This window comes from Acomys minous, assembly GCF_964271855.1.
Source record: "Acomys minous genome assembly, chromosome: 5".
Lineage (NCBI taxonomy): Eukaryota > Metazoa > Chordata > Mammalia > Rodentia > Muridae > Acomys > Acomys minous.
In genome coordinates, this window is record NC_140494.1 from 105,819,503 (window position 1) to 106,096,196 (window position 276,694).

Below are 276,694 nucleotides of genomic sequence, written 5' to 3' on the forward strand. Positions count from 1 at the left end.
TCAAGACAGGGTTTCTCTGTGTGTAGCCCTGGCTGTCCTGGAATCACTCTGTAGACCAGGCTGGTCCTGAACTCACAGAGATCTGCCTGCCTCTGGCTCCGGAGTGCTGGAATTGAATATAGTTTTACTGAAGGCTAGGCCTGGTGGTTACACGCTTGTAGTTCAAGACAGGAAGGTCACTGTATTCTCTTCTAATTTTTTTAAAAAAGGTTTATTTATTTATTTTGTATACAATGTTCTGCCTGCACATACACCTGCAGGCCAGAAGAGGGCACCAGATCTCACTATAGATGATTATGAGCCACCATATTGCTGGGAATTGAACTCACGACCTTTGGAACAGCAGTCAGTGCTCTTAACCTCTGAGCCATCTCTCCAGCCCTTTCTTCTAATTTTTTAATCGTTATGTGTATGGTTATTCTGCCTGTGTGTCTGTACACCATGTACATAGATTTCCTGTAGAAGTCAGAAGAGGGCATCGGATCCCAATGAGTGGAGTTACAAACAGTTGTGAGCTGCCTGCCACATGCGCTAGGAATAAGACATGTATGTATGTGTCCTCTAGAAGAACAGCCAGTGCTTTTCTTTTCATTTTGTTTTGGGGTTTTGTTTCTGTTTTTTAGAGACAGGGTCTCTATGTATATCGTTGGCTGTCCTGAACTCACTTTGTAGACCAGGCTGGTCTTGAACTCACACAAATCTGCCTGCTTCTGCCTCCCTAGTGCTGGGATTAAAGGTGTGTGCCAGCACCGCCTGGCTATGACTAGTGCTCTTAACCACTGAGCCATCTCTTTAGCCCCAGAAGGGCCACGCTAGCCAGTTAGTTTTAGACCAGTCATACTATAACTAGGTCTTTTGTTTTAAAATATATTTTTAATGTACCTACCCTTCAAGGAAACCAGCTGTGGCTATCTCACACCTATAATTCCAACACTGGCGAGTCTAAAGTGGGAAGGCTGTTTTCAGTTCAAGGACAGACTGGGCTACATAGTGAGTTCCCGGCCAGCCTTGGTTACAGAGATAGTACTGTGCTACCACCACCACCCCCCAATTCCTCAAAATCCAAAATGTCTCCCTTGTAACATAAAAGGTCACAATTATTTATTTTGTTTTCATGGTCTGTTCCCTATATAATAAGTATAATTCTCTTGTTCATCTTTTTTTTTTTCCTTGACACAGGGTCTTACTACATAACCATAGCTAGCTCACAACTTGAAATGTAGAGCAATCTGGCCTTGAACCTGCAGGAATCCTTTGGTCTCTGTCTACAAAATACGTAATTCTTTCTACTCTAAGGGTGGTATTACTGTATGGTTATGAGGGGAACAGTGAAGAACCTGTGATACAAGGGAAGTAGGTGGCACGTGGTCACGAAGGGAGACCAGGCACATGAACATGAAAGTCTGGGCTTCAGAAAGTCAGGCTGACTCCAGAGCTGGAACTCCAAACCATCAACTGGAGCCTGCTATGTATGGAAACAGAAATGGCAGTGTGTGAGGACAGAACTGAGAAGTGTGAATGGTAGGTAGTTCCAAGCAAGAATAACCATTAACAGGGGCATGAACATGTAGTGCTTTTCCAGAGGACCTGAATTCCGTTTCCGTTACTCATATAAAACATGAATGAATGAACAGGCAAATCCAGCTACTCTGGAGACTGAGGCAGGAACACATACATTTACCTGTAACTCCAGCTCCAGGAGAATCTGATGCTCCCCTCCTCTGGTCTCTGCAGCATGTACTGCACAGACTCACACAGAGATAGAAATAAATCTGGGGAGCTAGAGATGGCTCAGTGGTTAAGAGCAGGTACTTGCTACTCTTCCAGAGGACCTGGGTTCGATTCCCAGTCCCACATAGCAGCTCACAACCATCTGTAACTCCAGTTCCTGGGCATCCTAAGCCCTCTAGTGGTCTCTGAGGGCAGAAAAGTGATATGCAGACATACATGCAAACAAACCATCCATAGCACATAAAATTTAAAATAAATAAGTAATAAATCTTTGTTTAAAAATAGCCACCCACAGCCAGATGTCATGGCACATGCCTGTAATCCCAGCCCTCAGGAGACATAGGCAGACAGATCAATGTGAGTTCAAGACCAGCCAGGTCTACAAAGAGAGTCCAGGACAGCCAAGGCTAACACAGAGAAATCTTGTCTCGAAAAAATAAAAAATAAAAGAAAGAAAGAAAATGCAAACCAATTTAGTCACTTTTCAAGAAACAAAATGAATTGTCACTGTGTGAAACACAGTCACTTGCCTCTGTAATTATGCAAATGAGTTTTAAATTTATGTACACACAAAAACATGCAAATGGATGTTTATAACAGCTTTATTCATAAGTGCCAAAACTAGGAAGTAATCAAGATGTTCATTTTGAAAATGTATTTATTGGGTGTGGGTGTGAGTGTGTGGGTGGTGGTGTGGGTGGGGGTGGTGTGAGTGTGTATGTGTGTGTGAGTGTAGAATGTGTGGGGGTGGTATACACATATGCATGTGTGAGCAGATATTCAGGACAGGTATGGAGGCCAGAGAGGATACAGTGTGGCCTGATCTAGCGCACTCTGCTTTATTCCTTTGGAGACAGGGTCTCTTACTGAATGGAGCTAGTCAGTCACCTGCAAGCCCCAGTGACCCTCTGTCTCTGCTCCCCCATAGCGCTAGGTTTGCGGGCACATGTGGTCACTTCTGGCTCTTTACACATGTGCTGGGATAAAATCTCAGGTCCCCATGTATGTTCAGCAAAAGCTCTTACCTGCCAACCCAACTCTTCAGCTCCCCAAAATGTTCTTCCATAGGAGAATAGACAAACTGGTCCATCTGTACAGTGGGCTATTGAATGCTGAAGAGAAACATGCTGAGCTGGGTGTGATGGTCCAGGCTGTAATCCCAGCACTCAGGGAGGCAGAGGCAGGCTGATCTCTGTAAATTTGGAGGCCAGCCTGGTCTACAAAGTGAGTCCAGGACAGCCAAGACAACATGGAGAAATACTGTCTCAAAAAACCAAAAGAGAAAGAGAGAAAGAAACATGCTGTATTAAGGAAAGCCCAGCTGGTTTACAGAGCAAGTTCCAGGACAACCAGAGCTACACAGAGAAAACCTGTGTCAAAAAACAAAACAAAACAAAAAATCTGAAAAAGGCACAGAGAGAAAACTTTTTACTTTTTTTTTTTTTTTGAGACTAAACTTCTTTTCGAGACAGGGTTTCTCTGTGCAGCCTTGGCTGTCCTGGACTTGCTTTGTGGAACAGGCTGGCCTCAAACGCAACAGAGATCTGTGTACCTCTGCCTTCCAGAGCACTGGGATTACAGGCATGCATCACCATGCCTGGTTTACACATAGAGAAAACTTAATGACTATTAAGTGAAAGAAGCCAATCTAAAAATGTTGTGTACTATATGATTCTAATTATAATGCCAAATTTGAAATATTAACAATAAAAAGATAAAACCAGGCCCAGCATGGTGGCACACACCTTTAATCCCAGAACTTGGGAGTCAGAGGCAGGCAGATCGCTGTGAGTTCAAAGCCAGCCTGGTCTACAAAGTGAGTCCAGGACAGCCAAGGTTACACAGAGAAACCTTGTCTTGAAAAACTAAAACTAAAACTAAACTAAGTTAAACTAAAACCAGTGTTTAGGTTGGAGAGGACAGGGGAGACGTGCAAAAGAGAGACATGAGTGGTGGAGCTGGGAGAAGGTCCTTCAGACAGCCTGAAGCCTGCTTCCTGTTTATGTAGTCAGCCTGTAGATTGTGAAACTCTGGTCCCAGCTTCCGTGATAAAGCATCAATTTTTATTGCATATGATTGCTTTATCTGCAGAAGAGGGCATCAGATCACGTTATAGATGGTTGTGAGCCACCATGTGGTTGCTGGGAATTGAACTCAGGACCTCTGAAAGAGCAGACGGTGCTCTTCATCACTGAGCCATCTCTCCAGCCCGAAGCATCAATTTTTAAACAGATTGACAGCCATGAGCTTACTCCAGGACCTTGGGCATCTCAAAAAGGAGCAGATCCAAGGTAATGGAAAAAAACCACAGAACTACTGTTGCATTTTGGAAGCTGCTGGTCAGAATGCCCCTTTGTGGCTAAGTGTCCTTGAAGCTGCAGCTAGGTTGTTGCCACCTTATCAGAAACTAAGGCACAGAAGCGCTCTCCCATCCACCACAGATATGTACTAACAAAGGTTTCCACTGTCTAGTGAGTCTTTCTAGAGGATCATGGGAAGTAATACTATACAAGAGAGATCCCATCTGCTCTGATTTGGGAGGGAAAAGGTTCATCTTATTCCAGCTATGAATAAGACACCCACCTTATAAATATTCATAAAAACTCATCTAAAATCCCAAACATGGAACCCACGTTGCTGCTGCCTACTGCCTTGGGACAATCCATGTCCATCTCTCTTGGGGGGTGTATGTTTTTGTTAAATAAACTTCTACTTAAAGTCATGGTCTCTCAACAGTTCTGTTCTTCAAAAAGACAAGAGCCAGGTTGGGGAAATGCTCTGTTGGTAAAATGCTTAGCATTAAAGTGTGAGAACCACAGGGGGAGGAGGTCCCCCTCAGTCAGTCATAGGGGAGGGGACTAAGGGGAAAGCGGGAGGGAGGGAGGAATAAGAGGATACAAGGGATGGGATAACAATTGAGATGTAATATGAATAATATGAATATTATTAAAAATAAGTAAATAAATAAACAACTAAAAATAAATAAATAAAGTGTGAGAACCTGAACGTGGCCCAGTGACACATGCCTGCAATCTCTGTACTGGGGAAACAGAAACACGCACACTCACATGAATATGTGCACACAAACACAAAGAAAACCAAACCTGTGAGGGCCTGTAACAAATGCAGCACAGTGATTTTCTTTTATTTCTTAAGATTTATTTGAGGTTGGAAAGATGGCTCAGAAGCTAAGAGCTGCTTTCCAAAGGTCCTGAGTTCAATTCCCAGCAACTGCATGGTGGCTCACAACTATCTATAAGGAGATCTGGCGCCCTCATCTGACCTGAACCTGTATACGCAGGCAGAACACTGTATATATAATAAATAGTGTTCTGCCTCCGTGCACACTCGCACTCCAGAAGAGGGCACCTCTGAAAGAGCAGCCAGTGCTTTTAACCTCCTAGCTAACTCTCCAGCCCCCATTTTCACATTTTAAGGTAAAATTTTAAATAAAGTGCTGTGTGATATTTTTTTTTTTAACAAACAAATAAACCCCTTACTACTACTACTAGTAAAATACCGAGGTGGGTTCAGTTACGCGCCTGTAGGCTCAGCTACTTAGAAGGCCGTGATAGGAGCATTGCTTGTATCTAGGAACTGAGGCCAGCCCAAGCAAGAGAGACCTTGCAGAAAAATGTGACAGTTGCCATAACCACAAAATGTCAATATTATCTTAACAATTGTAATAAATATACATTAGGCTGGGCAGTGGTGGCACACGCCTTTAATCCCAGCACTTGGGAGGCAGAGGCAGGCGGATCACTGTGAGTTTGAGGCCAGTCTGATCTACAAAGCTAGTCCAGGACAGCCAAGTCTACACAGAGAAACCCTGTCTCGAAAAACCAAAAATAAATAAATAAATAAGTAAATAAACATTAATACTAGCAAGATTTTAACAATGAAATTATGGAGGTGAGGTGAGGGCAGCTACACAGGAATGTTGTATTTTATGTTGTTTTTCTGAAGCCTAAGAAGGCTTAAAATAAATAATAAAGCAAAGTCTATTGCTGGGCATGGTGGCACATGCCTTTATTCCCAGCACGAAGGAGGCAGAGGCAGGTGAATCGCTGTGAGTTTGAGGCCAGCCTGATCTACAAAGCTAGTCCAGGACAGCCAAAGCTACACAGAGAAACCCTGTCTCAAAAAACCAAAACCAACCAAACAAACAAACAAAGTCTATTAGGAGACATGAAACAGCAGCCAGGTGAAGTGATGTATGGCTGTAATCTTTGCATTCAGGGGCCCAGGAAGGCTAGGTGGGGAGTTTAAAGCGAGTGTGAGCTGCATAGCAAGAGGCTGCCTCTCAAACCAACCAACCACTTAAGCCAGATCCTTCGGGGAGCTTGTGTGTGGTTCCCTGTGCTTTTAGGAAGCCAAAGAAGAGAGAGTTAGGTTTTGGTGATAGGGTTATAAATATGGCTCATACAATGGAATAATTTGTATTTCTTATTAACTCTTTTTGTGTTAGCGTGTGTGTGATATGTGTGTAATGTGATTGTGTATGATTCTGTGTGTGGTGTATGAGACTGTGTGTGTGATGTGTGTGTGTGTGTGTGTGTGTGTGTGCGCGGGTGCACATACAATGACTTGGTATACCTGTGGAAATCAAAGGCCAACATTGCAGGGTGTTGTCTCTCTCTCCTTCTCCTTTTCTGCATTCTAGGGATGGGCACCTGACAACAAGGTGAGGCTCTGATCTTACCCACTTCCCCCTGTCTAGGGCCTCTAGCCCAGTACATAGCTAGCCCACAGCAACAAACACAGGAGGAGTGTGCTCTAGCTTGAAACATCTCCCTGATTTCAGGAGTGGTGGACGGCAATGAAAAAGGAGTTTGCTGGCCTAGGGCCAGCATCTCAGGGGCAGTCAAGTCTTCCACCTCTTTCTTTTTATGGAAGCCCTAGCTTTGACCCAATCATTCTGACAAATCAGGGAAAGGCTCTAAAGCTGGGGCTTAGTAAGTTGCTTGCTGACTCTTGACAGAGTTGGGCAGAATGAAGAGGAAGGCTGTTTTTATTTTTTGTTTTGTTTTTGTTTGGTCTATACTCAGGTGGGTTATTTGTTTGTTTACTCAGTTATTGGATCAGAATTACTAAAGCAGGAGTGACAGGCTGACCCCTTCAATCCCAGCTACAGTGGAGGCTGGTGCAGGAAGAATGGAAGTTAAAGACTTGAGACCTTGTCTTAGAATAAGAAAAGCTGGGATGTGACTCAGTGGCAGGCAGTTGCTCAGCATGCACTAGGCCCTGGGGGTTCAGTCTCAGCATTGGAGAAGTAGAAGAAAATTACTGGGGCAAATCCCCTTGGTGCTTGTTATAGATACAAGAGATTAAGAGCCCCTGAGGCCCTGAGCCCCTGAGCCGCTGAGCCCCTGAGCCCCTGAGCCCCTCTTTGTTGACATTCAAACGGCAAGCTTACAGGTCTGCAAAGTGTGGGGTTTGGATTTCTCTTTGTGTGTTTTACACAGGGTCTTCTTGCTCTCTCACCCACACGAGGCTGAAACTGTAGCCCAGGCTGACCTTGAACTCAGGGCAAGCATCTTCCCTCTTGAGGATGGGCTCTCAGGCTTGAACCACCACACCTGGAACCTGGAGTTCATTGTATTTGATTTCTTTGCACCGTGGCTAGATTGCTAGTGATATCTTTCCCATGAGATAGGCGGTGTAATCCTTTCCACCCAAGGAAAACTGTAGTGAGGACATTTGCCTTCCGGTTCATGTAGTCGTCTTAAAAGGAATTCAGACCCAGGAAGGGTCAGTCTTCTCCCTAGCTACCTCCCTGCATCCCCTAGTGTATCAAAGATGGGAAGAGAATACCTGTGTCTTGCTTTCACAGAGGACAGAGAGTTGCTTATGGCAACCACTAGACCACTTGAGATTTACTGCTGCTAGTTCCCTGAGCTACCCTGGCAACCATCTTTGCAGCGATATTCATGGGAAAGGGCCATGGAGAAACCAAGTCGTTTTTTGTTTTTGCTTTTGTTTTTTTGAGACAGGGTTTCTGTATGTAGCCTTGGCTGTCCTAGATTCACTTTATAGACCAGGCTGGCCTCGAACTCACAGGCAGATCTACCTGTCTCTGCCTCCTGAGCACTGGGAGTACAGGCATGAACCACTGTGCCCATTTACTTTTTTATTATTTTTTATTTTATTTTATTTTATTTTGGTTTTTCGAGACAGGGTCTCTCTGTGTTAGCCTTGGCTGTTCTGGACTCACTTTGTAGAGCAGGCTGGCCTCGAACTCACAGTGATCCGCCCGCTACTGCCTCCCGAGTGCTGGGATTAAAGGCATACACCACCACGCCCGGCTTACTTTTTTTTTTTTAAGATTTATTTATTATGGATACAGATCTTGTTATAGATGGTTGTGAGCCAACATGTGGTTGCTGGGAATTGAACTCACGACCTCTGGAAGAGCAGTCAGTGCTCTTAACCTCTGAGCTATCTCTCTAGCCCCCCCCCCCTTTTTTTTTTTGAGACAAAGTCTCTCTGTGTAGCCTTACAATTTTTTTAATGACATTTGTGTGCCTGTGTGTGTGTCTATGAATGTGCATGCATGTGCAGGTCAAATGACAACTTTCAGGAATCAATTACCTCCTGTCACTATGTAAGTGCAGGGGATTGAAACCAAGTCTCTTTTTTTTTTTTTTTTTTTTGGTTTTTCCAGACAGGGTTTCTCTGTGTAGCCTTGGCCATCCTGGACTCACTTTGTAGACCAGGCTGGCCTTGAACTCACAGCGATCTGCCTGCCTCTGCCTCCCGAGTGCTGGGATTAAAGGCATGTGCCACCACGCCCGGCTCAAGTCTTTTTTCTTCTTCAGGTAGCATTTGCTTCTGACTTACTTTGTTTTGTTTTGTTTTGTTTTTTGATTTTTTGAGACAGGGTTTCTCAGTGAAGCCTTGGCTGTCTTAGACTTGATTTGTAGACCAGGCTGGCCTCAAACTCAGAGAGATCCACCTGCTTCTGCCTTCCAAGTGCTGAGATTACAGGCATGCACCACCACACCCAGTTCCATCATCAGGTTTGGTGGCAAGCACCACTTCCTGATAAGCTGTCTCATTTGCCTGTTTCTGACTTTTCTTAGATGGCATAGGGACTTTGGACACCCTATTTACCAGGGACTAAGTTAAATATCCTGCTTCCATTAAACCCTAGGTCAAGGCAAAATACAAGGAAAGCGTCCGTATTTATTTCTGTCGTTCTGCATCTATCTGGTGGTAGCCTCGGTACCTCGTCCAGCGGGGGTGGGTTGGGGTGGGGGATGGTCCAGGTGCTATTTGCTTTCAGACCAGAACATGGACAGCATGTTTCTCGCTCAGGGGCGGCTTAGAGTGTTCAGGGTGAGACCCATGAGCTAGGCGAGGCTCCTGGTCTCCTGGGGGAGGTGGAAGTTAGTTTTCCAATGGGTATTCCAGTTGGCTCTTTTAAAATGAGATTGCTGGTATCACATGGCCATGGAAACTGGAAAGTTCCAAAAGCCCATGGTAATGCCAACAGTGCTAATCTTCAGCAGCGGGTGTGTGCAGGCTCTCAAAACTGGCCGGAAAGCAAGTCCAGTGAGATGCAAGCCTGATGGGTACTTTGCTGGTGGTCAGCACTGATCTGCAGGCGATGAACGGGCTTCAGTGCCTGCCAAGGCAGCTCTGACCTGCAGTCAAGCCCCAGGCATCCAGCTACAATTATTCCCCAGAATAAATGAGTTTCAGAAGGTCGTAGTGGTAGAATGGAGTGAGAGAGCAAGCCAACCTTTATTCCTGAATCAGAGATTTATAAACCTTGGCCAGTGGGAGGGGTATAAGGGTGAATGTATCCGATTCACTGGGGCTAGAGGTCCCAGAGATACCTAATCTACAAGTAACAAAACAGCCCTATCATAAGAGGGACAAGCAGTACTTAATTATCCTATGGGGGGGGGGGGGCAGGTACAGTTAAAGGCCATTGGTTGAAAGCCAAGATACCAAGACATCTAATTAGCATAGTGGGTATAGCCAGGAATCCCCAGGTGCTTGCAGAACAGGTTTCTTTGTCAGGAAAGGGTCAGCCCTGTAATCTTTGCTGAGAACTATGTGATGCTCCTTAGGGGATCTAGGGCTCCCCACTAAGAAAGGGAGTCATTCTTGTACTGAGTTCAGAGGCTATCCAGAAATGCCAGGCTTCAACCTCCCAACAGCCCCCCCCCCATATTTCCATTTATTTATTTAATTAAAGTAGAAGTAGGAAGTATTTTGGATGTAGGGACTGCCAGAACTACTTGCTAGGAAAACTCACACCCTGCTTACAGCTTGGCACTGTAGGACCAAAGCCCCTTAAGGAATTAACAATTGAATGGTTTACTACTCTAAGACCTATGATGTGCTGGAATGTAATAAACACCTTTTTTTTTTTTTTTAATTTTTGTTTTTTGGGTTTTTCAAGACAGGGTTTCTCTGTGTAACCTTGGCTGTCCTGGACTCATTTTGTAGACCAGGCTGGCCTTGAACTCACAACGATCAACCTGCCTCTGCCTCCTGAGTGCAGGGGTTAAAGGCATGCGCCACCACGCCCGACTATAATAAACACCTTTAATCCCAGCACTCAGGAGGCAGAGGCAGGCGGATCTCCGTGAGTTCAATGCCAGCCTGGTCTACAAAGCCAGGGCTACACAGAGAAACCCTGGAGAGAGAGAGAGAGAGAGAGAGAGAGAGAGAGAGAGAGAGAGAGAGAGAGAGACAGAGACAGAGAGACAGAGACAGACAGAGACAGAGACTATATATCAAGGGTCTAGGGTAGAGAATGACCAAGAAGGACACCTAATGTTCTCTCTGGCCTCCAAGCAGGTGTGCATTCACACACACACACACACCCAACCCTACATGGCAATATTCACATATCCACATATAAATTTAAAGGGTGGGGGTGGGGGATAGAAACTGCAGAACCAGTGAGAACACACAGATTTATGAATGATTGTTCCATGAGATTATGGAAGTCGCACACCACCTGTTATCTGCAAACTAGAGGCCTGGGAAAGCTGGAGGTGTAGTTCCAGGGCACGCAAGGCTGGAGAAGCAGGAATGCTGGTATATGAGGGCAGGCAGTAAGAACGGCTTAGCTCAAGGATACAGGGCAAATACAGCTTTCCTCTGCTCTCTTAACTGACTGCCGGAAGTCCTCACACAATGACAAGGGCTGATCTTTCCCAGTCAGCTGACTTAAATGCAAATCCATTTGGAAACACCTGGACCAGCAAGATTGCTCAGTGGGTGAAGGTCCCAACCACTAAACCTGACAACCTCAGTTTGATTCTCACGTGGCAACTCTCATTTGGAAACACCCTTCTAGGCACACATTTAGCCACCATGTGGCTGCTGGGAATTGAACTCAGGACCTTTGGAAGAGCAGTCAGTGCTCTTAACCTCTGAGCTATCTCCACAGCCATAGGCACACATTTAGAAACAATATATTTTTAAAAGATTTTATTTATTTATTTATTTATTTATTAAATATACAGTGTTTTGTTTGCATGTAACACCTGCATGCTAGAAGAAGGCGCCAGATCTCATTATAGATGGTTGTGAGCCACCATATGGTTGCTGGGAATTGAACTCAGGACCTTTGGGAAGAGCAGGCAGTGCTCTTGACCTCTGAGCCATCTCTCCAGCCCTAGAAGCTATATATATATATATATATATATATGTATATGTATATGTATATGTATATGTATATGTATATGTATATGTATATGTATATGTATATATATATATATATAATTTATTTATTTATTTATTTTGGTTTTTCAAGACAGGGTCTCTCTGTCTTGGCTGTCCTAGACTCACTTTGTAGACCAGGCTGGCCTCGAACTCACAGGGATCGGCCTGCCTCTGCCTCCCGAGTGCTGGGATTAAAGGCGTACGCCACCACGCCCGGCTTAGAAACAATATTTTAATGGCTGTCGGGGAATTCCTTAGTGTGCTCAAGTCGACATAGCTACCAGAGAGCAGCAAGATGGCTCATCAGATACAAGTGCTTTCTGTGCAAAGCTAAAGACTTGAGCTCAGTGTGCTGTGCCCCGGGTAAAAGCTAGATGCAGAGCCATGCATCTGTACTCCCAGCACTCCTAGAGTGAAATGAGAGGTGGACACCAGGGAGTCGCTGCCTGGAATACACTTCACGGTGGCAGAAACAGAAAGACTCTTCCTTGAAACAGAGGAGGCTGCTCCATGGAGGGGCACACTCTTAATACCTGCACTTGGGAGGCAGAGGCAGGTGGATCTCTGTGAGTTCAAGGCCAGCCTGGTTTACAAAAAGAGTCCAGGACAGCCAGGGCTACAGAGAGAAACTTTGTCTTGAAAAACAAACAAACAAACAGAAACATAGAGAAAGGGATGACCAGGCTTCTCAAATGTCCTTTGACCTGTGGGTGTCTCCTAATTAACTAATCAATTTTGAAAGAGGCCAAGATGAGGTTAGTTTAAAGTTTTAGTTACTGCCTTCCCAGAGGTGCCAGCAGTTCCATTCTACTAGCCTGTTAGTCACTTGGAATGACAATGTACTGTAAAGGCCTTGGTTCTTTCCCCCTCTGGCTCTAGCAGTTCCCCGGGCCCTGGGACATGCCTCCCTCCCAAGCCAGCCATGGTGCACAGTCACAAGCTGATGCTGCTTTGAGACACTGTTAGCACTGCTCTCTCTCTCTCTCATGCTGTTTGGCGGAGTCGGTCCTGCTAGGGACTGTCACCACTCTGCTGGGAACAATGCACAATGCTGTCCTGTGGTCCTCACTGGCTACTGGCTCCTCTGCAGGCTGGCACTACCACAACGATGTTCCTTCTCTGGGGGGCCTTGGGACACTCCCGCTGCTCCATCAAGAGCCTTTTGGACATCAGAGTCTCTATCAGAATAGGAAAAAACAAAACAAACAAATAAAAAAAACAATACAAAGCAAGCAAACAGAAAAGCCCCCCTTTATTCCTCTGGCCAGTGAGCTCCAGGGATTCTCCTGTTTGCCTCCACAGGCCTGGGATGACAGGTGCTTCCAGCAGGCTCTGCTTTCACCCAGGTCCTAGGGATTCGAACTCAGGTTCTCGAGTACTTTACAGACTGAGCCATCATCCCAGGCCAACCCTGAACTTCTAACATTCCTGCCTCCACCTGTCAAGTGCTGGGACTGCAGACATGTGCCACCTCGTGCTGGTAGGCTTTGTGGGTATCTTTTTGTTTTTAATTTGTTTTTGTTTTTCGAGACAGGGTTACTCTGTGTAGCCCTGGCTGTCCTGGACTAGCTTTGTAGACCAGGCTGGCCTCAAACTCACAGAGATCCACCTGCCTCTGCCTCCTAAGTGCTGGGATAACAGGCATGCGCCACCGCACTCAGCTTATGTGCTGCTAGTTTAAGACTCTCCTTTCCCACTTTGTTGTTGTTATTGTTTTTGAAGACAGGGTTTCTCTGTGTAGGGGCCACCCAATAGAACTCATTCTGTAGACCAGGCTGGCCTCGAACTCAGAGACTCACTTGCTTTGAGGTTAAAGGCACGCACCACCACTGTCCTGTTTTCCTGCTATTTGGTGTTCACTATGTATGGCCACGTTGCCCTGTCTCTTGTGGAAACTCACTTTCTTCCCATTATTGTTCTCTGTCTCCCCAGGAGGAGGGAGGCGAACCACACTGGCTCACTCTCGTTCCTTCCCTAGTCCACGCTTCCGACAGGTCGGACAGGTGGCTCCCAACATCTAGGTGTGTAGCCTCGTCTCTGCAGCCGTGAGACCGTAGCCTTAGCAACAAAGAAGTTCCACTCTTCTTCTCCAAGTTAACCAGACACTTGGTAAACTCACCGCCCTAGAAAATAATTCCGCCTGAGACAGCCCCCGAACCAGAAGGAAGGTGGCAGCCCTTGAGGCCTATCAACAAGGGAAAGGCGAGAAAGAGAGGACATGGCTGTGGCCAGGGAAGTAGCTGAGCTGCCCGTAACCAGGAAGGACTCTTCCCAGGCTCCAGAGGTTGAGAGTGCTGGCTTCCCAGACATAATGGAACTAGTCTATGGCCCATTAAGCCACTGCAGACGGAGAACTGGCCTGTACCTTGTTTGGGAAAATTGCTGAATAAAATGGAAAAAGAGGAGAGGGATATGGAAACCTATTAGTTTATAAGCTGCACACACACACACACACACACACACACACACACACAATTGGAATTGACCTATGTAAGAGATTATGCTCCTCTAAGAAGCCAGCGATGGCCAAGCATGAAGCCCCGTGCCACTTATAGAATATCACACCTCACATTGTTAGTCAGAGGTGTCCTAGAGACTCCCAAAACAATGGAGGGTATTGCCATTGTTCTTGGTTGTCACCTAGAACTTGGTGAGACACTATTGCTGAAGACATCAGACACACTGGTCACAGGACATGGAGAAACGAAGTTGGTACTAGCCAGGAATTATCCTTCCTGTCGGCTTGCTTTCATAATGCTGGAAGGTGATTTGTAGGCTACTGAGATGGGGTGGGGGGAAATAAAGGTTACCTAGCTGGGAACTGTTAAAAGGAGCTTTTTCTTTCCAGGCCAGGTGTGACTTTAAGTGTGATACTTGTTTTTATCAGTCTGCCCCGCCCCCCAAGATAAGGAATCTGGAGTCATGGAGAGGACCCAGGCCCCCTGCTCAGATGTAGCCATAGGCATCTCAGTCTCCATGTAGGTCACCAGTAAGGGGATCAGGGGTTGTCTCCAACATGAACTCTGTCGCCTGCACTTTGATCACTTCCCCTGGGCAAGGTGGCCTTGCAGGCCACAGAGGAAGAGGACGCAGGCAGCCCTAAAGAGACGTGATAGTCTGGATCTGTTGGTAAAGGAGGAGGCTCTCCCTTTCTGAGGACTAGAGGATGGGAGTGGGCGGGGGAGGGGGCTATGATCTGGATGTAAAGTGAATCAATTAATTTTTTAAAAAAGATAATGGGCCCAGCACTCAGGGAGGCAGAGGCACGTGGATCCCTGTGAGTTTGAGACCAGCCTGGTCTACAAAGCAAGTCCAGGACAGCCAGGAGTACAAGAGAAATTGTCTCGAAAAAACAAAAAAGGCCGGGTGTGGTGGCACACGCCTGTAATCCCAGCACTTGGGAGGCAGAGGCAGGTGGATCACTATGAGTTCAAGGCCAGCCTGGTCTACAAAGTGAGTCCAGAACAGCCAAGGTTACACAGAGTAACCCTGTCTCAAAAAACCACACAGAAGAAAGAAAAACCAAAAAAGAAAAGGAAAATAAAACACAAACAAAAACAAAAACAACAAACAAAAAATACCAAAAAGCAAAAACAAAAACAAAAACAAAAAAACACCAAAAAATCAAGGACATCATGAAATCCAGAGGCAAATGGATAGAACCTACTATTACTCTGCTAAATAAATATTAATATCAAATTTCTTCTAGCTTTGTATGTCTCTACTTATAGATGAGTACCACTCTCAGGTTTTTCCAGAGAAGTTTCTTTATTCTTGGCTAGTGGTTAACACAGAAACTCGCAAGTGCTCTAAGTGCAGAGAATAAGTGTCTCAGATGGGATGTTGGAGAGGACGTCGGGAAAACAATGTCTCTAGACATGACAGGACTGTGGCACCCATGAACTCATGGTTGCTACGGTTGCCTGCATGAAATCAAGGTGGTCAGGGTTCCAGCGTGGATGGGGAGGTGCTTGTGAGCCCCCACCCCTAATGGAGGAGCTATTGGGAGTTGATGTTCTGGAGAGGGGGAAGACTCAGTTTTCTTTACAGGGGTAGCCCCCGGTAGGTCAACCACCCTTCAGTGAATGGCTCACACTTAGGAGTAAATAGACAATCCAGGTTAGACTCAGTGGGTTTTAAAAGGAGGAGGAGGAAGAGATGACATGAAGTTGGGCATGGTAGAGAGGTGGGGGTAGACTCAGCAAGAATTAAGGGGCAGTGTGTGTGTGTGTGTGTGTGTGTGTGTGTGTGTGTGTGTGTGATCACAGCACTTTATTTATTTATTTTGAGATAGGGTTTCTCTTGTAGTCTTAGCTGTCCTGGACTCTTGTTGTAGACCAGGCTGGCCTCGAACTCACAGTGATCCGCCTGCCTCTGCCTCCCCAGTGCTGGGATTAAAGGTGTGCGCCACCACGCTCGGCTTATAATACTTTCAATATGTTGCTTTTTGTTAGTTTGTTTATAATCAGGACTTCCTGCAGCCCATAGTGGCTTCAAAGTGGTAATGAGTTCAAGGCCAGCCTCATCTACAAAGTGACTCAAGGACAGCCAAGGCTACACAGAGAAAACCTTTCTAGGAAAAAAAGGTCTGAAGAGGGCACTGGGACGCCCGGAACTGGAGTTACAGATAGCTGTGAGCCGCTTGATATAGGTGCTGGGAACTGAATTCAGGCCCTGAATTCCCCCACTCCTTAAAACTGATAGGATATTTCTTTCTTTTTCAAAATTTATCTATTAAAAAATTTTGCCAGATGGTGGTGGCACAGCATTTAATCCCAGCACTTGGGAGGCAGAAGCAGGTAGATCTCTGTGAGTTCAAGGCTAGCCTGGTCAATGGAGTTAGTTTCCAGGACAGCCAGGGCTACCCTGTTTTGGGGAAAAAAAGACATTGTTATTTTACTATGTTATATGTTTGGGTATTTTGCTTGCATGCATGACTGTGTATCACATATGTGCCTGGTGCTGACAGAGGCCAAAAAAGCATCAGACTCTGGAGCTGTATTTTCACATGGTTGTAAGCCTCCCTGTAGGTGCTGGGAATTGAACCTGAGTCCTCTGGAGTATCAGCTAGGGCTCTTAACCACTAAGTCATCTTCCCAGCTCAAGACAGGCTGTTCCTCCCATCCAAGTACTAACCAGGCCTGACCCTGCTCAGCTTCCAAGATCAGATGAGATCGGGTGTATTTACGGTGGTATAGCTATAGCTCAAGATAGGCTATTTCTAATGTTGACCCAGGGTGGCCTCAAACTTGATACCTTCCTGCCTGTGCATGGAGTGCTGAGATTACAGGCTTATGGAACCATATTTGGCTCTCTTTACTTTTTTTTTCTCGAGATAGGGTTTCTCTGTGTAGTCTTTGTAGACCATGCTGGGCTCAAACTCACATAGATCCACCTACCTCTGTCTCCCTGAGTGCTGGGATCACAGGCATGCACCACCACACCTGGCTGATGGTATAATTTTTTGTACAAGAAAAAAAAAATTCACAGAATACTCAACATAAATTACCCCAGATATTATGTATCAATTTTATACAAATAAAAATGGGTCATTCATACTAATGTTCTAGTTTATCAAACTGAAACTAAGTTGCAATCTGACCTTCTGAGAAGTCAGAAGGATAAGAGCCACATTTCCCAAACAGGCCAGGGGTAAGCTTGATAGCAAATGTCTATTTCCCTTCATCTTCCCCCTCCCTGGAGACTGTTTACACTCAGCTGCCTTGGACTCCCTATGTAGACCAACTCACAGAGATGCGCCTGACTTTGCCTGCTGAGTGCTGGGATTAAAAGGTGCATACCACCACCTCCCATTGATTCCCTTTAATTCTTGTGAATAAGGTCACCTCATGTAAGCTTTATTTCTACTGTTCAGTCTCCTTGCCAATGCCTTACAAGGTAAATAACAAATGACTAAGTTGCTTGTTTTATTTTTGCTTTCTTCAGCCTTTTCTTTCTATACAATTAACCTCCTCTAGTTGGCTTATTAGAACATTTGTTCCATTTTATGAGGCGTTGTACTCTTTGAAAATAAAAAATAGCCAGGCGTGGTGGTGCGTGCCTGTAATCCCAGCACTCGGGAGGCAGAAGCAGGTGATCATTATGAGTTCCAGGCCAGCCTGGTCTACAAAGTGAGTCCAGACAGCCAAGACTATACAGAGAGACCCTGTCACGAAAAACAAACAAACAAACAAAAACAAAACAAAACAAAACAAAAAATAAAATATTAAGGTCATTAAGGACCAGTGAGATGGCTCAGTGGGTAAAGGAGCAAGTCTGGCCACTTGAGTTCTATCCCTGTAGCTCATCAATATGTGGACTGAGAGAACACAACGTTGTCCTCTGACTTACAGACACACAAACACATTAAAAATAAAAATCTTTATGATCTGGGTGTGGTGGCACACACCTTTAATCCCAGCATTTAGAAGGCAGAAGCAGGCTGATCTACTTGAGTTCGAGACCAGTCTTGTCTACAAAGTGAGTCCAGGACAGCCAGGACTACAAGAGAAACCCTGTTTTGAAAACAGGAAATAAAAACAAACTATTTATTGGGGCTGAGGAGTTGGTAAAGTGCTTGCCATGCAAATATGCAGTCTTGAGTTTGAATCACCTGACCCATGTAAATGGGGGAACATAGTCTGGGCAGTGATGGCTCATGCCTTTAATCCCAGGACACTCAAGGCCACACAAAGAAACCCTGTCTCGAAAAACCAAAAAAAGGCTGGGCAGTGGTGGCACACGCCTTTAATCCCAGCACTTGGGAGGCAGAGGCTGGCGGATCACTGTGAGTTCGAGGCCAGCCTGGTCTATAAAGTGAGTCTAGGACAGCCAAGGCTACACAGAGACCCTGTTTCGAAAAACAAAAACAAAAACAAAACAAAACAAAAACAAAAACAAACAAACAAACAAACAAACAAACAAAAGAGGGGCTGGAGAGATAGCTCAGTGGTTAAGAGCACTGTTTATTCTTCCAGAGGTCCTGAGTTAAATTCCCAGCAACCACATGGTGGCTTATAATGAGATCTGGTGCCCTCTTCTGGCATGCAGGTATACATGTAGGCAGAACACTGTATACATAATACAGACATCTTTAAAAAAGAAAAGAAAAAAAAAGGTGGCTATGGTGACAATCCTCAATCCAAGTGCTTGGGATGCTGAGATAAGGAATCCACAGGCCAGCTGACTATTTGAACTTTGGAGCTGAAGGCCAAGTGAGAGACCTGTCTCCATGTGTTAATTTTAGGCCCAGAGACGTTAAGGACCTCCAAAGCCAACCTCTGGCATACATATATAAAAAAATAAAGCATTTATTTCATAATTTTGGCTTCTGGTAATTTTTTAATCTTCCCAACAACCCTATGGGAAGACTGCTGTTGATGTGTCTATTTTATAGTTGAGGACAGGCCCAGAGAAGTTAGCTAATTTTCTGAAGTTCACAAAGCTACTGAATTGTGGAGCCAGGATTTGAGCCCACTTTATCTGGTTTCAAAGTGACAAAAGGCTTGAAATACTGTGTAAATGTAGTTTTTATTTCCTCAGATGAGAGGCATACCCAAGCATTATGAATACATGGCTTGGACAGAGCCCAGAGCATTTCAACCTAACTATCCCTAGGCCTAGGCCTGGAAGCTTCTAGCCTCCATGCAATCTAATTTTCTGCAAGCCCATACCATGAAGGCTTCAGCTTTCAGCCTGCTTCTGCTAACCTAGGCCTAGATTGTGTTCAGCCTCAGAGACTTACTGCTGAGTAAGCTCACCCTTTCTAGTTCTTTTTGAACTCTGTGGCTCAAACTCCTCTCCAAGCTGATTGATTCAAACCAGCTTCTCTCTACTTCTCACTGAATTGCTCTGCTTGGAAAAACTGCCTTTGAATGTCACAAACTGAAGTGCACAAACTCAACTACACTGTCTCCAAGAATTCCCCATATTCCTGTGCTACACTCTCCTGCAGTGTACTGATTCTCTCTGCACTGCTATTAGGTAGTCTCTGTCTCTCTCTGGTTGGGTGTATCCTGTATCTGATTCATCCTTTCCAGTCTTTCTCTGATCCCTCATTTTGTCTGTTCTCAACTAGACCTTATTGTTTGGGGTTAAAGTTGTGTACTAAAGGCGTGTCTCAGTTCCAGAGGGATCACACAGAGCTAGGGCTTCGGATGTAATCCCTTGCTAACGCCGCCATGTTGCTGGATTAAAATTCTTCCACAATATTGAGAAAGGAAAAATAGTGAATAATTTTCACCTGGATTGAGTTGACCTATACCTTGAAGGAGAGGCAAAATTTCAAGCAACGTTAGTTCAGGGGTGAGACCTGGAAACATGCTTTGCCAAGGAGCAGCTGTCCTGGGTGGGGAAGGACGGAGTGAGCAGGCAGATGAAAACTGAGAGCTGAAAAAGTAGGTGGAGCTGGCTGCAGAGCAATGAGAGGAGGAGTGAGCTGCCCTGACACTTGCCAGTCTGTCAAACAAGGTAATTTGGTGTTTGGAAGTCAGTAGAAGAAATTTCAGTTGGTTTAAAATCTGAGGGCTCGGCTGGGCATGGTGGCGCACGCCTTTAATCCCAGCATTCAGGAGGCAGAAGCACGCAGAGTACTGTGAGTTCGAGGTTTACAAAGGGAGTCCAGGATAGCCAAGGCTACACAGAGAAACCCTGTTTTGAAAAACCAAACCAAACCAAACCACAAAATCTGAGAGCTGGGGCCCTTTTTTTGTTTGAGACAATGTTGCAGGATATTTTATCACACTGTGATCCTTGAGATTGTGTTATTTACTTGGAAAACCTGTTTTTGGTTGTGGTGTGGCTCAGCCTTGGCCGGGAGTGGTGGCGCACGCCGTTAATCCCAGCAGTCGGGAGGCAGAGGCTGGTTGATCGCTGTGAGTTCGAGGCCAGCCTGGTCTACAAAGTGAGTCCAGGACAGCTAAGGCTACACAGAGAAACTCTGTCTCAAAAAAAAAAAAAAAAAAAAAAAAAAAAAAAAAAAGAAAGAAAGAAAGAAAGAAAGAAAGAAAGAAAGAAAAGAAATTCTTGCTTCCTGGAGGCAGCTTCTTGGCTCCTGATGTGGGCTTGTGGTTTCCAATTGCCTGAAGTTTAAATAGAAAGACCAAGAAGGCCCTAGTAAAACAGAAAAGGGCAAAATGTTCTTTAGCCTTCCACCAGCAGGTGTCTCTGCAGACAAGGGAAAGGGTTCACTAGGTTTCAAGTTAGAGCCATACATAGGTCAGCACTACAGAAGCCAGTCCCAACAGCGGCAAATGTGCTGGGCCATCAGCTGGACACACTAATAGACAACCTGAGTGACAGCCACTCAGTGCAAAAAGCAGAGCATCAATCTTGGTTAAGAAAACAGGCAAAGGTTTGAACAGGAACACTCAGGACCCAGAGGCAATTCCCAGGGCAGATACTACACAAAGGGAGACACGTTGGCTAGGAGAGAGGTGGAGAGAGCTAGATGCAGAGCCAGGGACACAAGGAAACTTCCAAGTGCGCTCTCTGACAGCCTCTGCCTTCCTAGAACCTTCTCCGGTGTGCTTTTATTTAATTTTATTTCTTATTGCTTATTTTTCATTTTTTTCGAGGCAGGGTTTCTCTGTGTAGCCTTGGCTGTCCTTGACTCGCTTTGTAGACCAGGCTGTCCTCACAGAGATCCACCTGCCTCTGCCTCCCAGAGTACTGGGATTATAGGTGTGGGCCACCATGCCTGGCTTGTGTGCTTTTATTTTACTTTATTTATTCCAGACAGGGTTTCTCTGTGTAGCCTTGGCTGCCCTGGAACTCTCTCTGTAGACCAGGCTAGCATCAAACTCAACAGAGATCTGTCTGCCTCTGCCTCCCAAGTGTTGTGTTAAAGGTGTGTGCCACCTCTGTCCAGCTGGTACACTTTAATATTTAAGAGAAAAGATCTAAATACTTAAGACTGGGCATGGTGGCACACTCCTGGGATCCCAGCACTTGGAAGTTAGAGGCAAGAGGATTAGAAGGTTAAGGTCATCTTGGCTACACAGCAAGTTCAAGGGGACCTTGGGCTATGTGAGACCTCGCCTCAAAACCAACCAACCAACCAACCCTTCAGAAAAAATGGGGACATGGTCCATTCAGCAAAGTACTTGATATGCAAGGATACCAACAAGGGCTGAGTCTGGCCTGAGGAACACACTTGGTAGTGTGTGCTGTATCCAAATTCTGGAGGAGCAGAGACAAGGAGGGTGCCCATGGCTTCTTAGCCAGCCCACCTGGCTGAATCAGCAAACTCCAGGGTTGGCAAGATACCCTGTTCTACACAATAAGGCACAGAGTGAGGACAATACCTGACATTGCTCTCTGGCCTCCACACATAAGTGCAAGTACACACACACACACACACACACACACACACACATACACACACAACCCCCACCCCCACCACAACAAACATCACCGATAACAAAACAAACATGTCCAAATCTTGTCAGGATTGGTGGTACAAGCTTGTAATCCTCAACTTCAGGAAGAGAGTGAATTTGAGGCTAGGCTTGGGTATAAAATAAGACTCTATGTTAAAAAGCCAAAAGAAAGCCCTTAACCCCAACACTCTGGAGACAGGTAGAAGTGTCTTTGTGAGTTCATAGCCAACCTGGTCTACAAAGCCAGTTCTAGGTCAACCAGGGCTTCATAGCTATCGAGACCCTGTCTCAACAACACATACATACATACATACATACATACATACATACATACATACACACACACACACACACACACACACACACACAAACCCCAAAATATTAATTTTTAAAGAGATTTATTTATTATGTTTACAGATCTCGTTATAGACAGTTGTGAGCCAACATGTGGTTGCTGGGATTTGAACTCCTGATCTTTGGAAGAGCAATCAGTACTCTTAACCTCTGAGCCATCTCTTCAACCCAAAATATTAATATTTTTTTAAGCAGTACACCTTTCATTTGGCCAAAAGAGGAGACTTTCAAGGAAATAAAGGGTTTTGTTTTTGAGACTGGGTTTCACTATGCAGCCCTAGCTGTCCTAGAACTGTGTAGACCAGACTAGCCTTGAACTCACAGAGATCCACCTGCCTCTACCTCAGAGTGCTGGGATTAAAGGCATGAGCCACTATGCCTGGTTTAAAAAAGGCTTCATAGCATAAGTATTTGAGATCTGATCAAATGAAGAAACGTCAGCATAAGGTCCATACATGTTTGTGGGAAAAAGTCTTCCTGGATGGATTTTTTTTTTCTCTACTGAATATTCCAGCCCTATATCAAATCAAAGTTGGGAGCTAGAGAGTAGTCCTCAGTGGGGAGACTGATTTTGCACGTGTCGGGGCCTGGATATACATATCTCCAACACTACAAAAACAACCCCCAAAGCCGGGAGTGGTGGCGCACGCCTGTAATCCCAGCACTCGGGAGGCAGAGGCAGGCGGATCGCTGTGAGTTTGAGGCCAGCCTGGTCTACAAAGTGACTCCAGGACAGCCAAGGCTAACACAGAGAGACCTTGTCTCAAAAAACAAAACAAAACAAAACAAAACAAAACAAAAAAACCCCCAAAGGTTGATGTACTTATCAAGGGAGGATACTGAGCCTGAATACCAGTACACTCACATATAAACCTGTAGAAAACCAGTAAGGCACAATGGCACAGTGCTGCAGCGCCAGCCATTCTGGAAACTGAGGAAGGACTGATTTGATCCTTTCCAGAAGCAGCCGGAGGAGGGAGACTGAAAGGCTGAGAGGCACACGCCTTTGATTCCTGTGCTCCGGAGGCAGAGGCAGAGGCAGGGGCAGGGGCAGGCAGATCTCAGGCTTTGAGGCCAGATTGGTCTCCATAGTGAGTTCCAAGCCAGCCAGGGCTACATAGTAAAAACTTTTTCTTTAAAAAAAAAAAAAAAAAGAGGGATAAGGTGGGATAGGGTGGGGCTGGAGAGATAACTCACAACTAAAACATCAAGAAATAAAATGAGGCTGGGTGGTGGCGCACACCTTTAGTCCCAGCACTCAGGAGGAAGAGGCAGGAGGATCTCTGTGAGCTTGAGGCCAGCTTAGTCTACAGAGTCCAGGAAAGCCAAGGGTACACAGAGTAACCTTGTCTGGAAAAACCAACCAACCAACCAAACAAAAAACAAAAACAAAAAAAGAAATGAAATGAGGGTTGGCTCACGTTGTCCTCTGGGTCTCCACATGTGTGCTCTCGAATATGTGTGCTCCCCAGCATCACAGACACAATAAGACACACACTATAAAAATAAGCCAGGTGCACCGGTTGTACCTACCTTTATTCACAGTGCTCCAGAGGCAGAAGCAAGCAGATCTCCGAGTCCAAGGACAGCCTGGTCTACAAAGTGAGTTCCAAGACACAAGGCTGTTAACACAGAGAAACCCTGTCTCAAAAACAAACAAACAAACAGCAGCAGCAGTAGAAGAAAATTCGGTTTTAGAATGCTTGAAGGTATTTAGGGTTGATTTATTTATTTTTTTAAAAAAGATTTATCTTATGTGTATGAGTGTTCTATCTCCTTGTATGCCTGCAGGCCAGAAGAGGGTATCAGACTGCATTAGAGATAGTTGTGAGCCACCATGTGGTTTCTGGGAATTGAACTCAGACCTTCTGAAAAAGGAACCAGTTCCAGCATTCGGGAGGCAGAGGCAGGTGTATTGTTGTGAGTTCCAGGACAGCCTGGTCTACAAAGCCAGTCCAGGATAGCCAAGGCTACACAGAGAGACCTTGTCTTGAAAAAAGAAGAAGAAGAAGAAGAAGAAGAAGAAGAGGAGGAGGAGGAGGAGGAGGAGGAGGAGGAGGAGGAGGAGGAGGAGGAAGAAGAAAGGAACCAGGGTTCCTAACCACTGAGCAATCTCTCCAGCCCCCTGGGGATGATTTAAAGGCTATTTAGTAACTATACAAAATTCTTGGCGGGGTGTGGTGGCCCAGGCCTTTAATCCCAGCACTCGGGAGGCAGAGGCAGGTGGATCGCTGTGAGTTCGAGGCCAGCCTGGTCTACAAAGTGAGTCCAGGACAGCCAAGGCTACACAGAGAAACCCTGTCTCGAAAAACCAAACCAAACCAAACCAAATTCTTTGGCCAAATCTTAGTACAGGCAGGTACACAAGAAATAGAGTTTTATTTGGGGGCATCATTCTTGGGGCAACTTGAGGTCCGTTCTTGATGGAAACTTTCCATCTCCTCCCAGGCCCCTCCCTGTGATGCTTTACAGCTGGAGACCAGGCTGTTGTCTTTGGCTGTTCAGATCTGGTTCTAGGCAGCCAGAGGAAACATACAAACCTGACTAGGTTGACCTGGCCTTGAAAATGCTGAGGTAAAAGCCGCACAGCTGAGGTGGTAAAGCAAAGGATAGCCCAACACAGAGAAGCCTCCTCACATTCAGAGGCATCTCCCAGTCAGCAGGGCATTTGGAGTTTTCGGACAATGTGGTCCACAGTGGCCCAGTTCCTGTGTGCTGGCACAACGAGTGTCAGTAGGAAGTTCCTTGTTTCAAATTTAGCAGAATGAAAACACTCAGCAATGTTGTGTTTGCTATATAGGCTTTTGGAATACAGTGGACATGTCAACCACCTGTCCCTGGACCAGGCTGGCCTCGAACTCAGACCTCTGCCTCTTAAGTGCTGGGATGAAAGGCATGTCCTTTCTTTCCTTTTCTTGATGCTATGAATTAAACTTAGGGTCTCATATATGCAAGACAAGCACTCTACTACAGAGTTCTATTTTTCAACCACATTTAATTGTGTGTGTGACCCCACGCAGGCCACGGACCACATGGAAGGTAGGTAACAAGTTGCAGGAGTTGTCTCTCTCCTCTCATTTTATGGATCCCAGGGATCGCGTGGAGGTCATCCGGCTTCCCAGCAAGCACCTTTACCAACCCCCATCCATAGCCCCTCCTTGTATGATTTTTAAATTATCATTATTTGTTTTATTTTTATTTGTTTTTGTTTTTTGAGACAGGGTTTCTCTGTGTAGCCCTGGCTGTCATGGACTCACTGTGTAGACCAGGCTGGCCTGGAACTCAGAGATCTCCCTGCCTCTGCCTCTTGAGTGCTGGGATTAAAGGTGTGTGCCACCATGTCTGGACCTTATTTTTGTCATTATTATGTGTATGTGTATGTGTATATACTTGTGCACTTGTATGCATCCTTGGGAGTGTACACACGCCATAGAGTATACATACTATGGGATAATGTAGAGTCCAGAGAACAACTTTTTAGAATCAGCTCTTCTTTTCTTTCTTTCTTTCTTTCTTTCTTTCTTTCTTTCTTTCTTTCTTTCTTTCTTATCTTTCTGAGACAGGATTTCTTTTTGTAGTCCTGGCTGTCCTGGACTTGCTTTGTTTTGTTTGGTTTTTTTGAGACAGGGTTTCTCTGTGTAGCCTTCGCTGTCCTGGACTCCTTCTGTAGACCAGGCTGGCCTCGAACTCACAGAGATCCTCCTGCCTCTGCCTCCTGAGTGCTGGGATTAAAGGTGTGCACCACCACCGCCTGACTTCAGTTCTCTCCTTTCAGTATGCTTCTTGCTTCTGTCACAGTCCTTCTTCCTCCATGTTAACTGGCCCTGAGCTTCCAGGTTACTCTCCTGTCTCCTCTATGATTTCACTCTATGAGTGCTAGGATGACAGCTTTGTGCCACTACATCCAGCTTGTTCTCACAGGTCGCCGGCATGGAACTCAGGTCATGAGGTTAGCATGGCATGAACTTCTTACCCAGTGAGCCGATGAGCTGTCTCCCAGGTCTGTTCTATGGTCTCCAACAAGAATGTCTTGGTTTGGGCTTTTCAGGTTTTGGCAACCAGACAGAATGACATCACACTGTGGAAAGATTAAGTCTTTGAATGTTCCTTTGGGTTTTCAGAAGATACATAGTTGCATATAGTGCCTGGTTGTGGCCATCTCTTTACCCTACTATTACATGGCATGTCCCTGAGATTTCAGCAACCCCAATCAGTCCTCTGCAAAGGGCAGGGACACAAGTACTGGGACAATTCATTAGGGCAGTGATGTTATTTTTGCAGTGATGTTATTTTCTAGTGCATGGCAAGACTCCTGGGTGTTTTGTAAGCGAAGCCATCTGCTGAAGGCCTGTTGCTGTCATTCAGAAACTTTAGCCTTGTTCAATAACTCTAAGAATATATAGGACACTCAATTTTTATTTTATTTATTTTAAAGATTTATTTATTATGTATACAGTATGCATCAGATCACATTATAGATGGCTGTGAGCCACCATGCGGTTGCTGGGAATTGAACTCAGGACCTCTGGAAGAGCAGTCAGTGCTCTTAACCACTGAGCCATCTCTCCATTTGAGACAGGTTTGGTTACCCATTCCTCTTTGTACCTTTGTCCTCCTGGCTGCTGCACCTGATTCCTCTTTCCCCCTCCCTCTTTCCTCAGGTGGCCCAGCTCAGTGTGGTCATGCCCACTCTGGACGCTCCCAGATGTGTCTGCCTCCAGCTAAGCTCTACCATGTATTTATAATAAACTTTCTCCCCCACCAACCTAGGAACAGTCATATCCTTTCTTTTTTATTCATTTTTTTTTCTGAGACAGGGTTTCTCTGTGTAGCTTTGGCTGTCTTGGACTCACTCTGCAGACCAGGCTGGCAACTAACTCACAGAGATCTGCCTGCCTCTGCCTCCCTGAGTGCTGGGATTAAAGGTGTGCGCCACCACGACTTCCTTGTTGTAAATCTTAAGTAATTTCCTAAGTGTAGAGGTGCATTTGAGTGCTTGGGGTCGTTAGTATTATTCTTTTATGGTGCTGGGGATTGAACTCAGGTCTCCAAGCATACCAAGCCTGTGTTCTGCTATGGCAAGCAGCTCCAGTCTCCCAATTGTTAGTATTAATGATGATTTTTTTCCCCAATGCTAATTCAGTCTTTGGTACTTAATATTCCTCATTTAAACTGTTTTTCTTTTTCTTAGGTCGCCTTTGATGACTTTGCCCACTGCTTCGGCTTTTGTTTTGTTCTCACTCAGCAAGTCTATCCCCATCTCAGTTGAGTCCATCACCTTCTGGCTCCATTCCTTAAAGGAAAGGGGCCTACATGACAAGGCATCTGGCTCTCCTATAGCCACCGGGAGGGAACCAGCAGGGTAGGTCTCTTCTCTTTGGAATTAAAACCACACTCCATTTTTCTGGGTCCTCCTCAATGCTTTCCTGAGGTGGGGGATGGGAAGAGTGTGAGTGCATGGTAGAGCACACAGGGAGCCCGCACAAACAGACAGGTCAGGTCCGAGCACAGGCGTAATTCCAGTACTTGGGAGGTGGAAGCCGGGGTCGGGGGTGGGGTGGTTTACACAGGGAGTCTGAAATTTGCCAGAGCTAAAGGAGACCTTGCTTAAGCTGGGCCTGGTGGCTCACACCTTTAATCCCAGTACTGGGGAGGCAGAGGCAGGCGGGGATCTCTGTGAGTTTGAGGCCAGCCTTGTCTAGGATCCAGTTCCAGAAATATCCAGGATTACACAGAGAGTCTCTGGAGAGAAAGGGGGAGGGTGAGGGACAGGCTTTCCTCAAAACAAATTTTCCTCGGGGAGGCAGAGGCAGGCTGTATGCGGCCAGCCTGGTCTACCGAGCTAATCCAGGACAGCCAAGGCTACACAGAGAAACCCTGTCTTGAAAAACAAAACAAAACAAAATAAATAATAAATGTGTGCAGGAGTGGAAGACACTCTGTGGCCCTATGGGTGCATAGCCAAGACAGAGTGCTTTTAGTCCTCATCCTAAGACTTCATGAGAGAAACAATGATTTTCTTTGTTTCAATAGCAGGGCTTCCCTCCACTACAGAGATGGTAGAACTCATCCCGAGGGCCAGCTCCTAAGTTATTGGCCTTGCCAGAGACAGGTAAGGGCCACGGAGTTGTGGCTATGAAGTTATGGCCATGAAGCTGGCCACACCAAACCATTCATCTGGGATTGAGGGATCTCAGTTGATGAATATAGGCTTAAGCAGCCTGAGAAGCGACGCCCATTTCATCCCTGTCCTTATTTGCTTGTAAAGGAGCCAATTAGTGTTAACTGTGTTGGCAATTTGAAACAGCCACCAGGGAACTGATCCAAGGCAATTGTGGGATGACCCTCTGTCCCATCCTAGTCCCAGCCATTACTCATGTCAGATGGAGGAAATCAGAGCACTGGGAAGTGTCCCTTGGTCAGAGAGCAAGCGTCTATTTCTCTTCTCACGATACTCAAGTGACCTGGATGTCAGCTTTTAATATTGCACAGGCAGAGATCTGCCAATACTGTGCCATGGAGGGAGATGCAGGTGTGGGTAGCTCAGCGCTGGGTACGTGGGAAACTCTTTAACAGAGGAATGTGCACAGCCTTCCCTCTTCCTTTCCTAACAAGCCAAAGGCTGTATCTCCTTTACAGCCCACTTTCCTGTCCCCACCAGAGGCAGCTAAATCAATCTATTTAATAAGGAAGGAGGAGGGGGAGGCCTGGTAACAACCCAGGATGTGGAATGTCAGATAACAGGAGGGAAGAGAGACGGATATGAGTTTTATTGCTGGGGTCATTAATCTAATCACCTTTAATGTCCTTGGAGAGTCATTAGTAGGAATGGAATTTATATTATTTACTCATTTTGCTTAACGGATTGCTCATCTTTAAACACCACTGGGGTTCTGAAGCAACGCGCATCACTGCTTCACCAGTGTTAACCCAGCAACAGAAAAGGGGTGCAGAAATTCCGACAAACACTGGCTGTAGAAACTGTTCCGAGGCAGGGATGGCAGGAAGGAAAATGACGTACCTTTTCTGGCCCTCACCCACCCAATGATTGGAATGCGTGTTTGGGCTGGGTTCAATGTCCTTGAATATGCAAACGAATTTCCCCACGCTTTTGTGTTCGATGACTCTTAGATTGATTCTACAAGGTGAGCTGAGTTTTTCTAAGAGTTTTGCTGAACAATTCCCCTGCCTTGCTACCAACTTGGTTACAGTTGCTTAAATACTGTAGCTATTCCTGCCTCTGTGGCCTCCAGGGCTAAGTGGGACAAGGCTGGTATTTTTGGTGATGAGGAAATCCTTTTAAGGGAGGTTTGGTGGTGACTGAACTGGGACACAGGTCGGAGTAGGGAGCCCATCAGTAAACCAGGGGCCATCGGAGGGGTCTGGTTCTGGGGTGTCCCATTGCGTATCCCTACCTCGCTAGGCGCTACGCAAGCTTAGAAGTTGCTGCCGACCCTCGACGTCTTCACTGTCTGTTCCCCAGAGGGGGGCACTCGGGAGCCGGCGCCTCAGGAACAGGGACCCACGCGGGAAGGTCGAGCTCGCCCGGTGAGGTCACGGTTGCCATGGCTCCGGGCAGTGACGCGCGTCCGCACGTGACGCGCGGTTGCCATAGCGCCGGGCGCCCGGCGGCGCGGGAGCCCCGCCTCCTGGAGTGACGTGTGTCGGCAACCCCCCTCTTTCGGCCCCCCCGCGCCCCCTCCCCCCCGGCCGGCTCCCCGCGGCCCCGGAGGTTTCACTGCACAACAAGATGGCGGCGGCGGCGGCGGCGAGCGGAGCTGGCGGGGTTGCCGTGGCCGGAGCAGGGGTAGCCGGGCCGGCTGGCCGCCTGCTACCTCCGCCGGCCGCGGGGCCCCCGGCTGCCCCCGCTGCTGTGCCCCCGGCCTCCGGCCAGCCGCGTCCCACAGCTCCGGCCTCCCGCGGGTCAATGCCCGCTCGCATCGGCCACTACGAGATCGACCGCACCATCGGCAAGGGCAACTTCGCTGTGGTCAAGCGGGCCACGCACCTCGTCACCAAGGCCAAGGTAGTGGCGCTGGGGACCGCGCGGCTGCGGGCTGAGCTGCCCGGGGGGGGCGTTGCAGGGCAACTGGGCCAGGGAGTCCGCGATTCCCGGGGACTCGGGTCAGGGTCAGCAGTAGGGACCGGTGGCGGCGGCGGGAGAAGGCAGGGACCTCACAGCGGAGGGGCGCAGGGGGCAGCGGCGGGGAGGGCACCGGGAACTGAGCAGCTGGGCACCGAAGGGGGTTCTTAGGGCTGTGCGAGGGGTCCCGGGGGTCGGGGGACGACTGGAAAAGAGGCGTTGGAACTCTCAGGGGGCAGGCGGAGTGCAAGCCAGGAAGAGTCCGGAACCAGCAATTAGGAAACCGTCAGAGAATGAGGACAGGAGCATATGAAATGTGGACCACAGGATGGGGAGACTCTCAAACTGGCTTCCTCAGGCTTCCCAAGGGCTGTGGGACGGGCTGGGGCACGGACTGAGGGTTTGCAGTAGATGCAAGGCACCGGGAAGTAAGGAGGACCTGGCACCTATGACAGAGCTAGGAATCCACGTTTGATTATTTAAGACGGATAGATGGTGTCAGTTGGAAGCCCGAGGAGTATACTTGATTATTGGAGGAGGGAGTGAAGAAAACGAGGAAGTAAGGGGGGGGGGAGCGGGCAGAGAGGGATTGGAAGGGACCTCTGACCAGATGTCCCAAGGGTTCTGAGTTTCTGGAGGTACTAGCTAACCAAGGGTTAAACAATTTAGGATAGATGGTTTGCTGGTTATTTTTAGTTATCAGAGGGTCTGGAATTGTGGGCTTTGTAGAGCTCAGGGTGGGCTTTTCAGTGCGGAAGGGAGCCGTGCGACTGACACCAGAGAATTAAACTCGTCTGGGCCCTTTGGTTCCCAAGGGATTTGAGGAGCTGTAGTTGTGAAATTGGCCAAGGTCAATTAGGAAACCGTATATGTATACACATAAAATATTTAAAAAAAAAAAAGGAAATAGAGGTAGCACTTTTACATAGCCTTCTTCATTAAGAGTATCGAGGAATCCTTTAGTTTGGATGAAACCCGCAAAAGCCCATTTGAATTCCTAATTATTCTTTGCTCAATACCTCACTTGAATGGATACTTTTTAACATACTCATTCATTATATTTAAAACAGTAGCTTGAGTTTTTCTTCGGCTTGGCTAATGAAAACCTTTGCCACTCATGCAGTTTCCTACCCGAGCCACATGATTCCCTCACCTCCTCACCCTAGCCGCCGGTTATCTTCGCCTACCGTGTTTTGGCTTTTATGGCAGTAACTCCCTGCCAGAAGCCGAGTGACTTATCTGGGCCTGGTCTCCTCATTTGCAACCTGAAAGTTCGTTCGCTTGCTTCTTTCTGTCAAAGACGACAAGGGGCCCTTCTTCCTAGGGTGGCTGTGGAGGGGTGATTGGGCAGTTTCACTTCCTCCGGTGGGACCCCTTCAAGCTTTTTTGTCAGTTTTTTTTTTTTTTTTAACCAGAGGGCCTCAAGTCTTCAGAACCCCGTGGCAGACTCAAGTGCGCCTCTCCTGTTGCAATCCCTTAGACCCGCAGCTGTAGTTTGAGCCTGCATCTCCTTACCCCCTACAGCGTGTGGAGTCCTGTTTACTGTTGGTCAAGTCAAACTTGTGTTTACAAACAACATGCTTCGGTTCTTTGTTGGGTCGCGGCCCCTGTGGTGTCGAGCTACCCCCCCCCCCCCCAGCCTCCATTATTTTGTTCTGATCTCTGGAAAATGGACAACCAACAAACATAATTGGTTGTCTGGCTATGTGCTCTATGGTTTAAAGAATTTTGAATCTTCCAGCTCTTAGATATACCAAAATATTGATTTAAAAAAAAATCTATGACAAGCTGGGTTGAGTGTCTTATAAAGAAAATTGCAAACAGTTGATTCTTGGCTTTATATATAAAAGGGGCATTTCTGTCTTCAGTAGTCAGCAAAAGCCAGTGCCTAATTATGGTTGGTCTGGCTGCCTTCTCGTGTGTATGTTTCAGTTTTTCTCAGAGACCTTGGTATCCTTTAGGACTACAGCCTTTACAGTATTGGCTTGTTTATAGACGGGTGTCACTGTTTATGTTGGTTTTTATCTTTGATCGTTTGTGGTGTGCAGTTATGCAATTCCTATGTATGGAAATATTCAGACTTGAGTGAGGCTGAAATGGCTGGGACAATGAGTTGCATGTGTGGAAGAGACCACACCAGCGTTTGTTTGTGCTTCAGTAGCAGTGTGCAATTTCCTAGCCCCAGTTCCAAGCGCTCTATCTTTTTGCTACTTAAATGACTGACAACATGAGTGAAGCTCACTACACAGGGAGCTGTCACGTGCTCAGGGGGAACTGTGGGCATATTTTGGCCTGTTCTCTGCTTATCAGAATTCATTTTGGAAGGGGTCGTTCATCCCTGACAGCTGAGATGTGCCCAGCAGCTGCTGACATACAGTATGATGGCCTATTAAGGCCGTGGTTTGGTTATATAATGGCAGGGAAGGTGCCTAGGTACTAGAAATTGCTGGAGCTGCTGCTGCGTCTGTTATTCAGGAAGGTAGGCTTTTCTCTCCTGACCCGCAGTGTTGGCAGGCAGGTCAAATGGAGGCAAACAATTGTTTTTCTTCCCCACCTCTTTGTACGATAGGTTATTTATTTACTCTTTTAAAGGTGTATGACTTTTTCTTTATGTTTTCTTTCTTCCTTTATATCACTGTATGGCCTGGGCTTTTCTTCGGTGTATAAAATTCAGAAACAGGTAATTCCGATGATGCCTGTGTTGGCAGAAGGAGGTTAGGCAAAAGGTATTTTTTGTACATTGGAACACTATTTATGACCATGTCTTCCTATGTGACCCTTTCCAAGGACTAAGAAGCTAAAGCAAACTTCATTTATTGACTAAGCTACTGCACTCTGTCCAACAATAAGTGAAGCTGGCCCCCGTCCAAACTCTGCTAACTCAAACTTCCCAGAGTAGGACCCAGGGGCGAATGAAATAATGAAGAGAAAAGGAACTCTCCTCCTTTCGGTTCTTGGGACCTCTGCTGCATGGTTCCCAGGCGTGGAGACTTGACGGTGGCTGCACTGCAGTGCTGCCAGCGTCACTGCAGAAAGCTCCGGGAGCCACAGGCTTGGGTCAGCAGCTCACCCTGTCTTTGTCCTACCTGCTTTGATTTCCTTTTTCACATTTCTTTTGAGACACATAGCCCAAGGTTCTCTGTTCTTTCGGTAGAACACTATAAAGTATTAAGAATTTTTAAATAGTTCCCCCCCCCCTCTTCGATTACTTATAGTCTGTTTCCTGTGCCTAATTGTACCTTGGAGCTAGTTGGATGAACAGAACAAAGAATAGATACATTCTGTGTGTATTTAGAAAACTGCACGTGACTAGGAAAGCTCTTGGCCAAATATTTGTAAGCTGTTACTTCAGCATGTATCCTTCAGTTGCCTGTCACTGGTTTGTGGTAAGAGCCTCAGCCTTGCCTAGAACTGCCTGGTTTGAGTCCTCTCCTGCCTGGTTAATACTGGCTAAACCTCTCTGTGCTTGCATTTCTTCAACCAGAGAGGGATGACGGCAGCACTCACCTCACAGGTTTGAGTGCTGCGTGTCATACTTCCCAGGCAGTTTGGGCACGTTCGGTAAGAAATGTCGTCATCATTCTCCGCAGTTGATGAGTAAGATTGGCTAGTCCCCCTCTCTTGCATCTGACACCCTGGGAAGAGCTGTTGGCCGCAAGTGCCATTGGTTTTGGATAGGCAGACACAAGCTGCACACTACGCCTAAACAGTTTGCTGCTATTTCGGGTGCTACTTTGAAGTTCCTTGGTGTACTAATCTGTAGTCCAAGCCAGTCGGAAACTCTTGGTGACCTCAGACTCCCTGGTGTTGGGATTATAGGCATGAGCTACAAAATCCTTTCAGAACAGTTTTTCATTAAACTTGACTTTATTTTGTTTATTTTTATTTTTATTTTTTAAACAAGAGACTTACCTGGTAAAAACATTAGCTTTTACTTTGGGATTGAACTCAGTTACACAAATATTTGTACCATTGATACAGATCCTCAACCCTTTTGTGCCCCCCCCTCCCCCAGTGTAGCTCAGGCTGCCCTGGAACTTTCTGTGTATCCTACTAGGCCTTGAATCTTGAATTCTGCCTCAGATTCTCATATGTTGGAATATAGGTGTATACTCCAGCTGGCTTTTTCCTTTCTTCCTTTTAAAATTATTTTCAAATTACTAATTAATGTATACGAGTGTTTTGTTGGCATGGCTGCCTATGTACCACCTGCAACTGATGCCCCTAGGAGCTAGCAGAAGACATTGGATCCTCTGGAACTGCTGTGAGCCATGAGCCTTACGGGTACTAGGGGCATCCCTGGTCCCCTGGAAGAGTGACCAGTGATCTTAACCACTGAACAAACCTCTACAACCCCATATTCTTTTTATATTTTTGAGGCAGGGTCTTATGCAGTCTAGTTTTGCCTCCAACTCACCACCCCCATATTTTCTCTAACACGCTGCCCCTCGCCTGGCTCAAATGTTCATTGTTTATTATAACTTTGTCGTACTAATGAGGGAACAATTTTTTTGCGTGCAATCTTCAGAGATTCACTTAAATTCTATGAAAAATGTTCCTGTACATTTGCAGCCTGATAAAGTGGCACATGACTATTCCTAGCACTCGGGAGGCAGAGGCAGTTCAAGTTGAAGGCTAGTTTGAGTTTCTTAAGTGAGACCTGGTCACAGAGAAACAAACAAAATCAGAACCACCTCACCCCAAACTCTTTTATCTACCACTCCAAAACAAAATAATTTGTCCTTTGCTTTTATGTACACTGTGTGATACCCAGAAGGGTTAGTTTCCAGCTTTGTCGCATGCCTCCACCCCCAGGGCTGGGCATCCAACCCAGGACCTCATGTATACTAGGCAAATGTTCTACCCTTGAGGATGTATCCTCAGCTCAGGATTTTAGAATTGACATGTGTCACATAGAAAGCATTTCACCCTAAGCCCTCATTCCAAAGATTGTCAGTGACACATTTGCTTGCAAAGGGTGTGTTTCCCTGCAGACTCAGTTCATGAGGACTCAAAGCTACAGACTCAAAGCCTGACTTCTGCCTTTAAAGAAGAGTTGAATGCAGCAGATGACCTCATGCTTAGAAGGTAGGGGCACAGTCATTAGTAAGCGGAAGGAGAGAAGGAATTGAAAGTGGCTTTGGCATTCGTGCGTTAGGGATGGCAATCCCACCCCTAGACAATCTAGAGGTGACACTTGAAGGGTGACAGAGCTCATTGTGGTCTCCTTGTGATGGGGTCCCTCCTTTGTGTGAACTTCTGGGAGGCGCTAAGGCCAATTAGGACTAGCCTTTGCATAGTCAGAGCACCAATCTTCCACTGTGAGCATCGAAGATGTTTATTTTAACATTCTGACTGTAGTGCCAACTCCCTAGAAAGTCATAGATCTGGCTCAAGCTGGAGGTGCCCAGACCAGTTGTCTCTGGGCCAGAAGTGCTGTTTCATTTTCCAAGCATCGGTCTGGCTTGTGTTTTTTGTTGCATGGCATAGAAGAACAAAAATCAATGCTCTGAAAATAAAAAGAAACGTTTTTTATTTATAAGAGGCAATGAAATTGTAAAGGGTACCTGAGACTTTTCTGCTGTGCGTGGAGTGGCACCCGTACCTACTCGTTCATTCGTGCGGGTTGGTTGATGGGCTCCAGCTTTGGAATACAGTACTGAAAAGGGGACAGACACACCCCAAACAAACAAATATCCACCTGCATCCAGAACCTATTTTCACTTATTTATTTATTTACTTTGAAACAAGGTCTTGCTAGGTAGATAGGCGGGACTTGAACTCCTAAGAGATCAGGCCCCACTCCCCCCTTAAAAGCATTTTCTACCACTCCCAGCTAGAATTTACTTTTATTTACTACTTTTTAATTTAATTTAATTTTTCTTTTTTTTTTCTTTCTTTTTCTTTTTTCTTTTCTTTTTTTTTTTTGAGACAGGGTTTCTCTGCGTAGCCTTGACTGTCCTGGAGTCGAACTCACAGTGATCCATCTGCCTCTGCCTCCTATGCTGGTATTAAAGGCATGAGCCACCACACCTGCCTCTATAATTTTCTTTTAAATAGTTAGAGATAGATAAGAATTCTGTGCCTGGCGTGGTGGCCCACGCTTTTAATCTCGGCACTTGGGAGGCAGAGGCAGGTGGATCGCTGTGAGTTGGAGGCCAGCCTGGTCTACAAAGGGAGTCCAGGATAGCCAAGGCTACACAGAGAAACTCTGTTGCAAACCCCCTCCCCCCAAAAAAAAACCAAAAACAAAACAAAACAAAAAACCAAAAAAAAAAAAAAAAAAAAAAGAAAAGAAAAAAGAAAAGAAAAAGATAAAGAAAAAGAAAAAAAGTATTTCACGCTGCTATGGTAGCCCAAGCATTTAATCCCAGCACTGGGGATGGAGAGGCAGGCAGATCTCTCTGAATTGGAGGTCAGCCTTGTCTACACAGGAGTTCCAGGACCTCCAGGGCTACACAGAAAAACCCTGTCTCTAAAAAAACCAAAACCAAACCAACCAAACAAAACCTGAGAATGTGGGGAAGGCTGTAAGTTCAGATGGGCCATGGAGAGCAGGGTGGTACTTCAGCTGAGATGTGAAGGGCGAGAAAAGGCCAACGTTGAAAGACGGAGAAGACAGCAGTCTAAGCAGAAGGAATGGCAAGTGTGGAGGCCATGGAGCATTCAGAGATTAGAGCCAGGGCCGCGTGGCTGGAGCTTCAGGAGACTGAGAGGAGGAATGGTGGGAAATGAGTTCAGACTGGGGGAAGGGCGGGAGTATGCGGCCTTCCAGCACACACCCTGAAGGGCTACAAGAGGAGGCTGACGTCGGAGAGCGGCACAGCAGAGCATGGATAGCCTCTGCTTGGTGTTTTCCAAACCCGTGCTGATTATTTTATGGCTAAGGGGAAATAGAACGCCTTGTCATATTTGTCTACCTACCTACGTATCTCGTGAGGCAGGAGAGGCAGTCAAATTTAACACTATAGATTCTTTCACTCTATTAGAGAAAGCACACTAAACATGATCAGACGACAAATCCTTGTTGAGTTTATTGGACACAAAAAGAGCCATCTTACAACTAGATACACGCGTGCCCTGGTGATAGAGGCGAAGGTAAGAGAATTCTGTATTTGGAGATTTTAATTTGGTTCTAATTTCTGGTCTGAGCTGTACCTGTTTGTGTGGCTATCCCTTACCTATCAGGTGCTTCCCTGGCCCCTCTTAATAAAGAGTAACTCCCTTACTGGTGTACTGGATGACTTGGAGTGTCCCGTGGATGATTTGTGATAGCATCCAGAGTTGATGTGGTCTCCTGGGCTTTTGTCCTTGGATAGTTAATCATTGCTAAATAAACAGCCAAGGCAACGCCATTGCGAAGCCTCAGCAGTTTGGGATGCATGAGCTTGAAAGCCCCGGGTCTAACCTGTTTGGAGCTAAATGCCGTCAGCTAATGCAGAACTGTTGGATGCAGCATCAGGAGGCTGTCTTAGTAGCATTTATAGTTTAGAGTGTGTGCCCCTTGGTAGACTGAGGACTTCACCACTCAGAAGTAAGCCTTTCACCGAGGTAGGAATCAGCTGGGTGTGGTGCATACCTGTAATCCCAGTGCTTTGCAGCGGGAGGTAGGGAGATTAGGAGGTCAGGGTCATGCTGTCAGTGGACTGCCGACAAATCCAGCCTACATGAGACTGTGTACATCTAAAAGCAAAGTAAGACTGTGAGCTCTTCACATTTCCTGTAGACTCAATAGGAAGGAGAAGGGACCCCACTGCCTCTTTGTGTGGGCAGGGCTTACTCAGATGAGGAGTTTTGGCTAGTTAGTTTAATTTAAATTTAGGTTTGATTAAGAAGTTCTGCCCAGCTTCATCTCTAACACCTGCTTACCGTCCGTGTGTCCTTTCTTACAGCTCCCTGCAAATGAGAACGCTTAGGTCTCCATGTTTCCTTTTGCCTTTTTTCTCTCACCCCTTTCCACCTCCCTCCCTTCCTTTTTGTCTAGAGAGATAGGGTCTCACTGCGTAGCCCTGTGTCATTAAGACACTGCTCAAGCCGGGCGTGGTGGCGCACGCCTTTGATCCCAGCACTCGGGAGGCAGAGGCAGGCGGATCGCTGTGAGTTCGAGGCCAGCCTGGTCTACAAAGTGAGTCCAGGACAGCCCAGGCTAACACAGAGAAACCCTGTCTCGAAAAACCAAAAAAAAAAAAAAAAAAAAAAAAAAAAAGACACTGCTCAAAAGCCAGGCGTGGTGGTGCATGCCTTTAATCCCAGCATTCGGGAGGCAGAGGCAGGAGGATCTCTGTGAGTTCGAGGCCAGCCTGGTCTACAGAGTGAGTTTAGGACAGCCAAGGCTACATAGAAAGACCCTGTTTGGAAAAAACAAAAACAAAAACAAAAAATGAAAGAAAAACCAAACCAACCAACCAACCAACCAAACAAAAAAAACTGCTCAGTCAGATACATAACCTGGATCCAGGTGGGGCTAACAGAATCATTTATCCAGAGTTCCTCTTAATTTGGCTCTAATTTCTGGTCTGAGGGGCATCTCTGCATGCTCCCCATCACTGTCCTCACCTGGTAGGTGATGATAGCCCTGCATACACATTCACTATGTGGGCCAGGTTGGCCTGGACTTCTAGTGAGCCTCTTGTTTCTGCCTCCTGAGTGCTGGGGTCATAGGTGTGGCCACCATATCTGGCTTATTGGTACTGGGGACTGAACCTAAACACTCTACACTGGCCTATATCCCCTGTCTTTTTTGTTTGTCTTGAGACAGGCAGGGTCTAGCTCTGTAGCCCAGGCTGGCCTTCAATTATGGACAGTCCTTAGGTACCCTAGTGCTAGAACACTGCTTGCAGTTTTTCGAAAGTCTAAAGAGGGTCATTGATCACTGATACATTGGCTCATCAATTCATTCATTATATTCATCCATTCACCCACACATCCATCTAGTAGAAAAAAATTGTTTTGCGACAAGCTCTCGCTCTTTAGCTCTGTCTATAGTCTTTGGACTTAGTGTAGACTGGGCTGACCTCACTGACTAGCCTAGTAGAGGATGGAAAATAGAAACGGGACTGCTGGGGTTGGGGGGCTCAGGGCACTGCCTTGCACGTGTGAGGACAGAGTTTAGACCCTTCTTAGCTCCTGGAGTGTGGCAGGTGGGGTGCTGGTAGCAGAGACCCACAGGGCTCTTCCAGCCAGCCAGGCCTAATTGCTGCACTCCAGGTTCTGTGAGAAACTCCCATTTCAAAAAGTAAGCTGGAGAGGTGGGAAAGGTGGCCCGATGCTTCCTGCCTCTAGAGGACCTGGGTTTGGTGTTTCCAGGGGATCTGATACCTTCTGCTGGCTACCACAGGCACCATCAGGATTGTACTGTTTATTCACACAAACACACGTGTATAAATACAAACAGTAAAGGTAAACTATTAAAAAACTTAAAAATGAAGTTGGAGAGTGCTCTAAGACACCCAGTGTTGACTTCTGATCTCCCCACTTGCATACATGGGTCCACACAACTTGTACTTTCGAAGGATCAGTTTAAGGGCTAGCTGCTGTTATTTCCTGGCAGTGCTTCAACATACTGGACATTTCTAAAAATCATTGTTTTTTAAAATTGAAAAAGGCAAATAAAGGCAATGTCTTCTATTGTTTGATGGGATGGTACAGTTTAGTAATTTAATTTGAATATGTACCTAGTGCTCAGTATAGTTTTAGTAGTCACAGAGTGATGGAATATATGGAAGGGCTGCAGGTATGGCTCCATGGTTAAGAGCTCATACTGATCTTACAGAGGACCACAGCTCAGTTCTCAGCACCCATGTCAGACTCCTTATAACCATATCCAGCTCTAGCTCCAGGGGCATCTGACATCTGGCTTCTGTGGGTACCTGCACCCATGTACACATGTGTTCCCCACCCCATACACATAAATAAAAATAATAGAAGTTGAATTTTTAAAAATATTTGGAAAATAAGAGTTTGGACTTGTTTGTTTTTTGAGTTATTAATTACACACACACATGCGCACGCATGTGCATGTACATTAGGTGACATGCATGTCATGATGTGCTAATGTAAGTCAGAGGACACCTTCTGAGAGGTCTCATCTCTCCCTCCCTCTACCTTGTGATCTTGGGGAGGGGATGGGATACCAGTTGGCAGACTTAGTGGCAAGTTCCCTTATTTGTTCAGCCATGTCTCCGGCCCTGATGTCTTCGTAATAACTCTTAGACTGCTTTTGAAGATAGCATCTTGCTGTGTTGCCCAGACTGTTCTGAACTTGTAGGCTCACCTGACCTCTCCATCCAGCCTCCCGAAAGCTGGTCCTATGGGAATATGTCACCCTTGCAGGCAGAATCCCTTGCGTTAGATGATGTTATTTGTAGCGCTGGGCGGATGCTTGGCCAACTCTGCTACTGAGCAACATCCCCAACCCTGTGAACCCCTTGTTTTAAAAGGAAAAGCTCTTTCAGATCCAAGCCCCATGGGGGTTACTTCCCTTAGTTTACACCCCAAATATGGTCAGTATGGCCAGCCCACGCCTCCAGCTTTCCCCTTCTGCTTTGAGGTGTTTCTCCCTAAAGCTGTGGTTTCTTCCTGAAAGAACTTCAGACTTAATGGTCTTTGCTTTGTAACTACGTGATCCAATTAGCAACAACAACAACAACAACAAACAACAACAAAGCCAACTCAATTTTCCATCGCTGGCCAGTGATCTTCGTGAGTTGCTTTAATTGATCTTAACCGTTAATGGATTAGTTCAACTAGAATTTTTTTTTGTGCTATCTGTATGGAAAAAGTAGCAGCTATTGGCCCAAAAATTGTATTTTATTATTCTCAGGGTAGGCAAGGGGTTAGTTAAGTTAAAGGAGCATTTATATACATGTAGCTTGAACATGACAGAGAAAGGAAGAGAAGCCACGTTAGGCATGGTAATTTCCTTTACCTCCACCACACTGTCTATTTTTACTGCCTCTCTTCTACCACCTTTCCCATTTTTTTTTTTCTGCTCATAAAAATAACATTTGCTCCTGGAACAACTTTGGGAAAAATCAGAAAATTATGAAGAAGCAGATGGGAAAATGTCATCCATAACCCTGCCACCCAGAGGCAGTACTTACTGATACTGTAAAATACTCTTGCCAGCCTATGCCTGAGAACTAGTAGGAGCGCATTCATACTGTTGCGTCTCTACCTCTCTGACCCTCTGCACTCTGAGTGGGAACCATTCATAAGCAGATGGGTTTTTTATTTGTTTGTTTTTGAGACAGGGTTTCTCTGTCTGTGCATGCAGCCTTGGCTGTCTTGGAGCTCACTCTGTAGACCAGGCTGGCCTTGAATTCAGAGATCTACCTGTGTCTGCCTCCCAAGTGCTGAGATTCAAGGAGTGCGCCACCCCCCACCCCCCAGCTCTGTAAGCAAATGATTTTAATGGGCATATAGTTTTGGGGATGTGACTTTTTTTTTTTTTTTTTTTTTTTCGAGACAGAGTTTCTCTGTGTAGCCTTGGCTGTCCTGGCCTCCCTTTGTAGACCAGGCTGGCCTTGAACTCACAGAGATCCACCTGCCTCTGCCTCCCGAGTGCTGGGATTAAAGGCGTGCACCACCACGCCCGGCTGTGACTATTGTTTTTATTTTTAGTTTTTGAGCCTGTTTTACAATTTAAGGGCTTCTTCTTCTTTTTTTTTATTTTTATTTTTATTTTTTCCGAGTCAGGGTCTCTCTGTGTAGCCTTTTGCTATCCTCGACTCACTTTGTAGACCAGGCTGGCCTTGAACTCACAGTGACCCGCGTGCCTCTGCCTCCCGAGTACACCACCATGCCCAGCAATTTAAGGGCTTTTATTTCATACACCTTCTATGGCAATTGCTTTAGCATCTGAGGTTTTGGATCTCCTGCTTTAGATAGATTGCTAAAAGTGAAATTACTGGGCCAGAGGGCACACATGTTTGTGAGACACCAGAGACTTATATTACCACATTGCTTTCCAGAAAGATTGCAGCAGGGTTAGCCTCGCCAGCAGTGGGGGAGAAGACCCTCCACCAGCCGGCAGCTCTGGCTGGCTCTCTGACCTGGCCCCTTCTGCCTGTGTGGGCATGGGGTCTCCTGCACCTGCAGACCCCGTGCTCACATGTAGCACCGGTCAGAAGAGGGGCTGCTCAGCCGAGTGTCAGCTTCTGAGGCCTGGGCCTTAGCCAGGCTGTGGAGCTAACGTTTCCCTGACTGCTGCTGAATCACCCTTCTGTCTGGGCTTCAGGGTGTTTGCTGACCACCCGAACCTTTGTGTTCTTCTTTCTTATTTATTTACTTTTGAGACAAGTTCTTATTATGTAACCTAAAGTAATCTCAAGCCCAAACTCTCCTGCCTGAATCTATTGTCATTGGCCACGGTGTCCAGCTTTAGTTGTCGTCGTCGTCATCATCATCGTCATCACTTGTTTTGGATTAGCTATGACTAGAATGCATGCATTATCACTGATGTGCATCCCCATCCCAATATATGTGTAGTGCTGGAGATCAAATCCAAAGTCTCCAAGTGCTAGGCAAGTGCTCTACCACTGAGCTACATTTTCAAAAGGTATTTGAAATGTCTAATCTAAGCTGGGCGGTGGTATCAAATGCCTTTAATCCTAGCACTTGGGAGGCAGAGGTAGGCATATCTCTGAGTTCGAGGCCAGCCTGGTTTCCAGGTCTCCTTTTTCCCTTGCAGTCGGCTTAGAAAACACATTGACTAAATTTGGCTGTAGCCAAGGGATTTTCTTGCCCTGGTTGGCATTCCTTCATCCTTCCATTAAGCACACCTATAATTCATTATGATTTCCAGTTTCTCTTTGTCTTTGAAGCAGAGCAGGAACTTAAGGGATTGTTAAGGTTGTATGAGTTCTTGATTTTGATGGTTTCTTCCTATTTCTCCAATCTCTTGCCTGTGTCTCTTCCATATTTAATTTTAAAAACTTCACTAAGTGTTTTTCAAGTTGAATACTTAGTTTTTACCAAAGCATTTTCCCCTCCCTAATTTTTACCAGTTTACATGATATTTAATTAAACCACATCACTGTAATTTGAAGAGCAATTAGTATGAATGGGTATGGAGGCAAAAAACCTAGGGTCTGGTTGTGTGTCTCAGTGGTAGAGTGTGTGTGGGTCATATGTGAGCCCAGTGGGTGCCGCCTCAGTATTGGAAAATGATTACTGGTGAGCGTCCAGGGCCACAGTGTCAGCAAGGTTCCCAAATACGCACGGCTGTAGCTTGATGCTGTGGGTAGTGCATGTTGTACGCAAAAAAAAGGGAAGCATTGTTTAGTCTGTCACATCGTTTGAGGTGGCTTATGAGAGCATCTGAGTTAAGTAATTTTGTTGTTGTTGTTTGGTTTGGTTTTTTGAGACATGGTTTCTCTGTGTAACAGCCCTGGCTATCCTAGACTCTGTAGACCAGGCTGACCTGGAACTCGCTGAGATATGCCTGTCTCTGACTCTGGAGTGCTGGTGTTAAAGATGCCTCCCTTCCCACACCTCATGGTAACTTTTTATTTATTTTTTAAATAGTGAGCACCTTTAAGAAGATGTTGTTATTGAACTTAAAAAAATCAGCTTAGCAGCCGGGCATGGTGGTTTGCCTGTAATCCCCAGCACTTAGGATGCAGAGGCAGGTGGATCTCTGTGAGTTCAAGGCCAGCCTGGTCTACAAAGAGAGTCCAGGGCAGTCAAGGCTACACAGAGAAACTGTCTTGAAAAACAAAACAAAACAAAAATCAGCTTAGCATGCAAAATAATGGGTTTCATTATAGCATTTTCATACATACATGTGCTTTTACTTAAATTAATTTAAAATTATAAATAAGCTAAAGCTGCTAGGAGTTTGAGGACAAAATATTTTACAGAGTCTTTTACTATCCTATATACTTTTGGGTGATATTTTTGTCCATTCATGTTAGATTTTGCATGAATTGAACTGAATTTGATAATGGGCCATAATATGAAAAAACTCGGAAGGAAACAGCCCCAAGTCTCTGGATGAAAAGGTTTACATCTGCTCCCTGCCTGTGTAGTGTTCCATGGAACAAGTTGACATTTCCATGTAGTAACTTGTGTTCCGTCTCTGGCAGGCAGTCTTCTTCAGATGCCATGAGAAACAGAATTGTTTTCATTGTGGAAGACTGGAGCAGAGCTGTGTGTGTCTTAGATTGCTCGGGCACCTGCAGGGTCCCTTACTTCTGTCTCTGCTTCCTGCCTCCTGGTATCCTTTCCTTCTGTCAAAATGTTCTGACAGTGCATAAGCAGTGTTCTGACAATGCGTGAGGCTTTTAGTAGCTCTTTTTTCCCCCATAACCCAGCAAAATAATGTTTTTAGTGATTGTATGTTCTTGGCTTACTTTCCAGTTCTGACTCAACAGCCGTACTTTCATTCCAGCCGGATGGGGTAGTTGTATCTAGCCATGATCTTTGTGTCCCCGTCAGCTCAGAATTAGGGTTTTCACATATTGTACCTAAATAGCTTCTGTGAATGTAGTCGTTTGAGAGGCAATTAAATGTTGAGATGGTATTTTCGGATCTCTTTAAAGACTATTACAATGCTGAGGAAGAAAATAACTTGTTTGAAGCTTGTTACTCATGAGCCTCTGCCATGTAGAAGACGAGCCAGTGCTTTGAGCCCACTGGCTCTTTGCGTTCCTTGTCTCCTTCTGAGTCAGCAGCTGCAGCTCTAATTGCACCACCAAGGAAAGGAGGGCGCTGCCCTGAGTCAATCTCTTACCGTGTGTCAGTGGCTGTCAGTGTTCGAGACCACAGATTCATTTTGGAGACACACTACAGTCTCTTCTAAAAAAAAAAAAAACAAAAAACTTTTCATGTGTGGTGGTGCCATGGGCTTTGACCTGTTCATATGGGGGTCAGAGCATATGGGGGTCAGAGGCCAGTTTTCAGGAGTTGGTTCTCTCCTTCGACAGTGAGGGTCTCAGAGTCATCTTGCAAAGCTTCAAGTTAAAAAACAAAAACAAAAAACCCCCAAACAAACCAAGAAACAAACCAAGAAACAAACAAAACCAAACCGTGTTTCAGTTATGTTATCTAAATTTCTTTTGTTACCTAGTGTCACACTTTGTTTTTCCGCTCTTTGTGGAGACCTCTTTGGCCCATCTGAGTTGCTTAAGACTGTTGCAGCAGTTAGCAATGGTTTAGGATGTGTTTCAGCTGCACTTGTCACGGCATGGCCGCCTGACCTGGGGAAAATAGCATACTTTGGCAGAGCATCCACTCTTTTTCCTTCTTCAGGCATAGTTCACATACAGTATAACTCACCCAGTTTAAAATTTAAAACATATTCATAGTTGTACAGCTGTAACTGCTATGCATTTAGGACACTTTTTATTCCCCTTAAAAGAAGAGCCACACACACGGAGGTCACTGCTTGTTTTTCCAACTTTTCCTCTAACCTTAAGGGACTACCAATCAACTCTGTAGATGTTCCTCTTTGGGGCATTTCATATCAATGGAATCATATGATACTTACCTTTTTTTTTTTTCTGCCCTTTTTCTTTTTTTTTTTTTTTTTCTTTTTTTTTTTTTTTGGTTTTTCGAGACAGGGTTTCTCTGTGTAGCCTTGGCCATCCTGGACTCACTTTGTAGACCAGGCTGGCCTCGAACTCACAGCGATCCACCTGCCTCTGCCTCCCGAGTGCTGGGATTAAAGGCGTGCGCCACCACGCCCGGCTTTCTGCCCTTTTTCATGTAGCACAGCATTTTCAAAGTGGAGCCAGCCTTTTCTGGAATTTCATTCGTTTTTATGGCTGAATAATAGTCCTCTGTAATAGATATACCACATGTTGTTTATCCTTGTATGGATGGCATGTTGTGATGTGTTTACTTTTTACCTGTTGTGAACTGTTCTACTATGAATATTCATGTATACATTTTTTTGTAGTTGTATGCTTTTATTTCCCTTGTATAGATAGCTTATAGTAGACTTGCTTGGTCATATGATGACTTCATGAAGAACTGCTAAATGATTTCCAGAGTGGCTGCCCCACTTTACATCCCCACCAGCAGTTTATGAGGGTTCTAGTTTGTCTCCATGGAAATGTAGTCTCCTGCTTTGGGTTTAGTCATCTGCTGGATCTAAGGTGGCATCTCACTGTGCTTTGGATTCGCATGAGTCATAACTAATCGTGTCAAGCATCTGCTCACATGCAAATGAAGGCTTTGTATGTCTCCTTTGGAGAAATGTCAGTTTACATCCTTTCCTGATTTTGAAATTGGGTTGTCTTCCTTGTTGAATTGTAGGAGTAGTTATTATTATTATTTTATTTAATTAATTATTTTTAGGAGTTATTATTTTAAAACTCTTTTACTTTGTTGTTGTTTTGAGAAACAGTCTTGGCATGTAGCACAGGCCGGCTGCAAACCCATGATGCTCCTGGCCTAGCCTCTTCATTGTTGAGGTTGCAGAGGTGTAACATGTACTATGCTTGGTTTACAGTTCCATTGTAGGTTCAAGATAAACATTCTGTACCAAATACATAACTTAGAAATATTTCCCTCTATTCCGTGGGTTGTCTGAGACTTTCTAGTAGTTTTTTGTTGTTGTTGTTGTTTTGTTTTTCAAAACAGGGTTTTTCTGTGTAGCCTTGGCTGTCCTGGACTTGCTTTGTAGACCAGGCTGGCCTCGAACTCACAGTGACCCATCTGCCTCTGCCTCCCAAGTGCTGGGAGAAAAGACCTGTGCCACCACGGCCAGCTTTTCTAGTAGTTTTTATCTGCAGCACAGACATTTGGCTTGTGACTCTGTTCTTTTATTTGTACAGTGAGTTGTATAGATGGCCCGTTTGTGGCCTTGGAGGGGATGGTATAGATGGCCCGTTTGTGGCCTTGGAGGGGATGGTATAGATGGCCCGTTTGTGGCCGAGCACTCTCAGATCACTTGTTCTCACCACTTTGACCACTTGTGAGCCTCTGCCATAACAACTGCTCACTCCAAGGAGAAGATTCTCTGGCCAAGGCTGAGCAATACACTGATCTGTGAGTGTAAACATAACTATTGAGAAGGCAGTGGAACACCATGTGCATTTAGCAAAGTAATAGTAGTCGGTCCTTGATCCCAGTGCCTGCGAACCTCCCAGGCATGGGCTTTTGTTTAGGTTTACAGTACTAGGAGTGTGTGAGTGTGTGTGCACGCATGCGCATGTGTTCTTAATAATCATGCCACTATTGTACCATAGGCATATCTTGTCTGGCAGTTTTGAATTGTATACAGTTTGTAGGGTCACAGTTGGTTAAGACAGCTGATGAGTGTCTCTTCCAGAAACCAGCATAGTGTCTTCCAGCCCTAGGAAAGCTAACTGCTGGGGAGAGTGCCTCTAGTTTACTTCTGCCTTGGTTTCTGAAGAACATTCTATAACGTACTTAGTTCTGGACTGATCTTTACTTTTGTTTTGTTTGTTGTTTGAGACAGGGTTTCATGTAGGCTGGCTTTGAGCTCATGGATGACCCTGAATTTCTAATCTTCCTGCCTCTACCTCCAGAGCACTGGGATTGCAGTGTGTGCCACACCCAGTTCCTGTGGTGCTGTAGATAGAACCCATTGTGCGCTCTACTAACTGTGTGACATCTCTAGCTTCTGGCACCTAACTGTCTTTAGAAACCCACTTCAGCCGGGCACAGTGCCGCAGGCCAGTAATCCCAGCACTCGGAGAGGTAGAGGCATATGGAGCTCTGTGAGTTCAAGACCAGTCTGGTCTACAATTCGAGTTCAGGACAACCAAGGCTACACAGAGAAACCCTGTCTCAAAAACAAAACAAAAGAAAACACTTAAAGGCTAGTGGGACTGGAAAGCTGAGATCACGTAACTCTTTCAGAATTCAGTTTCTAGCTGGATGAGGTGGTGCGCACCTTTAACCCCAGCACTCCAAAAACAGAGGCTGGCAGATTTCTGAGTTCAAGGCCAGCCTGGCTTATAGATCAAGTTCCAGGACAGCCAGGGCTACATAGTGAAACCCTGTCTTGAAAAAAAAAAAAAAAAAGCATTCAGTTTCTAGCACTCACATAGAATGACTCCAAATTACCAGTAACTTGAGCTCCAGGGATCTTCTCTTTTGGCAAATGGGTCTTGTGCTCATGTAGCACACATACCTCCACAACAAACATAATAATAAATCACGTTTAAATAGAAATAGACTCAGATTTAAAAAATCCTGTTCTCATTACCTTGGGAATTTCTAGGGGAAAAAACCTTTTTTTTTCCCTCATTAAAAAATGCAATTAGAAAATGCCTTATTTTGCTGGGCATGGTGGCACATGCCTGTAATCCCAGCACTCGGGAGGCAGAGGCAGGCGGATCGATGTGAGTTTGAGGCCAGCCTGGTCTACAAAGTGAGTCCAGGACAGCCAAGGCTACACAGAGAAACCCTGCCTCAAAACCAAAAAAAAAAAAAAAAAAAGCTTTCTTTTATGTGCGTTGGTGCTTTGTTTGTATGTACTCTGAGTGAGGGTGTCAATCCCTAGGAACTAGACTTAGACACAGCTGTAAACTGCCATGAAGGTGCTGGGAATGGAACCTGGGTCCTCTGGAAGAGCAGTCAGTGCTCTCAACCACAGAGCCATCTCTCTAGCATCCTTAGTTTTTTAATGGGGGCAGAGAGGGGGCAGGGAAAGCATCAAGATAATTGTATTGGCACCTAGTTATCTATAGAGAAGGTAGATAAAATTAATCACCTTTAACCTGTTACATACCAGTCGGGTGAGCTGGTGAGTGCTGTGATCCCAGCAGCAGGACTGCGCAAATTTAAAGCCCACCTGGTCTGGGTTTTGAGTCCCAGATCAGCAGAGGCTGCACAGTGAGACCCCCATCTTACCTCTTCTCCCCTCCTTAAAACAGTTACAAAGTTCAGTTTAGTGACCTTGACTTCCACCTTGTGTTTGACTTGTCACCTTCCTGTGAGAAGCAGTTCGGGCTGATTCATTGGGTAGATTCGGGTGGAGTGCAAGAAACCTTGCTGACAAATCACGCTTTCTTTGGGGTGGCCTCTTTTTCTCTGTAAAAATTAGAAACTCCTAAATTGTGAACTAGAGCAGTCTCTTGGACTCTTCATTAACAATAGTGTTTTTCTCTTACAGAAGCCAACTTCTGCAGGAGTAGTTAGACATAAAGCTGCCTAATAAAGTCTGGAGAACTGAGCTAATTGAAAGCGGCACACTTTTTGTAATAACCGTCTTGTTTTCTTTCTATCTTTTTCATTTTTTGAGACAAGGTTTCTCTGTGTAGTCCTAGCTGTTCTGGACTCACTTTGTAGACCAGGCTGGTGGCTGAACGCACAGAAATCTGCCTGCCTCAGCCTTTCCTTTCAAGTGCTGGGGTTACCAGGCCTGGCGCCCCCTCCTCCCCCCTTGTTTTTTAATGCTTCCATGCTGTTCCATTATTCTAAAACAAAATTTAAAACTCTTCAAATTTACCAGTATGTTTTTGCATTACTCATTTTCTTTCAAACAACAAGGAAGGTCTTGATGAGCCTTCAGACTTTTCCTTAATAAGCCTAATGTTGGATTTCGGAATTATTAAGGGAGAAAAAATAACTCAAGTAAGTTTGTTTGGGACCCTCAGCCTCCACCCTGCAGTTAAGTGCCACTGAAAATAAGCCTGGAATAAAGAGTTTTTATGTGGCAAATGTTCCTTTTTGAGTTTTCTATGGATAGAGAGCAGGCCTTTTTTTTTTCCCCATTCACTTTTCAGTTTTTGTCATTACTAGTCTTTTTTAAATTTTTTAATTTTTTAGGTTTTTCAAGACAGAGTTTTTTTTGTGTAACAGTCCTGGCTGTCCTGTCTCATTTTTGTAGACCAGGCTGGCCTGGAACTCACAGCCATGCGCCTACCTCTGCCTCCCAAGTGCTGGGATTAAAGGCGTGCGCCACCACGCTTGGCTTTCCTTGCTAGTCTTACCCAAGAGATTTTTAGGTAGTCCACCATCCCAAGCACACTAGTTAGCACCGTGTTAGGAGATGTTACTCTTTCCTGTTGATTTGTGACCCTTGAGATTTACTGTGCGTGGAAAACACCTGTCTGTACTGAGCTATACTGCCTGGCTGGCTTTTGTGCTTGGCCCCAGAAAAAGCAGATACCTGTTGGAGCAATAGAAAAGGAGAAAGAGGAGCCAGCACTTTTCTGTATGTGTCCATGGAAGAGGCTTTCCAACTAGAAAGCTTTCAGAGGCTTAAACCTTCATGCCCTAAAGTAAGCCAGCGTTTCATTATGTATTCCGTTGAGGTTTTGGAGCTCAGTGCCAGAGAGGGAGAGGACTAGGGGTGAATGTGAAAGGCATATTCAGAGGGCGACTCCCAGCGTCAACAAAGTGCTGCTTCCTAGGCCTGCTCCAAAAATAACCTGCGTACCAGAGGGGAGCCAGAGCAGGGGTGCAGTGTCAGGGTCCTGCTGTGTCCCTCCAGTGTGATTAGAGCCATGTTTCAGGTGATGTCATTAAAATGTAGGTTTGGAGAATGTTGCCTTTTTGAAATTAGAAAAAAAAAAGATATTTGGTTTTATTTTACTCGTATAAGTGTATGTATGTATGTCTGTGCACCACTTGCAGGCTTGGTACCTATTGGAGGGCAGAAGAGGGTGTCTGAGCCCCTTGGATCTGGAATTACAGTGCTGGTGAGCCATCGTGTGGGAGCTGGAAACTGAACCGTGAGCCTCTGCGAGAGCAGCTGGTGCTCTTAATTACTAAGCAAGCTTCCTAACCCTGCCTTGGGAAAATTTATTTACCTTCATGCGAAAGTTATTAAGCAAAGTTTGGAGGAGCGTCCTGCCAGATTGGAGAACATCAGGAGAGTGCTCTGCATTATAGACATTTAATCCTTGAAGTTCAAGTTAATAGATTCTTTGGGTTGTGTAGTCTTTGTGAGCAATTAAGATCTGGTTTAGAGGGCTGGAGAGATGGCTCAGAGGTTAAGGGCACTGAAAGCTCCTTCTGAGGTGCTGAGTTCAATTCCCAGCAACCACACGGTGGCTCTCGACTATCTATAATGTGATCTGATACCCTCTTCTGACTGCAGCTGTGTGTATGTTCAGGCTGAGCACTGTATACATAATAAATATATAATCTTTATAAAAAAAGATCTGGTTTAGAAAAGTTAGCATTGGATGTAACTCCCCCCCCCCCCAAATACCCGAAAGATAGGAAGTGTTCGAGTTCAGAGGTCCCTTCTAAGTAAGCTTTAAGAGTTATAAATAACATTGAATGTGGAAATGCATTGCACAGACACGTAATTAGCAAGCCAGGAAGTTCCGACTAGAAGGAATAAATTAACTGCAGTCACTTGATGGAGTGAGATCATGGAAGGGAGCATAGTTTTCTTGGGGCGGCTCTAAGTGTGATGTTGAAGCTGGCCCAGGGAATGAGTTGCCAGATGCTGTCCTCTTCACAACTGGCTCAGCCTATTTATCACGCGTATAGTATGTGACGAGATGATTTTCCTACACCATTTGTGGAACTAGGGGTTCAAAGATTTAAAGTCTACATCAGAAGATATCCTGCCCATGTATTTTGAAGCCCCCAGAGGCAGTGGATATCTGTCATCAGTGTCTTGTGTGTTGATTTTTTCCTTTTTCTAAAAAAAAACAAAAAAAAACAACAACAAAAAAAAACCAACCAACCAAACAACAGCAACAAAAAACGCAAGCCAGCCAGTGTTGGCCCATGCCTTTAATCCTAACAGTTGGGAAGCTGAGGCAGGTAGGTCTTTGTGAGTTCAGGGCCAGCCTGGTCTATAAAGTGAATCTAGGACAGACAAGACCACATGGAGAAACCTTGTCTCAAAAAAAAAATAAATAAATAAATAAATAAAAAATCCAAAGCAAACCAAAAACAAAAAACAAACCCCCAAAACTGGTTTTTTTTTGAGACAGGGTTTCTCTGTATAGTCCTGGCTGTCCTGAAACTTGCTCTGTAAACCAGCCTGGCTTTGAGCTCACAGAGATCCACCTGCCTCTGCCACCTGAGTGCTTCTAGCAAGCACCACCATCCAGCTTTCCTCTTTCTTTTACATGAAAGGACATGGTTTACTTTTAGCCATTGAATTACTTTCAGTCTATTATTTATGAAATGCCAGAGGAATTTTTTTTTTTTTGAGACAGGGTTTCTCTGTGTAGCCTTGGCTGTCTTGGACTCTCTTTGTAGATCAGGCTGGCCTTGAACTCACAGCGATCCACCTGCCTCTGCCTCCCAAGTGCTGGGATTAAAGGCATGTGCCACCACCACCACCACCACCAGGCTCACATTTTTTTTAAATTGTGTTTTATGCCATGCTGGGGATCAAATTCAGGGTTTGTGTGTGTTAGGCGAGTGCTCTGCAGCTAAGCCCCAGCCCCAGAGGATGTTTCTCTGTTATAGTTTTGTGCACTGATTACATTGTGCACTCTTACATTGTAATAATAGAAACTTATCATAATTAAATCCAATCCATATAACAAGGTCCTATAAGTTTCTTTATTTAAGCTTGTAATTGGGCATCACAACCAGGTTCCAGGAGGTATGCCAAGCAAGTGCTCTACCCCCCAAGTTCCTGCTAGTGTAGCACTCTGTATGGAAGAATGCTACCCACTCAGAGATGGGTAGGGGGAACCAAAGTCAGAGAACTCCTATTGGAGTTGCTCTCTGCTTTACCTGGAGTACAGATACTGTCTGTAAAGGAGGAGTGGGAGGAGTCGGGAACCTGGGTGAGGCAGGCCTGAGAGAGGGAAGGATGCATCTGTCATCCTGCTTGCTAAGCCTGAGAAGACTGGGCATCATTCTGTGACAGGGACACAAAGGTATGTGGGCCTGGAAGACCTTCAAGGCTCTGCTGCTGCCTGGGAGGACAGAGTATGGTAAGCCAAAAATATGGAGGCTCTTTAGAAATCTGGGACTTCCAGCACTCCCTAGAAGACTCTAAGCCAAACAGCATTCAAGATTTGTCCAAGGAATGCATTGGCCTGGGGCCATAAAGAGGAATTCAGCTAACAGTGAAAACAGGATTTTCTGAGCAGCCCCAAGGTTAGGTAGGAGGTGATAACAGGCTAACAGGCTTGGTGGTTAGCTTGGGCCTCACAACAGAGCCTGCTTCCTCTGGAGCCCTCCAGGGATGCCTGCAGGGAAGGCAGCTCAGCTCCTAGCTGGGTGTCTAGAGAGAGGAAGAGGAAGCTGGTTCTTGCTCGCAGGGCTCTCTTTGGAGACCTGGTCATCAGCCCCTGTGTTTACTACCATCTGCCAAGTTCCCCTCCACCCTCTACTCGGGTGGTTTCTCCTAGGCCCACAACAGCACTGCAGATGCAGAGTATCTAGTGTCCACGGAAGGCAGCAGGTGTGTGTGTGTTTTGGAGAGGTGGGATTTCTTGTTTTGAGTCGTAGAGCCGTGAGGCAGGAGGAGTGGTCTGTAGGACTGTAAGCTCTTGTTGGCTTTCTTACTGATAACCAAGGGTGGGTGCCAGAGCTGAGCACCAGAACCCCAGTTTCAGCTGTACTGACCAGACGCTCACACTGTTGTCTGTAAAGGCATTGTCATGAAGTGGGACAGCTTGCCTGCTGGGATGATTTGAGCAGAAAGACTAGAAGAAACACCAAAGGAAGTGACTAATGGAGGCTTTGAGCATGTATGTAACACAGGGGTAAAGCTGGTGAGATGGCTTAGAGGAAAAGAATCCGAGTTCAGGCCCCAGGAACCCACGTGATAGAAGGAGAGAACCAATTCCTAAAACTTGCCCTCTCGCCTCCACATGTGTGCTGTGACATGTACATTCACACCTCCGTGCATGTCACACCCCCACCCCTGTTCACACAAGCAGAAAATACATTTTTACTTTGTTTGTTTTTGTTTTTTGTTTTTTTGAGACAGGGTTTCTTTGTGTATCCCTTGCTGGCTGTCCTGGAACTCACTCTGTAGACCAGGCTGGCCTAGAACTCAGAAAGACTTGCCTGCCTCTGCCTTTCAAGTACTGGGATTAAAGGAGTGTGCCACTGTCTGGCTTTTTTTTTTTTTTTAAAAACTATTTTTAAAGGTGTGGACTTAATATAAGTTTAATTCTGTCCCCCAAATCCTTCTGCGTAGAGGTTACACAGCTCTCCTGAGTTAGTGGTGGTAGCGTGGCCCCTGAGCACTTGATTTAAGAGGTGTTATACACAGGAATGTATAATCCTAACCATGACTTTCCCTTCCCTTCTAAAGTCTGAAAAAGGAAGGATCTCTTTAACTTAACATTTTAGTTTGAAATGTCAGGTGCCTGATGACTTTTCTACCTCCGGTTGCAGCATTGTCCTGCAATCCTGAGTACTTTTAGGTAACACCTTTGATGTCCTTCCAAGGACCATTGTGGGGAGTGTTAGTATGGGAGGGTGATGTTGTGATGAAATAATCACTTGGAAACTGTGATTCAGCATTAGTCATGGGCTTTTCTGCTAGCTTCCATTCTCCTGTCTCTTGCCTTAATTGTTGCAATTGAGTCTAAGCCATTTAATTACACAATCACCAAAGAGACTGCTGGACTTTAGTGATAACCCAGGGCCACTGGCAGGTAGCAAAGGCATTCATTTGTGTTAGTGTTGATTTTCTTCCACAGAAGTGTTAGTATACTTTCCGGGTTATGCCCAGCAACATAACAAAGATGAATAACTATGTTAGGAAAATGCTGCTTACACTTTTAATTTAATGGTCTTTAAAATGTGGCATTGTAAGAGGGGTGTGATGGTACCTGCCTTTAATCCCAGCACTTGGGAAGCAGAGGCGGGTGGATCTCTGTGAGTTAGAGACCAGCCTGGTCTACAAAAATCGAGTCCAGGACACTCAGGGCTGCTGCACACAGAAATCCTGTCTTGAACCCCCTCTCCCCCAAAGGGGGGGGCGATCTGGTTTTTGAGTATTGGCTGGTCTTCAGAGGGCCTGAGTCCTTTCTCATATGGAGGCTCAGAACTACCTGTAACTACAGTTCCATGGGGTCTGACACCCTCTTCTGGTCTCTGTGAGCACCAGGCTCACATAGGCCGCACACACATGCATGCAGTCAAAACACCTGTACACATAAAATTAAAAACAAACAAACAAACAACGAAAACTTATTCCCAGCACTCAGGAGGCAGAGGCAGATACAGATAGTTCTCTGAGTTCGAGGCTAACCTGGTCTACAGAATGAGTTCCAGGACAGCTAAGGCTACACAGAGAAACCCAGTCTCAGGGGGAAAAAAGTTGCAATGTTAAATTAGTGACAATGGCATCTGGGCATAGTGGTGGACGCCTTTAATCCCAGCACTCAGGAGGCAGAGGCAGGAGATCATGAGTTTGAGGCCAGCCTGGTCTATAAAGCGAGTCTAGGACAGCCAGGGCTACACAGAAAAACCCTGTCTGGAAAACAAAACCAAAACAAAACAAAAACCCAGAAAAAAACTAGTGACAACAGAACCAAATAGGATTTCTGTACATCTTTATTTTAGTCGTAAATGCTTTTTGTTGTTTTTGAGACAAAGGTTTCACTGTGTGGACCAGGTTGATCTGAGCTCGAGGCCCTACTACTCAGGCCTCTCATGCTGGGTCACAGTGTATGCCAGTGCTTCCAGCTCTCTGCCACACATTTCTGAGTGTCACTGCCTTCCTGCCCCAGACACTAGGATCAGGAGAGGCAGAGCATCTGATTTCCAGAGCTTAGAGTCCATCCCAGCGTTAGTTCCTTCTGTGTCAACTATGTCTGCAGCTTCCAGGTCTGTTTCCCCCTCACTGTCTATCCTCTCTTACACTTTTTAAGAACATAATTATTTTCCACTAATAATTAAAAATGTTTTCAAATCATTTTTATTCATGTGTATGTGTGTTTGTATGGGCATCTGTATGTATTTGCAGGTGTCCTTGGCGGCTGGCCGAGGGCGTCTGATCCCCTGGAGTTGGAGTCCTCTGGAGGAACAGACAGTGCTCTTGGCTGTGGAACTGTCCGCCAGCCCCTGCTGGGCATTTTTGCATAACCTCCTTTCACTTGCCGCTTGCCGCTTCTTGCATTTTAGGGACTGTACTGTCTTAAGCCCGGTGAGCACGGATCAGTGCTTACTTGTAAAATGTCTCACTGTGGACCAACTGCTTCAGTGTGTTGTTCTACCAGCTATAAATTACCAGTATAAATTCCTCAAGGGCAGAGGTTGTTACTTGTCATTTCTAGTGCTGAGCCCAAGGAAGTGGATAATTAGCTTTCCATTCACTCTGTCCTCCTGAAATCCTGTGGTTGCTAGCTCCTGGGGCTTAGATACAGAGATGAGATTTAATCTGTCCCAAAAGGATTCTTCTAGGGGCTGGAGACCTAGTGCATGGTAAACCTTGTGCTTAGTTGTACAAGGCCCTAGGTTCAGTTCCCCAGCACCCAAAATAATAAAAGAAAAACTTTCCTTCTTGTTCTCCCATGTCTGTTTGTTTATGCTGAAATGAAGGGAAATGACTCTATCTACCTATCTATCTATCTTCCCCCCCCCCCCCCCAGACAGGGTTTCTCTGTGTAGCCTTGGCCATTCTGGACTCACTTTGTAGACCAGGCTGGCCTCGAACTCACAGCGATCCGCCTGCCTCTGCCTCCCGAGTGCTGGGATTAAAGGCATGCGCCACCACACCCGGCTTCATCTATCTTTTTATTTCTACATTTGTTATTCTCTAGTGATGAGTTGTATTTGAGGTAATGATTGCCTGGTTTCCTAACTCATTCTCCTTGTGACTTTGAAAAAAAAAATAGAACTAGAGTGGCGCCACGTGCCTGTAAATCCACCACCTGGGGCGTGGAGGTAGTGGGATCTCTGAGTGCAAGGTCAGCCTGAGCTAAACAGTGAGACCTTGTCTCAGAAAAAGAAAGGAGGAGAAGGAGGAAAGAGAGAAAGGAAAGAAGGAGGGTAAGGAAGAGGAAGAAGAAACTACTTTTGATCTCTTAGCAGTTTGCTCCGATTTCTTTTGGCTTGTGTGCCTATCACCATACATTAGTTCATGAATGTTAAAAAAAGAAAATAACTCACTTGGGATGGGAGGCAGATAAAGGTAATAGCATGAAAGGCGATATTGAGCTTGTAGTGGCCATGGTGATTTCCACACAAGCCCCTGGGCAGCAGGTGAGCGTGCAGCCTGTGCGGGAAAGGAGCAGCCGTGTGCCTGGAGCGCGTGCTTTTTGGAATGTGCAGACAGCAATGCTGGGAATTTGAATGGGTGTTTTCTTTAATTGGACTGAAGGGGATGACCTTTGCCCCACACCTAGAAATCTCCTTAAAACAGAGTGAAATGGGAAGAAAGAAAGGAAGGAAGAGAGGGAGGGAAGCACTTCCAGGCAGTGATCCTAAATTGTGATTTAACAAACCAGCTCCTAAAAACCCTTTGATAGCTCGATGACATTTTGGGAAATTCAGCATTGACTAGATACCTGTTTTCCTTCTAGGTAGGATAATACTGTTCCAAGGAGCAGCTGAAGCCCCTACCATTTGGAAGTGTACGCTTCTGGAGTGTGTGGGCGACAGGGTGTCTGGGGTCTGCTAGGGAGAGCAGGGACTGGTTATGCGCTTACTCAGACAGAGCCAGGTCGGCTGTTGGCCATGGGAGGCTCATGTGATTTGATTGTGTTTACTACCCATATATATGTTTGAAAAGTTCCGTAAAAGAACAGAAAGTCTATGAAGGTAAAATATCCAAAGAAGTTGTTTGGTACACCCCCTCCATCTTCCTGTCCCTAGATGGACGTGGCCCTTTTTCCTCTTAGAATTGTGGAACCTGATGGAACAATGAGCAGCAAAGGAGACTTTAGCCAGCAGGACAAGTGAGAGATAAACTCTAATTCATCCTTTTCATCCTTTTTCTGTAAGAGGAGGAGTAGATTAGTAATAAAAGGAGGAATGCTCCCCCCCCCTCGATTTTCCAGGACTTTGTACACTACCTCGTCTTACTCTTTTAAGTACTTCTCTTCAGGTGTCAGTGTGGCAGTTGTCACTTGTTACGGCCCCTTGCTCATGCAGACGACATTACAGTAGAGGTAGTTGTCTGGGGCCGCTTTGGCAGCTATCTCACATCCCACCAGTTTGGACTAACTTGCCTCAAGAGGGACTTAGAGCCTGTGAGCATCCTGTTCTCACAGACAAACAAGATGAAGACCAGGGTAGACATTCAGCCAGGCCATGTAGGCCGCAGCTTGTTAAACTGTGGGTTATAACCCAGAAGTCACATAACTGAGTGTGGGAATCCTAAGACACTGATACAAGGTTTCCGAACACCTAGTTACTAAATAGTCAGAATCTAAGCATGAGCAATCAGCCATTTCTGTTAGCACTCAGCCTGTTTCACCCCAGGACTTGACTGTAGCCCTTATTCACAAGACTGCACCGGTGACAGACACCTCAGCAGACAACTCCGCCCAGATTTGGGCCTCTCATACACAAAATTTTCTGCTCTCAGATATGCAATAGTTTAATTATAGAAAGCAAAGGCAACTTTCTCCTCAGCATGTATCAAATGATTCTGTCTTTGCATTGTATTATGTTAGTGTTTGCTTTTAAAAATAGCCTTTTGTTTTCTTTCAAGACAAAGTTTCTCTGTCCTGAACTCACCCAGCAGACCAGATTGGCCTCACATTTACAGAGATGCATGCGCCTCTGCCTCCCAAGTGATGGGGTTAAAGGCGTGCACAACAACCCCCACCTAAAAATAGCTTTTGGAGTTGCTAGCTTGAATTTTATTTAAAAGATAAAAACAAAATATTGGACATAGTGATGCAAGGTATAGTGACACACACCTTTAATCCCAGCATTTAAGAGACAGAGACTGGCAGATGCCTGAGTTCAAGGCCAACCTGGTCTACAGAGTGATTTCCAGGATAGCTAGGTTTACACAAAGAAACTCTTATCTCAAAAAACAAATTATAAAGCAAAAGCTCCCCAAATTTCAGTTGGTTGCTGGAGATGGCTCAGAGGTTAAGAGCACCATGTTTTAGGTACCTGATCTTGATCATCAAGTTTGGCAACACGCTGAGCCAGTCATCTTGCTGACCTAAGAGAGAACATTTGGTTTAGAAATAACATGTTTTTATTGGGCTTGTAGGTGGTTAAGATATCATTTTTTAAAATATAAAATATGAGAACTGGACTTTTGACAGTAACGTGGGCACAGATAGGTTTGGAGGGCTGTTGAAACAGCACTTGTACTAAGCCTGGTGACCCGAGGCCCCTGGCGGCAGACCCACATGGCGTTAGGAAAGAATAGACTACCCCAAGTTCTGACCATCACCCTGCGTAACTAAATGTAATTTTAAAAGATGTGGAGAATTTAGATTGGTGAACAGTGCAAGTGCAGCCTGTTTCCTGCAGATAGGATGTCGGCAGCTCACGAGGGATTGGAGTGCCGCCGCTTTCTGAGTGATCTTGCAGCTGTAGGGAGCCATTTTTGACCCTTAAGTTGTGCTTATTGTCAGATTTGATGTTACTGTATGTTCTTTGTAGTGTGCCTTGGCATAGGTGATGAAACTGGCTGTGTAGTCTTAAGCAGATACTTCTGTAGTGTCTCAAAGGGTTTCTCTGGGACCAGAGTTAGTATTTCTGTTTTGAAACAGGGCATGCTTTTTTTTTTTTTAAAACCTTTCCCCAGGGAATATGTATTTCCCTTTTCCCTAAGTTTTTGGGGGTTTTGCCCTGGAATTCTTCCTGCTTGGCCTCTCAGGTGTGGTGATTACAAGTCTATCCCCCCTTGTCTGGCTATTTTAATACTCTCAATCTGAGTGGTATAATTTGCATTCTGTAAAATTGAACCAGTTTTAGTATATAAATTGATATTTTAGATTGGTGGTGGTAGTGGCGGCACAAACCTTTAATCCCAGCACTCAGGAGACTGAGGCAGGCAGATCTCTGAGCTCTAGACCAGCCTGGTCTACATAGTGAGTTCCAGGACAGCCAGGGCTACACAAAGAAACCTTGTCTGGGAAAAACCAAAACTAACCCAAGAAACATAAATAAATAAATAAAATTGCTATCTTATAGGCATATAAGCTCATTTAATGATCATTTCTCAAGATGCAGAACAATTCTTATCAAAAAGATTCTTAGTGTTGCTTGCATTTGTTCCCTCCGTGCTCCCTGCCAGAAAAACGTCACTGCTGTCATCATAGATTAATTTGCCTTCCTGTCTTATGGTTCATTCATTGTTCTCATTCGTATGGACGTTTTGCATTTTACTGCTGTGTAATCTTAGGGTGTGTAGGTGCAACTGGCTCTATTTGTCTCCTCACCTATTGATGAGCATTTGGATCCTTTCTAGTCTTTACCTGTCACAAATAAAGTGCCGTGAACATGAATAGTTTTATATTGAGGTGTAGTGCCTCTTCTCTCAGCTTATTCTCATCTCCTAGGTAATTAATTTGGAGCAGAATGGGTACATCATATGGTTGGTAAGTGCATGTTTATAGTTGGTTTTTGGTTAGTTTGTTTGCTTTTTGTTTCTTGAGACAGGGTTTCTCTGTGTAGCCTTGGTTGTTCTAAACTCTCTTTGTAGACCAGGCTGGCCTCGAACTCACAATGATCCACCTTCCTCTGCCTCCGAGTGCTGGGATTAAAGGCGTGCGCCACCACTGCCAGGCACCTTGATGCTTTTCATGGGACCTTTTAGGATAGTCTGCATCAGGATCGATTTGAGGGCTTGAGGACACTGGCCACTCTTCCAGAGGACCCAGGTTTGGGTCTCAGCACTCAAATGATGGCTCACAACTGGCTGTAACTCCAGTTCTAGGGGACTGGATACCCTCTTCTGTCCTCTCAGGGCGCCAGACAGGTATGTGATGCACACAGGTGCAGACAAATACTCAAAGACATGAAAATAAATAAATCTTAGAAAAGATAAATGAAGCTGGAGATTCCCTGCCCAGCCACTGGCTGTTAAGACCCATGAAGCGGATGGTAAAGGTGAGCGCTGCGCTTTCTGTGAGATGCACAAAACCATAGAAGGTGCTGCTGATGCTACGGTGAAGGATAGAAGAACTGTGCGATCAGAGTCAAAGAGTTTTTTTCAATGGAGTAGGCTGTGTTGGCCCATAGCTGACTGTGCCTTATGTAGAATAAGGAACATCTGTGTGACAGATAAAATGGAAGAGAGTGCAGATCTGTTTGGAGAGCTGCGTGGGTGCCAAATCTTGACTTAGTTACTATAAAATAATAATAGTTAATAATAATGATAATATGAAAAGAAAAGAAAGGAGTATTCCTGGACCAACGTATACTTCTGCACCTCATCATCTGTGCCCCAAGGAGCTCAGCAGACTCTGTAAACTCCTCAGACTCTACAGAAGACCGTGTCTGCCAGTGTGTCCGGAAGTGTTTAGACAACAGAGGTAAGAAGCCTAGGACACAGATGCTAGCGTATGGCTCCGAGGAAGAAACCTACTAAGAAAGATAAGGAATAAGCTGTGAATATGCTACACTTCTGGTCAAAGAAACTTCCAGGAACAGATTGCCAGATGAAATCTGTCCACCATGAGAGTGTCTAAGCACAGTCAAAAACAGTCTTTAAAATAACAAAGCTGGGCTGTGGTGGCACATGTCTTTTAATCCCAGAGGCAGGTGATCTCTGAGTTCGAGGCCAGCCTGGTCCACAAAGTGAGTCCAGGACAGCCAAGGCTACACAGAGAAACCTTGCTGGGGGCGGGGGTGGGTTGGTATGGGAGGGAGCAGGGCAGAAAGAAAAAAGAAAAACAAAAAAAGAATTTAACAAACAAATGATCAGACTTTAAGAAAGGGTTGGCTCATGGAATAAACCTGGTTACCGTTGGTTTATAAAGACAGAAAAGAAAAGTAAAGCCAGGCATGGCAGTGTACAGTTGTAATTCCAGCATTTTGGAGGCTAGAGGAGAGGATCAGTGTGCTCTCAAGGCTAGCCTGAACTGCACAGTGAGGCCCTGTCTCACACTGACACCACATCAGCGCTGAACTGTAATTCCAGCCTGTGCTGGTGTTGATGAGGAGCAAAGAAGTGGGACTGTTGATTAACTACCGAAGTGCTGCTGATGTTGACGTGCCTGGAGAGCAGCAGGGAGGATGCAGCTGATCTCTGTTCAAAGATGGCTTTGAGTCAGCAGTCTCAGAGTAAAGAAAAAGGATGAGAATGGAAGGAAGGCACTGGGGGGTTAAGACTGTGAGGTGGGTATGGCTCTTACAGAAGACCCGAGCTCAGCTCCCCGCACCCACGGCTCTAGCTCACAGCTGCCTTTATCCTGCTGCCCTCTTCTAGGCTGGGGGTGGGGGGTGGACGACCTTCAAGTCACTTGTATTTATTCACATATATACTTTAAAGAATACTAAAATGAATCTTGAGAAAAAGGAATGGAAGCAAGCAAGAATTAAAAAAGAAAATTCAGAAACAAAAAGAAAAATATTAAGTCAGGGCCGTGTGCGTGCTAGGTGTGTGATGTACCAGGAGGTTGTGCTGCTGCACCGCAGTGATTGTGCAGCAGCAGCTCCTTGGCCTTCACTGGCAATTATGCTTGGGGCTAGCTTGGGTCTCAGCATAGCAGCGATCTACACATCAAAAATACTGAAAAGAATTTTGACTTCATTTTGTCTTTTTTCTGATCTCTCTGGATTCTTTTAAAGGTCTCTGTATCAAAAAACAAAAACAAAAACAAAAACAAAAACAAAAAGCATCATTACCTACATGTGTGTGGGGTTTGTAAGTCAGAGCCCACCTTGTAGGTGTTGACTGTATGGATCCCAGGAATCAAACTTCGGTCCTCAGTCCTGGTGGCAAGGACCTTTTATCCAGTAAGCCACCTTACTGGTCCCTAAGAGCTCATTGTGTAGAGCAGGCTGGCCTTGAACTCACAGAGCTCTTCCTGCCTCTGCTTCTGTAATGCTGGCGTTAAAGGTGGGTGACAGCCCACCCAGCCCCACATCTGGCTGAGTATAGTAGTGGAGTGCTTGCCTCGGCCCTGGATTCATTTTCAGTTCCACAGGCAACAAAACAAAACAAGACAAACCCTTCATTAGTTTGTAATTAAGTAGATGAAAATGTGGGAGTGATATGGCAGACACATACAGTAAATACATGCATGTATTTTTCTTTTGTGTTTTTTGAGACAAGGTCTCTCTGCAGAGCCCTGGCTGTCCTGGAACTCACTTGTAGATGCTTGCCTCTGCCTCCAGTGCTGGGATTGAAGTCCTGCGCTGCCATACCCAGCTTCATGTATTAAAAAAAATCCCTGAAAGCCTGCATGAGTCGACTGACTTTTTTTTTTTTTTTTTTAAACATACCCTTCTTGGCAAACCAGGCAAGGGAGGTTGCTTGCCTTTTGAAAAAGTGAAAGTATGTGCTGGGTCACCTGCCAACAAGTACTTGGGGGAGAATGGCACTCTATGACTCTGAGGTAGTAAAAATGTCTGCTGTGTGTGTGGTGTGAGGTAAGAAATCTTTTATTTCTGGGGAATTCCAAGCTCATTCATTTTGGCCTCACTGTGGTTGGGGATCTTTTGAGGCATGGGAACTAATGTCACTTTGAACTTCTCGAGCTCACTCTCGGAGAGGAGTTTTTATTTGCCACTTTTCTTAAGTCACAATGTGCAGACAAACTGAGGACTGTGTTGGGGAGGTCTACCTGGAACACACTGAATGGTAAGGAACAATCCCCTCCACACAGTCCTGCAATTCTCTTTTTGTTTATTTTGAGACAGGATTTCTCTGTATAGCCTTGGCTGTCGTGGACTCTTGCAGACCAGGCCGGCCAGGAACTCACAGTGATTCGCCTATCTCTGCCTCCCGAGTGCTGGGATTAAAGGCGTGCGCCACCATGCCTGGCTCAGTCCTGGGATTCTTAGAGCAGCTGAGAGTTTCAAGTGCACACTACAGGAAACTTGTCCTTCTTCTACATCATCTAGAAGAGACTTTAATAGCCCAACTCCACGGAAGGAGCAGAAAGCCAAAAAAGAGCCGCATTAGTTAGTGTTTTTGCTGTTAATCTTGCCTTATATGTTTTTAGGACATAATGTTGGTTTAGGGAGTTAAGTTAAGTTGGTAGGTGAATTGTGTATACAAGACTTTCCCACTGCTTATATGAACCATTTTTTTTCCTGGTGGTGTGTGCGAGTGTGTGTGTGTGTGTGTGTGTGTGTGTGTGTGTGTGTGAGAGAGAGAGAGAGAGAGAGAGAGAGAGAGAGAGAGAGAGAGAGAGAGAGAGAGAGAGAGAGAGACATGGGTGGGGGAGAGACAGACAGACAGACAGACAGACAGACAGACAGACACACACACACACACACACACACACACACACACACACACACACACACACACAGAAAGACACGTGCAGAGACTTTCTTTAAGCATAGCAGTCCCTACTTGTGTAGGCCAGCATAGGGTTACCCGTGCTTAGTGATTTGGGTTTAGTCAGAAGTGACAAATGGCTCAAAAAAAAATTTTTTTTTCAGGTCAGTGACTGAGATATGATTCAGTATTGAAACTGAAATGATTTTAAGTTGCTATATTTCCTTTAGTGACTTTTAAACAGTTGCTGTCTGTTCTTGTCAGACGTATTTTGGACATATGGACTTCATTTTGCGCCAGCATTTTGTGTTATGTTGTTAACTATCTTGGCAGAGTGAGTTAGTTTACTCTGAAGTCGGGACTGGCCATTGGAATCTGAGTCTGGTGGCCCATTTGGAAAGGACAAAGTTGACATGATTTTATTTTAAGAATCTTAGGAAATATTTGATAACATGAGAATATATTTTCTAAATGTCATAATATTTAGGGTCAAGTAGTTGCTCAAGGAAGTCAGGAAGCAGGCATTTCCTACTGAGGCTGGCGTTCTGCTGGAGTATCAGTCTTTTGGTTTCACTGGACATGTAGTATATGTTACGCATCTATGTATGCATATTCTCTAACCCTAATCTTAAAATGAAAGGAAAGGAAGGCAGTATGGAAAGTATTGTTCATACACAGCATTAGCAAGGGACAGATGTGTAGGCCCTGACTGCAGCCCAGCTCCATTCTGCAGATACACAAGCAGTTTGGCTTGTGATGTCCATACTTCCTTGGTATACACAAAATATAAACCATTTATAGCTATGTATGTATGTATGTATGTATGTATTTATCTATCTATTTTCAGTTTTTTGAGACAGTTTCTTCGTGTAGCCCTGCCTCCGTTCAAATTAAAGGTGTGTACCACTACCCAGCATTTGGGCTTTTAGTTTACTCTAGTACAGTTTTTGAAATTGTCTCTGGGCATGTGTATCTGAAAATTTCTTTGTCTTCCATCCCTGTTTTTCTACTAGCTTTTTAAAAAAAAGTATTTAAGTCGGGGGCGTGGTGGTGCACACCTTTAATCCCAGCACTCGGGAGGCAGAGGCAGGTGGATCGCTGTGAGTTCGAGGCCAGCCTGGTCTACAAAGCGAGTCCAGGACAGCCAAGGTTACACAGAGAGACCCTGTCTCGAAAAACTAAAAAAAAAAAAAAAAAAAAAAAAATTTAATTTTGTGTGTATGAATGACTTGGCTGCATGTGTGGTTGTGTGCCGATGTGTGCCCATGGAGCCCATGGAGGTCAGAGGATCCCTGGAGCTGGGTTAGGATGGTTCTGAGAGGCCACATGGGTGCTGGGAGTCAAACCCTGGTTCTCTGCAAGAGCAGCAAGTGCTTTAATCCCCTAGCATCACTCCAGCTTCCTCTCTGCTTGCTAACTCTTCCCTCCCTTCCATTGTCCCTCTCAGGACACATCTGGCTGTGCTGTTCAAGTTGGCCACAAACTTGTGATCCTCCTGCTTCAGCCATGCAATACAGATATTACAGGCACGGAACCTGCCCTGTCTCTCTGTCTGTCTTATTTGTCTGTATGTCCATCTGTCCATCCATCTGAAGAGGCAAGAGTTTTGCTGTACTGTCTGGGGCAGTGCTGAGCTCTTGTACTCAGTAGTCTGTCCCATCCTCTAGATAGCTGATCTACAGGCACATACCGCCTTACACTGCCTAGCATTTATGTTTGGAATTCATGTGAAATACTATCCCATTGAAGGAGATGAGAGTCAGATTTACAAAGCATTGATCAGCAGCTGTCCTAATGACTCATCATTTATCCATCATTTTTTGGAAGTGGTCTTACTACATATTCTTGTGCTAGTCCTTCGCTTTGTTTTTTGTTTTTTTCGAGACAGGGTTTCTCTGTCCTAGACTTGCTTTGTAGACCAGGCTGGCCTCTAACTCACATCGATCCGCCTGCCTCTGCCTCTGCCTCCTGAGTGTTTTTTTTTTTTTTCTTAAAGACAAAGTTTCTCTGACTAAGTCCTTACTGTCCTGGAACTCTCATTGTAGAGCAGGATGACCTCAAACTCCCAGAGATCCTGTTGCCTCTGCTGGGACTAAAGACATGCACCAACGAACCTGTTCACACTTCCTACTTTAATTACTATGACTTTACAGTATATAGCAAATTCCTGACCATGACAGGTGACAAAGTGTGTACCCCGAGTAGGCTTTGGTTGTGAACAGGCAGTAGTAACTTGGACCCCTCTGGTAGTTATACTGTTGTGTTGCAGAGCAGCTGTGCTGATAACACCATTCAGGGCAGCACTTCCAGGGTTTATGGCAACCGCCCAGGAATGTTACTGAAGTCCAGATGCGTAGGTGCGTTCCAGTGCTGATTTGTAGGTTCGCAGAGTAACAGGGAGGAGCATCTCCTGAACACTTGCCCCAGTCACTCTGTTCCCAACACGTACATGCTAGGGCTCATTTTGTTGTCCTCACAGTTCTGTGATGCTTGTCCCCAGTTGGCAGTGAGGAAACAGAGTTGCAGAACTTCATGCCATGCCTCAGAGAACACACCCAGTTCGCAGAGAGGCCACACCAAGCACACGTGCATTTGCATTCCCAGCCTCTCAAATACACTGTCGCGTGCATAGCAGCCAGCTTGCTCTACTGTAATGCAAGTGGCAATGACTTCAGTGCTGCCCCGGTGGCTGAGTCTCCATACTCACTATTACAGAACCACACACAACAGTTTGACTGCTCTGAAAAATCCCTTATGTTTTACTTCTTCCTCCTTCTCATCCCTGACAACTACTGATCTTAACTGTTACCTCGACTCTGACTTTCCCAGAATGTCATATTGGCGTCATCTAGAGTGTAGCCTTTCCAAGAGGCTTTTACATTGAAGTTTCCTGTGCTTTCTCTTGCCTTTATAGGCCGTTCCTTCCTGGCGTCTTTGTTCCAGTTTATAGATGTTCCCCACATTATTTGTTTGCCTAAGGCCTGCATGCTTGGTTTTAGGCTTTATCAGTTGTTAACAAAGCACTGTAAAAAGTTGTGTATAAATTTTTGTCCGGACATAGCTTTTCCGCTTCTTTGCGTGGACACTGAGGACACATTGCTGGGCCCTATGGTCGATGGATGGGTGTTGTGTGATGCTGGATCTTACAAGACAGCTGAGCCATCCTTCACCACCACCAGCAGGCCTTCCACCTCCTCATCTTTGCCTGCATAGCTTGTGCTTTAGATTCTGGCCGTTCTCACGTGTGGAGTGATACTTTAATCTGCATCTAGTGACATGTGATGTTGACTTTTTGTTGTTTTGTTTTGATTTTCAGTTGTTGCTGTTTTTAAAAATAGTTTTCCCAGACAGGGTTTCTTTGTAGTACTGGCTGTCCTGAACTTGCTTTATAGACCAGGCTGGCCTTGAACTCACAGAGATCCACCTGCCTCTTCTTCCTGAGTGCTAGGATTAAAGGCGTGCACCACTGCACCCTGCAATGTTGGGGCCTTTATATACTTATTTGCCATATTTATGTAGTATTTGTTGATGTATCCTTTGTGCATTTTTATTTGTTTCTGAGACTCAGGCTGTCCCTGTAGGCATGCACTGCCATGCCTAGGCCTTTCACCCAAGCTGTCTCTGATCTTATTCCCTTGTTCTCAGCTCTTTCCCCGGACTCCCGTCTGTGTCTCTTCCCTCCCCACCTCTCCTGTGTGTGTGTGTGTGTGTGATGTGTGTTGCCTCTTGAGGACCATTGTAGCTGTGAGAACTATGGGAGTCAGTTCTCTCCCTTACTGTGTAAGGTTCTAGAAGTTGAACTCAGGTTGCCAAACTTGACAGCAGACACCTTTGCCAGCTAAGCTGTATTTAGGATCTCCTTTGTAAGCTGAGGATTTTGTTATTATTGTTGAGTTTTATGATGCCTTTGTACAGTTTTGTGAATACTAGTCCTTTATCAAATAGGTAATATAGAGAGGTCTTCTCCTGGCCTGCCTGAGGTCTGTCTGTCTTTTAGTTTTTATCACTATATGTTGTGGCATATGTGGCACAAAAGGTGTTGGCTTTTTTGTTGTGGCAAATGATCCTCAGGTGTGATAGTTAGGGTTAATTGTAAGCTAGACAGAATGTAGAATTAGTCATCTGGGAAATGGGCCTCTGGGTGTGCCCTTGGGAGATTCTCTTGGTTGTGTTAATGGACATGAAAGGCCCATCTTGACTGTGGGTAGGCATGGCGTCCTGGACTGTGTTAGATGGAGAAAGTGAGCAGCACATTAGAAGCATCCGCTGGATGCAGGGTGGCCACCTGCTTCAAGCTCCTCCTGCCTTCACGTCCCTACTAGGACTTGACTATATCCCGAACCATGAGCCAGAATCTACCCTTCTCACCTTTAGTTGCTCTTGTTAGGTGTTTCATCATGGGAACAGGAAAAGAAACCAAGACACCAGGTAAGGACGTTTCTCAGCTGGACATAATTAAAAAAAAAACAAAAAAACCAAAAAAACCTATACATTGTACTCTCAATGCTGTTTTCTGTCTTGTTCTGCCATATGCTAAGACACTCTCTGACTTCACTGGACCCACCAGCCACTTGAATTTTGCACGATTCCCAGTTGGTGGCATTCTTGCTGGCATTGCTCTGTCACATATGGACACCATGGCTGGTCACTCTCAGTGAGTCATGAGTATCCTCAGTGCTCCTGCGTCTTTGTTCTCCTCTGTCACACGCCATGCAGAGCTCCAGCTGCGGATGGACAATGCTGCCCTTTTCTGTGTCCCCGCGCTAGGCCCAAAGAAATGATTTAATCATATTAATTTGTTCTGTTCCTAATTCATGAGCTCTTGCCGCATCTGTGCTGCTTGTTCTCTTTAGGAGTTTTCTTATTCGTGTGTAGTTGATTCATTTCATTTTTCTGTCTCCAGAAGGACTGTTTTGTTTTTGGTTTTTTGTTTTTAATTTTTTTGTTCTAAATCTTTACCCGCTTTCTTCAGGCTTGTGTCATTATATCCCATGGTCACAGGCGGCTTCACATTTTAGTAGAATGACCTACAAGAGAAAGAAAGAAAAAAACAACTACCCTATTCTATTACTTCTTGTGTGATACCTCTCAGGGTTCAGACCGAAGGATGTGCTTAGCGGTCCATTGGGTCTTCCAGTCTAATCACCCTCCTCTTGATGCCTCAGTTTCCCTGGCCTTTCCTGAATACTTCACATGCCGTGCTCAGTTTTAGCATAGGGCTTTGCATACGTTCTCTCTGCTGGGCACACCTTTCTCTTCACATGTTTGACTTGTATTTGATTTTGTGTTTGGAATGTAGGTGTCAGTGGTGTTCCTGACCTTCCATTTGTGTCAAGACGGAGACCATTCCTTTGAAAGAGTAGTGAGGCGAGCGAAGGTAACAACAGACATTTGAGTGTTTATGGCATACCAGGGTCTTCTAAGTACTTATACATAAAAACTTAGCTAGTGAATGAGCTAGCATCTGTGAATAAACAATTCGACTTATAATGCTCTTATTTCATAGATGAGGTCATTGGGACAAAGAATGTGAAGTCTCTTGTGTAGTCACACAGCCATTTGGTAGCAGAGTTGGGATTTGAAACTAGACATTCAAACCCCAGAGTTCATGCTGTGTGTAATGGTGAGTGTCACTGTCATTTGTTTCTGTTGTTACCGTCCACCTTCCTGGGTAGATTTTACGCCCTCAGGTTCTGAGGTCATGCCTTTGTATTTGGGCTGCCAGGTTGTGGGGGTTCTTGTTACTAAGCAAATCACATCCTCCCATTTTGTTTCTTTAGGGCGTTCAGTGTGGTTTCTCCAGTTGCCTTTCTTCTGCTTCCAAGATCCCCTGGGTTGTAATCCCTTATGTATTTTAAAATATAACCCCTCTGCCTATTTACCTTGTTTGTTTTTTATATTATAGAAGAATAATGTATGTACTTTGGAAATAAGAACAATTAGTGTATGCACCACATTTTCTTTCTCTCATTTTTCACTTTGCTGGAGGTATCAACTTTTAGCAGCCAAGTGGCAAAAACTTCAGTGGGCACTTAAAGTACACAAGGGGGGGGGTGCGTAACATAAATACCATTCTGATTTCTGTGTGTGTGTTACCAGGGACCTAACACAAGATCTTGAGCATGCTAGGCAAATGCTTTTTACCACTGAGTTGCTCCCCAGCTAAGTCTTTATTTTTAATAAAAAATAATAAAGCAAGCCAGGCGTGGTGGCGCATGTCTTTAATCCCAGCACTTGGGAGGCAGAGGCAATGTGGATCTCTGTGAGTTCGAGGCCAGCTTGGCCTACAAAGCAAGTCTATGAAAGCCAGGATTGTACACAGAGAAACCTTGTCTTGAAAAACCAACCTACCAACCAACCAACTAACCAACCAACCAGACAAACAAACAGAAAAATTAAAGCCTGATATTTTACATTATTTTGCTAGCTGACACATTGGAGGGAATGGAAGTAAGGTGACATAGGATCCTTTGTTGTTTGTGTTTGGCAAGTTAGCCCTGACTGGCCTGGAACTAGGTATGTTGACCTAGGCTGGCCTTGAAAGCCAGATATCTGTCTGTCTTACTCTCCTGAGTGTTGGGATTAAAGGCATGGGTCACTATGTCTGGCTTCATTATATTTTTTGTTACATTGATTAATTGATTGATTGTACTTTGGATAGTCTTGTGCTTGTGGGGTCAGAGCACAACTTCCAGGAGTTGGTTCCCTCCTTCCACCATTGGGGCCCAGGGATTGAACTTGGATTATCAGTTACTTACTCCATTTTAAAGGCCCCACCTCTTGCCAGTGGTGGGACCTGAATTTTTAGGTGACATATTCAAACTGTTGCATATGGTAGAAATAAAGTGATAGCTGAAGTGTGACTTCATATCATCTCTGTGCAAAGACAGGCTTACCTTGGTTCACCATGTTCACAGAATAATGTGAATAAGCTTGCCAGGGCCTTGGTAGAGCAGGCACCTTGGAGTGAGGCCCAGGCACCTCAGAGTGAGGCCCAGGCACCTCAGAGTGAGCCCCAGGCACCTCAGAGTGAGGCCCAGGCACAAGTGCTGGAAGTAGACTCTGGGAAGCCTAATTCAAGTGTGAGGTGTCCTTGTGAAAGTTCCCCTGTGGGGAGGTGGCTTCCTCCATGGTGGAGGTCTGTGCTAATAGTGCAGTGGTTGATGGGTAAGGTATTTGAGATTACTGCAAGGCCAACAAGAGTGTAACCTGCCACAGTCGGCGCTCCAGGCCTTGGGGAGGCAGAGTGGCCCTGTCATAGTCTAAGCACTCAAGCTTGGCATTTCCATCTGCCCTGCGTTTCTGTGGGCGTCGGAGTCCAGTTCTTAAGGTTAGTAGTAACTGTGTCAGTGCTATACAGAACTTACCCTCCCAGCCTGGTCACCCCATCTTTGGGAACTCTGCTGGGCCTGCTTGCAAAAAAGAAAAGAAAAGGGGAAGGGGGAAAAAAAAGACAATAGGGCCAGGATGTGACCCACAAAAACTAAAGAAAAGGTCACATACCCCTGTCTTGTACCTCTCTGAGTTACTACAAAACTTGTGTTCTTTTCACTTCCCTTTCCTTATACACCTGAGGTGGCAGTCTGTCTGTCCCTAAGCAGCAGCTTCAGCCTCCCTGGGAAGGCCTTATGCTAAGCCTACCTCTCTGAAAGTCTCATTCTGTTTGCCACCTCTCGAGGTACCTTAGCTTTCGTTTTTCATTTCCCCCAGCGAGTCTTCCTGGCTGGCTCTCGCAGCCCCTGCCGACTTCTTTGCTCATCACTCTCCTTCACTGCTCAGGCTTGGCCTGCATTTTAAGTGGTTATAGATATTCTTTAAATTCAAGAATTCCTATAAAATATTCCAGGAAGAGAGCGAGCTTTTTATCCCCATTTTCCTTATCCTCTGAGACCTGGTCCATCTGCACGTGACCGTTGTTACATTTAGCTGCAGCTGTAGATTAACCCTCCCTGTTGGGAAGACGCGCTAGGAGTTACAATGCTCTTGTTTGCTCTTTTTGATGGTTACTGCATCCATGATCTCCAGCTTCTTCACTTTGAATTTTCTCTTGGAGAAACAGATTGAAATTGGCAGCATCCATGATTCCATATCCTATTGGGTAGGTGTCATCAGGGGTGACCTTCAGAACCCCACCCCCACCCCTTTGTTCCTCCTATTCACCAGGCATTTTGTGACCACCATGGTGACATTGGAGGCTGAAAGTTCAACTGAACTCAGACCTGACTCCTTCTCCAATTCCATCTTCTCTCTCACTTTATTCTGTCCAAACCAGAAAGACCAGCTTTTTAATCGGGTCGCATTAATTTCTATTTGAGAGTTGTGGGTTGACTTACCTCATCTCTCTGGTGTTTCTCTTTGGTCCTCTCTAAGAATGAGTATAATGGTACTCACTTGGTGACTCTGCAGGTTAGGTGAGCACTGAACACAGTCTCTTTTGTAGTAAGCTCTCAGAAAGTTCTACTAGTAAGAATAGTAGTGATACCGTGGTTGTATTATTATAACTTTGTATCTCTGGCACTCTCAGTGTCCTGAAGACCACACAGTATTCAACTGCCTGGTAGAGCTGGTTTGGACAGTGCCAGATATCTTCAGCTCAGCTTATGCCACGTGTTTCAGGACCATCACCTTGACTGCAGTACTTATGTTCTTTAAGCCTCACTGCTCCCATATTTGAAGTGACGATAATAGAATTTATCATGCACACATTTAATCCCAGTACTGGAGAGGCAGAGGCAAGTGGACCTCTGTCAGTTTGAGGCCAGTCTGGTCTACAAAGTGAGCCCAGGACAACTATAGCTATTATACAGAGAAACCCTGTCTTGAAAAACAAAACACAACAAAACAACAACAACAACAAAAAAGAACTTATCAATGTGAAACAACACAATTTGTGTAAACACATATGGCGTTATCCTAGAATACAGAGATAGCTTAATATTTTAAATGCTAACTCACGTTATCGTTACCATTGCCATATTCCTTTAAATCTGCTGTATATATTGGCTTCAGTTTTTTCATACAGCATATTTTGATCATATATTTCTCTCCTTCAACTCCCTCTCAGATCCTCCCCAGTTCCCTATCCACCCAACTTCATGTTCTTTCCTTTGCTATCAAAATAAATCAGCCAAAAGTCAAACAGAAGCAAAAAACCACAAAAATCCTGGGGTCCAATTTGTGTTGGCCAGCTGCTCCCAAGTCTTCTCTTCTCTGGAGAATGCTTGATAATGTCAGTGCCGCTTCATTAGAGAAAATGAGTCCCCTCTCCCAGCACAGGGCAGTTGTAGACAGCTTCTTAGTTAGTGCCAGGACTTTGTGTCAACCTCCCCCTCTCAGTGCTGGGATCTTGCATGTCTTGAACCTGTGCAGGTCTTATGGACTACTTGTACACCACCTTGTTTTGTCTGGAAGACACCATCCACCATCCTACAGTCTTCTCTGCCTTTTTCACATAGATCCTTGAGTCGCAAGAGGAGAAGGTGTGATAAAGACATCACGCTTAGGACTGAATGCCTCAAAGTCTCTCGCTCATTGCACACTGTCCAGTTGCACAGCTCTGTTAATGACCATTGACCACAAGAAGAAGCTTTTCTGGTGAGGGCTGAGTGACACGCTGCTCTATGGGTATAGCAATATCTTATTGGGAATCATTTTATTGCTCTCTTTATTTAGCAGATTAACAGTAGTAGGTTTCCTCCTTGGGCCTGTGGCTTATTTAGTCTCAGGTTCTTGGCTACTTTAGCAGTGTCAGGGATGGGTTCCATCTTGTGGAGTGGGCCTTAAATCCAATCAAAAAGTGGTTGATTACTTCTATAATATTTGCACCACCCTTGTGCCAGTATAACTTGTGGACAGGTCACTGCTTTAGCTTGCAGGATTTGTAGCTAGGTGACATTGATTATTACTTTTCTTTTGTAGTATACAAAGAACCCTAGCAGGACAATGGGGACACATTCCTTTAATCCCAGCACTCTGGAAGCAGAGGCAGGTGGATCTCTGTGAGTTCAAGGCCAGCCTGGTCTACAAAGTGAGTCTAGGACAGCCAGAGCTACACAGACAAGCTCTGTCTAAAAAACAAAACAAAACAAAAACAAAACACAACAACAACAACAACAAAAACAAAAACAACAACAAAAAGGACCTTCCAGCATCATGAGTGCTTGACAGTGGGGTGAAGCTCCTACTTGGGCACTGTCTTCACTTCTCCTTGTTAGATGGCATGAGAAGGTGGTATTTTCAGCAATATGACCATACCATTCAAGTGAAGGGTAGCCTTAGCATGTGATGTTTGGGTGCAGATGTCTATGGGACCCTTTTGAGGAACGACTCAATATGGTATAACCCATTACTGGCACTGGAGGGTTTACTTGGTGGCATATGTTGTCTAGTTGGGGGCATTGTCTTCCCCATTATATGGCTTCATTTAAGTTCCTTTCATTTATTTTAGTAAGCTTTTAGAGGGGTAGGTTTCCATATTGCTTTCAAAAGGCCCCTAGTATTAGTTGTCCCATCCCCATTCCTTCCTTTAACCTGCCCTCCCTTCCCTTTCCCCTTCCCCATTTAATTTCCTGTGGTAATTTATAACACTATACAGGATTTCCTCTTCCTTGGAATATACACCCACTTCCCCTGGTTTCTTACTAGTTACCTAACATCTTGATATTCTGAATGAAACACACATATCTAAAGCTTAAAAGCCAGCATCAACATAAAAGAGGAAACATGTGGTATTTGTCTTTCTGGGTCTCAGTTACTTCATTCAGGATGATTGTTTCTAGCTCCATCCACTTACCTGCAAATTTCATATTTTTCTTTTCTTCTTTTTTTTTTTTTTTCTAGACAGGGTTTCTCTGTGTGGCCTTGGTTGTCCTGGATTCAACTCTGTAGACCAGGCTGACCTCAAACTCACCTAGATCTGCCTGCCTTGCCTCCCCGAGTCCTGGGATTACAGGCATGCACCGCCTTGCCTGGCTACTTCTTTATTTCTTAGCCAAATCATATTCCATTAGATAAATGTACCTCATTTTCATTATCCATTCATTAACTGATGGACAGCTAGGCTGGTTTCAGTTTCTAGGCATTAGGACCAGGGCAGCAATGAGCACAGAGGAGCAGAGATCTCAATAGTAAGAGGGAGAGTCCTTTGGGTATATCTAGAAGGGTTGAATAGTTAGACTTTGTGGTAGATCTGATTTCAAAATTTTATTTTATGTCTGTGGGTATTTTGCCTGTATGAATGCCTGTGCATTGTGTATGTAGTGCCTGTGGAGGCCTGAGGAGGGCATCAGATTTCTGGAACTGAAGTCACAGATGCTTCGAGCCACCAGTGGGTGCTTGGAATCAAATCTGGGTCTTCTGGGAGAGCATCCAGTGCTCTTAAGCACCAAGGCACCTCCCCAGACTTCTGTGTGCTTTTTAAAATGCTGACCCTGAGCCACCCCTAGTGATAATTACCCACCCTTCCATCCCAAGGGCCTTGCCTGTTTGGTTAATTCCTGATCATCCTTCAGTGGTGGGTCTTAAACATGTTACCTACTCCTTGTCTCTTTATCCTAGCTGCCCTCCAAGACAACAGTAATCAGTTAAACCAAGTTTAGAGTCTGGAGTCAGACTGGCTTGGTTCATAGTACAAACTGGAAGAGAACTGCTTAGCTTCTTTGCCCCAGTATTTATCTGTACAATGCTGATCAGCTGCGGGTGGTGGGGCCAATTAGAACACCAGCATCTGGAGGACAGAGTCATCCTCAGCTGCATGGTAAGTTCAAGGCCAACCTCCAAGACATCTGAAAAAACAGAAGTGAAATTGGGTGATAATATACATCTGGTGAGGATTGAAATATGTGATTAAAAGGGCTGGCCACTCTGAACATAAAGACAGACATTAGTAGACTCAGAGCTCTTCTTAGAAACCTTTATGACAGTGCTTGCCACTTTGAATTCCATTGGCTCTTTGTGAATGCAGCATCACTAAAGGTGGGACTATTTGAATATCTTTGTGTCATCTATTTCCAGTACACGCAGGGACTGCCACTCATAATAAAGTGTCAGACTTTCCTCTTCTGGATTGTAGCTCTCTAAACCTTACATCTTTGGGAAATGAAAGCTCCGAAAGGGTGACATTTTGAGGCCAGACCTAGTGGGCCTTTGAATGAGAACTAAGTTATTGGAGTGGCGCTTCCTACCCACCTCTAGTAGGTAGGTTCCCGCTGCGTGTATGCAGTGGTCCGGAGGCAGCCACTCCCAGATGTGTTTTGTTTGTTTGCTTTTTTAACCAAAGAGACACATTCCATAGTTGAAATACTGTTTTCTGAGTTCTTGTTTTGGTTGGAGACAAGGTCTCACTGTGTAGTCCTGGCTGGCCTGGACCTTACTCTGTAGACCAGGCAGGCTGGCCCCAAACTCAAAGATGCACCTGCCTCTGCCTCCTGAGTGCTGGGGTTAAAGGAATATGCCACCATGCCTGGCTTTGTTGTGTTTTACTGAGTGTGAATAAAGTAGTTTTGTTTTTTAAATTTTATTTAAGGAAATAAAATGTGTGTGTGTGTGCGTATGCACTCTTTAGATTGCCACTGTTCACACACGACAGCTTTTGGAATTGGTTCTCCTTATCCAGTGATGCCTGGGGCTTGAACTCAGGTTGTCTTGCTTTGTCTGCTCCTGTCTCCACTTATGGACTGAGCTGTCCTGCTCGCCCTTCAACATTGTTCCTCTAGACCCACTAGAGAACGGTTGCAGTCTCAAACCTTTTTCTTTTTTTAGGAATTCAGAAAAGACATATTTTTTTAAGGTGTGTGTGTGTGTGTGTGTGTGTGTGTGTGTGTGTGTGAGAGAGAGAGAGAGAGAGAGAGAGACAGACAGACAGACAGACAGACAGACAGAGAGAGACAGACAGACAGGGAGACAGACAAAGAGACAGAGGGAGGGAGGGAGGGAGGGAGAGAGAGAGAGAGAGGGAGGGAGAGAGGGGGGGGGAATGATATGTAGCCGAGGCTGGCCCTGAGTGCCTCCACATCCAGTAAGAGGGTATGTCTTTATCATAAGCATCATGCAGAGCTCAGAATGAGTGCCAGACACAGGCTCTTTGTAAAGGATTGCGGAGTATTAAGTCATGAAGCCCCTGTGGTCTAGTTTTGCTGCCAGCACTTTACACCAGGCCCTGTTTGGCCTATTGCAGTAATAACTGGTCTTTTTTGCCTTGAGGCCTTTTGCTCTGTCTGTCTGGTCTCCTTTTCCCATATTAATCTACCTAAAACTCATGCATTATAAAATAAAGCCCTCTTGGAGCACCCTGCTGTGCTGGGTGAGTTCTGAGTTCCTTAGCTTGGCATTCTGGGGTCTGTCCTGAGAACAAAACCACCAGCCCCCACACCACACAAACAAACAGAACAAACACACACACACACACACACACACACACACACACACACACACACACACACACAGGCCATATATACATATGGCTCTGGAGCTACTTTTATCTTTCCTGTCTCTGCTCTGATGCTCACCACGGTGCTGAACATGAGTTTTCTCACTCAGCCCGCTGATGGGAATGCTAATCTGGTCTAGAAACAGGTGTGTTGGAATGATGCGACACACCTGCTCTTTGGGTATTTTTTAGCTCAGTCAAGCCGTCACGTAAAACTGACTTTCACAGGCCTCTTGTAGTCTGGTTCCCATTGTCTTTCCGATTGTATCTTTGAGTGAGCAGTGTGAATTAGCTGGGCTAGTTGCTTTTTTTTTTTTTTTTTGAGACAGGGTTTCTCTGTGTAGCCTTGGCTGTCCTGGACTCGCTTTGTAGACCAGGTTGGCCTCGAACTCACATTGATCTGCCTGCCTCTGCCTCCTGAGTGCTGGGATTAAAGGTGTGTGCCACCATCGCCCTTTTTTATTTTTTTAAAAGATGTGTCTCACTATGTATAGTTCTTGGCTGGCTTGGAACTCACTGTGTAGATCAGGCTGGCCTCTAACTCATAGAGATCAGAGATCCGCCTGCCTCTGCCTCCCAAGTGTTGGGATTAAAGGTGTGTGCCACTACCGACCAGCCTCAAAGCTCCATTTTTGCTGTGTGTGCTTGTAATCTTAGCACTAAGGAGGCTGAGACAGAAGGATCAAGAGTTCAAGATCAGCTTGGACTTCTATACTCTTATCTAAAAAAAAAAACTATAAACCAAACAAAAAGTCTCTCAAAATCAGATAACAATTCAAAGAATATTTTTATAGTGAAAAGAAATCTATTCTTCTTCCTCTCTTCCCCTCCACTCTTCCATGGGTGTTGACTGTGTAGACAACACTCCTGGGCCTCATTCCTGTTAATCATGTTAGAGTTGATAAGTCTGGGTAATATGGTGTCTGATCATTAATGGTAAGGGCTATGGTTCAATGCCCCAGAAGGCTGACATTATCTGTCTTCAACCGAATTTCAAAAGAGGTTTTTGCAAGAGTGGAATGAGTGTGTAATGTCATCTAGCAATGAAGGGGATGCAGCTCTCACACAGGGATGTTGGATAAGTGCATCTCAGTATCTGTACCATATCAGTTGATACCCACATGCTTCCTGGTGGATGTGTTTTTATAACGTGAGTCAATCCAGAGCCAGGCATGGTGGTCCATGCCTCTGCTTCCAGGTCTCAAGCTGTGGCAAGATGGTCCCTGCAATTCAGGGCAAGCCTGGACTGAAGAGGGAGGCCCCTCCTCAAAACATCAAAAGCAAAAGATGGGAAGGAAGGAAGAAAATATTTTGAAATGCTCTTAAGACCTGGGATGTAGCTCAGTGGTAGAGTGTTTGCCCCGCACGTGTGAGGTCTTTCTTAGATTGATCCCCAGCACCCCTAAATATAAGAAAAAGGAGAACCTGTACAGGAGGCTCAAGGAAAAAGTCAGGTGATTCTGTTTTGTTTTAAAGGATTTACTTATTTTTATGTGCATTGATGTTTTGCCTGCATGTATGTCTGTGTGAAAGTGCCAGGCCCTCTGGAATTGGAATTACAGAAAGTTGTCAGTGGCCATGTGGGCGCTGGGAATTGAACCAAGGTCCTCTGGAAGATAAATCTTAACCTCTGAGCCATCTCTCCAGCCCGTGTGTTTGTTTTTGTTTCAGTGCTAGAGATGCAGCCCAGGGCCTTATTTCCTATTAGGTGCTATACACTGACCTATATTCCAAGCCCCTTGAGTTTGGGTTTTTGTTGTTGTTGCCTTTTTCCCCCCTTAAGAGTGATGGTCAGGTCTTGTAAAGAGGATAGAGAAGATACACTATATTCTCCTGTATATTGCTAGTGGGAAGGTGAATGGCTGTCAGCCATTCTGGGGAAAACAACCAGGTCCTTAAGGAAATACACATTTGCTGTTGGTCCAACAGTTCTACTCTTAAGGATAAGCCAAGAAATAAGAAAAGTTAAATGTTGTACCGAGTGTGCATTTAAGAGTGCTACATGTGTGCATGCGTTCATGGGTCTGCAGCTAGGTGTGCACGTATCATAGTGTACATGTGGGGGTCGGAGGTTAATGCATGGTCCTCATCTTTTGCCTTGCTTGATGCAGAGTCTGTTTATTGTTGATGTTGTTCTGGCTTACCAGGCAAGGCTAGGTGGCCTGGGAACTGTCAGGAGCCCTGTTTCTGCCTCCTATCTCCCTTCAGGAGCCTGCTGGGGTTATCAACGCGTGTGCTACCTGCCTAGCCTGTACATGGCTTCTGGGGCTTTGAACTCAAATCTTCATGCAAGCGTTCTTCCTCGGAGAGTTATCTACTCACCTCCTACATAATGTTCATAACTAATATTTACAATAACCAAAGGATGGAAAAACTCATGTCCAGCAATTTATGAATAAGGAAAATGTGACATCTCTGAACTATTGGTTAGCCATAAAAAGAAGTGGGCTATTATTGATGATGGCCATACTACCTGAAAACATATTAGTAGTGGAATTGAGATACAGAAAGCCACATGTTGTATGATTCCATTTGAATGACATGTCCCAAACAGGCAAACCCACAGAGATACAAAACAGTGGTGATGGCCAGGGCCTGGGACAGCCTGGGAGTGGGAGTGATTGTCAGTGGGAATAGGATTGCTTTCTGAGGTGAGGGAAATGCTCTGGAATTAGATGGGGTGATGGCTGCACAGCTCTGAATCGTCTCGGAAGGGGAATGGGTGTGATTGACTTTTAGTTAGTATATTAGCATAGAGCAGTTGAACTTTCTAAAGAACAGTTTTATAACAGCCAAAACTCAGGGAAGCAGGTTCTGACACTGCAAGTGAGTGGGCCACAGGTCCTGGCATTGTCGCCTGGGTGTGTTCCTCATAGATCTTTGGATATTGGAGAAATATGTTGATCTAATGATGAATTACAGAGGGTTTAGCAGGCTTTCTATCTGCAGAGTTAAATCTTTAATTGACTTTTCAATTTCTGCCTTAAAAAACTCTCCCCTTTCCCCCCCCAAAGGATTTCTCTGTGTAGCTTTGGCTGTCCTGGACTCACTTTGTAGACTAGGCTGGCCTTGAACTCACAGGGATCTGCTTGCCTCTGTCTCCCCAAGTGCTGGGATTACAGGCATGCTCCATTGTGTTTGGCGATTTTCTTTTTTCATTTAATAATTTATTTTAATTTTGCTTGATGTGCATTAGTGTGAGGGTTTCAGATCCCTTGGCACTGGAATTACAGATGGTTGTAAGCTGCCATGTGGATGCCGGGAATTGAACTCTGGTCCTTAGAAAGAGCAGACAGTGCTCTTAACCACTGAGTTATCTCTCCAGCCTCATCTGGCCATTTTTTAAAAAAAGATTATGTTTTATGTGTGTGAGTGTTTTGCCTCCATGTATGTTGTGCACATGTGTGCCTGGTGCCCCTGAAATGAGAAGATGATGTCAGTTCCTCTGGAGCTGGAGCTATAGACAATGTGAAACACATGGGTGCTGGCAACTGGACCCCGGTCCTTTCTAAGAGAAGGGAGTGTTCTTAAAGACGGGGCCATCTCTGCACTCCCGTCTTTGCCCTGTAGCTCAGTCTGGCCTGATTATACCCTGTAGCTGAGACTGACCTTCCACTCAGGCACTTGGGACCCTACCTTCCTGAGTGCTGGGCTCACAAGAGTGCACCACCATGCTCAAATGTTTTGAAGATAGTTCATTGTGGTTTTAATTATCAAAATTTGTTACACATTTGCATTGATCTTTTAAATTGTATAGAATTAATAGCAAGGAGAATAACTCAGTCTAAAAGAAATATTTTAAATTTTAAAAAAAGGTTTGGTTTTATTACAGGAAAGTTAAAATGAAATACTTTGCTTGTTTTTGTGATGCTGAGATACAAGTTCCAGGCCCATGCAAGCACTCTACCACTGAGCTGTATCACCAGCCCCTACTTTGAAAGAAATAGGATAGAAATCTGATTTCTGGAAAAAAGATAGTGATACAAAGACCAAAGACATTCAGGTTTTGTCAGCTTGCCTTATGCCCATGCATATCTGTAAAGAGAGAACCTCATTGGATGGATTGCTTCTGTCAGATTGGCTGTGGCCGTGGGCCCTGTCTTGGTTGCTGGTTGATGTGGGAGGGCCTAGCCCACAATGGGTAGTGCCACCCTGGGGAGGTGGTCCTGGGCTGTGTAGGGAGGACAGTTGGTACTTGGTTGAATCCTTGCCTAGTATGCTCATGAGGCTCTGGGTTTGATCCCCAAGAAAGACAGTTAAGCCGCAGAGAGTGAAGTCAGTAATTAGATTCCTCCGTGGCCTTTGCTTCAGTTTCTGCCTTGAGCTCCTGCCCTGATTTTCTTCAGTGATGAACTTTTACCTGGAAGTGTAAGATGAAATAAACCTTTCCTCCCCAAATTGCTTTTGGCCTTTGTCTTTTCGTAGCAACCAAAAGTTAACTAGGATAAGCTATGCAGTGTTGTAAATTGAGGAGAGTTTATACCAGAGAGTAATGGATATCAAATTGCCCAAGTGTTCAGATAGCATTGAATTTTTGATATGATAGCAATTGATTTAAATTAGTGATAGCCTTTTTAAAAAAGGTTTATTTATTTCTTATTTTAAAAGGAAAAGATCTCCTGTATAATGGAGAATGGTCTATAATTCCTTCTCCATCTTCCTTTCCCCCCTCTCCTTCCTCCTCTTTTTTTGTACAGTTCTTACTTTTCTGTCTTTGCTTCTTAAATGCTGGGATTACAGACTAGCATAACTACACTTTTTTTTTTTAATTTCTGAAGTATATTGCTAAGTAGCTCAAGCTGGCCCTTGACTTAATGATCCTCTTCCCTCACCTTCCTCAGTGCTGGGATTACCACAGTGCTGGGCTTGATGTTAATTTTAGATTGGACATAATTTGATTTAGAAATGAAAGTATACCTTTTGTACCAGTTTAAGCTCTTGGAGAAGAACTGTAGATATTAACCCAAAAATATTCATGGCACCACTACATGTGATGTGGAGTGGAGAGTGTCTGCCCTCAGGTAGCTCCTGTGGTGAGTGGTAAAGTGAGACACACATCATGTGGCTCAAATAAAGCCTTTATTGTCTTTCAGTATTTGCTGCTTGCTTCACATGGGCATTCTGCCGCAGTGTTGTGTCATGCTGGGTAAATGACCCTTGACTGTGACTTAGTGCCTGTTACCACAAAGCCCATTGTGAAGAACAGAGAGGGCCTGTGCCTTCTGAAAGACAGCTAGAGGGAGGAAAGCGCCCTGCACTTGTGATGGTGGATAGTGGGGCTCCCTCATTGTCTGGGGCTGGGATTGGGAACAGGAAACTGCTCAGGACACCTCATCGCTTGTAGGTCCTATTCTGTGGTGTGACCTTTCCAAATCACTTACCACTTTCCAAACTAGTGTCTTCATAGTAGAAAAGCGTTTTTAGGTTGGAGACAGGGTCTCACCACAGTCCTGGCTGCCCTGGAACTCATTATGTAGAGTAGGCTGGCCTCAAACTCAGTGATCTGCCTACATTTGCCTCCTGAGTGCTGGGATTAAAGGTTGGCACCACCGTGCCATGCATGTGTGCTTTTTCCTTTAAACAGTTTATGTATTTTAAACCTCTGAGATTTGGAACCCAGTTTGATCGGTTTGATTGGTGGTGACACCGGAGTCATGGGCAGTTTGCTTAAGGCAGCGTGTAGAGACTAATTCAATACTAGAATTTCTCAGCTAATCGGAGGAGTGGTCATGATAGTCAGCTCCATGGCTGGTCAAAGTGTTATGGTCTCCCACTGTCCTTTGTAGGTGGGAAGTGTAGAGAAAAATGTCAGGTTTGGCAAATTAAACACATTCTACAACAGAATTAGTGACCAGGAATCCTGATTTTAGCCTCACACCAGGGCTTCCAGTGAGAGGCGTCTTTGAGGTTCTCGTAGGCGATTAAAATGGCTTATGGGTTAGAGAGTGCCTGGCTGTGGTCTTTGAAGGGCGGAGGTGGGAATGCGCAGCGGCTGCCATGCACATGTGTCTTGGGCTGGGCCTTGCAGAAGCTGGAAGGAAACTCCCAGCACAGCTCCACCAGGGTGGCTTTCCTGGGGGCTCAGCAGAGCTCTGGCTGTGAAAGTGATACTCCTGTCGGACAAGAATAACCACAACCCACGTGGACTTGGGAGGACAGAAAGGGGGTTGCCACATGTCACTCTCTTTTCTCCAGTGCCCCTTGGCTGCTGAACAGACATTTTCCCTGCCGGAAGCAGATATAAGTTGGCAGTCCTTTCCAAACTGTCTTTAGACAAAGGCTGTGCTTCTGATCTGCCTTTGGTGCTTCAGAAGAACAAAGTGGCCAGAGTCCACATGCAGTCACTTCACAGGGCCAGCTGTCACCTTTGGAACCGCAACTCCTCTACTAGGTTCTTCTCAAACTGTCTCAGTTGTTTGTGGCTGATGTGCAGATCACATTCCTTATTTATTATCAGGTCGATTTTTACTTGCCTTTTTTGTTTTTGTTTTTGAGACAGGGTTTCCTCTGTGTAGCCTTGACTGTCCTAGTCTCGCTCTATAGACCAGGCTGGCCTCGAACTCACAGTGCTCTTCCAGCCTCTGTTTCCCAAGTGCTGGGATTAAAGGCGTGCACCACCATGCCCGGCTTATTTGCCTTTAAAAAAAAAATTGAACAGAGTCTCACTACCCTGGTTGGCCTGGAACTTGCTAGGTAGACCAAGCTGTCCTTAAACTCAGATTTACCTGCCTCTTCCTCTCAAGTGCTGGCACTAAATGTGTGCACCACCACACCTGGCTAACTTGCCTTCTTTGTAGAACATTATTTTATTCAGTGTAATAAACAGTAGGTTTCATTGTAACATTTTAAAATGTCTCATTGAATCATTCTTCTTTATCTTCTTTATATATTAATATAAACATACTTATTTGTTTTGTATATATGTATACATGCATATATGTGTGAGGGTAATCATGTGCCATAGTGCATGTGTTGAGAGCATAGGACAGTTTATAGGATTCAGTTCTTTCCTGCCATCAGATGAGTTCCAGGCCTCAAACCTAGGTCACCAGACTTGGTGGCAAGCACCTTTCCCCCCTGAGCCTTCTCACTGGCCCCAAAACTTACATAGGCAGTAACATTTTTTTGAGTGTGTGTGTTGGGAATTGGCTCTAGGGCTTGAGGGCCCAGCCTACCAAGATCCTAAGGGTTTTTTGTTGTTGTCGTTGTTGATTTGTTTTTAAGATTTATTTCTTTTCATGTGTATGGGAGTTTTGCCTGCATGTATGTCTGCACTTCACATGTGGGCTTGGTGCCCAGGGAGGTCAGAGAGTGTCAGACCCTCTGGAACTATAACACAGATAGTCATGTGAATGCTGGGAATCAAACATTGGTCCTTCGGAAGACCAACTGATGCTCTTAGCCACTGAGCCATCTCTCCATTTTTTTTCTGGTTTTTTGTTTTATATATGTGGGTGTTTTGCTTTTATGTGTGTATGTGCACCACATATGTGCTTGCTATCCACTGGGGCTAGAAAAGGGCATCAAATCCCTTGGAATGGGCAATTGAACCAAGGACTTTGCAAGAGCAGCAAGAGCTCTTAACTGCTGAGCCATCCCCACTCACCACCCCAGTTTTGAAACAGGGTCTCACCCTGGCTGACTTGGAACTCTCTGTAGACCAGGCTGGCCCCAATTCATTGAGAACACCTGCCTCTGCCTCCCTAGTACTGGGACTAAAGGTGTGTGCCATCAGACCTGGCCCCTTTCTTTCTTTTCTTTTCTTTCTTTCTTTTCTTTCTTTCTTTCTTTGTTTGTTTGTTTCTTTCTTTCTTTCTTCGTTCTTTCTGACAAATTTTCACTCTGTGACCCCATAGGCTTGGGACTCACTGTGTAGCTCAGGCTAGCCTCCAAGTTATTGAATTCCTCTCCTGCCTCCACAGCACTGAGTTTACAGGTGTGACCTACCAAGACATGACTTTTTCCAGCTGATTCAAATGTGTTGTGAATAGGTTTATTTTTAAGTGACCATCTGCCTTTCTTTCTTTCTTTTTTTCCTCACCCCCCACCCCCATCCCCTGGGCAGGATTTCACTATGTAGCCCTGGCTGTCATGGAATTCATTCCAGGCTGGCCTTGAACTCAAAGGGATTCACCTGCCTGTCTCCTGAGCGCTGAGATCAAAGGCGCACACCACCACTGCCCGGCTGGACTTCACATCTCTTGATCCCGAGGAGGGAAGCACTGTTTTCTGGCTGACTTTGTCGTGTTTTTTAATCATTCCCGCTCAAGTCAGCAGTCTACTTGTTGTTTAGTAGTGTGTCTTGGCTTGTCTAAATGAGGCATAATTAAGATATCGTCACTGGGACTCAAAATCGTCTATGCAAGGCTTGGCAAGATGGGGATGCTGTCCTTTGCTATGGATGGAACCAGAATGACACAGGCTGCTGCTCTTCACTGTGATGGACTTTTAAAATTTCTATGGCTTTAGAAGCATCACTTTCCTCCTCTGCAGAGTCACAAAGCAGAGATGAAAGCTAGGTGCTGCGGCATAGGCCTGCAATCCCAGGCCTTGGTGGAGCCGAGAGATTTACCTGTTCAAAGGCATCCTCAGAGGCATAGAGGCCATCCGAGCTACAGTAGGGACCTTGTCTCAAAACAAAACAAGGAAACAAACTAGCAAAGAAAGTATCTCAGAACTAGAATCATTTGTTAGGCATTTGTTGTGATTGTTGTCATTTGTCACTGACAACAACTTTGCTAAGAACTAGGCTCGGGGCCGGTGGCTTCTTGTCCATTCCTGTAATTGGCATTTCCAAAGTTGGCTCTCCTCATATCATACTTACGTTTTTTTCTCTCGAGCAAAAGTCTTGTAATACGAAAGTAACCTTCAAGTCAGTTAAATGGTAATTAAGGACCTGTATGCCAGGCAGGACACTACACTCTGAGCATAGGAAGGGGAAGACAACATTGTTTATATTAGCTTTTGTTTCACACAATATTGAGTTGGTTAATGGAAAGCAAACATAATAGGAATATAAAGTATAATAAAGAATATAAAGTTCAAGAGAGTATACATTGGGTTTGGAGGCCAGGATGAGACAGGGTCTCTCTGTGTAGTCTTGGCTGTCCTGGAACCCATTCTGTAGACTAGCCGGTCTCTTGCTCATGCCTCCCAGATGCTGGGGTTACAGGTGTGCCACAGCATGCCTTGCACTGGACTTCAGTATTTCTGAATATTCCTTTTAAACCTCACTTAGTGGAGAGACAGTTGAGGATTATCTAATCTTTAAGTCTATATGGCAATGGTGCTTGGTTTAACTGAGGAACTATTAATTATGATGTTGAAATGGAGAAAGAAAGTTGCTATTTAGAAATGGGCAGTTTTCTCATATTTTTCCTCTTAGGATTGGTGCTTCCTGGCCCTTCCTCTCTGGAGTGGCTTCGTAACTGGGTGGTGAGGTGGTGGGAAAGCCCTTTGCTGAATCAGAAGCCATTTCTCCATAGGTTGAAGAAACTGATCAAGTAAATAGTTTATAATTTGAATATGGAGATTGTTTTAGGAAGTCTTCTGGGCCTGGCTTAGTTTTGAAAAGGGGAAAAGATTTACTGTTGTGAGGGGCATATAAACACCGCTCTTTGACAGTAGCTTTTGATTTTATTGGCTCAACAAATATAATTATTGCACAATACATAATCTTCCACTGTGGTAGCTAATGAGATACAAAGCTGTGTAATTACAGCAACACTTATTTTCCTTATAGAGTTTGGCGACTACTAAGTAAACAATTTAAAGAATTTATCTTAATTAGCTTAGTTATATGACGTCATTGACTGAGTCTTCATTTTCTTCATGCTGCTGCTGCACTTCACTTCTTAGCTGAACAGAGAGATATTAATTACTTGAAGCCAGGGGCTTCATCTTCAGTGTTTTAGCCACCTGGCACTCCCTAGTTAGGGTTGTCCTTCACACGCGCTGAGCTGGAGTCTGAGGTGCGTATTGAAAGCATTTAGTGCATCCTGAGATTGGACACATGTAGCTGGGCTGTGGGTGAGACATCATCACTTGGTCTTTTAACTGCTCCCTTTCTAACCTGCTGGATGGGCTGGTTGGCGCGTTTCATTATGTCGGCTGGTAGAGTCACAAGAGCACAGATGAGAATGTCCAGGGCCTGCCTGTAATGGGTTTCAGCCTCAGGAGGCTCGAGTGCCTGTTGAGAGCGCTCAGGCTTAGCGGAAACAGCTTCGGTGGATAGGCAGAGCGGACAGGGTTTGCACATGCAGGACTTGCACGTGTGTGCCTCTGTCATCCCTCATGACAGTTATTAACAGCTCAGAAGGGGCAGGTCACAGGCTCAAGATGATAGCAAAAATCTCTGGGAAAACTACAGAAGAACTCTAGAGTAATCAGGACAAAAGTAAGCCCTTGATGAGAGGATGCCCCCAGCAAGGAGGGATAGAGAATGGAAGACAGGAAATCAGAAGGAGAATGATTTAAAAAAGAAAAAAAAAAGGTGAGGGTAAGCAAAGGCAAGTACTCTGTGAATTCCTTGGGCTACTTTTGACAAGAGAACCGGAGCTTAATTATATTGTCAGAGCAGAGCCTGAGAAGCCAAAGTGTGGCCCAGGGGTCACTCTGTGGTCCAAGCTGGTCTTGAACTCTGGCAGCCGCAGACCTTGGCATCCCAACTGCTGGGATTGCTGACGTGTGCTTCTATACCTGGCTCCCTGTTATCTTTCCTTCCTACTGTTGGGGGATTTTCTATTTTCTTGTTTACTGTGTAGTCCGCTTAGGGGACTGTCAATACTGTCCTAGATTTTAAAATATATATATTGAAACCTAGTATTCAGCATGAAGAGTTAGCTAGTAGCATATTTTATTTAGGGGTTTGGTAGGTGCTTTTGCCAAAAGGGGAGGGTGACTGAGTGAGATCATGGCAATGTCTACTGTATATCCAAGCACCGTGTTGATATACTTTAAGTACACCTTACAGAAACCATAAACAGGAGAAAAATAGCACAGGAGAGCTGGGTGTGATAGCACACACCTGTAATCCCAACACTTGGGAGGTTTAGGCAGGAATCCAAGGTCAGCCTGCTAAGCATAATAAAAGTCTTTAAATCATTCATTCATTCATTCTTTCTTTCTTTCTTAAGTTTTTTTGAGTCAGGGTTTCACTGTGTAACAACCCTGGCTGTCCTTGTAGACCAAGCTGGCCTCAAATTCACAGAGATCCACCTGCCTTTGTCTCCCGAGTGCTGGGGGTTAAAGGTGTGTGCCACCACACCCAGCTTTAAATCATACTTTTAAAAAAGTATGATTATGGCATTTACATTCAAACTCCTTATTTGAATATTCAGATTTCTTACATTATGGCCCTAATCTTGCATTAATTTTTATAATTTATTTTTAGTTGTGTATGCATTCACCTACTTGTCTGTATGTAGCATATGTGTGGGTGCTCACAGAGGCCAAATGAGGGCATTGGATCCTTTGGAACTGGAGTTGCAGGTGGTTTGTGGGCTGCATTGTGTGTGTGCTGGCAGCCACACCTGAGTTCTCCCAAGAGCAGCCTGTGCTTTATCCCTTTACCCAAGGTCCCCTCTGCTCCGCCATGATAATCCCTCCCTCCAGCTGATGGTCTGTACTTGGTTCCCACCCTCACACCTTTCCTAGGAAAGCTGTCTTGATCTCTTTCCCTAAAGGTCAATGTTTCCTACCTGACTACTTTTTGTCACATTATCCAGGGGCACTACAATGCTACTTACAGATGGGCTTATGACTCAGAAGGAGGATAGTTTCCTACTGTGTTGAGTCCGAGCTTAACTAGGCTCACACAGTGTGATATTACTAGCTTGCATTTCTGTTTACCGAGTGCCAGGCACAGCTCTAAACCCTAGGCTTCTGTAAAGCATATCGGCTCCTCACTTCTTTAGTGTTCTGTGAGGTAATTGTGAAGAGCATGTGGTGGAGTGCCTACTGTGCATTACGACCTTGACAGTGCCACTCATTACAGTGAGTGTACTCAATGCAGGATCACTCTTTCGAAAATACATTTGAAATTTGTCATTCAGGGTTTGTTAGCATATATAGTTAACATATATTTCAGTTTTTGAGAAAGGGTTTCTCGGTGTAGCAAAGTCCTGGCTGCCCAGGAACATGCGTGTAGACCAGGTTGGACCGGACCACAGAGCTCCGCCTGCCTCTGTCTCCCCAGTGCTGGGATTAAACGTTCCACCATGCCCCTGCTTTTTAGATTATAATTTTAACTTGGATTATTGTTTTCAAGATATCTCCTTTAAAATATCAATCTTTAATATTTTTCCCCCAAAATATTTTAAATGGTGCTAATGCATAAGCTGTCTGTCTTTGAACAGAGGTGAGGAGGGCATGGAAACCACTGATTGCAGTGGCTGCAACCCCAGCTGGGAAATGCTCAGTGTCACCTGTAACAAGCATAACTGGCTGGCTCGACAGGAACCGGAACCCGATGCTTTGGGCTCCAGTCTAGTGCTCATCTGTTCCTTGTGAAACAGAACAAACAGTGAGTGACCATCTTCCATGAAGTAGATCTTTAAAATATTGTGAAACAGAGCTGGAGAGATGGCTCAGCGGTTAAGAGCAACAGCTACTTTTGCACAGGACTCAAGTGCAGCTCCCAGCACCATCATCAGGCAGCTAATAACCATCCTTAACTCCAGCTCCAGGGAACCTGGGGCCCTCTTTTGGCCTCTGTGTGCACCTGCTTGCACGCGCATGCATGCGCGCGTAGACACACACACACACACACACACACACACACACACAAATCATAAAAATTAATATTTTAAAATATTGCTAAATAGCCAGGCATGAAGGCGCATACCCTTAATCCCAGCACTCAGGAGGCAGAGACAGGCAGTTCTCTGTGAGTTCGAGGCCAGTCTGGTCTACACAGTATGTTCCAGGACAGCCAGGATGGCTTTGTTACATAGAGAAACACTGTCTCAAAAAAAGGAAATAATTAAATAAGTAGATAAATGCAGAAATGCTATAAAGCGAGAACAGAAAGCATTTCTGTTTACAGTGCTACATGCACCATCCTCCGATAGCCAGTTGCAGCCAGTCCTGCATAACTTCACAGTGATGGACCTTAGTGTTGATGTTTGTAATGAAGAGAGATGGCGAGCCTCTTTCTTTTTTCTTTTTTCTTTTTTTTTCCAAGACAGGGTTTCTCTGTAACCTTGGCTGCCTACCTCTGCCTCCCGAGTGCTGGGATTACAGGTGTCCGGCACCACACCCAGCTAATGGTGGGCATCTTTTAATGGACCAGAGATTAATAATAATAATATTATTATTATTAATTGTTGTTGTTATTATGTGTACCATGGACATGTGCCCACACTTATACTTGCCCAACTTTTTCAAGGACATCCTCAGACTCCAGAGCTCCTCCCTTCAAGCAGGTGGAATTCTTGTGGGTTCCGTGTGGCTCTGAGAGACAGTCCAGCAACTCTGAGCTTGACTCATCATCTCTAGAAAAGAAGTGTAGGATTTGCAGTGGTTGGAGGACTCAGGCAGATCAGAGCTGTCGTGTTGATTTGGGTATAAATCATTACAGTCAATATTAAGTGAAAGTTTGAATGGTTCTTGGGTTGGTTGAGTGGGTTCACGCGAGGCTGAGAAAACATGCAGACTGCTTGGAGGCAGGGAGTAGCTTGTCTGTAGACCCAGAAGTCAGGAGTCTATAGGGAGAGTCCCTAGACAGGCCGTCTGCTTTAAAAAAGAACTGTCTAATATGTAAATTCATATATCTGGTGTGAGTGGTTCTGGCTAAGATTTCTGTTTGCTTTGGACTCAGGAATCAGCCAAAATAATTCTTTGCCCTAGAACACATAACAAGAAAGAGACATCAGAAAACTCGGAGCTTCTAAAGTGGTATGGTTTTGTGGTTTCTTGATGTTTGAAAAGCCAGGTGAAAACAGAGGAAAGGTGATCTGATCTACCTTGGCTTGCCTGTTGGCAAGGAGACTAGCCTTTGAATCAGACCACAGCTCTGTGCTTCTGTTGGTGTGTGCGTGTGTATGTGTGTGTTTATTTGTGTGTCAGTGTGTCTGTGTGCCTGTGTGCTTCTCCTGCTAGATTGTCATCTTCTTTTGCCTTGGAAAGTGTCTCTTCATGTAGGGCAATTACCTCACTTACACAGGTGCTGTTTTGTTTGACTGTAACTTCTACTAGACATGGTGTTTACAGCTGGCCCTTGCTGAGACCCCGAGGCTTGCTTTGCCCAGTTTACATCTCTCTGCTCCCTTGCTTCCTATCTGGGAATGGCAGGAACCCAGCATTGCTCTGTATTTTTCTTCTTATTCAATGTATTGCTTAATGCTGATGAAAGGAGCCCTTTGCCCATAGCTGTGTCAGGAGAGCGCAGCAGGGGAGGACAGCACTTAATGTGGGGCACAGCACGCTACCCGTTCTCCCACCTGTCTGTGGAAGCTGCTGCCCACCTTCAGTGAGCTTCTAGGCTTATCCTGGTCTTTGGTGGTGGCTCTCTGCTTAGAACCCGAACATCCTGATTTTCCCCATGAGTCATGTGGCCCTTAATCCTGTTTTGCTTTGCTTTCTCTGTGGTTGACTTTATTAACTTAAGCTGAGTGAGGGTAAGGCCTCCTGTTCCTGTGTTATGTAGGATCACTTAGTAGAGTTTCTTTTCCTTTTTTTTCCTCTTCCAGACAGGGTTTCTCTGTAGTCTTGATTGTCCTGGGACTCTTTGTAGACTAGGCTGCCCTCAACCTCATAGAGATCCTCCCGAGTGTTGGGATTAAAGGCATGTGCACCATACTCTACCACCAGATTGTTAACTGGAAACACGGGGCTGGAGAGACGGCTGAGTGGTTAAGAACACTTGATGTTCTTGTAGAGGACGAATGCTCACTGCCTGTCATCCATGTTAGGCAGTTTACAGCTAGCTAACTGCCTGTAACTCCAGCTCCAGGGGGCTCCAGTGCTGTCTTCTGGCATGTGTGTGTACATGTTCTGTTTTGTAGGTCGCCTAGTGAACTTTTTGCATTGCTTTGACTTGGTGACAAATAAGTTCTAGAGAAACTAGACGTGTACAAAGGGCAACTTGTGTGATGGAATAATTATAATAAATATCCTCATTTTTGTGTGAGAAGAGTCTACACTTCTGCTTGATCAAATTATTTTGAGTTCTTTTTTTTTGTTTGTTTTTGTTTTTGTTTTTCGAAACAGGGTTTCTCTGTGTAGCCTTGGCTGTCCTGGACTCACTTTGTAGACCAGGCTAGCCTCGAATTTACAGAGATCCACCTGCCTCTGCCTCCCTAGTGCTGGGATTAAAGGCCTGTGCTACCAACGCCCGGCTATTTTGAGTTCTTGAAGAGGATATATTTAGATCTTTTTTCCTCTAACAAATTGTAGAGAAGGAAAAAAAATCCCATGAGTTATTTCTTAAACTCTCTGCCATAAAGATTGCCATGTAGTAGCTTTTTTTTTTTTGAAAGATTTATTTATTTATTAAGTATACAGTGCTCTGTCTGTATGTACACCTGCAGGCCAGAAGAGGGCATCAGATCACATTATAGATAGTTGTGAGCCACCATGTGGTTGCTGGGAATTGAACTCAGGACCTGGAAGAGTAGTCAGTGTTCTAAACCTCTGAGCTGTCTGTCCAGCTCAGTAGCTTGATTTTGACACCTTTGTAAGTGGCAGGGAGGGCTGATCTGGGTGCAGGCCTGGGAGCCCAGCTCCCAGGGTGGGAGGGTGGGAAGTTCAAGGCCTTAGTGAGACTCTATAGCAAAAAGGAAGAAGGGATGGGAGGAGACCCCTGGGAAACAGCTCATGTAGATCACTTGCCTAGAGGTCATGAGGCCCAGCTTCAGTCTTCAGCACAGCATGGGAGTGCTGACTGCTGTTCTCACACAGTGCTGGCGTGGTCCCGTATTTCCACAGTTCCTTTTTACCATATTTTTCGGACCATACGACGCACTTTCCCCCTTAAAAGTGGGGGGAAATAGGGTGTGCCTTATGATCCAACTGCTGTTTTTACTGTTTTTCTTGTTTTACTGCTCTTAAAACTGGCATATGTCTTATGGTCAAGTGCATCTTATAGTCTGAAAAATATGTTAAGTATTTTTTCCTTTAGATTCTTTTGAGAATATTTCCATGCTCCAGTATCTTAATTTTGAGGAAAATAATATTGTTCATGCTATTATGAGAAACTTTATGTTAATGGGTTATTTTGCTTTTCCTTTCATTTTCTTTCATGTATGTATGTATGTATGTATGTATGTATGTATGATCTATCTATCTATCTATCTATCTATCTATCTATCTATCTATCTATAGGTTTCATCCCAGGCTAGCCTTGAATTGACGGTGTTGTAGAGAATGGCCTTGAGTGTCTGATCTGCCTTCACCTCCCCAGTGCTGGCATTACAGCCTGAGCTGTTGTACTGACTGGCTTTGTGCAAGCCTTCTATCAACTTACCTTTTCTTTTTCTCTTGTTCCAAAAGAATGGATCTTGGGTTCTAGCACAGTACATCTGCTGTGCACGTGAGGAATGAAGAGTGATTTAGCGGGGCATGGTAATGGCGATCATAGCCGTTGGGAAGCTGATGCAGCCAGCATTTGGGGGGCTAGCCTAGGCTCTGTACCCAGAACCTGTCTGGTTTCATTTGTTTTTCTCAAAACAGGTTAGCTGTCCTGAACTTGCTTTGTAGGGCAGGCTGGCTTCAAACTCACTGCATCCCCGCCTGGCCCTGCCTCCTCAATGCTGAGGTTAAAGGCATGTGAGAACATGTCTTAAACAAACAAACATTCTCAGATGAACTTTTAAAATTGTGCCACTTTATCCCGTGAAATAGTGTTGTCATGTACAGTAGCATTAGCATGTTGCCACATTCTCCTGCCACACTCAACAGTGCTGGGCATGGTTAGAAACTACCCTGAGGCTGAAAATCTAGTACTGTGTCAAGGATCTTCTGTGTAAGACTTGGAGATCAGCCTTGTCTCCCGAGATCCAGGACAGCCAGGGCTACATGTTTTAATGTATTACTATTTTTGTGAGATATTCCACAATACTTCTAATAAACAGATTTTAATTGTATCTTTTTATTGTTTGAAAAAAAATTGAGTTCAACTCCCAAACTGAAAATAATAAAATGTTACTCAAAATAGAAGATGAATATTAAAAAAAGTCATGTAGAATAAAAAAAGGAAAGCAGCAAATAATATGTACTGCCTGATTCCATTGTGCTGGCAAAACTAATCCATGCCTCATATCTCTGGAGCAAAGAGTAGAATTGAATATAAGAAGGTAGGTGGGATATCTACACCTTGTCTGCAGAACTGGTCACGTGGGTCCACACACTTATTATATGCATGTCTTCCTACACATTCTATGGCAGAAAATATCCTAGTATGAAGGTTTTTTTTTTTAAGATTATTTTTTATTATGTATACAGTGCTCTGCCTGCACATATACCTGCATGCCAGAAGAGGGCATCAGATCACATTATAGATGGTTGTGAGCCACCATGTGGTTGCTGGGAACTCAGGACCTCTGGAGGAGCAGTCAGTGCTCTTAACTGCTGAGCCATCTCTCTAGCCACCCCCCCCCCCAGTATGAAGTTTTATTAGTTTAATTTTACATGGAAGAAGAGGGGGATTTTAAAAACTTGTCATTCGTGGTGGCACACGCCTTTAATCCCAGCACTTGGAAGGCAGAGGCAGATGGATCACTGTGAGAGCCCAGCCTGATGTACAAAGCAAGTCCAGGACTGCCAAGGCTACACAGAGAAACCCTGTCTGGGGGGAAAAAACTTGTCCCACTTCCCAGAGCCAATACATGTCGAATTTAAGAATCTGTGGACCACAGGGCTGATCAGCTTACAGATAGGACATTGATTGTATTTGGTGTGTTCATTTAATGCATTAAGTATTGTCTAGGGCACCACAGGAAATACCATGTATTATTTGGAAATGTACAAGGATCTTTTTTCTTTGAGTGGATTTAACATTTTATTGAATTCTGTTTTGTAATATTCTGTCTACTATGCTTGTGGTAAATAGGTTTTTCTCTCCTTATACTGATGCATGTTATGAGATGAGCACTACTTAAACAATGGTTAAGTTTTTAAAAATTAATTACTTTTGTGTATATGCATGTTTTGCCTGCATGCACATATGTACACTACAGGCATGTTAGTGTCTGAGAAGATCAGCAGGCTCTGGATCTCCCAGGGCTGGAGTTACGAATGGTTGTGAGCCACTGTGTGGGTGCTGAAAACCATGGCCATGTCCTCTGCAAGAGCAGCAAGTGCTCTTAACCTCTGAGCTATTTCACCAGCCACAAAAACGACTCTTACATAAAGTAAGAATCATTACAAAAGGATCCCCTCCCTCCCTCCCTCCCTCCCTCCCTCCCTCCCTCCCTCCCTCCCTCCCTCCCTTCCTCCCTTCTCTTTTTTTTGAGACTGCGTCTCTCTCTATAGCCCTGACTGTCATGCAACTCTCTGTGTAGACCAGGCCGCCCTTAGAATTCACAGAGAACTGCCTGCTCCTGTTCCTTGAATGCTGAACTTAAAGGTGTGTGCCACTTCACCCTGCTGTAAATAAAGTAAGATTTGAATGAAGAGCCAAGAGAACTTTGGTGCATGAACCTCACGACTGCTGGGAGATCTGAAGCCAGCCTCTTCCTCTTCCTCCTCCCCGTCTCATGTTCTCCCCCTTTATTTCTGGGGTGTGTGTGGCTGCGTTCCAGATAGAAAGGAGCTAAAGCTAGAGTAGAAACAATGCTTTTGGAGAGAAGGGTTCGGGAGTCAAGATCGAGAAGATTAATCATGATTAGGCTTATTATTTATTTAATGAATCAATATGTTGACAGTAGGTTCCAGGCTTAAGAGAATTCAAAATATTTATGATTTAGTTAAGCGAGTGCTTACTAAATTCTAGGCCAAGGATGGGAAATTTTAACCTACATTACACTGGATATGATGGAAGCTTATCACTTTCAGTTGTATATAACATGTGCCTTTTCATGTGAGGAAGTATTATTTCTCAATGTCTTGAAAATGAGGTCTTTAATAATGTCTTAAACTGTGGCCTAGCCTGACCAGAATAAGGAAGGACTGTAAGAACTTCTACCAGGAAGGCCAGTGTCGTGAGCATGCGTTCACTTTCTTTTGTAGCTTGTGTGTGGTGTGGTGTGTGTGTGTGTGTGTGTGTGTGTGTGTGTGTGTGTGTGTGTGTGTGTGTGTGACATGTCTTTCCATTGGAGCTTCCAGCCTGTATTTGCAGCATCATGTGAGAGACAATGTTTTAAATGTTCCTATGAGACTATTGGTGGAATCTTGGTTAATTGGAAGATTCTAAAAGGAATGTAGCTGTGGCACCTACTGCCATGGTCCATGCTGCCATCTTGGTTAGTACACTGTGAGATGGAATCCGCTTCACACCTCAAAGTTAACAAAAGAAAACAGACAATTCCAGAAATGGAAGACATGCATAAAAGGCAGACAGAGCATTCCTGTTATTATTACTATGGTTCCATCTTGGACTTCAGGTGTTTGAGTTTGATTGCTTTTGTTTTTTCAGGACAAGGTTTTTCTGTGTAGCCTTGATTGTCCTGGAGCTCTCTTTGTAGACCAGGCTGGCCTTGAACTCCAGAGATCTGCCTGCCTTTGGCTCCTAAATGCTGGGATTAAAGGCCTGCACCACCTTGGCTTCAGATGTTTGAATTTGAAAGGAACATGTGCTCATTTTCAGCTACTTTTCTACTATGCAAAGTAGGAAACAAAACATAGGCTTTGTTTATTTAAATGAAATATTTGAGAATTAGAAAACAATGTTAATAAGGTGTAAGTATCTATCATCCCTAAATGAAGTCTATTTTAACTCATGTTGAATGGGTTGAATGTTTTTGGTGTTTCTTTTTCTTTTTCTTTTTTAAACAGAGGAACAAACAGTATAATGAATGATGCCATAAAATTGTGACTTTGGTAGGCTGTCCTCCACTGCTGTGTAGCCTATGCTGACCTAAAACTCTACTCTACTCTACTCAGCCTCCAAATGAATGAATTCATAGCCATTTGTTACCATGCCCAGCTCTCTGTCTCTATCTCTGACATACGTCCGTCCGTACGTGTGTGTGTGTGTGTGTGTGTGTGTGTGTGTGTGTGTGCGCGCGCGCACTAAGGATCAAACTCACAGCCTCATACATGCTAGGCAAGTGTGTTCCACTGAGCTATACCTACTGTCCCAGTAATTTTTTTGACTTTGTATATGTATGTCCCAGCTGCAGCAAGACTATAGAAGCAGTTTGTGGAATTGTCTCTGCCATTATTGTATTTGGTGACCAGTCTGACCTGGGTTTGATGTCTAGCGCCCACATGGTGACTCAGAACCATCTCCACCAGTTCCAGGGGATCTGATGCTCTTTTCTGATCTCCATGGGGAACTGTCATGCATGCCATACAGATACATATATACATGTAAGCAAAACATTTAACAATGGATGTGTAGATGACAGCATAAATGAGTTACTAGGGAGGTACATGTGCTCCGGGTTGGGTTAATAAAGTGGCCTTGGAATACAAATGTATTAGAGAGGAAAGGAAAACATTAAGTTGCTTTTTCTTTTTAATGGTTATGGGCTTGCAGGCAGCAGTGCCATGCCTAGCTACTTATGTGGGTTCTGGGGGTCTGAACTCTGGTCCTCTTGCTTATACAGGAAGCATTTTACTGTCTGAGCTACTTTATCAGCTGTGGGTTTCAACCTTCTGTGAACGTTACTTCCTGATTTATAAAAAGTATCTACAAAAAACATTACAGCTGTTGGGCGGTGGTGATGCACACCTTTAATCCCAGTACTCTGGAGACAGAGGCAGGCGGATCACTGTGAGTTCGAGGCCAGCCTGGTCTACAAAGTGAGTCCAGGACAGTCAAGACTACACAGAGAAACCCTGTTTTGAAAACAAAAACAGAAAACCAACAACAACAACAACAACAAATGTTACAGCTGACATCATATTCAATGACAAAAGTCTAAATGATTTTTTCCTAAGATCAAGATTGAAACAAGGATATCTGTGTTTTGTTTTATTTATTTTTCCAGACAGGGTTTCTCTGTGTAGTCCTGGCTATTCTGGAACTGGCTCTATAGATCTGCTTCTGCCTCCAAGTGCTGGGATTAAAGGCGTGTGCCACCACACCTGGCAGTATGCCTTTTCTTGTAACTTTTGTTTTGTATCAGACTGGAACTTCTTACTAGCTCAATAAGTTGAGTGGAAAAGATAGATAAAAAAGGAAGACACAGAGCTGTCCCCATTTATGAGGTCATTGTGTGTAGAGAGGAAGTGAAAGGAATCAACGGATACAGTCCTAGGAGTGTGCGCCAGCAAATGACAGGCTAGAGAATGAAGCGAGGAGCTAGCGGTGAACGTGGACCTACATACAGGGCTGGCCACTGCTGCTCAGCCGGAGGAAGAAATACACAGCATGTCTACCAAGACACGGATAGCACCTGTACACTGGAAGAAACCCGAGGTGAAATACTCAGCTGGGCAAGCACTGCTGTACATCCCTGCTGTGCCAGCTTCTCTGGGGCCAGTGTGGGAGGATCAGCTGAGCCCAGGAGTGTGAGACCAGCCTGGCCAATGTAACAAGACCTTATCTCCAAAATAAACAAGATGGGTATTGTGACTTATGCCTGTAATCTTAGCACTTGGTAGGCTGAGGCAGGGACATAGCTGTGAGGTTGAGATCAGCGTGGCCTACATAGCAGACCCCGTCTCAAAAACCCAATAAATAGGAAAAGTGATATGTTAAATTTAATGTAGTCTCTATCCAGAGCGTAGCGAGGTTTGTTTGTTTTTTTTTTTTTTAAGGACACAAAATGTTTGTAAATTACAAAAGAACTGGTAAACTGAGGGGAAGTTTTGATACATATATATGCCTCATTGGAAGCTATCTATGACTGCAATATTGAGACTGTGTGGTATAAAAGAAAGATAGACCCAGGGACCAGGTGTATAGACTAGCGAACACAGAGTAACAGAAAAGAGACCTCACGAATTTGAGGTAGAACTTGCCAGAACAATACCTTTTATTATATGGGATACAATACTTACCTGAGAAAAACAGTGCTGTGCTGTCTGTTTTCCACTGCCCAGATAGCCATTTTTTTTTTCTTTTGAGACAGGCTTTCTCTGTGTAGCTCTCTGGCTGCTGTCTCCTCTTTGAGGTAGATACAGTCCTCCTGTATTGCCCAGCTTGGCCTCAATCTTATCTTCCTTTCTCAGCCGCCCAAGCCTCTGGAATTTTAGGCAGGTGCCACTGTGTTAGGCTTGAAATGATTACTTTGCCCCTAGATGATTTTTTTACAAAGGCGTAAAAACAATGTGATGAAAGGAAGATTGTGTTGTGAGCAAACGATGATGGAGCAGGTGGACGTCCATAGACAGAAAACACGTGGGTTTGCTTTGGTTTTCCACGGCAGGGTTTCTCTGTGTAGCCTTGGCTGTCCTGGAACTCTCTTTGTAGCCCAGGCTGACCTCGAACTCACAGAGATCACCTACCTCTGCTATCCTAGAGCTGAGATTAAAGGTGTGCGCCACCACCGCTGCTGCCTCCATCACCACCACCACTACTGCTTGGCCTAAAACTTCACATCTCAAAATAGATCAGGTTTAAATGTAAACACTCTAGGCCTATGTTAGATGGTATAGAGGCTAGAAACTTCTAGGACTAGGCCTAGGTTAGCAGACAGAGGCAACAATTCTCCGAGACAACAATTGAAACAGGCGAATAAAAGTTTTTTTTACAGGGGTAGCATATTCTCAGACAGGTGCCCTGCAGTTAGAGAAGGGGCTGCTGCCTTTAGAATAAAGAATTTTAATCTGCAAGTAAGAAAGCCCTATACGCTAGTTATAAACTGTCAAAAAGTGAAAGGACATTTTGCCTAAGAGGATGTTCAGGTGCATGGACAGAGAAAGTGGTGTATGCATGTAGTTAACTTTAATAAATGCTGAAAACGTGATGAGCTCTCAATACCTGTCACTTATTGTATTTTACATTTGCCTACCTGCCACTGTGTGTAGTGTATAAGTGAGTGTTCGCATGTGTGGAAGCCAGAGGTCCGGCGTCTTCTCTCTTGCTCTCCACCTTATGTTTTGAGGTGAGGCTGTTCTCTGAACCTAGCTGTTTTGGCTAGCCTCCCTGGCCAGCAAGCCCCCAGCATCCTCCTGCCGCCAGGCTCCCCAGTGCTGCTGCTGTAGATAAATGCTGCTACATTGAGTTTTACGTGGCTGCTGGGGATACAAACTCAAGTGTTTATGCTTGTGCATAAGTATTGACCCATAAGCCATCTTCCTAGCCCCTACATTTTCTTTCATTTTGTTTTTGTTTTTTCAAGACAGGGTTTCTCTGTTTAATAGAGCTCTGGCTGTCCTGGACTCACTTTGTAGACTAGGCTTGGAACTCACAGCGATCGAACTGCCTTTACCTTTGGCTCTCAAGTGCTGGGGTTAGAGGCGTGCGCCACCACAATGGGCTTTACATTCTTATTTTATACACTTAGCTGGACATGTTGGGTTTTATTTCACCATCTTAAGTATCTTATATGTCCCTTAAAACAATCTAGAATGGGCTGGAGAGATGGCTCAGTGGTTAAGAGCATTGTCTCCTTTTCCAGAAAGTCTTGAGTTCAATTCCCAGCAACCACATGATGGCTCACAACCATCTATAATGAAATCTGGTGCCCTCTTCTGACATGCAGGTGTACACACAGACAAAGCACTCATCTATATAAAATAAATCCTTAAAAAAATAATTTATTTTTATATTATGTGCATTGGTGCTTTGCCTGGATGTATATCTGTGGGTGTCAGATTTTGGAGTTACAGACAGTTGTGAGCTGCCATGTGGGTGCTGGGAATTGAATCTGGGTCCTTCAGAAGAACGGTCAGTGCTCCCAACTACTGAGCCATCTCTCTCCATCCTGAAAAAAATATAAAAACACACACCTACCCAGGAATATAAATTTTAAATAGCTCAACCTTTCTATGGTTTTACCATAATTTATTTAAATTTCCACTGTGCATTTAAGGCTTTTCTTTTTTATAACTATTATAAATAATGTTCTGATGAATAATTTTGCATATAAGGCCACTGTCAGGGCTTCTGAGTGTTTAGAATGGATTCTGAGATGTGAAGTCACTGTTCATCGGCCCAGTATCCTGGAGGCTTTGTGTTAACTATGTCATCAGTGTACTGTACAGCGGAACTTGGCAGATTGCATACCTGTGGGGGGATAAATACTCCCCCCTTCTCCCCCTATTCCCCCCTCCCCCCCTCCAGGCACTTACCTCTCCTCCTTTGTATCTTCTAGTCTGCTCCATGCCATTGTCGCTCTTTGCTCTGTGACTGTCTGGATTCCCTGTGGGTTTGTCCTCAGCTTGCTATGTGTGTTTATATTCTTTTGTTGATCAGAACCTGCCCTTCATCCTCCAACTGCAGCTTAGAGTAATCTCTTATTTCTTCGGACCTTTAGAGCCCAGTTTCACGTTGCCTATTAGGTTCCTTTGCCTTAAGCCACGTGTCACAAACTAAACAGAGGGAAGTTTACCAACTTGTCACCTTTCCCTGACGACTGCATGACCTTTCCGTGTTTTCAGCAGAAAGTCTGGGAAGTAGCCTACATTTCCTTCTGAATTTTGCTCAGCACGTCTCGTCAGTTACCATGTGTTAAGATTCTATTTCCAAAATAGCACCCTAATTTGTTACCTCCCCCTTTTCACTGTTTGTAATTTAGGCCCTCACATTTCATGTCCTGCTGTGCTGGAGTCTAACTGGTGTGCCTATTTCTGGTCTCATATCCCTCTTTTATCTCGCCCACTAAAGCCAGTTTGTATTTTTGAATCCTGGATTTTAGCACTTTACTCATATTCACTGTCCGATATCGCCTATAAAACAAAGCATGCTATCCTTAGCCCAGCATTTATGTGCCTGGGCTCCAGGGCTTGGCTCCTGCTGTTGCAGCCTCATCTCTGCTGTGCCTGGGGTGGCTGCAGGCTGTGCCAAGGCACTTTTCCTCTGTATGTTAAGGGTCTCTTTTCTGGCCCCAGGCTACACGGCTCATCCCGGGTCTCCATGATATGTGCCCTCCCTCTTCTTTTCCACTTGCCAGACTCTATCACACTCAACTCTGTATCACACTATAACTGCTTGTAGAAAAGGGCCCACAGCAAGACCCTTCACCCTGCCCCCACTTCCCACTCCTTGTGCGGGTGTGCTTACCTCCCCTCCACCTGCCCCTGCCCACTGTGCTAGATTATAACACGCCTTCTCAGACCACCTAAAGCAGGACCTGTGTATGCCATTTATTGCTGGGGTTGGAAATGGTATTAATACACATGCCTTGAGTAGACGAAGGAAGGAGGGTTTCGGGGATAAGGTGAGGCAGGGTTTGACTTTGAGGCAGAGTTCAGGAGTGGAAGCCATGGGAATGGAGTTCGAGTCCTCCCAGCAGCTCCTCTTCTGACCAGTTTTAGACAAGCCATTCCTTCTTTGTGGGGTAGCAAAGGCAGCCGCACTAAAATAGCAGGTGCTTTTGAGGTAGCAAATGCCTGCACATTTCAGTCTCTGTTTTACACGTCCTGAGATGGTCCTGGATGCGCAGCCTGTTCCTGTGGAATGCCTCTGTCACTGACGTAGGAGAATGGCTTGAAGCCTTGAGTACACATGCCCATCAGTTACAGGGGCAGTTTACTTGAAGCCTTGAGTACACATGCCCATCAGTTACAGGGGCAGTTTACTTGGTTTTGTGATAACTTGGTTGCCTTGCTGACTGGTTGCTTTAGGGTTGGTGCCTTGTCTCGTCAAATGTTCAATATTCAGACGGTGAAGATAGGTCAGGGTGAGTCACTCCGAGACAAGGAGCCCAGAGTTCTTATTTATGGCCTCTGATGTGAAATTTCCAGGGTGATGAAGCATGCAGATGTGAACAGAGTTCCATGTTATTTCCGGATGTGGCTTGACGTCTCTAACTGTTCCTGTCCGCAAACCTGTGTACAACTAGCCCGCCTTGTTTTCCATATTCTCTCCATAGAGATGTATAGTTAGCAGCAGTGACTAATACGTTTTCAAGAAATGCTACTATAACCTTTAAGCATGACGCCTAAGATTGAGCTTAAAGCTGTACCCTTGCACCGCATCTGGATGACTGTGTGTTCCCACCAAGTGAATCACATCATGAATATGCATGAACTTATAAAAACAAGCTTTCATAAGAACCTCTGATGTTCTGAAACAGAATTACACTGGTAGTATTTTCCAAAAGCTTTCCATTAGTGCTGGCAAGGCTTTGAATGTCTTTCTCCTCATCACTTGTACTGAATTTTAATGATCTTTTCCCCATTCTTTTTCCCCCAATGGAAGTACTTACTTTGACTGTTTTGCCACACCCTTCAGGATGAGGGAGACTGCCAAGATGCATGTTGGGTTGACAGAAAGGGCAGCAGCTTGGGCCACACTGGCACACCAGACTTCTTACCTAAAATTTTTAAAAATTTTAATTACTACAATTTATTTATTTTGTATGCATGTATGAGTATGGGTGAGCTTGTGTTAGAATGTGTGTGGGGATGTGTGTGAATACACGTGTGCATAATAGTGTATAGTATGTGTGAGCATCAGAGGATAACGTGAGCTGATTTCTCTCCTTCTGTCATGTGGTCCTGGGGATGGAAGTTAGGTCATCAGACTCAGTAGCAAGCCCCTTTAGCTACTGAGTGTTTTTAGTTTGTAAGAATTGCTCCCGGGCACTAGAGATGGCTCAGCAATTAAGAAAACTTATTACTCTTGCAGAGGACCAGACCTGGGTTCCCAGCACCCACCCTGGAAGCGCACAACCACCTGGAACTCGAGTTTCAGGGGCTCTGGTTTCTCCTTCTGGCCTCCTCTGGCACCAGGCACACATGAACTAAATCATGCTTGGGTAGCTGCACACAGCGGCATACATCTGTGCGTCATCACTCAGGAGACAGGGCTATGCCCAGATAAGTGCTCCATCACTCAGCTCTGTCCCAGGATGTCTTTTCAGGGACACTGTACACAAAGGTTGTGGTGGCATCTAATGCAAACCTTTGTTTAGTGTTGTGAGTGGAGTAGATTCCAAGGCTACTGTTGTACATCCTTTGAAAATTAATACTCAGTTGATTTCTAAGGTAAATTTTAGGTTAGGCATTTATAAAACATTACCACTGTGTTAATTATGTTTTCTAGCTTGTCATAAAAAGTGAGAATCTGGAAGTAAGAAAGCAGACTGTGGAAGAGTGCCTCACTTCTCTTGCCTGCACTTGTCTCCCCCTACCCCGACCTCTCTCTCCCTCCCTTCCTTCCTTCCTTCCTTCCTGCCTTCCTTCCTTCCTTCCTTCCTTCCTTCCTTCCTTCCTTCCTCTTGTTGGGTAGCGTATGCTCACAGGCAGTATGGCTGGCTGCTCTGCTCCCCAGGCTCTCTCCCTTTCCCCTCAGGAGGCTGGGAAAGCCTGGGGGTCACTTAACTTTTGAAGAATGCGTTTGCACACAGAGGTTGGAAGTGTAGACTGGCTGCAAGAGCAAACCTTGCTTCTTTCTTTCACCTCAGAGGTTAAGGTAGTAAGTGTTTTGGACTCGGGGCACTTTTTTTTAGGTAGGGAAATAGATCGCAGGAAATGTATACTGTTAGGAACTTTGATGAGCCAGACCAGTTACTGCTTTAATCAAGATAACTCACTAAGTTTCTTCATGCCTCCCTCCAGACTCCTTTATTTATAAATACAATGATCAGATCTAATGATATAAATAATATAAAATCAAGCTTATTTAAAGTGTTTTTTCTTGATATATAGATCTGTTAGCATGAGCTGAGAGTTCTCTGAAGCAGGTTCTTTAACTAACCAGTAACATTTTGATGCTGTCAATGAATCCATTGGTGAGCAGCTCTGCTCCTCTCAGAGCTCTGTGATAGGGTGCTTGCCCAGGGGTGCGCTGCTACCTGGGTTATTGCCCAGCACTGTCAACAGACCAGGGCAGGCCTTTTGTGTCTTAGGACAGAAATTGAGAGGCAGCCTGTAACTAATCCATCAGTAGATATTATTTGTAAATTTTTTTTTTCATTTTATATGTATTGGTGTTTTGCTTACATGTGCTATCTGTGTGTGCCTGGTGCCTGGAGTGGCCTGAAGAAGGAAGGTGTCAGATCCCTTGAAGTGGAGTTGCAGGTGTTTGTGAGCCCCCATGTGGGTGTTGAGAATTGAACCCCTGAGCCATCGCTCTATCAGTAGAGTTTTGTTTTGTTTTCTTTTGAGTAGTCTTAACACTAAGCAGTAGGTGAAGAGCTTATAGGGCTAGTCAGGTGCTCATTTTTGGAACCCTCATGCTGTTTGTCTCCCTGTTTGCAAAGCATCTCTTCTTACCTCACCCGGCTGTGATGGGCTTTGGTGACTGTTTGCAGTAGTTTATGTAAAGAGTGCTGTTCTGTCCCTGTCCTGTGACCACGGTGACTGAACAAATCTGGACTAAGTGGTGACCTTTGGCCAATGCCACTTTTTCTCTGTGGACTTGTAATTCCACTTTTCATTTGTACAAATAGTTCTGAAGGCTTAATGCTTCTTTTCCTCCTGGCATCTTAAGAGTTTTCTCTTTTGGTATAAAACTATGAGATGACTCTGGATAACCCAGCTTCTTCTAAAGATGTGTGCTCTGTGGGAACCGTGGTGTTGGCTCCTGTTCACCTTTCTGAACAACCGAGTACACACTTTGATCTAGCTCCCTAGTTGAACCCCTGCTTGGGAAATTGTTATTTTTTTTTCTCCTGTGTGTATGTTGTTTTAGCTACTCATTGATATGGTTGAAGTGGGACCTTTCCTGGGGGAAAGGACAGCTTTGTACTCCATTCCCTGTTAGGTGGAAGAGACGCACCCCAACCCCCACCACTTACTAGTACCAGTAACTTGCTTTGTTATTATTTTTTCAGGAAGATTTAGGAGCAGAGGCTGATGGTTTCAGAGCCACAGTGTTGTTTGGCGATGGGGCTGGGCCTTGGCTGCAGGGTCTTGTACACGCTGGGCAAGCACTCTCTCAATGAGCTCTATTTCCAGCCCAATCCCTGGACCTTGTTTGTTTGTGCCTTTATAGTCTCAGGTGGCCTGGACTGGACTTGAATTTTGCATGGAGCTGAGGATAATCCTAACTCTCCTCCTGTCCAACTCCTGAGTAACGTGATTTCAGATGTGAGCCGTACACCCAGCTCTAAGTATTAAGAATGACGTCTTGATACATGTGGCGACTCCTGTATTCTCTGAAGTGCCTAGAGGATTACTAGCAGTTTGACTCTAGCCTGGGCTTATCTGTCTTAAACTTTTAAAGAACTCTCCTTCTGTGATGTTAAAGAGGACTTTTAAAATATTACCCATGTGTATTTAGAAAAACAACAACAACAACAACCCCACTCTCACCCCTGACAGAGTTTCTCTGAGTAGCCATGTCTGTCCTAGAACTTGCTTTGTAGACCAGGCTGGCCTTGAACTCAGAAATCCACCTTCCAAGTGCTGGGATTAAAGGTGTGCGCCACCACTAATCTTTTTTTTTAAACAAAAATTTTATAGGGAAAAGGTAACAAGCATTCCAAGTGAAGCTTAAAATTTCATTGGAAGTACAGCAGCAGGTTAGTGGGTGTCACTGCACTGGGGAGGTATGTCTTGAGAGCGTGAGGTCACAGTAAAGTGATAGAAATGAATACAGAGGAATGCAAATGTGACATGAAATTCCCACAGACTTCATCTAGCCCCTGAGTTGTACCAGGGAAGCAGAGTCTACCGCCAATGTGATGTAATGTGGTGCCGTGCATTTGCACTTGTGTGGTTGCTTTAGAAGCTCTTGTCCAGTTAGTTGAGTCTGTTGGAGAGGTGAACCCCAGTTATACAACATAGCATCTCCTTCTTTTATTGTGATGCAGGCCATAGCTCGGGATGCCCTGCACTTAAGACCCTCCTCCTTCAGCATCCTGCCTCCCCTAGCGCTGGCATCACAAACATGGACCACCACCCCTGGCCTTTCCGTTATTCCTTTGAAAAGGTTTTCAAAAAGGATAGAAAAATACAATACCAGTTTTTACAGACTGTCTAGTCTTTGTTTGGTGTGTCTCAGCGTTACTTTGTGATCCTTTGTGGGTTTTAGTATTCACAGTTACTTAATGTACTGTAAGTCTGGACTGCCAAACTTGACCTCAGATAGTTTTGAGTCTACAAAGTGAGTCCAGGACAGCCAAGGCTACACAGAGAAACCCTTTCTCGAAAAGAAGAAAAAAAGAAAAGAAAAGAAAGAAAGAAAGTTCACTTGGAAAATGTCATTGCCAGTGTGTCACTATCATATAGAAAGTTTTGCAACTGCAGCATTTGCTGCTGACTTTCCCAATGTTGAACCTTACTGATTAATTTTTAACACAATGAAAATTAATGAGAATTTATTTGACAGGAGAGGGACCAAAATCTTTCTTTTGCAATCTGCTAAGAATGAATTGACTTTTGAGTTTAAATATTGGCAGAAGAGGAGGCTTTGGTTTTGAATGAGTTCTGTTAGTTGAACAAGCTCTGTTGAATTAGGAGATGTTTATTTTGAATTTATTCAGAAATTATTTATTTCTAGAATCACCACTTACGCCCTGACCTTGAGTGGGTCATTTCTCTGGGCCTTCATATTTCTTTTGTAAAACTGCAGCTTGTGTTGTGATGTCTGGTATCGGCCTCATTTCTGGGATTCTGAAATGTGTTTGTTTCCTTCAAGCATCACACACTGCAGACTTCTGTCCTCTGTGCTATGTGGCCTTAGCGTTTCTCTTGGCTTCTTCCCTGGCAACATTTGCTGGTTCTCGGTGCAGGGGGCTGTTCTTCCTGTTCCATTTGCATCGCTCGTAAGGTGTCTTCTAAAGACGATTATGATTAGTTCCTGGTATCAGAAGGTATCAACGTAGGGCTCAGTGCTGGCCTAGCATGCACAGGCCCTGGCTGCGATCCCACCTGGCAGGGGAGTAGTAATCAACTTAGACAGAAGTGACAGTGCTTTCCAAGATGGAGCTCCGCGCTCAGATACCTAGCATCCACCTAAAGCCTGGCGTGGCAGTGCCTCTAATCCCAGTGTGGGAGGAGGAACCTCTGCAACCTTGAGCATAGACAGGTCATTCCTCCTTTAGGTCGGTATGTCATGTACTTTGTCATAGCGCAAGGCAAGTAACACAGGAGTTTGTTCCTTAGTACGTTTTGAATAAAAAGCATACTCTCGCATCCCACGGTGTTTTCCCTCTCTTGTTTACCCATACCTAAAGTAGTATTGCGTAATGCTTGCTTAGTAATGCTGTGTGTTTTGTACCACTCACTCATGAAGTGCTCGTACATGCATTTTGTAATTTAAACCTCATTGGGAGCTATCTCGACAGTTTCTCTCTCCTTGAGAGCTGACAGGACAGATTTGGAGAGATTAGGTAATTTTGATCAGGCTAAGTAGCTGAGCCCCTTCCCTCATACACAGAATTACAGAATCTTCAAAGGAGCTGCACAGTCACTTGGTTTCTCCCTGGACTGGGGACACCCACCCGTCCTCCTCCTTCTACTTGGGACTTGATACTTGTCTTGTTATATTGCCCCGGCTGGTGTGACGTCCTCTTATCCTTGTCCTGCAGGAGGGTACTAAGGCCCCACTGCCACTCTTGGCCATCCTTGTTTTGTGGTTTGGTTTTCCGAGACAGAGTTTCTCTGTGTAGCCCTGGCTGCCCTGGACTCACTCTGTAGACCAGGCTGGCCTCGAACTCAGAGCAATCAGCCTGCCTCTGCCTCCTGAGTGCTGGGGTTAAAGCCGTGTGCCATCACTGCTGGGTATATTTGTTTTCTTGAGAATCTCTAACTAGCCAGGCACGGGGCATGGAACTGTGGTCCTAAGACTTAAGAGGCTGGGGTGGCTACTTGGAAACCAAACAAAACCCCACAAACCTCTCCTTAATGTATTGGGGTTTTGTTTGTTTTTGATTGAATTATATATTCTTATTTTTGGTACAGGGTCCCCTGTATTCCAGGCTAGGCTCCTGAGCTGAGGCCGGCTTTGAACTCACTGTTCTTGCTTTAGTACACTTACATACTCAGGCCCCTCCACCCCCTTCCTTCATTCCCTACTCCCTTGTTTCACAACAACACAATTTGACTTTTCAGAGTCCTAACATAGTGTGGCACTTGGGGTCAGAAAGCCCTAAGTTGGAATTGTAGCAGGGCGTTTAAATTGCCCACAGCCTCAGTTTGTGAGCCATGAGGGGTGGCTAGTACCCATCTATCGGGTCTTTGTGGAAATAAAACTCTGGGGGAAGTGTACTTGGCACACACATACATGTTAGTATGTTTCCCCTGGCAATCATGGAGGTTGAAGGACCTGCCTCTTAAAGAGTCTTGCTTGTTTTGGAATAAATCCAAATTCCATGGTTGTCATCAGGAGTTTTCTTCACAGTCAGAGTTTGAACATATTTATCTCTCTCCCCATTTTAGCTAACTAAACCATCCGGCTATAATGAAACAAAATTTACTTTTTTCATATTGTTTGTGAAAGCTGTGAGCCCTGCTCTGTGCACACTGTGCTCCCATGTGTCGTCCTGCTGCACTCCTTACCGTCCTTCCTAGTGGAGAGAACCTTGGCCTTGAGGAGGCTCTGAGGAGTTTCCCCCGGTGACTGTGTAAGTTCTAACCCAAGGCACCCGATCAGCTTACCTGGATTCTCCTTTGGACTTTATGGAATCTATCCCCTGGGGCCTATAAGCAATGACTACTGAAGCTGCTTCTTTCCCCACACCAGTACATCTCAGTTAGTTAAGTATGGCAAAGGTCCCGTATGTTAGCAATTGTTAACACTCCTTATTCTCCAGTCAAGGACAATGCATGCAGTGAACCTAGACCTCCTGTTCTGATCTAGCCAATGGATAGCGCATTCACCATGGTTGTGTGTGAGAGCAGGGACTGCTTCTGAAATGAATTCTGGTACCCCCTATTTGACCACTTCCCCTTGGTGGTGGTGGGGGCCTGGTGGCGCTCAGAGGAAGGGGAAGCAGGCTATCTGAATGAGACCTGATAGGTTGTGATCATATGGTGAGGGAGGAGGTCCCCTTCTGTCACAGGTCTAGGGGAGGGGAATAGGGGGAAAGAGGGAGGCGGGAATGGGAAGATACAAGTGAGGGGATAACAATAGAGATGTAATCTGAGTAAGTTATTTGAAAATTAAAAATAAATGAAAAAAAAAGAAGAGTTCTTATTCTAATTTGTTTGCTCTCTACTATTAAAAAAAAAAAAAAGGCTGGAGAGGTGGCTCAGAGGTTAAAAGCACTGGCTGCTCTTCCAAAGGTCCTGAGTTCAATTCTCAGCACCCACATGGTGGCTCACAACCATCTATAATGGGATCTGGTGTTGGTGTGCAGGGGTACATGAGGCAGAGCACTGTACACATAATAAATAAATAAATAAATATTAAAAACAACAACAACAAAACCCATTTCAGGCATGATGGAGTACACTTTTAATCGATCATAGAACTCACGAGGCAGATGTTGGCAGATCTCTGAATTTTAGGCCAGTCTGGTCTACATAGTGAGTTCCATAACAATCAGGGCTACAAAGAGAAACCCTGTCTCAAACAAACCAAACTAAAAAATTGTTGGTACTTAACTCTGACTGCAGGCACTGAGCTCAGTTCCCTGGCTTTAGCAGGGTCCAAGGAATACAGTTACTCATTAGCATCTGTTTCATACCTAGTCAGAATCCTTTCTTGCTGTCATTGTCACTCCAGTGGCTCTTCTTAGCCCTCCATAAGAGTGACCTGTTTACCTACAACTGTCATGACACCTGTTTTAGTGAGCAGCCTCCACTTTCTTTGCATGGAGTGTGTAACATGCCAGATAGATAACCCACTTCTTCCCAGCTATCCTGCACTCATCCTGACTGGTGGCTTATGTAAGTAGCATGTTTCATGGTGCTTGGTGTTATAAAAAGCAACATCTAATAGTAATAGAATTAAAGTCACTGGCTTGAACCAAACACTGTGAAGTAGATGTCGTTCCATTCAGAGATGAGTAAGTTAACATATAGTTTAAACCCAAATGTGATTTAGTGAATAGCATGGTTAAATTCAAACTCCAGTAGGTCAGACTGGAAGCTGAAAGTCTGAAAGAAACAGAGCTGCCCAACTCTTCACGATTCTGCTGAACACTTGTTCAGGAATGGCTGTCCCAGGGCTCCTTACTGTCCAGTGTAACATACAGTTCATTTCCGAACCATTTGATGCCCAGATTTTGTATTCATAAATTATAATAAGCGCAGTAATTCTTACCATTAATATCAGAGAATTAGGGCCAGAGTTGGAAAAGTCATTGCTATTTTGAAGATGAGTTCCCTCTATGATGGAGAATCAGATAGAGAACTGACAGGAAAATGCAAGGCTAGACCTGGGCCTGAAGGGTATCCACGGGGCAAAGCATGAAGACCTGAGCTCCAACCTCCAGCATCCTTGTAAAAAAGTTCAGTGTGACCCTGGCCTGTAATTCCATTGGGGGAGGGGAGAAGTGGGGAACACAGAGGGAGCAGAGACAGGAGAATTCTTGAGGCTTGCTGGTAAGCTAGACTAGACAGTCGGTGAGCTGCAGAGTCAATGATGGGCTCACAGAGGAACCCAGAGGAAGCTATTCTGGCTCCCATACACACATGGCACATGTGGTACCCCCAACACATGTACACTACATACAAAGGGAAATTGAAAAGTAGAAATTATGGGGCATCATGGAGAAAGCCTTCTAAGCCGTGATCAAACTATTTTAAGCATGAGAAATTCCCTAGAAAGTCTGATTTCTGAGAGATGCTGTCAAATGGTACTGAAGGCAGAGCTCACCAATGTCAGTTGTAGCCTTCTAGGTAGTTGTAGCTGTTCTTTGAAATGAACCCCTCCATGGCCTCTGCGTCAGCTCCTGCCTCCAGGTTCCTGTCCTGCTTGAGTTCCTGCCTCAGTGCTTTAGATAGTGAACTGTTAAACTGTGGGTGAAATAAACCCTCTCCTCCCCAGGTTGCCTTTGGTCATGGTGCTTCATCACAGCAGTAGTCACCCTAAGACACCAGTCTTACATAGTTACTGCACCTCCGTGTGGTCAGTTTCCTTATTTGTAGAAGGATGCTCACAATAATTGTTACTTAATGGGTTGGTATAAAAGTTAAAGGAGATAATACATCTAAAGATTTGACAGTACTGGGTGTATAATATGCCTCTGGTAAAATGGAGCTGCAGTAAGCATCCGCTGCTAATAGGGTTTATTTCCTGAGCTGGTTCCTTTGTTCACTTTGTTGTTGCACTCTGCATGTACAGTAACTCTAGAGCAGAGCTGACTGATGGCTTGGTTTGTAGTGTGTTCACCTAGCATGCCCAGAACCGTGGGCAGGATCCCTGTAAGTTCATAACTCGTCATGGCAGCACATCCATGTCACTGAGGAGGTGACAGCAAGAGGATTTGGAGCTCATGGTCATCCTCGGCAACACAGTGAGTTGGAGGCCAGCCTGGGTTACATGAGACCCTGTCTCAGAAAGAAAACAAACTGAAAACAAAAATTAATCTCAGATTTAGTAAGGAAAAAATATTGAATTGGTAGATTAGGGCTTGAGCCCAGATGGCCCAGGTGTCAACAATGGAACAAGCACAGTTGGCTCAGGTGTTTCCAGCAGGCCTTCCTGGGCCTGTCACATTGAGCCTCACTTAGACAACTGCTTTGACTCGGTTTATAAGCCTCTGCAATGTTATGGTGGCACTCTGGGAGGCAGAGGCAGGCAGAGCTCTTAAGTTCAAGGCCAGCCTGGTCTACAGAGCCAGTTGGACCACATCATGGCTATACAGGAAAAAAACAAATCTCTTAGCTCCTTACCCTTGTTTTCTTTTGTGTTGTTTGTGAGGAATTGATCTGAAACGTGCTGAAGGTGGGATCCTTGAAGAGAAGTGGTGGGAGCTGGAGCAGAGCTAGTGTGAGGTTACTGACAGGAGGGAGAAGTATTCCCACAGCTCTGATAGCTCGAGTGAGAAGACAAGAAAAGCAGAGCTGGACCCTAAGGTGCCTGTGTTAGGACCCATCTGTTGTCGTTGTCTTAGGTCAAATGGTACCCGGACCCAGAGAACCTTGCTGCTGCTGCAGGACGAGAGCAGCTCAGTAGGAGGAAGAGGGCTGGCCAGAGAACTCCATTTCTTCCCACTTCTCAGCAGTGTTACACTTAACAGAAAAGATGAAACAAAACCCAGGAAGCGTGCATATGTCAGTGTAGCTGTGAGATGAGTTACCAGCTCACAAGGAGCTGTTCCTAGAGGCGATTTCTTTCTGGCTCAAGGTTTCTGGATGCTCCAACCCAGCATGGGATTTCCTGAAAAATTTTTTTTTAATTCTTTAGCATCTATTTTTAAAGGGTTTCTGTTACACTGTTGCAAGAATACATTGCAAAATATGTTTTCCTCAGTAACCAGACAGTCAGTTACTCTTCTCAAAGTCTGTTCCTCAAGGTAGACTGACTTCCTAAAGCTTAGGGTTAGCTTGCCTCAAGACTCCATACACTCAGGATTGCATTTTGTCAGTTCTGTTTCCAATCAGTGAACGACAGGATGGTATTTGGATAAGTTTTTAGCGCATACCTTATGGTGGCATTCTGTTGCTGTACTGCATCCTAGCAGTGTAATTCTTTGGCTGTTTGTTCTCTACAGTTTCTGACCACATGGAGGTGATAGCACAGATAATCAGGGCGTGCATCTTTCAACATTTCCTTAAAATTAAAAGAAAAAAGGTGTGTTTGTGTGTGTATATGTATGTGTGTTCTGTGTTACACACACCTGAATGCCATGATGTACATGTAGAAGTGAGAAGATGCCTTGCAGGAGTCAGTTCCCGCCGTGTGGGCCCTGGGGATTGAACTCAGGTTTTTAGGCTTGCCTTCAGGGCCCTTACCTCCTGAGCCATTGCAGTGGTCCAGCATTTTGTGTTAAAGTATACTTCTCACCAATGCTCTGCATCCAAAGCGAGGAACATTGTGCCCTCCTCACTTACATATGGTGTATAAGTGGGTATATCCCTGCTCTAATATCACATGAATGTTATCTGTTTGTATGTGGCATTTGATATTGGTCCTGCCTGAAGTAAATAGAATAACAACCACAACAAAAGCGAAATAACTGTGTGCTATGTGCCCAGCATTACATTGATTATATTACGTATTTAATCCTAGGGAAAACCCACAGAGCCATTTTTAGCTGATACTTTTACAATCCTCCGTTTTACACTTGAGAGACTTGTGTATAGGTCATAGTATATAAAATCTGTAAGTGGTGGATCATGAGATCCAAACCCCTGTTTGCCCTGAGTCAAGGCTTGCTTTTATGTTCCTGCTCAGAGTCTCCTTGAACAAAAATGAGGGAGTGTCGAGCGCACGCAGAGTGGTTGATGCGGTGTGAAATCTGCCAGCTTCTTGATAAAGTCAGTGGGAATTTCTCTTCATGGGAGACCCCATGTACAGAGAGCTGTAGCACAGGAAGGAGCTGTCAGCATGGTGGGCAGACACCTCCCTCGCCCAGCTCATTTTCTTGTCCTTGGTGGTGATTATTGGGCTGGCAACTACAAAGGGAGCATTTATTTGACCACTACGGATGCTCACGGTAGACGGACAGACGGACACTGCCGCTTTTCATGCCAGGAGGCCGGTTGCACTCCACCAGACCTGGCTACCTGCGAGCTGTGCACGTTGTTGGATCTCAGAGGAGGAAAAACACAGCTTCTGCCTCATTTCACAGCAGAGTTCACGTGGGGATACAGGATTCTGCTGAATTGTCACTTGGAAGATGTTGTCAGGTGACAGCTCTCCTCCTCCATGCTTTCCGTGGAAGAACTGCTGGTGACATGTTGGAAATTCTGCATGACACTCTTAGCTTAAAGTGCATTTCCCATGAAGCCAATATCGGGAAGTGAGCTTCCTTCTTCTTCTAGAATATTGCTACCTACCTCTCCCAAACAAAACCAAAACCAAAACCCAAACCCCCAAAACCAGTCCTGGACGAACTAAAGTACAGTTCTCAGAGATAGCTACTGTCAGGGTAGACTGTACAGAGGGTAACACAGATGTGTAAATATGTAGCTTCTGCTTCTTGGCAAAGTTATTAAAATGGACTATAGTACTTTATTTCATTTTTTTTCAAGTGAAGATCAATCTTTAGAGTGTAGATATTTTCTGAGAGTTATGCTAATATTTGAAGACAGACTTTTAAAAAGGCAGAGGGAACTTAGGGTAGATACAAAGACGGTTTAATAAGAGTTTGACAAGTTTCAGGAACTATAAGCAAGGCCAAAGTGGAGCGATGGTGTGAGCAGACATCAAAAGAGGGAGGCCACATAGTGACAAGGATGGAGCACTGCATCCTAGAATAGGGGTTGGGATTTGTTCCTGCAGACAGTAGGGCGCGCACGGAGGCCAGATGTTCAAGTCCAGTGTCTCCCTCGCTTGCTTCTCCATTTGGTTTTGCGGATCAGACTGGCTGGTCTTCGAGCCCTGTCTGCTTCTCCAGCACGAGGGTTGCCACTCCACCTTGTTTTTACCTGCCCCACCCTGGGTGCTGGGGAACTGAATTTAGTCCCTCATGTTTTGCAAGTACTTTACCTATATAGCCATGTCTCAGGCCTCAGTTTCCCCTTTAGAAAGGAGACAGACAGAGTCAAGTTTGTCCTTATTCATCTTTTAAACTTTGTCCTAATAAATGTGACAGTGACGGGGTAGAATCATTAGGAGACTCACACATTGTTGGAGACCGTTGGAGTCACTCAAACAGATAATCCCCTGGGCTGCAGCTATACAGGTCAGAGACAAGTGCTGTGCTCACCTTGCATTGTGTCATCCTGGGTCACTCGCCTCCTCCAGGACTGCAGTTATGGGAATTCACGCAGGCATTCGGAAAGAATACACTTGATCCATTAATTTGGAAACTTTTAAGTTTATGTTATTTGTGAGGCTCAGAGTTTATACCTTGGTTTCACAGGCTCACAAAGATACAATTGCTAGCTTCAGGGAGCTTACAGACTTGACAGGCATAGGCAGTTCCCGCTGTAAATACATTCATGACAGCTCTTAGGTCTTAATTCATACAGCAAGAGAACCTTTTTTAGGAAAGAAAAGTTAGGGCGAAGCAACTGCACAGAGCTGTGCAGGATGTAGAGGTGAGACTGGGGAGTTGAGACAAGCGGGGAAGCCCTCCTTTTTCTTGTATGGCTAGATTGTGGAGGAAAGGGCCGGTGAGAGAATGAGACTGTGGGTTAAGCAGAGTTACCCTATAAGCTTTGCTAAGGAGTTTGAGAACAAAGCTATTAACCCAGGGGAAGGGACATTAGGCCATCCATGAACTCCCGTCCCCTAGGCTGTGGTTAGGAGGACTGGGAAAGAGAGGAGACAGAGTTAGTAATAAGGAGGCTCCCCAGAGGCAAGAGAAGGCTTGGTGGGAGCAGAAGGCAGAGGGGAGAGGTCAGGGCGTGCTGTCAGATACTGCTGGACAGCCAGCATGATGGAGGTGGACAAGTGTCTGCTGGAGTCGATGTTGTGGGATAGCGGGTGCCATAGAGGCGTTAGCCCGGTGTGATGGCGCACACCTTTGATCCCAGCACTCGGGAGGCAGAGGCAGGCAGTTCTCTGTAAGTTCAGAGGCCAGCCTGGTCTACAAAGGGAGTTCAGGACAGCCAAGGCTACACAGAGAAATCTTGTCTCGAAAAAATGAAAACCAAAACCTGTGTGTATACATGTGTACATGTGTGTATGTACACATGAATGTGTGCCAGAGCACATGTGTAGAGGTCAGAGGACAACTTTTGGGATTTAGTTCTTTCTACCATGGAGTGTGGGGTTTGAACCCAGGTTATCAGGCTTGTTTGCTATCTCATGGCCCTGTTCTTTATCATTCTGTGGGACAAGAATTACCACTGTTGAAACTGTGAAGACATACGTGGTGTAATTCATATAGAGAAAAGAGCTAGAAAGACAGGGAAGGGTGGGGCTTGAGAAACCAAAGGGACATGAAAGGTTACTGTTCAAAACTCACGTTCTTACAGATGACAATTTAGGAATAGGATTGGGACAGCACCTGGAAATGGCGGTGTAGCCTTGGCAATAAGGTGGGCTATGCACTAGAAGAGCTGCTTAGAAAGATCATTGACGTTAGGATGGGAATTTCCAGATTACGTGGCCAGTTCCAAATTACTTCTTACCCATTGAATGATGACCTGGAAGTTGTTAGTTAGGACATTGATCTACAGAGCAGTGAGGCTGAATGCCATGAACATCAGAGAGGAGAAAAGTTTTTCTGTCTCTCTGTCTCCAGGTAGAACTCCGGAAGAGACAGCAATCATCCTGTAGGTAGTTTCGGCCCTCGCTTAGTTGAGCACTGTTCTGTGAGTAGCTCTCCCTCCAGGCTCTGGAGGAGGTGACTGTGGCTCTCTTTATGGCCCCACTTCCCTGCTTCTAGAAACGGTTGCTAAGCAGCCTGTTGTAGTTTCCTCATGTTGCCTTAAGCTGGTGTCCGACCAGTGATCTCACTGAGCTGGTTATCTGCCCCCAGCTCTGCTGGCTAGCATTAGTGAGCACGTCAATAGTCTTTGAGACCGGCGTTCATTAGAAACCAGGCAGTCACTTTGGAGCTGGCTGTAGCAGTATCTGAATGAGTTGGACAAGTCAGGAGGAACAAGTCTCAAGCCTGAAAGCTACTCTGTCTTCCAGGTTGGTTGGGAAAAAACAAGAGATGAATCAGTTGTAACTTAATGGGCTCTGATATTACTTTTATAAGGTATGTCACTTTAATGTGATGCTTTATCATTAATGTTTTAGTAATCTCATAGCATTAAGAAGAGTTGACAGTCTCCCTGTTTTATTGTTTCTTGGCTCCATGACAGAACTGTGCATTAAAATGCACTTAAGAATTTTAAAAGGGAAGTCTAAGAGAGTAGTTAAAAAACAAACAAATCCCAAGTGGGTTCAGCTGACTTATAAACTAACAATATGATGCTAATTGCAGAGAGATTTTATGAGAAGGTGTTGTTACGCCTTTATATTCTTTATTATCTAACCCCAATAATAAGTTTTGGACAAGATAGGAGAATATGGTATATCACGACTGACTTTTTCCTTTTTATGTAAGACTATAAAAATTTAGTGATTATGCCATTGAGCCAAATGTGGCCTGAAAAAAAAAATTCTAACAGCAGAGGAAAAAAAAATGCACATCTAACACACCTAATTAGATAAGGTACCATGCCCACTATGCACTTCTGATATTAGATAATGTACCTTATTCACATATCATTCACAATCAATAAGTGCTAGTTATAATCACATTTTACTCTTTTATTTGCCAAAGGGGCAAGTTTTACTTTTAAAAAGATAGCACTAATGTGACCAGGTGGGTCTTTGTTTTCCTTTCTTTGTTTGCTTGCCTTGGAGGTAGGGTCTTGGCTGTATAGCTCTGTCTTGACTGACCTCGCTAAGTAGCCAAGCAAAGCTGGTCTTGAACCCATGTCAGTCCTCTTGAGTGCTGCTAGTATAATTGTGAGCTACCACATCTGCCTTTGTGGTTTTTTTCCTTTTGCAGAGCACAGGTAAATTCTGGTTCTCCTGGTGCTAAGCAGGCACACTGCCCTGTGGGCATGTCAGTATAGGTGTAATTTTAATGAAAATTAATTTAGATAGTGATGTTTTAAAATGTGTCAACAACATGAAGACTATCACCTTTATTCTTAGTTTTATTTCTAAGAATTTGTCTAATAGAAATAGGTCAAAACAAGAATGTAGCTATAAGAATATTTATTGCCAATTTTTTTTCATTTTTTGATTGATATTTTTCCTTTTAGTAAAAGAAAAGTGTCCACTGTAGACTAACGAGTTAGCTTCTGTATGGGTAAGCCTTCTTACTCACCTGTAATTGAGTTTACTATAGAGAAAGGTAACAGAAATTGGGGTTGGAAGAAGAAGAGAGCGGGACATGGATGAGCGTGGGCCGTCTACCCGAGGCCTGAGCAGCCAAGCCGTGGGGCTGCGTGGTTCTTTCGCTTCCTGTTGTAGATGTCCGGCACGTTTCATAGCTCTCCTCTTGGCAGCAGCGACAAGGGTTTTCATAGTGGCATCCTCACTAAGTCTATCGGTGGTGAGGGTTCTGTTCAGGGTCCTGTGTGCACCCTCCACCGTCCCCTCCTGAACCATCACAGTCCTGGCAGTGAACTTCACATGTTTAGCCATGGCCTTGTACTCAGATCGTCTTTCTTCAAGACCTATAGACTGGGACCTCAGCCTGTTGCAATACTTTTTAGGAAAGGCACAGGGGGGACAATCCAGGCTTACATAGTTAATGCTAAACTATGGAATACTTTCATAATGTTGCAGGGAAGTGTATAAAGACTTTGGAAGCTAAACCCTATGTGTCCTTAGTGGTAAAAGCAGCACTCTAATGGCATGTGTGCACAGCAGAGCTTCAGTGTTGTGTGGTCAGATGCACACAATGGGAAAGGAACACATGTTGGCTTGGTCTCGTTGGAAGAGGTCGGGATGATGGGGGAAAAAAAACTTTGAGCCAGGCTACAGGCAGACTGCTGCCTTAAAGTCTCTGCTCTGTGCTCACACATTATGAATGGTAAAGTTAATGCTTTTAAAAAGATGAAGATTTAAATTTTTTCCTATTATATGGATACAATACTTTATAGTTTTAAAAATACAGGGCCTGAGACTGGAGAATTGCCTCGGTAGTCGATTACTCATGGCTCTTGCAGAGGACCCATGCTCAATTTTCATGGCAGCCCACAGTTGTTTGTAACTCTATTGCCAAGGGAGCTGAAACCCTCTTTTGACCTCAAGGGCACCAGACACACATGCCACACATGTACGCACATAAAATAATAAAATAAATGTTCAAAATCCTTTAAGAAACAGTACAGGGCTGGAGAAGTGGCTCAGTCGGTAAGAGCACTCAGACTGTACCCGAGGACTTGGGTTCAATTCCCAGGGTGGTTCACAGCCATGTGTTACCCCAGTCTCAGGGGATCCAGCACTCTGCCCTCCACAAGCACCACGCACCCACGCGGCTCAGACAGACATTCAAGAAAAACACGCACACAAATAAATCTTAAAACAAAACACTTTAGAGCCAGTTCTTGTCTGTCATCACATACTCGGCATATGTCCTCTCCCCTTTCTGAAGTGTGTGCATCATCATAACCAACTTGAGATGTGTGCTTTTCAGTAGTATACATACGTGCACAAATGTGTGGGTGCAGTCAGAGCCTGTGGTGTTTGTTGAGTGAATAATTACCACACATGAATCAGTCCATGTGCAGTGTCTTCTGTTTGTGTGCCTCTGGTTTGCCCAGCCAGCAGACTGCTTGCCCATTACAGCCCAGATGAGCTGGCTGAAGAACTAATCAGTATTTTGCTCAGCACACTTTCTGCCACTGGTAAAGCACAGGGCTCGACAAAGGCTGTCTGAAAAGCGAAGCTACCCTGAGAGGCAGCTTGGTAGCAGTCTTGCTCAGCATCTGGTTCCCTCAGTTGTTCCCTTCAGACAGTTGTGAAGTTGCGTGGTGGGTCTGGTAATGGACAAAGAAGCTGTCATTTTGTTTGCATACTTTCCTTAACTGCGTCAGGAGCAGACCTGGCGCCGTGTTTAGTGTTTCCTTGACAAGGGTGGAGGAACGCCATGTTTTCCACCCTGTCTAACTTGTTCCTTTTTACGTCATTAGTTTTGGGCAAATTTGCAGAAGTTATTAATATTTTCTAGATCATAACATTAAAGCTATATTTAAGAGATTATCTTATTTTATTTTCTTTAGGTTTATTTTATATAATCAAACTATACTAGAGAATCAGATTATCTCTGTGCTTACTAAACAGAATGATGTTTGTCATTTGTTATTTTAATTTCTTTTGTTTTTGTTTTTCGAGACAGGGTAGCCTTGAACTCACAGTGGTTCGCCTGCCTCTGCCTCCCTGAGTGCTGGGATTAAAGGCGTGTGTTTCCATGCCCTGTTATTTTATTTATTTATTTATTTTTGTTTGTTGCTGACATGGTGCCTTGGGACATGCTCTATGGTCCAAACTAGTTTCAAGCTTGGCATTCTTCCTGCCCTTGTATTACAGATATGAGCCACCCACACCTGGTTTGTTCTTTAGTTTTATTTTTGCAAACAAGCAAGTATATAGCATTATCAAAGTGTGTAGCATTTTGACAGGTGATCTATAATTTATTTACTAAAGATAACATTCCCTTCCCTGAAGGTTTTTATATTTATACCATTAAACATTATTTGTTTCTGTTTAAATTCTCAGGAGATAAAGGCTGCCTACAAAAAGTAATATACAAAAATCCTCATATGCAAATTCTGTGTCTATGCTGCCAAAGACGGATCCTGAGTTTGTGATTCGCCCATGGCCACTCTGATGTCTGTGTGTGTCCTGCAGTTTAGAAAGGTCATTTGTTGCCAATCAGTGTGCCCTGGGTTCCTTTGTGATTTGTGACAATTGGTTTTCTTGCTGTGTTTTCCAGGTTGAGGAATTGCAGTACGCTCCTCAAAGGTGTTTCAGAGGTTTTCCAGCTAATGGTTTTCCTCTTATTCTTCACTGTTTGGTTTCTTAGGCAACGTGGCTCCCCCAGCGTCTGCTGACGTCTGCCCAGCCCTCTTCTGCTCTGTCCTTTCTTGAGCATTTTTTCCTCCTTCTACTTGTGCTTTAGAATCAACCAAAGGAGTAGACGTGTTTTCTTAAATGTCTGCTTCTGCCTGCCACGTGGAAGGGCAGGACAGAAGAGAACCCATAGTCAGAGGCGGAGAGCCTGTCTTTTTAGGTCAGTTATAATAGAATTCGAACCATAAAGAGTTCGTGTTCTCTCCCTCTCCCTTTGCCTTCTCTCTCTCCCACTCTCCTTTCTTCTCCGTCTCCCCCTCCCCTCACCCCTCTCTCTCTCAACCCCTCCGTTCCTCTTCCCCCCTCTTCTCCTCTGTTCTCCCCCCCCCCCCCCACTGCCACAGGCTTTTCATGTGACTTGTGCTAGCCTTGCGCTCAGATGGACAGCTGAATTCTAACCCTCCTGCTCCTACCTCTCAGGTGCTAAGGCCACAGCCGCCTTCTCGGTCGGCTTCCGCTCTTTTCTAAGGTGGAAAGGTGTAGACAGTGCAAGCTATTGTGGAGCAAAGTCGATCTGAAATTATCTGTTACCTATCTGTATATCTAGCTTTCTTTTTATTTATCATCTATCTATCTCTCATCTATCATCATCTATATCTATCATCTGTCTGTCTGTCTGTCTGTCTGTCTGTCTGTCTGTTGGCTCCATAAGTTAAAGCACCTGCAACAGGCCTGAGTGCTAGTATTATAGGTGTGTAACAGCAAGTTTAGCCTTTCCTCATTTCTATAATGTGCCCACTTCTGATCGTTTTTGGTTATTCTGAAAATTTTCTTGTAAAAATTTTCATCATCATATTACTATCCAAATTAATGGTTGTATATTGCGATGTTATTGGTATATTTGTGTGTGCCGGAGCTCATCATTTATTTGAGCTCGGTGTTATTTGTGCCCTTATTGCTCTAGTTTCATGATTAATGTCATCCTTGAGACAAAAGGGTCGGCTGTGAGCAAGTTATTCCCAAGAAACTTTCTGGTTTGAATATTTCATGCCTGGGTTGAGGTAATATTTTTTGATGCATCCTATAAGGTTAATGAGAACTGTTGGAATTAAAGGTGTGCACCCCCTGCCACCGAATAAATTCTTAGCACTTTAATAATCATACTCAAAAGTACAAATTCAGACTCTGGTTGAGATGGTTTACAAGGATCTCCTCACTGCACTTTAGTTTGTTGCTATGCTAGTTTTATTGCATATTTTCTCTCCTAAAAATAGATGCTTTTTATCCAAGCCATAGTTTTTATAAATATTTGCATGTCAAGCACCATTTGTCCCTACAACATGGATTTTGTTTGGTGAGTTTTGTTAGAGACACTGAGAGGGCTGGCTTCTAGTCAGCATTGACTCTCCGCCATACCTCTGCCCCAGCAAGCACCCAGTGCACTGCTGTCTTCTTCCCTCTGCAGCGTGGCACCACTGAAGGACCAGCTTTCTGTTTACTTTCACTGGGTGGACCTGGCAGATGCTCTGTCTGTTATCTGTGCTCAATCCTCACCCTAACTCTGTGCCTCCTCAGTGAGATGATTTTAAAAGACAGGAGGACTACAATCCTCTTAGATGCTGGTCAGGAGTTCCTGTAAACGGATTTAAATGGATAATTCAGGTGGTTGGGAAGATGGACCTACAGCAGGTAAAGAGCCTGCTGCACAGACATGAGGCTCTTGAGGTGGCTGTCTCCTCCCACAATCAAGTTTAGTTGGTTAGGGGATAAGATCTTTTTAGATCAAGATAAAGAAGTTAAGTTATTAGAGTTAAGATAGGATAGATACTGAATTTCATTCAGAAATTTAGCCCCAACAAGATATGAAAGACGTTTACTTCAAGCTGGACAAATAAGAAAAGCCAGACCACTATGAATGTAACATTTATAGAACTCATGATTGTCACATGATTCTCCCTGCTGTATGTAGTTTGTTTTATACATGTGTAATAAAATAAATGTATTTAAAAAAAAAACTTGGTGTCAGCATGTTCCCGACCTAGCAAGGATATATATATATATATATATGAAAAAATTCAAATTTACTGGAGGATTTTATGTGCATAGATGGCTTCAGTATACTGAAAGTTATGGCTACAAATTACTATTTCCTAAAAGAACAACAGTCAATCTCAAATCCCACAGGAGAAATGGAGGTCAGGGCTATGAGCTGGCACTAGCAGGAAGCGATGGACCAGGCCATGCAGTGTTCCTCATCTCATGCCGAGTGACCTTCTCAGCTGGGCCTGCTAAACATCACACTGGTCCATGAAGGGACAAATTCCCAACCACAATCTATCCTACAGGCAGCATGCACTTCCAGATTCTTCAGCCGAGTCCTGACTGCTCCCCAACAGAAATTGGCAGATGTTAGAATTTGCTATGTAAGACTCTGGGGCCCAGGTCAGAAAGTTTAGCAAGGCATGAAGTTGGTACTGGGAAAAATGGATGTGTGTGCTGATCTGAATTCAAGAGCTTAGGATAGTACAGTTTCAAAAATGTATCTTGAGCTGTCAAAGGAAAAAAAATCAGACAAGGGGCACGTGTCACATGCATCACAAGGCAGGCTTTCACACCTGAGATCATCCTTCACTGTACACCAACAAAATGCCAGGGCCATGATGCAATCTGCACTTTCTTCTCGGGATTTGAAAAGCTATTATCTTTGGCTACAAAGCTTAGGAAGGTTCTACCTTGCCATACTTTCCTAGTCTTGGACCTCTGTGTGTGCAGGCTCCTGGTAACCAGGGACCACTCTCTGAGAGAGGGGCCTCCAGAAACGGCTTTTCATTTGCTATCTTTCTCCATAGCAGAACTTCAAAAGTATCTTTTGGAAGAGTGTGTACATGTGCAAAGAGTCTGCAACATGTTGCCATCACATGACAGTTGATATTTACTGTGCTAATGAGAACTCATCTGTACTGTATCTCATGTTATACCACATAATTGTCTTTATTTTTATGTGTATGGGTGCTGTGCCTGTACACATATCTGTATACCACTTACAGGCCTGGTGCCTGATGAGATGAGCGTCAGAAACCCTGGTACTAGGGCTACAGCTGGTTGTGAGCTATCACATGGCTGCTGGGAACTGAACCCAGGTTCTCTGTAAGAGCAGCCAGAGCTCTTAACCACTAAGACATCTCTCCAGTCCCATGTTTATTTTTGTCATGCTAAAAACAAAATGATAGACATTATAATGAGATAAAAAACAAGTACAAACTAGAGGTGGTGGTGCACAAATTGGCGGGGGGGGGGGGGAAACAAGAGAATCCTATGTTTTAGTTCATTCCCAGCTATATAATGATGCAGGGGTCATCCTGGAGTGCAGAGGAAACTTCAGGCCACCCGGAGCTACATAGTGAGACCCTGTTTCAAACAAACAAAATTTTAAAATAATAATAATAAAAAGGGAAAAAAGGAAAGAGCAGACAGAAGAAAAAAAAGAGAGAGAGAGAGAGAAAACAAACAAAAACCAAAAAAACCCAAAAAGTCTATAGGACATTGAACTTAGTAAGACATTACCAGCTTGAAAGAGTTAAGCCCAGGAAAGGCAGCCACAGCTAACGCACAGCTCAGGTAATGTGAACCTAACCCGCAAACAGTAATGCAGCTCCCTCACAGGTAAGCCGGCATTCACTTCAGCCACAACTTAGGAATTAGTTGACCTCATTAGTGGGGTTAAATTGTAAACGAACAAGATGCCTGATGTCTATCGAGACATAAGGCTGCTTGCTGGTCAGGGCTCCTGCAACACCATGTGCTTTACGAATATCTCGCAAAAGAACCTTTGCACATGCCATATAAATACCCCAGAAACTAAGTCCAAATTCACACCTAAGAACTCTTTTTTTCTGAGGCTCACATTTATTTAGACCAGTAGTAAACAGAAGCTAATATATATATTAGCACAATCCTGGTCAACAAATAAAAGTCCAAATAAAAAGGTCCCCATCTTCCCCTGAAGAATTTACGAGCAGAACCCTGCTTTAGTAATCCATGCACAACTTTTGCGGCGGCGGGGGGGGGGGGGGGGAATCAGTGTATAATTTCAGTCCAGTGCCTGTGAAAGCTAAGGTCATACTCGGGTCTGGCAGCTTCATTTGGTCAAGCAGCCTCCTGAAGCCACCAGTTGTCCTGACAGGAGGGAGGAAAAAGTTAGGTATTTTTGTTTGCTTTTTTACAAAACATTTTAGAGATATATAAAGTTTCATCTGTCCATTCTTCCCCCTTTCCGCTATTTTAAAAATTACATCCTAAATCTCTCCTTAGCAACAGTCAGGTGGGAATCTCAGTGGTGTGCACCGGGCAGAGCGCGCCACGGGCCCAGGCATGAGCTAAGAGAGTGACACTGGGGGGGCAGCTCCGAAGCCTGTTTTCTCACTGGTTAGCAGCTGCCCTAGGTAAGGCTGCTCGGAGCTGAGCATGTGAAGTGCCCGCTCTGCGTCCCGCTGGCTGCCGTGTCTGTCTGATGACCCCTCTCAGCGCCATTGTAATTATATACACACCTGGCTCTATCCCTACCCTGTTTCCTAGAAATTCCAAGGCTTGTCACTTCTGTTTTCTTTTTTATCTATTTGAGATAAGGTCTTCCTAACTCCTACTGACTGGCTTGGAACTCAGGGCAATCTCCCTGCCTCAGCTGCTACATGTAGCACCGGCTTTTTATGGTCTTTAAGTCATCTAGGCAACCTCGGGCCTCTAAGTTGCAAGACCCAGCCTTGCACCTAAAGCTGAAAATCTACACAAAGAACTCTGCCCACTTCGTGTGTGTGTGTGTGTGTGTGTGTGTGTGTGTGTGTGTGTGTGTGCGCGCGCGCGCGCGCTCATACCTTTAATCTGACAAGTAGGTGTTTCCTCCATCCTGAGGCATGCTTTATAAGTGCCCTCTAAGAATTAGTCACAAGCTACTGTCACTAGGACTGTCATCCTCCTCCTCAAAGGGAAGAACAGTTTCCAAAGTTCATTACAGAGGATGCCAGCCGCTTGCATCACAGAGCGCCTACTGGGTTTATTGTATTTCTCTCCTCTTCAAACTCAAAATTTCACTTACCTGAAATAAAGAAAAAAATTTATCAAAAATAAATGATTGAGAGATGATAAGTTCATAGACAACTGTTGTTGTTGTTGTTGTTGTTTTTAACTGCTAGTTAAAATTCACAGAGACGAGCTAGGCATGGTGGCGCATGCCTTTAATCCCAGCACTCAGGAGGCAGAGGCAGGCAGATCGTTGTGATTTCCAAGGCCAGCAAAGTCTACAAAGTGAGTCCAGGACAGTCAAGGCTACACAGAGAAACCCTGTCTCGAAACCCCCCCCACACCCCCACACCAAAAATAATTCACAGAGACAAAGTACAGTGGCTGGGGAAGGGATGGCAACTGTTTGATGTGAGGAGAGCTCCAGTTTTGAAGACGAAAAACTTCTGGACATTGACTGCAAAGTGAACTCCATTACATTCTGAAGCATACAACTAAATGTGGCTAAGATGGGCCAGCAAGAAGGCTTAAACAAGCCGGGCAGTGGTGGCGCACACCTTTAATCCCAGCACTCGGGAGGCAGAGGCAGGCGGATCGCTGTGAGTTCGAGGCTGGCCTGGTCTACAAAGGGAGTCCAGGACAGCCAAGGATATACAGAGAAACCCTGTCTCAAAAAAAAAAAAAAAAAAAAAAAAAAAAAAAAAAAGAGGAGGAGGAGGAGACTTAAATAGGAAAAGGTGGCTACTGCCACGCCTGACAACTGGAGCTCATATCTGGCCTTCAATGCCCCTCAGAGACTTAAGAAGGAATAAAACTTTAATTCCTGAGTGAACCAGCAGTGCAGGTTAGCAGCTTCCAAAATGTACAAATTGACTTAGACAGTTTACTGCCTGCACAGTCACCCAACACTCTCTATAATGTTGGAGCCTCATCTTCGGCTTTCTGGCCTAATATCTCTGCCAGACTTATTCGCAGGGCAGGAACTATTGAGGACTGGCTTACCCTGTCTTGGCAGAGTGCGGCGGCTGACTCTGACTGCATCTAAGCTGCCCATCTGACACCAAGTTTAAGTACATTGGCGGAGCCTGAGAAATTAGGCGTCTGTGTCTTCCTCATCTTGAAACAAACAGGACTTTCTCAGTTTATTGATTGGATTTTGGGTCAGGAGCCGAGCCCCTGTACTGCCTGTGTGCTCTTGCCTAAGACTCGTTAGTCACAGACAGCCCTTCCTTCGCGGGGTGATGTGAAAGGTTAATTATACACAGACCTGACCTACTTTGGAAGAACCAGAGGACAAAACGAATAACTAACTTGCTTCATTTTTCGGTTAGTAGGCAGAGGTTTCGCCTGTCCCTCTCCACACACACCAGCCGTTCGTTTCATGTGCTGCGTAGACTGATAGTTTGGTGCTGAGGAAGCCACTGCACGGTTACTGATCAGGAGATACTGGCTGTTTTCCAGTGGCAACAAGGCTTTTTAAAAAAATGAGGGTGAAAGAACCTTTAAACATTGTTTTCATTGTAATTATTTTTTTTAATGTGTTCAATTGCACAAATAATTCCATCTGTTTTCTTCTAAGAAGCAGTTGGGATAGAAACATATAGCATTCATTATACATATTAATGAACCAGTTAGAACAGTATTCACCCATGTAGTTACTATTGTGGCTGTCTAGAGATAGTGATTCTGTTTCTACCTTAGATTATTTTGCTAATTTATTACTTTATTATCAACAAGTTTTTGGGTTTTGTTGGTTGTTTGGTTTTGTTTTGTTTCAAGATCAGTTCTCACTGTGTAGCCCAGCGTGTTCTGGCACTTACTATGTACACCAGGTTGGCCTTGAAGTCAAAGAGATCAGCCTACCCCTGCCTCTTGAGTCCTAGGTGGGATTAAAGGTGTGAGGCACTTTCCTTGGCTTTCCTCGGTATTTTGAATAGGGGTCTCTGTGTGGTCCTGTCTGGCCTTGGGCTTACTCACTGCTCTAGTGTTAGCCTCCTGAGCAGTAGTATTGCAGAATGTACCATCCCACTGGGTTCCTATACTATTAACTAGTTGGTTCATTGATTTCAGAAGAGCTTGGAATTGAATATGTTGCCTTGTGACTACTGGTCACATGCTCCTGGCCCTTTAATAGACATCAGAACTAGTAGATTTCTTTGGCAATGTGTGAGTGCTTTACCTGCATGCATATATGTGTACCTTATGTAGGAAGGTGTTTGATGCCCTGGATCTGGAATTACAAATGACTCTCAGCAGAAGGTGGATACTGGGATCAGAGCCCCAGACCTCTGCAAAAACAAGTGCCCCTAACCATTGAACCATCTCCAGCCCCCGCTCTGCTTGTTTTCATGGTGTTAAAGTGAAGTCTTTGGTGCCGCTTAAGCACCTGTCTGAAATCCTAGGCTTAGACTTTAGTGTCACTCAGCACCGTTGAAGATCAGGTTTGGGAGGCACGTGGTCTGCTAAGGGGACAGTGGATGTGAACTGCTATTCTGTTCATGTAGCGGTTTGCACTGTAGTGTGGTTCTGTCTTAATTCATGTGACAGTGGCACCACTTAGCAGTTTTCTCTGTGGGAGTGCTTTTTTAATCTTTGCGTCTCTCCTTATCCTTAAAATTAATATCGGAAATCTGAGAATTAATTGTTTCCTGTACTTTCCAGGGATTGACTTAGGTTACATAAATGGCACCATTTACCATATGAAATGCTAATATTTGTTACGGGAAAGAAATCCACTTCACTTGAAAAACTTGATTGCTAAATTAAAGGAGCTCTTTGAAAGGGGGCAGGGATGCAAAATGTTACCACACAGCATTATGATTTTGATGGAGTTCTGCCAGCCGTGGTGTATGCACCCATGACAAGGAAACTACCTAGAATGTGGTTGGTTTCTTGTTCCCAATGGCTTCAAAGAGGCTAGCTTTTCAGCTTCAGGCTGCATAAGGCAATTGGGGAGTTTGTGGTTTGACAAAGGTGCTCCTCTTTACCATCTGTGTGTGCTTACTAACTAGAGGAGGGTAATTGGGAAATTGAAAAAAAAAAAAAAAGGAATTTGAAATTCCTTGTTACTGTGTTGCCTTGGTCCTCTGAGACGCCTATCCTTGCATGCAGGCTGTGCTGGTGGGCCTTGGGTGTATTACTATGTTGGGAGAATTTTGACATGTTTTTTGTCTGATTCTTCAAGAACAGCACTGCCATTGTGTGGTTAGCAGGATAACTACCCAGTGTGACAAATCACCATAGGGTAAGCCTAGGAAAGTTACGTCATGACAGTTGGGTTAAGCAGTTTTCAGCTGGACTTTAAGAAGCCTGAATTCTGGGCGCTGTATGATACTTGCTGAATAGTGCCCAGACCGCTTGATGAGCCCAGTTTTGGGAAGAGTGTGAGCCTACAGCGAGTGTCTCACTTTCACCTGAGTTGGCATTCCACGAGGGTTAGCACGCACTCCATTTTTTTTTTTTTTTTGGTCTTTTTTGAGACAGGGTTTCTCTGTGTAGCCTTGGCTATCCTGGACTCGCTCTGTAGACCAGGCTGGCCTCGAACTCACAGCAATCCACCTGCCTCTGACTTCCGAGTTCTGGGATTAAAGGCGTGCGCCACCACGCCCGGCTAGCACGCACTCCATTAAGAGCATCCATCTTAGTTGGGCTCGGTGCTGCAGGCTTCTAATCCCAGCACTCGGGAGGCAGAGGCAGGTGGATCTTTTGAGTTTGAGGCCAGCCTGGTCTACAAATAGAGTCCACGACAGCCAGGGTTATACAGAGAAACCCTTTGTCTAAAAAGGACAGAACAAAACACATAAGACCATCATCCATCTTGAACTTCATGTCCTTTCTGAGCACACTGCCAAGTGTTCTACCCAGCTGATCTTTTGTTTTGGGGGCTGAAATGTAATCTCTTATAGGCCATTTTCCCAGTGTGACAGTTAAATTCTTTTTTTGGATTGAGAGCATCTTCTTGTTTTTCTTTCATTTCGTGAGTCTCTTTAACAATGGCCCTTTGTCCCTAATCCCCTCTGTTCTGCACTGAGCTTGCGTTGCCACTTGAAACTGTTAGAACTTCCTTGTCACCTCATTTTGCTTTTACCCTCCTTCTGCTTCCCCATCCCTCACCTCTCCTCTTTTCAAAGATCTTTTAGACTCGGGGCCAAACTCAGTGAGAGTTCTTGCCTCGCAGGCAGGAAGCCCTGAGCTCCATCCAACCACCTCTGTTTGCCGTCAGCTCTTCTTTAGTTCCCTCAGCCCTCTCTGCAGCAGGGCTGCTGGATGCCCTGGTTCTTCGGCTAGACAAGCTCCACCACAGAACCATGTCAGCCAGGCCATGTGCACCAGCAGCTCCCTAGCCCTTGAATTGAGCCCTTGGTGGCAGCCTAAACATCTCCCCTTAAAACTCCCACTGTTTTTTAATCTGAAATAAACCAGAACATGGAAAATGCGATTCTGATACTTCTTACCTGGCCTTTTTTTAAATGGCCAGCCCTATCAATTTTTTTAAAAGTATCTTTTTGTCTAGTCCATTTAAGTGTTAAGTCTGCATGCGTACAGTATGTTGCCAGCACTTTGTAAACGCTGGTGTAATGCAGTAGTACTAATGTCCGTGGGCCTGAGCGAGTCCCCTATAATCATGGAGACACTTGTACATCTTCTGCCTTCTGAACTGGTGAATGGTAACCAGATGGCAATCTTTGGAACTGAGAAATCATTTCCTTTTTATCTTTGAAGTTTTCCCTTCAATACTTTGCATTTTGAGCAGTCACCAATTTTTTCTTTTGTTTCAGATACCATTTATTAATTTATGCATAAACTACCATGTTCCAACTTCTAAATGTTTTCAAAAATATGTTTTAGTGTATATTTTCAGTAAATTCTCCATTCTTTATCCTGCAGAAATCCTCAATACATGAACTATTTTGTATTCACTATTCTGGAGAGTCCAGAGAAGTATAGAAAAATGAAAGCTCAGCTGTGTCCCCCTACAGTGCACATGCTTTAGACAATAGCCAACACCTTTCTCTGGGGTTCTTTGACAGCTGCCTGGCTTGTCTGTGCGGTCCACGTGGAGTCCTCTCTTGGCTCTTACTCCTGCATCTCCAGCCAGCAGGCTTGACACTGTACATGTCCCAAGAAGCAGTTGTGACTGGTGTGTGAAATGAGTCACATCTGGTCAGATACCCAGCTTCACTCTGCCATTATGACTTGGCCTGTCTATATGTATAAGACATATGGCCTTCAGTTAAGAAGTCAGCTCAGGTACAGAGGTTAGGCTTGTCCCAGGAACATGGCCAGCCTATGTCCTGACTGGCCATGAGACACAGCTAAGCCATGGCTGCCTAGTGCCTGACAGGTTTAGCTTAGTATTTAAGCTTGTGGGGCTGGAGAGATGGCTCAGCGGTTAAGAGCACTGATTGTTCTTCCAGAGGTCATGAGTTCAATTCCCAGCAACCATATGGTGGCGCACAACCATCTATAATGTGATCTGATGCCCTCCTCTGGCCTGCAGGTGTACATGCAGGCAGAGCACTATGTACGTAATAAACAAACAAACAAACAAACAAATAAATCTTTAAAACAAAATTCAGCTTGTGAAGTTTGTGCTTTCTTTGAATTGGTTTTCCCAATGGCCGTTCTATTTTGTAGTTTGGTTTAAGAGAAAAGTTTTGTTTCTTCTTCATCATGGCTGATTTGACTGTTCCCAAATTGGACCTATAAAAGAATTAGGGGAGGATGGTGACTAGCTTTCAAGTTTTCCCAAAGACGGATCTGTTCCAGGAGCACAGAGGAGGCATGAATTCACTGCTTAGGATGATGACATACTACCTACTGTCAGTTCTCGGTGGATCTGGGGACGTCAAGGCTTCCAAGACCCTGACCCTGGCTCCCTAGGATAAAAAAGGTCTTTATAAAAATGTTCTTGATTGTATTTTTCAGTCTTATGATCCACACTTGGAAAATGGGACTTGCCAGAGAATACTGTCCTGTGACTAGTAGTTTGTTCTCATACTTAGGGACCCATGTCCTTTAAACATTGGTTTTAATCTGTGATTTTACTTTGATTTCTAAGTGAATAGATACAGTGTTTTATGAATATAATGAAGCTTCTTTGAAGGTTGTCATTAATTTATTCCCTCTTAGCAATAATACTACCCCCTGTCTCTTGGAGACAGAACCTCTCACTAGATGTAACCCTAGCGGGCCTGGAACTCATTATGTAGACCAGACTGGTTTCAAACTTGCAACAATCCTCCTGCCTCCACTGTCCGTGTTCTGGGGTTATAGGTGTGCATCACTATGCCTGGCTTTCTCTCAAGAACTTATGTCATGTGACCCAAAAGCTTGACAACTGCTATTTTAGGCTGCAGCTTCATTCTCGCTAGACACTCTTGAGAATAGCTGCGAAGGACCTGCACAGTGCAGCCCAGCCAGCCAGATGCTCAGCAAATATTTTCTCAATAGAGTTAAAGTGAGTGGGCAGAATATGACTTGAAATCCTTCCAAAGCAGTGTTTGAGCAGGAATGCCTTGGACCTTGGGTCCACTCTGTGTCATGGGTAGTGGAGTCTTTTGGAAATCATTTTAGTAGAGTATTTTCTGTTGATTAATTAGCATTTACATCATCTAGACCAGTGCTATTCAATAGAATGGGTTTATATATCATATTTAAACTCCCCTCCCTTTATTTTGAGAAAGAATATCACCAGTTGCCTATGGAATTGTGATCCTCCTGTCAGCCTTTTGAGTAGTTGGAATTGCAGGTCTATGGCACCAAGCTTGGCAGTAGTCAGATTTTTAAAGAGTTAGAAGAAAGAAGTAAAGTTAGATTGGGAGAAAGTTGAGAAGCAAAGCTTATTTTGAGTAATACATTCTATTTAACTTAATATCTAAACTTTCATTTCTACATATAATCAATAGGAGAGTGTACCAGTGAGTTTACAGTCCTTTGGTAATACTAAGGTGATAAATGGTAGATATTTTGTATCTCCGCTGTGTGCAGGGGCTACATTAAAATGACATGTAGCCACATGTGGCTGGTGGCTACTTTACAAGCCCAGACAGATCTAGACTATTCAGTAAATCTAGAGCTGAGTTGAGAACAGTCTAGGGTGGATAAAACTTGTCCTAGAAATGGACAAAAAGTTTGCCTCCATGTTAATACAAGAACATAGATCCTCCGAGGAAACTCTCAGTGGCAGAAGTTCACCTCCCCAGAGTATATAGTGCTAACCATGACACGATAGAGTGAGCACGGATACATTTCACTGAGAGGACAGCTGCTTCTCTGAAAGGAAAGCGCCTCCTCCCTCTCTCTAGACCACGTGGCAAAGCATCATATACAACTCCCGCCTCCTCATGCCATGCCCACCCCCTTGTGTCTGGAGCTAAGCATGCATCTTCAGACTAGTCTAAGGGACTACACCTTCCCTTTTTGGAGGAATTTAAAATTTTTCCCTCCTACATAGTGTTTTTTATAGAAGCTATGCATTTGTCATAGCAGGGGTTTTTGCTGGGAAATGGTGATGGAGACTGGTGGTTGGTTTTGATCTTAGCGCTGAAACTTTCCCCCTGGCCCTTTGGCTTGCATTCTGCCACCGTGTCTTCCCTCTGATGCCACCGTGTCTTCCCTCTGATGCCACCGTGTCTTCCCTCTGAATGTGGTGCCAGGATATGCAAGACGGTGAATTGCTTTTGGGGAAGAAACCACTAGTTTTTCCACCTTCATTTTGTATGCGCGTTACTGTGTTGCAAAACTGAGGGAAGAGTTAAAGCAGCTGCGGTTCTCAGAAATGAGAACCACGGGTAATGGCCCTTCCCCTCTAGAGCGAGTACGAAAGCCCTGACTTTGGCATGAGCTGAATCTATTTCTTTCTTACCAGATGCCATTTTAAAAAGACTTTGTTGAAGGGAAGTATATTGCAGAGGGAAATTTTTGAGAATGTTCACAATCTGTATCTATTTAACAACCTGTTTGATGTGATGCCATGTTTAATTAATATTAGGGTGTCAATTCAGATAGTCACAGTGTTTGCAAGGGGGAAGGGCTCTGTACAGAGCAGACCAACCTAGGGGTGCACAGCATAGTACACTGTGCCAACTTCCCTTCTTGTTAATAGTCCCATGTGCATGTGTGAGTATGTGACCTATAGACTTCCAGCTGCAGTGTCTAAAAACACACTCTCTGGGGGTCTGGCGAGATGGCTCAACAGTTAAGAGCACTGGCTGCTCTTTCTGAGGACCCAGATTCAGTTCCCAGCACCCACATGGCAGCTCACTGCCATCTGTGACTATCACAGAGTGTCCAACTTCTTCTGGCCTCCGAGGGCATCAGGCTTGCACATGGTCCACAGACATACATCCAGACCAACACGCATACACATAAAAATTAAAACATACCCTTTGGAAGTTTTTCTAGTAGACATAATTCATTTTTTTTAAAAGCAGCCCGTGTTTACTTTAAGCTACAACTTTTATTATATAGCCTCCAATAGTCTGTAGCTGTGGAAAAAAAAAATCCATGTTCATTATGCTGTTCCGGTGTTCTCGAAATAATCCTGCTTCGTGCCAGCCGCTGCTCTCTGGCTTTGTATTTTTCTCTGTTGCTCCTCCTCCTGCTGTTAGAACCCTCTCTTTCCAGCTTGCAGCCAGGGGTTGCCATTGTCCAGCAATACTTGAGTGCTTTTGGGGTTGGGGCTCCTTGGTAGGGGAGCCCAGCCTGCTGTGGCATGCACAGCATTCTCCTAGGCACAGCCCTCAGGTTAGGCCTCGCTGTGGCTTCCATCCTGTGGTTCAGGGTGGCTTCCCTGAATGGAATCCATTTTCCCCTAGCCCTGCTCCTTCTTCCCACATCAGCTGGCAGCAGTCCAGGAGGTTCTGCATACTGCCCACACGTTGTCAGCTAGCTTACTTCTGGCCCCTGGCTTGCCCTTTGACAAAGAAATTGATGTTTCAGACTCAGAATTATGTTGCTTAGTGAAGCTAGTCTAATCTATGCCACGGAATGCTCAGACTTTACAGCTACATTCCAGAGATATTGAAATAACATAGATTGTATTTCAATACCTATAAAGATGTGTTATTTAAGTATCTATATGCAATAGGTCTTCCCTCCATCCCCTACTTATCTACAGGTGATCGTTTTGAGGACCCTGAGGGGGTGGCTGGAGCCATAGACAGTGGCAGCCCCGTTCTTTCTCACTAATCTATTAAGTGTAACAGTATATACTGTAGTAAGCATTATATAAATATGCTCTTTATCTGGAAGTCTGATTCTACTATAGGTCTTAGCAGCTGTAGTACATGATTTCCTCCCCCTTTCTGTTGTTAGTTTCTTGACAGCATCTTGCTGTGTAGTCCAGGCTGGCTGCATGCTCAGGATCATCTTGCACGAGCCTCCCTAGCTTACAGGACTACAGGCATGCGCCATCACGCCAGGTCCTTTCTAATTAAGGTGAGAAGGTGAAGGACACATCTTCCCACTTCCTCGTGAGACAGCAGAACTGCTGAGCCGGCAGCATGGCTGCTGCTGTGCTTAGGGATACTTGGGTCACCTGAGCACAACCAGAGCGGGGCTGAGCAGCTGACCTGATAACTGAGTTCTAGGCCAGCACGTGCGGCCTGGATGTATACTGCGTGGAGAGATGATTCTTGCCACAGCCGGACAGAGCTGGCTGCGCACAAGCTCCTCAAGCTAGGTAGAGCCTGTGCACCTTTTGTTTTTTGTACTTTTCCACTTAATATTTTGAGATTGAAGTTAGTTGGTACCTGAAACTATAGAGTGTGAAGCCGGAGTTTTAGGATGGTGCCAATCTCATGAGTGCCTGTCACAGGCCAGACGCTCTTGCAGGTTGCATGCATGCACGACCTTAGTTAAAACCCAGTAACTGTGTAGAGAAGTTCTGCCCTCCCCGCCCCTGGCCATGTTGTACAGAGAAAGAGCTACAAGAATTAAAATAACTTGCTGAACTAAAATAACATTAAGAGACAGTTCTAAACTTTTTTTGTTTGTTTGTTTTGTTTTTTGAGACAGAGTCCTGGACTTACTTTGGAGACCAGGCTGGCTTTGAACTTATAGAGATCTGCCTGCCTTTGCCTCCTAAGTGCTGGGATTAAAGGCATGCGGCTCCATGCCTAGCTCAGTTCTAAACTTTTTATTTCAAGCAACTTGGCGTCTTTTGTCCTTGTTTGTGAGCCTATTTCCAGTGTTTTGTGGCGACTTCATCTTATTTCCCTGAGGAGCAGACCCAAATTTGACCCTGTGTAACCTGTTTGCCATGACACTGTTTGGAGAGCTGTCCCTAGAGAGGCAGGTGCAGACACCAGGCCAGCTGCTGGAGTGCTGCCTGCAGTCTGGCAGTGACCACTAGAAATGCCTGTGGTCAAAGGTCATGCATCTCAGGCCTCCAAGATCAAAGCGCCCTGGGCTCTGGGCTGAAACCCGATTCCTTGTACCTTTCTTTATGCGGTCTTCATTCTGATATCTCAAAAGACTGCAAACAAAGTCACCTTTGTGCCAGGTATCCGTAAGCGTGGCCAGCTTTCCATGTAGAGGTCCATACAGTCTTCATTGCTCTGAGCTAAATAGTTTACTAATACTGGTTTATATATTGATTAAATAATTGAAACTGAGATACAAGAACATTTTGAAGAGAAATAAGGATTTTGGCTATTTTTCTGAGGATGAAAAAAAATTTAAGATTTAGTAGATTGCCAGATAGTGGTGGCACACACCTTTAAGCCTAGCACTCTGTGAGTTCGAGGCCAACCTGGTCTACAAAGCCCAGGACATCCAGGGCTCTGTTACACAGAGAAAAAGTGTCTCAGAAAACAAAAACAAACAAACAAACAAAGAAACAAAAACTATTGCAGAGGACTCACCTACTCTTGGAGCCTTACTCTTACGACAAACTTGCTTGGAATCCACATTTTCTCTTTTTAAAATAGTTACACCATCTTCTTCGCCGACATCCTGATAACACAATGCTAACAGTTCATGCTATATAGAATATAATGGTTTAATTTTCCAGAGTAAACTGCTTTTAATAATGCAACCATGCATCTTCTCCCTCTGTTGCCAGGTTGCTATTAAAATCATAGACAAGACACAGCTGGATGATGAAAACTTGAAGAAGATTTTCCGGGAGGTTCAGATAATGAAGATGCTTTGCCATCCACACATCATCAGGCTCTACCAGGTAGGAGGACCCCGGCTGCTGAGCCCAGGGAGGACTGCGGCTGCTGAGCCCAGGGAGGACTGCAGCTGCTGAGCCCAGGGAGGACTGCAGCTGCTGAGCCCAGGGAGGACTGCGGCTGCAGAGCAAAGGGGGTATGGGGAATGAAGGGCTGCCATTCTTACTCCGTGTGTCTGGTCATTCTAGCATCTCCTCACTCTTGTTTCCCTTGCTCCCCTAGGGGGCTTCACCTGGGCTGGTCCTTTGTGTGTGTCCTTTGATTCTCCCCAAGCACCACACAGACTGAGTCTAAGGCTACAAAGGTTTCCTCTGGATAAGAATTCCTTAGCAGAGACTGTGTTATCTTCTTGTGATTATTTAAACGCTAGTTTAAATTACGAATTACGGTGGTGAAGAATACCTCAAGAATGACTTCTTGCCTCAGCCAACTCCCCACCCCTTTCTCTTTTCTAGACAAGCCTGGGTTTAGTTTTCCAAGGCAGCTTTAATTGTTTGTGATTACCTGGAGGTAAAGACCATGTCATGGACGAGATGTCTGTTGTTTCCTTATCTTCCTAGGAACCAAGCTGCCCTTGTTCCATCATCAAAACCATTCTCTAGCCTTATAGCAAGAGCAATGACTCTGGGATGGAATTTCAGACCGATGGAAAGGCGGGCCTCGCCTTAGCAGGCTAGTGGAAGAGATATTTTGGGGATAGGTGGGGTTTCTCAGATTGCAGTGTGTTGTGTACAGCCAGCCCTGCTCACAGCCCTGCAGAAGCACAGTCATCTCCAGGGTTGAGGGAAGTTGCTGTGAGCCTGCAGTAGATGCTTCCTGACCCAGGTGCGTGTAAGGCTGGAGGAACACACTGATGGCACAATGGGCAGACTTGCATGGCCTGCTGATTTTCATGGAAAAGCAAACATGAAGTGAGGCATGTGTGGTTAGGCCAGCAGCTGTAGCCCTCCTCTCTGGCAGCAGCTTCTCATGAGGAAGTGAGTTCAGTCAGCCAGGCCTGTTGAGATGAATCACACAACAGTGGTGTTGGGCAACAGCTACCTTCTATGAGAAGCAAAGGTAGAGTTCTCCCCGGTGCTGTCTGAACCCCTGCACAGTGAGTGGCAGGTGTTTACCCTTGGCTCCTTACCAGTCTTGGTGGAGGGAAGAAAATTGAGTATTTCCCCCTTGTTTAATTTGTTTTGTTAATATCTGTAGCCCAAACTGGTCTCTAACTCATGATCCTCTTACCTCAGCCTCCCAGATTGCTTGGGAGTAAAGGTGCACATATCCACCCAGCAGCTGAGTAAACATGAATTCACCCTTTAAAGTAAGGCATCCTAACGTCACTGTGGGACTCAGCTGATTGCTGCAGGAAGGTGCTTTTACATGCTAGATTTGTAGTCAAGTCCTCCAAGTTGGCCTGTTGTGCCTATGATCAGGTTGGGCTGTTTGCATTCTCCAGCCCTGCCTTTGACCATGCCTTCTTTGAATTTTTATTTTGCCTTCTGGGAGCTAAAATTGTTAGCGTGGTACTGGGCTGGCAGGAAGGACAACTAGGGAATATCTGGCTGAGGGACCAGCCAGCTTTTTCAGGTCTGTCTCCTCAGATCTATAGAGTGAGCAAGTGTTAGTAACTTACCAGAGACAGCACTTTTGATTTCCTGAGAAGTTCAATAGTGCACGAACATTCATGAAGAGGGGCAAATAGAAAGGAAACACACACTACGATAACTTTTTTTTCTGAACACCTGCAATATTTTTATTATAGAACACTTTTTGTCAGGCTCACAATAGTTGGTTGATACCACCAAAAGGACACAACTGTTTTACTGGAAGATGAACTTAATATGTATGCATATTAGATTATTCTAAAGCCATTAAAAAGGAGGGTCACAAGTTCAAGGCCAGGCTGGGCTATGTAGTGAGTTTTAGACTAGCCTGATCTGTATAGTAAGTTCCTCTCTCAAAACAACCCCTCCAACCAACCAACACACACACAGCAACACACCATATGTGTGCGTGTGTTCCAACACTACACATATGTGGTGTTAAAGATAAAAAAGAAAGCAAGCAGCAAGCAGTGTAATTAATGAACCAAAATGTAGTAAAAGTTCTGGTCTGAATTGTGTAACCTGTGGTTAGAGCCAGGTGTGGCCAAAGTGACTTGAGGAACTAAGCTTACTAGTCAAGTAATTTTAAAATCAGAATTCATTTTTGTTTTTTGTTTTGGGTTGGTTTTGATTTTTTCAAGATAGGGTTTCTCTGTGTGTAATTCTGGCCGTCCTGGACTCGCTTTGTAGACCAGGCTGGCCTCAAACTCCCAGAGATCCACCTGCTTCTACCTCCCAAGTGCTGGGATTAAAGGTGTGCACCATCACTGCCCAGCATTAAACAAAATGTTTTGCTTATTCTATGCATTGGTGTTTTTCCTGAAAGTCTGTGATGGGGAAGGGGAGGACACCCTGGATCCCCTGCAACTGGAGTTACATAGACAGTTATGAGCTGACATGTGGGTGCTGTGAATTGAACTTGGGTCCTTTGGAAGAGCAGCCAATGGTCTTAACCCCTGAGCCATCTCTCTAACCCCAACTTAATTTATTTTAACTTTAGCTAATTTTAATGTAAAAACTGAAGCAGTGTAAAAAGTTTTTTAAATTATTGATTTTTTTTTAATATATATTGAGGTAAACTGTGAATGTTGTTTCCAGCTTTTGTTTTAAGTTGTGGCCACTTAGATACACATGGTGACTGCAGGTCAGTTGTGTTCGTCCTCACATCCTCAGGAGAGATGCCCAGTGCCATCGGTGTCTCTGGGAAAATGAAGTGTTGGTGGCAGTTAGAACCCTGAGGCCTCCTGCTTATGCCCTAGGTGTTTAAAATGTTTATAGTGATCTTGACATAAATTCATATGTGGCATAAAAGGGTTTGGCAAAAAGGCAAACAGCACTGGCTGTGGATTTTTAAAAAGTAGCAAAATAGAAAGCCAGGTGTGGTAGTGCACACCTGTAATCCCGGCACTCTGGGAGGCAGAGGCAGGTGGATCTCTGTGAGTTTGAGGCCAGCCTGGTCTACAGAGCGAGTTCCATGACAGCCAAGGCTACACAGAGCCTGTCCCCAAAAATTTAAAAACGGGATGGGGGGGGAGAGTAGCAAAAATAGACACCGGACAACAAGTACAAGTGATCATATGCTGGCGTTTTATGGGATCCTCCCTTTTTGGATAAATGGTCTGTGGGAGGGAAAGTTGGTACTTCCTTCCATTTAAAAGCCAAGCCCTGAGTGCCTTCTGGGTGGTCCTTCATGAGTTCCAGTGTTCTCCCTAAGGCTCTCCCCCTGGCCTGGGATTGTGTGAAGAGCATCTCGAGCTGTAAGTGATGCTGAAATTGAGGGTTTTTTTTTTTTTCTAGTTCTCATCAGCATCTTTGCTTCTCAGCTTATTGGATTACAGAGACTTGGGACAAGAGGAATGTGCCTCTGAAGCAGCAAACGCTCCCAGTTTCTCCTTCGCAGTAACGTCCATGCCCTCCCTGCTGTGTTGTTCCCTTTGAACAGGGCTGTAATGTGTCAGAATCATTGGTTTTCTTGCTGGGCTAGCTTGTCACCTGTGTCACTATCACTTTCCTGCCTTTGTACAGGTCATGGAGACAGAACGGATGATTTATCTGGTAACAGAATATGCTAGCGGAGGGGAAATATTTGGTAAGTACATTCACTGTGCCTTTTAAACAACTCTTGAGCATGCTATGCAAACCCAGAATAGCTGTCCTGTGCCTCTGTCACTTGCTCAGCTGTCGCTTGATGCTGCCCATCTGCACCGTCACAGTAATTTCAGGCTTTTTTACTCAGTTAAATCCCTCCACTATATTGTGTGTTTAACAAAGGTATTCTGTTTGCTCTAGCTAGAAGGTAAAAGTTAAGGTAAAGCTCAAAACTAAGCATTCCTGCTAGTCACGTGACTGGCTTTCCAGTTGTCAGGCTAGATCTGAGGTTGCCAAGAGTGATGGAGGTCCCACATATGTGAGAGCCCCTGGTATGGGGAAGCCACCCACATTCCTAACCCTTGTTCAAATATAACGGTGAAACCTGTCCCTTGCTGTGTGCATACAGTCCCTGGTGGCTCTGATCATTTGGTGGGTTTGCCTCCTGTAGCTGCTGTTTCTTCTTACACTTGATCATAGTACAACTGAGAGATTTTGTTCTGTGCACACTTGACTTGGAGTTGGTAAAAACTGAAGAAAGAATTCTCTGTGGTGACATTGCCAAAATAAAGGTGAACAGCAGATTCCAAACTTACATTCCTTAATAAGAACCAATACTAATTTAAAATACATTTAGAAGTATAGTATCACATTTAAAGTAGACATTCTTTTTAATTAGTGGCTATATGGTGTGCATGTGGTGTTCGTGTGTGCGCGTTCACATGCACATACAGATGCTAAACTTAACTTAGCAGTTTGAGCATATGTGTACATGTGCTTAACTTAATCCAGCAACTTGAGCTTTTGCCAGAAAAGCCAGCCATGGTGATGCACACCCTTAATTCCAGCACTCTGAATGCTGAGGTAGACCGATCTTTGGGAATTCTAGGCCAACCTGATGTCTACAGTGAGTTCCAGAACAGCCAGGGCTACATGGAGAGATCCTGCCTCAAAAAACCCAAAGACAACTTTTTATTCCCCCCAGGACAAATGCCACTGTCATTCCTATTCTTCTCCTTTAAAGGAGAATCAAGTGTTTTTGTTTTTGTTTTCTTTTTCTTCCCTACCTTCCCTCCCCGCAAGACAGGGATTCTCTGTATAGCCTTGCCTATCCTGGATACCATTTGTAAACCAGGGTGGCCTTGAACGCACAGAGATCAGCCTCCCTGAGTGCTGGGGTTACAGGTGTGCGCCACCACAGCTGGTCGGCGACTCAAGTGTTTCTTTAGTCTTATCTTTAAATGACTATGTTTGTGCTTATTTTATTCTAAAGTTAATGGTAATGGAGTAAAACCTTTAATCCAAATATAGTGTTGAAAGAGATACTTCATTTCAAAGAAATTAATGCACTAAAATCTCAGAAGAATACTATTGTGTGCCAGGAAGATAGTGTAGACTTTTAGTACATATGATAATGACATGCCTATCACTTACTTTGGAGGTGATGGCTCCATATTATGACACTGATTTTCCTTCCATGATGAAATCTGATAGAAGACAAGCATGGAAGTCTACATGTGTCTTAGAATAGAAGAAGGCAAACTGTAAAGCTCCGTAGAGGGGTACAGCAGTGGTGCAGAGAGCACAGACATCTTCCTGGTTTAACAAGTCCATAGAGCAGAGAACAGAAGTTTGTCGGAGACTGCTGGGAGAGAGAGAAGCCTCCTGATGCTGTTGGGGGAGAGCGCTGAGCTGTGCCATGCCAGGCGCATGCTACACTAAAGCTGAGTCACAAATCTGCACAAAAGCAAACAGGCTACTTTCATTGCCTGAAACCTTTTACAAACTTTGTTCTGTAAGGAAGCACAGCATCTCTGAAGCTTTGAGCTGCCTGTTAGCCATGCCAGGCAGGAAAGCGGATCTTAAAAGGAAAGATAAAGGCCGGGCGTGGTGGCGCACGCCTTTAATCCCAGCACTCGGGAGGCAGAGGCAGGTGGATCGCTGTGAGTTCGAGGCCAGCCTGGACTACAAAGTGAGTCTAGGACAGCTAAGACTACACAGAGAGAAACCCTGTCTCGAAAAAACAAACAAACAAAAAAAAAAAAAAAAAAAAAAAAGGAAAGATAAAGCTGGATGTGGTGGTGGCAGAGACAGAGGCAGAAGCAGGCAGATCTCTGTGAGTTCCAGGGCAGCCTGGTCTACAAAGTGAGTCTAGAACAGCCAAGGCTACATAGAAAAACTTTGTCGTGAGGGGGGGAAGCGGGGAGAGGAAAGATAACAGTTCTTTTGTTCATAGACTCTTTGTGTTATGTAGCTTGATACACGAGCATACAGAACATACTTTTGATATCTTGAAAAGGAAATATTACATAATATGTTATAATATACCATTTGAGTAAATAATTTACTTTTTAAGATTTATTTATTATGTCTGCGGTGTTCTGTCTGCATGTATACCAGATGAGGGTCCCAGATCTCATTATGGATGGTTGTGAGCCACCATGGGGTTGCTGGGAATTGAACTCGGGACCTTTGAGAGAACAACCAGTGCTCTTAACCTCTGAGCCGTCTCTCCAGCCCCCGAGGTAGATATTTTATTAATTGACATTATTAATTGTGTGTGTGTGTGTGTGTGTGTGTGTGTGTGTGTGTACGTGTATGCCACAGCATGTGTGTGGAGGTCAGAGTACAACTTGTAGGAGTTGCTTTTTGCCTTCCACCTTGTTTTGGGCCAGGTCTGGTTTCTACCACTTTTCTGTTTACACCAAGCTAGCTGTCCCATGAGCTTCCTGGTGATTCTCCTCTGCCACCCATCTCAGTGTAGAGACACTGAGACTACAGCACCTGACTTATTACATGACACCCAGAGAGGCCTGAACTCTGACCATCAGGCTGTCAAGGCAAGCTCCTTTACTCACTGAGATATCCACTTGGCCCACTAATAGACTTTTTAATGATCCAGTTGAAGGGGGGAAATGATGTATTACCCAAAGAAATCACCAAAACCTCACATAGACCTGTGGAGGAGCTCCGTTTCTGACCAGCTTGCCTAATCTGTGCCAGGACCCAGGTTTGGTTACTAGTGCTACAAACCCCAAACCAGACACACAAGGAGGCTGCACAGGGTAAAAGTATCTCATGGCTCTGGTTTTCTAAAGTGTCTGTGTAAAAGATAAGAGAAGAGGCACTTGGTCAAGAAGTGAGGTGTTGAGGGCTGGAGGTGTAGTTCAGTGATAATATTCCTACCTAGCATGTATGAGGCCCTGGACTCCATCTGAGCACAGGTGAGAGCGTTGGGGGGGCGGGCAGGTGGTGGTGAGGGAGTGCTGGAGAGCTTAAGAATGGGTAGGTTCAAAGCAGACCTCTACCACCTACTTGCTCTTTTGCTTGAGACAAGTTACCAAGTGGTTCTTGTACTCAGTCCGGAGGTCTCTAAAAGGCGAGGGCTACAGCTGTGAAGATGAAATGGGGGCTGGGGATAAAGCATATTTATCAGCCCCGCCTGTGAAGTCCCTAGGCTTGACCTCCTGTAGTGGGCCGTGGGAGTGAGTGTAATGAGCCAGCTCGTATAAAGCCTTGGCATATGTTTCCTTTTACCTTTATGTTCTTTATGATAGAGGACAAATGGGAGGGTTCAGGACAGCCAGGGCTACACAGAGAAACCCTGTCTCAAAAAAACAAAACAAAACAAAACAACAAAAAAAGAGAACAAATGGGAGGCAGCGTGTGGCAGGAGTTCATACAGATTCTCACCTGCTGCCCATTGAAACTGACGGGAATTAGTTTTCAAAGTCTACAGAGCTGATCCTGCGGACAAGCAGAAATGAAACCACATTTCTCCAAGAACATCCATGAAAATTTCGTAAGAGGGCTGGAGAGGTGGCTCAGAGTTTAAGAGCATGGACTGCTCTTCCAGAGGTCCTGAGTTCAATTCCCAGCAACCATATGGTGACTCACAACCATCTATAATGTGATCTGATGCCCTCTTCTGGTGTGCAGGTGTACGTGCAGACAGAGTACTGTGTACATAATAAATAAATATTTAAAAATTTTTCAGTAAGAAAGAAGATGCTTGAGGCAGTCCACAGCCCCCACAGGTTCAGTGAGGTGGAGAAGATTCCAGTTCCACACAGAGCCAGGTCTTGTTAGCCAGTATCTGGATAGATGGCTGACTTCCTGGGAAGAACAGAGCGTTAATATTTGCCATCTTTCCTGTTACCTGTTGGGGAGGCTGTGTCCTGAAGAGCTCAGTTGACCTGAAGGCTCCCCTTCTGTCCAGAGAAGTGTAGCACTCTTGCTGTGGGTCATAAGACCGTGCTTCCATGCCAAGAGAGTCAGGATGAGACAACAGCAGGCTACCCTTCCCTTTCCTTTCAGAGAGCTCTCAGCTCCCAGAGTGTGGTTGTCACTTAGAAGTTGCCGTTGACCCCATGTCTAGCTCCAGCCCCTAAGCTAGGTTTCCCTGGAAGAGAAAACAGACCACAATGCAAACAGATCACTAAGTCTTTTGACAGGACCTGCCTTCCTTTGCAAGTGAGAGGGAGGGTCAAGCATCATGCCCTCAGTAACCTTAGAGGTTGTGCTGAGAGGCACCTGAGGAGATCCTTGAAGCCACCCGGGCTGTCCAGCCTGACTGAAGTCTGGAAGGAGCTTTCCCACTACTCAGAAAGTGTTCCTTCAAAGGAGCAACTCAGGCCCCAGGTCATTGTTGAACACAATACAGCAATCAACTAGCAATTAATGGAGCTTAACAGCTGGATTTGCTCAAGAAAAGAGATGGCAAGAACTCAGTCCAAACCACTAGATCCCTGCATACTCAAAGCTGCTTCCCCCAGAAGAGGTGACCCACATCTGAAGAGCAGGTGGTGAAAGTGAACAAAGAGCAGTAATAAGCCTTGGAGGTGGGCGGGGTGTATCAGAAACACATGGGTGCCATAATGTGTTCTCTAGAATGCCCAGTGCTCACTACAAACAACAGAAGCCAAGAACCCCAAAAACGTATGTAATTACTAGACAAAATGCAGACTGATGCCAGATTTACCAGAAGAAAAACTTTTAGAAAAACATTATAAAGATGTCCACAGACATGGAGGAAGTCACACTTGAAGCAACAATGGTAAATGAAGCTATTATATGTGATTTCAGGTAAGGAATATCAATAGGAGACATTTTTTAGAAACATAAAAAGTTATAGGGCTGGAAAATAAATAAGTAAAGTCATTAGAAGGGCTCAACAATGGATTTGAACCAGCAGAAAGAAAAAACACAGACATAAGGATAGATTGGTAAGATTGCCCACACTGAAGTACAGAGATGAGGAGGAACTAAAAGCAGCATCAGGAGTTGGAGTCAGGAGCTTCCTCTGCACAGTGAGGAAAGACAGTCAGGAGCATCATCTACACAGTGGGAGGAGACAGTCAGGAGCATCCTCTGTACAGGAGGAAGAGACAGTCAGGAGCATCTTCTGCACAGTGGGAGGTGACAGTCAGGAGCATCCTCTGCAAGGAGGAGGAGACAGTCAGGAGCATCTTCAGTACACAGGAGGAGGAGACAGTCAGAAGCATTCTCTGCACAGTGGGAGGAGACAGTCAGGAGCATCCTCTGCACAGTGATGGGAGACAGTCAGGAGCATCCTCTGCAAGGAGGAGGAGACAGTCAGGAGCATCTTCAGTGCACAGGAGGAAGAGACAGTCAGGAGCATCCTCTGCACAGTGGGAGGAGACAATCAGGAACATCCTCTGCACAGTGGGAGGAGGCAGTCAGGAGCATCCTCTGCACAGTGGGAGGAGGCAGTCAGGAGCATCCTCTGCACAGTGGGAGGAGACAGTCAGGAACATCCTCTGCACAGGAGGAGGAGACAGTCAGGAACATCCTCTGCACAGGAAGAGGAGACAGTCAGGAGCATCCTCTGCACAGGAGGAGGAGACAGTCAGGAACATCCTCTGCACAGGAGGAGGAGACAGTCAGGAACATCCTCTGCACAGTGGGAGGAGGCAGTCAGGAGCATCCTCTGCACAGGAGGAGGAGACAGTCAGGAGCATCCTGTGCACAGTGGGAGGAGGCAGTCAGGAGCATCCTCTGCACAGTGGGAGGAGACAGTCAGGAACATCCTCTGCAAGGAGGAGGAGACAGGAGCATCCTTTGCACAGTGGGAGGAGACAGTCAGAAGCATCCTCTGCACAGGGGGAGGAGACAGGAGCATCCTCTGCAGTATGGGAGGAGTCAGAGCATTTTCTCAACAGTAGGAGTATTAGGGAAGGGTGTAGAAACAGAGGCTGAAACTGTAAGAAAAGATGGATATGAGCTTAGGAAACATTTAGAAAAAATAGTAGCCTACATGCCCAAGAACCTCAAGGACGTCCAGGTGTAGGCAGAATACAAAGGCCCACAAATAGACACGTCACAGGGAGAGCTGGTGTACTTCAACAGAGGGAGGAAACACTGAGAACAAAGGAAGATGACACCTCCTTAAAGGAAAGGCCTGTAAGGAAAACAGCTGACTACCCAGCTGAAACAGTGGCACTTACAGGGCACTGGGGTAACAGTCACATAAAAGTGTGTCTACCAGACTCCATTATCCCGCAAAACCATCTTTCAGAAAATACAATAAAATACTTTTCCAGCATGGCAAAAAACAAAAACAAACCAACCAACCCCCAAAACAAAAAAACTGAGAGAAACTGTGCTGACAGGTCCACCTTACAAAGACAGGAAGTGATAAAGGATGTTCTTTAGGTTGAAAGCAAGTATTCCTGGATGGTTATTTAACGTCTACACACAAGATTAAGAGATGAGAGAGAAAAAACTTAACAGCAGATGCCAGTTTATGGAACTGCACTTTGAGTTTAGGTTAGCAGTGGCATTTGAACTGTACCTAAGGCATCATATAGAGTTGGCTGCTACAGGAGTTAGCTGCCACAGAGAAGGCACATTCTCCAACATCATCCTCACTCTGTCACCAAGTGCAAAGCTAAGAAAGCCCCCAAAGCCACTCGGATGTGATGTCACTGGTGGGATTCCCAGAGCTCACAGCTGTGCCTTCTTCCAGGGAAAGGGATACAGGCAAAACCAGCCAAGGCAGAAGGGCTAGGTGCAGTGTCTTTGGCCTTTGCTTGGATGTACTTGGTCCTGGCATCAGTGTGTGGCAGTATGCACAGAACATTGCTTCAGAGAGGCTCAGTCTCTTTGTCCACATTTTTATTTTATGTATGCCTGATTGGTTGATTGATTGCCCACATAGCTGACCTCGATGTTAGGGTCAACTGACATCGATGACCCAGAGTCCTACACTTAGTTTTACATTGTTGATCTTCCTAGTGTCCCTACATTATATTGTTAGACCTTCTGGCACTACAGAGGCTCCCAGGCAAACAAAGACACAGGTCTCAGACATAACCCCCAGCAGCCCAGAGGTCACCCCACCTCACTCCACCCCGAAGCCACGGGGAGGGCAGATCTTTTCTCTAAGGAAGGCCACATTCTGAGTGCACACAATGCACCACACTTTACTATTTAAGTGCACCCTAAAATGAAAGAACTGCAAGTATTTCACTTTGGCCGCAGTCAGTTTAGTGTTTGAGTTGTGGTGTGCCGTGGGTAAAGTAGTCTCTGAACTCCTAAGACTTGGTGTGCTTGTAAAGCAAGAAAGAACAAGTCTCCTTGCTGATTACTACATTGCTGACATGGTGAGCTGTGTTAAGAGAGTTTCTAAGATCAAGTTCCTTTTTGCTATAATTACCTGACACACTACTAAGTTATGTGAATGCACTTCTGCGGTTCTGATCAGGAGCTGGGATCAGAGCATGCTGCACACTGGTATGCCTAACCAGGGATCTGAACTGGGAAATGCTATGAATGCAGAGGCTTTTGAATGCCAGTATGACCTGTGCCTTGTTTTGCTTTGTTTTTTGAAGCATTTAAAATTTGAGGTTTTTAGATGAGGGATGATATATGGTAAAATCTACACAATATTTCCAAATAAAAATAAACGCAGGAATTGGAAATACTGGTCGTGAACACGTTCAATAAAAGATATTCTATCTGCACTGGAGTTTCATGTCAGAGGTAGAACAGCAAGAGGCAACAACTCTACACTGTGGCCATAGGAGAGGGCACTGCGCTCAGAGGGGAGCATCCCTGACAGTAGGGTAGAAGGAAGCTACATTGTCAGCCTCACAAGCTGTGTGTGTGCTGACATTGCCTACGTGCCTGGAGACTGGACCACACTTAGCATCTCTGCTAGGCTGTCCTCTGACCCAGCTCCTGTAGCTTGCTCACTGAATTCGTCCTCCAAGGGCTTAGAACTTATCTCTAGGGTCTTCCAATCCTTTCCTGCTCCTACATTTGCCTTTTCACGGTGCTCCACTGTGAGGGCTTCCTAGTCCCCATTTCTTTCTGAGGCTCTTTCCCCACATCTCTCTCCCACTTACTTCAGAATCTTTCCTGCCTTATCTCATTAGAGATAGCTTTATCTAAACCTCATTTTGCCTACTGGCCTACTATTCTGTATCTCAGTTTTGCTTAGATTTTCTTCTTGGTTCCTATAACATTTGTCCATATATTCAGCCACACATTTTTCCCCTGAGACAGGGCTGTGCCTCCCGAGTGCTGGGATTAAAGGTGTGAGCCATCACTCCTGGCTCAGCCACACATTTACTCACTAATGTACAGCTCTTTTGTGCTCTGTGTGTGTGCATGCTATGAGTCCACATGAGTTTATTGGACAACGTTATGGACTCTGCTCTCTTTCCACTCTGATGTGGGTTCCAGGGATTGAACTCAGGTCATCAGGTTTTGCAACCTCCTGAGCCATCTATCTGGCCCTCATTTGCTTACATCTGACTTTACCAAAATACATTTTTTATTTTTTTATTTTTATTCTTTTGGTTTTTCGAGACAGGGTTTCTCTGTGTAGCCCTGGCTGTCCTGGAGTAGCTTTGTAGACCGGGCTGGCCTCGAACTCACAGTGATCCTCCTGCCTCTGCCTCCCAAGTGCTGGGATTAAAGGCGTGCGCCACCACACCCAGCTCACCAAAATACATCTTGACAGTAAGGATTTTGTCTTTTATTTTTGCTTCTAGAGATTCAACATAGGGGCTTGGACCTGCTGGACAAGAGATATGATACTGCGCCATATCCCAAGCCAGGGTTGTGTAATTTTTGATCCTTGTCAACTCTCAGAATAGTTCCCACAGAGACTGGATGGCTAGTGACCACTTATAGATCAGCTGAATAAGTGAATGAACATAGACTGATTGACAGTACAAACTTCACTGGCTTTTATTGGTTAATGCGATGTCTAACACATAGCAGGTATTCTAAGTTAAGCAGAGAACGGTCCTCCCCCCGCCATCTTTTCACTTACTTTAATTATGTGAGTTTTTAACATAGGGGATAAACATGCTTTGTATTTTCTAGTTGCATGTATAGAGAAGAGTTGCATGTTAGAGGTTTGGCTTGGAGGCAGTGGAGTGGTTATTGAGTGCGTGCTGTTCATTCATTTAGCTGACTCACTGAAGTGAATGCTGCTGCTTAGCAGTGCGTTGCGAAGTGACGACACCCATGACAGTGTGGTGTGGTTCTGCCTGATGCTCCAAACAGTATTGAGAAAATGGCTAGTTTTGCAGATCACTAAACTAATAATTCGAAACTTTCCCTATATGACTTCTTGAGATATATTTCCCCAAACTTCCTATTTGAGATCACGTGCTCTTCAACTCAACACTTTATCAAGTAAAGCTCGCTGGGTGCCAGCAGGACTTGTAGGCTTTTAAGACAAATTACTAATTCAAGAGGACTCTGCTGAGATGTAAATGATTTATTAGGAACACTATCACTGTCTTAAGATAACATTTCCCAATGGTGCCAACATGCATGGAATCCAGGAATTCCCACAAATCAATTTATTTACACCATGGATCTTTCAAAGACTGCCAGTAGGCCAGGCCATGGGAAAGACCGATTCGTAGAATCATTGTATGCCACACACTGAGGTCAGTGTTCCATTGAGCACCTTTATCTTGTTACCTCTTAGATTTTCAGGGACATTAACACAAGCATTTTAACGCATACTATCTGTTAGCTTGCTGTCACCTTTTTTAAAAAAATGTGTTGTTTTAACCATATTCTTTGTATCTGTATAAACAAAACTGATTTTCCCACTAAATTGTTTATTCTTTTGGACTATAAAGACAAGCAACATGCTTAGATTTTACAATGGAGGCAAATAAACACCATTGAGTTTATCTGCTCACTGAATCAAACAAATAGTCACTTTCTTCCCAATTAATTTCTCAATTGTTAGTCTGTATTTTTTTTTAATACTGTACCCTGCTAGTTTATATTCATAATCTGTCCAAGATGCTCAGGGAAGCCGCTGTGCTGGTCAGCACTTTACTCAGAGCATCAGCCCCAGTTTTCTGATCAAGATGTTATTTGTACCATTTGAGTGTGGGACATGTAGAAGCCAGAGGTTAGCGTTGGCTGTTTTCCTTTCTCTACCTTGGTTTTTGTTTGTTTGTTTTTGGGGGGGTTGGTTTTTTTCAAGACAGGGTTTCTCTGTGTAGCCTTGACTGTCCTGGACTCCTTTTGTAGACCTGGCTAGCCTCAAACCCACAGAGATCCACCTGCCTTTGCCTCCCGAGTGCTGGGATTAAAGGTGTGCGTCACTATGCCCAGCTCTACTTTTTTTTTTTTAAAAAAATAATTAATAAGGCCTCTCACTGGACCTGGAACTCACTGTGTCACCAGGACCAGGTGGCTTGTGAGGACCAGGTCTCCACCTTCCCAGGGTAGGAATACAGGCATGTACCAAAAGCAACACCAACATTTACATGGGTGCAGAGGAATTGAGCTTGGGTCCTCATGCTTGCAGCATGCATGCTGCAGTAAAGTGCAGTAAAGTAAAACAGCACTTTACTGATGAGCTGTTTCCTCCGCCCCCACCTGTGGTTTTGAACCACCATCTCCTGCCTTAGCCTCCTGGGTGCTAGGATTGTAGGTACATGCCACAATGCCCAAACCAAATATTTTTTGCTGAATTTTGTATATGTAAGTTCCAAAGGAAGTTTTCTGTTTTGTATGTGTACAGATGTGTATATATCTATGTATATCTGTATGTATACACACTTTTTCTGAGGGTTTTTCAAATTATTTTTTTTTGTGGTTTTATTATATCATGAGGCATTGAAACATCTGAACAAATCACTATCTGGGCAATGAGGCAGCTGCTTTCTCCTTCACTTCTTTGGGTTACTAGAGCAACTTGTCAGTAGATTAAAAAAATAAAATAAAACAAAGACAAAACCTGACAGTCTTTTGCATTGCTTCCAAGGCATGGGCTGGTACAGTACAACCTTTTCCTGTCAGATGCAGCTAGCCTAGCACCCAGACATCATGCAGAACGCCTGGTTACAGAAGGCACTGCACCCACCCCTACCTCAGCCCTGCTCATGTGTGCATGATATTTGGAGCATCTGGAAGAATGAGATAGCAATGGGAAGAAGAGGGAGGGGAAACAGTGTGAACATCTGGCCAGGAGGAGATGAGCTGAAGTTGTGCAGGGCAGGCCTGAGCATGTCGTGGGTTCAAATCCAAGCATCTTTGATGTGATTTACTAGAAACAACTCATGGAAAGTCATGATGGGATCTTCATTGGTCTTGAGCTGGCTGAGAACCTCGCTGATGATACGACTCTCTGGTGTAGGCTGATGGTCCTGTGCCATGATACTATGCTGAATTTTCTGGAACAGAAGGATAGATAACTTCATAATGGCAGCTTTCCCCAAGAACTGCTGTCCTTCCCACATGAAGCATGATGCACCAATGTAAATTGCACCTAGTTGGATTTTGTTGTTATCAAATAACTGGTAGTAATGCTGCATAAAGCTGGATCCAGTCTGCTCCCAAACTGGCTGTCTCCCATCCTGGAGAGTCACCCACCTCACAGATCTGTGGGGCTGGCATGCTGGGTATAGGAGCCAAGGCAACCCAACACAGTCCGAAACCAACTATCTCAAAGTATTTTTACCCTTTTAGGAAAATGTAGTTTTCATTGGACAAATAATAAGGACGTAGAAAGATACTTAATCATAACCTTTATTGGCTTCTATAAAGAGATTTTAATTTCATATTTGGGACTAATACATCATATCTCAGTATATCTTCAATCTTGGCGGTCCTGAAGATACTCCAATTGGCATTTCATGTTTTCTGTAGGGTGGAAACTGTAGCTATTAATCAGTGACCACCTGTTTGTCAACTTCCAGTCCTTCCCAAGCATCACTCTTCCTTTTGTCTTGAGTTTAACTACTCAGAGACATTATGTAAATGGAATCACACAGTATTTGTCCTTTTGGGATCAGCTTATTTCAGTTAACATGATGTCCATGTGTCAGAGTCATTAACAGCACATTTCATCTAGTGATAGACCCTTGGAGAAATTAGTATGCTTCAGCGCTCCTGTGATGCTGCTACTAGTGAGCACTGATGTACAAGTGAAAACCTCTTTACACTGTAAACATTTCCAGCTGTACGTAAGGGAGAAGAATCTTTTGATGAACTCTATCCTCATCACCCAGTTTTGACAGTTATTAGCCTTTTGTTGATTGTGTTTCTTCTTTTCCCGAACTATTCTATCTTATCAATTTTGAATAATTCAAGTCAAATTTAGGAGAAAATTATTTTACTCATAAATACTGATTTTTTAAAAAAGATTAATTTATTTATTGCATATGAGTGGTTTATCTGCAGAAGAGGGTGTTAGATCACATTATAGATGGTTGTGAGCCACCATGTGGTTGCTGGGATTGAACTCAGGACCTCTGGAAGAGCAGGCATCGCTCTTAACCACTGAGCCATCTCTCCAGCCCTGATTGTTTTACTTATGTAAGAGTTTTTAAAAAAAGATTTATTTTATACAATGGTCTTATGCATGTACACCTGCAGGCCAGAAGAGGGCATCAGATCACATTATAAATGGTTGTGAGCCATCATGTGGTTGCTGGAAATTGAACTCAGGACTTCTGGATAAGCAGTCAGTGATCTTAACCTCTGAGCCATCTCTCCAGCCCCATGTAAGAGGTTTTAAACAACTTAATCATAATACCTATCTTAGGGCACTGTTTACCTTTTGTTTTTGAGATAAGCTCACTATGTAGCCTAGGCTAGCCTTGAACACTGAATCTTCTTCCACGGGCTCCCACCTGCTGGGAGTACTGGCATGCGCTTTTATACCCAGCCTCCAGTAGCTTCGTAGTTTCAGATTATTTTGCAGCTTTTGACTAGGGTTATTAGTTACATGCCTTACTTAAATATTCTCTTCATCCCTTTGGTCATCTTCTCATGAGTGCTCTTTAACACACCAATCATAGCTACGTCCTTGCCTGCTAATTCCAAATGCCTGAATCATTTCACTCCGTCTTTCATGGACTATTTGTAAAGACACGTTTTATTTATTTTGTGTGTGCATGCCATAGCACACGTGTGGACGTCAGAGGACAACTTAGGAGCCGGTTCACCTGCTCTGCTGACTGAATACCCACCTTTGAGTCCAGACGCCAGGCTTGACAGCAGTCACATCTGCCTGCTGACCATCTTGCCAGTTCTGCTTCTTTGCGTTCTTTTAATTTCTCACTGTGTTGGGCAGAAGGGGGATCTCTGCAGTGATGCTGGGTTGCTACTTTGGGCAGTGCATTTTGTTCTGTCCGGTGATTAAATTGCAGGCCAACCACCCTGAACCTGTTGCATCATTAGGGTGGATCCACTTTCATTTTGCCCTTACTCTTACGTCATCCTTACTCCAAAGGTATAGTTTTCTGGAATGTTCACCAAAGCTGCTCTTTTTTCATTGAACTGGAACACTGAGATCTTCTGAGTTGTGGAACCTCTGAACAGTTCTGGCCTTCTCAGGCTCCAGGCAGCTGCTCTCTCTAGCTCCACCTCCTTTTCTTACTTTGTATAGTTAGGGGCTTGGCCAAGGACCTGAGTAGACTTGCCATGCTGACTTAACAAAAAAAAATAAAATAAAATAAATAAATAAATAAATAAAAATTAAAAAAAATAAAAAAATTGAGACAAGGTCTCCTATGTAGCTGAGGTTAGCCTCAAACTTGCAATCCCTGCTTCTTCCCTGCATATGTGTGCATCAGCATGCCTGCTTCTTTGCTAATTTTTAATGTTCTTTTTCAGTTTTCCCCCTTTGCTCTTCTATGTTATTACTTTTCTTCTTCCTGTAACAAAATCCCAGACAAGAAGCAGCTTGAGGGTTTATTTCAGTTTACATTTCGTCATGGCAAGAAGGGGGCAGCAGGCACAGGCACTGCCACACTGCAGCCAGGGTCAGCAGGCAGACAGCAGTGAACGCTGGGGTCAGCCCCCTCTGTGGCCAGGCTGGGCTTCTACTGTTCCTAACTTAGTCTAGTAAGCCCCTCACAGATAATGCCCAGAAATCTGTCTTCAAGGCGATCCCAGAGCCTGCCAATTTGATGATCAATATAGTAAAGTCCTTCCTGTCAACTTGATGGCCTAACATAGCAGTTTTAAGCCATGGCCTCCTCCCTTTGCCTTAGCGTGTAGGTTCATGGCCATCCATGGTGTAAAATACTCAGTCCAGCTTCGGAAGTCCCATGGGCTTTTTAACAGTTCCTCTGCCCAAAGTCCTCGTGTCATAGAAGACTCAAGGTGGCCTCTTACTGTAAACCCCTATAAAATCGTAAAGAAACTACACATTTCAAATACAGAGTAGCACAGAATAAACAAAAGAAAAGGATGGAGCATAGAACAGAGTAATAGAGTCAAAGCAAGGCTGAAACCCAGCAGGAAAAACACCAAATCTTAAAGCTCTATAGCCTGAATCTGGGGTTTGTGGTGGGACCATCTGAGCTCCACCGGGCATGGATAGCCCAGGCCTTCAGCTGGTCTCCATGTATCCCCCGCCCTCTCTCCTAGGCCGGCTCGGCTAGGTGCCTGCAGCTTTCCTCAGCGGATGCCCCAGGCCCTGGTGTCTCTCCCCTGCAACTTGGGCTTCACCTTCACTGCTCCACACAGTGCCTTTCAGGGCTCTCTTACAAGGACGCCTACCTGCCACATATGGCCTGGCCTCAGCAACTCTTCAACTGTGATACAAATCTTCTCTGCCCCCACAGTCCTGTGTCTTTCCTGCCTGAAAAATCAGTACTAAGCAGATGATGCCACCAGTGTCTGCTCCCAGCTCAAAATGGAGCCTGGTCCCCTTGGAGCACAGAATTAATCTCTGTATGATAACCCTGGTGAAACACTTCCCTGGGGACCTGCTTTCAAGGAGTGGGGAGTTCCTTTGGTGACGTACTCGGTCGAGGGTCTCTTCTTTCAAAAGAATTTTCATGTTCACATAATAGAGTCTCCAATGTCTAAGGTCTTGCCCTTATGACGCCGCTCTTGTAGCTTCAGTATAGACTGTCGTAATCTCTTTAACAACCCTATATCCCTGTCTTGTCTGTAGGGTTAAACTGAAACTCCTTTCTTTTCAAAGTGCACACTGTCAAATCTTTCTGCCTTGCTTTTTGATATTTCTCTCTCAGTAGGCCTGGATGAGAGCTGTAAGAAGAAACCATGTCACGGCCTGGATGCTATCCTGTGTAGATAGTTCCTCAATCAAGTGAATTCGTCCATTGCTCTCATGGTCAGCCTCACTCAGGTGCTCAACACATGGAGACTGTAGCCGATGTCCTGCTAGGATAGCATGCAAATGGCCTTTATTTGGCCAGTTTCTAATCGAGTCCTTATTCTCCTCTGAAGCTCTGGAGCCAGGCCTTCACTGTCTTCTGTGTGTCTTGGTCATTTGGTCATTGAAATGGGAGTTTCTTACAGCATGCTAGGGCTTGATACATAACTATCTCACTTAGGCCTTTTATAATCTGCAGGCCCTTCTTGGCTTATTGCATAGGGTTTGTTTGTTTGTTTGTTTGTTTGTTTGTTTCCTATGTATTCTATTGCTTAAGAAGTTGGGCTGTCCAAATCCTGGGTTTGCCTGCTCATGTCTATTGTGTGGTACAACATAATCTCCTAGCTCTGTGTTTCTTGTAAATGACCAGTTGTAGTTAATGTAATACACCTCTTCCATTGGTTCACTTCAAGTATTGGATGATGACTAGTTTTCGTAGATATTCAAAATAACCTGCAGGTTTAGGTATGTGCCTGTAATTCCTTTCTTACAGGGTTCTCTCTTGACCTTGGCTAGTTGTTCGCCTAGAGACATCATTTCATGCAAAGATACAAAGTGGAGGCTGGTCCGAGTAGCACATTCTTATAGTCCTTACATTGCAAGCTTGATTTTAGGTCCACTCAGGCTACATAGAAGACCATGTCTCAAAACAAGATTTACCCGCAAAAGTTGCAAACTATAGTTTTCTAATTCTTTCATACTTTTTGTATTTATTAGCTTTAAATAACTTTGCTTTGAAAACCTATTTAGAAACTGTAGCAAAGGCTGGAGAGATGACCCAGCAGTTAAGAGCACAAGCTGCTCTTCTGGAGGACTGGGGTTCAGTTCCCAGCACTCGCATGGCAGCTCACAACTGTCTGTAACTCTAGTTCCAGCGTATCTGACACCCTCACACAGACCAATAAACACAAAAGTCAAAAAAATTAATTAATAAAAAAAAAAGAAAGAAAAGAAAAACTGTAGCAAGGTTAAATTTCTAACAAGTTGGTACCCTGGCAGTGAGTGTCCAGTGGGGCCCACTAAGGTTGATTTTATTTCTTTTATAATACGACTGTGAGTCTATGGGCTTGAATGTCTGATGTGCTTTAGTCCATTGAGGTTTCATTCTTTCTCTCCCTCTCCAGTCTTCTCCCTTTCTCCGTCCTCTAATCCCTGAGCTACATCCCCATCCTTTCATTGCTCTCTCGCTGCTCAACTTATTCCGCTTAGGCGCCTCACCAAATTGACTTCTCAACAACTGCTTTGCTTTTGAACAAGATCCCAGGCCTGTCTTGAGCACTGTCTGTCTTGGACTTAGAATTAGACACTCCTGTCTAAAGCAGCGTGCACTCAGAGAACTGTAACCTCTGCGTCTGTAAGTGGCCGTGGCCGTGTAGCATTGGTTTTCCATCCTCCTACACAAACAGAAGCTCACTGCATGGTTATTGTTCTGCCTTGTAGGGACTCAAGACTAGAAGTGTCATTTGGATGTCATTCATTAGCTGACCTTTGCTGATACACTGAGGCAACATGAGAGACATCTATCTATTCCTGAGTTCCATTATCAAAAGACTTAGAATATGAGGCACCTTAACACAGGCCACCTTGTGACTTGGAGATACTTTTTGTTGTTTTGTTTTTGTTTTTCAAGACCAGTTTCTCTGTCCTGGGCTCATTTTGTAGACTAGGCAGGTCTCAAACTCACAGAGATCCATGTGCTTCTGCTGCTCGAGTACTGAGATTACAGACATGTGCCACCATGTACGTTTTTAAGGAGCCCTGTAAAAATCAGTCATTCTGTATGCATTCATGTAAATGGACGTGGCATCAAAGGCATCAAAAGGCTAGCATTTAAGAAGAACATAAAATGCCTTTAGTTTACAAGCCCTGCTTAGTGGCAAAGTGAATTTAAAAAATGTAGTCAGCCCTTTGTGTTGGTGAGTTCCAACTGAATGAGAGTACTGAAAAATTATTGCCTTTGTATCAGTATTTTCCTTGTCAATATTCTCTAAACAATACCTACCTGTGAAGTGACTTCACATGTGCCAGGTACCATGCAAGTGCAAGAAACAGTAATGCACACAGGAGACGCACAGCCCTTGTTAGTAGGAGAGACAAACAACACACCAGCTATAGAGACGTGTGCTAATTAGAAGATGATAAAGTACAGAAAATACGGGGCAGGGGAGCAGTGGAGAGTTGCTTCAGTGGTTAGGAGCACATGGGGAACAGAGTTCCATTCTCAGCACCAATATGGTTTCACACAACTTTCTGTGACTCCAGTTCCAGTGTACCTGATGCCTTCCTCTGGCATCTGTGGGCACCAGGCACAGCTACAGAGATAAGCATGCCAATAAAACACCCACACATAAGATAAAAATCAATAGGGCAGTTGGGAGGATTCAGGAACAAGGCTCTGATACTGTTAAAGTTCACATATTGCTGGGAGAAGAAGGAACAGCAGTCCTAAGGCAGAGCACTGCTTCTGTGTTTGCCCGTGACAGCGTAGTGCAGGGAGAACTTAGAGGTAGTAGAATACTCTGGATCTTTCGGAGCCAGCAGTAAAGACAGGGTTACTTAGCTTGTGTGTATATTTGCAGACCGTCTCACCCAAGCAGTCACTCTCGAGAAAAAGCATAGCTGCTGCCGTTTGTTCTGCAATCTGAGGTCAGCGGGAACACTGCACATGTGCATGTGTGATAAAATGGCACAGAACTGTATGCATATCTTACCCACATCAGATTGTGGGCTTTGCTATGATTGTGTAAGATTCCCCTATAATTTTGTACGATTTAGCCATTGAGGAAGACTGTGAAAACGTAGAAGTCCTGTTTGCATTCTCTTCTCAGAACAGATGCAGCGAACCAGGGACAGAGTTGGGGGTAGTATCAGAGTTGAGTGACATCAGGAGATCCGATAACCCGGGAGCCAGCTGGTGGCCCTTCACCTGAATTGGAACTAGAATTTCACTAGAAAGTATGGAGGCAAGAGCGAGGAATCACTGGATTCTGGCTACTTGTGGGGGTGGGGTTAGTAGGTTGTGCTGAACTGTTTGTTGGATGGTGAGTCTGGGAGCAGAAACCAAACAACAGCACAGAAGTCCTTGGCAGGCTGGAGAGACTGTGAGAAGCACCCTCAGCCGCCAAGACGCCTGCTGCTGTGTGCTAGCTGGAGTTTGAGCCAGGAAACAGCAACAAGCCTGCTTCCTCTACCCTCAGGCCGCCTGACCTTCAAGTTAGAGGACAATAGGACAGCAAAGGGAGTGCTCTGCTAACCTGCTTGCGGGCAGAGTGAGCTATTTTGGCCTCACCCTGGCTCTTTTGGAAAGAAGCGTTTGTTTGATAAACAGGAAGTTGTTTCCATGGCTGTAGGAAGAAGAAATGATAGAACCAAGAGGCAAAGTAATGAGTTGCTGGCTGTAGTCTGCTTGGAACAGGCCACCATGGCTTCAGGTCACCACATGAGACCAGCACAAGGACCTTCCCCTAGCTAGGCTGTGTTCACCTTTCATCCCAGGAAGCACAGTTTCTGCCCATTGCTTGGCCTGCAGTGGTTTCCATCGGCCCTGAAGAATGGTGGCAGTCTGCACACAGTGGAACAGTGACTTATTTTAAGAAACGGTAGCTCCTTTCCCCTGTGCTGCTGCTAGTGACGGGCCTCTGAGACTCCCGTGGAGCTGGTCCAGGCAAGCAAAGACTGGCCTGTGTGTGGTTTTGCTCATTGAAAGGTTAGAACCTGAATATACCACAGAGCAGCCCACCTCCATCCTGCGCCCCAGTGGACTGGGATGAAATTAGAGAGTGAATCTGAGGCAGGTCTATGTGCTGGCTCTGTGGTGCTTTTGGACTGCTGAATTCGCTCATTATTCTGTCACCCCTCAGAGGGTGTGTGAGCCTTAGAGTGCCCTGGTACTTGAAAAACTTCATGGGGGAGAGCAGATGAAGGGCAGTGCCAGGTGCCCTTCAGTCACTGGTGAGCGAGGAAGAAAACACCACTTTTGATAAGAACTGGAAAAGGAAGAAAATGGAGACTCGCTTTGCCTGGAGCCGCGTTGTAGTCAAAACTTATATCAGCTCCACGTTTCAGCCATAAGTGGCTGACTGGTGGTGGAAAGATCTGGGGGTCGCACTTTACAAAGCAGGCGTCTCCCTGATTTCTGCCTAGGGGGAAGGAGTACCAGGAACCTAGACTATCAAAAGCTAAGGTCCTGGGGCAGTTGAGACAGTGGGTCTATGAGAGCTGGGTAGCTAAGATGCAGAGCTGGCTCACTGAATGGCCTGGAGGAACTGCTTTAGAGCTGCAATCCTGACAGAGTTCCGGCTGTTTGTCTTCGACAGTTGAGTGGATTTCTAGCCCGCTGTGTGACAGTTCCTCAGTGCTGATTCAGACCTTCTGACTATGTACGCGTTGGCTGGGCTGCTAATCTGGGTTTCTCCACTAGAGGTTAAATATCCCATCTGCACTTGACATTTTGCTTCCTGCCTACTGAGCATATAGGAATATAAAGCACCCATTTGTCAGCAGCCAGCCACTGAAAGGCATGGCTCTGCAGGCACGGAAACTGCAGGCTCTTGGTTTCCTGGCACACCCACCTGACCTTAGACTGAGGGCAAACTGTTGGGTGGGGGGAATCCAGTGCATGAAAATAAAAGCTGAGGCCAAGGTGTGAATGCTGAGGCCATAAAACAGCTGGAGGTGAAGAGCACCCATCACCAGTGACTGGCAGAGTGAGGGACCAAGTGCTAGACAGAAGGAAAGCGTGCTGTGCCCACATAAAGCTCCTTGGGAGTGATGCCCACAGCTCTACCCACACTTCCAGGAGTCCTGTGTGGACCTGTGGAGCTGCAGTTCTGTGTGGTGTGAGTACCCCAGGCCACACAGTTACATGCTGCCACTGAGGCTTCCTCCAGGACCCCAGTAGTGAGGGTTGGTAGGTAGACTCCGGCCTGTTGGAGAGTATGGCACTCCAGTAACAGAACGCTTAACTACTTCCTGCACAGTGCTGAGTGAACACGTGAAAATTCAAGTTCTGTCATACACGATAACTCAGAAAAAGTACAGGTTTATCCCCAAATACAGGAACTTTTCGTTGGTCCTGGCCTGTGACAGCTGACTTCCATTTAGCAGACTGCGGGGCAGGGGTGCTGGCAGTGTTAATGTTTTATCCAAGGACAACCGATGTGACATTGTAGGCCAGGTGAGGTGGCACTGTGAAGATAAAACAGAACTGGGCTGCACTCCACCAGCCTGGACTCTATAATAATTTTGAGAACTTCCCAGTCATTTTAGAAAAATAAGGTACTTAGACATTCACAAAGAATTTTTTTTTAATAGAAGAAAATCACTTATTTTGGAGATCACAAAATTAATCATTCTGTCATATTTAAGAAGCTTTTGATGTGTTTTGGTAATTAGTGTTTACTGCCAGACGAATGTCTCTTGGGCATTTTAATTAGTGGGTGGCATGGCCAAATGAGCTTCTGATGGTAACCCTTCAGAGGAGTTTATTCTTTCGTCTCTCAAGAAGAGCGGTCTCCTCAAAGCTCTTTAATTAGACCAAGTTTAGCAACTAAAACATATTATTAGAATAATTAGGCCCCTCTTAGGGGAATGGGGGCCAGGGAACAGGTACTGTTAGAGAGCGATCGCTTAAAATCTAGCGCCCTGCCTCTGCTGGCCCTCTGGCTTCCGTGTGGCTTGTGTTGCCTCAGCCAGGGACTGTGTGCCGTGTGCCCTGCCCCATCTCACCAGAAGCCGAAAAATGGTGTAAGCCCGTGTAGCCCATCCTTTCTCCCTAGTAAATTACAAGTAACTGTGGTTTTGTTTTGCTTTGTTTTGTTTTTAAAGGGAAAGGCTTTAAAGATCTTGTGTATAGGAAACAAAACATTATAGCAGTTCTTTTAAGGACTGTTTGTTTTGTCTATTTTTGGAGATTTCAAACAAATTTCCTAGGTAGCCCAGGCTGGCCACAAACATGATGTTCCCCCCACCCCCCAGGCTCTCAAGTACTAGGATGATGGCTTTTCACACCTGGCTTGAGGTGTCTTTCTTAGTAATTATATATTTTTATAACAGTAGTAGTAGTAGTAGTAATAATAATAATAATAATAATAATAATAACGACGACAACAACAACAACAACGTGTTTGTCTCTGTGTGTTGGTGTGCCTGCATTATGTTCACAGTCTAGAACTGTGTCCCTTGCTTTTAAAAATGCAATGTATGTTTTTTCAAAGTCTGCCATGTAGATGGCTTTTCCTCTAGCTGCCCTGCTGTGCCATCCTCCCTGGCTCCAGGCTGCCTTTCTCTGAGCTCTTGGTCTTTGCAGTCAGCGCTAGTAGTGATACTTTGCCCTAAATTCTGTTTTCTTCTAAGTTTGAAAAAGCTAGCTATGACTTGTCCTGTAGGTGCGATGTCACCAAAATAACTGGTCGATTTCAGTAAACCTAATAAGCAGTCATGTATACATCTATATTGCTTAATTTTTTTACTTCTTTATTATCTCAGGATATATATGATAACAATTTGATGGCAAATGTGTCCTTTTCAGCAAGATCTTTTGGTTAAAGGACTTTTCACAGATGGTTATTGGATGTTTCCAACAGAACATACTGTCTGTCTGTCTGTCTGTCTGTCTGTCTATCTATCTATCTATCTATCCATCCATCCATCCATCCATCTATCTATCTACCCATCTATCTTTAGTTTTCCCAAGACACGCTGTCTTCGAATTCACAGAGATCCACCTGTCTCTGCTTCTGTTGTGATTAAAGGTGTGCCACACCACACCCAACCATCATACACTCTTTAACTGTGGAGCCATCTTTCCAGTCCCATGGCTGACATTTTTGTTTGTTTGTTTGTTTGCTTTCTGAGACTAGGTTTCTCTGTGTAGCCTTGGCTGTCCTGGACTGGAGTTGTAGACCAGGCTGGCCTCAAACTCATGGAGATCTGCCTGCCTCTGCCTCCTGAATGCTGGGGTTAAAGGTGTGCGCCACGGCGCCCTGCCCATGGCTGACATTTAATCTGGTCAGCTGTCATGATGTAGAGCTAGGTAGGTTAGGGTATGAGTGAAGCTGGTTGGCTTAGTGTAAACTTCATATCTTACTCTAAAGGAATGTATTTTTAAATCTGCTATAATCATTATGGGGCAACCAAACTGGTTTTTCTGTCCTGAGGCTCTCCTGACCTCTACCTCTAATAGCACAGGGGGTGTTACATGTGAGGTTTTTTTTGGTTTGGTTTGGTTGATATTTCCCCCCCTCTATTCTAGCCACTTGGTTATTGGTTATTTTTCTTGGTAGAAACTTCTTGGTTTTCATTTAATACTATCAGGCCAGGCGTGGTGGCGGCTGCCTTTAATCTCAGCACTCGGGAGGCAGAGGCAGGAAGATCACTGTTCAAGGCCAGCCTGGTCTACAAAGACTAGTCCAGGATAGTCAAGACTATACAGAGAAACCCTGTATCAAAAAAACAAAAAAACCAACAAACAAATAAATCAATTAATATTAAGAACAGAAGATTGATCTATAAAGATGTATATGTATTTTTTGTGTCTGATTATAGAGAAGCCAGCCTGGACAGAGCCTTGCGTAAGGCAGTCTCCCACCTTGTGATGTCGGCTCTGTTTTAAGATGCTTGGTTGCAAGGACTCTGCTTTTTGACACACTCTTCTAACACAGGAAATGCTTGTCTTCATGTGTGTTTGCTTATGCACATGTAATCCTTTGCAGTGGGGAGTGAAAGGGAAGGCATTAAGTATTTTGATTCTTGGAAAATGGGATTAAGCCCTGAGAACATTTTTTTCTTGTGGTATTCCAATGAGTACTTTCTGGTTTTTTTGTTTTTGGGGGGTGAGGGGTTGGAATTTTCAAGACAGGTTTTCTCTGTGCACCCCTGGCTCTCCTGGCTGACCAGGCTGGCCTTGAACTCAGAGTTCCATGTGCCTCTGCCTCCTAAGTGCTGGGATTAAGGGGGTGTGCCACCACTGCCAGCATCAGTGTGTTGTACTGCCCGCTCTCATCTCACATGGGCTGAGGCTTAAAGTGGCTGGTGAGTTTCTCTAGATGTGCAGAGGAATGTGCCCTGCTCTGTTCAGGCTTTGTTGGTTTGCTTCTTTTAGATTTCCTTGTGTGTGTCTAAGTATTTTACCTGTGTGTGTGTGCCACATGCATACCTGGTGTCCATGGAAATCAGGAGAAGGCATCTGATCTCCTGGAGTTGTATTCACAGGTGGCTGTGAGCCACCCTGTGTGTGCTGCAAACTGACCCTACGCCCGCTCTCCAGCCCCTCTGGTCACTTTTCAACCCTGTCATCCAATGGCTGTTTCATTGGCCTCCCTAGACTGCCTGTGTGGCTATGCCAGCTTCATGCATGGTGCTGACTCTGCTCCTGTTCACCACAGACCACCTGGTGGCGCACGGAAGAATGGCAGAGAAGGAAGCTCGACGGAAGTTCAAACAGATTGTCACAGCTGTGTATTTTTGTCACTGTCGGAATATTGTTCATCGTGATTTAAAAGCTGAAAATTTGCTTCTGGACGCCAATCTGAATATCAAAATTGCAGGTGAGGTGTGTGCTGAATGTATGTGGTGAAGACGGGACAGCGCGGAGGCGCTTTTCTGTCAAGGTTCTTAAAGCAAGAGGGAAGAACCCCTGTTGGCGTACTTTCAACCAACTATTTTTATTTTGGGGTTCTTTAAATCTCTTTCTCCCTTCTCCACCCCAATCCCTCCCAACACCCCTAGGGAAGAAAGAAGGTTAGCAGGGAGATGGGGCTTAGTTGTCCTTAGCTGCTTCCTGCTGTTTAGGGTCATTGGGTTCCTTGGGGGCAAGTCTAGTCCTTGTTTCAAGATATCTCCAACTTCTCCTCACACTGCATCAACAGCAACCAGGAGCAGCGGGTGGGGGGCGGGGGAGGAAGGGAGGCACCAGCAGCCTTCTTCTTTCTTGGAGTCCCCAGTCTCTTCTGGGTCTGGCTTTTATCCCCACTGATAAAGACCACCCCTCTGCATGAGGTGGTTCACAGCTGACAAAGATCACAGCCTTCTCAGGGGACAAAATCAGCTGTGGACAAACTGGAGCAGCCCCCATATCCCACACCTGGGATTAAAACAAAAACACGTTTATATATAAACCAAAACTTCCACAGCAAGCCCCTTATTTAAAAAGAAAAGGGGGAAAAGCATGGTGAAAGTAGGGGCAATTTAGGCTCCTTTTTTTTTTTTTTAAGTTAGAGCTGGGTACTAAACTCAGGGACTTGAACATACTCAGGACACTTATACCACCAAGTTATATTCCCATTCCAGACTTCACTTTAATAATTAATAAGCTTTTAAAGTACATTTTAAAAATATAGTACTAGCCACTAGCCGGAACACTTTAGGAAGAAAGTAAAAGATAGTATTCAAATTCTATTACTTTGTTTGATAAATCCTTTGTAAATAAAGAGGATAATTTGTCTTTGGTTTTGTTTTATTTAAGACAGGGTTTTTCTATGTAGCCTTGGCTGTCCTGGAACTTGTTCTGTAGGTCAGGCTGGCCTCGAACTTACAAAAGGTCCGTGAGCCTCTGCCTCTCAAGTGTTGGAATTAAAGAAATGTGCCACCACTGCCTGGATGGAATGAAGGAAACTGTTGAAAGGATGCGTTCAGCGTCTCTTGCACCACCGAGGACAGAACCCTTGCTCACTCCGCAGACTAGTTTTTGAAGGTTTTGTAAGACTAGATCTTACAGGGGCAGGAGAGATGGCTGCTCTTCCAGAGAACCTGGGTTTAATTCCAAGCACCCACATGCCAGCTTATAATTGCCTGTAACTACAGTTTCAGGGGTCCAACACTCTCACACAGACGTACATACAGGCAAAATCAATGGACATAAAGTAAAAATAATAGCCAGTCGTGGTGGCGCACGCCATTAATCCCGGCCTGGTCTACAAAGGGAGTCTAGGACAGCCAAGGCTACACAGAGAGACCCTGCCTCAAAAAAAAAAAAAAAAAAAAAAAAAAACCAAATAAATAAATTTTAAAAATCATTACAAAATGTTAAAGAATAGATCTTACGGTGCCCCAAATATAATATAATGCTTATTTAAAGCTGCTTTGTCTTTTAAGGTGGGAAAAGGTGGGTTTAGGACCTATTGAGATTTTTCTGAGTATTTTTTCTATATATACAAATACATGCTTCCAGATCTCACAGCACTCAGGGTGCTACTTAGCTGGGCTTAACCTGTTTCCTCCTTCCGTCCAGCCTTTTATCTCATATCCCACTAGTTGCCCAGCTAAGTGCCCTACGTTTCCTCCCTGTGGCTTACACGTGTTGCCTGACAGATACAAGCCCATCTCCCTAGACGAGCAGAAAGGGGGTGCACGGGAACTGTAAATAGAAAACAGGTATCTCTGACAGTTTCTAGTATTACATTGTATGTCCCCTGTCTCCTAGAGGAAAATAGAGCGGTTCATGCTGAAAACTGAAGTATTGTTAGGATTTAATTGCCTTGAAAAGCCAAGGAGTCAAGGGCTGCCCTCAGATTTCCCTAAGAAGGGCAGAAGTTGAGAGTTCAGATTTGTATCCTGTTCAAGGTCAAAGTTCCTGAGCGAGCAGCTGTCAGTTGCGGTGGCTTTGTCTCTTGGGTGTAGACTGTTCCTGTTTAACTCTTCCTTGGAACATCACCTGGTCCTGTCCTGACCCCAGGCCGAGAGCTGGACTCTTGTTCCGTCACCACGCTGAACCTGGCGTGACACGGTCGGCAGGGACCAAAGGTGTCCTTTCTGGCTTGATGAGACTAAGCCTGGCACTCTCACTCCTCCGGCCTCAGCCTGCCAAAGAACGCTACTTAGCACCGCACCACGAGCGTCCTTTGTCTTTATGTCAGTTGTGGCTGTTCCCATAGAATTAGGGAATGTGGAAAGGCCTAGCAATTTCAAACCCTCTTTTGTAATTATATTTTTGTGGCTTCAATAAAATTAATTGTAGACAATTCCTACTAGAGCTTACAGAACTCAGAAGTGTGACACCTGGGAGACTGAGGAGGAGGATCTTGATTTGAGGTAGCCTGGATGCACAGTAAGACCCATCTTTATAAAAAAAAAAAAAAGTACAGTGCAGGGCTGGAGAGATGGCTCAGAGGTTAAGAGCACTGTCTGCTCTTCCAGTGGTCCTGAGTTCAATTCCCAGCAACCACATGGTGGCTCACAACCATCTATAATAAGATCTGGTGCCCTCTTCTGGTGTGCAGGCATACATGCAGGCAAAATACTGTAAATGTAATAAATAAATAAACAAATCTTTTTTTAAAAAGTACAGTACAGCAGGCTGTCTTAATTAGCTTCTTATTGTTAGTGAAACAAATTAGCACAAACTCCATGGCTCAGGGTCAACAGTTTTCTAAGTAAACTTCTGGAGGTCAGTATGCCTTTCAGGGATAACATCTGGTTAGCAGTCCTGGTCAGGGACCTAAAGGAAGAACTCAGATTTTTGCCTTCTTTACCTTGTCAAGGGAACCTGCCTTCCTTGGCATAGGCCCCCTCTTCACAGCGCTCCAACCTCACGCTTCAGTTGTCGTGACCCTGGTCCTCCTGACTCCTGGTACTGTGAGAAACCCTGTCATTGCGTCAGGCCCTCCTAGATCATTCAAGGCCACCTTTGAAATTTACCAGTGTTAACTTGGTCACTCGCACAGAAATGTGGAGGTGGTTGGAACGTGGATGTGTTTGGAGGACATTATTCAGGCCCACCACAGTGTCACTCCCAGGGTCCTTGGATTATTTAAATAATTTTTAAAAAGCCCATGTTTATATTTTATAGTTTTATTCTGCATATATGACCTAAGGTTAAAGTGTGTTTTTGTTTTGTTTTGTGTTTTTTTTTTTTAATTCTTGGTACATGATTTTCACTTTAGAGTCATTCTGATTAAGTTAAGGAAAATTCTTGTGTCATTTAGTTTTTTTCATGGAAAAACCAAGAATAAAAGCAGAGGTCATTGATAATTGAAATTAAAATTATTGAAATATTAGGCAAGGCGATTTTTGGGGGGTGGTTGTTCTTGTTCTTTGGTTTTTGGTTTTGAGACAGGGTTTCTCTGTGTAGCCTTGGCTGTCCTGGGCTCACTTTGTAGACCAGGCTGGCCTCAAACTCACGGTGCCTGGCTAAATATTTTTCTTTGTGTGTAATTAAAACAAATCCAAGCAGTCGTAGTAGGAGTCTGTCTGCTGATGTGTCAGTGAACAATACTGGAGTATTGGCAGCCAGCCTCACGTATTCTGTGTTTTAACACATATACTTTAGCACAATTTTAAAGTTCATTTTAAGTGTTTACATTTTTAGTATTTGTTTTCAGAGCAAAACAGAGACTAAATTGGGACTGTAGTTCATGGTCGGCTACAATGCCCAGTGTTTATCTCTCAGTGACTGCTTGTGCATTCTTTCTTTTACATGCCCTCATTATGTGGTTTCTTGGTCATTGCTTAAGCTTTTGGGTTTTTTTGCTAGAATTTCGTTCATTCGTACCTGCCATATCTTCCTTGAACTTAATGGGCCACTAGGATAATGCCTTCAGTGGAAGCCAAGTAGAACATGACCAAGTACAGAGGGGGTTGTTGAGTGGTTTTGATATGATATGGTTGATAAGTAATGAAATCAACTTTAATTTTAAGAGCTAAAAGCAGCTATTAGAGCCATAATCTTTTCAATGGTTATTTTTAAAAATAATTTATTTAGTTTTATTTTATATGCATTGGTGTTTTACTTGCCTGCGTGTCTCTGTGAAGGTGTCAGATCTTGGAGTTAGAGACACTTGTGAGCTGCTATGTGGGTGCTGGGAATTGAACCCTGGTCCTCTGGAAGAGCAGTCAGTGCTCTTAACCACTGAGTCATTTCTCTAGCCCTCAATGGTTATTTTTGATACCATATTAGAAGCCTTAGAAGAAGCCACTGTGTATGAAAGACATGCATATACAAGAGAGAAAATGAAGTTTTTGGTTGTTTGTGCAAATGTGCACGTGTGTGTGTGTGTGTGTGTGTGTGTGTGTGTGTGTGTGTGCGCGCATGTGTGTAAGAAAGGGTCTTCTTATATAGCTCAGATTGGCTTTCAACTCAAGAGCCTCCTATTTCAGTCTCCAGATAGCTTGTACTGCAGGCATACGCCACCATCTCTGCTTGGAAGAAAAAAAAAGAGCGATTTGTTTTATTAAGATGTTAATAGTCTTGGCACACCTATGCTCTTAGCCACTAATGAGACTAAGAAAATAATTTGAGTTTGAGGCCAGTCCGGGCAACTTTTTGAGACCCTATCTCAAAAGAAAGAAAGAAAGAAAGAGAAAAGAAAAGAGAAAAAGAAAAAGAAAAGAAATGGATGAGAGTACTGAGCCGCAGAGTGCTTACCTTGTATCAGTTAGGTTCTGGGGTCCTTGGTACCAACAAAAAAGGATCCTTCGGCTATAGCCACTCATCTTTAAACTATGTATGTTAAGAAGCAACTGAATTTGGAACTAATAAAAACTTGAATTAAGAAATGTAAGAAGGGGAATAGGGCAGAAGAGGGAAGGAGGGTGAAAATGGGAAGATACAAGTGAGGCGGTAATAACTGTGATGTAATGTGAATAAATTATAAAAAAAGAAATGTAACAAATTTGCATTTTGATGCCAGTATTTATCAAATGGTTTTTGTTTTGTTTTGGTTTGGTTTGGTTTTTTGAGACAGGGTTTCTCTGTGTAGCCTTGGCTGTCCTGAACTCACTTTGTAGACCAGGCTGGCCTCGAATTCATAGCAGTCCACCTGCCCCTGACTCCCAAGTGCTGGGATTAAAGGCATGTGCCACCACGCCCAGCCTGGATTTTGTTTTAAAAGCATTTTGGCCACTAGACTGGTCAAGGTACTTGCTACCAAGTTTGATGACCTAGGTTCTAGCCCCAGGACCCATGTGAGGGAAGGAGGAAATTGACCCTGCAAAGTTAGTTGTCCTCTGATCTCACTGTGTGGTCCTGGCTGGTCTGGAATTCCACGTAGACGAGGTTGGCCTCAAGTTCACAGAGGCCTGCCTGCCTGCCTGTATCTCTTGGGTACCACCACACCCAACTAAAGTTTTTAAATTTTTATTTACATCATCTGGACACAGTTGTTCATATCTGTAACCATTACACTTGAATGCAGAGGCAAGAGGCTAGCCATGAACTCATGGCTAGCCTTAGCCACATAGTAAATTCCAGGCCAACCAAGACTGCAGAATGGGATCCTATCTCAAAGAAATAAAGTGTTCATTGTAGAAGAGGAGTAAGTTCTGGTTTTGTTTGTTATTTTCACTTTTTGAGTGAATTGCTGTGGTAATTTGTGTTTAATAGCTGAGCTTCAGAGAGCTTACTGTATAAGCTGTCTTCAGTGTCCATGCAGTTCTGGTGCTGGCCTGTGGAAGGGCGTGGTCCCTGGGCATGAGGGGCACAGCTGTCAGAAGAGGTGACCGTAACTGCACACTTTACAGTTTTCTTGTTGGTTACTTTTTCTACATCTGATTCTAGAGAGAAGGAAAAGTCACTATATAGTAGGTTTTCCCCCTGGTTTTAGAATTTAAAAATTCGTCCTAATCGCAGTAACAAGCCTGTCTTCTGTAGAGTCTCTTCAGTGATGTTTTGTTGTGACTGGCATCTAGTAAGGCTCCAGCATCTTGAGGCAAAGTTGCAAAATCTGGAGCTAAGGATGTGTTGTGTTGCTGGGGTCTCACCCATTGTTTCCAAAGGCTCCTTGTTCAGCTTGAGGTTGCTCAGGAGCAAACAGAACAGGAAAAGTGACTCCTGCTGCCAAGGATCTGAGGTTTACTGGGGCCCCAAACATTCTGCCTGCTGACAGATCGTAGCAGAATTGTGCCTCACCAGGCCTTTCACATACATCACTTACTGCTTTTGTATATGTACATGTGGTCTGTTCCGAAGACATTAGAACCCCTTCATCTTCCAGTTTCAACTTCCAAAATGAATTTATGATCCACATCCAAGCCAACCACTTTCCTTTACTCGCTGCTGGGGAAAGGAGAGGGTTCTCGGCCTCTAACCCCTGAGTTTTTATGTTCCAGATGTGTGAGATTCTATAGAGAAGCAACTAGATGGAGGGAGCCCAGGCATAGCCTCCAGCCCGCAGCCCTGACTGATAGTGTTTATCCTCCTCAGCTACCAAATTATAGTTCCATGTGTCAGAGACATGTTCCTGGGCACATGTGAAGCTTCACCCCATTAATGATACTGTGTAGTTCATAGGCTGAAGAGCCCACTTTAGGTTATAAAGCTCCAGCTCACTGGTCATCTACAGGATCCATGAGCAACAGTCAGTTTGCTGCTTCGTCATTAAGGTGATAGAAATGGCAGGGCCATTTGCAGGCGGCAGGATGTGGGATGTACTTTGGCTCTACTGGGAAGCTGAGGCGTAAGTGCAGCAGAACGTGCATGGCACATTTGCAGACATGCCATGGGATGGTCATAGCTTTGACCCTGGGACTCCTACAGTGAGATGGGAAACAGAAACAAAACCACTGGGAAGCCAGTGGGTGCAGTAGCCAGGAGGTCACAGTGTAGCAGAGTCAAGAGAGAGTCTGCCTCAAAAACTAGGTAGAAGGAAAGAGCTGGCTCCCAGAAGTCCTGAACTCTCCATATGTGTTATAGCACATGTCATATCATGTGGGCATATGCAATGCCTTTTGGTAGAGGAGGGGTGTTCGAGACAGGATTTCTTTGTGTAGCCTTGGATGCCCTGGACTCACTTTGTAGACCATGCTGGCCTCGAACTCACAGAGATGGCCTGCTTCTGCCTCCCCAAGAACTAGGATTACAGGAGTGCTCCACCGTACCAGGGAACCATGTATAAGAGATAACTAAATTGTTAAATTGCCTGACATAATAAGGCAATTTAAACTCATATAAATCATATAAACTTTACTGTGAAAAGAGAGAGAAAGATTTGGGAAGAAAGAAGGACCAGTTAAAAACAGTGCAAAGTGGTAAGGTCCACATGAGGATGGTGGAAGGAGACACGGGAAGGTAGGAAAGGGCAACAGACATAGGAGAAAGCAAGGAGAATGTCCCAGACATGGTAGCATCGGCTATCTGAGCCACGGAGAAGAAACTTCCCATTACACATTTGTTTGGAATAGAAATCATGTTTAGCCAGCAACAGTAAATGGTATGTTCTTGTTTAATGGTTGATACACTGCTGTTTGAAAGCAATTTAAGTCTTGTTCCCAAAGATTAAGTAGTGAGATTTCTATGTTAACAAAATATCTACCAAAAAAATTTAAACATAGCTGACTTATTCCCTAAAGAAATGTGCTTTCAAATTTCAGACATTATGAGAGTGTTTTGAAAATTGTGGAAACATATTTTCTTTAACCGAAGGAAGTTGGAAACTTTCCCCTTTAAATGTTGACTCTCAGAATGGGCTTCACGAAACAGTTTCCACTCCCGGGTTATTGTTGTAGTTGGCAGTCAGGAGACAGCAAGGACCTGCAGGGGACAGAAAGCCAGCCCTTTGTGAAGGGTTTCCACAGTGCACGGGTGTAAGGGACAATGGAAAGTTCGGGCCTCAGCTCAGTGACAGTGGCACTTTTGAAAAAGTAGGAAATCAAAACGCTTTGTGAGTGCACTGACTTTTGAAATTTATAAGAGAATTCTGGGGCTGGAGAGATTGTTCAGCAGTTAAGAGCACTGGCTGCTCTTCCAGAGGTCATGAGTTCAATACCCAGCAACCACATGGTGGCTCGTAACCATCTGGGATGTGATCTGATGCCCTCTTCTGGCCTGCAGGCATATGCAAATATAACACTCATCTAAATCATAAATTAGCATACGAGAATCCTGAGGTTGGACACCTTGGGTTTCTGAGGCTTGCATAGCGCTGTGATCAGGACTGCCCAGCCGTCCCTGAGAGTCCTCACCAGCACTCATTAGCCAGTACATACTTTTTTTTTTCCAAGACAGAGTTTCTCTGTGTAGCCTTGGCTATCCTGGACTCACTTGTAGACCAGGCTGGCCTCAAACTCAAAATGATTCTCCTGCCTCTGCCTCCTGAGTGCTGGGATTAAAGGCCTGCGCCACCATACCCGGCAATCAGTCCATTCTTGATCTCCAAGTTCAGGTCATGATTGAACCTAACTTTTGTTGTGCTCATGGAATGGCATGTGGCACTCACGTAGAAGATGTTAAGTAAGTTTGGTGCATGTTAAGTTGTTGGAAAGTAATTTTAGGGACTGAAGAGATGACTCATTGGATCAAAATGCTTGGCAAGCAACCATCAGGACCAGAGTTTGGATTTCAGCACCTGTGTAACAAACCTGGCTGACACCCGTAACTCCGGCTCTGAGGAATCACTCTTTTGGCTTCCCACTAGTACACACATGTATGCACCTACATGTATACACACAGCCGACTTAAATTAACTTAAAAAAAAAAAAAAGAACCAAATCATAGTAAAAAGAATCTGAAGAAGCACCTCTTCTGGGTACCAGAGAGATGGCCTGGAGGTTAAGGGTGAAATACTCTTACAGATGACCCAGGTTTGGTTGCATTAGGAGTTTACAAGTGTCCACAGCTCCAACTCCAGGGAATCTGAATCTCAAGGCCTCTGAAGGCACCATGCTCACCATGCACAGAGACACATGCACATAGATAAATACAGTTTTAAATTAAAATAATTTCTCCTAAATCTTGCTCCTAAGATTGAAACTCTACAAGTAAAATCTCAATATACCTTTTTTTCCCAAGATTTATTTATTATTTATACAATATTCTGCTTGCATGTGTGCAGAAGAGGGCACCAGATCTCATTATAGATGGTTGTGAGCCACCAGGTAGTTTCTGGGGATTGAACTCAGGGCCTCTGGAAGAGCAGCCAATACACCTCTGAGCCATCTCTCCAACCCTCAATATTCTTTCATTCAAAAGTATTTCAGCTATAGGTATGTGTCTATATGTATTTACGTGTGTGTGTGTCCTCTCTCTCTCTCTCTCTCTCTCTCTCTCTCTCTCTCTCTCTCTCTCTCACTCTCACTCTCACGATTCTAAAGTTAAAATTGAGACATTGGTTTTATCTGTGGTAGTTCTGTGCTGTCAGTGAAGATGGAAAGAGAATCATCCCTGACCAGGCTCAAGAATGCCTGTGTATTTATAAGGCCTCACAGTAGCTCCTTTACCAGTGCAGAGCTGCCTTGTCAGATCCTTCCACTGTGGTCTCCACACAGCAGAGGGAAAAGAACTCAGTGGGCTGGGGTGGGTGGGAAGTGATATTGGATCCTGAAATGACCTTTTTTATACAAACTCTTAATCCCATGCTTCATGCTGTGTTGTACTCCATGTCAAGTCTGTGTTTGCTTTAATACTAAAATTGTCAACAGCTTCATGTAGGAGAGAGTGGATGTTCCAGAAAGATGCAGTCTGTTTAGCTTGTAGGTTTTCTAACTCTTGGCAGGCTGAAATGTGCTCCCGAGGATATGTAAACATGCACATTAGAGAAGCGGAGGTAATTTCTCCTCTAACCGCAGATTCGTCTTACACAAACCTCTGGCTCATGCACATTGACTCCTGTTCAGCCCCTGGGACTCCTGTGCTGGTATCTATTAATTGCAGGAGCCTTATTTGGAGGATAATTAGAAACCGAGGGAGATGGTGGTTTAGAATAGAAAAAGAGAAGGATGCAGAAAGATGGACGCTTTTGCTTTGAGGCCTTGGACAAAGACAAGAATCTGTGGGAATAAGAGCCTGAGCTTGCCTTCTGCTTCCTCTGCCCCTCGGAGAGGAAGGCTGAGCTGAGCTGAGGGTAGGGTTAGGGTAAGGTGCTCATGTGCTTATGACCCCCACCCCGAAGGGCAGCTCCAGCTTTCAAATTGCTTTATCTCTTGGATCACACTGGACCCAGCATTTAATAAGCTATACGTCAGTGAGGATGTGAGGTGAGCACTTTCCAGCCAACAGATAACACTTGCTCCCCATCAAAATGCAAACCCTTGTGTGTACATCAAATAAAACCCATTACTTCCTAGTTTAGATAATACCAATACCTAAGACAGAAGAAGGAAGAGGAGAAAGAGGGGGAGGAGAAGAAAGAAAGGAAGAATGAATGAATGAATGAATGAATGAATTCAGTCTTATTAAAGTTGCAGAAACTCCCAAGCAATCAAAGAATAACTGAAAGAAAATCAGAGTCACTTAATTCAGGATGTTTTGCAAGGACATTGATAATTTATGTTTAGAGTGTTGCTGATTTTATTAGAGGATATAAGTACAGTATGGTCTTTCCTACGTCGTCCAAGACTGTGCTTTGCTAATTCTTTAACATAAAGTCTCTGGCTCCTCAACTGTAGCTGGTATTGGGAAGAACTGACATGCCTTTCACTCTAACATAAAGGATGTCTATAGTGCATTGTGTACAATTTGCAAAACGCTTAAAACTAAAAGGCCATGTGTGCTTTCACTTGCATTAATGCTTGCATGCACACACATACACACATAACAAAAAATAATTTAAGAATAAAAAGATGTCACTAGGCATGTGGCACACACCTGTAATCCCAGCACATGAGAGGCAGCAGCCAGGAGACCTCCGCGTTAGAGGCCAGCCAAGTCTACATGGTAAGTTCTAGCGCAGCTAGAGCTAAGTAGGGAATGTCTCAGAACAACAACAATAACAACAAAGACTAAAAGAATATAATGAAAGACTGCTTTTTTATGATGACCCATTAGACCAGAATCTGGTTCTCATTTTTATGAGTTCAGAAATATATTTGTATCAGATCTCCTAAAAAATCATAAAAGAACAAATATAATATTTCTGTGTTTACTCAGTGTCAAACTGAAAAGCCCAGTTTGCTAATGGTATGCCTGGGTCTTTTGTTTTGTTTTGTTTTTTTGAGACAGGATTTCTCGGTGTTAGCCTTGGCTGTCCTGGACTTGCTTTGTAGACCAGGCTGGCCTCCAACTCGCAGAGATCCGCCTGCCTCTGCCTCCCGAGTGCTGAGATGAAAGGCTTGCGCTACCTGGGTCTTTTGTATAGGCTTCACAAAGGTACCCTGGGCTGTGTGGTCTTTGGCTCTTTGCTCAGGCTGCACACAGCCCACCATTAATTTACTAACACCTCTTACAGCATACAGGGGCCTTTGTGAGTCAATGATTTCTGAATCTTGTCTCAAAAGCTGATAGTAAAGGGCTGTGGATATAGCTCAGGGGCTGAGCATCTATGTAATGTGTTCAGGATTGTGGGTTTGATACACCCCATAGGAGGGAAAAGGGGGAAAAAGGAGGAAGGGACCAGGCACAGGCTTCTAATCCCAATTTGGGAAATGAAAATGGTTCACCTGTTCAAGGACATCATTTGCTATGCAGCTCATTTCAAATCCAGCCTGGGATAAAGGAAATCCCGTCTCAGCCACCTTCTCCCTCAGATGACAGCACCTTTCCTTTGCTGTTTCTGTTTTGTAGGAGCTAATAAATGGAGTAGTTCTTTAGGTCTTCCCGCCCTCCTTGAATGAAGTTATTTGAGTGCTCTGAGTATGATTTAAGTGTGTCTACCTGCCAGCAGGGGCTAAGGAGAAGGCTCATCACTCAGCGTAGTCTTTGCTCCATTGGGGAAGTCGACTGCCATAATAATTTTCACCAGGAGGTAGATTTTCCTTGTATTTTACTAAATTTATATGTTAGGAACCCTTGGACTTTATAAGGAATAAGGAACACTAATGTTGAGGTTAGTGATAATAAAGGATTAATTATGCAGTGTTTCAACATATACTTAATCAAATTTGCAAATCACCCTGTGTATCTCAGTTATTGTGTAACGCATCAAGACATGCTTGTGAGGTTCAAAATCCAAATTTCTTAAAGCTGAAGTATAGCTGGACAAATATACACACATGATATAGACATACTCAATTTAAAATTTATGTATCTACAAATGTGTACATATTGTAGTGCATTCAGTGTATAGTATAATACATGATCATAAATAATGGTCCTAAACTTGCTAATCCTATCATTTGAAAAAAAAACCACATATAATTCACAAAAACTTAATTTGGTAGTTTAGGTTCAAATGCCAAGTCATTAAAAGTTCTTACTTATTGTAATTAATTAATTTCAGTGCATATGCATCTTCTAAAATAAACTTTATATGTCAAATTGAAATGAATATTTTTCATAAATAAGAAAGTTAGTGTGGGAGCTTTTAATGGAGACAAGACTCTGCCTTGAAATTTATGAAGGACTTTTCAATTGCTAAATTTTTGAAACAGAAGCTAACCTCACACTCAAGATCCTTTGGCCTCAGTCGCTGGAATTAATAGTGTTTGCCACTGTACCAAGTTCCCTTAAATCAGCTGGGTTTTTTATTTCTTTGTTAAGGAAGAGGTAGGAGAATTGAGACAGATACCCATGAACTATAGGCAGAACTAAACTACGTCATCATAAATCAAGGAAAAACAACAGAATTGTTTCATTCATTCATTTATTGGGAGGTTTTAATCAATACCTTGTTTTAAAAGGAGTTTGTTCCTGGGTGTGGTAGCCCACATCTGAAATTGAAGCACTTGTCAGAGAGAGGAAGCAACAATTGCTTCAAACTCAATGCCACACTGGTAGCCTGGTACCCATAGTAAGCTCTGGGGTGTTACACTGTGAGCCTGGAGCTGACTCTGTGTGTGTGTGTGTGTGTGTGTGCATGTGTGTGTGTGTGTGTGTGTGTGTGTATGTGTAAGATTTTTTATTTATCTTATGTTTATGAGTGCTGTATCTACATGTACACTGCAGGCCAGAAGAGAGCATCAGATCACATTGTAGATGGTTGTGAGCACCATGTGGTTGCTGGAAATTAAACTCAGGACTTCTGGAAGAGCAGGCAGTGCTCTTAACTTTTAAGCCAGCTCTCTCCAGCTGCCAAAACTAAGTGTTTTTAAATATTGGAAAAAGAAAAGAATAAAAAAAAAAAAAAGGAATTTGCGAGTAAAAACAGCTGAAGACGACCAGCTTCCTGGACATAAAACATAAACGTTTTCTTTACATTTCAATATAACTAGACCCTTATTTTTCTTGGTCACATTTGAAATTAGAAATTAGAAGTTTTGATCTGGGAGTTTGTTTGTTTGTTAGACAGGGTCCCACTCTGTAGTCCAGACTGGCCTGGAAAACTTTATATATATATATTTTTTCAAGAGCTGACCTTGAATTTGTAGCAATCCTTCTGGCTCTGCCTCCCACATGCTAGGATTATATGCATGCACCACCGTCTCCAGCTAAGATCCTCTGAATTCTTGATAGAATCATTAAGAAAGACAGCAGACAAATCTCTTGAGTTCAGGGCCAGCCTGGTCTACAGAGTGAGTTACAGGACAGGCTACGTAGGGAACTCCTGTCTGGACCCTGAGCTTTGCCTTAACACTCAAAGGATGGTCATAATTCTCTAGCCAGTGTCTCTTTCACAGACTAATTCCAGATGCTGAGGACCATGTCTATCCTGTCCATGTTCTGAGAACACATTGGTGGAATAGCAGATATGGAAGTCTTTTTCTATCACCAGATGTATCGCTCAGAGTTACAACTCTCGTGTCTTTCGTCATGTGAATTATATTCATGTCTTAACTTTTGCCTAAGAGAGCTTTTTTTTTTTTTAAACCTGCTCTCAGGCTAGGCCATACCTTAGAACTGTCTAACGGCCCCTTTCACCTTCCTTTCTCCAAATGTAGACTCTTCCTTCTCAGGTCATGTCTGAATTTTTAGTAGAATTTATTATTATGTGTGTTCATGTGTGTGTGTGTGTGTGTGTGTGTGTGTGTGTGTGTGTGTGTGTGTGCATGCCAAAGAATACTTGCAGAGGTCAGAGGACGCCTTTGCTATGTTTGTTCTCGTCTTTCACCTGTATGTGGTTTCCAGGGATCAAACTCAGGCTATTAGGCTTGCACACTCACCCACCGAGAGCCATCTTACTGGCCTCGTGTGTCTTTTTTCTTTGGCTGATTGTTGTTGTTTTGAGCCATAGTCTCACTAAGTAGTAGTGGCTACTTACAGAAAGCCACTCGACTCCCCCTTGGAGTGCTGAGATTAAAGGCATGTGTCAGCATGTCTGCTCCTTGGCTTTTGATTTAAAGAATGCTGTGTCAAGAGCTGTGTGTCCACTTGGTATCGTCAGTTTCAGTGTGAAGTGTAAAGAGTTATTCTTTCATTGTGCCCCATGGAAGGTGCACTAAAACCCTGAGGGATAGGCTCACCTGCAAGTACTAGGACATCACCGAGTGGACCTTTGCACCTCTGATTTGGTGTAGTTTACAACTTTGACTGTGATAGTCACTGTTCTGTTTCTAACAATTCCAGTGGGTATGGTCTGTGTGCCTTACCGGAAGTGTCTAACTACAGCCCCCTTTAAAATCTCCTCATTTGACATGGAGACTTTTGGCGGGGCTTTTTCATGTTGCCTTCTTATTTGATAAGAGGTGGGTAGTATTATCTGCTGTGGACTGGAGGAGATGGGCTTATTCCTCTCAAAATAACCAATTCAGCAATCCCAGCTGCTGATGTGTGTTGGGAAAACCCAGTCAGCCTTCATCATAAATGCCGTTTTCCCAGGAAGGGATTTTCCCTGAACTTGTGTTTCAGGCTGAGTCTCTCGTTACTTCTTTATTAGCTTCTAGTCAGGAAGTTCAGCCAGGGGTCGGAGCAATTGCTAAATAGTGAGGACTTCCCACAACTTGTGTTCAGTGTGATTCCTGGGAGATTTCAACCTCACCCTTCATCAGTGCTGGGATCTTGAGAGAGACACAGCGTTCTGTTGTTTTATTCATTAAAAAATAATAACAACAACAAAGCCTTGGGTAAGATGATTTCTTAGGCAGTAGTATTACAGGGGACGTACAAATTAATTCTCTTTCTGTGCTGTGTTTCACTTGAGCAGCCTGTGTTTCACCCCAGTTCTTATTTACATCATTTGTTCAACTCATTTTGGTCTTTGATATTTTTCAGTCATCTTCAGCAAGCACACCCCTCTTTCCCTGTAAGTACATTGAGAAATCAAACAAGGACCAGAGTTAATTCTGCTTTGGGGTATTGATCCCTTGTTGTAATTGTCGTCCTCAGAAGGTTACAGTTTTGACAATGAAGGGAAGCCTAGGTTTCCGGAAGGCTTGGCTGCCACCTGCACACCACACTGCTCTGAGAGCTCTGAGAACACTGATGCTGGCTGAAGGTTTTGCCCATCTGTTTATATCTGCTTTGGATTGTTCTTTGGTCAACCTCCTGAAATCAAGTCTGTTGCTCTGAAGTAGTAGACCGAACAAGAAAATTTGCTCTTTGAATTGTCCTGGTTTTTAAATTAATGCCACCAGCTCTTCTCCCACCCCACCACCACATTTCACACACCCAGCTAATGATACACTTATTTTTAGGATATAGTATCACTACCTTATATAGCCTCAGGCACCTCATCTTGCCTAGAACAAAGTGTTTCAAGGCTCAAAATCAATAGCAACCTTTGGTATTTAAACCATCTGAGACAGTGAATGAACATAGGGCTCAAATTAGCCTTCTGCTTTATATTAAGAGAAAATGACTTAAATTGCCATTTGAGCCTACAGACAAATGCTAACCAACCGGGGTGTTACTGGTTGGAAAAGAGACTTAACAAATTACTTGAGTGACTTAGGAGTGGAGAAGTAAATGACCACAGGCCACATAAAGAGGACTGCTCCACCCATATGGCTTCTGCATATTTCTTTTGTGTGTACCTACCCGAATGTGTACACGTTCGTGTGTGTGTGTGTGTGTGTGTGTGTGTGTGTGTGTGTGTGTGTGTGTGCAAGTGGACATGTATTTGTGTGCATGTGTAAGCCAGAGCATCTCTTTGGGCACTATTTAAGCACTGTCCCACTGGCTGCCTATGGAAACAGGGTCTCTTACTGGGACCTGGGACTCTGATTAATCAGGGCTGCTTGGGCAGCAAGCTTCCTGATCCACTTGTCTCGTCCCCAGCACTGGAAGTAGAAACACTTGTCACTGCTCTCGGCTTTGAGGAATCAAACTCAGGTCCTCATGCTCGCGTGGCAAGCATTTCACTGAAAGAACTACCTCCCCAGCCCTTAATGTTTTGTTTTGTTTGTTTTTGCTGTATGACTTTGGTTTCTTTGGTAAATTTTTATGAAATTTATCACTGTGGGTTGAGTCTGTAGACCATAAATCTTTTCCCATTGTAAACAGTAAAGAGCGTTGGCTTTTGAAATTGATGCTTGTGTCAGTTCTCTGAGAAGGACGCCTGGCTGTTCCCGTTTATTTGAGATGATGCTTTAGGATGGGCATGGGTGCATGTACATCATCTTAGCATTTGGGAGACTAAGGCAGGAAGGTTGACAATTGGTCAACCTGGGTCTCAACATCCCACCCAGACGGTGATATTTTAACATCTTATATTTAAAACGTAGTTTAAGTGAAAGATTTCTAAACATTGCAGATGCAGCCTTCCTCTAGGACACTGGTCATGCTGAAATCATTTCCTCCCAGCGTGTAGTTCCCACACATAATCAGCATACATACAATTACCACTTTTCCCTTTATGTCATATCAAGTGTCTTCCCAGGATGCTCTATAAAATCACTTGTGTTTTGCACGCAAAACAATGTACATCAAGCATATGTAGCATGAATTACTTGATCCATTCTGAATTATTGTGTGAATATGGACCTCCTTCATATTCAAAGCCTTCTTCACGGCTGTGGTGTTAGTGCTGCCCACCTCCCACTTTGTTCATCTTTAGGGCACTCTAAAACTACAAGTGTGTTTATTCAACCTTGTGAACTAATCCCTGAGTCTTTTCTCTGCCTCAGTTTGTATGTGGCTTGTTGTGTAAAGTTACTACCTTCTGTCCTTTTACATTTCACCGGTGTTCATCGTGTGTGTTCTCTGTTGTGGGCCATGTATGCCTGTTACAATAAAATGTATCTGTTCGACCTTGGAAGCCAATAACTGACACAAAGAGACTGAAATGTAATTCAAAGCTGAAAGAACCTAAACTGCTACTTTTTAAACATAAGCTAAAATAAACTACTCTAACCCTCATAACCTACATACATCCCAAGCACTTACCAATCTGATCCTTCCTGGCTTCTCTCCTCCAACTTTCCATCAGCTGTCAACCAGCAACTCTTTCCTGCCTTCCACTTCCTGTCTTTCTGCCCAGCTGATTGGCTAAACAGCGCTTTACTGACAGTTGTAATTTCCACTCAAGACATTCTTCCACATAAGCCTTTCAGCCATAACAGCACAACTAATCTAAGGTCACTGTACAGGGAACCCAGCCACAAGAGGGACACATACAGGCTGGAGAGGTGGCTAAGCTGTTAAGAGCACTGTCTGCTCTTCCAGAGGACCTGAGTTCAATTCCCAGCAACCACATGGCAGCTCACAGCCATCTACAATGTGATCTGATGCCCCCTTTTGGCCTGAAGGAGTACATGCAGATAGAGCACTCATACTCATAAAATAAATAAAATCTTTTTTTTTTAAGTGGCCTGGAGGTTGGGTGATGGAACATACTTTTAATCCCAGCACTCAGGAGGCAGAGGCAGGCGGATCTCGTGAGTTTGAGGCCAGCCTGGTCTACAAAGCAAGTCCAGGATAGCCAGGGCTACACAGAGAAACCCTGTCTCAAAAAACAGATAGCACAGCCGGGCGTCCTGGTGCACATCTTTAATCCCAGCTCTCAGGAGGCAGAGGCAGAGGCAGGCGGATCGCTGTGAGTTCAAGGCCAGCCTGGTCTACCAAGTGAGTCCAGGACAGCCAAGACTACACAGAGAAACCCTGCTTCGAAAAAAAGAAAAAGAAAAAAACAGATAACAACAAAAAATGCTGGATAGTACACATCTGTAATCCCAGAACTCGGGAAGCAGAGGCAGGTGGATTGCTGTGAGTTTGAGGCCAGCCTAGTCTACAACGCAAGTCCAGGATAGTCAAGGCTACACAGAAAAGCCCTGTCTCAAACCCCACCCCCAAAAGAGTGACTCATCCTGACACTGCAGTCCTTCCAGGTTCTAGGAACAAGGGGACTTTTGCCAGAGTAGGGCCTGTGCTTTTGCAGAAGTGCCCAGGCTGTGCTGTCTACAGACTCCACAGATTTGCATGACTTAAAAAGTCTAGTCTTTAAAAAGTTATAGCTAAACTGAGCATAGTGTCACAGGTCCTTAATCCCAGCATTGGGGAGCCAGAGGCAGGTGGAGGCTACCTAGGGCATCACAGAGAAACAGTTGTCTCAAAAAAAGAAAAAAAAGTTTGAGCTAAGATTATCTGAAAGTTCTGCTAAGTTTTTAATCCACTTTTAGTTATCTAATTTTGTTTTTTGCCTTTTTAAAAAAACTGTATCCTGAGTTTTCTTTTTTCTTTTGGTTATCCATTTGACTTAATACTTTAAGCTAGACATACTGAAAGAAAGAAGGCAAATGTAAAAACTAAATAAAATGAAAAGTATTCTTTGTTAGCATTTATTTTGAGGCAGTGTCTTGCCTTATAGCCCAGATTTGCCTCAAACTTGTTGTATGGTCCAGGCTGACTTTGAGCTTGCTGTGTAGCTTGGTTGGCATCAGGTTTTTGGTTGCTGGGATTATACATGCCACCATGCCCTGCTAGTTGTGCTTGGTTTTAGTTACAAATGAGTAGAGTAATGGAATCACATTGGTCATGGTATGTGTCTTATTTCATGCAACGTTGTGTTTGTGAGATTTATCATGTTTATGTTGCTGTCATCTGTTCATTTTAATTTTTATATAGTATTCTATGACATGATTGTGCCACATGTTACTTTTTCTGTTGATAGCGATTTGGATGCTGTTAGTTCAGGACTGTAACAGCTATAGTAGGCATTTCTGTGTGACCCGGTGTATGTCAGACATACAGTGTGCTTTGTTAAACATACAAGGACACACACTTAGGAGTGAAAGTGTGGTCTCGTGGTGTGCCTGTGTCACTTTCTATTTGTATGCCAAGTGCATGGTCTGTCCTCTCTAGTGCTTAGTGTCACCATAATTTTCAGTCTCTGTCAGCCTGGCAGGTTATGGCCATCCTTGATGGTATTGGTGGGTTTTGTTTTGTTTTGTTTTGTTTTGTTTTGTTTTGTTTGAGACACCATCTCACTGTGTAGCCCAGGCTGTCCTGGAACTCGCTCTGTAGACCAGGCTGGCCTCAAACTCAGAGATCTGCCTGCCTCTGCCTCCCGAGTGCTGGGATTAAAAGTGTGTGCCATCACTCCAGCTCATGTGGGTTTTTAATTAGCATTGTTATGCAAATAGAGGGTTTATTTTTGTTTGTTTCGGATGACTTTTTGGTTTCGGGAGACAGGGTCTCATAGTGCAGCTCCAGCCGCCCTGGAACTCACTGTGTAGACCAGGCTGGCCTTAAACTCACAGAGACCCACCAGCTTCTGCCTCCCCAGTGCTGAGATTAAAGGTGTGCACCACCACGCCTGGCTTTTGCTAATCATATGAAGCAATGAGTTAAATTTATTATGACATTTTTCTCTATTTAGCTTGAGCTTTTTTGCCTTTGGCTTCCCCCCCACCCCCATGTCAGCTGATTTTTAAGCCTTTTGCCCGTCTTCCTGCTGGGGAGATTTGAAAGGTCTTTTGTGCATATTCAGAGTCTCTTTGTTGTGTGGTATAGATATCTTCCCTCACCCTCAGGGTGCTCATTAACTTGTCTTTCCATGAATGGATTTTAATACAGTTTTTAAAAATATTTATTTGTTTCATTTTATGTGTGAGTGCCTGAGTGTGTGTGCTCAAGTACGTTCAGTACCCACAGAAGCCAGAAGAGGGCATGGTATCCTCTGGAACTAGAGCTATGGACAGTGGGAGAGGCCACATGGGCACCGAGAACCAGCCCAGCTCCCCTGGAAGAACAGCAGGTGCATTTAACTGCTGAGCCATCTCTCCAGCCCCATAATAGAAGTTTACTGTAGTCAGTGTTACTACTTTCCCCTTGATAAGTGAGGAGTGTGCTTTCCTGTTCCTTACAAATTCCTCCTCATCAGGGAAGCTGAGGCTGGAGGATTACAAGGTAAAGGCTAGGAAGCAAGTCCCTGTTTAAAAGCACAAAGCACTGTGGTCTTCAGTAGTTTTCTGGAAGTGCGAAGTGAAACTATAGTAAGACAAGGTACTGCTTCTTACTCTTAGGACAGAGTGATAGGAACCACAGCAGTGCCGAGCAATAGACTTTCCATATGACCCAACAGTTCAGCTCTCCCCACCCGTTTGTCTCCAAGAGAAATGAAAAGACTTTGATACAAAAATCATAGGAGTATTCATAGCAGCATCACTCATATGGGTGGGAACAACCTGACTCCGTCAGTGGAAGACTGATGTGAGAATGAATGCACGACCGTGGTGTATCTGTGCCGTGGACTATTGCTCAGCAGCAACCACAAAGCTAACAAGAAGCTGATAGATGCTAAATGGGTGGACACTAAAATATTACAGCAGTGAGAGAAGCCCGGCACAAAAGATCAAGCCCAAGGGGATGGAAAGTGGGTGAGTGAATGCCCGGTGCTGGGGCAGTGGGGAGTAACTGGTTGGTACAGGGCTTCTTCCTGTCATAAAATAATCTAAAATTGGCTTCAGTTTCCCAACTCTTTTAATATACCAAAAGCCACTACCAATGCACGTTAATTAGATGAAATTATGAAATATGGTTTTTTATTTTCCTCAGTAAGAATGTGGTGGGGGAATAAAAGCAGCTTAAGAGTGGAGCTGTGGTGAGAATATATCAAGAAGCAAAGGCCGTAGTTGAGCATCACTAGTCTTTTGTCTTGTCTTATAGAACTTCTCAAGGCGGAGCAGGGAGGGGAAGGAAGCAGGGCCCGCAGCATCCAGCACTTAAAGCTGAGCTCATCTCACCCGATCTGCTGTGCACTCTGAGTGGTTCTTACCACAAGCCTCATGCAAGCGCCCAGGGCAGCCCCTTTCTGAGCTTACATAGGAAGCCAGTTCTGAGTCATGTTCCCTCCACCCCACTTCACAGTCCACCTTCCCCCATGCCTCCCCACGCAGCTAAGACCTATCTTTGATTGAAGTTCTGTGTGAGAGTGTATGTGCTGTGTCTATGGCTTACATGTGTATGTGTGCACCTGCACCAGAGGGCCACAGGAGGACGTCACGTGTCCTGCTCTATCCCTCTCCATGCTGTTCCCTTACGACAGCTTCTCACTGACCCTGCAGCTAGGCTGGCAGCCAGCGAGCCCTAGAGCCCCCTCCGGACAGGTGTGTGCTGGCTGCACTCCACCTTTTAGTGAGTGCTTCAGACTTGAACTCGGGTTTGTACAGGAAGCAGTCCTGCAGGCCGAGTCATCTCACTGGCCCCTACTTTGTTTATGAATCATCCCTAGGATCATGTTCCTGGTGCTTTCGTTCATCTGTAGGCTGTGTCTACTGGAAGTCTTCCATGCAGTCATGTGGAATGAGTGAAGAGATGGAGGATGTACTTAGAGTCTTGTAATGGAGGTGGTAGGAGTGCAAGACATTAGTAAATAAATAATGAGTAGAAGAAACAAGAGCCATTATGGAACTGAGAGACTTGTGTTGCCTACTGAACAGGAACATTGACTTTCTAGATCTGTATCTGTACTTTGTAGTACAGATCAGACCTGGGCTCTTACGCTTTCTGATGTTGTTAATGTTTTTTGTTGTTGTTGTTGTCGGCCAGCGAGAATACATTCTTGTTTTAGTCTTCGCTTTATTTTGTGTTAGGAGCATGTCCTCCTCCATGTTGGTTGCTGTTTTGGTCTATTTCAGTTGTCTGTACTATAGGCAGTAGAAGCTGCCCGCCCACGGCTTCCTACCCCTGCCTCAGCCACACATCCAGTGTCCTCCTGCTGCTTCCCCGAGTCGCCAGCAGGTCTCAGAAACGGTCCTCCGCTCAAAGAGTGTGTAAAGATGCCCACACGGCAAGCCACTCAGAGAAACCACAGCACACACTTTCTCCAGCCCATTTTTTTTCAGCCCCTTAAATATTTATTATTAGGAGCTGAGTTTTCAAAATGAGTCCCAATGTTCCTGTGTGTTAATAATTTGAGGTTTCTCTTGCATGACTGATTTAACTCTTCAAAAACAACTTACGTTGCAGTTAAATGCACATTGAACTGGTCACACTTCTGGCTTACCATATGCATAGCAGTGATGAAGAGGCATGGGAGCTGAAGGCTACTGGCAGGGAAGGCGGCAGCACGTGGTTAAGGAAACCTCGCATTAGGATAATACGTATGTCAGGAAGGACTGTGGGCCTGACTGCTAGGCTTCCTACTCAAACTGCATTTAAATCATCTTTCATCTCATTACCAAAGATGCCCTGTTGCTGAACCTCATTTGTGATGCCAGCGAGCATTCTGCTGCTGAGCCCGGTCCTCTTTTTGCTTTCAGTTCTAAGGCAAGGCCTCAGTGAGCTGCCTGGGCTGACCTCACACTTGGAGTCCTCCCACCTTAGCCTCCAGTTAGCTGGGGTGACAGGCTTGTGCCGTCAAGTCTGGGTTTTGTTAACGATTTTTAGCAACTCATCCCTCATTGCTTATAAAGCATTTGGGCAATGTTCACTGTGACTCTGTGCAGACTGCAAAGTATAAAGCCATGTTGCAAAAGTTGGACATTAAAAAGATTTATGGTATATTCTTCTAGTACTAGCACTCAGGAGGCCCAGGCAGGGGGAATCATGAGTTAGAGGCCAGCCTGGGCTATACAGCAAGATCTAGGCCAGCCTGTGCTACATAGGCCACATAGTAAGACTCTTTCTCCCCCAAAGTAGATCAGTTACTATGGCTTTAAATGTGATTTCATTCAGAAGCAGCATTTGCTGTTTGTTTTTGAGACATGATCTGACTATGAAGCTTTGGATGGCCTGAAACTCACAGTGTAGACCAGGTTGACCTCAAATTCACAGATACGTATTTGTCTCTGCCTCCAGAGTGCTAAGATTAAAGGCCTGAGCCAAGATGCCAGGCCATAAACAGTTTTGCTTACATATTCACTCTGTGTGTGTGTGTGTGTGTGTGTGTGTGTGTGTGTGTGTGTGTGTATGTGTGTATGTGTTTATATGTGTGTATGTGTATGTGTGTGTGTTTATGTGTGTGTGTGTGTGTATGTGTAAGTTCTGACTACTCAGTTTTGGATAACTTGTGGGCCTCATCCATGTAGTAGAGAAGACTGACCCCCCACACCCCTTCTTGGCAGCTATTAATTGCAGGTAGCTCTTCGTTTAGATGTGGGGCTTTGTGACATTTCCTCTATTCATGTTGGAATGTCAACTGGTATTGTCTTGCACAGGTCTTGTTCAAGCAACTCTAATATATAGTTATTTTTAAAGTTTGGGGGGTTTTGTTTTTGTTTTTTTAGGTCTTCCTAAACAGAGTTTCTCTGTGTAGCTCTGGCTGTCCTGGACTCACCTTGTAGGCCAGGCTGGCCTCAAATTCACAGAGATTTGCCTGCCTCTGCCTCCTGAGTGCTGGGATTACAGGCATGCGCCACCGCACCCAGCTTAATAAATAGTTCTTAAGGAGCTAAAGAGAAAGAGAATAGATTTCTCTAAGGGAGGTAGAATGTTTTAAAATTTGAAAGAATTACACACACACACACACACACACACACACACACACACACACACGCACGCATGCACACGTGCAAATAAAGGTAAAGACAAAGTCACAGGGGAGTACAGAGAAGACTGGGGACCGTCTTAGTTAGGGTCTCATTGCTGTGAAGAGGCACCATAACCACAGCAACTCTTACAAAGGGAAACATCTAGTGGCTGGCTTACAGACTCAGAGGCTGAGTCCGTTATCTTCATGGCAAGAGGTATGGCAGTGCACAGGTAGACACCGTGCTGGAGCAGGAGCTGAGAGTTCTACATCTGGAGCCATAGGCAGCAGGCGTTACTGTGGCTTGAGCTTCTACGACTTCAAAGCCCTCCCCCTAGTGATGCACTTCCTTTAAAAAAGCTACACCCATTCCTCAAGGCCACATCTCCTAATAGCATCACTCCCTACAAGCCTATGGGGGGCCATTTTTATTCAAACTACCATAGGGGTCTAAGAAATTCCACAAAGAGGTGTTTATTTCTATTGACAAATGGCACTGTTTTGTTCCTCCAGCTGTAATGAGTTGTCAGGCTCAGAGCTAAGCTCCTTGTGGACTTGTAAGTTATCTTCAGCACCCCGGGTGGGATGGATAGGAAATGGAGGATCTGGTAGGTGGTCCATTGAATCATCAGTGTGAAAAGGCACAAATAGCCATATGCTCTGGAAAGGACCGACACAGTGGTTTTACTTAAGTTTACTTTTGTGAGCCCTTCTCGAGGTTCTACTGTGTATTTAAAACACTGTGCAGAGACAAGAACAGATAAAAGTCTATCCTCTCCATTAAGTAATCAGCAGAGGGCTTGTACACATCATACAGCTAAAAACAGTATAAGGCGGGCTGGGGATTTGAGTGTAGGAGAATAAACAAAAGGCTATGCCAACCCAGAGGAAGCCATTGACATGATGTTTTCTCCTGGAAATCACTTAAAGCGTCATACAAGAAGCAGCATTTGACTGTGCCTTGAAAATGAATGAATTTTAAAGTTGGAAAAGACAGGAACAGGCCCAGGCAGGAAGTAGAATAAAGAAAGACATGTAAACACAGGATGAAAGCCCTTTCCTTTTTTGAGCAAGGAGATAACAGGATCTGCTTTTGTGTGGCAGTCACTGGGCTCTGAATGGATAGCTTAGAGGGAAGTTCAGTGACACAGGTAGGAAGCATAGGAAGTCTTGGTCAGAGGTGAGAAAGGTAAGGTGGCTGGCAGGAGTAGGGGCTGGGATGATGGCTTAGCAATTCAGAACACTTGTTGCTTGATCATAAGGACCAGAGTTCAAATCCCTGCACCTATGTCAGACAGCTCCCCAAAAGCCTGTAACTCCAGCTCCAAGGGATTCAATTTCCTCTGCTGGCCTTCATGGATTGTGCATATACCCATGCCCTCCTAACATAATTTTCTTTATAAACGACAGATGGAGCTGGGCGGTGGTGGCGCACACCTTTAATCCCAGCACTTGGGAGGCAGAGGCAGGCGGATCGCTGTGAGTTCGAGGCCAGCCTAGTCTACAAAGCGAGTCCAGGATAGTCAAGGCTACACAGAGAAACCCTGTCTCAAAAAACCAAAAAACCAACCAAACAAAAAAATAGCGACAGATGAAAACAAACAGGAGAGATAGATTCAAGACACACAAGGAAAAGGTTATTATCCAACTCAAAGGGGAAGTGGAGAGAGTCGCTAAAGATGATGCCAGTGTCTTTAGTGACAGGTGGTTCCGCCATTAGTGAGTCCTGTGGGAGCATCACCGGAAGAACAGGTTTGATTTTAGAAAGTAGTCTCTTTCCAAGCAGTTACTGGGAATCCAGAAGAGGAACTTAAGATTCACAATGGGAACTTTGCCAAACTGATGGGACTAGAAGCTGTGGGACCTGATGTGTTAGCCCCAAGGAGATACAGAGACTGAAAGGCAGTCAGAACCCCAGGTCCTTGGTGGCAGGCTCCTCTGGCTAGTTAGAAAGAGAACTGCAGAGGGCCAAGGGAGACACAGCTGCTGACAGGCGGGTGCTTGCCTTGCAGGGGATGTGTTATGCTGGGGCAAGGCATAGTTCAGCCTGCCATAAAGACTGTCCAGAAGTCCCCATGCGATGTGCCAGGGCCTTTATGTTTGGGCTTGCGTTTGTTTGTTTGTTTGTTTGTTTGTTTAGACCATGTCTTACTATGTGGCTGTGGTTGTCACTGTGGCTGCCATGGAAGTCTCTCTGTTGTCCAACTCTGTCTGCTTCCGCCTGCCTTTAACCCAGCACCTTGTGTGGCAGCAGGCTTACCATTCTTGCTTACTATCTTCGCAGTGTTCCCATGGCTCCTCTTGTGTCTTTCTACTCCTTAGACTAGTGAGAAGAGGAGAAAATAATGGAGGTGGGGCTGATAAAACAGAGTTGAAGTTAAAATGTAACTATTCTTTGTTCAGTTACTAGTACATTGCATTTTCTTCACTTTGAATGCATCACTTTAGTAATAACAATGCTACATTGCCTAAATTTTAAGCAGTCATAAATGTATTTGTAAAAAGTCATAAAAATTTGGAGTCCTGTTGAGGAGGCATCATGTGTTTCAAGTACTAAGCCAACCTGTGGACTCTAAGATATGGCATCTACCTGAAAACCAGAAGGAAAAAAGTAATGGTTAAAACAGGAGAAGGAATTTAATCAATATAACTATCTTGGGAAGACAAGTGTCCTTAGCTCCGTCTCGGAGCTACTGCTGTGGGTTACCGGTCTGTGTAGAGAAAGGACAGGAACCGGTGCCTGACACAGGCTGCCCAGCTGACTAGTCTTGCTCCAGCTGTGCTCTGTTGACCATCATCTCAGGACTGGCCTAGTCAGGATACGAAGTCACTGGTGCTTCGTGGGGTAGAATTGACTCCTGTTGTCAGGTGTGTATCCATCCAACCTGTGATTCTATAGAAATGAGTGGCTTAAAGTCTACAGGATAGATGCAAAATGAAGGCAGATGAGAGGCTTTCCCCTGCCTTTAGTTGCCCGCTGGACACCTGCAGGCCTTTCATCCGGGTGGTACCTCGCACCTGTAGTGCCAGTACTCAAGAAGCGAAGGCAGGGAGTGTCATGAGTTCAAAGCCAGCCTGTGAGGCTGGGAGTGTAGAGTCCACACAGCTAAAAGTTTCCCAGCATGGTTCTCCCCCTCCCTTCACCTTCTCTCTGTCCCTCCCTTTCATTTTCCAGGCCCACACATGCAAGACAGGTGTTACACCTGACCTAGTGCCCAGTTCCCTCAAGCTCAGGCGGCTGGCTGCTCATTTGCTATTTCAGGCCCATGCTCCACTAGCCAGAGACCAGTGTCGGCTGGGTTGCTGACATGAGTGTTCTCCACTTGCCTTTCTAGACTTCGGCTTCAGCAACCTCTTCACTCCCGGGCAGCTGCTGAAGACGTGGTGTGGCAGCCCTCCCTATGCCGCACCAGAGCTCTTTGAAGGGAAGGAGTATGACGGGCCCAAAGTAGACATCTGGGTAAGTACCTCCCCTCTTACCATCCTGTCCCTGCGCCACATGACAGCTGCCCTGCTAGGGGCACATAGTGCCATGTGCAAGTGGCGCGCACTTCTACCTCTACTTGCGCGCGCGTGCGCGCGCGCGCACACACACACACACACACACACACACACACACACACACACACACACACACACACACACACACACCCCTGCCCATGTGCAGTCTCCACTGGCAGCCTCTCTCATGAGCCTTGGATTTCAACTACTCCCTTTGCGTCTGCAGAAGAACCTGTGAGAGCCTGAGTGGGCGGTGCCTGTGCCAAGAACAGGACTTATTCTTCTTTCCTAGAGGCTGGGCTCTGAGAAATATTCGGAATCTCACCCGAAATTCATATCTGGACACAAAGAGGAGCATTAAGTGCTCTGAAGACAGTGACCTTGACAGTCACTCGTATTATGTCCTGAAGAAAGAAGGAAAAGTTGGTTCCATCATCGTCATACACTAATGGCCTCTTTTCTGTCCTCTGATGTAATTAACTGTCCGTACTCTCTGTTTGGGATGCAGAGTCTCGGAGTTGTCCTCTACGTGCTTGTGTGTGGTGCCCTGCCATTTGATGGGAGCACACTGCAGAACCTGCGGGCCCGGGTGCTCAGTGGAAAGTTCCGCATCCCATTTTTTATGTCCACAGGTAAGGGACCTGCCAGCACAAAGCTATGGCGGGGTTCATGGAGAGTCAGGCGTGTTAAGTAACTTCAGAAGTGTAGTGGTGCTGGGTAAATGCTGCCCCAGTTCCTCCGAGAGGCAAGCTTCCTTAGGAGCAAAACAAGCCACCAGCTTTGGCCCAGGGATCGGGGCTTGAACTGGGTGGACCCTGCTCAGCACTAGTTTGTCTGAGCGTTCGTTTCCTCACTGAGTTGGCTGAGAGTTTTGTGTGGCCCCTGACTATTCATATTAGATTAATGGATGTGTACTGAGTCACTGGTGCCATTATGTAGCCTCTGTGGGATCAACTTTTCTATTTCACCTGTCCTCCCGACTCCCTTTCCCTGCAGTGCAGGAGCACCTGTGTTGGCTCAGATGCCGGGGATGAGCAGGCTTTGTATCTTTGCTGATACGATCGCCTTTCCTAGTTCTGTAGTCTACTTTCAGATTCTAATTGTTTAAGAACATTTTAAAGTTAAGTGGGCAGTAAGATAATACTGTTTGAGAAATCTTACCAGAACCAGATGTGAGTTTCAGACAGCTCAGAACCTGTGTGGGTTCGGCTTCAGTTTAGGGCATAGGGATGGATGGGTTTGTTTGTTTGGTTGGTTTGGGTTTTTTGTTTTTGTTTTTTTGGTCTTTTTGTTTTGTTTTGTTTTGTTTTGTCATCATTTCTGTGCATAGAAGAGGTCACGTCTTAGCCACTGTAGAGGGTGGTGCCTTCTGTCCACCTGCTTTCCTCTTAGGGAGAGCATGCACACCTTTAAAACAAGTAGGTAGAATGTGGGCTGCGCTCAACTGAGTCATGTCAGAACTATGGCCGGGAGGTCCTGTATCCGGTAGCGATAATGCTACAGGAAAACGAAGTAGAAACCTTTAAGATGGTGGGTTGGGAGATCATTCAAAGAGGTACAGTTGGGAAATGTGACATTTCAGGGACAACTGGAAAGGAAGGGTGCAGGAGGATCACAGCTCGAAGGGCCGAGGGAGGGAGCAGCTGGGCGTGGGTCCAAGAGGAGGAGGAGTTCAGAGTGAAGAGCGAAGTCAGAGAGTTGAGAAGGAGCTTCCGTTAGGGCGCTCTCAGCAGATGTAGACTTGGGGCTTTTGCTCTGGAAGGAGAACTAGAAACTCCCAAACGAAGATATGCTCTGGCCTATGGGGTTCTTCTGAATTTATTATGAAAAAAATTTAAACACAAATTGAAAAGATTTTGCAGTGACTTTTAAGGACACTGCCAACTGAAAAGGAGATTGTAGTGCTGTGTAATGCAATGTGGTGTATAGAGCACAGTGCAGTGTAGTGTTGGCAGTGCTGTGTCTTCTAGCACAGTGCAGTGTAGGGCAGCGCTGTCTAGTGGAATGCGATGTAGTGCTGCTGAGTGGAATGCAGTGCTGTGTAGTGGAATATAATCCAGTACTGTCTAGTGGAGTGCAGTGGAGTGCTATCTAGTGGAGTGCAGTGCAGTGCTGTCTAGTGGAACGCAGTGCAGTGCTGTCTAGTGGAGTGCAGTACAGTGCTGTCTAGTGGAGTGCAGTGAAGTGCTGTCTACTGGAATGCAGTGCTGTTTAATGGAATGCTATGCGGTGCTGTCTAGTGGAATGCAGTGCTGTGTGGTATAGCACAGTGTTGTGCAGTGCAGGCTCAGCGAAGGTGCTTGTAGAGAAGGAGCTTGGTTAGTAGGAGACGTAGAGTACACATGAGTTGTTGATATGAGGATAACTGAGAGAAAATAGTTAACATTTTGGAGAGATGTTTTTAGAAATGTCAAGCTTCCGGTGCCTGTTAGCCATCTAAGTTAAGGTTCTGGCCAGCAGTTGAAGAGAATGAGCTCTGGCCTACAGTGCCTGTCTGAGCATCATCACCATTTAACCTAATGCTACTGGATGGCGTCACTCGGTGCAAGCAGGCCATGCACGGATGCTTAGAGATGAGGAAGGCAGAGAGGGTCAGGAGAATGGCTAGGGAGGAAGGCCAGAGTCTACTCCTCTGGACAAGTGAAGATCTTCCTGGATGCTGAGGAAGAAGACAGAACTGGATGCTGGGTATAAAAGAGTGGAGCTCACTGCTGAGGCTTGGGTGGCGCAGCAGGGAGCAAATCCGCACACACAGCAGGAGAGGAGTGGAAGGAACAAGTAAGGAAAGGCAAAGCCTTGACTCTGCCTAGCTTGACTACAGTGAAGAAGGCAGAGAAGTGTGCACTGTGTGGCTCTAGCCCTGGTCATCAGACCTCTTGCCAGTAGCTGCATTTCCTGTTGTCATGGTGACTACACTTTACCATTCCATACTAGGGAAGAAAATTAGAACAGTTTTAAGTTCACAGCAGAACTGAACTGAAGGGACAGAGATATCCATGTGCCCTCTGCCTCACCTTCCACAGCTTCCCTATTGCCAGTGCACACTTACACATACAGACACACATGCACACACACACATGCACACACACACACACTTGTTTCAATTATTACTACACACACACACACACACACACACACACACACACACACGCCCTGTCACTCAGAGCCTGTAGTTTACATCGGGGTTCATGTAGGAGTTGTGAATTTGCTGGGCTTTGACAAGTGTGTAAAGATATTTATCCACCATAGTCATGTCAGACAGCGTAGCTCCACTTCTGGGATGGTCCTGTGGGCTTCTCCTGTTCTTCCCTCCTCCCTCTCCCCTCTGGCAATCGTCAGTCCCTTTCATTGCCTCTGTACATTTTTACTTTTCCAGAATGTGATATGGTTGGAAACACCATGTGTGGCTTTTTGCATTGACCTTTCCCTTAGGAACATGGACAGGCATATAGGTCTGCTGTGTCCTGCTAGCTCATGTCCTTGCACTGCTGCACAGTACTGCCTTGTCTGGATGCACACAGTCTAGTCCTTGGTCCACTGATAAGTGTCATGGTTGCTTTTCAGTTTTTGACAGTTATAATAAGGTTGCTGTGATGCCCTTGTGCAGATTTTTGTTCCATTCACTTGTGTAAGCACCAAGGAGAGTGGCTGTGAGGTCATATGGTAAGCGCTTGTTTACATCTGTAACACACTGCCAAACTGCCTTCCGGAGCTGTGTTGTGTTGTGAATGACAGTGCTTATAGCTGCACGCCTTGCCAGCTTTTGCCTGTTTAGCTTGTTGGGCGTGGTCCCTCACAGGTGTGTGGTGGTGTCTTTAATTTGTAACTCTGGGATCTGTGATTCTGAGCATTTTTTCATTTGTTTATTTGCTAACTGTACATCTTTGTTGAGGTGTCTCATCAGGTTTTCATTTTTTAAATCCCCAACGAAGTCTGGCTGTGTTTTCTAAGCTGCCTTTGAACTCTTGGGCTCAAGCAATCCTTCTACCTTAGTCTCCCAAGGACCTGGAATTGCCCCCCTTTTTTTTTTTTTTTTTTTTGGTTAGGGTTTTCCAGTGTCTTCTAAAGCCTATTTTTCTTACTGCTTCTGAGACACATGTCCTCTGTGCCCTGAGTGTACTGTTTTAGTCATCTCTGCCAGATCCACCTCCTCTGTTAATCCCTTACATCTCCTCTTGTTCACACAATCTTTCTGAGCCATCTTAGGTACTGCCATGGCTTCACTGATCACTGTTAGGAACAGTCCCCAATTAACTGTCTCCGAATTTTCTCCTGAGGTCTAGGGCTACATATCCAACCATTTGCTATCTAGCATCTTTAAAAAACAAAACAAAACAAAACAAAACAAAACAAAACAAAACAAAAACCTTTGTTCTTCTGTAGTGCTGAGAATTGGACCCAGGACCTTGAGTATGGTAGGCAGGCATTCTACCACTGAACCAAAGGCTATTTATGACTCTCGTGTCTTCCTTTTATATCTTGAAATCACATCATTGAAACATTTTCCAAGATGAATTTCATTCCCTATCCACAAATGTCTCCATTTGGTGTCCCTTGTCCTAGCAAATGCTGTCCCCTTCTGAGGCTTGGCAGAAAGAGGTCTGCATTGTTTCTTCTCTTAGCACTACCAGAGCCAGCTGGGCCTGGAACTCTGTAGCCAGCCCTCCATTCCTGTAGCCACCCCTACAGAGCATGCTGTTACCTTTCTTCTCTTGCCTAAATTGGACACTAGTCAAAATGGGTGGAGCCTTGGGGGGTGTTGTTCAAGACAGAATTTCTCTATGTCGCCTTGGCAGTCCTGGGCTTGCTTTGTATACCAGGCTGGCCTTGAACTCATAGAGACCCACCTGCCTCTGCCTTCTGAGTGCTAAGATTAAAGGCATGTGCCACTAAGCCCTGCAAATGTGTGGAATGTTATTTTGATCCTGGTCCAGTCTCCATGTTGCTGCATGAGAAACTTTTGCAGATATGAATAACAAACTACACCATGCACACATGCCTCATATGTGCACAGACACAAACACACAAATCTGATCATATTTATCATTTTTTAGTTTAAAATGTTTTAGTTGTTTACTATTGCCTTAAAGTTTACTACTACCTTTTCTCTCCTTTTTTTTTTTTTTTTTTTTTTTTTTTTTGGTGGGGTGGGGGTTTCGAGACAGGGTCTCTGTGTGTAGCCTTGGCTGTCCTAGACTCACTTTGTAGACCAGGCTAGCCTCGAACTCACAGTGATCCACCTGCCTCTGCCTCCCAAGTGCTGGAATTAAAGGTGTGCGCCACCACGCCTGACTAAGTTTGCTACTCCTAATATGTCTAAAGCACTGAATTTCAAGTATTTTTCACTACAACCATTATATATATATATATATAAACACACTCACACACACACATACCCTGTAACCTAGAATACACATACTCATGTAAAAAAAAAATCAAAATGTACTGTTTTGAGACCGTCTCACTCTATAGCCCAGGTTGATCTTAGGCTCAAGATCCATCTGCTCCAGTCTCCTGAGTGCCAGAGTTACAGGCATGTCAGCAGCCACCCACAGCTTCCCTGCTCTGGTACTGGTGGTCAAACCTAGGGCTTCATGAAGGCAGTGTTACCAGCCTCCCTCTAGCATTTTCTAAAGGGCAAAGCTTATTCTTACTATTGGCATCACACCCCAATATATTTTATTCTGTTCTTTAGATGCTGATTGCAGCTTTGTTTTTTTGATCTCACAACCAGTGCTTGGGAAGCAGTGGCAGGAGAACGCTGAGAGCTGGCCTTGCTTTTGTTAGGTCCCCAACGCCCAGCTACAGCTCTTCTGAATTACTTCTGGTTCCCTCCGCCCCAAATACTTTCTTTCCAAACTCCATTCCACTCTCTCTTGTAACGCAGACTCTAACAAGAAGTTAGGTAAGTTACAGATGGTGACGGCAGGGGTGGGAGCCACCAGTAAGGCGTTATATCACAAGCCCAGAGCAGGACTTCCATCCTCAGAACCCACTTAAAAGGATTGGGTGTGGCGGCACATACTTGTCACTCAGCAGCTGAGAGGTACAGGCCAGAGCATCCCTTGGACTTTTTTCAAATCTTTCTGAACTTTGACTTACTACTGTGACATTTATAAAAATATATTGTAACTAATTCTTTAATTATATACCTCCCGCACCAGACATGGCATCTTTCCTACAATTCTTTATAATCTACCAGAGTGTCTGGCACAGAGCAGCACTTAGTTCATACTGAGTCTATCAGAGTCGACCCCTCCTGGGCTCCAAGGGCTTTTGTTTGTTCTTAAAATCAGGCTGGGTGTGGTGCTGCACACCTTCAGCCCCAGCCCTCCGAGGCAGGTGGATCTATATCAGCGCCAGGGCTGCATAGTGGGTCAGACCTGAAAAAGAAAAGGAAAAATCAGAAACGTGCACAATTGTGACTCCTCCTGCAGCACTCGCCACCCAGCCACCCCCTTTCCACCTCCTGCGCTGCCATCTTGTTTTGTTCTGACCTCAAGCCTGGGCTTTAGTCATGAGAAGCTCCTTTCCCAGACTCAGCAAACACACTGTTCCTCAGGTGGGTCCTCTGAGGTTTCTCTTGACACCATGGCCACCACCAATGGCTTTTCAAAATTCTGTTTGTCACACTTACCACAATTCCACATGCTGTTTGCTGTCTTCCCACCTCCCGCTTCATCCCCAGCTGATGGGGATAAGGTTAGGTTTTCTCGCAGGCCTTGGGGTAGCGTCTGGGTTTTAGTAGGCGTATGTAAAGATGTGTTAAAGGAGGTTTGCTAAAATACAGGCTACAAAGCCCTTCCAATGGGGATACTCACACTCAAACACTCAAAGCAATCACATTGCGCATGCCCAGTCTCGGCTCTTGGCGGGGTGGAAGCAGGAGGGCCCAGGAACTAAAGTCACCTGTAGCTGCTTAGTGAGTTTGAAGCTACCCTGGGCCGCACGATAGCCTGGTACCCCCTGCTCCACTCCCGAACACAGAGAGCTTCATTTCTCCAAGGCTTTGGAGTTTACTAAGTATTTTCCTTTATTTCATCTGCTTTAGCAATACGCCCACACCCTGGAATCGTTACCTTATATTATTGTGGTTAGAGAAGAGCTGCCTTGTTAAAGCTGCACAGCTCAGCACAGCTCAGCCTCCCCTCAGATGCTGCATTGTTCTGCTCAGTCTCAATGTCACACACACACACAAAAGGGTGGATCAATAAACTACTTCCTGTGCTTTTCCAGTATCCAGAGTATTTCCTGTGAGGAGTTTTGATCCCCTACATCTTCCACCGCAGCAGCCTCTCACACCATAGCAGAGGCTCTTGCTCAATCAGACCTCCCCAAAGCTGGTTGCTGGGAATGGCTCCTGGCAAATAGGTATTGAAACCACACTCTTAATAAGTTATCATAAAAGCTGGAAGACTCTAAGGATGACAGCTGATTGTCTTAAGTATTGTCACTCTATAATCTCAGGGAGGAAGTTCCCTGCATAGAGCAAAAGACAACAGCTCTGTAAGATTAAGTACAGAAAATGAGAAGTGAGTTGACACTTGCCCTCTTACTGTAGGATCATTCTCGTCCTCGGCAATACACATAAGCCCCGAGCCCATCAGAGGCTGCTGCTGTCCACATGGTGAGGCACAGAAGCAAATGCACTCATAGGATGTTATCTTCAAGTATCATGGAGTTCCCCATTCAAGGGAAGCATGGCCCTGGGTCTTCTTTCTGTCTCTGGGCATAGTCATGACTCACCAGACCTGGACCTGGCTCAGGACTGTCAAGTCGGCTGTCACTTTGTTTCTGTCACTGTTCCATAGAGGGCAGTGTGGTTGAGGAATGTCCTTAGGAGCAGCCTGTTCTCTGGCTGTCACCAAGGGGAGCTGAGCTTACTGATATCCGCAGAAAGATGTAGAATGTCAGCCAGGCTGGGATGGATTTCTGCATTAGAGACTTGAGAAGACCCTCCCCACTGTCCTTCTCCGGCCGAGTTGCATTCTGGTGTCTCCGCTGTATGGGAGACCAGGCTCTGCGGATGGACACTGTTGGTTCAAGACTGGAGCTTCTTGGCTGCAGTAACTGTGGGGTGAACTTGGCCTCACACAGTGGGGCAAACCTTATTAGATACCAATATCCTTCCATGGGTGTCCTGAAACCACTCAGCTGAGGTCACAGCCTGTTAAGTGGCATTTGTTCTGGGCTGGAGTGATTTTATACCACTAGTTCATTATGGACTCTCCTCCCCAAGCCCTGGGACAGCACAGTGCATTTTACACAGCTGCATCTTCCGCCAGCGCCTGGCAGGGCACTGTGTTTCCAGTGAGGGTTTTGAATGAAATGTGGAAGGAATCACAGTGCTGGGCACATGAAAGGCGCACGCCACACCTTTAATCTCTGCACTCAGGAGAGTGGCAGGCATATCTCTAAGTTCCAGGACATGGAGGGAGGCTACGTAATGAAAACACTGTCTCAGCGTGCTCCTCACCCCCCTCCCCCGAAAAAAAGGAAAGTTGAGAAAGAAGTTACTGCTTAACTGTAGAATCATCCTTAGGCTCCATGTTGTATTGGGCTCTGTGTTGTGTCATACCAGCACTCAGGGAGCTGAAGCAGGAGGAACACAAGTGAGTTTGAAGCCAACATTGGCTACATAGGAGGCCAGGCTGGGCCACATAGTGAGACCATCTCCCAGAGGGGAAAGCAACAGCTATTTGACTTACTATAAAGTTGGCTGTCTGGGTCTCTAGTAAATCATGTTTGGTACAGGCCACTATTTTACAAGTGAAGCTTCTTGGATTGACCCAGTGCTCAGAGCTGTCGTCCAGGTAGCATTTCAGCCTTAACCACATGTCCACGAGAAGACTTAGTTTTCCTGGGCTATCACAACATAAGACTTGGTCTGGCCAGTATCAACAGAGGCCTCATCTGACTCCACCCACTGATGAAGCCAACAACTTAAGCTTTTGGTTACTAGATCCACTCCCTAAGAACACATTCTTAAACCCATGGTTACTTATTTTGCCTTATACTCCTATTAAATCCCACCTACGAGCAAACACAGTCAGATCATTTACTTAACGGAAGGAAAATTAATTTACCATGAGGAAACTGCACTGATGCTGAGTGCTTTGAGATCTCTTGTGGGCAATATTTTTGAGTCCTTATTGATTGGCCTTCATTGGGACTTAATTAGCTGTAATATTGCATAAGCATTTTATGACTGGAATGCAAGACCCCGCTTACATAATGCTTCTGATGGAGAATATGGCCTGCAGCTACTGCCAGACAGCTTCCACTTAGAGGAAAGTAGGTCTGCCTCGTCAGCTTCCTCATCAAGAACCACACAGTGTCTACTCTGGCGAAAAGCACTTTGTGGAGAGCACTGGGACCAGGAATGGGCGTCACTTGCTGCTGAGCTCTGAGTGCAAAGGGATGTCCTTGGAGGTCGTTGGAGGTCTGCGCCCCATCCAGGAGGAAAAACCTGTGGTGCTTTGGTGTCCATCCACACAGGGATCACAACTCATGCCAGAGAGCTGAGTGTGGTGCCACACACTTGTAATCCCAGTGTTTGGAAGGCAGAGGCAGGAGGATCATGGGCCACCCTCAGCTGTATACCAGTTTCAAGGCCAACTTGTGAGCTATGAGACCCATTTAAAAACCAAAAGGCAACAAAGTAGACCTACTTGTGAGAGGAAAGACAGCCTTGTCCCTTTCCCATGAGTTTCACTAACTTTCTAGAAAACCAGGGACAGAGAGCTGAAGTGCTCTGCTTGTTACTCTCCCTTTCAAGCCAATTGCTGTCTGGATTACAGAGACCCTATATAGAAAAATAGAAAGAGCCAGGCATGGTGGTGCACACCTTTAATCCCAGCACTCAGGAGGCAAAGGTAGTCAGATCGCTGTGAGTTCGAGGCCAACCTGGTCTACAAAAGAATTCCAGGACAGCCAAGGCTACACAGAGAAACCCTGTCTCGAAAACCAAAACAAACAAAAAGGAAAATAGAGAAAGAAATTCCCAAGTAGAAGCTTGGCTCCGGAGGCTGGAGAACAAGTCCCATTGGGCTCCTGTGTCCTCGGTACAGGTGATTTAGCCACTTAATGCCCATGGCCCTATCTATCCCGTGAGGCAAGATGAATGACGGGCCGCTTGATTGGTGTGCAAATGAAGGCATGAGATGTCCTCACTTGATAAATGCAAGAGCAAGCCTTTGAACCCTGGCAGTCTGGCTTCAGAGACCGGACCATCTTCAGTTACACTAGTTCTCGGTGAATACACCGCTGGCAAGTTATTCAGAGTATCAAGGGAGTCCTGGAATGCCTATCAAAGAAAGCACTGTGAAGAGGCCATGAGGGCTGGAGAGATAGCTCGGAGGTTAAGAGCACTGTCTGCTCTTCCAAAGGTTCTGAGTTCAATTCCCAGCAACCACATAGTGGCTTACAAGCATCTATAATGAGATCTGGTGTCCTCTTCTAGTGTGCAGATATACATGCAGGCAAAACACTGTATACATAATAAGTAAGTAAATCTTTAAATTAAAAAAAAGGGGGGGCATGAGATAGCCTTGCACGTAAATGCACTTGCCACAAGACCTGACAACTTAAGTTCTTTTCCCAAGGCACCCCGACACACACACACACACACACACACACACACACACACACACACACACACACACACTAGACTCTGGGGTAAAACTGAGCCAGAGTTCTGCCCCACTGGAGTGGTAGGAGCAGTGTGCCCTTCCACACAGGAGCTATGACATAGGCAGACTCTAGCAAGCAGTGTGACCCACAAGGGTCTTCTCAAGATTGGTGCTACAGCTAAGTTGGGCCATATCGAGCCCTTAACCAAGATCTCCCAATTTCTGAATCCTAATTCTGTTAGTAGCCCAAGTCCCTGGGACAGGAGGTAAGTGGCAGGGGAGGACTCAGTGGCAGAGGCTTAGGCGTGGGCTCCAACTCAGTTGCTAACCCCACCCCACCCTACCCAGGAAGTGAAGACATTGGTTGCAGGGAGGGAGTAGGAGAATTGAAGACATAGGTGTTGTTTGTCTAATACGTTGAGATCCATAGGCTAAGGCCTCCTTTGCTGTCTCCCTGGGCTGACAGCAGGCCTTCACCATCAGCTCCGTGTGAGCTGTTTTCCTACAGCTTGTGTTCAGCCACGAAAGTGGTTCACGGTTCATGATGAGGAAGTCTCTTTCTGTTGTGGAATATTGTGCTCACAGTTACAGAAACCAATGGTGATGAGGTTTATATTTAACACAGTACTTCTACCATGCAGCTAAGTGCTGTTGCTCGCTGTGTACAGTTGGGGAATAACAAATGCTTATGGAAATGAAAACAATAAACATAGTCAAATGTGAGAGGGGAAAAAAAGCTCTACACAATGTCTTAATATTATAATAGCCCTTTAGAATTTTGTTTTCATTTTATTTTTATGTAGGTATTTTGCTTGCATATATGCGCACGCACTACATGCATGCCTGGAGGCCTTGGAGGCCTGAAGAAGATGTCAGATGCCCTGGACCTGGAGTTAGAGATGGCTGTGAGCTGCCATGTGGGTCCTGGGAACTGAACCCAGGTCCTCTGCAGCAGCAGCCAGTGTTCCCGCTGCTAAGGCAGCTCTCTTGTTTAGAACAATCACTGCTAGTTTAGGTCACTACAGAAATACTAAAACTTCTAAATACTAAATTTCCAAAATTCTAAAATATAGATAGTACTTTAAATAACCAGTCTTTCATCTTTGGATTTAGAAATGTATGTGCATTTCTATTTTGGGAATAGTGAATCAAAATGTAAATTATAAACTTGATGTGGTAGCCCGTACCTGTCCATATGCACACATTTTGAGGTGGGGGAGATAGGAAGATTATGAGGCCAGCTTGCAATATATAGTGAAATATTGTATGTATTAAGAGCAAGTCAGAGTTAGGGGTGGTGGTACACTTGGGAGGCACTGACGGGCAGCTCTCTCTGAGGTTGAGGCAGGCATGGTCTACAGAGCAAGTCTGTAGCATGCATGTCCATAGCCCCACCACCTGGAGAGACGATAGCAAGTTCAGTGCCAGCCTGGGCTACGTAGTGAGAAGTAGTTTCAAAGACAGGGCAAGGGGGAGGGGAAGAGACAAAGGGACCAAGCAGGGAGGGGAGATGAGAGAATATGAGACTGCCTTATTTGTGGTTTTCTTTTTGGAGAAAGCAGTCAGCATTACTGAGACACTCTGAGTCACAATCGTCTGTAAATCCAGACTCCTGAAAGCCACGTGGCTCTGTGCCGAGGCTCCTCGCAGGCCTCTCGGTAGTCGTGTGTCTGCAGGGTCGGCTCTCTGTTCTGACCCCTGCCCTGGACAGAGCTTGTGAGTAGCAGAAGCCACAGCAGTGTGCCAGCCAATGTGCATCTGGATTCTGAAATGCACTTTAACTATTTCAAGTTCATTAGCCATGGAAATGGATGTTTTAGGGATTTGACTGCCAATTACTTTTTGTTCCCATTTTCAACAATTTTGACACACAAATAGAATTCTCTGGAATTTGAATTGCTGCAAAAGCAATCTATTACTAAGAAATAAACATTGCTAATACACATGCTAAAATTGTCTAAAATATAGACTTTGGTGCTGAACACTTGGGAATCACATATATATTTAAGCATATGTATTGGGCTTATGTATTGTTGACTGGAAAGACTAAGAGAAACTAGACCAAACACCTTCTTTCACTTACTTGGAGGAAACATGGGTTTCTGGGTAATTGCTTTTCACACTCTCACAGTGTCCTCTGGCACCCAGATGTCTTCTCTTTCCACCAGCTGGAATCTGACTTCATTTTTTTTTTTTTAAAGATTTATTTGTTATTATGTATACAGTATTCTGCCTGCATGTACACTTGCAGGCCAGAAGAGGGCACCAGATCTCATTATAGATGGTTGTGAGCCACCATGTGGTTGCTGGGAATTGAACTCAGGATCTTTGGAAGAACAGGCAGTGCTCTTAACCTCTGAGCCATCTCTCCAGCCCCTGACTTCATTTCTTTGAGACCCTTCCTTTGCCACAGTCCGGAGAACAAAGCTTTCAGTGCCCCATACTTCAGCACTACTTGAGAGGTTTAAGAATGCCAGGCTTTCTTTCATGGGGTCAGCCCAGAGGTTCTGGGTGATCCGGTCCCACAGAACTCGGTTCTCCTTGTCTGACATGATTTGCAATTCCTGTCTTACCCATCCCCTGCAGTTGCCAGAGTCAGTCTGAATCATTACTAGGTCTCACGCACACATGCATGCACCCACACACCCACGCACTCACGGACATGCGCAACACCTTTTTGGGTTCTCCTGCTCCCAACATCTCACTCACATGATCACCATTCCCCACCTCATGATGTTTTTAATCTAATTCATAGTTTTCCGACCATGATTTCACTTGCTACATGTGGAACATGCTTGTAGGGTGACTCTGTGGCCATGCCGCCTTTGGAGTTCACACAGCCTGTCACCTACTGGGTAAGAGAACTGTTTCATAAGCTATGCTGGGTGATACCTCAAACACTAATACTGTTTTTGGTTTTTGGGGCTTTTTTGTTTTTGTTTTGTTGTTGGTTTTGGGGGTTTGGTTTTTTTTTGAGACAGGGTTTCTCTGTGTAGGTCTGGCTGTCTGGAATTCATTCTGTAGACCAGGCTGGCCTCAAACTCAGGATCCACTTGTCTCTGCCTCACAAGTGCTGGGATTAAAGGCGTGTGCTACCACTACCCAGCTACTAAATTAATAATCTGTTTTATTTTTTAAAAGAATACATATTTGGGGCTAGAGAGATGGCTCAGAGGTTAAGAGCACTGACTGCTCTTCCAAAGGTCCTGAGTTCAATTCCCAGCACCCACATGGTAGCTCACAACCATCTGCACTGAGATCTGATGCCTTCCTCCAGCATGCAGGCAGAGCACTGTATAAATAATAAATAAATACTTCTTTTTAAAAAAATACATATTTTATTTTATGTGCATTGGTGTTTTGCCTGCATGTGTGTCTGTGTGAGGGTGTTAGATCCTCTGAAATTGGAGTTACAGACAGTTGAGAGCTGCCATGTAGGTGCTGGGGATTGAACCTGAGTCTCTGAAGAGCAGCCAGTTCTTTTAACTGCCGAGCCATTTTCTCCAGCCCCTAGGAATCTAATCTATAGTGTTTAGATTAAGAATTCTCTGGGATTGGAGAAAGGCCCTAATCACACAAGCCTGGCAACCTGAGCATGTTTCCTGGACCACTGACCCACCTTCCCTTTACTAATGGACGAGAACTGAATTCACAAAGTTATGTTCTGACCTCCACACATAGGCTATGGTGTGCATGCATTCATAATAAAAAATGTACAATAATAAATAAAAATTAACAACCCCAGAAATTCAAATACTTAGGAGATATAACGCAGAAGGAGCATGAGTTTAAGATTAGCCTGAGTCTGGCTTAGCTTTAAAAACAAAGCAACAACAGTAACAGTGAAAATGAACAGACTTTTAGTATCTGGCCAAGTTTATTAATTTCTCATTCTTTCAATTTCTTATAAAATGGAGATAATAGGTATTGGGTGCAGGTCGAGTGCTTAAGAAATTTAGTACTGTGACTACCACACAAATATTCAGTCTGTACTAATATTGTCAGATAATGTTTCTAAATGAATTACTCTGTCTGTCCTGTTTTGACCCCATACAGCAGCACACCTAGAACTTTATAAAATGATGGTTTTCTGCCAGTTCCAGCTTGAACCATGTGAATGGCTAGTCTGTTGTGAGTCTCAGGCATTTTCTATTTTCATTTTTGTTTGACTGTTTCAGACAGCCTCACTGTGTACCTTAGTTTGTCCTAGAACTTCCAACACTGGTCACCTAGCTTAGGCTGTCCTCAAACCTATGATAGTCAGTCAGCCTCCAAGTGCTGGACTTACAAGCATGAGCCATTGTGCTCCATGCTTGTAGTTGTTTGACTTGGGGACAGTGTTCACTACGTACTTGGCCTTAATGGTCCCCCTGTGTCAGCTGACAGATACCAAGAGCATAGGTATACAAGACCACCGCTAGCTTCTTAGGACATTACAGTTGTCAGCAAGGTTTGTCACAGTCACTAGTGCTGTGTTCTTACACCTGCGACTTGGGGGACCTGATTCATGTTAGGACCTTGGCGTGCATGGTTCTGAAAGGTCCAGTTGCCATCTTCGAAGGTTCTCGTTCTCCAAACATAAGTCTCTGAGTCTTTAGATGATATCCTAAACGCCAGCTGTGTGTTACGTTTCTAGTGAAAGTGAGATTACCACATCCTAGACAGAACATTCCTTTATCACAGTTAGGGAGTTTTGAGAACTCGGGGTAGGTGACCGAGGAGTTCATCATGTCCCCTTGTTACCCAGAACAGTGATCTGTAAAAGGGGTACAAGTAGCTGTGACGGAGGTGTGGCCTCACCTGCACCGTAACATCCACACACACACACACACACACACACACACACACACACACACACACACACGTTCCCTAAGTACCCCCTAGATGGCTCATCACAGCTCATCAGCCAGGACTGAGAAAGCCCTTTCCCACGTTAAGCTATGCATTCCATGTCACTCCACATTCAGATCTTTGGACAGCAGAACCTGTCCCAGCCTTGTCTGTGAAGCATCCCTCAGACACTTGAAGAGGAGCCCAGAACGTCCCTTCTGCCCACATCTGCCTTTCTCCATGGTAAATAAGCCTCATAAATTCTTCAGTTATTTCACTCATCCTTCTGTCATGGAAACTAGGTGAATTTTTGGTGAATTCCATCTTTTAATGAATGTAGAGAGGTTTTACACACACACACACCCCTTTACCCTTGCATAGTTTAGTGTTCCTCTCAAACAAAACACCTTCGACCTCCTTGAGAAAATTCTCTTCAAGGATGGAGACGTCTGTTGCCACCTCAGGTAAAGTGCCAGTCTTCGTTCCAGTGGTAGGGCCATTCGGAAGCCCACTCCTCAAAGTCAGTGGAAAGTCCGCCCCGTGCATGCTCTAGTTACCATTCCAAAGGAGGATTGAGTTTCCAGGGCCCATGGTGATTTTGGTGAAGATTGCTTGGAGTCGTGTGGAGCAGACAGAAGCAGCCTGGGGTGGGGTGGGGGCTGCTCTCCTGCTGTGTCCCCACAGTCCTGGGTCCCAGCAGCAAAGGGACAAGTGAGGAGCCGCTTCGCAGTGGTGTCTGGAAGGGCCGGCACCTCACACCTTTGCTTGCTTCAGTCCTGGTACTCATTCGAGTGTCCTGTGGTTGTGATTTGGGGTTTGGACGCGTTCGTTGTCTTCATTTTCACCCTTTTCATATTTTGTGTAGAATAGTACGTTCAAATCTCATCTGAATTCAATTTCATGAGCTATATGACACCAAGAAAATGTGGCTTGATGTGATGCTGAGTTCAGCCATGTTTCACCCTCTGCAACAGATGAAAAGTGTTAAGCTTCTGATCCTCCGCCGGTTTCTGTTCCATGTAACAGACAGGATCAGCGCCCTTGCCCTTGTGCCATTGACATGTAGCAGAGGTCCCTAATCTTGGGCCTGTAGATGTCTAGGGAATCTTTGCAAACTGTTTTGGCTCCTTGAACAGTCAAAAATTAGTGAAAGTTTGTATACGTAATTTCTTGTGAATTTTTCTGTGGAGAGCCTTCAGGGTCTCTCAGGATAAATAATAGTCAAGGGTTTCACCATCCTGGAATTGAGCTTTGCATTGGGACTTATTATGTGACAGGTTCTGTTTGTTTGTTGTTGTTTAAAGAAATTGCCTAGGAAAGGAAATCTTTGTCTTAAAGCAGGCCTGTTACAAGCATTGTTTGGCTTGGTCCCCTAGTGTCTTGCACTAAAGTTTGTGTGGAAAGACCAAAGGAAAACAGTGGACTGCCATCTAGAGGCCTGAAGAACAACTTCACAATGTCCAATGCATGCACTGGCCTTTGTGAATTAGGAACACACTCACGTACTCTTTCTCTCTCTCCCTCCCTCCTTCTCTCCCTCCCTCCCTTCCTCCCTCCTCCTCCTCCCCCTCCCTCCCTCCCTCCCTTCCTCCCTCCTCCTCCTCCCCCTCCCTCCCTCCCTTCCTCCCTCCTCCTCCTCCTTCTTTTTCTTCTTCTTCTTCTTCTTCTTCTTCTTCTTCTTCTTCTTCTTCTTCTTCTTCTTCTTCTCTTCTCTCTCTCTCTCTCTCTCTCTCTCTCTCTCTCTCTCTCTCTCTCACACACACACACACACACACACACCACAAACTTGTGAGTCAGGTATGCTATGGTGCTGGGTCTTCTAGCCTTGCTATTAGATATAATTTTTGAATGGAGAGGCCATAGTCATTCAGATCTGAACAGCACTTGCATAATATACCTTTGCTCATAGAGCAAAAGCAAGTTGATATTTTCATTTGTAGTCAAGAGCATAGCCTTGTGGTAGCTGAGTGCATAAACTTTTTAAAATCTTGTTTCTTCATTTGTAAATGGGGCTCTTTATAGTACGTAACCTAGGATTATTATGAAGATTAAATGAAATAAAAAGTGTTTTCACAATACAGACTTGTCTGATTAAGGTGAATATTCAGTAAGTATTCATAGTTTCAGTCGATATTCAGTTCACATTAGATATAATAACCATTTTTAGTATCGGACATTCCATGTTGCATTTGGCAGTAGACAAGATGCATGCCTTGCCTTGTGACAGAGATTGTAAACAAGTACAAATATAAACAAGATAAGTCCTTAAATAATTCATTAAAGAAAAATCACGTGACACGACAAAGCGGGACCCAGCCTGTTTTCATGTCAGAGGACAGTGAAGGGTTTCTGAGGAAGTGACAGTTGGGTTCTTACCTGCATGGCAAGGAGCCTGCTGTGAGAAGGCCTGAGGAACAAGCGTAGAGGCCAGACAATGGAGAGAGCTGCATCTGTGGGGATCACACTGGACTCTTTGAGGCCCAGGACTGTGGATTTTCATTCTGAGGATTATGAGAAGAAACCGTAGAATTATTAAAGAGGTGCTGGTCTAGTCTTAGCTTTAGAAAAATCCCTGTGGAGAATAGGCTATAACTGTAGCAAGAAGAGAAACAGAAAGACCAGTTAGGAACCTTTTCTAAAGGTTTCTAAACAAACAGCGATGGCTTGAGTGACCTGGTAGTGGTTTGGGCAGATGAACCCCACTGGCTCTGTAGGATTAAGGCAACACAACAGCTGTGGTCAAGGTTTGGGGAGATGATTTGTTGGGCAAAGTGCTTGCAGTGCTGCACTTGGACTCCCAGCACCCATGCAAAAGTAAAAGTGGGCATGGTGGTACACACCCATAACCCCAACACTGAGGGTGGGGGTGGGCTGATTCCAGGTTCACTGGCGAGCTTGTCCAGCTGAATTGATGAGCTTCATGTTTGTGAGAGACTCTGTCTCAGACAATAAGGTGGACACGATTGAGGAAGCGATCCTAGCATTACCTCCAACTTACATGCTTGCTCACATAGGCACATAGACCTGCACACACATGTATATGCACCCAGGTGGACAGCCAGACTATTGGTTTGAACCTGACTTGAAAACCATGTGATTGTAGACTCTGTGCTCAGTCTGGGAAATGGTAGGATGGTAGCTCGCTGCTCTTAGGGTTGTGTTGGGGCTGAGATAGTAATTGTAAAGTGCTCTGAACAATCCATGAGTTACCGCAGCCTCACCATCCCTTACCATTTTCCTCATAACGACTGCTCACACATGGTCATCAGAGCTTCCAGCTTACAGACGAGAGACTTTTGAAACTGAGCGGCTTTGAAATCAGAATATAGCTTTCTGATTTTAAACCCTTTGTTCTCTCTCAGTATAACCTAGAGTATGAGTCCCCAGAGAGAAACACCTATTGGCTGAATCTCTGTCAGCTCCGCTATATGTTCCTGTAGTATTTAATTCATATTAAGAAAGTTCCAAGGAGCTGGGTGATGGTGGCACACGTCTTTAATCCCATTACTTGGGAGACAGAGGAAGGCAGATCTCTGTAGCCTGGCCTACAAAGCTACTTGTAGGACAGCCAAGGCTACACAGAGATATCCTGCCTTCGGGAAGGGAGGGGGGCTGGGGGAGTAAAGGTATGGGGGTAGTGTAGCCCAGCACACACCTTTAATCCCAGCAGTCTGGGGAGGCAGGAGAATCACTATAAGTTCGAGGCCAACCTCTACAAAGCAAGTTCAGGACAGCCAGGGTTACACAGAGAACCCCTATCTTAAAGAAACAACAACAAAACAAACAAACAAAAAAAGCAAGCAAGTTCTAAGATAGTCTATATACATCACCCCTACATGCCATGAGAAACTCCAGATCCCTTGACTTTTGAAGAGATACATTTAACACCTAACCCAACATCATTAATATGCATGTGATGTGTATAGAGGCTAGAGCTGCCCAATCTGAGAACCTCTAAGGTATTGAATCTCTATAGAGAACATTCTGGTCTTCCTTCTGTTAAAGGGGGCAGACATCATAGAGTTGATGCATTTGCCCCATATTTTTCTTGTCAGATTTAGTGGAGGCATTGGCCAGACTGCTCCATTTGGATTTTCTTTTTCTCCATCTGTCTGCTTTGCCCGTTTCCTTCTGGAGTAAGCAGTGGAGTAGGTAAGGATCAGGGCAGAAGAGTAGCATCACTAGAAGCAGGGAGCCTGAGAGTCTACCTGCTGCTCTCGCTTCCAGTGCCTCTCCCGCCAGGCTGAAGGCAGGCTGTCTGTCTGTTGCAGAGTGTGAGCACTTGATCCGCCACATGCTGGTGTTAGACCCAAATAAGCGCCTCTCGATGGAGCAGATCTGCAGGCACAAGTGGATGAAGCTGGGGGATGCGGATCCCAACTTTGAGAGGGTGAGCTGCCCCCGCCCCCAAGGAACTCCTCCAGCAGTGACTGTAATCTGCGCAGGACCTGAAGAGATGAGCAGCAGGGACCGACTGCTGGGTAAAACCGAAGCAGCATGTGAATTCAGCAGGGAGCTGTGGAGAGTAGTGACACTGCTCCTTACCATGTGTCCCTATGTCATAGTTTGTTTTTGACTTCTGAGACATTATACCCCCAGTTCTGCAGCTCACTGCCACCAGATGCCTCTCTTATCTGAGAGTGCTCATTTCAACAGCTTCTGTCGTAAACTGCTGCTCCCCATGATGATCCATATACCCCAGGAGCGCAGCAAACAGGAGGTTCCTGTCAGCTCATTGCTGATTGCCAGCACTGTTTTGCTTAAGACTTTGTATGAGACCCAGAGAATCCGCAGCAGTGGGGCATAGAACAGCTTGGCCAATACGTATCAAATGCCATGTTGATGGGGTTAACCGGGGACTTGACAGCCTGCTTCTTTCCATGTGACAGTTAATAGCTGAATGCCAGCAACTGAAGGAGGAGAGACAGACAGATGACCTCAATGATGATGTCCTCTTGGCCATGGAAGACATGGGATTGGACAAGGAGCGCACGATTCAGGTACTTAAGAAGGAGTCGGGAGATAAGATAAGCGGCCCTTCCTCTTGCCTGCCTTTCCTGCATTGTTTCCTTTCCTGCATTGTTTCCTCCTGAGCTCTTGGGTGCTTCCGCTTTCATCCTTTCCTGCTCCTTTGCCCTCCTGGGGCCTGGGAAGGAAGGAAGAAGCTGCTTTGTGTTCTGCTGGTGTTGTTGGAGGTGTGGTCCTTGAGGTGCCATCTCATCAGGGCATCGCTGTCTTCTCTTCTTATTTCATAGTCTTTAAGATCGGATGCTTATGATCACTATAGTGCAATCTACAGCCTGCTGTGTGATCGACATAAGCGACATAAAACTCTGCGTCTCGGAGCACTTCCCAGCTTGCCCCGAGCCATGGCATTTCAAGCATCAGTCAATATCCAGGTGGGCAATGTCTCTAGTGACGTAGGTGAGGACAGGTTACACCAGGGTAAGGGCTAGCCGCTGCGTGCCAGCCTCTAAGCAGGAGAGATTCTTGTCCATCCCTGGATCTGTAGCTGCAGCTCTTCCTTTGTCTGAAGACAGTCACAGTCTGAGTCTTCCTTTGAGAAAGAGGTCAGAATTTTATTTTGAGAAGTAGTAAATCGTCATGAGATACCATTCTCCCTAAAGAATGCTTCCTTGCTGTGCCTTCTGGGAGCGGAAGATCCAGACTTTGGCAATCAAGACTGCTTTGAGTATAGTCCTATCCTTGGGAGTGGGAGGCAGAAGACAATGAGTTCAAGGACAGCTTGGGCTACGTAGCAAAACCCTGTCATAGAGAGGTGAGGGGAGAGACTACTTTGAAGAGCTGTCGTTACGTCCTCTAGTGTCTCAAGTCTTTGTGTATCTTCATGTACTGCTTTCCAGGCGGAGCAGACAGGTGCTGCTATGAACATCAGCGTCCCCCAAGTTCAGCTGATCAACCCAGAGAACCAGATTATAGAGGCAAGTAGCCATGTGTGATCACTGGCAACTGAAACCACTTTTCTTCCCGTAGCCACAATTCCTTTGTTCCTTCTGATTTATTTCTGATCAGTTGTGTTTCCATCCACCTCAGCCTGACGGGACAGTGAACTTGGACAGCGATGAGGGTGAAGAGCCTTCTCCAGAAGCCTTGGTCCGTTATTTGTCAATGAGGAGGCACACGGTGGGAGTGGCTGACCCACGGTAAGTACCTGGTCAGCATCCAGCCCAGTACTAAGGCAAAAGGTCCCATCTGGCTTGGTGCCTCCTAAGACCACTGAATAGGTGGCCAAGATACACCTTTAACACATCAGGAGCCATGCTAGACCATAGCCGATTGGACTGGTTGCAGTCTCCCTATATCCCATGTCAATAGTATAATGGCATCTTTTTTAATTTTATTTATTTGTTTGTTTATTTTATTTCATTATTTTTTGGGGGTTTCAAGACAGGGTTTCTCTTGTAGTCCTGGCTGCCCAGGACTCGCTTTGTAGACCACGCTGGCCTTGAGCTCACAGAGATCTGCCTGCCTCTGCCTCCTGAGCACTGGGATTACAGGCGTGTGCCATCATGCCTGGCTGTATGATGGCATCTTTGTCAACAGTGATGGAATTCTTCTCATCTAAGTCACCCAGAAATGCTTCTTAAAATTCAGTCAAGTTGCCGGGCGTGGTGACACACCTTTAATCCCAGCCCTCAAGAGGCAGAGGCGGAAGGAACTCTTGAGTTCAAGGCCAGCCTTGGCTATATATTGAGTTCCAGGACACATAAAGAGACTCTGTCTCAAAAAAATAAGTAACTAATCAGCCTACTCTGAAAGTGTCTAGCGATGGGTTGGCCTTGTGTTCTCTGTCAGGGCTCTCCTAGAAAGGGAAGACAACTGCTTGACACAGTTTATCTGTGTGGACAGTTAGGAGCACTTGCAGGGTTCAGTCTCTTGCTCTGCCCCAGAATGAACAAGAATCCCCAAAACACATTTCGTAGTGTGTTCCCCAAAGGCTTCCTGTCACAGTGTTCCCTGAGGCCCCCATATTGGGAAATGGACTGAGGACACCTCGCCCCACTTCAACCCTGCAGTTGAAGCCTGCAGCACGAGAATGCCATCTCTTGGCGGAGTGTTTTCTCCATGAGCAGAGAGGAGAAGGCTGCACTACGCGGGGCAGAGCTGGCCTGTGTATAAATTTCTCTTTCTGTCCCCTGAGTGGATCTCCAGGAGCCACGCCCATGCCTGGTGGTTTGCTTGTTTTATGTTACTTGTTCTCGGCGCGTGAACAACAAGCAATAGAAGGAACACTTTGGTTCCACAGCATGTGTCACTGCCGAGGGGTGGAGTTCTGAGTCGGGATTAGTGGAAAGACTTCTTATTTAAAGTCTGCTGGCCATGACAGCTCCGAACATCCAGTTCTTATCTGTCCTGTTAGCACTGACAGTGGTAATTGCATTCTTTCCCTGTGGCTCAGTTGCTACTTCAGGCAGGCATTGTCTTAGCGGCTGGCCTGCACTCTCTAGAAACGTGCTGTCCACCTCCAGACTTTGAAAGCCTGGGCTGGAGTTGTGCCAGCGTTTCCTCTGTCGGCTTTCCAGAGGGATCAATGAGGAGTGGCACTCCCCAGGAGCTCAGAGTGAAATGACAGAGTGAAGTTCCTCACAGCAGACTTCCGCTTTGCTGTAGGATCTTAGAAATAGAAATTGAGGAGAAAAGCAAAATGGGGAACTTCACTTTCCCACTGGGCAGTGGGGAAGGTGCTTGCTCTTCGAGCGTAAAAGACCTGAGTTCGGATCCCCAGCACCCGGGGAAAAGCCAGCTGTGGTAGCCTCTGTTGTAAGCCCAGCTTTGTGGGCTGGAGACAGGCAGATCCACGCAGCTCATGGCCAGCCTGAGCAGCGAGTCAGTGAGCTCCGGGTTCACTGAGAGCGTGGTAGAGGAAGACTGCCCCCCACTTTTGCCCTCTACCACACACATGTTAACTGTCATACACACATCTGCACACATACAAAAAAGATGAGAAAGGCCAGGTGGTAGTGGAGGCACCTGCCTTTAATCCCAGCACTCGGGAAGCAGAGGCAGGAGGATGTCTGTAAGTTCAACGCCAGCTTGATCTACAGAGAGAGTTCCAGGACAGCCTGGGCTACACAAAGAAACCCTGTCTCAAAAAACCCAAGCAAACAAACAAATAAAAACAAAAGTTAAATAAATAAATATATAAATAAATAAAATTACTGTTCTGGGTATAGAAGTAGCATCGACTCAAAGACGTAAACACTTCTGAGTAACCACGTCTCTCTTCCTGTTTCCTCTCAGCACGGAAGTTATGGAAGACCTGCAGAAGCTCCTGCCTGGCTTTCCTGGAGTGAACCCACAGGCTCCGTTCCTGCAGGTGGCCCCTACCATGAACTTCATGCACAACCTGTTGCCCGTGCAGAGTCTGCAGCCAACCGGGCAGCTCGAGTACAAGGTATATGGCCGTGGAAAGGGCCTGCCCACAGGAAACAAACTTTGTCTTCCCTTGGTATACTTTAAAAGGACTCTCCCTGGGATTGGAGGGTTTCCTTAGAGAGGGGTGTTCCCTTTGGTAAATAGCTCTGGTTCCGGGGGATTTCTTGAGTTCCCTTTAAGTCCCCTTCAGTCGTCAGCAGATCCTATAACTGTAGTAGATGGTGTTGTTTGCTCCCATAGCTTACTATCTTACCACTGTATCTGCCCACTCTCCTGGCAGGAGCAGTCTCTGTTACAGCCACCTACACTACAGCTGCTGAATGGAATGGGGCCCCTTGGCCGGAGAGCCTCAGATGGAGGAGCCAACATCCAGCTGCATGCCCAGCAGCTGCTGAAGCGCCCACGGGGACCCTCCCCACTTGTCACCATGACACCAGTGAGTAGCGGCGCAGTGTGACTTTCTCAGAGGTTTTTGATACAAAGGCTGTAATAAAGGGGCCTGACTCAGCTGAGATACCCACATTGCTCTCTCATACCGTGCTCTGTGTGTTTTCGCTGACCTGCCTTCTTTTCCCCATTGGGCCACATAAAGACGCCTCAGCGACCATTCCCCAGCAGAAGTAGTGCAGGTGGGAAATGTTCTCTGGGACAAATTGCTTTTTAAATGTTATAAAGATTAGTTGGAAGAGTATGTGCACACGCTACAGGGCACACATGGAGGTCAAAGCACAACTTTTGGGAGTCAGTGCTCTCCATCCACCTTCCAGTGGGTTCCAGGGATCAAACTCAGCTTTTGAGGCTTGTACAGCAAATGCTGACCCGCTTGAGCCATCTCTCGGCCCGTGGACTTAACCAATCATTAGACAAGCTTCCAAAATTACCATCTCACCAACTCTCCTCTGATCAACACTGCCTAACGTTTTTGGCACAACCTCAAGTGATGCTTACATCATGGCTCAAACTTCAATTGATGTCTGAATTTCACACATTGGTTTCTGTTTATTTCTGGTGATTTTTCTGTCGTAGTTCATCAGATTGAATACTGTCTCCCTAGCCACTGTGAGTTGCTTAGGGGAGGACTGCTTAAAATCACAGTACTTGATAAAATCACAGTAGCTTTTGTTCTCCGATCCATCATGGATCAATACTTGTAAAAACACTCTGTTAATGCACACAGAAGCTCACTCTGGACTTCCGTTCTTTCCTTCCTTTGGTCATAGAGCACTATGTGAGCCTATGGGCTACACTTTGAGTAGCATCGCAGTTCAGAAAGCAGGTCTGTGTGGGAGCCTTTGGTGTACTGTTTATGATTGCAGACAAGTCCAGCTATAGGAAGTATTTGAACAATAACAGCACCTGCAAAGCCATGTAATCCCAGCACTTGGGAGGCAGGGACAGGAGGGTCAGTACAAGTTTGAAGCCAACCGTGTGTGTGTGTGTGTGTGTGTGTGTGTGTGTGTGTGTGTGTGTGTGTAGATATACATACACATTGTGAGTCCCAGGTTAACAGTGGCTACAGGGCAAGACACAGCCTCAAAAAAAAAAAAAAAAAAGCATGTGGGATTAAATGCCAACATGAATGATGTGGCAGAGGCATTCCATGGGCAAGGTCGGTATTGGTTAGGAAGGATCAGGGGATCAGGGTCACCACTGTGGGAAGTGGGGTGACTTACTCTGTCCACTGGCCGCTAACAAGCTATTGTTGATAAACCCAGTGGGCATTTTTAATCTTTATCTTTTTGGATGTCCCAACTCTATTAGTCACTGTTGACCTTTCCCCCCCCCCCTTCTTTGTGATACTTTTTTTGCTTTTGTAACATTACCCTAGATTTTCCTTCTGCCAGTCAGTCTCCTTTTCAGGTCTCCTGTCTGCTCAGAGTTGACTTGCCTGAGGCCCCTTTCCTGTGCACTCCCATAATTTAACTGTCCCCGGGCTCTCCACCCAGAATGCTCTTCTGAGTTCTGCACATCTGCATGTGTGCTTGCCTCCACCATTGGTGCTCACGGTGTGAATGCAGCCTGTTCTAGAGTCTCTTGACTCTGTGACACTTGCCTTTCCCTGACAGGAACAGCGAACAGCACTGTCACTGTCCTGGTGGTTACACAAGCTAGGAGTGTGGGTCTTTTTAAATCTTTTTACAGTTTTTGTTATTCCCTCTACCAATGAGTTATCTTACGTCTGGGCATTGCATAGCTTACGTCTCTCCGTCTCTGCGCCCTTTCCTTCAGTCATCGACACCTGGATCACCACAGTGGCCTCCCCGCTGGCACCTGGCTTGACTCCTGGTTTCCACTGGCTGCCCCTTTCACCCTGCAAGTACAGAGACCTCACTTTTCCAAACACAGATCCTATAACACTGTTCCCCGGCTTAAAAGCCTGTAGTGATTCACCACTGCCCATCCCAAAATAAATTAGTATACTACTCGAGGCCATTGGTAACATGCCTTCCCTCTCCTCGGCCCCAGTCCCTTCCCATGCAGCTGTTTGCTCCACCTTTAGATCTAAGTAGAGGATGTGAAGATTCAAATGTTGGAATTATTTCAAGAAGTTTGTTTTGTTTTGTAATTGCCCAGTTTTTAAGAAAATATTTATGTTTGTTTTTAGTTAATGAGGGAGTGTACCCGAGCACAAGTGCCGGCAGAGGTCAGAGGTGTAGGATCCTTTGGAGTTTGGTTTACAAGTTGTTGCGAGCCACCTAGTGTGGGTGCTTGGGAACGAAGCTCTGGTCCTCTGCAAGAGCAGTGTGTGCTCTTAACCCCTGAGCCCGCTCTCCATCCCCGCAGTATTTTAAAATGCCCCTTTTGGTCACTGAAAAATGGTCTCTGGTGTAGCGCCTGGGGCATGGATGATGCTTCTATGTGCATTGTGCCGAGGCTGTGTTTGAGGGTGCACAACACTTCTGTCTTCTGCAGAAGAGAGCCAGGAACCCCAGTGTAGTGCTTCTCGTTTCACTTATGTTTCAGAATGTAGTGAGTATTTTAAAGCATCGAATTATAACTAGTTTGTTGTATGTTACGTGGCAATGTGCTTTCAAACAACCCTGATGCTTTCCTGGAGTTCAGACATCCAGACTCTGCTCCTGACACTAAAGGAAGGCCACGGTCAGTTCCTAGGCACTCTAGGTAAGCAGTTCTGTGTGTTCCAGGTCCTTGGGCACTGCGGCCTTCCCTCTGTTCTCAGCCTTTGGCCCTTTTGCTCTTGAGCAGCTACTAGCTCCTATGCTTGCCTCAGGTATCAGGTCAGCTGCTACTTCCTCCAAGGTGCCTTCTTTAGTTCCCAAGCACCCCCTAGAGGACTTGAGAGTTTACTCATGCTTTGACAATTGCCTGCTCACTTGTCTCTAAAACAAAGGCAAAGATCGTAGCTATAAATCCACAGCTTATTTTACAGAAGGCATCCAAGTGTCAGATAAGCAAAGGAAGAAACCCAAATATATCACATGAGCAAGATAGCTGGAAAACAAGATGTATAAACATTCTCTGTAACCCGCAGGTTCTAGAAAAGTCTTTGAAATAAGAACATTAGCAAGACCCTTGGCCTTGGTCCAGAGTTCAGGGCATCACAGAATGAGCCTCCACCCTGAGCCTTTCCTTCCTGTCTCTCTGCAGGCAGTGCCAGCGGTTACCCCTGTGGATGAGGAGAGCTCGGACGGGGAGCCAGATCAGGAAGCTGTGCAGAGGTAATGTGGCATCTGGCAGTGCTTGCAGAACGTCCTTGGGCAGGCTCCCCTGCAACCAGCGAAAGGTCACCTCTGCCCAGGGAGGTGGTGCAGTGCAGCTTCAACACTTGTGTGGTCTCTTTGCTCAAGCCAGATGGCATGTTCCTCCCCACACGGAAGTAACAGAAGACTGCCCAGAAAATTTCATTTCTATAAGCACCACTGGAAGCCCCTTAAGTGACAGCAATAACCTTAAGAACGTTTTCTCTCCTCCCTCCTTCCTTCCTTGTCCCCTGCCTTCACATTGCAACCTGATAGTGTTCAGAAGGCCTAAAGCCTGCTCCTACCTGCCACGAACTGTTTACTGGAAAGCAATTGGAGATTTGAGATGACAGTGATCCTAGCTAGTCTGGCCATGGACTTCTGGCATGGACTCCTCCTGCCCAGGAGAATGAATGAATACCTCCTGTACTGTTTGCCATGTGTTTTGTCCACTCCCTTGTACCAACAAAGAGATAATTGAAAAAAAAAATGGGGGTTGGGGGGCAGGGACAGATGTAAATATCTATTGTTTGCAAAACCTTGTTGAGAGATGCCTGATTCACAGAGAACGACAGTGACCATCAGGCATGCTATGTTGTCCGCTGACCTCAGTTCCAGTGGCCGTGGTCGTCAGCTCCATGCATGACCCTTGTGGAGTTGTCTTTCTTATTTTCTGGGGAAGGGTTATCACCAGAATCCAGCATGTGTTTTCCCAGAAATACAGGTGTTCTTCGAGATTATATGTTTTCCCTTGAGGGAAATTGAAATAAAATGGTTTTCATGGGCTCTCGGGGGAACGTTGGGTGTTTTTATCAATGGACATTAAGCTCTGATGGCTTTTTCCAGCAAGTTTGCGTACCATGAATTGTAGCATGATACCAGCTTTTAGCTTACATAGGACACGTAGTCAGGACAAACCAAGAGCCTCGTGGATGACGTCCAGGATTCCCTTTCTATGCTCAGGAGTCTGTGCAAGAGCTCCTGGTCAAAGAAGCAGGTCTTGTGCTGAAAGAAAACCCTAGTGAACAGGAGTGTTGCCAGCTCCTGCCACACCCTAGACAGTAGAAGAAAAAGCGCCGTGACTTTGCCTCAGGCCGATGCTCTTGCGTCTGTGGTTTGCTGATAAAAGGATATATGAGGTTGCAAATGAGCCCTGCTGGTGTCATGAAGAAGTGAGAAAATAGGAATGTTCTGTGTCTGCCTTCCCTCCTTGGAAAGGCGCAGCTGTGTTTTACCTTCTTCGTCTTAGACCTCATTTCCTCTGGCCCCACCTTATTCAGACCAACATTGAAAGGCTAGGATGCCCTTCATTCTGAAGGGACAGAAAGGAATCGTGCTTCTCTCATCTCTACCCAAGACAGGCGGAAGTGCTGAGGAAGCCTGGACCAGGCTGGGTGGGGGGGAGGGTTGGGGGGTGCCTGGGTCTTGCTACGGTGCTGACCCAAGTAGGTCTGCAAGCTCCATAGAGTAGAAGGCATCGTGGAGGCTAACTCCAAATCTTTCTTTACCTTGTTTCTTTACCTCCTGAAAATAGCTCTGACTATCCCGGGTGGTCTTATTTCTTCATCCTCTAAGTTAGTCCTTCAGGACCACATCAGTTTTTCTTCTCCAGTGATTGAGTTTTGGTCACAGGGCATGAGGGAAGAACTCGATTGTCCTCAAACAAGAGTCTGTGTTCTTTGGCCCGCATTAAGAACAGCACAAAAACCCTGCCGCCTCTGACACCAGGAGACATACGGTTGACTCTTTGCAAGCACCTCACTTGCCCCTCTAGAAGCAGGCCTTGGATTCATTTCCTCTGACTTACAGTTTAGAAAAGTGGAGAAAAACTAGTATGTAGGAAACTAACTTCTTCTGTTGAATGGAATGAAGTAAGGACATTGATCCCGCTTCCTTTGTGAGCTAAATCTGTCTTTCTTCTCTTAATGGCCACTCTCAAGCTTGAAGCCAGCCCCTTCAGCTGTGAGCTGCCATCTGTTGGCCTGTTAGACATGCCTCATCCATCCTGTTAGAGGCTGCTTGCTGTGGAGCCCTTCCGGTGCCCCACCCTGTCCCACCCTGTGCTTCGGACTAACTTCTGTTGCTTCTTTGCGCGGGAACAGTCTTGTCCTTTTTTTACTATGAAATGTCCTCCCTGCTTGTTGCAGGTACTTGGCAAATAGGTCCAAAAGGCATACACTGGCCATGACCAGCCCGACAGCTGAGATCCCACCGGACCTGCAACGGCAGCTAGGACAGCAGTCTTTCCGTTCCCGGGTCTGGCCTCCTCACCTGGTACCCGACCAGCATCGGTGAGTAGCCACGTGGCAGTGTGAGCTTCCTTGAGGCTCATTGGACCAGCACCCTTCTGACTAGTCTCCAGGTCGTGGTGACTAGCTTTAACTAGAAGCCACCTGCCACCCCCAACTCACATCTCAGCTCCTAGCTCTAAGCAGTGAGCTGGGCAATAGCTTCCTCTAGGATTCTGAAGCAATCTGAGGTTCTTCCATCCCGTTTCCTAGCAGAACTATTTCATCATGTGCAGCTGATTCCTGGAGGCCTTTGAGGGAGTGATGCTCTAAGAAGGAACTCTAGAGATGAGGATTTTGTAGCAACATCCAAAGACTTGACCTCTAATAGTTCGTCTCCTTCAAAAGAATGGACGCTTCCTATGGTGTTGGGCCTGAGCGGCAGGCTGGGGGTAGGAGGAGGAACAGCCCTAAAGAATGGTAGAGCAGGGACGCCGCATCCTTTCAGAGTGCTGCGTTTTAGGAAGTCATTCTTTGAATATTCTGACAGCAAGGTCTTTTGCTAGGCCTGTGTTATTTAGAATTCATGGCTCTGAAAAGGGAAAACAGGCATCACCATCCTGCCTAGAGAACCTTCAGTGAGTCCAAGGGAGCCCTGCAGCAATCTCCCGTGACTTCCTTGATGACCAGCAAAGCGGCCTTAGCCACATCCATTCTTACACTGTCACCCAGCTCCCAGACCACACTTGACCAAGACAGCAGCCTTTGCTTGATCTTGTTTCTTCCAGTCTTCTTGTGGAGCTAGTGGAATGCAGTCTCGTTGGGAAGGCTGAGAGCGCTTGGGTTCTGATGAAACTGGGGGCGTATGTGTGCCAATAGGAAGGAGGACACTCGGGCTAGTCACTCTGATCAGCCCCATCCAGTGTGCTCACTGTGCCTCTCACTCACTGGGTATCAGATAATCAGCAGGGATGAGTGAACTCTGAGCAGACAGGGACACGATTAGTGCCACGTTGGAACTCTGGAAGAAGGCAGATAAGCTTTCATAAATGACCATGAACAATTTAGAAAGAAAAAGTCCCATTAGGAGCCAATGGCAACCTTTGGGAGCTGCAGGCCATCACCTCAGTGTTGGCTGAGTGGACTGCTCCCGCCACCAGGCCGCAGTGTGCGCTGGCTCTGCACCTCTTTTTTTGTTCCTCACCTCCTCTTCCTTATCTGACATTTGATTTGTCAGCTCTCCCGGGGCCTGTTGTTTAGCTTTTGTCCTTTTCGTATCTGGCTTTAATTCTCCGTGCTCCTTAGGAAACTGGTGACCAGCACTTCCAGGCAGCCTTCCTCACAGACCCTCTGTTCTATTAAAAAGAAGGTCACAACAGCCTGCAGGTCCATCAGAGTGTTAAGCGTTCCACCTGCAGGCCCTGCTGGGGCCTTGCCTCCTAGAGCTCTACTGTCTGCTCCCATGTACACATTCTTGGTAGCATTCCACGGGTTTCTAAGGCCAAGACAGTTTGAGTTGTAAGCAAATGAATGCTTGAATGGCATATTGTGTGCTGTTGGGCATTTGTATAAAAGGAGCTATCTTGATGGGGTCACTATACAAACACACGAGATTAAAGTTAATTCAGGAGAAAAGAGAAGTGTTCTGAGGCCATAAAACTCATGATATGACCCTGGTGGCTTGTCTGTGTCACTGGATTCCTTTCATTTTCTGGAAAAATGATTAAAAGAACAGAATATATTTCTATTCTTTGTGTTATAATAGGTGAAGTCCACCATGGACAGAAGAGGGGCTGGTCAACGTGCTCACCCCTGGAAGTGTGTGATTTAAAAGTTAACACAAAGCAGATTATATCCAGTTGGGGGCTGCGTCTCTGTTTGAAGAGTATAGTGGAAATAACAGCCTGTGTGAGGCTGCCCTGGGTGAACGTGGTTGCTATCGAAGTCAAGTCAAGCACGCTTGACACTACCTGTGCCTCTACACTGGGCAGGTCTCTTGGAACTGCCCCCCAGAAGTGTCTGAGCCAGGCTGAGCTGGGGCCAGCCTCTTCACAGCCCGAGGGTCCGGAAAGCTGTGCCCACACCTGGAACCTGGGAGATCCTTGCTGTAATGAGAAAGAACGAGTTTGTGCAGAAAGACTGCTTGAAGAAACAGCTCTGTGTGATAGAAATCTGTCCGTTGCCTGAAAAATACTGACAGTGTAGGAGTTGGGTTTTAGGAGAACTAATACTGGTGCTGGGTTTTAATTCAGAGTCTGAAATGCAAGCAGAGCGCGCTCCTGAAGTCAGCCTCCGTGAATGCTGTTTCTTGGTTGTCATGCCCATCCCCCACCCCTGATTAATTTGTCTTTTTTGTTACTAAAACAAGTAGATGTTCGTGCTCATTTCATTAGCTTACTTCCGCTTAAAGCTTTGATGAAGTCTGCAGGAGAAGTGCCATCAGTAAAGCGAGAGTGAGGGCTGTCACCTGTCATCAGAAACTCTCTTTGGCATTGCTGCCCCATCGTCATTTCTCCTCAGTCCTTCCCTGTCTGCACTGTATTTGAACTTGCTTGTTCACCTGCTTCCTTGGCTTTGGCTCTGCTTCAGTCTGAACTGGCGAGGTGACCCGTCACCTCATCCATAGCTCAGTGTAATGTCATCTCTGCCCTAGAGCTGCCACCCTGCCCCTTTCCCTCTGCTGTGGGGATGCCGCCGCCTCTGCAGCCTTTAACCTGCAGCTCCTTCATAAACATCTCTTTCTGGTTAGGCCGCAAGTGTAGGTGTTAGCCAGCCCAGCCCCGTGCTGTCTTGGGGCGCCTGATCAATGGCTCTTCTTTCTCCCCATAAGACACCGGCTGTGTTCTGGTTAAGCAGTGGGGACCCCTCTGTCAGAAGGAGGGGGGGCAAGTGCTGCTCTGTGAGGAGGTAGCATTCACAGTAGGAGGCCTCGTGTGCTCACAAGGTACGTGCAGGATCTTGAGGCGCACATTCCTGAGGAGTGTGCTGTCTCCAGCCGGGGATCAGAAGTCCCTTTCTTCCCCCACCCCAGCCTCCACCCTCCCTTTTCTAGAACAGAACTGTGAGTTCCCGGCCAGACCTTTGACCACAGAACTGACTTTGGTTTCATGCTGGCCACAGATAGGCTGCTGCTGGAGATAACTCCAGGGCAAATGGCGAATTCTAAGTTTCTGAAGATACCAGATAGAGATCTGGTTTTAAAAACCAGAGCTTGCACAAAATAATCCCTCAAAATGTAACTATAATAGAAAATAAGTGAATGACCATAAAAACCAGAGCCCTGCTGCACTGAGGAGCTGTACCCTGCTCTAGTATGTTTATAAGGACAGGATGTAATTGACCCCAGGACCTCACCAGGCCTGGGAAGTAGCCCCAACCTGAGGTAAGTAGAGGTGGGGGATGAGCGTTTATAGTCCTCTAAAGGGAAGCAGCCACCTCAGGAAATGACGTGGGAGTGGCATGCGCAGGGCTCCTCATGCAGCCGCTGTCTCTGTATTCATCTGGGACAGTGGTCCTTATGTGATTGGTCAAAGCCCCTGAGGAGTCCTAGCTGCTAACCGTCTCTTCCCATATATTCAGCTCCACCTACAAGGACTCCAACACCCTACACCTCCCTACGGAGCGTTTCTCCCCCGTGCGCCGGTTCTCAGATGGGGCTGCAAGCATCCAGGCCTTCAAAGCTCATCTGGAAAAAATGGGCAACAACAGCAGCATCAAACAGTTACAACAGGTAACCTATGGAGGGGCGCGGGTAACAGTGTAGTGTCCAGGACTCGGGCAGCACCGAAGCGTTCTAGCCTAGAACAGGATAGCTTTCTGATGTGTGGTCCTCAGTTTGTTCTGCCCTTCCCTCCCCAGAGGCAAGCTCGCTTCCCTCTTAATGACAGTAAGATTTTCCCTACTATCTCTGTAGCTTCCTGGAAAAGCATTTTTGGCTTGGTTTTCACTGGGAAGCACCAGGGAAGGCACATCTAAGCAGCCTTGGCATTCTCCCTGCCGTGCAGGGCATTGGGTCCTAGTGGACCCTTGTTACACCAGGCAGAATCTCCTGCTCATTGCTCCCAGAGGTAGGGAACCTGCTTCCAGGCTACTGTGAAGCCAAGAGCTTCAGGTAGCGAGTGCTTCATGTTTATATTTGATTCCATGCAGCCCTTGGTGTTTCCCACTCAGAGCAGAGTGTGGGGCCCCTGTCCAGATGCCCAACGAGGGCACCCTTCTGCAGTGGCTCATTCTGCCCATGAGACCTTGAGGCAGATCAGCTTCTGCTGAGATCAGTGCATGTGGTGGCCTGGCTGCGTCCTATCTGTACCCACTGCTTTCCCCCTCAGGAGTGTGAGCAGCTGCAGAAGATGTACGGGGGGCAGATTGATGAGAGAACCCTGGAGAAGACCCAGCAGCAGCATATGCTGTACCAGCAGGAGCAGCACCATCAAATTCTCCAGCAGCAAATTCAAGTAGGCCCTCACTCACGCTCCTTTTCTCCAGTGCGTTTCAGTCTGCGTTCAGGCTCAGCAGCCTGTGCCTTGTGAAGACGACTCGGGGCAGAGTGGAGTGTGAGTCGCGTTTATGGGCGATGCCTTTGATGAGGCACAGAAGCAAAATTCTGAGTCACGGAGAGTACTTCCTGTATCTTCTCTTCCAAGAATAGCTCGGATGAACTTTACAGCTCATGATGCTTGTCGTCCCCCCTTTTATGTTTCAGGATTCTATTTGTCCTCCTCAGCCTTCCCCACCTCTTCAGGCTGCGTGTGAAAATCAGCCAGCTCTCCTCACCCACCAGCTCCAGAGGTAATGAACCACTTGTACTCTTGCTAAGTCACTGGCTGGCCAGCATGTCACCCTGGGCCTGACTCGTGGGGAAAGTGGACTGACTTGAGCGTTCACTTTGGAATAGTCTTCTGAAGAAACAGGGAAGCTGGTTGAGAGTTCAAAGGGCTTCCTAAAATCCTGACTATTTCCTTAGCCCCACGAGCAGAGTAACCTGACAGCCATCGCAGGCCAAGCCACTGAGTACTTCATTTGTGGCAGGGGAGCTGGGTGGAATGAGATGTGGAAAGGCTCGTGGTGGCCTGCTACCATGGCTGTCCTCCCCAGACTGAAAGATGTCTGTACTGTGTGGCTAAACTTTAGTCACAGGTGACTCTGTCACCTCAGAAGGCTTAAATATCTGTTCTGTCACTTTTAAGGTTAAGGATTCAACCTTCAAGCCCGCCCCCCAACCACCCCAACAACCATCTCTTCAGGCAGCCGAGTAATAGTCCTCCCCCCGCCAGCACTGCCATGATCCCGCCTCACGGTGAGTGGAGGTGGCCATGGGGACAGAGCCACCATGTGCCGTGTGGGGAAAGACTTGGTTCTTGCTTTGATTTGTTGAGTTTTATTTTGTTTCTTGACTTTGAAACCTTGTGTAAATTAACTTCTGAGTACCTATGCTTTCTCAGTAATAACTGTAATAATAGCAACACTTGAGAAATCTATGTAGAGGAGCTGGAGAGATGGCTCCGTGGTTAAGAGCACATTCTTCCAAAGGACCTGGGTTCAATTCCCAGCAACCACATGGCAGCTCACAACTGTCTATAACTCCAGTTCTGGGGGATCCGATACCATCGCACACACGTACAAGCAGGCAGAACACCAATATACATACAATAAAAATAAGTAAGTTATTTAAAAAAGAAAGAAATCTTTGTAAATCACCTGGGACATGAGAGTCCTTAATACAGGCTAACCATTATTAATATAGCTACAAAAACCCTCCCAGCCCTCCTAGGTGTGAAGACTGGTGGGCGTGCATCTTCAGAGACTAGCACACAGTCAGGTCCTTGTCCATCTCCTTGGCATTCTGCAGATGCACCACAGCTGCCTGTCGGTTCTTCCTGATCAAGGTAGAGTCCTTGGATCAGAGGATCAGAATTGGATCTTGAGTTTTATCTCAGAACTGCCAGATCAGAACATACAGCTTAACCAACTCTCAGGATTGCTCCCATGCGCCTGAGAAACACTGCGTACATCCAGCCGTAGACTGGCTCTTGGGGTCTTAGTTAGAAATAGTGAACAGGGAACCCACCTGACCTACTGAGTCATAGTTCTGTGTGTAGGACCCAGTGGGTTAGATCAGTTTCTGATCTTGTCTTGTATAGTGACGTTTAAGAAGGCCAGATGCTGTCTGCTGTGAGTCTCCCCCTGGGTTCCCTGACTTCCAGCTGGCAGGTAACCTGGGTACTTGGTGATCCTGTGGTCCCTTTCTCTGCAGGTGCTACGTCTCCCTCCCAGTTTCAAGGCTTACCCTCCCATGGTGCAATCTTCCAGCAGCAGCCTGGCAACTGTTCCCCACCTCCCAGTGTAGCACTAACCTGCTTGGGCCTACAGCAGGCCAGCCAGTCACAGCCAGTGACCATCCAGCTACAGGAGCCTGTCGACATGCTCAGCAGCATGGCCGGGACAGCTGCAGGCTCCGCGGGGCGGAGCATCGCCATCAGCCCCAGTGCCAGTCAGATTCCAATACAGCACCGTACCAGCCTAATGGCTCCCTTCAGCTATGGGCACCGACCCTTGTCCAAGCAGCTGAGTGCCGACAGCGCAGAGGCCCACAGGTAAGGCTTTTCGGCGATATGGGGGGAGAAGCCCTCTAGCCCAGTGAGTCCAACAGCCTGTGCTCTTGTGTCACCCTTTGTCGAGTCAGCATGGTGGGTATGAGATGAGCTTGTTGATGAGCCAAAGTGTTAGTGAGGCAGGAGACAAATGGCAGAGGGCCTTCCTGACTCTGCGAGGAAGGAAAAGTCTGTTAGAGGAACATAGAATGCTGTCAGCTCCCCGGCTTTGTGCTTCTAGGAGGCGTCATTCTCTGTCCTTCTCTGGGAGCCTGACACTCGAAACAGCTCAGATTAGTTTTTAATCTGAGCTGCGTTCGAGATAATTACATGCCCAGTGCCATAAGTTTCCTCAAAGACTTGGGTAAACAAATAAGGGGACACTAGAGGGGCTGAGCACAGCCCTCCCTGCCGCAGCCCAGGTCTGTGCCATGGGAGCTCCATGCTAATGAAGGCTAGGAACTCTTTCCAGGGGAGTTGGTGTCCTTGTTACTCAGATGCCTGGTACTCACACCTTTTTGTGTCTGCAGCTTGAACGTGAATCGCTTCTCCCCTGCTAACTACGACCAGGGGCATTTACACCCCCATCTATTTTCGGACCAGCCCCGGGGGTCCCCCAGCAGCTACAGCCCTTCAACAGGAGTGGGGTTTCCTCCAGCTCAAGCCCTGAAAGTCCCTCCACTTGACCAGTTCCCCACTTTCCCTCCCAGTGCACATCAACAGCAGCCACCACACTATACCACGTCAGCACTACAGCAGGCTCTGCTCTCCCCTACACCGCCAGACTATACCAGACACCAGCAGGTTCCCCACATCCTTCAAGGACTGCTCTCTCCCCGGCATTCGCTCACCGGCCACTCGGACATTCGGCTGCCTCCAGCAGAGTTTGCACAGCTCATTAAAAGGCAGCAACAGCATCGACAGCAGCAGCAACAGCAGCAGCAGCAACAGCAGCAAGAATACCATGAATTGTTCAGGCACATGAACCAAGGGGATGCTGGTAGCCTAGCTCCCAGCCTCGGGGGACAGAGTATGACAGAGCGCCAGGCTTTATCTTATCAAAATGCTGACTCGTACCACCGCCACCACGGCAGCCCCCAGCATCTCCTACAGATCAGGGCACAAGAGTGTATCTCACAGGGTCCCTCGCCCTCCCCCACCCATGGGTATGCCTGTCAGCCGCCACTGATGCACTCGGAGAGCATGGAAGAGGACTGCTTGTGTGAGGGGGCCAAGGAGGCCTTCCCAGACAAGAGCTCAAGCACACTGACCAAAGGTTGCCACGACAGCCCTCTGCTCTTGAGCACCAGTGGGCCTGTGGACCCCGAGTCTTTGCTGGGAACTGTGAGTCAGGCCCGAGAGCTGGGGATCCATCCCTACGGACACCAGCCAGCTGCCACGTTCAGTAGAAATAAGGTGCCCAGCCGAGGTAAGAGTCCCCTCAAAGTAAAGGTCTCGGGCAAGTCCGCCCAGATTTAAATGTGCAGGGGCATTAGCTTGGTTCTGCTAGTATCCTGTGCTCCAAAGGAAACAAAAAGACAAAACCCTGAGCAGACCCTCAGGACCATGTGGGGAGAGGTGAAGCATATAGGAAGCACAAGCCACTTACAAAATAAAGTGAGAACGGTAGACAGTGCCCAGGGCACGCCTGTTTACCCATGGTGTCTTGGAATCCAGATATGGCTGACTGTCATCTGAAAGCTGCAGTAGAGACAGTCAGCAGCACCGAGGAAGTGTGTGGCTGAGAGTCAGAGCCCTGGGCCAGCCCTGGTCTCACCTCTGTCCTGAGCATGAGAGCCCTGGCCTCTGTTCTTGTCTTCTGTGACAGAGAAGCAGGATGAGCATTGGCCTTCTGCAGCATTTTGTGATGTGCGTTTATACCCACTGTTTGTGTGAGAAAGGGAGAGCCCTTGATAACTTAGTATGCTGTAAACTGTATTGCGGCTGCCTTCACTTTCATCTGAAGATGAGGGCTCCCATCGGGGAGTTCTGTTAGATGCTCTCGTTTGCCCAGCAGAACCAGAACTCTCCCCTGTAGCAGCCTTTCATGTCACCCCTCCTCACCACAACCACCAAGGGAGCAAAGATGACTTATTCACAGAGTCTGCAACTCGGGGCATTTCTTCCATCACTCCCCGCCCCACCCCACCCCCAGAGCTACCTGTAATTCTGCCCTGTCCTTTAAAGGCAGTATACACAACTCCACTGGTTGTGTTAAATCTGAGCAGGGTGGCAAATCTGGAGCTTAAGCAGGCCCTCTGAAGAGTTGGTGGTTTCAGATGTGCTTGTCAAATGCTTGGTTACAAAAAAAATGACAGCTAAATCCTGACCTCTGGAATAGATGATGTCACCCGGCCCAGAGGTGTGCCCTCTGCATGCGTGTTGTAGTAGTCTCTGGTGGCCATATTTAGGGTGGGCCTTTGTGAACAGGTCATAAGCAGAACGAGAGACACCTAGCAGATGTTGGGGTTTGGAACAGAGCCACTGTGAAGAGACAGACCTGTCAGGTGGCTTAGCTAGGTGTGTGACAAGGAGAAGAAATCCCAGCCGACTTTAGCCCCCCATGGAAGGCTGACAGAGGAAACTGTCATCATTGGCTACCTGAGCAGCCTGTTGCTGGGCATGCTCTAAAATAGATGGATGGCTGTAGTGGCCACACTGTGCCAGAGAATCCATGTGTGGAAAGCTGCTGGTGAGTTAGCATGCTAAGCCTGCATCACGCACATGTGCCCTCAATGTGTACACACCGAAGGCTGCTCCTACAGTGAACTCCGTCCTTCCTTCCCATTTGTGATGCTGGGACAAAACCCAGGGCTTCACACGTGTTGGGTGAGCAAGCTCTGCCACTGAGCCGCACCTGGCCCATTATCCCCGTATCACCAGTGAGGCAACCAAGATTTAAGAGATTTCTAACTTGCCTCCAGGTCAGAGCTGACAGGTGGGAGCCAAACCCTACTGTCACTACGTCACTACCACAACAAATTCCTGACCATGTTCTGGTGTACTTAAGGAGTGAGGCTAGAAGGAATGGTGCCTCCCACTCCACCAGCTCCTAGTGCCATGTGTTTAAATCCTTAACAGGTGTCCTTCCGAAGTTACTCACTCTGATTTCTCTTCACTTTCCTCCTCTGTGATGCCTGTCTTCAGGAAGGATGAAGAGGCCTCCCACACCATTGTCCCCTAGTATCAGAAATGCCTCTTTATACTCCTTACCCATAGTAGGCGAGCATAGTCAGTGTGTGTGCTGTGGCCGCACCCAGAGAGGGAGAGGCCAGCTCTGCAGAAAAGCAGGGAGGATTTCTAGAAGCTAGAAAGCACAGGAGCAGAGAGGATTCTGCCATTTGGGCTTGGGGGAGAAGCACAAGAAAAGGGGGGACAAGGGGGGTCTCAATTAAAAGAAACTAAGCAGTTTTTTTTGTTGTTTTTTTTGTTTTTCGAGACAGGATTTCTCTGTGTAGTCTCTACTACACAGTACTAGCCCTGTAGACCAGGCTGGCCTTGACTTCAGAGAGATCCGCCTGCCTCTGCCTCCCAAGTGCTAGGATTAAAGGCTTGCGCCACCACGCCCGGCTAAGGGGAAGGTTTTCTAAGATCCGGTTTTATCTTAGTCCAACATCAACCTGTCCCGAGGATCATGGCACACTGCTCCATCCTCCTGGCAGGTAGAACAACTCAGAGTGGCTGCCAGGCTGCCGCTCCATTTCAGGTCAATGCTAACCGGTCATAGCGGCTTCATCAAATCTGTCCTCCCCTGTCCAGCTGACCACCCACTGCTACTCCCCTTTCCTCCTCCCTCTCCACCCACCACTGTCACTGCCACTGTCCCCTACTAATACTTTGTTGGCCTAGAAGGGTCTAGGCAGGCTTACAATCCTCTAGGTTTCGTTTCAAAACTGGCCTGCCTCTATGCCTTATCCCCAGTTTCTGTGAGTGGCTCTCACTCGCCTTCACTCCTGCCATGCACTGCAGAGATGAGTCGCCCTCCTTTCCAACATCTGTCCTTAGGTTGTCTGTGCATGAGTATGGTTACCTTCAGCAAAGTCACATCTGTACAGTGATGTGAGTGTAGGGCCCAGAGTAGTGACGTAACACAGTGGAGGCATTAGTGGCTTAGTGAACCCCAGTGCATGCAGTCAGTTCAGAACCCCTTGTGGAGCCCGAGCGTGGTGGCACACGCCTTTAATCCCAGCACTCGGGAAGCAGAGGCAGGTGGATCACTGTGAGTTCGAGGCCAGCCTGGTCTACAAAGCGAGTCCAGGACAGCCAAGGCTACACAGAGAAACTCTGTCTCGAAAAACCAAAAAAAAAAAAAAAAAAAAAAAGAACCCCTTGTGGGGTGTGTGTGTGTGTGTGTGTGTGTGTGTGTGTTCAGCATGATTGTGGAGGCACCCCACTGTCCTGAGGCTAACAAGCTGACTTGGGACCTACGAGGAAGCATGCTTCCATTTGCTCTGGCTGTGGGGGTGCTAAGCTATGGAATGCCCATAGAGCTACGACTCTGCACTTAGCACTTCTGACTCACTTCATCCTTTCCTTTTCACGCCCACCTTCAGAAGGATGCGTTAGGATTCCATTTCAGTAGGAGCTGCCCTGCCCTGCCATGCCCTGCCCTGCCATGCCATGCCTATAAAAACCTTCAGTGTCCCTTTTCTTCTCTCTCCCCCTCCCCTTCCTATCTTTTAAAAGACAGGGTGTACTGTGTAACCCAGGCTGGTCTTGAACTCCTGGTCTTCCAACTCAGCTTTCCAAGTTATACCACTACACCTGTCTGTATTTTCAGTTTATCAAAGACATTTCAGAATGGCCTGGTGAGAGGGCTCAGCGGGTGAAGCACTTGCCACGCAAGCCTGACAACCTGAGTGTGATCCCGGAACCCATGTAAAGGTGGAAGAAGAGAAATCGCTCCAAAAACTAACCTGACCTCCACATGTGTGCCATGGCACGCACATGCCCACAGATACATTATCCACATAATAAAGAGCAAAGAAAATTTGCAGATCCTTTACTGTGGTTTTTGCAAAGAAAGGATTCTACCAGTGTACTCACTGCAGGCAAGAGCAAGGCCCCGACTCTTGATTCCCTGTTTGGACATGGGAACCTGGTGGTTCTTGAATGGCCCTCCATCTCAGTGGAGTTGCAGGCTCGTCTCTCGACATTTGACCTGTTACTCTGTGGGAGAGCGGCTGAATACAAGTCACTGAGCCGGTGTTACGGGTGTTGTGGGAATACGGGAGGGAGAGCTGAAGGGCTGTCCTCAAGAAGCGTCTCCTCATGAAGGGCCGTAGCAGGAGAAGTGGCGTGGAACGTGAGCTACAGTTCACAAGAGCATTTTTAAAGGGGGATTGCGGGGCGGAATGACAAAGTTTACCGATGTTAGTCTAGGAAACTCAGATGCCCTTGTACCTGAGTCTGTGGTTTCCGGTTTCCTGTAAGGCTGTTTACCACCAGCCAGTATGCTGCAAGTTTCGGGGCTCCCCCTGCCCTCCACTGCCTCCAGTCTCTTTGTCTTCTACTTGAGAAATGAAGATAAGAGGGGTCCTCATCCTGCAGTGTTGCAGGGCCTTAAGACTTTTGGCTCCGCAAGTAAATAAACACGTGGACACAGCCCGTTTATACAATGAGATTACCAGCTTAAACTCAGATAGAAAACCACATCCTTTCCTCTGAGCCCAGTCAGGTGACAGCCTTGCAGGGGCTAAGACGTTACCCCTTAGAGCCTTTAAGAGGGGTAGGCAAACAAGCTGTTTCTCATTTACACTTAAAACCCAGTAAATAAGTAAGGATGAGTCAACATTGACAGATTCAACAGTTACGCAAGCTGCCCCCGCGTCCCTCCGGTTTCCCTGCCCCCGGTGTTGGGGAGTGCCTTGGATCCCCTTGTGTATTTTGTCCCTTACTTGTTCAGGTAGTCACTCTTTGTTCTGCACTCTCCCAGTTCTTGGAAGACATGGTCCCTGTATTACTATATATCCCGCACGGCTAGCTGTTCCACCAGCTCCTGAAGTGGCCCAAAGAGTCTTGTACCATGGTCAGTGGCTTAGTCCTTGTAGCCACTGGTCAGCAGGTCACATCTAAGGACTTTGAGTCCCTGGCTCAGCACTCTTCCTAAGCCGACTCCTTTACCCATGGAGTCCTGATTGCTTGTCACAGGCCTTCCACTTGCGTCAGGTTTTTGGAGTTCTGAAACAGCCCTTCCTGTCAGATAAGGAAGCGTAAGTTAAGGATGAGGCCACCTGGCTGCCAGGCTTTGTGTACTCTGCTGTAAAAGACCTGGAACCTGCCTTACGCTTCCTTCCTCATTCTTGGCCCTAGTATTCTTTTCTTTAGGCCTGTGTTAGCTTCCTATCACTGTAACAAAATACCTGAGAACATCAACTTTATGAAGAGGAAAGGTTTATCCTGGCTCATGGTGTCAGAGGTTTCAGCTCATCTTTGTCTTTGTTGCTTTGGGGCTTGTGGTAAGAGACACACCATGGCAAGGAGCACATTGACCAAAGTTACACCTCATTCCGGCTGGGAAATGGAAAGGAAACAAACGGGACACAGCTCTGAAATTCCAGTTAAGGGCATATCCCAGTGACCTAATGAACTTTAAATTTTTTTTCTCATTTAAATTTATTTTCTTTAATGGGGATAGGTGGGTTACGTTCCACAGTCTGCATGTGGAGGTCAGAGGACACCCTGAAGAAATCTGTTCTCTCCTTTTATTCTCTTGGGATTGAGCTCAGGTCATCAGGCTTAGTGTAAGCTTTTCTTCCACCTCAAGGTGGGGAGGGAGGGAGGGAGGGAGGATGTGTATTTGTGTGGGACAATTGGGGGGGGCGGGGGTCAGCTCTCTTCTACCTCTCTTCTACTGCCTCCAAGTGATAGAAATGCAAGCGCTAAGCTGGGCACTCAAGAAAGCGGATCATGCTAGGTAGTGGTGGCGGCAGTGCATGCACGCCTTTGTCCCATGTACTCTCAAGGCAGAGGCAGATGGGTCTGTGTGAGTTCTAGGCCAGCCTGGTCCACAGAGAATTCCAGGACAGCTGGGCTACACAGAGAAACCTTGTCTCAGAAAAGGGCCGAGGGGTTGGGGGCGGGGGAAGCGGATCGCCTGATCACCTGACTTGCCAAGTGATAGCCTCTTATGACCTGATGACATTTTCAGGCCTGTGAGCATCACTCAGGAAACTAGACAAGAGTATAGAAGGAGAGCAGAGCCCGCAAGACCTTTGGAAAGGCTGAGCAGAAGCTTAGATGTGGAGAAACATCACTCTCAGATCTAAACTAATCCAAACAGGGAGAGAGCGTAGCAGACAGGAAACACACATACATTTATGTGCATGCATATGACCAGGGGGTAGGTAATGGGCCTTGACTGAAAGTAGGAAGTGGGGGCTGAAGTGTCCACCATTGAATGAGTGGATTCTTTTTTGGATTTTGAGACAGGATTTCTATATGTAGCCTTGGCTTGGCTGTCCTGGACTCCGTTTGTAGTTCAGGCTGGCCTTGAACTCACAAAGATCCGCCTGCCACTTCCTCCCGAGTGCTGGGATTAAAGGTGTGTGCCACCACGCCTGGCAAATGAGTGTATTCTTTTTTTAAAATAATTTTTATGTATATATGAAAGCTCTTTCTACATGTACACCTACACACCAGAAGAGGGCATCAGATCACATTATAGATGGTTGTGAGCCACCATGTGGGTGCTGGGAATTGAACTCAGGACCTCTGGAAGAGCAGACAGTGCTTTTAACCCCTGAGCCATCTCTCCAGCCCCTTGAGTGGATTCTTTAGACTTCATAGCTACTGTGGGACCAGGAAAAGGGAGTCAAGCGTGACTCCAGGGTCTGACACCTGAAAGATTAGGAAATGAGGTGTCGAGACAAGGTATTTGAAGGAGTAACAGGTTCTGGGGAAGCTGATGTTTGAAATTTAATGTGTTGCATACTAGTTAGACACCCAGGAAGATACTTGGATCTGTGGACTTGGGACATAAAAAAGCATTTCCGAATTCTTTTCACATTTAGTGCACAAGCATATGCGTTTTTCTTTCTAGGTTCTGAGGCTAGGACTCAGCCCATCAAGCGTGGTGGCAAGTGCCTCCCGTCACTGAGCGTCGCCCTGCTCCCATTACAGTAGTTCTTTATACAGTGGCAGTGTAGTTGAAGCCATGTCAGAATAGCCGTGGGGAGGGAGGCCCAGCCCAGCTGTGTGGGAGCACTTTTATAAAAGGTGAAAGCCAAAGGCAGCACCTGAAGTGGCAGTGGGAACCATAGCAGAGGCCTGGTGGGAGTAAGCCAAAAGCAGCATCGGTGGAATGCAGGCCAGAAGCCCCTGACAGCTCTAGAGTCCTCCATGGGCTGATTTGGGAGCAGAGCATAAGCTAAGCCAGCAGAGAGGTGTGGAAAAAAGAGGATGAGTGTGGCCCAGCTCCCACCCACTAGGTGGGCAAGGAGCATCCTAAAGAAACTAATATTTAGCCAGGCGGTGGTGGTGCGCGCCTTTAATCCCGGCACTCGGGAGGCGGGGGCAGGCGGGGCAGGCGGATTGCTGTGAGTTCGAGGCCAGCCTGGTCTACAAAGAGACTCCAGGACAGCGAAGGCTACACAGAGAAACCCTGTCTCGAAAAACCAAAAAAAAGAAAGAAAGAAAAAGAAAGAAAGAAAGAAATTCATGTTTGCTGTAGGACTTGATGTTGTCAGGCTGGCCCCGACCAGTGTCAGCTGGCTGGGCACTGACCGTTGGGCAAGTGTGGCCCCCTTCTCGTTGTCTCTTGCAAGGGGCTCCATGGGCATTGGCATTGCTGGGAGATGCTCTGGGCCTGCTCATCCTGTTGTCCTCTGTTTCCCAGAGTCTGTCATAGGGAACTGCTTGGATAGGAGTTCTCCTGGACCAGCAGTGGAGCTGCCGGATCACAATGGGCTTGGGTATCCAACACGGCCCTCAGCCAGTGAGCACCTCAGGTCCCGGACCCTCCAGAGACACCACACGATCCAGAACAGCGATGATGCTTATGTATGTTGGCCCCTCCCCTCCTGCAGCTTAGAGGTGGGATGATGCCAGTCTCAGCTTAAAGGCAGAATATCCCCTTCTGCCGTCGTCTCAGAGTCCAGCCCTCTGCAAGCTGTGGAAGCTTTTTTTCTTTTTTTTTTTTTTAAACTCTCCCTAACAGACCAGCCTTAACTCTGGTGTTGTCCCGGAAGACTCTTTCATCCAAATGTTAGACTTAGGAATCAAATGACCTGAACTCTGGGATTTTAACCTCCCCAGAACTCTAAACCCAGGCCCCAACATATGAACCTTCAATTCTTGGTTCATTTCTAGTAGCTGTTTTGCTGTCTCTGGTGTTTTTGTTTTTCAAGACAGGGTTTCTCTGTGTAGCCTTGGCTGTCCTGGACTCACTTTGTAGACCAGGCTGGCCTTGAACTCACAGCGATCCACCTGCCTCTGCCTCCAGAGTGCTGGGATTAAAGGCATGCGCCACCACGCCCTGCTTGTCTCTGACTTTCTTAAGAATCGACCTGTCACAAGAAAGTCTTTTTAACTGAGACACACCCAGCCATGGTAGCACCTGTATGCCATCAGCAGCCATTTGGCTGTTCAAATGTGAATGTGCTAAAATCACACAGAAGTTCAAATTTAGTTCTTCTGGCATAACTGTTAGCACTTCCCATGGGCAGCAGCCACCTCATTATACAGGGCACTGGAGAGCAAGGCCATCCTCTCAGAGAGCATCGCAGTCACTGTCTGCAGATGGGCCGAGGAGAGGGTGGTGCTGACAAGAAGGGCGTCTTGGAGTACTACCCCAGGACACTGTTTGCCTGAGCTGTAGTGCAGGAGCAGGAGTCCCCTGAGAGTGGCTCACTGTCTGGCAGCCTCATTCCTTGTGATTATTCACTGCAGGTGCAGCTGGACACCTTGCCAGGCATGAGCCTGGTAGCAGGGAAAGCACTGAGCTCCGCCCGGATGTCAGATGCCGTTCTCAGCCAATCTTCACTCATGGGCAGCCAGCAGTTTGAGGATGGGGAAGATGAAGGTGAGACCTTGCCTGTGGCCACCCCTGGGTAGTTCCCAGAGGGACTGACTTCTCCAGTCGTCTGTGGAAACAGTTTACTGTGTGTGTGGCTACACACAGTCTTGCTCTCCACGCATCTCCCCGAGTGTGCATGTTGTAAGGGACTCTGGCTTCTGTCAGCACGGGGCCATCACAGTCCAAGTTCAGTGCTGCAGCAGGATGTATCTTCAATAACAGCACTCTTTCGTCTTCTCCTTAGAGAGCCTCGAACACTATTGGAACATTTCTATGTCTCCTTAGAGCCAGGTCAGGAGACTGTAAATAGAGGCCTAGTAATATGCAGATCCACTCTTTCTAAGCTCTGGAGGCAAAGCCCTTAACCTTTGTGATCCCAAATCCTCATCGGTGATGATGTCAAGAGGACAGTGCCATGTCCTAGCTAGTGTCCTAAGGATGCTGGCCTCCTGCGTGTAGAGCGTTTGTTAGCACAGTGCCCAGGAAAAGAGTGCCCTGGGTGGCACTCAGTACCCTTGTGCTTCTCCCTAACCCCAAGAAAAGGCTCCTGAGTTTCTAGCCTCCCCCATATGTCAGATGAGGGTGGTGAAAAGGAGGGGAAGGAGGTCAGGAAGGGGCCCCTCAAGTCTGAAGGGCCTGCAGTGGCCTGCGTCAGGGCTGTGATGCTAGACAGCTGCCCCTCGGGCTCCTCTCTCCTGTCCCACTTGCTCCCCTCCCCCACCTACCTCACATGTTCTTTTTGGTCTTGCAGAATGTGGGGTGAGCCTGGGAGGTCTCGAGCACCCAGGCCTGAGTGATGGCAGCCAGCATTTAAACTCCTCTCGCTATCCATCTACGTGTGTTACAGACATCCTGCTCAGCCACAAGCACCCCGAGGTCTCCTTCAGCATGGAGCAGGCCGGCGTGTAGCAAGATATGGAGAGTGAGTGCCACCCTGGTGAGGGCCCAGGCAGCCCTGTGGCCCAGTGCCAGCCCCTGATCCCCTCCGCATGTTCATTCCACGTGTGGTACCTGGGGAACTTGAATGTCGGTCACTCTTTGCGTGCAGCCTTCCCATCTGCCTGTTTCTTCATTGAGTACTGTGCTAGTTTTGAGGTGGGCTGGCGTTTTTATTGTAGAAAAAGGTCATGTTATAGATGCTATGGCCCTTACAAGATCCAGTGAGCTACAGCTTCAAAGGACAGAGCCAATGACCTTTGGCCTCTAAAGAAGCTAATCTTTACAATCCATTCTCAGACCCAGTCGTGCTCCTTCACTGGTCTGTTCTGTTGTTTTCTTTTGGCATTTTGGTGTTAGGCATAGAACCCAGGGCTGTGCAAGCACTCTACCACAGAACCCCAGCCCCAGCCCCAGCCGGACGGACTTCATAAGGAATAAGCGAGGGACATATAGTCCGAGGCCCGTGCTGAACGGTGGCAGCTGGCTGACTGGCACTGCTAGCTTAGCAGAGGTTGCATGTGTGGTGGGTACTCATGATTCTGTCTCTATAGAGACAGAAAGACTTGAGGAAAGTGAAGCCACAGGTAGAGGCATGGCAGAGCCTTAGTGTGGCAAAGGTCATCCAGTGATAACCTACAAAGACTTCACTGAGGGCCTGGGGCTCACTGACAGAGCACATGCATGGACATGCAGGGCCTTGAGTCCCAGCCCCAGGACCATTAGAGAGGGTGGGAGTGACGCTGAAGAGGTGTGTCCCTCTCCTTCACAGGAATCCTGTCTGCTTCATAGGTTCGTGTACAGCTCCAGGAGGAGGCCGACTGTAAAATCACAGTGTCCAGCAACGTCATACCACGTTGCCATCTGTGTCTCTGCCAGAACAGTGCAGCTCCTTTCCCCACACTGGGCAACCAGTAGGCCGTCGCTTGGGTTGTGAGGGGCTTTTGCCATGTTTGTTTGTATGACCAAGGCACCAAGGAAATAAACAGGAAATCCATGTTCTCCATCCCACATGAGCCGGCATCTAGCGTCCTTGAGTTGAGTTCTGGTGATGGAGGTTTGCTTGTGTTTTGGTTTGGCAATTTTCCTTTGGAGATGTTTTGTTCTCATTTCTTCCCCACCCCTCCTTTCTTGCTAGCGCCCCCCCTCCTTCTCTCTCTCCCTTTCTCTATTTCATTCAGTTTTGTTTTCTCCTTTCCATTTCTGAAGCAGAGGAGCTGATAGTTAGTATTAGGGGCTGAAGCTCAGGACCCTCCCTTCTACAGCCCTCATCCCAGCCTCTCTCCCTCTGCTCCAGTCTGCCCAGAACACATGCTAAACCGGAGCTCAGTGGCTAAGAAAGAGAAGTGGGCCTGCCTTTAGAGAGAGAATAAAAGAGAAAAAGAAACCCGAGCCTGGAATCTGGCACAGTCCCCTGCTGGACTTTCCTAGAACCATATCTGGCCCAGCAGAATTACATCAGATCCCAGTATAGGCTGAATGAATGGCCTGGTGCTGACAGGTTGCCAACCAGGATGGCTCAGCGTGGGCCCTCTGGTGTGTGGCTCAGTTCCCCTCCAGTCACCATCCACCTGGTTCCCCCTCGTGAGTGAACACCCAGCAGTGGTGCACTCTGCTGTCTGTGTGGCCTCCATTCTCCCCCTCCACTGCGTTGTAAAAAAGGACGGTGTTCCATTCATGTGTGCATATATATATATATATATATATATATATATATATATATATATATATATATATATATATATGAGTGTGCATATATGCCCTTCCCGGGCAGCCTCTTTGTCGCAGACAAGAGCAGGAGATCGAATGGGTCCCTTAGCCCCTCCTCTCCCCAGCATCCTCGGCCTCTACATTTTAATTCTTGATCATGTAGAAATTGTTTTTGGTAATTGTTGATATTATTGTTAGTATTGTTATTAATAATAAAGACAAAAAAGAGAAATGTTAAACCAGATTCTGTGCTGTTGAGCTGTGGCTTGCATCTTCTGTTTGAAGCGTTTTCCTTGGCATTGGCATCGTGAGCCACTCTCCTCTGCCAGCGACGGATGCAGTGGCCTCCCTTCCCCAGAGCATATGCAATAGCTAGTGTTTGTGTCTTTCCCTCCCTTCCGCTCTGCTGTCAGAAACCAAAGTCTTCTCTGCAGCCCGGGGCCCCGAGCAAAGTCTGGGTTCTCTCCTGGTCTCCAAACCCAGAGAGGGAAGGCCCCTGGTCTGACTCCCAGCCCTCATTTCTGAGCACCAGGGGCCCCCAGCCTCTGAATCTGCACAGAAGAAAGCAGTTGCCTCGAGTGGCATCAGGATGTTGTCAGCAGGACCCCAACCCAGTTAACCTTGCCCCACTGACACTGAAAGCTTGCCTCCGAGCCCACTGTCCCTCAGGTGGATTCGTTCTCAATGCAGAAGCTTCGCGGGGGACCTGTTCCTTGTCCCATATCCTCCATTTCCCCTCCGCTTCCTGGGGTCACCACTGACTCGCCAGAAGTCTGACTTCCCAAGAAAGCGCAAAGAGCCGTTGTTGGCTTCCAAACTCAGCGCAACCCTGCTGCCCTGCCCTGCCCTGCTGCTCCCACACTCGGCCTGACCTGTTTACATGGTACTGGATTGCTGGAAGAGCAGACGCCACCCTCCAGAGCCACCCAGATGAAAGCCAGTGAGCCTATTAACCGTGCCATCTTGCAAACTATTTTCAAGATCACCATTGCTTTATATTGTAGTAACCAATATGCGCAGTATATGTTGAATGTATATGAATACACTTTGCTATTTCTGTTCTTTGAAAATGTAACAAGTATTTTTTTTTCTTTCCTTTCTGTTGAGCAAAAAAAAAAAGGATTAAAAAAAAAATCTCCAGATTCAAGTTGCTAAGAGCTTTTGTCCTTGTCTGTGTGGGGCATTCACATTTACAACTTAGTAACTTGGTTGGACAGTAGGAGATTGTGGAAAATAAAATCCTGATTATGTTCTAACCCTGATATGTTGTTTGCCTTATGGTTCAGAGTCTAGTTGGGAGAAGCACATGGGGCGGGGATGGAGGTGACACAGGTGTCTGGAGATGTCCCCAGGCTCAGCGTGGGGCTTTGAGCAGCACACTCTTCTCGTCCTAGCAAGTCAGCCTCACACTGTGTCCAGACACCTGTGTGGACTCTAACCCCTTGGAAGGGACACGTTTCTGTTTGCAGAGTTGGGTGGAAAATGGATTCCTTGGGGTCCTCAGGAAGGAGGGCCTTAAGTTGACTCTGGCTGGGACTTTGAAGGGGAGATTTCAGTCAGCTAGATGATGTGGTCCACGAGTGTAAGACAGAAGGGCTTTTCCTGTTATTTTCCTCTGCCTGCTCCTGGATTCCAGGACTGGGCAGAATTTCCAGCAGGGTTCCAGACATTGCTGAGAGAGCTAAAGTCTTCTGAGAAGAAAGCTCAACTTCTTTGGGAATACTGAGCTTGTGTTGGGGGAGGGCTGCTCAGTGTGCTTCCCTCAGCTCACACCACCTAGGACTCTAGTTCCGAGGGATCAGACACGCTCCACAGGCACCTGTGGTACCGATGGCACACACTCAGATGCAAAAGTCTTTAAAAGGGAGACACATAGAAAAACCTTCGGGCCCAAAAATCACAATGGGACTGCTCAGAGCACAAGGGGAGCCCCTGGAGGTCCTGAAGTTGTGCCCAGTGCTGTTAGAGGTGAGCTGGCTTTGGACCCAGGGATGGGCCCTCAAGACTTGAAAAAAGTCAGCACACCCGTTGCCACAGATGCTGCACCTGCAAAGTCACCAGGTACCTTTGGCTAGAGATAATATGGGTACCCAGAGGCAGCAGGATCCACTCTCCTGGATCTAAACCTGGACATCTCTGGGCTCTAGGAAGGAGACTTTCTGACTGACTTTGTGCTGGTGCCAGGCCACACCTACTCAACCACAAAGGCAGTAGTCTCCTGAGTAGGAGGGAGATCCAGACTGGGGATCCAGTCTGCTTAGGGACCCCCTCCCCCAGCCCCAGCTCCTCCTTCCTGCTAGCGCCCCTCCTTCTCAGGTACATGTTCCCAGAAGGGGCTGGCACTAGTAAAGGCCTGTGCCTTTCTGTGACCCTTTGCCAGTCTGAGGAGCTTTGGTGTACTAATGTCATCCATTTAGTAAATGTTTGACATCTCTGATGCCAGACCTAGCAAAGGACAGAGTCCTTGCACTGCCCTGTACAAATGATCTGCTCTGTTGAGACAAAGTTGTGAAATATGCCGTATTCACTGTGGCAGACGCTGCCAGCACTCCCACAAGTGTCAGGATCCCAGGCCAGCAGTTCATAAAGAATCACTTTGGAGACTCCCAAGATGAGGGCCGTAGGAGAATCTGCAATGATGGTTGCTGTCTTCAATCCCTGGACCAACCCTGGGCAATCCCAGTCTCAGTCTGTGTTGAGCCTGTTTTACTGTTGACTGATGAGAAAGACTTCCTGTCCAGAATAGTAAGGAGCTGTTAAGATTAGTTTAAGCCAAGTGTCTTGTGATAAAGTGACAGACACTAGCAAGTAAGTATGGAGGAGACATGAGACCTAGCCCCCACAGGTCACCATTTCAAAGCTGAGGGCCAGAGAGGTTCTTAGCAGCTCTGAGCCTGCAGTTTTCTGATGGGCAAAATACCAAGAGAGAAAACCCAGCCTCCAGCCTTATGGGAGTGTCTCAAGTTTATTGTAGAAAATGAGGACTGAAGAACTGGGCAAATGTTTGGTTCAATTGGGATTTGCCACCAGAATTTCAGTATGAACCAAAGCAAAGGGTAAGATTGTGGGAAGCGGCCAGGCCAACAGGTAAGCTGCTCAGATTGCTGCCACACAGACAGACAGACACAGACAGACAGACAGAGACAGACAGACAGACACACACACACATACACACACACACTCTAGGAAGCTACTCCTCCCACAGGCCTCTGGGACTGAGTGAACCTGGAGCAGATGTCCTGCAGCACAGCACAGCAAGCCAGACACCTGCCTTTGCCCTGTTTCTGCTGCCAGCAGCTAGGGTCACAGGCTATGGCCTAGTAATGCAAATGTGTCCACGGCAGTGAAATTGGGATTCTGGGACACAGAACACTTGCCATTTACTGTTGATTACCTTTTCAACAGTTTTGCTTGAAATATATTCAAATCTCATGGTTAACACAACACAAATACAGCTCTGGAGTTCAGAAGTTGAAGGCATGGCTAAAAACATGGCATCATCAGAGTGATTTTCCATCTGAAATTTTCATTCAGAAAAACGTGCACCTTCCTCGCCTCTTCCATCCAGCAACCATGGATGGGCAGGCAATACACCTTGGCTCATCACCCCCACACTTACATTGCTCTCCCCCTTGTCCCTATTCTTAGTCTCTCCTTGGCTTTGGCCCTTCTGCCTCCTCTTGCATATTGAAGGACCCTTGTGATTGATGTGACCCCTGGATATCCCAGGCTCCCTTTCAGCTTAGGCCCCCTAATCACATTTGCCATGTTGGGCAACAGGCACAGGCTCCTGGCATTCAGAAGTGCACTCATGTCTTTTCTGTCCTCTCATTCTGCTTCCTACACAGTGACTGGGATCATAATGAAGGCATGGCGTGTTCTGTTACTATCTCCCCTTAGCAGATAAGAAGCCCAGGGGTGGGGAGGTTATGTAACCTTGCAGAACCCAAGTTCAAACCAAGGCTCACTCTGGCTACAAAGCCTCCAGGGATAGGATCACCCTGGAGCCCAGCCACTCCCAGAACTCAGGCTGGTTTCCAGAGAGTTGGGGAGTTTCCTAGGGTGATGGGCAGAATATATATTGCCCTGGGTCCCAAGTGCAGAGGTCTGAGCTCAAGGTCCATCCCTGCCTCTCAGCTGAAATGACGAACACAGCAAGTTCCTTCCAGTCTCATCAGTTCCTCATAGGAGAGGCCCAAATCGATGATCTCAAAAGTTCCTCTTAGCTTGGAAAGTCACAGGTTCCACGATGAGATTTGTTATGGATGATCTGTGGTTTTTTTTTTTTTAAGATAGTCTGAGACCTCAAACTTACTATCTATCCAAGGCTGTGGTTTTGAACCATCAGTCCTCTGATCTCCCAAGTCCAAGGACTGAAGACATGGGCCACCATACTCAGCTCACCTTACCCGGCTGCCGAGCTCTCTCATACCGGGGATTGAGCCTAGGCCCTCACCACTGTGGGCAGGCTTTTCGTCATTGAACATCATTAGCCCCCTTTGGTGGTCAGGGTGTATGGTGAGGTTGTCTTTGGAGGAGAGGCTGAGTAACAGCATCTACGCATTACAAAAACATTGGCAACTCCAAGGTCTGGGGTAAAAACTCCACAGTAGACTCCTCGATGAGCATGGGAATGGGTTTCCATCCCTAGCCCCCACACGCCCACTGCTCCACCCCCCAAACACACACACGCACACGCGCGCACACACACACACACACACACACATACGTGTATTAGAGCTAGGCTTGGTGGCATATTATAACACTTGGAAAGATGAGACAGGATTATCTTGAGTTGGAGGTAGACAGGCCTGAGCTACACAGAAAGACCTTGTCTCCAAAAGAAAGGAAGTGGGGAAGGCTGGAGGGAGAGAGGAAGGGAGGGAGGGAGGGAAGGAAGGCGCTGAGAATTCCATGTTGGCTTCTGTTATGTTTTCTACAGGGGGCCTTCACCCTCAGTGTGGGGCCCTGAGCCATTCCGCATTTCACCCAGGCAATTTCCTGGCACCACAGCTGTTCTTGGATTTAGGGTTAGGAGGCCTATCAGGCATCTGGATAGAGGCGTCCCCTACTTGGGGGACCAGGGGTAAGGTGAAAGGAGCAACTCCTTGGAATGCAAAAAACGAAAAAACAAAACAAACAAACAAAAAAAAAACCTTTGGGGGTGGGGATGTGAGTGCAGGAGCCCAAGGTTCCCCACCCTGACCCTGCTCCAGGCTCAGAGGGCAACAGCAACACATAGGAGCACAGCAGGGGGGATGGTGCAACTGCCTTCTCTGGGGACCCCTTGAGTCTGCAGCCACTCCCCTGCTGCCCCTACCTGAACCCTTGATCCCAGCTCTGCAGCCCCCACAGCTTCCTGTTTGCCCACTCTGTTTGCTCGGGCCTTAGGAACAGAGCTGATCCTTGAACTCTAAGTTCCACATTGTCAGGAAAAGTAAGCAGTGACAGGGCCAGGCCTGAGCTTATCAGTCTCCTAGCCCAGCCCCTGCCTACAGACATATATAGGTCAGGGAAGAAGCGCTGGACACCCAGAGACTATTAGCGCCAGGGAGGTAAGTACTGCTACCTGCCCTAGGCTACCCTGGTTCCCTAGTGCCTCCCAGATGATGCTCCACTCTGTCCAAACCAATATTGTGGTTATCTGGGAACTTTTCCCACTCTAGACTTTTTTTCCACTGGCTTGGCTGTGGGGTGCAAGTGTGGGGCTTCTACATGACAATCGTTTTTCCGCCACCCTCCTTCAGCCCAGCCCTTCTTCTTCTTCAGGTTACCCACCCCCTTCAGGATGAAAGCTGTGGTGCTGGCGGTGGCTCTGATCTTCCTGACAGGTAGGTGCCCCTTGGCCCCCATGGACTACCTTCCTGGGTACAGAGAATAGAATTCTCCCCGCCCCTCTCCCTGACTCCAAGGGAGACCTTTCAGCTCAGCCCCCAGCCCAGAGCTGGCCTTGACATGGGTCTCCCCTTCATCCCCAGGGAGCCAGGCTCGGCATTTCTGGCAGCAAGATGACCCGCAGACCCCATGGGACAGAGTGAAGGACTTTGCTACTGTGTATGTCGATGCAGTCAAAGACAGCGGCAGAGACTATGTGTCCCAATTGGAAAGCTCTGCCTTGGGCAAACAGCTGAAGTAAGGAAGGGACCCAGCCTGGGTGTTGGAGCAGGGCAGGGGCTGCCCATCTAGGGGGGAGGGAGGGGCCTGGGAGAAGAGGCTGTGACTGACCTGGCTAGATTTTCACTTGTTCTCCTACCAATTGGGCACCATGGCAGATTCCAATAGAGGAATAGAGATGGGATTTACCTGGCTGTTGGGTAACCACACACCCCTGTTCTGCCTATGAGTGCAAAATCCCTTCCTTTGTGTAACCCCCAAGTACTGGTCAGCCAGCACCAAAAAAAAAAGGGGGGGGGGGAGACTGACCTTGCAAAAGGCACCAATCCCACCTGTGTGTCCTTGGTGCCTCAGGCAATGTGTATAGAAAGATGTGAAGGGAAAGTTAGGAGTTAGAGGGGCACATGTTCAGGGAAACTAGGACCATAGCATCTGCACATTTGGAGACAGACGGCACCCGTGACTGACCCCAGGGATCATGGGTCTGCAGAGGTGGGGCAGTGCAAGATGCCTGGGGCCATCTCTCAGCTGCCTGCGCTCTCTCTTCCTCCAGCCTGAATCTCCTGGAGAACTGGGATACCCTGGGCACAACCTTTAGCAGCCTGCAGGATCAGCTGGGCCCGCTCTCTCTGGAGCTGTGGGATAATGTGGAAAAGGAAACAGATTGGCTGAGGCAGGAGATGAACAAGGACCTGGAGGAAGTGAAGAAGAGCGTGCAGCCCTACCTAGACGACTTCCAGAGCAAGTGGCAGAAGGAGGTGGACTTCTACCATGAAAAGGTGGCGCCTCTGGGAGCCGAGCTGCGCGACAGCGCGAGCCAGCAGATGCAGGAGTGGCAAGGGAAGCTAGGCCCTCTGGGCCAGGATGCTCGCGACCGCTTTCGCCAGCTTGTAGACTCGCTGCGCACACAATTGGCTCCCCACAGCGACAAAATGCGCGAGCGACTAGCCCAGCGCCTGGCCGAACTCAAGAACAACCCCACCCTGGCGAGCTACCACACCAAGGCCAGCCAACACCTGAAGACGTTTGGTGAGAAGGCCAAACCCGCGCTGGAGGATCTGCGCCAGGGCCTGATGCCAATGGTGGAGACCTTTAAGACCAGAGTCGCGACTTTAATCGACGAGGCCAGCAAGAAGCTGACCGGCCAGTGAGGCGCCAGCCTCCGTTCCCCACCCCTGCATTGGTTTTCTTACAATAAACTTTTCCAAAGTGGGATGCCTTCTTTCTTTGGGGGACATAGGGGATATTCAGGGACGCAGCAACATGGTGCTGCAGTGGGGATTCCTTCTGGACTACTCAGCTCTCCAAGCTTACTCAAGCTGGGCATGAGCTAGTTTAGATTGTGAGACAGAATCCCTTCCTAAGAAGGCTCTGAGGGAAACAGCTGGCCAGGCAAAGTGACAGGGAGCCCCCTGAACAGTGCCCCACAGAGGTTCAAATCTTGGGAGTGGCGGGGAATAGGACTGACCGACTTTTGAAACTGTGACTGTGCCAGAAGTGGTTTCCAGGAGGGATCCACTTGGGTAGACAGGAACCCCTTCTGCTCCCTAGAGCTAGGATTCCTCAAGGAACAGCAGAGGCTTGTATTATTGGCCGGGTGCAGATAAAATGCCTGGAACTCAGCCCTCTGCTTTCGCTTACTACAAACATCTCAGCAAACATTTCCCTTTCCTTTTTTCCCTCAGGCAAGACGCCTCTGCAGTAGCTTCCCCATCCAGAAACTGGCTGGCGTCACAGCAGTTGCAGCCACCTCTGTCTGGCAGCTGGGTAAAAACCACTTTGTGATGCCAATCACCACACTTACAGGAGAGGCCTTCATATCCATCTCCTAACCCCAAATGATGGCCTTTAAGTTCGAGGAAGCATGAAGGTCCAAAGTTAGTTATTGCAGGAAAGGTGGGACAGGATGTGTTGTTTAAAAAAAAAAAAAAGAATGAAAGAAACAAACAAACAAAAAAAAAAAACTTTTATTACATTGGGCTGCTAATGTGGCTCACTAGGTGGAGGCATTTGTCACCAAGACCAAGGACCTGAGTTCAGTATTTGGGACAACACACACACACACACACACACACACACACACACACACACACACACACAAATACTTTAAAATATTTACATTTTTAGCCAGGTGAGTGGCACACACCCAACACTTGGGAGGCAGAGGCAGGTGGACCTCTGAGTTTGAGGCCAGCCTGGTCTACAGATCGAGTTCCAGGACAGTCAGGTGTACACAGGGAAACCCTGTCTCAAAAAACAAAAACAAAACACTTTAAAAATAGTTACATTTCAGGGGTAGGAGAGATGGCTCAGAGGTTAAGGGCACTGATGGCTCTTCCAGAGGTCCTGAGTTCAATTCCCAGCCACCACATGGTGGTTCACAACCATCTAGAATGTAATCTGATGCCCTATGGTATACATGCAAACAGAGCACTGTATTCACAATAAATAAATAAATAAATCTTTTTTAAGTTAAATTTCTATTAGATTTATGTGGTGTGTGTGTAGATTTTCACATGCCTCAGAACATGTGTGGTGATCAGGGGACGACTTGCAGCAGTCAGTTCTCTATCTACCGTGTGGGTCCCAAAGATCAAACTTAGGCCACCAGGATTAGTGTAGCATGTGCCTCTCCCAGCTAAGCCATCTTGCCAGTCCTTATTTTTTTTACTTATTTATTCATTTATTTGGAGACAGTGTCTCCAGTAGGCTCCAGGCTGGGCTCAGATGAACTTCCTGCCTCCATCTCTCAAGTGCTGGGGCGACAAGAATGCTCTACCACACGAAGTTTATTCAGTGCGGTGCTCAAACCCAGAGCTCTGTGACCCATAGATATTCAATCACTCTACCAATGGAGCCGCATACCAAGCCCGAGTTGCCTCTTATTTAGACTAACCTGCTGTGGGCAACCACAATTACTTTAATTAAAAAAAAAAAAAGTGTAACCAGGCACTGGTGTTCATGTGATGACGGTGCATGCACACACATTCTCACACCAACAGCCTTTCCTCATGCTTGCGTGGGTATGCAGGTCATTGTCACACAGCCAGAGAGTCCTTCCCTATCCCCCGGGGAATCTTCAAGAGCCCCTGGATAAAGGGGTGGGGTCTTTACAATTGTAATCATACAGAACTAAGCAGGTATCAGGCCAGGTTTGGGTGGGAAGGTTTCCAGGTATGGACCCTGAGACCTGCTGGCTCTGGGGAGACAGGAAGAGACACCCCTGATGGATTTCCAGAGAGAGCACAGTCCAGGCTGCTAGCTGCACCGATACTGTCTGGGAAAAAGCCTCAAACACCTGGCACAGGCTTTTCCCATGCCAATCAAGTGGAAAATGGACAGCTGGCCCTGCCCTGTGCTTGTTGTCGACCCTGGGCAAAGCACTGTCCACGTTCCCTGAACAATGCTCTTTTATTCTTTAGTGTGGGAGACCTGTTTTGTGACCCTCGATCTCTCTGACGTGAGTGCTTAAGGGTGGAGGGACCATAGTAAACAGCCCTATTGGGATTCTGAGGACACTGGGTCTGTGTTCCAGTCTAAGAGGTCAGCCAGCTTAGCTCTCACAAAGAGGCCTGTTTACCAGGCACCTGAGGTGAGCAGACGCTGTGCCACAAGCCTTTAGACACTCTGCCATCTCAGTTTCACAACAAGCCTGCAGTGAAGGGGCAGACCCCACGCATGATGCAGTGGGGTCAAGACCTATCCAATCAACCTCCCAGCCTGCCTCTTTCCTTTCAGTGTGTTTAAAGGGACCATGCAGCCGGGCTCGGTGGCGCACATCTGTAATCCCAGCACTCGGGAGGCAGAGGCAGGCAGATGTCTGTGAGTTTGAGACCAGCCTGGTCTACAAAGTGAGTCCAGGACAGCCAGGGCTACACAGGGCATATAAAATAAATAATGGAAGGAAGGAAGGAAGGAAGGAAGGAAGGAAGGAAGAGGAAGGCAGCCCTGGGCCATGCAAACCAGCTGCACAGGTTTGGCGATCACATCTGACCTGAACTTCAAAGATGATAGCAAAGGTAGGATGGACAGAAGCCGCACTGTTACATTGTCCATGTTGTCCCCACACTGTGATTGCAAGTTTGTTACCTGATTTGATCTTTCACATAAACCCATCAGGTCAAGCCGGTAAGCAGGGCTATCTCTAACTTACAAAAGAAGAAACACCCCCCCCAAAGACCGCTAAAGTGGTGGATGAGGTACAGCCCCCCAGGCCCACCCACCCAACAGGCCTAGCTCATTCCCATGCCCAGACATCAAGGCACGTGAGACACACCCCTTGGCAGCTTCTGATCCAGCTTTATTTGGGCATCTTTAGGTGAGGTCTGGGGAGAGGTAAAGACATGAGAATGCTTTCAAGCAGCCTTTAGGGTGCCCCCTCCCCTAGGCCCCGCAGCAGCAGAATGGATGCATGGGCACATTTGGAACACAGAAGTCTCAAGGTTCAGTAACTGGAGTTGGTGGGTGGACCTCAGGGTTAGAATCCCAGAGGCCAGCAAACTTGTCAGTGAACTTGCTGAAGTAGCCTTTCAGGGAACTGAAGCCATTGTCCATCCAGCCCCTGGGGGTTAAAAGCAGGAAGAGGCATCCGTAGAGGTAAGTGTGAAATGTTCCCTTGCCAGAGCCACGATTGCACCCCAGGCCCCACCGGCTCTCTAAGCCACCAGCACCACCTCACTTACCACCCCGGAATCACCTGCAACTACCTCCCAGACAAGGGCAAAAGAAATGGTAAAGGGAAGCCTAAGGAACCCCACCTTCATCAAGGTAGGATCAGACCTTCATAGCTCACACACACACACACACACACACACACACACACACACACACACACACACACACACCAACCAGCCCCTCTCAGGCCCGAGGCACCAATGGCAAGGTGGACACTTAAGGTCAGCTTGCCTTTTTTTGTTTGTTTGTTTGTTTGTTTTTGTTTTTCGAGACAGGGTTTCTCTGTGCAGCCTTGGCTGTCCTGGACTCGCTTTGTAGACCAGGCTGGCCTCGAACTCACAGCGATCCTCCTGCCTCTGCCTCCCGAGGGCTGGGATTAAAGGCGTGCACCACCACGTCCAGCCAGTTTGCCTTTGTAGTCCATACAAATAGTGTCCTGGTGGTGTCTCAGCTGGTTTTGAGTAGGTGGGGTGGGGTGGGGGAACAGCCTGTCGTTGGAAAAATTGCTGGAGGACTCCTGAGCCCTGTGATATCAGCAGGTCACCTGACTTCTCTGACCCACAGTTAGTTTCCAAAACTGGGAAGATAACAGGGGTGAGGGGAGAGGGAACAGGAAAAGAAGCTAGTCGGGTGAATACCTAGCCTGCATGGCCATCTCAGACTGCTGCACAGTGCTTAGTGCATTCTGGACCCTCTTGGCGGCCTGCTCCATGTAGCCCTGCATGGAGGTCAGCAGCAAGGATTCCTCTGCCTCATCAGCTCCTACAACAGAGTCGAGTTGAGTCATGCTAGCCCTCCCTCGCAGCCACCACTTCTTAGGGTGGGATGCGCTCCCACGGAAAGTCCTGCCCCGCTCCCCCCAGCTTACGGGCAGATGCCAGGAGAGCCAAGAGGGCTACGATGAGGAGCATCCGGGGCTGCATGGCGCCTGTGCACCTGTGGGAGATCGTCTTGTGAGCAGGCACTAGTGGGAGGATCCGCCACGCCAGATCTCTGAGCTCAAGAACACCATAGCCCCTGGGGTGAATGAAGCCCAAGCCTTTCTCCTACCTGTATCAGCTTTCAGACAGAGAACTATAGGAGAGCCAGGCCTCAGGGTAGGGTGGATGGTGGGATATAAAAAACCCCTACGGAGTGGGACATCTACCCTTTCTCTGCCCTGATGTGCTGGGAGACCTGAGGTTTCTGTATATCTCTAGGCCACAGTGTTTCTGTCTGGGGTAGGCATGAACATCAAAGACGTATAAATAACCCTGAGCATGCTGGGTAAGGGACAGCGGGACCCAGTTCCAGTCAGCTCTGCCACTTCCCAGTGCAAAGCTTTTCCTCCCTTTCCTCAGCTTCCAGCCCTTCCCCACCCATTAGGATCCCAAGGGTGGAGGCCACTTATGGATCTCAAGGCTTTTGTAGGCTAGCTGGCCGGGTAGCAAGAGCTTCCTCCAACTCTCTGTCCCCTCCCTCCCTCTCTTTCCCTCCCTCCCTTCCTCTCCTCCCCAAGGGCATTACCTGGAGTAGCTAGCTGCTTCTAGGGATAAACTGAGCAGGCAAGCGGGGAGGGCTCTGACTTGTTTTATACTGGCCCCAGGATGGCACAGGGGCACAGAAAGGCCAGATGAACTGGGCAAAGGTCACCTGCTGAGTAGTTCAGACCAGAGCCTGAGGCAGGGAGGCCATGCAGCCAGCTGCCAGAGGAGTTGAGTAATCCCTCCAAGGTTGCCCACGCTGTTCACCTCCACCTCCACAGCCAAGGGCTCAGCCACTGGCTCCCCTAGGTGAGGCTGGGAAGATAGAGAAAGATTTAGGGGACAAGCCTTGGGCCTCAGGCGTGCTTTAGCCCTTCACACTTGACAGGCCCGATCTCTCTCAACAAAGCCCAGAAAAGGAGCCTGGAGCCAGTTGACAGGTATATTCACAGAAGCCTCACGGTAGAACTGAATGGGGCAGTCTGTGGTGCAGCTGTAGAAGAGCTATGGCAGAGCGAGGTGGGCAGCGGCAGGGTGAAGGCCCCAGCAGACCTCCACCCATAGCTGTGTCCCCAACAGTCTTCTCTGCCCTGCCTGGCCCAGGCTTGATGAGAGAAGGGTAAAGATTGTACTAGGCCCAAGGCCTTTGCCCCTCCCTCCTCCATGTGCCTCATCTTGCCCTCTCAACCCATTGATAGCATTCTGAGACAGAAGCAGAGCTCACGGCTGGATGATATCTGGCCTCTACGTGACCCCTGGCACTGAGAACCTGGAGGCCACAAGGTACAGAAAGGGTGAAAGAGGTGCTGTGGGGAAGGCAGCTTCCCAAGAGGGACCTTAGGCCTCTTGATGCTAAGGTGTCCCCTGAGCAAGAACTCAGACCTACAGCCCAGAGGACAGCATCTTTGGATGCAAAGACTTTGGAGCCAAGAAATCCTAGGATTTGTTTTGTTTATTTGTTTCTTTTTTTTTTTTTTTTTTTTAAGCCCGACTATCCTGGAACTTGCTCTACAGACCAGGCTGGCCTCAAACTCACAAAGAGATTCGCCTGCCTCTGCCTTTGGACTGCTGGGATTACAGGCATGCATCATCATACCCGAGGCAAAATCCTAGGATTAAATTATACCTTTGGTGGTGGGGGGGAATAGGCCAGTTGGCAACATACTTACATTTTGACTTAAACATTTGTCTTTCAAGTGTGGTGTCCTTAGGTCAGTTCCCGGTACCCACGTGACACATGGATATGGTAATGTCCTCCTGTAATCCCAGTACTGGGGGCAGGGAGATAGGAGGCAGATTGCTAACTAGTCACCAGGAGTTGATGGCCAGCAAGCCTAGGCTGTTCAGTGAGCCCCAGATAACACTGAGAGACCCCCGTCTCATAAAGCAAGGCGCACAGCCCTTGAAGAATGATACCTGAGCCTGACCTCTGACCTCCACATCACACATTCATATGCACCTGCATACACACAAACAAGTAAGTAGCCGATGCCTTTGCCACTGACTCATATGGTCTTGTGGTCAGAAATCTGCTCCGCTATTAATGGGAACAGGAAGAGTATGGAGAAAGCCGCAGCTGACCCAGGAAAGGACTCACAGTCTCCTGACCTGGAGGTCAGCCTGGACTTCTGTGACAAAACGAGAAGTAGTCTATTTTCTGTTAAAAATGTAAGTTGGCCAAAAACCCGTGACTTAGTTAGACATTGCTAACTCCACTTTATGGCTAAAAACCAAAGGCCCAGTGGGGTAGAGGCCTACTCAACACATACCAGCCAGCAGTGGAAGAGCTGGGCCCCAGCACCTGAGCTGGTTCTTGGCAGCCATTTATACTTAAGCTTCCTCTGAGAAAAGTATTAGTGATGCTGAGATGGAAAGACAGTAATGAGGAGGAACCAGGATTGAGCATTGTGTATGGTGGAGGCAGCTGCTCCAGCCTTTTCTCTCCTCAGCCCAATTCTTGCCCTAAGATCCTAACCTGGGGTGTGGTACCAGGTCCTTGGCCCTGAGATGCTGAGATGGGTCACTTTTCCATTGGTAGGGAGCGTTTGGAAAGCCTGCCATCTCTCCTGTACAGAACATAGCCACCGAATGAAGAAAAGTCAAAGGGCGCCAGTAGAGACTCCCAGCCACGTGATACTTAGCTGCACGGAGAACTTAGCAGCGTGCAGGTGATACCTTGGGACCTGGGGCCTGGGACTTAACCCCTTCCAAAGTATTTGTGCCCTCTCAGCCATCCAGCCTGGGCCTTAGGATGGCTTTCTGGCCTAGAGTCCTCTGGGGAGAGGACACTCTTCTTGACTCCCAGGCCTAGGGAAGAACCAGTAGTGGGTATGTACCATAGTTTCTTTTCCTTTTACTGGGACCCAATATCCTGACACAAACAAGTGAAGGAATTATCCTGGCTTGCAAGTGGGGAATTTACGGTGGCAGGGGCATGAAGCAGTTGGTCACATCACACATTTAAAAGCAAAGCGCCATGAAATACTAATTCTCACCTCAGCTCAGCTCACCATCTCCATTTTTTATTTGTTTGTTTGTTTTTTGTTTTTCAAGACAGGGTTTCTCTGTAGCCTTGACTATCCTGGACTCACTTTGTAGACCAGGCTGGCCTCAAATGCAGAGATCCACCTGCCTCTGCCTCCCGAGTGCTGGGATGAAAAGGCCTGCACCACGACCGCCTGGCTGCTTGTCTCCATTTTATATAGGGCAGGATTCTTCGCCAAACACCCCTCTCCCAGGTGATGCACGATTCTGTCAAATCGCCGGTTAAAATTAAGCATCACGGTGGGGAAGAAGTCTTGAATTTTTAGTCTGAGACTGGCCCTCGGCAGTGGGTTGCCAGCCTGCTTCTGTTTGGCTAAGAGCAGGCTGGGTGCATGAGGGTCCCAGGGTTCTGCTTCGCTTCTGTATGGGTAGACAGATGGTGTATGACTATTTGCCTTACTGGCCATGATCTCTGGATGAACATAAGCAAGGAGACGGAGGGTCAGACAGAGATGTGAGTGCCAAGATCACTTGGTCCTCTGTGTCTGAGGCTGGCTGTAATGTTCTCTGCTCTTTGCCCCGCCCCCTATGCAAATTATCTGCAGATGCATATGAAGTATGCCCCAGTCTTGGAGAAGTCGATATGTTCATTTACGCCATGCTAGGAGGCAGTACATCCTCCCTGCGGGGGCCACTGCGTACTGAGTGCTGAGCACACATGTATGTGTGGTGCCCTAATCTCTTAGCTCAGAGTTAAGTTCTGTGCCCACAGGAAACTCAGATACCGATGCATATATCTGTCCATCCATCACTGGCAGCCACTCCTGAACAAGCTTAGGTAACACAGGTCCTCTCAGCAAGGGTACAAACGGGCAATTACCTCTGGACCTGTCTCACGCTAGTGGCGCCTGGTACTCAGACTGCAGGTCCAGGAGGTGGAGCTGCAGCTGAGGTGTCCCACGTGACTGTGACTCATCCTCCATCAGTCCTGACCTTTGGGCCCAGCACAGGCTGGATCAGGCTTGATTTGGCAAGGCAGGATGGGGACCAGTGGATCAGTGAGACAAACCTTTTAGAGGCAAAACATGGCTAACGGTCAAGGAGAACTTACTGGGCACCAGATTACCCCACAGGATCTTCACAAGTGAAGCCTCAGGAGGCTTAGGAGACTCACCCAAGGCCACACGCCAGCCACACACTGTGTGGGATTCAAATGCAAACCCAGGGAGTCAGAAAACACCGAAAACGCCAGCAAGATGACTCAGTGGGTAAAGTCACCAGGCCTGATGACATCAGAATGATAGGAGGGAAGAAGAGACTCTCTCTCAAGCCATATGACCTCTACATGTGTTGTGATGCATGCATACCCACTCCACCAAGTATTAGTAGATAATAAATTAAGTTGCATGTATTTATTTATTGGGTTGGTTTTTTGTTTTGTTTTGGTTTTTGTTTTTGTTTTTGAGACAGGGTTTCTCTGTGTAGCCCTGGGTATCTTGGAACTCGATTTGTAGACCAGGCTGACCTCAAACTCACAGAAATACACTGGCCTCCACCTCCCGAGTGTTGGGATTAAAGGCACGTGCCACCACACCTGGCAAAGGCTAATTTTTAAAAGCTCACTAAAGCACTGCTGCTCTAGGAAGGAGTGAGATCCTATCCACTCGAGAAGCTATAGTAACACAGGGAACATTTCAGGGTAGTGGGGGGGGGGGTGCGGCTAGCAGAAGAGGACAAGCATTTAGCTGACTTCAGTCTCACGAGACAAGCCAATCTGGACACATTTGAAAACAAAAACAAAATGGCCAGGCGGTGGATCTCTGTTCAAGGGCAGCCTGGTCTACAGAGCAAGTTCCAGGGCAGCCAGAGCTGCACAGAGAAACTCTGTCTCAAAAACAAAAACAAAAAAATCAACCAAACAAAAGGCAACACAGCAAATTAACTCGGCACAACTGAGGCCTATTCTAATGGCGTTCACTTCACAGATATCGGTGGATAGCTTCCAGTGGGACAGTATGTTAGGCATCATGTAGTTCCTGGCCCCATCAAGGCTGCACGCTGACCACAGCCTGGCACCTTTGCTGTGAATGTCTTGAATGTGTGTCTTCTGCAACTGTTTGCGTGGGCACCTTTGGAGTCTCAGTAGGATGTCACAAATGTACTTTCCACGGCAGTGTCTGTCATCTACCATTGCCTGTAGCCTACTTGATGACCCTCTGAGGAAAAGGGTGGACCTCCCTCTGCCGCTCTCTAGAGAGGATCAGGTTCTCTGCTACCTTCCTAGCTCTGACCCACACAGAAAATCAATGTCATTTTTGGTACTTACAACAGGCTAAGCCCACTGCACCCATTTCACGTGCACCACACTCCTTAACGTATCAAACTTAGCTACTGTTCAAAGGAGGAACTGAGGCTTCAGATAACTAGACTGAAGTGACTCGGCTTGACAGTCATGAGACATAAAGCACACTGATGGTTAACCCCTTCAGTCCTGGCTTCTGATCCTCTCCTGCCCAAGGTTACCACAGACACTGCCTGCTGCACCCCGGAATGGGCCTGGTGCTATCTCTGTAGCTGATGTGCTGAGACAGAGTTTGGGTTGGTGGCAGCTGTCAAAGTGGGGGCTGTCTCACTGGAGTGAAAAGAGGAGACCTGGACCTTGTTCGCCCGGCTCCCCACACCCACCTGGCACAGACCCAAGGCTGCCAACAGGGCCCCTGGGGCCTCAGCCCTTCTCAGGGACTCCCCTAGACTCCCTGGCTGGTCCCTTCTGAAACTCTGGGGTATCCTTCCCAGCCTCCTGTACAGGGTGGAGCTAGCCCAGCAAGGCTGCTTCCCCCAGCTGCCTGTGTGCTGTCAGCTTCCACGTTGTCTTAGGGTCACTAAAGTCCAAGAGGCCTCCTGAGAGTGCGTCACCTTCCAACGTGGAGTCACACTGGGGAGGAGGCGGGGACAGAGGGGTAGAGGGGCTTTAAATGTGTGCCTGGCTGTGGCTGCAGTCAGTTCTCGGCAGCAACACCGGTTAACTGTTTTCTTCTGACTCCAGGAAGCATCCAGTTCAGTTGAGGCTGTCGCAGCCCAGAGAGGAGCCCAGGATGTTCCTGAAGGCCGTGGTGCTGACCCTGGCCCTGGTGGCTGTCACTGGTGAGTAGACACTGCTCTCCAGCTGTTGCGGTATCAGAGAAAAAGCAAGGAAAGCCAGCTTTAGACTTAGTGGATTGCTCAGGGTGGTATCAGGTTTGTCCAACAGCTCATAGGCGAACAGACCTTTGCTGGCATCTTGTTCCCTGGCTTATCCTAGAGATGGGAACATCCCAATGCCAAAGTCATCCAGCTCAGAGCCGAGGCAGAGGGGACAGGAGACAGACGTACCCTTGTGACTTATGTGCTTTCTGCTCTCTGCCCAGGTGCCCGGGCTGAGGTCAGTTCAGACCAGGTGGCCACTGTGATATGGGACCTATTCACCCAGGTAAAGGACAATGCCAAGGAGGCTGTGGAACAATTCCAGAAGTCAGACATCACCCAACAACTCAAGTGAGTGGACTCAGCCTGCAAGGCCATAGCTGGCTGACCTTAGAGGTGGGACACTAGCACTTGGGATCCTTCCCTCCTCACTAGTGGAGCCGAGTCTCTCTGGACCTAGATCCTCCCTGTAAAGAGAGCAATTGGAACTAGGCATCTATCCCTATGGTATCTTCCTATTTCCATGTGCTAGAGTTTGGTAAGTAGCCAAATCCCATCAGAAGCTCTTGGTAAAAAGAGAAGGGAAATATGTCCCTTGAGGACATAAGGTGCCTGTGCAATCAGGGGGAGGGAGGTTGGGATATTTAGGGGTCCTCTGAGCACATGCAAGGACATCAGACCCTGTGCCACTGGAAGGCATACAGTTGCACAATGTGACCCTGGGCTGGGAGGGATGTCAAAGTCCGGTCCTCTTCTTTATCCTCAAGGAAAGGAAAGCAATCTTCTTGAGTCACGCGGTGGGGAGATAAGGAGGTAGAGGCTCAGCAGAATCCTTGCAGATAAAAAAAAATCCAAAGTCACACTAAGCCTAGTAGATTTCCTAAAAAGCATGACCCATCCCAGGGAGGGCCACCAGGACAAGATGATGGACATCTCAGCCTATGGACACCTGACCGACCAACCTAGGCAGGTACACAGAGCCGACTGTTCCACAGGTGTATCTAGTGCTAAGTATAATGGTGCTTCTCTTCCTCCATCCTTTCCCTGAAGTACCCTCTTCCAGGACAAGCTTGGAAACATGAATACATACACCGATGACCTGCAGAAGAAGCTGCCGCCCTTTGTCCTAGAACTGAGTGAGCGCATAACCAAGGATACACAGAACATGAAGCAGGAGATTCAGAGGGAGCTGGAGGAACTACGCGACAGCATGATGCCCCATGCCACCATGGTGGGCCAGGCCATCGGGGACAATGTGCAGAAGCTGCAGGAGCACCTGAGGCCCTATACTGAGAAAATGAAAGCACAGGCCAGCACACAGACACAGGAACTGAAGGACCAGCTGACTACCTTCGTGCAGCAAATCAAGAGCACTGTCCAGGAGAACGCAGACAACTTTCAGGCCTCAGTGATGCCCCTTGCCAATGAGTTTAAAAACAAGTTCGACCAGAATGTGGAAAACCTCAAGAGGCGCCTCCCCCCCAGTACCAGCGAGCTGAAGGCCACAATCGACCAGAACCTGGAGGATTTGCGTCGCAGCCTGGCCCCTCTTGCTGTTGGGGTGCAGGAGAAACTCAATCACCAGCTAGAGGGCCTGGCCTTCCAGATGCAGAAGAACGCCGAGGAGCTCCAGGCCAAGGTCTCCACCAACATCAACGAGCTGCAGAAGAAGCTGGCCCCGCTGGTGGTAGATGTGCAGAGCAAACTGAAGGACAACACAGAGGGCCTCCCGAAGGCTCTGGAAGACCTCAACAGGCAGCTGGACCAGCAGGTGGAGGAGTTCCGGCGCAGTGTGGAGCCCCTGGGGGAGATGTTCAACAAGGCTCTGGTGCGGCAAATGGAGCAGTTCAGGCAGCAGCTGGGCTCCAATACGGGGGACGTGGAAAGCCACTTGAGCTTCTTGGAGAAGAGCCTGAGGGAAAAGGTCAGCTCCTTTATGGGCACCCTGGAAAAAAAGGGGAGCCCAGGCCAGCCCCTGGAGCAGGGTCCGGAGCAGGTGCAGGAGCAGGTGCAGCAGCAGGTGCAGGAGCAGGTGCAGCCCATCCCCCAAGAGAGCTGAGCTATCCCTGGTGCCCTCGGCCCATCCCAGTAGCAGACACCTGCCCTGCCCCAGCACCTGTCTGTCAATCTGTCCCTAAGCACTTCTTGTACCAGCTTGAGGACACATGTCCTGTGGGAGATGATGCCTCATCTCGCGACTCAATAAAGCAACTGAGAAACTAGCCACATCAGGTTGCTGTGTGATTCCTTGGTGGGGAACAGCCTGAGGTGGGGAGGAGAGCAATGCTTGGAGAAGCTAGCAGCATCTGGCAGGGACTGGTGGGAGGGGGACATGGGAGGTGAGCAGGCAATGAGCCTTTGGGTGGGCCAGGGGCTGGTGTGCTGGAGAGGAGGATACAGAAAAGATGCCACTTTATTGGAACACAAAACATGCATCCCACTTACAGTCATTTATAGCCACCAAGCAATTATCAAATGGCCTCGAGGTTCCAGTCAAGATATCTGAGACAGTCAAAACAGCTTTTGTGGCACTGTGTGCCCAAACACTGGGTTTCATGCCGACAGGGCCACCTGGAGGGCAGCAAGAGACAGTCCCTGACTTTGAAGAGTTCACCGCACAGCAAGTCGCTCCTAGTATGTGCTTAAGTTTGAGTTTAATTTTATAAAAGTAAGCCACCCGACTCCATCCCATTGCAAAGTGTTCATGCTTGCTTGGAAACTTTCTCCACCTATGACATAACCTGTTGACTCCACCACAGGATGTGAATGGGTCTGGGCAGCAGGGGTGGACTGGGTGCTGGAACTTTCAGATAACTCCACCCAGGAACCTCCTGATGGGTGGCCTATGACAGAGCTTGTGGCTGCTGAGCTAAGAGATTGAGCGCTCAGAGAGGATCCAAGTGGTTTCATGGGCACGGCCAGCCATGGGCAGCTGCAGTCTCTAGAATGAATTCTCCCCCTGTCCTTGCCTCACAGCCCCCAAGGACGGAATCTCAGACCAGGGCTTCCTCCCAAAGGATTTCACATACTGGCTGTAGTCTGACTCAGGTTTGCAAGTCACACTGCTCCTCCTCAGAATGGGCAAAGTCCCCCTGGGATGTTCTGGAATGGACTGGGACAAGGTGTGGGGTAGCCCCAGCTATGCTGGCCTCCTCCCCTCCCAAGGCTTCCTTAGTGTGTCATGAGCCCAGGCCTGGCTTTCCAGTTGCCTGCTGGATGATTTGGGGGAAGGTAATAAATCCTGTTTGGGAAAGAAAAATGAGGAGCCTTGGCCCAGAGTTGTCCAGAAGATCTGATGGCACTTAATACAACCTCAAGTGCAATGTAAACACTCACGGATCTTTATGCTATACTGCCCCAGTGTAGCAGACACCAAAGAAATGGCCTCTTCTCCTGCACAAGTGCCCAACCTCCAGATCCAGGCCACCAAATCCAGGCATTGGCAAGACCTTGAAGTTTCTCAGGTACTCAGGCCAAACTGTCACAGCTACTTCCACCTCTGACCTATGGGAAGACACAGGTGAGCACTCCCTGGCAGGGAAGACACAGGTGAGCACACCCTAGCAGGGAAGACACAAGTGAGCACTCCCTAGCAGGGAAGACACAGGTGAGCACTCCCCATCAGAGAAGACACAGGTGAGCACTCCCTAGCAGGGAAGACACAGGTGAGCACTCCCCATCAGAGAAGACACAGGTGAGCACATTCTGCGAAGATAAGTGGCAGCAGGGGACTGGCTGACTGGCATTATTAACTGGGCGTGGTGGTGCACGCCTTTAATCCTCTCCCCTTGTGTCATTTAGGTGAGTTTTGCCTCTCAAAGCCTTGAGTCTCCCAGACCCTTCATAGTATATATCCTGTGTGGGAACCCTGAGTTCTTTCCTGCTGTCTCCAGGACTACCCCATGCCTCTCCCTAGGTCCTACCATTGTCCTGGATTCTCTGAATGAGATGCACTTGCTTGCTTTCTCCTGAACCAGGATGTCACTCCTGGCTTTCAGCCTCTTAGGCCACTGACCTGGCACACGGTCCTGTTCACAGCATTGCTTAATAGACTGGAAGTTCCTGTCCCCTCAGATTCAGGTGTTGATATGGACATACTGTGGGGTGTGTGTGTGTGTGTGTGTGTGTGTGTGTGTGTGTGTGTGTGTGTGTATTTGTGTGGATGGGTGCATGTACATTTCAGAGGATAATCATTAAGAGAACCATTTTTTCCTTTGAAACAGAGTCTCTCATTGGCCTGAATCCCACAATTAGGGCAGACGGACTGGACAGTGAGTGACAGGGACCCACTTGTCCAGGCCTTCCTGAAATGAGTGTTTTTCAACCATCAATATAATGGTGTTAGGCCAAGTACGGTGGGTGGCACATGCCTTTAATTCCAGCACTCAGAAAACAGAGGAAGGTGGGTCACTATGAGTTCAAGGTCAGCCTGGTCTTCATAGTGAATTCCAGGCCAGCCAGGGCTACAGAACAAAAGATTAGATTAGGTTGGTTTATTTTACCTCATACTGTTGCAGTTTGGGGTTTGGTCTCTTCCAGGATTAAACAATCTTATTTAGAGTTAGTTTTGAGTTTTCAGCTCATTGCTGTGAAGCATTCATGAATGTGTAAGCCAACAGTGACCCCTGGATCTTTTCAAATGTCCCATGAAGAAAATTCCTCCCCAAAGATTCAGCTTCTGCACAGCCAGAAGTGACAATAAAGGACTTCTGCAACTTGATCCTCAACCTAGGACCAAGTTCCCCTCCCCTCTACAGTAGGTGGACCCCAGGCCCAGGACAGGAACAGAAGTACCATGTGGGAGACTACCTGTGGCCTCCTCAGGTGGAGAAGGGCCCAGATAGCATTGTCAGTACAAAGAGACACAAGTAAAGTTGAGAAGCTATTACTGCCAGCTTAAAGGAGAACTAAGAGGCATTTGCCTTAAGGGAGGTAGGAGAGAGGCAGGAAGCATATGGCTGCAGCAGACCTGCAGTGTCTATCAGGGACAGGATCCTTCTGAAGGTATTAGAATAGAAAACAACCATTGCAGCCAAGTGGTGACGGTGGTGACAGGGTTTCCCTGTGTAGCCCTGGCCGTCCTGGACTCACTTTGTAGACCAGGCTGGCCTTGAACTCACAGCGATTCTGCTTGCCTCTGCCTCCCGAGTGCTGGGATTAAAGGCGTGCACTACCACGCCTGGCTTTTCAGTCAGATCTTCGAAAGAGTTTGAGACCAGCCTGGTCTACAAAGTGAGTTCCAGGACAGCCAGGGCTATACAGAGAAACCCTATCTCAAAAAAGCAAAAACAAAGAACAAAAAAGAAAATAATCTTAACATTGCAAAGATTTGATTTACGCCTAAATCTTATATTCTCTTTTAAAAAGTTTGAAAACTAAATTAACTTATATGTGTGTGGGTATGAATACATCCACAGATGCTGTGAGTGTTTCCCAAACTTGTCACTGGTGCTCTGTAAGGATTGTGTATGGTTTGAACGGATATGAATGGCTTCTTTACACCTTTATGTTTTTATTTGACCCAAAGAAACTCTAATGAGTCTCAATTGTTCCTCTGTGCTTTAGAAGTTTCAAGCATTAGATAAAATATAATAACTTGAAAGAATGTAAATAGAATTTTGGGCAGTTAGGTTAGATTAAATTAATGTATTTTTTCCTGAATTTTAGAAATTTGCAACAAAAGATAATCTGTGTTAAGGAGAGAGAGAGGGGGGGGGAAGAGAGAGAGAGAGAGAGAGAGAGAGAGAGAGAGAGAGAGAGAGAGGATATCACGAGGGGAGTCTTTGGGAGAGAATGGATGTTTAAGGACAGGATTAAAATTCTTACCTGTGGAAGTTCTCCTTGCTTCAGACATCAGATGTAGCTAGACAGCGCCGTCTATGAGCCAGGAGGTGACCCTCACCACACACTGTATGTTGGAGCACCCAACCACTAGACTATGTGTGGGTTTAAAAAAAAAAGAAAGCTGGGTTGATTTGATTATTGTTATTGTAAAGTTTGTATTTTATGTGCCTCCTTGTGTATGGTATTTTGTCTCTGACAACAGCTGCCCAGCTCCTGCACGTGCCTCGACTTGACTGGGGAGCTTCCCTATGAGGAAATCTTTGTTTCTGTTTTTTTTTTTTGAGACAGGGTCTTGTGTATCCCAGACTGGTCTCAAATTTGATAAGTAACCAAAGATTGCCTTGAGCTTCTCATCCAATTCTGGCTAGAATTGCAGGTGAGCACCACCACTCCCTCTGGTGAGTTTTATTTGTTAATTTTCATGTGTGTGTGTGTGTGTGTGTGTGTGTGTGTGTGTGTGTGTGTGCACGCGCACGCGCATATGGGTATGTATGTGTGCACTCCTGCCGTGGTATGTATGTAGAGGTCTGAGGACAAGTTTCAAGTGTGGGCTCTCTCTTTTTACCTTGTGGGCCGTAGGGGTTGGACTCAGGTAATCTGACTTGACAGCAAACACCTTAACTTGCTGAGCCATCTCGCCAGCCCTCTGATGAGTTTTGAGGGAGCTCACCTGTGACTCCTAGCACAGCTGCCCGAATGGCAGCCTCTTGCAGCCTGATGTGGGGGTGCAGGCCTGAACCCCTAGTGTCTGGAGGCTGGGGTAGAAGGCGTATGAGTTTGGGGCCACACTGGGCTTCACAGAGAGACTCTGTCTGGGATGGAGGGAGGGAAGGAATGAGGGAGGGAGGGAGGGAGGGAGAGAGGGAGGAATGGAGGGAGGGAGGGAGGGAAGGAAGGAAGGAAGGGAGGGAGGGAGGGAGGGAGAGAGGGAGGAATGGAGGGAGGGAGGGAGGGAAGGAAGGAAGGAAGGGAGGGAGGGAGGGAGGGAAGGAAGGAAGGAAGGGAGGGAGGGAAGGAGGGAGGAATGGAGGGAGGGAGGGAGGGAGGGAGGGAAGGAGGGAGGGAGGGAGGGAGGGAGGACGGACTTTGGAAGCCACAGTTTCTTCCCTGCCTGTATAAGTCATGCTGGCCTGTCTGCAGGACACTTAATCCTCTGTAGATTGGTTTGTTCCTCAGTCTGCTTTGCTCTAAAACAGTGAGTGGACTTAGCCTATTATGGCCCAGTTATCCCAGGTCATTTCTAGTAGTTAAGACATCTTTCTGGACTTGGGGAACCTGTTCCATCTGTCCTGCTCAGGTACACCTTGACAGCTGCTCTTAGTTTTCCATGAGGTTCTGAGTTCAAGGGGGAACAAAGTCCTGATATGGGTCTAGGAACCTTTGTATTTTGTTTATTAATTATTAGTGTGAGTGAGAGAGTGAGATATTTCCCAGTGCTTTCCCACAGGGCTGACCTGGCCAAAGGTAGGAGGACCTGCCCAGCCTCTCTTCAGAACAGTGGGTACTGGGCGTCCTCTGTGAGCTTTACCAACCCAAGTTTCTGGTCACACACCCACACAACTCCCAAGCTCAAAGGTCAGCTGGCGTCTGAGAAGAGCAAAGGAGGCTCTAACTTCTCCGTCTCTGATGTCCCCAGTGGCCCTGATCAGGGCACAGGGATGGGATCTGAGGGCCGCTCTCCTGCACTCACACAGATCTTGCGGCTTTTTAGAGACTGTCCTGGCAGGATCAAAATCAGCTCCTGCCTGGGGACATCCTGTCCTATTGGCACAGGACACCTGCTGTCCCCAGAGAAGTTCAAATCTGCTTTGTGGAAAGAGAAGTCTGAGGTTCGCTGGGGTTGTCTATGTCTGGGAATGAATAGAGTGCCGTCCTGGTGGTCCTGCCCTGGGCGGTGAGCAGCTGATAACAGAGGGACATGTTAAAGAGCCCAAAATTTCCAGGGAGGTTCTAAAATGGTGGGTTAGTGCTCTGGAGATTGAAGACCTAGGACTGCCAGGCGGTGGTGGTGTACACCTTTAATGCCAGCACTTGGGAGGCAGAGACAGACAGATTTCTGTGAGTTTGAGGCCATCCTGATCTACAAAGAGAGTTCCAGGATTGCCAGGGCTACAGAGAGAAACACTGTCTCAACAAACAAACAAATAAATAAACCTGGGACCTAAAACTACATTGTTAGTATAGACTGGAGGGTAATGCCTCTGTCCCTGGTCACAACTGCAGAATAGTGGTCTTTTTTTTTTTTTTTTTTTTTTTTTTAAATCCTGAGATAGAGTTTCTTTTTGTAGCCTTGACTGTCCTGGACTCACTCTGTAGACCAGGCTGGCCTTGAACTCACAGCCTCTGCCTCCCTGAGTGCTGGGATTAAAAGGGTGTGGCTACCACTCCAGGCTAGGCTAGTAGTCTTTTAATTCTGGCTTCTGCTAGTGCTCAATAAACATTTGTTCAAGCAATGCCTGGAATTAACAAATCTTTTCTTGCGAAGTCTTATGGTCATATGTGTTCTTCTTGATAAAATAATTAACGTCTCCTTATTTATAATAACTAATATGCCTTTGTTTCTCAAGGAGATACACTTAATCTCCTCCACCTGTGGATGGTCCCTGCAGCCCTCACTGCTGGCATTCACATGTTGGGTGGTGTCTCTCCTAGTGCAGCAGGCTGACCTGTGTGATGAAGAAGCTGTTGTGCCCAGGTGTGGTGACGCCCACCTTTAATCCCAACACTCTGGAGGCAGAGGCAGGCAGATTGCTGTGAGTTCCAGGCCAGCCTGGTGTACAAAGGGAGTCCAGGACAGCCAAGGGTACTGCCAGGAATGATGGTGTATACCTTTAATCCCAGCACTTGAGAGGCAGAGGCAGGTGGGTCGCTGTGAGTTCAAGGCCAGCCTGGTCTACATAGTGAGTCCAGGACAGCCAAGGCTACACAGAGAAACTCTGTCTCGAAAAACCAAACCAAAGAAGAACAAGAAGAACAAGAAGAAGAAGAAGAAGAAGAAGGAGGAGGAGGAGGAGGAGGAGGAGGAGGAGGAGGAGGAGAAGATGTTGTGGAAGACAGAACGTATGTGTCCCAAGTGGGGTTGTAGAGGGCCTTGGGACTCCCTGATTTCTCTCTCTGGACCCACCACATTCAGGAAGATAGCCACGATGACTAAGGCTACTCCAGCAGTCCTACAGAAAGTTCTCTGTAGGGACAGGTGGAATAGCGGTGGCTTGTCAGGCGCATGCGTGACATGCCTTGGAAACAGACCAGATCACTGTATCTCCAGCCTCAGTTCAACGCTTACATGAGACCCCTGCTCGCAGCCTCCTGACCAATCCATAGAAATGGCACGATCTGGCTGAGGTGATGGCTGGTCTAACGTGCTTGCCGTACAAACTGGGGGACCTGAGTTGAGTCTCATGATATGGCTGTTTCTAGCCCATACGCAGATGCAGCACCAGTGGTTTGAGAATCCAATGTGGTGAGCAAGCTGGAGCTCACCTTTCCCCATTGCCAGCTTAGGACCAGAAATCTTGGGCCTGCTAAATTCATCAGAACTGGTTCATTTGTTTCATAGCTCCCCCGCCCCCAAAGTTGTTGTGGTTTATTCTTCCCTCTTCCTGTCCTTGCAAGTCTGTTTTGTTTGCTTGTTTTTGAGACAGGGTTTCTCTGTGTAGCCCTGGCTGTCCTGGAACTCACTCTGTAGACCAGACTGGCTTGAATTCACAGAGATCCACCTGCCTCTGCCTCCCAAGTGCTGGGATTGAAGGTGTGCACCACCACTGCCTGGCTTCTCTTTGTACAGCCCCAAGTGAAAGCAGGAACATATACTCTGTTGGCCATTTCTGCACACAGGTTTACAGAAGCGGCCTGGACAGACTGGCAAAGGTTTTGCTGTGAATCCCTTCTTTAGCCTGCGAGCCACGGGTGCCAGGCGCCTGGGAGGGCTACGGCACTGTGGCAAAGGGTCCACAGACAGGGATGAGCTTGTCCAGCGCAATGTTCTTTTATTTACACTTTTAATCTGAGGAAATAATCATGAAGTACATGTATCTCACCATAAGAATGCCCACTGTGATCTTATTTATGTTTATTTTATTATTTTTAAGGTTTTTATTTACATGCATGTATGTGCCTGTGTACCACATGAGTACAAGTACCCAAAGAAGCCAGAAGAGGGCGATGAAGCTCCTCTTACAATTGTTCTTTCTCTAACCCTCTGTGATTCTAAAGCTTAGAAAGAATGCAGTAAGCGGAAGTCCTGGATAAATCACAGTATGCCTCTGTGTGTGTGTGTGTGTGTGTGTGTGTGTGTGTGTGTGTGTGTACACACTAACATAAAAAGTAGTCATACTGGAATGGGGAGATGGCTCACTAGGCCAAATGCTGACTTCACAAGCACAGACACCTGAATTTGGACTCCTAGAAGCCAGGTGAAAAGCCAGGAGTGGCAGCACACTTCTGTAAGCCCAGCTCTGGAGTCTGAGGCTCGTTGTCTAAGCGGCCTAGCCAATTCAAATACGTGAACTGCAGGTTCAATGAAAGACTCTACTTCATAAAATAAGGTGCGGAGCAGTTAAGACACCTGATGCCAACCTCTGGCCTTCACAAGCATCTGCATGTACAGCGACACACACATATCCACCACACACACAAAACACAGCAAAACATAGATGTTAACATATTCCTAGATAAATAATATGGAAGAATGTTTGAGTGTTGACAGTATAATTATGAGGGATTGTCTTTCTATTTGCTTACGTGTCTCTTCATATTTTCTGTTTTGTGTTCTTTTCTAAGATAAACTTGAAAAGAGGCAGAGGCAGCGAATCACTACAAGTTCTGGTGTAACCTGGTCTACATAACTAACTGGAGCTATACAGAAACCTCGTCTCAAAGAGGGGGGGAGAAGAGAGAGCAGGGACCCAAATATAAAGCTTTTGGTTAATTTGTGCATTTTAATTTTTTTTTCTTTTCCAGGCAGGGTTTCTCTGTGTAGCCTTAGCTGTCCTTAACTAACTTTGTAGACCAGGCTGGCCTCAAACTCACAAAGATCCACCTGCCTCTGCCTCCTGAGTGCTGAGATTAAAGGCGTGTGCCACCACCGCCTGGCGAATTTTAATTTTTAAAAAAGATTTATTTATTTATTATTTATTTATACAGTATTCTGCCTGCATGTGTGCCTACACACCAGAAGAGGGCACCAAATCTCATTATAGATGGCTGTGAGCCACCATGTGGTTGCTGGGAATTGAACTCAGAACCTTTGGAAGAACAGACAGTGCTCATAGCCTCTGAGCCATCTCTCCAGCTCCACATTTTAATATTTCAATAGAAAAGATCTTATACTCAAACAGGCCCATTTATTTCTACCTGTGGATTGTGTCAGGCCACCTGGAGCTTGTCCATGAGGCTGCCTCACTTTGCTCTCAGTATTTGTTTGGGTTTGTTGTCTGTTTCTGCTGTGGCGTGTACTGGGGACTGAACCCAGACTCGAATGTCCTGAACACCGGCTCTTGGCCCTCAGTCAGTGGCCTTTTATGGCATCAGAACCCAGGGCTGCTTGTCTGCTAGGCAAACATTCTATCACCCCAGCCCCATGACTCAGAAGACCCTCTATCCAGAGGTGGGAGGGTCTCTTGAACCCAAGTGTTTGAGGTCAACTTGGGCAATATTGTGAAACCTTACTTTATAAACAATAACGAGCTGTGCATAGTGGTGGCGCACGGCTTTAATCCCAGCCCTCGGGGAGCAGAAGCAGGCGGATCTCTGTGAGTTTGAAGCCACCCTGCACAAGATAGTGAGTTTCAGGTCAGCTAGGGAGACAAGGTGAGATCTTGTCCAAATAAGTAAAAAACAAATAAACACCCCGTGAGCTATTTTTTTCAAGCTATTTGGTGAAACCCTTTTTTGTATGAATCTGGCATGGCTCCTTTCTGATTAAGGTACATATGTAACCATCCTCTTCCCAGGCTTCCAAGAAACCGGGAGCCAGTGTGAAGGTCAGCATCCACACCTTTGGCACCTCTTACTGGCTCTGGGTTTGTGGTTTTTTTTTTCACCAGCTCATGATCGTTTGTTGTCTTGTCATCCTCTCTGGCCCTCAGGCTCTCCTCTCCCGCCCCCCCACCCCCCCTACCCCCCCCCACCCCCCGCCCTTGTCTCTACTGTCATCTCTCTCAGCACTCATTTCCTGTAGCCTCAGGTCTCTGATGATGTGGGGGGGGCGGGGGTCTCTCTAAACAGAAGCTGAACAAATGAATAGCATTTATCTTGTTTGGGTGTATTGGCCCGGTGTTTACTCACTGTGCCGGGTACATCTTGCGTATCAGTCCACGTCACTGGCCCTACCCAGCATTGCACCATCAACAGGTATCTCTGGCATAAACATCAGGCTGAGGTCACTTCACAGACTCTGTGGACCATGGTCTCAGAGGGTGGACAGGTCACAGAGGCATGCCGGAGGCCTGAGGACTTGGTGTCCTGGTTGTAGTTAGGTCTGCTTCTGACTATGAAGGGGTCAGAAGAGGAGGGTCACCCAGGAGGGTGTGAGACAAGAGGGCAGCTCCCCTCTCAGAAGTCGCTTGGTAGCTGCCCCTTGACTGGCCTGCCTATCTTCCGGCTGGCCCTGGCTTCTGTTCCTGTATTCACTTCAGTTAGCATGTGTCTCCAACAGCCGTCCTCCCTGAATCATAAACATCAAGGGACAATGTGAAGGGAGCTGGCTAATCCCCCTGAGGAGTTTGCATGCTTCCGCTGTTGTTTTGGGTAGGAACTGAGTCCTTGGTTAGCCATGGAGTGCAAGGCAGTGCGCTGAAGTGGACGGTAGAGGCTATAGGCCTGAAATTGGCTCAGAACAGGACCTTGAGCAAGAGCTGATATCTCTGTAAAAGCCTGGTTTCTCTGTCAAGAGACATCTGTGCCTTGAACTTGGTAACTTGAGTGCCAAACGTATAAAAAGTTTATCCTGGCCCATGGTGAGTGCTCGCTCTGTAAAGGAGACTATCCATCAGTTTTCACCAACCCTCCTGGGGCCACACTCAGGACGGCTGGAAGGCCTGGGTCACCTTCCCCTCCGCTTCATGCCCCTCCTGCTGAACGTCTTTTCTCTAGTACACTGACTGAGGGTTGTGTCTTATTTCTCTCCAACACACGGTAGAGTGTCTTCCATTTCTAGCCGTGTGGGACTTGGTGACAATGGCTGCTTTTTTAGGCTCTAGGAATGACTCGACACTTCTCATCCAAACCCTACATTGCACTACATCCTTTCTGGATGCAAGGGACCCCTCTCCTACCCTAAGGTACCCCTCTCCTACTCTAAGGTCTCTCCTTCCTCTTTCCATTTCCTTGACTTAGGACAAACTCCTTTGTGGGCCGGGCCTTCATGGGACTCTGCCTTCTTTTCTGGCTTTCCCCAGGGCCTCTGCCCCTGCCGTCCCTGAAGATCCCAGTGCAGCAGGGCCTCTGTTGTAGCCATGATGTCCTAGATCCGGTTCCCTCTGCTCCTGCTGTCCCATGGCTGACTTTCTTATCTACCGGGAACTTGGCATCCTGCTGCTCAAAAGGCTCTTCTTCCTAGGCCTTGCCGTTCCCTCAAACCTTTCAGTCCACAGAGAAAACCCACTTAACCCTTTTCTATTCCTTCCCCAACTACATACCCTTCTCTTTCTCTCTTCCTGGCCTGCAGTGGGCGGAGCCTCTTCCCATCCGGAGTTTATTCTTTCCTGTATTTTTATGTAGCCACGGTGGTGTGCAGCCTATCTCATATGTTATTATAATCAGGTAGCTGACATGCCTTTGCCCATATCCTTGCTGGTCTCCATCTTTCATTTTTGAGGAATGAATCCATGTTGACACGTATGAACCAAGTTTTCTCATCCTACCCAGCTGTGTACTACTCCACTTAAGAAGTAATTTATTTATCAATCTGTGAATTAAATAACAATTCAATTTTTAGAGTTTATTGATTGATTCATTTAAATTATGTGTATTTGTGCGAGTGTGTGTGCACATACTGAGCTTGCAGAGAACCAAGCTAGGATCCCAGCACCCATACTGGGCAGCTCACCACGGCCAGTAATTCCAGTTTCAGGGGACCTGATGGCCTCTTCTGGTCCCTGAGGGCATTGATATTCACATGCATAAACACACACACAGAGACACAACTTCAAATAACATTGTAGGGGCTGGAGAGCTGGCTCAGCAGCTAGTGTACTTGACACTCTTTTTTATATTTTATTTTATTTTATTTTTTCCGAGACAGGGCTTCTCTGTGTGTATCCCTGGCTGTCCTGGACTCATTATGTAAGCCAGGCTGGCCTCGAACTCAGAGGGATTCACCTGCCTCTGCCTCCCGAGTACTGGGATTAAAGGCGTGCGCCACCACGCCCAGCTGCACTTGGCACTCTTGTAGAGGACCTAGGTTCAATTCCCAGCACCAGATGGTAGTTTACAGCCGTCTATAACTCCAGTTCTAGGGGCCCAGTACCCTCTCCTGGCCTCCACAGGTTCCAAATACATGCGGGGTGCACTTATATACATAGAAGCGAAACACCCAGAGGTGTAAAATAAAAGTAAACATATTTTGTCAGGCATGGGGGTATGTATCTCTAATCCTACACTTGGGAGGGGGAGGCGGAGGCAGAGGCAGAGGCAGAGGCAGGTGGATTTCTATGAGCTTGAGGCCAGCCTGCTCTACAAGTGCGTTCTAGGCAGGGCCACATGAAATCCTGTCTCAAAAAAACCAAACTAATAAATTAATTAAAAATAGAAAAATCTTTATTTTTTTTCTTTGAGACGGGGTTTATTTGTGTAGCCTTGACTGTCTTGGAACTAGCTCTATAGACCAGGCTGGCCTCGAATTCACAGCGATCTGCCTACCTCTGCCTCCCGAGTGCTGGGATTAAAGGCGTGCGCCACCACCGCCCGGCTATGAAATAAATCTTCCAAAAAGCACTATTTCACTATGTAGCCCTAGAGCTAGGCACTAGTGTTGCCGTCATTTTATAAACAAGGAAACTGAGCCATGGAGAAATTAAGCCACTAAGGCCAAAGACCTGAGCAGCCGCCGCAGTCTAGCCGTCCAGTGCAGCTCCGTGGCTGGCTTCAAACTGGGCTATGTGACTGTGGTTCATGGCTGAATTTTGCCAAATCACTCTGCATTTTCTATCAATCATGGCATTTCTTTGCTTCTTATATTCACCAGTGGGCTGTCTTTTTTATCATATTTGTGTTCCTATGTTAGTCGAATTTTTATTATTTGGGAAACAGGGCCATATATCCCAGGCTGGACTTGAACTCACTACATAGCTGAGGGAGGCCTTGACATCCTGATGCTCCTTCCTCCACTTGCCAAGTCTGAGGACTACAGGTGTGTACCCGCATGCCCGTTTATGTGGTGCTGGGGATCAAATACAAGGCCGTGTGCCTGCTAGGTAAGCACTCAGCAACTGAGCTACACCTCCAGCCCATTCATGAACTTATTTTGTTTAGTGTCTGTGTGTATGCGTGTGCACAAGGTGTGCACATTCACGTATGTGCATGAGGGTGCACACATACCACACACCAGCAGAAGTCACAGAACAACCTCAATTATTGGTCCTTGCCTTCCATCTCCCGTTCTTTGCTGCTGAGGATTAGCCGGCCTGTGAACTGCTGGGATTCTCCGGTCTATGCCTCCCCGGTCATCACAGCAGCACTGGGACTACAGGTAAATGCTGCTGGCCCAGAT

The 276,694-nt window shown here is 46.0% G+C and overlaps 5 protein-coding genes and 1 long non-coding RNA gene across 13 annotated transcripts; 3 read left to right on the forward strand and 3 right to left on the reverse strand.

Annotated features, from left to right (window-relative positions):
* The first annotated feature begins 29,838 nt into the window (after positions 1-29,838).
* On the forward strand, positions 29,839-243,229 carry SIK3 (SIK family kinase 3). 8 transcript variants are annotated; one of them, XM_084782637.1, is made up of 25 exons: positions 29,840-30,177; positions 138,665-138,781; positions 142,394-142,457; positions 166,481-166,642; positions 194,017-194,141; positions 194,691-194,814; positions 213,915-214,033; positions 214,533-214,643; positions 214,899-215,042; positions 215,508-215,585; positions 215,698-215,807; positions 217,906-218,059; positions 218,321-218,476; positions 221,650-221,720; positions 223,889-224,032; positions 227,549-227,699; positions 228,298-228,423; positions 228,672-228,757; positions 229,156-229,265; positions 230,223-230,562; positions 231,090-231,988; positions 239,396-239,559; positions 240,448-240,580; positions 241,326-241,496; positions 242,283-243,229. In XM_084782637.1, exons 1-24 carry the CDS (start codon positions 29,902-29,904, stop codon positions 241,481-241,483), a joined length of 4,122 nt encoding a protein of 1,373 aa, XP_084638763.1. In that variant the 5' UTR covers positions 29,840-29,901; the 3' UTR covers positions 241,484-241,496; positions 242,283-243,229. The 8 variants fall into 8 exon arrangements, with proteins under 8 accessions (XP_084638768.1, XP_084638763.1, XP_084638762.1 ...); XM_084782636.1 differs by having other exon boundaries at positions 242,303-243,229; XM_084782639.1 differs by having other exon boundaries at positions 241,422-241,496.
* LOC311597359 lies at positions 100,773-105,937 on the reverse strand. The gene is made up of 3 exons (XR_014779199.1): positions 103,644-105,937; positions 103,144-103,597; positions 100,773-101,111 (listed from the first exon to the last, which is right to left on the reverse strand). It is a non-coding gene; the product is annotated as an uncharacterized lncRNA (long non-coding RNA).
* LOC311597972 (nuclear transport factor 2-like) lies at positions 153,545-155,019 on the reverse strand. Its single transcript, XM_084782672.1, has one exon. The coding sequence runs from the start codon at positions 154,276-154,278 to the stop codon at positions 153,982-153,984; it is 297 nt and encodes a 98-aa protein (XP_084638798.1). The 5' UTR covers positions 154,279-155,019; the 3' UTR covers positions 153,545-153,981.
* Positions 243,230-248,685: 5,456 nt separating the features above from the next.
* On the forward strand, positions 248,686-250,549 carry APOA1 (apolipoprotein A1). Its single transcript, XM_084781612.1, has 4 exons — positions 248,686-248,775; positions 248,990-249,051; positions 249,199-249,352; positions 249,888-250,549. The coding sequence occupies exons 2-4, from the start codon at positions 249,009-249,011 to the stop codon at positions 250,483-250,485; spliced, it is 795 nt and encodes a 264-aa protein (XP_084637738.1). The 5' UTR covers positions 248,686-248,775; positions 248,990-249,008; the 3' UTR covers positions 250,486-250,549.
* A 3,064-nt stretch (positions 250,550-253,613) lies between these two features.
* On the reverse strand, positions 253,614-255,612 carry APOC3 (apolipoprotein C3). The gene is made up of 4 exons (XM_084783619.1): positions 255,515-255,612; positions 254,877-254,944; positions 254,647-254,770; positions 253,614-253,895 (listed from the first exon to the last, which is right to left on the reverse strand). The coding sequence occupies exons 2-4, from the start codon at positions 254,929-254,931 to the stop codon at positions 253,772-253,774; spliced, it is 303 nt and encodes a 100-aa protein (XP_084639745.1). The 5' UTR covers positions 254,932-254,944; positions 255,515-255,612; the 3' UTR covers positions 253,614-253,771.
* Positions 253,912-263,360, forward strand: APOA4 (apolipoprotein A4). The gene is made up of 4 exons (XM_084783618.1): positions 253,912-253,930; positions 261,002-261,099; positions 261,363-261,489; positions 262,189-263,360. Exons 2-4 carry the CDS (start codon positions 261,051-261,053, stop codon positions 263,195-263,197), a joined length of 1,185 nt encoding a protein of 394 aa, XP_084639744.1. The 5' UTR covers positions 253,912-253,930; positions 261,002-261,050; the 3' UTR covers positions 263,198-263,360.
* The last annotated feature ends 13,334 nt before the right edge of the window (positions 263,361-276,694 follow it).

What these genes read in the sequence shown, in the direction of transcription:
- APOA4 (XM_084783618.1), top strand. Translation starts at nt 261,051, where the DNA reads ATGTTCCTGAAGGCCGTGGTGCTGACCCTGGCCCTGGTGGCTGTCACT. An exon ending in GGCCCTGGTGGCTGTCACTG is followed by an intron (nt 261,100 to 261,362) that starts GTGAGTAGACAC and finishes CTCTCTGCCCAG; the next exon opens with GTGCCCGGGCTGAGGTCAGT. An exon ending in GACATCACCCAACAACTCAA is followed by an intron (nt 261,490 to 262,188) that starts GTGAGTGGACTC and finishes CTTTCCCTGAAG; the next exon opens with TACCCTCTTCCAGGACAAGC.
- APOA1 (XM_084781612.1), top strand. Translation starts at nt 249,009, where the DNA reads ATGAAAGCTGTGGTGCTGGCGGTGGCTCTGATCTTCCTGACAG. An exon ending in GGCTCTGATCTTCCTGACAG is followed by an intron (nt 249,052 to 249,198) that starts GTAGGTGCCCCT and finishes CTTCATCCCCAG; the next exon opens with GGAGCCAGGCTCGGCATTTC. An exon ending in GCCTTGGGCAAACAGCTGAA is followed by an intron (nt 249,353 to 249,887) that starts GTAAGGAAGGGA and finishes CTCTTCCTCCAG; the next exon opens with CCTGAATCTCCTGGAGAACT.
- SIK3 (XM_084782637.1), top strand. Translation starts at nt 29,902, where the DNA reads ATGGCGGCGGCGGCGGCGGCGAGCGGAGCTGGCGGGGTTGCCGTGGCC. An exon ending in CACTTGTCACCATGACACCA is followed by an intron (nt 218,477 to 221,649) that starts GTGAGTAGCGGC and finishes GTCTCTCTGCAG; the next exon opens with GCAGTGCCAGCGGTTACCCC. An exon ending in GATCAGGAAGCTGTGCAGAG is followed by an intron (nt 221,721 to 223,888) that starts GTAATGTGGCAT and finishes TGCTTGTTGCAG; the next exon opens with GTACTTGGCAAATAGGTCCA.
- LOC311597972 (XM_084782672.1), bottom strand. Translation starts at nt 154,278, where the DNA reads ATGCAGCATTACTACCAGTTATTTGATAACAACAAAATCCAACTAGGT.
- APOC3 (XM_084783619.1), bottom strand. Translation starts at nt 254,931, where the DNA reads ATGCAGCCCCGGATGCTCCTCATCGTAGCCCTCTTGGCTCTCCTGGCA. An exon ending in GGCTCTCCTGGCATCTGCCC is followed by an intron (nt 254,771 to 254,876) that starts GTAAGCTGGGGG and finishes ACTCTGTTGTAG; the next exon opens with GAGCTGATGAGGCAGAGGAA. An exon ending in GAGATGGCCATGCAGGCTAG is followed by an intron (nt 253,896 to 254,646) that starts GTATTCACCCGA and finishes TTTAACCCCCAG; the next exon opens with GGGCTGGATGGACAATGGCT.